Genomic DNA, 288,358 nt, shown 5'->3' on the forward strand with positions numbered 1-288,358 from the left:
CAGTTAAGGTTCAGGGAAATAAGAAACAAATAATTGACCAGCAAGCTAATATAAAATGGAAATATTTTATAACTGAATAAAATTTTACATTTATTAAGAGTTTATCATAATTTGTTTAAATTTACTTTTAAATAAATTATTAATTTTTTTAAACATTACACAAAATTGGATCCATTGTTATTGAACAAAATTTCTGCCTTTTCCAATTATAACTTTGAAAATATGAAAAATAATCTTTCATAAATAGGTATTTAGCTTTTCAGTGAATTAATTTACTTATAATCGTAAGACTTTAGCAGTTGCGAAAATATTCCCATTTTATCCAGAAACTTTATTACAAGCTTATGCGTTCAATAAAATTATAAATGTACAGCAAGGATTAGAAATATATACAAAATTTACATTGAATAATCTTAAATAAATAGATTAATACTTTTTTTACTTTGATACTTTTTAGATAATCTACTTGTCGACTATCTTATAAATTATTCTATATACATATATCCCTATAGGCCAATTTCGTGAACGTTGTTACTGAATATTTTAAAAAAAATTATTTAACTAAAGAGTTAAGTTAATCTTGAAAATATTCAGTTTAAAATTTTTTTGAAAATTGTAATAATAAACTAAATCAAAAGTATTCCATGTATGCATGAACTATGAAATTGATGCTAGAGGCTTTCCGTCCTTGTGATTCCACATGTTTATTTCTTTGTGTCTTGCTTCCTTGTATTTTTCTTTTTATTATGCTTGGAATTCGAATTATGTATAAACATTATATTTCATAAAGTTCATCTTTTTTAATCTGTGATACAATATCGATTTCGATTGAATAATATATCCATTACTATTCATTAGAGTTATATAAAATGTACACTTAAAGCTGATATTTAAAAGCTAATAGAGTCCATTCTTCTTAGACTCTTTTCATCTTTACTATTATTTTATTAACCTTCGACAAAACAGCTTCGAACATTGTGCTGCTTTCAATAAGATTATCCATAATTTTAGGATTTATGGGGTAATTTCAGGATGAGAGAATCTAAATGACGAATACGTTCATCGTTATAGCCGCGATCGTTATTGAGCACTCAAGTGACGGTTTATGTGCTGGTTTCGAGAATGAAGATATATTGATCAGTTCATTACAAATCAATTGGTTTCATAGATTAGGGACTATATGTATGTGCTCATCTATATGTAATTTATAATACATCCAGAAAAATCCGTGTGCAAACAGTGATAGAAAAAAATAATTTGAAGGAAATGATAAGCTAAAATAGCAGTTGAGGAAATTATCTTTCAAATGTTTGATTTTAGTGCAATAATGAATCTTAATTTTTTTGATAAACCATTGGATTCTTTTCGTAGCAATATAGATAGCAAGCTCACTTCCAATTCTATATGAAAAATGAACAGGAACAAAAGTATCCACGGGCACTTACTAAACTTTGTTTAAATTTCCCCACTACCGTAGGGGTTTGTATTTTTAGGTGGATGCCAGACATCTGACAGTGACTGAACATCTGCGTAAAATCAGGATAAAAATCCCAGCCTGGTGCAATGATGATTATATTGTTCTTTAGTATATCGTGGCGGTCTAGAAATGAAGTCTTCTAACGCGTTTCGAGGTCGAGGTACAAACTGGATTGTGCGCTGATGATTATGGCGATGAGACACGGGTCTACGAGAACCTCGAAATTTCGTCGCCAGATTAACACATACTTTGCTTTGCTCCTCGTTATCATTTTATTTTCTGTAAAACTAAAATAGTCGTGACCTTTCGATGTTTTTCTGCAGCAAAACATGAGCAAGTGGCAAGAGAATTAAACAGCTATCATCATAGGCATGTCCTTATACTCAAATTACCCACTTGATGTGCCTTTCAAACATTGCTTATTCCATCAGAAGTCCAAATAACTATCGTGATATATTTCTGGTTAAGATCGCTATCAAAAATATTTTCTGATAGGGGTTGATCCCTTCCTACTTCTAAAAGTTTTGGCTTCTCTAAATGGGATGTGCCGCTTTCCTCGATAACAGGTTTGGACTTAAAGGAAGAGGCATTGCGTCGGTGATATTATTAATTTTTTCCTATATTTTTAGCGGGTGAATTATTTGGAATAATTCAGATTTGTTTTTACTTTTCGCTACTATGACATAATATATATGCATATACCGATATTACTGGAACCATTTGTTCTCTTCATCCGTACTACAAGTCTCACCTCCTCACCTTCCCGCTTCCTACATTTTACTGTAGTGTATCGTTACGGTTCACAGCTGAGTGGACTGGTATCGGACGTCAAGTCCCACTGCCACTAGTGAGATTTGAATCGCGGCCTTCCGTATGACAACCTAGTGTTCTAACTATCCAAACACTTGCGAAACTAGAAGCTAAGCAGTAATCAAACTCCAATATTTGATACATCACATGCTGATTAGTGAACAGCAGAAAGTCGAAGCTGGGAAGTCGCTTTGTAAATAATCTTGCATGTCTACGGTGGTCACCAAGCACATGGATCTGCCGCCATACTCCTAGGACTATGGAAAACTACAGCAAAAACAACTGCTAGGTGCTGAACAGGGAAACTTACCTAACCCGGAAAACATCTTTTTGGAACCCAAAAGAGAAAGGTTGATTGAACTAACTGCAACGAAAAGGGAATGGTGGGTGACCATGGAAGGAGGATAGCTCGAAAATTTTCAGTGATCGAATTTTAAAGATGTCCTGGAGACGAAACCTCACAGTTTACTTTCGCTGGAGAAAAACCTGTGGAGAGTGATTGTCCCTCTGCTATTTTGTTCAATAGTACCCGGATGCAAAACTAATTTTGGAAGAGGGCAATACCACAGGAATTCCCGCTGACCTTCAATTGACGATTAGTTATCCGTGAGTACTATTCATAATCTGACCGAATCAGTAAGTTAAGGATGCAGGCCATTGTATGATTTGCTACACTATGAGATGGTACCATTCTTCAGATTGGTGAAACCACGGAGGTGATTAAGATGAAGAACGCAATGTGGATATGAATATCGGCCGCCGGCATCTTGGAGGGATACTGGTTAACCTCGAAACCCAAAGCATAGCGTTCAAATTCGAGGAATAGAAGGTCGTTAGTTCCAACCAGAATGGAATAAGACTGTAAGAGTAGATGACGATGGAAGCGCTAAAAGCCATAGACCGAAAAGTTACCCTTGGTTTCTCCAGGGTAAAATTCTGAAACATAACGAAATAGACAACAAGATCTGAAGGGTAATAGCAGCAATTAGCCGAGTAAAAAGGAGGCGATGGATTGGATAGAATTTTCTGTGATATGATAACAGACTGTAGATATGCTTGATAAAGATCATAAAATAGTAGTAGACTGGCAAGGAATCACCACCAATCTAAATCTAATTGATGAAACCACAACCTTGCCAAAACAGTCATAGAAAACACGTCAAATGGACAATATAGCTAAAAGGAGAAGTGAGGGGAAGCATTACAACCGAACGAAGATCCGCAGAGCAAAGGGGTATTCATGCAGGGAATTTTGCGAGGATACATCACCCTTAGCAATAACCTTCCAGAAGACCCTAACAACGTGTGGGGACGTGTTAGATCCCTGCAGAAACCTGATGGAATTAGGAAAAAAAAATTGGAAACAGATCTGAGTGTAATTACAAGGTTTTTCTAGGGAGTAAATTATTTGAAATAATTAAAACTTGCTTTTTATATTCGCTAGTGCTATTTATTGGTCCTACACTGCACTGATGAAGGAAACAAGTGGTTCTCGATATATTGGTATTTGCAAAACCAATAAATAACACCAGCGAATAGAAAAAGCAAGTTTTAATTATTGCTGGAAATAGTTCCAAAAGCCCATTTCCTAAGTTCTGAGATTAAAGCGACTGGTGTAATCCAGCACTGCTATAGCAAAGCCAATGATTACCTACGGGGTGGTAACCTGGGCAGAACGAACTGAACCCAGCATTAGAGCCAGGGAGTTACACAAACTCAAAAGACTAAACCAGCAACTGATTACTTGGTACCCTGGCGGATTCCTCACAACAGAAGAGCAAGGGAAATGTACTTGGAATCAATAGGTTAGTACATTAACATACGAGTATTTCACGTGAATATATACGCGATAGACAGATTTGACTTTTTCAACCTCCAAAAGAACTATGGGAGTCAGAACATTGCTATCCTGACCGACAGTCAAGTGGCGATCAAGGCACTTAGATACAACCAGGTAAATTCTAAATTGGTTTGGGGATGCCATGACAGACTGAATATGGTCTGCTCGCACTATAAGGTCTGAATACTCCGGGTTCCAGGTCATGTGGGTTTGAAAGCAATGAGGCAGCGGATGACCTACACAGGTAGGAAACCTTCTATGATATCGGAATCAGGTTCGTGGCTATGACAATAAAAAATGAAGAGAAACGACTTGAGGAACTATACTGGGCGAATCTACCAGAAATGGAGCAGCCGCGAGAACTTATGGGGGGACACGAACCTGAGTGACGACTGTTTAAATTTCACTAAGAAGAATCTCCGGAATATAGTAGCAACAATCACTGCCTACTAAACTATCACCTGAGAAAGCTACATACGAGCACCGCCTGCCGGTTCTGTGCGGTGTGTGTGTTGAGACGTCCATACACGTTTTGGCACATTATCCGACACTTGGGTAAAGTAAGTCGAAGTATCTGACAGCTAAGTTCGACGGACGGTTCAACCGGTGAACTGAACATGGGTGATATTGATAATAGTCTTAAGCTACCTACGACCGCAATGAATAGATTAAAAGCTGTCTGAAGATTCCAGCCTCCAAACGATGAGAAATTGGTAAGATATGCCCACGGTACAGCAAAACAGGTTTCTCCAGTCCCAACAAGGATTGTAACCATTGGCCACTCCAACCTTGATATTTTTAAGAAAGTGAGCCTTGACTTACTAGTATTTCGCCGAATTGCCTAATGGTGAACCTATAATTAACCAAAATATATGATAGTTTGGTAAATTGTTCAATGTATGCAATTAAATTTCCTTAGAGGGGCTCATGACGTCAAAATCAAGCAACAGCAACTTTTGAGCAAATCAAAAATTATCCAAAAATCATTACCACTAAAATTCTAGTACACTTGTGTCCTAATAATCTCTCTACAGTGATTTTTATTGGAAACGTATAAAAACAGCCCTTCTTAGGCAATAATTCATTCCATAAGCCATAAAGCTCAGTTCATATCACTTTGTATCTATCATAGCAGGTTTTATCCTTCACATAAAATCTTTTCATAATCTTTCAAGCAATTCTGACTAGTGCTTCAAAGTGTCGTAGCTTTATATAAGTGCAATTACGTTTGATGTATTATCATGTAATAGTAAATTACCTACCAGTGCTCCTAAATCTGTGTTTCAGGATATTTTCTTCTAAGGCCAAGGTCATCGTCTGTACGCGTTTCAAGTATGCCGCGATTATAGGCCAAGGTTGAAAAATTATATAATTACAGAGGTTTTATTGATCAGATATCTGAGCTAAAACATATTAATTATGTAGACCGCGGCTTAGCTGCTGTAGGAATCAGTTGAGTGTCAACACGTGTGAAGAAAACCTGATTCCCCTGAAATTCCACCGTCATTTTTTTAATCAAACAAAAGCTGAAAATTAGCTTCAGATAATAATGGCTTTCTCACAAAACGTTTTCCGGAAAAAAATTCAATTGCATTAAATGTGACTATAGGAAGTAGATTTAGGACGAAATTTTTCCAGTTTCAAATAAATTCCAAATGGTCACCTTAACAGTGAATAGGCTCTTCTGTCGATTCCCATTAATAAAACATGAGGATAGATTTTGATAGGTGTCGCTTGGGACACTGCATACGTGTCCATATAGTGTTTACATACATATGTATCTATAATATAGAAGATAAAGCTCATGCATCGGCGGCAATAAAGTAACAAATTTTGCTTCAGAATAACGATTTTACCTACATAGTAATGGTGGCAAGTGAAGTAATACATACATTAAGTCCCTCAGGGACTAATGATGGAAAGGGGAAATAATTAGTTTAGCCATGTTTGGTTTGGATACTAAAACAATCGCCCTTGTCGCTAGCACGGGTAGCTAGCACCCACGGTCTAGAACCCCCAAGCGAGCATTCACCTTCAGGGATTGAATTGTTGAGAGCCAGGAAAAGGACTATCTGAAGGATTTTTCTGGTAAATATTTGAAAACTGCGAAAGAAAAAGTAAATAAAAGACGACACTAGATAATAATAAATTCAAGGGAGAACATCAATAGTAAATTTTTGCCTCGGCGTCGTTAATATTTGATGATTCATTTACTATGGATGAAGAATATTTTCGTTCCTTCCTTCTGTCTTTGATTTTGGAACTACCAATGAAATCAGACTTATGATTCATGTGGTCTTTATTAGGGGACAGGAACTGCGATATAGGTTTGACTTGTTCAATGATGTACAATGTTTGTTTTCTTATTATACGTTATTTGCATTAGTACGAATTGAGTCGAATTGTGGCGTGTTGGAATTTTTCCTATTTCGTAGATTTCCATGGTTAAACACGTTGTTTTCTTGCTCGCTAGTAAGAAGTTTGTGTTTTTAGGAGACGAGGAAGTCCCCTAAAAATTGGCAAAACAGGTCTTTAGAGTGTGGAGAAAATTGTGCTATTACCCCAGCAAGACTTTCCACTTGTTCTGGGCGAGACACAACTGCCTCTCCCCTAGCTACTGCCTCAATACAGCGCCGGACGGTTTCCTTTTGTTTCCAAAGAATAAGACCGATTTGATAGGGTACCAATTTGACAGGATTGGAGCAATCCAAACCATCCCGTGGATGGATTTATTTCTCAATTCATTACTTGAGAGATTAGCTTCACTTGGGTTACTGTTGCAAAAAGGAGAACTTCTTATCTGTATCCCGCATTTGATGCGCTGTCCATGGTCTTCAGTTTAGAAGGTTTGACAAGGTCAATGGGAATAAGAGTTTAAACTACGAAAGATTTTATGGAAACAAACCCTTGGACGATCAATGTCTTTCCAGAAATTATATTACCTATATAAACTTATATATAAAATTCACGCATTAGCCCAACCTGGATAAAGTGCGATCCACAACTGACGGTTTTTGTAATCGACGTATCAACGAACGTCTCAAATATAAAGTTTATCTCGATGTCGTCCGTGTTGTTGCATTTTTCTTCGAGCAAAGAAGCGACTTCACATACGGAAAAAAGAAGCCTGGGAGAACCATTAGCTCTGTGTGTAGGATGAAGCCGTACCCACCTCGATGTTCATCTTGCTGAGACAAAGAGGGAAATCTGATTTCCGACAGAATGGGCATATTGGAGCGATGGGTTGAGTACTTTGATGAACTACTGAACAACCAGAACATCGGTGAATTGGAGTTGACACCACTAACTATAGGAGAAACAGTCCCTGCAATTCATTCGCTTAAAAATCATAAGTCGCCAGGAGCCGATGGAATTACAGCCGAATTTGTTAGACATGGAGGCGACCAATTATACCAAGTGGTTCATCAACTTGCGCTCAAGGTGTGGGACAGCGAAAAGATATTTGCCAGTCGTCAGGCATTGATCTGCTTTATACATAAAAAGGGAGATATCACATAGTGCAGCCATTATAGAGGTATCACGTTGCTGAGTACCATCAATAAGATATTCTCCGCCATCTTACTAGGTCGGATAGCCCCATATGCCCATACTGTCAATGGGGGCAAAACAAAGTATATGGTGGCAACGTTAGCACCAAAAACCAACCAACTAACTGCACCAAACTACACTGGTCAAACGGGAAGAATAGAAATAGGAGACCACAATGTTGAGACCATTGATAATTTCTTCTATGTAGGGTCGAAAATCACAACCGATAACAGTTACGATGATGAAATCCGCGTACGGTTGTTGTTAGCCAACAGAGCCTATTTCAGCTTACTGTTCCGCTCGAAACGTCTCCCCATAGGGTCAAAGCTCTTACTGTACAAGACAATGATCTTGTCACCCGTCATGTATTCCTCGAAAACTTGAGTTTTTAGGAAGAAAAAATTGCGAACTCTTGGCCGCGTTCGAGAGAAGAATCCTCCGAAAAATTGTTGGCCCTCTACATGGGCGATGGACGATTCCGTAGCTTACATAACGACGAAATCTATGAGCGATACCATGTCAAGTTGTGGATAAAATCCGGCTCAATAGGTTACGGTGGGCAGGTCACTTAATCCAGCCCGGATTCAGCCCGGAAAGTCTATAAGGGCAATAACTATAGTAGAAAAAGAAAGACGAGGCAAACCCTTCCTGAGATGGAGCGATGGCGTAGGTCAGGACTCCAGACAGCTGTTGGGGATATTGAATTGGTGGAGCTTGGCGCAAAATCGGGATGTCTGCAGTTCCTTATTAAGGTAGGCCTAGACCGGATTCCGGTTGTTGCGCCATTGATGATGATGATGATGACTAAGCACTCTCATTGGGAATCCAAAATAATCACACCGAAGAGAAAGCAATTGAGATGCGCTAGCGGACAGTAGATAAGACGATAAGACGAATCTTCCAAATAATTTCCATGCTGTACAAAATACTACAGCTGGTGCAAATTAAGCTCAAGTTTAGAAGAGAGTGACAGGTGCACAGATTTTGAAATATAAAAAGGCTATTAACAAGAGTAAGTTCCCCGCTCTATGAAGCTCACAAGGATCAACCGGAGCAGTAGTTAGAAAGCTTCATACGAACCCTATCGTTTACTGCGTCAATTGACTTTTAATTGTAGAGAACTATTAAAAGGATGAAAAGATCGATTCAGTGCAAATCGTCATTAAGGTAGGCAGGCAGCAACTGGGCAGAAAGTGATGCCAAGAAAGGGTCGGTATTTTTTAAAAAGCTAGCAAAGTTATTTATCCGTCATTTTTCCAAGAGGGGGAGAAGAATTATAAAAATATCTATGGTTGCGCAGAATGGAGGTTCTCATTCCGAGCCAAAGAAGTTGCTCGAGTCATTAAGGAGCAAGTGCACCTAAGGAAAAATGTGAAACTTTAGCAATCACCCACGTGACTCATTTCCGTCGCGTCTATTATCCCACTCTTTGGATATTGCAATGCTTTCTAAATATAAGATGGATCAGATACAAGTTGCATTTTACTGGCCCGTAAGTCTGGTACCCGTCTTTTCAAAGTTGTTAAAAAAAACCGGATTAAAAAAATCGCACTCTATTTTGTAGAAAGTAAAGTAACTCCACAGCACCTGCTTGGCTATCAAAAGAAGCAGATGATACTGTCATTTTAAGAACCCACTCTGATCCTTAAGTTGAATTAAAATATCTGCAAGTCCACTTAAGACCAATTGAAAACTTACATATAAAATGGAGAACCTGAAATTTTATCACATCACTATCACCGCAAAGTGGAAAAACGATTTTGAGGTTCCAGTCAGTGATACGACGATCTCCTTACAAAACGGGATTCAGCGTACACATCCAATATCGAGTTGCTCCATTAAGCTCAATCCAGGATACTGGGAATGATCCCCTTGCACTTTCTTATATGAAATACGTAAACATCCATAGAAATTGACATAACAAGAAAGAAGATCTAACCGCAGAGAGTGAAGTAAAGAGGAAGACTAGCTTCCAACATGTTTCAGGCCGTAGTCTATTTCAGCCGGGGGGCAACCAGCGGTTGGCAAGATAGACCGATACGGAATATAGCTCACTGGTAACGAACCTATCGTCATCTGTTTATTAAGATTGTCAGTATGTTCATAGCTACAGCCTATATGAAGTCACCCTACTGTTAACAAAATGCTTCGGATTTAGATAATCGAGTCATAAAACCCTTCCCCCAATCCAGTTTGTTACGTGAAAAAGGAAGAAATCTACAAGTCACGGAAGTCAAGCTAAGCAGTGGTCTGCTGTGAAGACTACAACGAAATAAGGTTCTTTATCAGAAGGAAATATGTCAGAGATTAGTACATCAGACGTCGGGAATGAAGCAGGCCTCAGTGATGCTATCGCAAGGCAAGCCTGGAATCAGAAGAGGCCTTCAAGATGGCTTTAAATAAACGTAGACTTTAGATAGTGGAACCGCAACAGTGGAGAGGAGCAGAGATCAGTCCACAAGATAGGAATGCTCCCAAACACCCAAATTCAAACATAAAAAGGGTAAGTGCGGGGCGAAGGTAGGAGTAAGGAGACACTGCGTCAGCTATGCTTATGTAATAAAGGACATTCAACTTACCATACTAACAAAGTCAATTCCAGACGAAATACTTACTATAAAAAGCAGGAAATGAGATGTGGAGGCATGGAGCGCATGTTAGTCGACAGTCACCTTCGATTATCTCTGATAGTGAGAGACTACGTGACGGAAGACAAGGCAAAATGGCCCAGACATCCCCATTTTTCCAGGCTGCAAGGTAGTAAAGTAGTCAACATACACTAGTTACGGAACTTTCCAATTGTCCATAATGAGGACCTTCAAACACGATTGTGGAGAGTACTCAAAAGTAAAGTGGAAAACATCGGCTTCTCACTATAAGGTAGCTAACTGATCTCTCAAGGCAGTTAAAAACCATAAATGCTGCATCAATTAGAGATTCATTAACATCCGGTGCATATGCCTAAGATGATGAAAGATGCTTCGGAGGACACATGGGATGGAAAGCCTACCAAGCTCCATGAAAAAAATGAATGCGACATCTATGGAGGAGCCAATACCAATCTTAAGGGTGAGAGCCTTCTTGAATTTATCCTTAGCGATAAGTTAAAAGCATATAACGTAAGAAACATACCAAGTTACTTGACCAGGACCAGGGAAGAGATACTAGACATAACTCTAGGTAATAATCTTAGTAGAGAGCTATTTGGAAATTGGAGGTTGTGGAAGGACTTGACGTTGAATCACAGAATAATAACATTCGATCTTACTGACTTCATGGTACTCAGAAGTAATGGGGAATTTCAAGACAAATGATTAGAATTCCTTTATAAGTCACCTGCGCAATATCGCTTATATAGAGGTAGCGGAGATATTAGGAACGAACTGTGACCATCAATAGAAAACTCCTTGACAGAACGAACAAACCGGGGTTAGCTGAGGTAAAAACACGCACTAACGATGAGAGATGAAACCCAAAACTGCTTCAGAAAATCTTTTGAACGATGATTGTTGACGCAACAGAAGCACCGAGCCTATACAAGGTTTATGCCGCTGAAAGGCAATATCCTCTCTCTGTTTGAAAAAGGAGTATGGAACATTTACAGAGGCTGAAGAAGGCGAACTTATTTCTTCGGGTTCTATCCTACAGCATAGACTATAACATTCTATTTGTTCGAATAACAGGCAGAAAGGGGGATAAGAAAAATTGGAGAAATGTAAAGGAGGTATGCTTGGAAGCTGGAGCAAGATGCGTAATAGGAACTTTCAAATCATTTGAATCCGCTGGAGTGGATAGTATCTTTTTCACCGATTCCAAGATATTATTTTAGGACCGATTTACAAGCAACAGGGACTATTACTGTTAGTGGAAGCGACCTGTTCAGAGCTGAGCTATGTAAATATCTCGAGTCAACGCTATCAGCCAATTGCATTATGAAATTGTTTCACGCATTAGCGCCATCTGGATGAAGTGGCGTTTCATAACTTACTGTATTTATTTTCGACGTATTAACGAACATATCAAATCTAAAATTTACAGCAGCGTTGTCCGCCTGTCGCTCTTTATTGTTCTGACGGTTTGCCGACTATAAAGGGTAATGAACGGCACATGTTGCGTTAGACCAATGGCGCAACACAACATCATCACATTCGAAATGAAATGAAATGAAATATTAGGAGGAGTCTTCGGTGGTATGGTGATGTAATTCACACTTATTCCGAAGCCGGGCAAAAGGCATCCTTTTCAGGCCAAAGTACCGGAAATTATTTGTACACAAAGTAGTTGAGCAGATCTTGGGCAATTACATTAGGACTAATGTTCTCCCTTTCGTTCATGGCTACATGCTTACAAAAGCGACCATCCAAAACTGCTCTGTATCAACTAACAGATGTATTACGCCGTGCAATAGACACCAAATCCTGTGTCCGTTTTTGGATATCGAAGGTGCCTTATCACGATTTTCTAAAAGGGCAAAATTATAGAGAAGAGGCACCGATTCTATTGTCACGAGCACTGCAGAAGGTTGTTCACTGCTAATATTGTCACTAACGTGAATTACAGCAGGTGATGAACTCCTTGTGAAGCTAATAAATATTGGCTTAAAAATCGCCGGCGGTATCACATTAATCTTTAGGGCTAAGTGTCAGGAAGGTATTGTAAGAAATTCAAGTTACTAGGGTTATGAGGATTTGCAAGTCCAAAGCAATAACAAAATTGGGATGCATCTTGAAAATACCACATCCGATATATATTGCAATAGTAAGGGCAATGATAACCTGTGGAGTGGTAATCTAGGTAGACAGAACCAAGCTCAGTAGCTACAGGGAGCTATAAAAACATCAAAAATTGGCCTATGTTGGTATCACTGGGGCAATGAGGGTATGCCCAAAAGAATCCCCGGGGATTCTCATGGGATTGACTCCTCCTTATTTCCACATACACATGAGGAAGATAAGGACAATTTTCGGAATGGCCGAAAGTATAAGCGAAGTGGAGAGCTGTCTAATAGAAAGAAGATTGACATCCTTTTTAGGTGGTATCCAGATTTACTAATATCATGGGATAGCACGACAACGAAGTTTCATTTCAATAAGGAATTTTAAACACGATAGAATAATATAGCGGACTTGAATAGCATGCCAGTGACCTACAGCTTACATTATAATAGCAATTGGTTGCCTAGCACACACATAGTGGGAACGGGCGCAGGGGTCATTATTTTACGGAAAATTTTTTTGGAACCAATATGTGAACACGATAGTATATTGCGATTCTGACCGTCAGCCCGGTTCAGCCAGGTCAACTTTGAACAGACATGTGAATGCCATAATGAATTAAATACCCTTGGTTCGTTTGGCAAGGTGAGGGTATTCTTGGCTCCAGGCCATATTTAATTTAGAAAGCAATGAGGCAACTGATGAGCTGGTTATGAAAGTAGCATAAACATCGTTATACGATACAAAAATTTGTATGGAATCGGGAAGGGGTTAAAGGCCACGACTTTAAGGAATAAAGAGGAATGGTTGAGGGAACTATAGTGGGCGAACTTACCAGGCGCCTTTTATAAAAAATCTATTTTATAGCATTCACGGTCGGGGAAGAATTAGCTGGGCTTGGGGGAAAAACAATGAGGACGAAATTTCGAAGCCTGAAATTCATAGTTGGAAAAAATTAGCACATAGAAAATACTTTGGATCTTACATAGTCTCTTTAGGAAAAAGAGGTACAAACATCAATATGTAGAGAAGGATAACTAGTCATATGACCACATTATACATACTCATATTTAAAAAGTAAATAAAACCGATATTCAATTTCATATATAAAATGTATCTTATTTATACGCCTGAGTTATTCAGGTTTATTTGCATACACAATTTGTCTATTTGGAGAGTTGACTCAAGTAAGAACTATGAAGATAATTCAGAAAATAGTAAGAAAATGACTTACCCAATTGAGATTTCAGTGGCTCATAGTGGCACAAAAAGCACTCAATAACGTTCTGGAATTCACTGCGTGACTATAACTTTTACTCTTATATACATACATACATACATACGAATTTCTGTTACATTCGCGTAACTTACACATTGCATATTTTTCATGTTTCCGCAACTTTTCCGTGGAAAAATATTATTTACAGAACTTTTTCTCAAAAACAGTTGCAAACGCAGATTAAAGCGAAAACGTAAGTGAAAATAAAAAATTTAATTTAATTATAAAGTAAAGTATTTTTCATTTAATAGAGAAATTTAATTAAAATTACTTTGCTATGAGTAGAAAATGATTTGATTTAGTGAAATACGAAAAGTTGATTATCTAGATGGCGATAGAATAGAGTTTGTTTGTAGTAGATTTTTCTTAAAAAAATAATATTCTCTTAGAAATTTCTTATCTTCTCAATTGTAAGATACAAAATTGACACAATTTACATTGTTGTGTAATTTTTACGGGGAATGGTACTATGATTCCCTTTTCTGCTTGATTAAATTTGTTTGATTGTATTTCTTGTTAAGCTTCATTGGTTTCCATGTTTTTGCTTTATCTGGGTCAGATTTACTTCAAAATTGAATGCAAGAATCCGGTAATCAAATGCGACACCCAGTCGAGTCTTCAAATTCACCCAGCATCGATTTATAATCTTACGAAAGGCTGATGACTCTCCAGGTTCGCTGGGTTGTGGACATCAAATGTTGGATTATTTATACATATTTTATATGCACTCTCAGTATACTTATGTCGGTTACAGCTATTTCATTCAGATTTCATATTGATTGACCTTTTTATTGAATTACTTTTTTATGATTTGTTCCACACTTCGATAAATTCTTTAGACTTTAGATATATTGACTATTACATTGTATAAAAGAGAAAAGTGCGAATAGATTATAGTTATAGGATTAAGACTTTAGATGTTTTATAATTTTACAGTTTGACTTTCACAAAACAGTTAGCTTCCGAAAGCAGCAGAAATTTTATTCTCGAAACATTCTCTTCCAATTCATAACTACATTATGGTGATCAGTTCATCCCAAATGGACCGTTTAAGTTGGAATAAATATTTTTACTTATCAGTGCAATTATGCAGTTGTTGTAAGAGGAGGACTAACCACCTTGAATAATTGCAGATTATTTGAGTTATGATTCATTTGGAGAGAGACAGGTACACCTAAATGCCATGAATTATTTTGTCGATATAAAACTATGATTTTCTTCAAGCTTGATTCTTCAAAATAACAACATAAATAATTTTTTTAAATATCTCTGAAATTTTTTTCATCTCCGAACGTCGTGTTTCAACAATATATGTATGTATATGCGTTATAAATAGCTTCTGTAAAGCATCAAATAACAAATACATTAGTCTCGTCAAATATCTAAATCTCTCAACATTGTTTAAAAGCAGTAGGTGTCTTGTGAACATGGAAAAATTTCATCTAATTTATCTTTGTACAGTTTTAAGGTGGATCGAATATCGAACGGAATAACTCAAATAATAACGAAACGTAAACTTCTCGAAATTCGAACATCTGAAGGGAATGCGATTTTACTCCACGCTGAAAAGTTCGACTAATTTATGATACTTGGATACATTTGATTTCGACTTGATTTCATGTTGTTATATTTTCCATAGTATTAACTGATGATCTAAATATTTCGCTAGATTTTCCTATAATTTAGATCGTTAGCTGCTTAGACATCTCTTAGATCAACCTATCCGCAATATTTAAAATACAAAATCAATGCTCCCTATTGAGAATTGTAATAGGTTTAACTTTAACTTAATTCACCACATCCTTTACCTACTAATTATTTTACTGTATATAATTATTTTCTTTTATATTTACAAATAAATTCTCAAAAAATTATTGTTAGTTTTATATTTTGTTGTTGTTTTTTTTGTTCTATCAGATTAACAGCTTAGACATTTATCTTATATATTTATTGTTTCATACTGAAGTTACTTTTAAAATTGATTTAATATAAATAGAAGTAAAGCTGTTGGTAAACAAAGCCGAGTCAGTATACGGTGCGCCGACGATGTGTTCCCGAGGGCCGCCATTCCACTCATTGGTGGCAACGATGAGGACTCAGGTTTTTCGATATCAACTGGAAATTTATGATAAGTAATACATTATTATGATTTTTGAATATATTAGACAGAGCTGAATAAAAAACTAAAATTTAATTTTATGTAAGCGGGAATTTCATCCTTATAAATTGCGGATATTGTAATGCTCATACCCAGAGGGTATGAGGGTGTGGTCATTCACACAACTATCAGCCAACGGAGAGCAGTTGAGAGGGAAAATAATCTATAAACGCTACTTTGCAATTAAAAAAAAAACTCTTCGTTAGTTATTTCACTTAATACTATCTATCTCCCAAATATTATGGTTGCAGATGCGAGTAAATGAAGTAAGTGATATCTAACAGTAGTGACACAATCACGGAATAATAAAGTGATACAAAACAAAAGTAAGCGTTGTGACTCCCCTTGAACGCCACCATGTCATGGTGGAGATGTCTTTAATAATTCACAATCCAAAACACGTAAAGATGGAAGCTACTGATTCTAATTCTCTCTAATTCGACCGTGAGAAATCAAGTCGCAACCAGGGCTCCAATTTGAGAAGCCTCACCAAAATCAAGGTAAACAACGGAAAAATCGGCGGAAAACATGTTCTCTACCTCAGTGGAAAACCTGCATTCAGTGTTAGCGAGAAAGAAAAGTACAGGAACTTCGTCACTGGGAGGGACTTGAAATTCAATTGTTGTCGCTCTATCGGTGGTACCATTCTCTAGTTCTTTGAAGAAAAGGGCGACGAAGGCTTGGTAGAAGAAAAGTTCAGCTGCAAAAAAGAGGGGCCTACAGGCTCTATTTGGGGAAGCGGAAGAAAGTGACGCTGGTGATGTAAATATAATTGGTCCAATTCCAGCTTCCAGCCGATGGTATCAGAAGGTACTGTGAAAGAAGACGAAGCTTCTTGGAAATGAAGAAATGGGCGTTACTGTACCACCAAGTGCGGAGCCACACACTGGATGCAGTAGATTCTTCACTTAGCGCCGACTTTTACATTAGACACTTATCTTTACAAACCTGACTTACGACACGCATAATTGCCTGCCTTTCTAATAGCAGCAAAGCTGCTGGCGGGACTATCACTTCGGTTCCAAAGCCAACTAAATCTGTGGTATTTTATCAGTTAAACAGGCTAGGATCTTTTTCGATGAGAGAGCCTATGTCTTGATGGCACTAACAATTTTGAGCAACAACTAACCTTGAACTCTTAACAAGTTGTTACGCGAACCACGAACATATCTGTTGGAGGAGTAACACCAATTCGATATCCCTAAAAGCTGTCTGGCGTCCTGACCTACGCCATTGTTCCATCTCAGGCAGAGTCTGCCTCGTCTTCTTTTTCTACCATAGGCAGGATCATCCTCATCCATATTGATCAAGTGACCCGCCCACCGCAACCTGTTGAGCCGGATTTTATCCACAACTTGACGGTCATGGTATCGCTCATAGATTTCATCGGTATGTAGGCTACGGAATCGTCCATCCTCATGTAGGGGGTCAAAAATTCTTCGGAGGATTCTTCTCTCGAACGCGGCCAAGAGTTCGCAATTTCTCTTGCTAAAACTTCTACGAGGAATACATAAGGACTGGGAAGATCATTGTCTTGTACAATAATAGGTTTAACTCTATGGTGAGACGTTTCCAGCGGAACAGTTTTTAGTAAGCTGAAATAGACTCTGTCGACTGCCAACAACCATGCGCGGATTTCATCATTGTAGCTGTTATCCGTTATGATTTTTGACCCTACATAGAAGAAGTTTTCAATGGTCTTAAAGTTGTAGTCTCCTATCTTTATTATTCTCGTTTGACTAATACGATTTGATGTTGTTGGTTGGTTGGTTTTTGTTGCTGACGTTGCCATCCCATATTTCGTTTTGCCTTCATTCATGTGCAGCCCAAGATCTCATACCGCCTGCTCGATCTGGATGAAAGCAGTTTGTACGTCGTACGTATAGACGACCTTAAAGTCGATGAAAAGATGATACAACTGATGGTCACACTTCAACAGTTTTTCCATCGCTTGCCATAGAGAGAAAATCTGATCTGTCGCTGATTTGGCTGGGGTGAAGCGTCTTTGGTATGGGCCATGTTGTTCTGGCCGTATGCGGCTATCCGACCTGGGAAGATATCAGAGAATACCTTATAGATGGCACTCAGCAACGTGATACCTCTGTAATTGTTGCACTGTGTGAAATCTTCCTTTTTATGTATAGCACAGATAGTGCCCCATTGTCAGTCGTCAGGCATTGATTCGCCTTTCCACACCTTGGGCATAGGTGGATGAAGCGCTTGGTCTAAGTGGTCGCTTATCAACCAATTCGGCTTTAATTCCATAGGATTCTGGCGATTTATGGTTTTTAAGCCAGTCGATTGCACGGACTGTTTCTTCTTTGCTCAGTTGTGGCAATATTTGTCCGTCGTTTTCAGTTGGCGGGACGTCCAACTCGCCGATATCTTGGTTGTTGAGCAGTTCATCAAAATATTCAATCCATCGTTCCAATATGCGCATTCTGTCGGAAATAAGATTTCCCTCTTTTGTGTCGGGACGATGAGCATCGAGGTTTATAAGGCTTCATCCTGTTGATTTGTTGGTGAAACTTCCGCGTCTGGTACGATTGCTCCCTGTACTTTTCGAGTTCACAGACCTGTTAGTTCTCCCAAGCTTCCTTTTTCCGTCTGTGAAGTTACTTCTTCCCTCGACAGAGTTCGTAATAGGTTTCTGCGCGTTGCCGCATTCTTTAAGAATGCAACATTGCTCGGTTTGTAGCACTCTTCCGTTCCGTTGCAAACTTACATTTACTATACAACCAGCCGTTCGACTTTTCTTACGTCTGGGGACAAATATGTTTGTGGCCTTATCAATGATAACCTTCTTCAGGTGATTGTGAAGATCATTCGTTGATGCTTCATATTCAGGATCTTGTTGACTACGGTTATTGCCAATCCAGTCTGAAGTTCCTTTTATGATTTCGTAACAAGTTGCTGTCCGTGTAAGGTTGTCAGCCTTCCCAACTCCCAACTTGGAGGACCAGTTGGTACAATTTATCCCGTTTGTAACGCGGAAGACTCGCCTTCATTCTTCTCCCTCTGCAGTTTTTCGTTAAGAAAGAGCTCACAGCGGTCACCATGTGGAGGTGGAAATATAGTTTGGTAGTGGGGGTGTTGATTTTGGTTCAGCAGGCGTTTCCCAGGTTTTATGTTTCATCGTGGGTATCAATCCACGTTTCGCCGTGGAACCTATACTACTCTTCCAGCTTTTTAGGAAGTGGTGAAAAATTTATTATGAACTCTAAATTCCACACGTTTAGAGTTCCTTGAAGAGGCTTGTCCTATTAACCGTGGCAAATGCGGTAAAACTGTCTTCCGATGGAACCAAGAAGTATACAAACTCACGAAATCAATCAGAGGACTTCTGAGACGTGATTGTAAGCGCACAGCAGTTGAAGCACTATGGTGTGGGCTTGCTTTTCATTCTACGGTGTAGGCCCAATATCATGGATAAAATCAACGATGGACCAAAATGTTTACGTCTATATACTGGAAAACATCATGCTGCCTTACGCCACTGACGAAATGCCTACAAAATGGGTTTTCAAGAAGAAAATGACCCGAAGCACACGAGCAAAAAAGCAAAGAAGTGGTTCCAAGACAAAAAGGTGAACTTCAACCCTATGGAGAATTTATGGGCTGATGTCAAGAATGCCGTTAGTATTGCAAAATCTTACAACAACAATGGTCTTTGGCGCGCGGTAAAAGAGTCATGGTGTGCCATCCCCGACTTGTTGACTCAATGACCGATTGGTGTAAGGCCGTTATTAAAAATCAATGTCATGGAACTAAGTATTAAGCATAATTTATGTGTTTTTTTTATTCAAATAGAATAGTTTTTGAGTTTAAAAAAAAATGTTGCCTCCTGTTATCACTTTTCGTACTGCGGGCACACTGTTCGATTTTTTGAAAAAAAAAGGAATTGTGCTTATTTTTCCTTTGAATTATCCAGTAACGGTAGGTCTGTTATTTGAAAATGAAAAAGTAATAAAAATTGAATGCCAAGTCGGACTTACATTAAATTGGTATTAACTGAACCGAGGCACAAGCCTCTAACCAAGAAGACTACATACTGGAAGGGCATATCTTGTTTTAAGGTGGGACGAAATGAGTTTGGGTATAAGTGGGTTAAATACGAGGTAGCTAACTGTCACGTGGTCAAAAATGCTACGTAGACAGGGTTCTGTGCATGTGGTTCATGTATTGGTATGTCAGTGTGTCGGTGGCGAATAGATTATTATTTTTATGTTTGGAGTTGAGCAATAGCGTACATGTGCGATGATTTTCTTCCTCTATACAAATTCAAGCAAGGAATGATGAAATCCAGCTGCTTACTCCATATTGCATGGAAATTGTGAACTACACCAGATTCATTTGGTTTGGCAGTTCGAACTACCAACTTTATGAAACTATCATTATACGAATATAAGTGAGATAGTACATACATAACTTCATAATTAAAAAGCTGCCGGTTTGGATGAACAATATTACTGAATGGCATAGTTGATTTCATATTGCTTTACTTTTTTACATAGACTGATCGTTTGACTATCGCTTGAATTTCTCATGAAACACTTTAAAAAGTTCTAGTGACATATTTTTGCATCCATATCTGAAACACAATCTCCTGTCAGTGCTAATGTAGCCCACATGAGTGTAACTGTTAGTGATGCACAAAGCCTTTGCATGGCATTCAGGCCGGTTACACATGTGTGATAACATCCTGTTTGATTCAGAAGCCTTTCAGTACCCCTATCTACTTACTTTTAATCGAATATGTTTTATAATCAGCAAACTGTTCGCCGACTCCGACATGTGCCGGTATTGTTGCCAGACATGTAATTTCCAATCTGCCATTATTACCCACATGTTGTTCAGTGAGTTGAATGCTGAGTTGACTGCTGGATAGACGATGTGGACGTGGCACACTTTCTCTTCCTCCTGGAGCCGACGGACTGCTATTCATGCCCAGGCTTCCCGAGCTTACACCACTCCCAACAGCTCCTACATTTGCGGAGCCAATACTGCTAACACCGGAACCCATGTTGTTTCCACTGCTCGCATCGTTTACATACCGGCGGTATTCCCGGGTAAATGAATTCCTGTACCGGAAGAGAGATAGTGAAAGAGAATTGTTTAAGATCAATGAACCACAGGATTGTATTTGTACCCCGTAGGGCGAAAGTAACTAATTAATGGGTCAGTTGATATCTTTGTTGTAAAGCTAAATGAAATGCTTGTAGTTGGACACGGCTATCTTTGACTATGGACCGAATATATAGGAACAATATATTTGAGAGATAAATTTAAAATATGTACCCAGTGTTAACGTCTATTATTTGCTTCAGCACATTCGAAAATAGCAATAACAACTGTGTAGAAACAATTCAAGAAATGTAAATGGTTTTTTTTACTTAAAAACTAGTTTTTCAAATAAGACATTCTAATAAAAGTTATTGGTTAAAGCAAACAACCATAACGTGTTATTGTCACCAAAGCTTGACCGGAGCTAGATCATTTTTGTTTAGGGATTGAGAAGTCTTAAGTCCGCATCCACTTGATGACGGGCTGAACCAAATGGAGAGAAACTTGCCCCCTCGCTTTATGGTCCACGGACTCCTCTTTTTGGGCTAAACACGCTAAGTTCAAAAATTAAAACAGGGACGAAGACGCCTACGGTTTAGATCCGAACAAACTTTGGTCCGAACTGTGGCAAAATAACGTTGGATAAAATTCGCACCCTTATTGTGTTTTGCGAATTATAAAAGGGAGCGCATAACACATGCGGACCGTTTTGTTCACGTTGTTCCCAAGGCAGAGGTGAGACAGCATCTGATGAGTTGCCGCTGGCCTGGTACGAAGCCGTAACCACGCCTCTTCAATTTTTGCACTATGGGTATTAAGCCCAAAAAGAGAAGTCAGTGGACCATAAAGAGTAGGACCAAGTTGATCCGGCATCTAGTGGATGCAGACTTAGGACATAACATTTTTCAATTAGAATTATTTAATGTAGTGTAGTGTAGTGTAGTGTACTTTTTAGTTTAGCTTTTCGGAAAAGACTTTATTGAAATCTGAGTGCAATTATGCAGTGTTTCCAACGATTAATTATTTGAAATAATAAAAAACTTGTTGTTTCTTTTTCAGAAATTTAACTGATGAAGGGAGCAAGTGGTTCCCGAAATATCGGATTTTGTAAGAATAAATATCTACGCCAGCGAAAAAGGAACAACACGTCTTTTATTATTTCAAATCGTTTATTGAAATCGACTGCTTGTCTTTCACATGCACTCTTCTTCAAAATAACGACACCGATTCAAACGAAATTTGGTCGGAATAAGCGAATTATGAAATCCCACGCATTCAGTGGGCGACGTAAATTGATATGAACATGAAGAGGGGCTCCCCAAATATACAAAGAATGGATGTAAATATATTAAACATCTAATGTGCCCATGAAGTATTAAATGAGAGGCCTCAATTAATACTTTCACAAGCTGATTAGTTTTGACGTAAATTACAAAATGCGTGAGTAAGGGGCCAGACTATGCACACTTAAACTGAAACAGGCGGAAACTACCGGAACCTAAAAATCTGTAAAAATGCTGAGCGATGCTCTTATATGAAATTGATGTCTCAAAACATGTACCGTCCCGATACCAAGTCAAATAAATGTGCTAATAAAATATTATCATATAAAAATTATCATATTATCATTTTTAAATTTACTGGAAAGCCTTTTAAGTTTATCCTAGGAGTACTGAACACAGTAGCACCGTATCCCGCATTACACTGCTAAGTTTCGAGAAAATCCGGCTATTGGTATCAAAGTTTTAAATTTTTATTGCATCTTAAGCCATGTAAATAAGATGCTGATGTCATAGTTAACGAAAATAATTGATATTCGAGCGAAATATCAGAATTCCATTTATGAAGAATCCTTTTCTTGTGTCTAATCTCTCTGATCTACTGCCTTGAAAGCGCCACTTCACAAATATTTTTTACCGATCATTCGTACAAGCAAACATTGCATGACGGCACACAGCTGACACAGAATTCTGAATAATCGGCAGCAGAAGGAAGAAAAGGTAAATACATTGTATATCTTAGTCAGAGCAGGAACATCTACCAACATTGCATCTCGACTGTGTGCAAAACGTCTCTGCTGCAACTATAGTCACTTGTGTATTGTGGTGTAGTTGCAGTAATTAGATTGGCCAGAAGATTCGCTTCCGTGTTATTGGCTTGACTGACCGAAGAGATCCACGACGGAAAATTCGTCTGGAACGTCGGCGTCACTCGTTTCTAGGCTGGCTCAAATGACCACTGGCAATGCAAGCATACTAATGAAGAATATAATTCAAAATATTTACTGGAACTTCGATATACGAACCGAAGCACCCGTAGTTGAAACTCTGGACACAACCGAACAGAAGCTTTCTGTCGTATACAGATGGTTGCGACGGTATGGTGCGGAACCGGGGGAGCTGCTTCAGATCACTCAACGAATATCAACAGGGCATCCAGATAGTGTAGTTTTGGTAACGCAAAAGAATAATCAAGACTTTCGGGGGTTACCCGCTGAATGGATTAACGCCGATGGCACCTGTCATACCACTGTGGGGAACATCAATTTTGCAGATGTTACGGAAGACGAGATTTGACGAGTTATAAACAGCGAACTGGAGGAGGGGGGAGGTCTGGTCCGTATCAACTCCGGATACGGAAGTTCAACAGTGTACAAGGTCGGTTGGCATATAGCTCAAAGCAATCATGGAAGGGTGGCATACCATCCTGTCATTGTTCTCATCTGAGAATGCTAATGACTTGGTGTTTAACCGCATACAAGGAGGTGAGTATTCTTTGGATTTGTGTAATGCTAAACCCCCCTTCTTGGCTGTTCAATGATGCTAGAGAGCATGCTTTTGCAACTAACCTACGTACTAACGCGAGTTGACACACTTGATGTACTTAGATGACATCAAGTTGCATATTGTTACTGATAATCATTTTAGAAATCTATTGCGCATAGCAGATGTATTAACCCGTGATTTTCGAATAGAATTTGGTTTAGACAAATTTTCAATTCAATTTATCCCCAAAAAATAGCTGGTCTGCACATACAAGCTATGACTGAAACTCACTTCTGGAAGTACATAGGAATTCTGCAAGGAACACAAACTCGAGCTGATGATTTGAAGGATGGTCTACTGTCCGATTTTCTACGACGAGTAGAGCTGATACTGAAACCGCATCTCTTCACTGACATATGCATAAGAAATATTGCCGTGAACGGTAACCAATCTGAAAAACGTGCAGTGGCGGATATGAACTATTACGTCGAAATTCCGAATGAATTATGCAAATTCTGCCGTGGAGCGGATGGACTTGCCCCCTGACTTCGAAGCCAGGGGTGTGGTTTGCGTTCCAGCTCAATATCATCGTCAGGTCGGCTCGTTACGCGCTTATTTTTACAGCGAGAAAGCAGGTCCCTTGTATGCGGTTCTTGTTCTCTTGTTCTCTTTGCGAAGGCGGAGGGATTTATGGTTGTCATTCAGGATGACGTTGGACCATTTCTGGTTGCAATGTGATGGCCCGGTTGCAATACACAGATAGAGATAATGTTGTATGCACAGTGATCCATGAAAAGTAAGTAAGAGTAAGTATTCCAACGTTATATCAAAATGGTGACACACCCAAAAATAATAATGCGGCATCTCAGAGAGTTGGTGAGGAAAATGCATGAACTTTGGAGTCTTTTAGTTGTTATTATGACAAGTGGCAGTTAGGTGTAAAATGCACAACCAACTCATGACAGTAAACACTTCAGCAGATTGGTGCAGCCACTGTATTAAACGACCAAAGAAATAAACCTCTTTATCTGCCTATCCTTTGTCAGGTGCAACAATATATCTATTAAAAGTGGGCCGAAGATGACTTATGGTTTCATACCAATGCAGAGCCAACTCATCGGATGCTGCCTCACCTTCGCCCTGGGAGCAACGTGACGCTAGCAGTTCGCATTTCGTGTTAGAGTAAGTTGCCTTTCATTTAGTTCGGTCCGACATGAAGTGAATGCGAACTTAGGACTCCTTAATCTCTAAACAAAAGAAAAAAAATTATATCCTCCTTTGTTTCGTCAGGGAGCATATAAGGCGTACGGCAATCATGGGATTGCCTTTCGACTGTGCAGAACTTTTCCAGATCAGTCAGCGAATTCAATTCGAGTATCCAGGCACATTTGAAGTATTTCGAGGGTTATCCCGTGTCGGGTGATCCCAAATGTAATTATGGGGAGTCATTTGAAATAATAAATCGCTGGAAACACCGCATAATTACACTCAGATAACATGTGGAGTCAATCTGGTATCTCGCTGGCAAGGGCAAGGCTACAACAATCCGTCCAACACGGTGGATAATTCATTTCAGACACTGTTGTACACTGTTGATAGGAAGGCGTAGTAATGGACATTTCAATTGGTAATGCTATCCCTGAGAGTCAGTCTATTGTATTTTTTCAAACCCGTCAAAAAAATAATAGCATTAAAGGGACAAGGACAAGGAGCCAATCCCTGTAGATTATACGCCAAGTTCCATGTATACTTTTAACAGTTCTTGGTATGAGTTATTTAAACCATTTAAAAAGTCGCGCATGCAATTTTTTGAATGATTATTAATTTTTTAGTTTCCAAAAAATGTGGATTGACTATCCAGAGCTTAATAAAGGGAAAAAGAAATTTGAAACAAGTAATTCTGCTCGCTAACTATCTAATGTTGAGTTTAGAAAAACTAGGCTTAATTTTTTGCAACTGATTTCCTTGAAGAATGGAATAAGTCAAATTTCAAATTACTCTGTATAACATATTTCTGTTGCAAGTAAGATTCTTCAATTTTTGGCAGAATATGTTTTTTTATTTATTAATTTAATTAGCGATTTATACAATGAATATAAATTAAGGAAAGACGGAAAATTTACTTGATTCAATCCAATTTTTGTTGTCGGTAAGCTCAATAAAACGCTTAATTAAATTTGCGGCGATTTGTAAGCCGTTTGTTTATATTGATGGGAAGCATTTTAATTAATCTGATTTTCCGTTTCTGTTAAAACGGACATAACCTGCTTTCTGTTAAGCCTGAATATTCAAACCAGTCAAACAAATACCTATAAATATTTGTCGTTACTATTTAGGATCCATTAAAACAACAACATTATCTTCTAGCGTGCATTGACTTATTTTCAGATAAACCAGTCAAAATCCGACTTAATTTAATTTCCGATGGCTGTTCCCTCATTCATCAGTGAACTCTCTGAACGATGCAAATATACCAGCCGAGTTTGCACGTTCAGTATCTACCAAAGGAAACATCATCTGCATGTGTATGTGTAAAGTGCGAAAAGATTACTTCAACAATGTGAGCATTAACCAACTCCATTCTACATTGAATCTACATAAAAGCAAAGAAATCATAAGCGGAGGGGATGAATTTTAAATAGCATGTAATCCAACTCGGATACATTCTGGGAAAATAGTTCGCAATGTAGCCTTTCTCTTGGGGGTTATGCAATGACTGCAAGGGAAATGTGTGAATCTAATTACCATAATTGAAGAGTTGGATGAATGAATGTTTTATAACCTTATTAGGATTCGAGCGAGTGAACTTCAAATAGGAGCTGTTTCATATGAGGTCTTTCTAACGTCTTGTCTGGATGATCCAACAATAAAAGATTGCTTTTTATGTTAAACGGTTCAATCATTTTTTATTATTCATATATCAAGGTATCGACAAACTCCGCCATGTTATGTAAATATCATACTGGAGGAGGATTTGAGGCAACGAATTTAGTACGATCGTCAGTAACCAGTGATCGGTAAAAGTAAGAAAAAAGTGCAGGTAGACACCCAGCTTAGCTGGGATAACTTCGCCATACTGCATCCTACCTGATTACACCCTTTCGTCAACGGGGTTTGATTCAATTGACTTGGTCCTCGAGGTTCAGGCTGGAAACGCCAGCCCTACAACTCGTCATCTACCAAAAACCAAACATCATGTACAGAAACAGGATGAACTGCCTCGGACAAGATTGATAGCGCGCAAACGGATAAATGGCTACGCTCTTGGATCCAGGAATGTTAGATCACTAAACAAATCTAATGCTATCAATTTCAACAGGCCAGCAAGTGGACGCGAGGGTTCTAGCAGTCCAGGAAACGAATTGAAATAGTTACGAGATAACCGACATGAGGCCACCACAATCTTCAAAAGTGGGAAGTTGGCCTTCATGATAAATCAAATGACAACCACAAATGCCTCATTGAGTTTGCAACTAGCAGAAATTTAATTATAAAATCGACATTCTTTCCACACAAACACATTCACAAAAGGATATAGGCATCCCAAGATGGCATTACCTTCAGCCAGATGGACCACATTCTCATCATCAAAGTCAAATTTCAGCGACGTAATAAAAACTAATCATTTTCGAAAAATTTTAGGTGGGAAACCAAAAAATCATTTAATAGCGGGTTCTATTCCCCAGAATGTCACGAAGAAGCCTTTAGATAATGCTTGGCATGGTCTACAACGCGTTATCAAAACAACAGCGGCTGAAGTGGTTGGATATGAATCTGGTGCCGAAAAAATGATTGGTTTAACGATGAATACCAGAAAGTGCTTGACAAGAAAACCGAGAAATAGACAACATATAGAACGAAAGACAAAGACGCAAATCTCCGACGAACAGCTAACAAAACCTTAAGACAAAAGAGGAGAAAAGGCTTTGAAGAAAATTAAGGATAACGTTGCGGTCAACAACTCAAGACAAGCCTACAATCTAGTGAAGAGTTTAGGGGATAGATATCAATTCAAAATCACCCTTTGTAAGAACAAAAAATGGAGCAATCCACGCAGGGAAAGTGAATCAAGCGCGAGATGGGCGTTTTATTTCAAAGAACTCCCCTCGTACAAAACTCAATCAGCTGATCCAACAAGAATTATGGTCGAGCATAATGAAAGTCCTGGGGGGTTTAACGTGAGTACCTGCCGTGAATGCATAATCCCACGGTCCTCTTCGGACACGGATTGGTTTTGGGACCACAATCAGAGCCCCGCCATGCAAGCACAGCGGTCCTGGTTTATATTGAGTGCAGGCTCAGCATTCATACCAGTGGATGCGAGGCCTACCTAACGCCTCTGCCGCAACTAAGGAGTACGGCATCCGAGTTGTAGAGAGCAACTCCACGCTTGAGCTCCGAGGAACTCTGCCCGCGATGTAGGCCTAACTACAACCACCATGAAACTCCCACTTGGGGACTAACCGCAAATAACCGGGCCGAGAACACATCTTCCAAGAATTCCCTTGGAGCATATGCTCTCAGAGGGCCATTCCGGTTCCCATGGTACCAGAAAATCTCCGGTGAGGCTTCGTGGCAGAGCCAATTCAGATGAGTCCCTTGCAGACTCGGGTCTGATCGCCCTCCTCGAGTACGTGGAGACGAAACTCCCCAACGGGTTAACTGGGGTCGAGCATAATGGTAACATTGAACTGCCAACATTGGAAGAAGGAGTCAGCAATCAAATGTCTAAAATTGAACAAGGCGCCCGGCATAGATGACATCGCCATTGGACTTATCAAATTTGATTCTCTCATCCACAAAAAAGGTGACAAATTGGTATGCGACAATTAGAGAGGCATCTCACTACTTTGTACATCCTATAAAATCTTCACAAAAATTCTAGTAAAATGCTTGAAGTTCGATATTGGCATCTATGAAATCTTTGTAGACTTAATGCAGGTAATGTTAGTATTGACCGAATGTACCGAATGTACCGAATGTACAGCAAAACAGAATGGCAATTCCCCACACAATAGCACACGTAGAAATTTGACTCAGATATGTTCAAGGAGGTACTTCTGGAAGATGCATTGCTATGGAAGCGCAAAAGAAGAAATTTCACAAGTCGTGGAAAAATTGCAGTAGGCATGCGGTTTCCCTATGCCTCGGCGAAGCGCTTTCAGATGACGAAATCCGAATTTCTGGTGGAATTCAGAAATGGAGAAATGCCGGAAAGAGTGCTTCAAGGCTAGGAGACGGTTGCAGCGCAGATGAAACCGACCTGAGTTGGTGGAGCTACACATGCAATACAAAAATGCTAGGTATAAATTTTAAGTGGAAAACCATTTCAAGCTAATTCTGATCCATGGGGTGGCGCATACAAGTCGGCGATGTCATCACTAAAGGCAAGCGCTCTCCACCGATTACTTGTCGTAAGTTGTTGCAAAATATAGTGAACACTCTGTTCCTAGCAGATGTGAACTGTACGAGTCTTTCGGCAGTATATGTAAACCATGACGAAGTTCCGGTAGTGGTAAATGAGGAGGTTCTAGATGCAGAGAATAGATTCACTGAAAAAGCACCCCAGGACCGGATGCATCCGTAACATTGCCCTCAAAGTAGCCATCATGACAGCGCCAGGTATGTTTCCCCAAGTTTTCACGGCATTCCTCAGGAAAGGAGAATTCCCCGAGCAGTGGAAGATACAGAAGCTCATACTAATTCCGAAGGTAAGTAAACTATTGGATAACCCCTACTCATTTCGACTTGTCAATAACATTGTCAAACTATTTGAGCGAGTAATATACAACAGACTGCTCGCTGTTGCGGAAAACGAGGGAGGCCTTTCCGACAAACAATTCGGATTTCGTAAGGTGAAATCAACTATCGACGCAATCCACATGGTAACTGGTTTGACTCAAGGTGCAATGCAATAAGGCCAATGCTGCGCAGTAATAACCCTCGACGTAAAAAATGCGTTCAATAATGCAAAATGGAAAACAACTTGCGGGTGCCACAGGGTTCTGTCCTAGGTCCCTTACTGTACCTAGTTATGTATGGTGGAGTATTGATGCTACGCCTCCCCAACAATGACAATAACAGTAGTTGCTAAACATCAAGACGAGATCGAGATTTACGCAACTGAAGCGATATGGGAGAACAATTCCTGGTTAAGAAATTCGGCCTATCATTTGCTGAACATAAAACAAAAGTAATTCTCATCAGAAAGAGAAGAAAGAACGCCATCGTGAAAATCAAAGTTGGCGAACAAACAATTTACTCCAAACCATCGCTCAAATAATAATAATAATCGTTGGCACAACAATCCATGTTGGATGAAGGCCTCGAAACGGTTCATTAAAGACCGTATCGGTACACTACAGTACACTGTAGAAGGCAATGTCCAGGATATTACCCTGATTTGACTACGGTCATTCACACCTGGGTCGACTGGTATCTAACATCAAATCATGATACAAATCTGACTGCCACCAGTAAGATTCAAACCGCGACTTTCCGTACGATAGCGTTGTGCTCTAACCACTCAGCTATTCGGACACTTCGCTCGAATACTTGGGAGTAATGATTGGCAGATGGCTCAACTTAAAAAAACCCATTGAGTGTGCCGCAACTAGAGCGTCTTCTATCGTTGCAACGATCTCGAGAATACTACCGAACATTGGTGGGCCAAGACAAGACAATCTGCTTTCTAGGGTAGTCAGCTTCGTGCTACCCTACCCAGCTCCAGTTTGGACAACTGTTCTGCATAACAAAGTAAGCTGCTGAAAACTGGGAATGGCGTATCGGCTAAGTTCACTCCCGGTATGCAGTGCGTATCGGACGACATCAGGAGAAGCAGCATAGCAAGTATGCTCCCCGTAGACAGCTTGGCAAAGGAAGGCCGGGGACTCTACAACGAAACGTATGCCCGTATCGTGCTTTTTACATTGATTTGGTCACGACGAGTCACCATGCTGTCCAAGATGAGTTGACGTGGATGAGAATACGGAGCATGTCATACTTGATGGCCGCAGGTTTACCGCGTACCGAACAAAAATGGATGCGGTCGTAGTTAGGCGCTTAACACCCGAAAATTTTGTGGAGTTCATGCTGGAGTCAACGGATGCTTGAACGAGGTTATAAAGAAACTGAAAGCTATTCATCAACAGCTTAGGCAGGAAAAACTGCAAAAACTAGTCGAATCGGATGGATTCCTTCTGTTGAAAGAGCATACATTTTGAGAAGCCAAACCATAAGATACGATGTCATTGACAATCCATTCAACAGTTTTTTCCGATGTTAATTGCTGGGTCGAAAACCAATCGGGTTTGTATGCCTAGATATATGACATAATGTAACATAGATAAGACATAAAAAAACTAATTTCATTTTTCAACCCAAAATATTTCTAGCCGCGCCTGTCGTGATTTATAACTTCCACAATTAGTCAGCCCAATCTGCGACATGAAGACGCCGTTTTAAATGAACCTTTTCACACAGTATAAATGAGAAGACGGTACTGGGCCTCAATTGATTTTCTCGAAAGTCCGCTTTCTTTCTTTCTTGCAGCGGGGTTCGTGTTACGAAATGAGACTGAGAGATGCTGATTCCTTAGCAACTACTCCACTAGTGCCTTTTTGTACCACTTTTGTAATAAAGAGCTTTAGCTTCGCGAGCAATTGTTTTCTAACAAAACAGTAAATCAACAATAAATTAAGAAAATTACTTTGAGCATGTTTTTTTTTCGAAAAATCAACCATAATTTCAAAAAATTAAGGCTAAAAAATTTAAAAAAATGGCGATAATAAAAGTGGTTACTTTGACAAAAAAATTAAATTAAATATTTCATACTATTTAAGATGCCACATGAAACAAAATCATATATAATATAACAAGTCGAGAAAGCGCAAACTGGATGCTTCAGGTATGAAAGGTTTTGTGTAGCTTACTAAATGTCGTTTTATAAAAATATGTAAGTACACAGTGGTCCCATTAGTACCTAGCACGTAATATGTACATATATTATGTGTGAATGTCCACTTTCGCTTAATGTTTCAAAGTCTTGAATTTAGAAAGAAGCGACAAATTCGACCGATTATAATTTTGTTAATAATAGTGTGATGCCGACCAAACTTGGTAGAATCATGGTCTATGTTATAGCCATTCCTGCGAGGTTTCGTCGGGGTTATAGTCATATACTATTATGAACTTTATTTGAAATTGAAATGAATGAATGAATAAATTTGAAAATATGCGATAATCTCTTAGTCAGTCCCCGGATACTAATTCATTCTAAACAACAAAGTTGCACTTGGCGAGAGTAGACTTGCATGGTCATTATTCATGGTCATTTGCCGAAGCATAGGTCTGTCCTAGTGATTGATAGAAGTCAACTTATTATGGCCTTTCGCGCAGAGCGTTATAGCATGAAAGTGCAATCTGATATTTTTCTTCGTCTATTTACTTCAGAAAGATGATGAACATAATTGCTGATAAGGGAAATCATTTACCCGCATTTTACATCAAAATAAGATTCAAACAAAATCAATGGGGACAGGAAGTGCAACAACATCCTTCCTATTTGAAGAGCCTCTACTGGCTCGTTCTTCAATTAATAATTTCAGAACGGAATTGATAAATTTTCGGAATCAAAGATAAATTTAAACTTTCTTCGCAGACAGGTATTAAATTTGTAAATCACAGGCCGTATTCGTATAGATGAATGAAATTATCACTCAACTGCTGTAGTATTTTCTTGTGTGCATAATTATCCCAACCTCAACTACAAAATTAAGTTTCTATTCTGAACATATGATGGCCACAAAGTGTTATTTGAAGGAGACTTTATTGTCCGGCCTCCTAGAATAATCACAACTTCGGTAGCCTCAGGTGATGACTAGCTATACATTCATTAGAATATTAGGAAACCTTTGAGAGTCCTCCACTTGCATATGAAGTACGCAATTTGTTAAAGTATTGATTTTAGACAAACCAGATAGTTAGGATGAAAATAGTGATTCCGTTCTGGATTGAGATTTTAGGTTTAACTATGTGGCTTGGATTTGTGGTTGCTTGCAATAAAGTTTACTTGAGATGATTGTGAGCAAAACAGCCTTTGTTCCAGCAAGGTAACGTCGGCTTGGCATGTATAAGAGCTATAGGGCGGTATTCACCGCTTTAATTTCTAGATAAGACTACCATAAAACATTTTGGGGCTACTTTTTCAATAGATCTTTTTCAAAAGATTTCACCACATTTGCTCTAATTTTATGTAGTTTGAATATGCGTATGGGACCAAAAGACGTTATGGATAAACTTTACCTCACTCAAAAGCGGCTTAAAGAAATAAGTAGGACTTATTTGGCAATGTCGGGATCCGCAGCTGGATACGGTAATAGTAAATTAAACAAGTCGGAATACCGGAAGCTCGCGCTTCGGGTATAAAGGTTTTGTGTTATGTAAGAGACGCACATTTCTCTGTCCGTATATAGTTACAAATCCAACATAATCCTTCATATTTTTCCAAACTACGAGACATACGTACATATTAGAGCCATAGATATCATGCTCACCCTAAACAAACAAACTGCCTATTACCTGCTGTACACATATATGCACATATCTAAATTTATGGTACCCATATTTCCGATTTACGTCTTATATCTAACTGAATTAGGCACTACCCGCAAAGTTCATTAGCACGCATATATTATATACCTACATATACACATGTCTGGTTGACAAATAACTAAAAAACTAAAACAAAATAATTGTCTGCGACCCAATTCATAAAAATTCATTTCGTTGTGGTATTGACGAATTGATATGTGATGATGACGTCATGCGGGTTGTAGAGTGCACGAAATTCACAAAAAATTGTAAAGTTTCACCCCCAATAACTTTGTTAATAATAGTTGGATTTTCTTCAAACTTGACCAAACTGTGCATTATATTCTTCGTTACACTCATGCCAAATTTTGTATTTCTGAGATGAACATAAGGGGGGTGCCGGGTAAATTTCTAAAATGTGGAAATATACTATTATTAACTTTATTTGTGCAGATATCGGAACCGGATATATTTTGAGGCCTAGATTTCGTAGAGATGCACCACTGTGATTTTTTCCAGATTTTTCGGTTGGATAGGTTCTGAGAACGAGACCTGTTACACTTTTTGTGGGTCATATTTTCAACCCTGACTCCCCTATGTTTCATCTAATATCAAATATTGAACCAGATTCGAAAAGTACTAATTGAGACCTTTCATTTGATACCCTACTTGGCTACATTCTGTGAAAAAAAAATTTGCACCCTCCATTCACATGTACGGAGACCCCCCCTTAAACTTAACGCTAGATGGCGCCACTTACTGCATGTAAAGGGATCACCAGATTACATACTCTCACCAATTTTCGTGACAATCGGTCTAGCCGTTTCCGAATAAATCGGGTGTGACAGACAGACAGACAGACAGGCAGACAGACAGACAGACAGACAGACAGACGGACAGACGGACAGACAGACACCGTCACCATTCTAATAAGGTTTTGTTTCACACAAAACCTTAAAAACAAGTCGGGAAATTGCAAGCTTGAGGCTTTAGGTATAAGAGGTTTTGTGTTTCCCTATGTGAGGAGCATAACGCAGTTCTTCATTGGCTGATAGCATTGAGGCGAGATATTTAAATCGGTCAGTTCTGGGCAGGTTACTGCCATTGCCAGAACTGAGCGATTTAAATATCTCGAGTCAATGCTATCAGCTAATGGAGAACAGCGTAATGAAATTGCTTGCCGCTTTCTATAATTCTGAGTGTTGGCTGACTATAAAATACAATGAACGGCTCTTGCCGTAATGGAGACGAAGATGTTGCGTTGTACTAGTGGCGTGACACGTTTTAATCACGTCTGAAATGAGAATATTCGCGATCGATATGGGTTTGAACCGATTGTGGAAAATTTGCGAGTAAGGCGTTTTCGATGGTGTAATCACGTAATTCACACTAACGAGAATTCACTTACCAATATTGGTGTGAGTCATCATCAACGGCGCAACAACTGGTATCCGGTCTAGGCCTGCCTTAATAAGGAACTCCAAACATCCCAGTTTTGCGCCGAGGTCCACCAATTCGATATCACTAAAAGCTGTCTGGCGTCCTGGCCCACGCCATCGCTCCATCTTAGGCAGGGTCTGCCTCGTCTTCTTTTCCTACCATAGATATTGCCCTTATAGACTTTCCGGGTGGGATCATCTTCATCCATACGGATTAAGTGACCCGCCCACCGTAACCTATTGAGCCGGATTTTATCCACAACCGGACGGTCATGGTATCGCTCATAGATTTCATCATTGTGTAGGTTACGGAATTTTCCATCCTCATGTAGGGGGCCAAAAATTCTTCGGAGGATTCTCCTCTCGAACGCGGCCAAGAGTTCGCAATTTTTCTTGCTAAGAACCCAAGTTTCCGAGGAATACATGAGGACTGGCAAGATCATAGTCTTGTACAGTAAGAGCTTTGACCCTATAGTGAGACGTTTCGAGCGGAACAGTCTTTGTAAGCTGAAATAGGCTCTGTTGGCTGACAACAACCGTGCGCGGATTTCATCATCGTAGTTGTTATCGGTTGTGACTTTCGACCCTAGATAGGAGAAATTGTCAACGGTCTCAAAGTTGTATTCTCTTATCCTTATTCTTGTTCGTGTTTGTGTTTGACCAGTGCGGTTTGATGTTGTTGGTTGATTCGTCTTCGGTGCTGACGTTGCCACCATATATTTTGCCTTGCCTTCATTGATGTGCAGCCCAAGATCTCGCGCCAATTTCCGCCTGCTCGATCTGGATGAAGGCAGCTTGTACGTCTCGGGTGGTTCTTCCCATGATGTCGATATCGTCAGCATAGGCCAGTAGTTGGGTGGACTTGAAGAGGATCGTACCTCTTGCATTTACTTCAGCATCACGGATCACTTTCTCGAGGGCCAGGTTAAAGAGGACGCATGAAAGGGCATCCCCTTTTCGTAGACCGTTGTTGATGTCAAATGGCCTGGAGAGTGATCCTGCTGCTTTTATCTGGCCTCGCACATTGGTCAGGGTCAGCCTAGTCAGTCTTATTAATTTCGTCGGGATAGCGAATTCTCTCATGGCCGTGTACAGTTTTACCCTGGCTATGGTATCATAGGCGGCTTTAAAGTCGATGAACAGGTGGTGCAACTGTTGTCCATATTCCAACAGTTTTTCCATCGCCTGCCGCAGGGAGAAAATCTGATCTGTTGCTGATTTGCCTGGAGTGAAGCCTCTTTGGTATGGGCCAATTATGTTCTGGGCGTATGGGGCTATCCGGCCTAGCAAGATAGTGGAGAATATCTTATAGATAGTACTCAGCAACGTGATACCTCTATAATTGCTGCACTGTGTGATATCTCCCTTTTCATGTATGAGACAGATTATGCCTCGTTGCCAATCGTCAGGCATTGATTCGCTGTCCCATACCTTGAGCACAAGTTGATGAACCACTTGGTGTAACTGGTCGCCTCCATATTTAACCAATTCGGCTGTAATTCCATCGGCTCCTGGCGACTTATGATTTTTTAGCCGATGAATTGCACGGACTGTTTCTCCTAAACTTGGTGGTGGCAGTATTTGTCCGTCGTCTTCAGTTGGCGGGACCTCCAACTCGCCGATGTTCTGGTTGTTCAGTAGCTCATCAAAGTACTCAACCCATCGCTCTAATATGCCCATTCTGTCGGAAATCAGATTTCCCTCTTTGTCTCGGCAGGATGAGCATCGAGGTGTATAAGGCTTCATTCTGCTGACTTGTTGGTAAAACTTCCGCGCCTGGTGCGGTTGGTCCCTGTACTTTTCTAGTTCACAGACTTGTTGGTTCTCCCAGGCTTCCTTTTTCCGTCTGTGAAGTCGCTTCTCCGCTCGACAGAGTTCGTGATAAGTCTCTGCGCGTGCCCGCGTTCTTTGAGAATGCAACATTACTCGGTATGCGGCATTCTTCCGTTCCGTTGCTAGCTTACATTCATCGTCAAACCAGCCGTTCCCACTCCTTTTGTGGCTGGGGCCAAGTATATTTGTGGCCGTATCCATGATAACGTTCTTCAGGTGGTTGTGAAGATCATTAGTTGATGCTTCATCTCCAGGTCCTCTATTGACTGCGGTTATTGCGGCATCCATTTCCCTCTTATAGGTGTCGCGGAGGGTTGTGTTGTGGATGGCTTCAGTGTTCACTCTCACCTGATTGTCAGAGGGGATTCTAGGTGGTATTGTTATTCGAGCTCGGAGCACCATGCCAACGAGATAGTGATCCGAGTCTATATTGGCCCCCCTATATGTTCTGACATTCATCAATGCTGAGAGGTGGCGGCGTTCGATCAACACGTGGTCAATTTGGTTGAAAGTGGTCCCGTCTGGAGAGGCCCACGTATGTTTGTGGACCGCTTTCCGCGCAAACCAGGTACTTCCAACAACCATTTCGTGTGACCCTGCTAATTGAATAGTCCGCAGTCCGTTATCATTTGTTTTTTCGTGTAAGCTATGGGAGCCAACGTATCGCCTGAATACGGGCTCCTTCCCTACTTGGCTGTTAAAATCCCCAAGTATGATTTTGATATCACATCTGGGACAGGCTTCGAGGGTTCTTTCTCCTGCCTCGTAGAAGGTATCCTTCTCTGACTCTGCAGTCTCCTCTGTAGGGGCGTGAACGTTTATGAGGCTGATATTTCTAAACTTGCCTCGCAAGCGCAGAGTGCATAGCCGTTCGCTTATGCTTTCAAAGCCGATAACAGCAGGTTTCATTTTTTGGCTGACTAAGAAACCTACTCCGAGCACATGGTTTACTGGATGACCGCTATAATATATGGTGTAGTGGCTCTTCTCCAGGAAACCGGTCCCTGTCCATCGCATCTCCTGCAACGCTGTTACATCAGCCCTATATTGGGACAGGGTATCGGCTAGCTGCTTATCAGCTTCATCTCTGTACAGGGAGCGCACGTTCCATGAGAAAATGCGCAAATCGTTGTTCCTTTGTCGTTGCCGGGTCCGTCGTTTTAAAATCCGTCCTATCCGGGGCTCCTGTTGTGGCTTCGTAACATGTTGTTTTCCGTGTAGGGTTGTCATCCCTGCTCAACCCCCAACCTGGAGGACCAGTTGGTACAATTTGTCCCGTTTTTAGGCGCGGGAGACTCGCCTTCATCCTTCTCCGTCTGCAGCTTTTCGTCAAGAAAGAGCTCCCAGCGGTCACCACGTGGAGGTGGAGATAGGGTTTGGTAGTAGGGCTGTTGGTGTTGGTTCAGCAGGGATTTCCCAGGTTTTATACTCCATCGTGGGTACCAATCCACATTTCGCCCCGGGACCTATACTCCCCTTTGACCACTGGATGGGGATTTAAAGGCCTTGCGATTACATCCTGATCAGGAATTTGATAAAATAAAATGGCGAAACCGATCAAGACGAGCCGCCCCGCTTATGAACGGGACAAAGGCTGAAGAAAAAAAAAAAGATGTTAGTAGCGACGAGTGTACGACAGCTCCCTGTCATAGAGCTAAAAATTCGATTGCCCTCTATTTTTGAGAAACCGATTTAAATAAAACATTTGATTGAAAGCCCTATATTGATAATAGTCAACCTCATACGCTTCATACTCTGAATTTAATATTATTAGCAAATGCTAAGAATTTAACCTACATCAGACATAAACAAGTCGGGAAACCGGAAGCTGGCCGCTTCAGGTATGAAAGGTTTTGTTTGCTTCTTATCTGAGTATATTTAAGTGTAGAACTATCCCATTTGTACGTAGCCCGTTAAGAATATGCATTTAGCATATCAGATTTAGTATTTCGGGTTGTAAATTTACACGGTAAAGACAACTTTGAGCTACTGTAACTTTGTTACTAACAGTAAGATTTTGATCCAACTTGGAGATAATATGCTTCATATTATATTTTATACTACTACCATAACTCTGAGATAAACTTAAGGGGGGTTTTACTCAATTTTCCCAAAAATATGGTAACATAGTATTATTAACTTAATTTGAACAAATATCGATACGGAGAGTATTTTGAGGCCTGGGCACCATATAGAGACAGCTTCATGTTTTTTTTTCAGATTTTTCGGTTGGATAGTTTCTGAGTGTGAGTTTGATAAAGAAATCATCACTTTCCACCCCTTCCACTCCCCCCCCCCTTTTCAACAAACCTCAAAACCAACACCGGCTTCGAAAAGTACTAATTAAGACCTTTCATTTAATACCCCACGTGACTATATTTGGTGAAGAAAGTTTTTACACCCCCCTTTTACATGTATTGGGACCCCCGCTAAATCTCAACGTAGGAGGATATCACTCACTGTATATCTAGGGGTACACAGTTCCCACCTTCTTACCAAAGTTCGTGTCAATCGGTGTAGCCTTTTCTGAGAAAAGTACCTGTGACAGACAGACGGACAGACATTGAACCGATTTTAATAAGGTTTTGTTATTATTCTTATTCTCATTAATTATGACGTCAGCATCTTATTTGTATGGCTTAGGATGCTGTTAATTCGCACGAAATTGATAAGTTTGAGCTGCTGCTGCTGACTGCTTTGTCAGTAAGTGGATTTTCATGAAACTTGGCATGTGCAAATTTAGTACACCTAGGATGAACTCAAGGGGAGTTTTTTAGTCAAAGTCCTAGGATGAATTTGAGGGGTTTTTTCAGTAAATTTCTAAAAGTTGGTAATATACTGTTAGTAAGTTTATTTGAGCAGATGTCCTTCTTTAGAATATACTGTTGAGTACTGGACGGCGAAATAGGCTGAATGGCTGAACGAACTAAAGAGTCCATAAACGTCTATAAACGGGATGAGCCGGTCACCCTCTTAGAAAATGAAATGAGACTTTCACAAACCTCGGAGTTGAGTCTACGTTAACTCTATTGGAATTACATCATCCGGGTAAGCGAGCGTTGGTTTTAAACAGGAGAGAACTGGTAATTTCCTTTCAACATAAAAATGTTACACGAGGAATTGCAGCAACGTTGCCGAGGTGATTGCTTGGGAAAAACCAAGAGTTACTATATTATCCTTCAAGAACTCTAAAACAGGCAGGGATGGTATTTATCCAGCGATCCTAAACGAGGATACAGAATACCTAGTGCAGGAGATATTTTTCTAGCATATTATCCCTTGGGCTGTGTGCTTGTGTTTCAGAATATCTGGAAAGAGTAGTTCAGCACTACATTCATGAGAAGGCGTTGAAGTCTGCTAGCAAAGTAATGGCTACAGTTTTCTGGGAAACACGCAGAATCATATATACCGATTAACTGGAAAACCAGTTTACAAATAAATCATGAATAAACTACCCTATTTGAAAAAGGAAAGGATTCTCTTTCATCAAGACTATGTAACGATGCACACTTTTGCAGTTTCAATGGCCCAAATCAAAAGTGACCAGATGGTTCAAGTGGTTAGAACGCTGGGCTGTCGTAGCGAAAGGTCACCGTTCAAATCAAAAGGCAAAGAGATTTGTTATCGTGTCTGGATGTGGGATACCAGTCGACCCTGCTGTGAATGATTACCTGAGTCAAATCAGGGTAATAATCTCGGGGGATCGCGGTGCTGACCATCCGTCCAGTTACTGTTTAGAATGCAGTGCTCTAATACACTTCAAAGTCCTGATTCAACATGAATTATTGCCCCAACAATTATTATCATTAATCTCATCTGTCATTTTCAGTGGCCGTCATTCAAACCAACGGATGGTTCAAGTTACGCTCATTTGCGCTACGCTACGCTTGCAGTAGTACATGCAATATCAAAGAAACAATACAGTGTCCAGATAGCTGAGTGGTTAGAGGACAAGGTTGTCGTAGGGAAGGTCGCGGTTTAAATTTCACTGGTGGCATTGGGATTTATATTGTGACTTGATGTCGGATACCAGTTGACTCAGCTGTGAATGAGTAGCTGAGTCAAATCAGGGTCATAATTTCGGGCGAGCGCCTGTAGTGTACCGTTACGGTCTTGAATGAAGTGCTCTAACACACTTCAAGGCCCTGATCCAATATGGGCTGTTGCGCCTACGATTATTATTAATAAACTATCCTTTTACTGTTTTAAGGGACAAAAGTCATTTTTAGCAGTTTGCAGGTAGCAGTTTCTTTGAAACGTACCATGCACCATGGAAGGTGCCTCTGACGAATATAAGTACGAATGTGACGGTCATGACAACTGTCCGATCGGAATGATAAAAAGTCGGAATACCGGAAGCTCGCGCTTCGGGCATAAAGGTTTTGTGTTCATCTTATGCAAAAAAATTCGACGCACATTTGTCTATCCGCATATAGCTACAAATCCAACATAATACTTCATATTTTTCCAAACTACTATTACAGCCATAGCTATTACGCTCATCCTAAACAAACAAACTGCCTATATACGCCACATATACGCACGTATATAAATGGATCGTACTCATATTTCCGATTTACTTCTTATATCTATTTGAATTAGGCACTACCCGCAAAGTTCATTAGCACGCATATATTATATACCTACATAAACACATGTCTGGTTGACAAATAACTAAAAAACTAAAACAAAATAATTCTTTGCGACCCCATTCATAAGAACTCATTTCGTTGTGATATTGACGAATTGATATGTGATGATGACGTCATGCAGGTTGTAGAGTGCATGAAATTCACAAAAAATTGTAAAGTTTCACCCCCTATAACTTTGTTAGTAATAGTTGGATTTTCTTCAAACTTTACCAAACTATGCATTACGATCTTCACTACATCCGTGCCACGGAGTTCTGTACTTCTGGGATGAACATAAGGGGGGTACCGGGTAAATTTCTGAAATGTGGAAATATACTATTATTAACTTCATTTGTGCAGATATCGGAACCGGATATATTTTGAGGCCTAGATTTCGTAGAGCTGCACCACTGCGATTTTTTTCAGATTTTTCGGTTGGATAGGTTCTGAGAACGAGACCTGTTACACTTTTTGGGGGTCATATTTTGAGCCCTCACTCCCCTATGTTTCACCCAATATCAAATATTGAACCAGTTTCGAAAAGTACTAATTGAGACCTTTCATTTGATACTCCATATGGCTACATTCTGTGAAAAAAAAATTTGCACCCTCCATTCACATGTATGGGGAGCCCCCCCGTAAACTTAACACAAGATGGCGCCACTTACTGCATGTAAAGGGAACACCACATTACATACTCTCACCGATTTTCGTGACAAACGGTCCAGCCGTTTCCGAATAAATCGGGTGTGATAGACAGACAGACAGACAGATTCGAAATCGGTGACTTGTTACCACTTGGAGAGTTGCAATGTTTCAAAAAATTGACTGACGCTTTCGTTCAGGGCAGAAGCAACTCATCAGACGCTGTCTCTGCCCTGGGAGCAGCATGACCGAAAGTAGCGACAGGTGATAATCGCTCCATTTATATATAAACGCAAAAAGGACATGAGTGGGAATTATATTGAAGTAAAATCCGTCGTAAGTTCAGACCTAAACCAGGCCGAAGTGTTTCTTTTGTTGAGGATGCTGGGAGTCCTGAACCCCCACTTGATGACCTTCAATATAATTCGCACTCATGTCATGTTTGCGATGATATATAAATGGAGCGATTGCTACTTTCGGTTATGCTGCTCCCAGGGCAGAGGCGGGCAGCGTCTGATGAGTTACCTCTGCCCTGGGCGAAACCGTCAGTCAACTTTTTTGGAAAACTTGGGTGTGTAACCCAGAAAAGAGGAGTCTGTGGATCGCAAGAGGGGAATTAAGTTGCTTCCCGTCCATCACCAAGTGAGTGCGGACTCAGGACTCCCAGCATCCTCAACAAAAAAATACAGGAGTAGCTGAAAGACAAGTGAACAGACAGATGTACAATCTTTCATTAATTTTTTATTATATTTTTTATTATATCTTACTGTCTACAATGGTATGCTTTGCAGGGGAATTTCCATGGGTTTGAAGGATTCGAGGAACTTCTCGAAAGCTGCAATTTCCATTTCAAATATAGCGTTGGTGGGAATTAATTTCATTCACCTGCTGACAAACCTTTTTATCGTTGACCATTTCAGTTATAATTCCATTAATTCCGCATAAAAATCGAATGCTAAAAATGGTTGCAGTCCATTCCTTTAATTAGCAAAACCCTCCCGTGCAGTCAATTCAAATAACGTGATAATGTACGGAAGGACGATGAGAATAATTAATTTTACTGTCGTAGACTTCTAAAGTGATGATGGCGATATCTTGCAAAGGTATTTTTACGATTAGTAACACGGCGGCAATCAAGTCCTTGGTACGTCACATCGCATCGCAGGACGAGGACAGTAATGAACTTATTTTTATAGCTGCATTCATTAATTTTCGCAATAAATCCAAGCATTGCCAACAGTGAACAGGAAATAAAAGTGGTCTTCTTACAGCGACGACATATTTACGATTCATTTCCAACTCGCAACATTTGGTGCAATAAAATGTAGAAAGAATTACACAGAAGGAATCGCACGGACTTAGGACAGGGATATCGAAACTTTTCACGCCAGCGAACTTGAAATCGCATGCTGACAGAATTTCATATTTAGAATGATTGAGTTCGTGCTATTTTAAATTAAGTAACAGAAATCGTGTTTTTATTGAATACTATCGAGTTAGAAGAAGGTCACAATACTTCCTTTTTATAATAAATTAACCAGCCAAAATTGGAAACAAATGTAATTTTGAGATTCATTGGCTTGTTAAAACTTTTCCATGCCCATCAATTCATCCTTTTTGTCCTAACGGGAAAGGAACGTAATATCAAATTCCAGCTTCTGTTTTCAACGCTGATTACTGGCTCTATTAAGTAAGGACACATAAAGAGCGAAAAAACTTACGCTTCTACAGAATCGTGCCGAAAATAAACCTCATCTAAGCAAAAATAGACAAGGGGGTTGGTTGTGACTGTGTGTTGAATTCCAAAATGGAAAGCTTTGTTTAGTCAGGATTACCAAAAAAGCCTTAATGAGTCAACAGAGATTTAAAATACAAAAATCGGAAAGCAAAATGAACCGCCACAATTATTAATTGTAAGTGACAATATTAAATGTCTAGGAGGAAAATTATTAGGGATTACGGTATATATGTCAAGTACGCATCCGAATAGCTTTGCTAAAAAGACACATCAACAGTCGTTAATAGATATTTAGGCAACAAGGATGTTTATTTGTTTTTTGCTTTTCGTTAGACAAAATGTCTAAATGCCGTTTTCGAATCCAGAGCACAGTGTTCAAGTTTTCTATAAATAGTTGCTGTGTGCTTCCAAATATTAGAAACTTTCGTCGATTTTGCTTCTGGTCAAAAACACTTCGCGCTCACTATGGAGGATACGAAAAGCAGTATGAAGTAGAACGGGAAAGCGAAGACTAAACACAACCGGAAAATGGCAGGAAAGAATAATTTGAAGCCTAACTCGAGGAAGATAAAAGGTTTGTTAATGCCGAAACGTGAAAGCCCTAAAGTGAAGAGCGACAATTCCAATACCGAAACTCTCCAAAAGCGGATTCGATCACTAAATCTGCAAATAAGAAGAACAAAAATGAATGAAAAACCATTTCTGAGAGGAAAACTAGAAAAAAATCGTCGAATATAAATGAAAAGAAAGAGGTCGGAAAACCAGAAGCTGAACACTTCAGACATCTGTTCCTGCTTGGCAATATAGCTGCATATATAATATTATGTTAGATTATTTACTTAAGTGTGATACTAGCAGTCAAAGTGTAGGACTACAATAAATTTCCAAAATAGAAACAACTTTGACCTATGTTTTTAGTAAGTGCGATTTCCACCAAAGCTGTTAGGAACATGATATATGTTATACCCTACACTGCTGCAAAACTTCGTCGTGGGAGGATGAACTTAAGGGGGGTTTTGCAACCAATTACTAAAAATTAAATTAATATACTATTATTAACTTTATTTTAACAGATATCGGTATGTAAGGTAGGTGTCCACTTTCGACCCCCCGCACTCTCCATCTTTCCAACAAATGTCAAAACTAAGACCGGCTTCGGAAAGTACTAACCGAGACTTTTCATTTGGCGCCCCACATGACTATATTCGTTCAGAAAAAAATGTATACCCTCCTTTTGCATATATGGGCTCCCTCCTCGACGTAGAATGATGCAACTCACTGTAAGCATGAATGTTCACAGTTTCCAGCTTTTCACCAGATTTGGAGTCAATCGCTATAACCGTTTCCAAGAAAAATGCGTGTGGCAGATAGGCAGGCAGTAAATCCGTTTTAATAAGGTTTTGTTTGACACATTATGCATTGGTTCGCCTTTTTCATGCCACAAACATTCTAACGCCATGACTGCTCCAATTAGAGCAAGGAGGGACAATCCTGCCGGCTCAGATCTTCAGAGCCAGCCCGTAGCATTCACGATGGAAAGCAACTCTCCTACCGAGCAGCTAATATCTGTAGCCTGGCTCCAGCTAGAGCAAAGGACGTGCATGATGATTCCCTCCTCTTCTCTACCACTTCGGCAATGCAAATTGTAGCATATGCTTAGTCTGGTGGCATGGTCCCCTATAGTTCAGTGCCCATGCGGACCGCGCTCTACTTGTATACACTGGCCAAATCAATGAAACTATATGCTATTATTAACTTTATATAAACTGGTATCGGTATGGAGGTTACTTTGAAGACATCATTTAGTAGCACCTTCTAGATATTTTTCAGATAAAAAGATATTATCGCTTTCCCGGCTCGCCCTTTTTGTGCCATATGTCAGAACTGGTTGCCAGCTATAAAAAGTGCTAATCGATCATCTTTCATTTGATACCCCACACGACTATTTTCAATGAAAAAAATTATACACCCGCTTATGTGAGGACCCCCCTTAAACCCAACGTAGAACGATATTACTCGCTGCATGCGAAGAGATTCGCAATTCCCACCCTCCCACAAAATTTCGTATCAGTAGGAGTAACTCTTGCTGACAAAATGCTTGTGATAGATGGACGGAGGGATAGACAGGTAGAGAGTAAACCAATGTTAATAGCATTTTGTTCTCCATGAAATTTTGAAAAACAAGAACAGCAATGATCCTAACATCAATCCTGATAAGATGCAAATGATCAAAGCAAAGCCGGTGAAGAAACTGGAATTTAACTCAATTCCAATGCCACTCGCAACGAAGCTCCCCTAAAAGAGCTCAAAGTAGTCGTTACAGAGCGCGAGACCCTGCAGCGAAAAGTTTATGAGGAAACGGTAGCTGTGGTGGTCGATTCTGATTCCAGCGTTGTTGAAACCAAGATCATTTGAAAAGTTTGAAAGTAAAGTTGACACTACAAAAGTCAAGTTACAGAAAAATAAAATAGGTAAGTTGTTGCGGACAATCTAACAAGGCGGACAATTCGAAGTGAGAATTTGCAGGCATTGTTGTGGCCCACTGTTCATCGTAGTGCAGATTTTCAGGCTAGGCCCTGGGAAGGATTCAATCATGGGGTTTTCAAATAAGTCAGCATTGAATTGGACAATAGCAGCTCAAGCTTGAACATGGCCGTGGGATCAGAGAAGCCAAGTGATCCTTCTTGGACTTCAAGGAAGCACATCGAATCAATCGATCAAAGCAACGATGTAAAGTAGCAACTAGGGACATGCCTATATACAAATGGTCTATACGTCAATAATGATGTCGCCCATAGGATTCTTCGAAGTTTTCATGTATAGCGAATGACCAATCATAAGAAAACGGTGACGAAGATGGAGTTAAAAATGTTTCGATGATTGACATCGTGGAGCCTGTAAACCTACTAGCACGGAAGACGTCAACAATTAACAAGAAAAGAGTGATTGAATGCTCGTGCACTCAGCATTGAGGCTGAGCGAAATATATCGGACACGTTTATGCTTCGCAGGATTTCCGATAGTTGATACAATGTTATCCTTTGCAGTTAATCACATCAACACCAACAATGTTCTGTGGAAACCGCTGTCTTATTACACACAAACTTCGCAGTGGGATTGTTTGTTTCCGACAGAAAAAGTATGGTGTTTTTAACAGCATTATGAGAAGCTTGTTCTCAGGTTTTGATAGCAGCGTTAGTCAATGCTACTAACACCCCAATTGCTACTTCCAGTCCGAGTATGGTAGAAATTGAACCGTCTTTTGCTAAGGCATCCGAGACTTCAATTCCGTCTACACCACAATGACCATACCTCCAGAGCAGTTCGGCAGTATTGAATCTGGAAGTAGTCCGCAGGTCGGGACAAAGGTCGCCTACGCAGCCCATAAGCTGTGAGAGCACATTTCATCTTAACTTCACGCAGTATCGTTCGCATTGTCGTCTTTCTATGGTTTTGCGTGCTAGTCGATTATCATAAACTACGCCTCGCGGTAATGGAAACAAAGATGTTTGCATTGTACCAGTGAGGCAACACTCCATGATTACATCTGAAATGAGGACATCGATGTGGGGTTACAATTATCATGGAAAAATTGCCACAAAAGCACCAGCGTAGGTATAGGGATATTCGGGCACTAGCAAAGATTGTTTTGAACGTGGAAGTCAATGGTAGAGAACCAAAAGGCCGACTAAAATAACGCTCGCTTGACTCGCTAGATGATGATTTGAGAGCGTTTCCACGCCCTTCGAGATCAGGCCAATGACCGTGCAAAATTCCGCAATTGGCCAAAGTAAGCCGACCCGGCACCCCGGCCCGGAACAAAGGTTAAAGAAGTAGCGTAAAGTGCGCTGTAGGCTTTGTAGAGGGTCTGCCAGAGGTATATGTAATGAAAGTTGGAAGTTTGACCACGCCCAAAAATCGGAGAAACGTAGAGGTCGTCGGCTCGATTTAGAGGGGTAAAGTGAAAGTGCATAGTGGTTTCAGCGCTACTGTCATGTATGAATGATGGGTTTTAATTTATTTAATTGCAGTTAGGAGATTTCAAGACGATAACAGCTGCGACGGTTAAATCCGTGCACGGTCATCGGAAGCCTGCAAAGCCTATTTCACTTTATACAAACTCTTGCACTCGAAACGTCTCATACATAGTGTCTGATTCTGCATAAAATCCGGCTCAACAGGTTGCGGTAGGCGGGTCACTTAATCCATGTGGGTGAGGATGATCCAGTCTGAAAAGCAATATCTAAGGTAGAGAAAGAAGACATGCTAGATCCTGCTTGGGATGGAACGATGGTATAGGCCAGGACGCTAAATAGCTTTTTGGGATAACGAATTGGGCGATCTCGGCGCAAAACCGGGATGTCTGGAGTTCACTAATAATGCAAATCTAGACGGGATACCCGGTAAGGCTGTTTCGATGATAGCTGTAATACTTGCGTGTGGTAGGACTTCGAGATAAAAAGCAACTAACGGTAATTGGATGCTCAAAACTGTGAAGAATAATAATAGGTGTTATGTTTTTTATGTACAGGTATGGGAATTAAGCTTCATCAATTTCCCAAAGTCTGAGTCCTTCATAAATTTACTGTCTCTTCTCAAAGCGGAGACTAGAATATAAACTAAGTTATCAACTAATGAAGTAAGACAATCTAATACGAATTCACTCAAGAATACACATTATGGTGTACAGCTAATCAATATTTCTGTACCGAATTGTTTGAAGTGCCTTTTCACTTGACTTGTATCTTTCGTACAAGTTTTCCGCATTCCAAAGAAATGAATAGAAAAATCGTGACACTGTGAAGGCTAGAGTAATTAGGAAGAAGGATCTTTCAAATCACAGAAACCACCCCCAATGGATGGCGTTTTCTAAGCTTTGTCTTTATACGATTTAAATTGTTTTCAACCCACATTTTTCCGGTTGTGTTACCCGACATCCCTCATAATAGAAATGACAGAGAAGTTTCCGGACAGCTAGAGCAGACCTAAATACATAAGTGTTAGGAAAACCAACTAAAACTACCTTGTGCAACCAATAGAAAGAAAGTAGTTCTCTGCAGGATCCCAATATGCCGTTAATCCATTCTAGAGTTGCCATAGAACAAGGTACCGCTATTGCTGAGAGCATCGTAGTAGATGAGATTTTGGAAGAACCAACTAATACGGGAATAAGTTTCCAGGTCAATGCCGATGATATAATATTAACTTGCATTGGCAAATAGGAAGGATCAAATCACGGATAATTGATGCAGAAGAGCAAGATTAACTGTCAATCCAGAGAAGACCGTCATAGTATTATTTCCTAGAAAGTGTAACCAACGATAAGTAATATTTTAGAAGATTTTTTATTTGTTTTTCAACATAATCTCGTTTCCGTTTATCAATTAAGATTTTCGAAGGCATATATTTTGGAAGAGTGCGTAGCCCGCCATGCATTTGTTGCCCCTCCTTAATATCTTCCGATCAAAGTGCGCACGAGTGCCAGGCCTGTGCGTCGATCAAGTTGTTTGTTTAAGATAGTATCAGGTCATCATACTCCGATGATACGATGCAGGCAGGTGTTGACGAAGGCTTGGAGCATTTGATTAATAGCTGGGTTCATGTGCTAGTGTAATAAAAAAAAAATGAATACCAACACGCTGAGATGTCTGCATTTCCAGATTTTTTTCAAAGGAAGCGAAAGCGGATGTAGCGCTGTTAATGCGTCGGGTAATATCCAGTGAGCTGCCATCTCCTGCAGAAAATCGTGGTCGCTAGCTATACAAATTGATCGACGCCTTCGGTGCTCTGCCAATCAATGCAAACAGGAAGGGTACGATGATCCATTAGTGATAAGACGCAGTCCTGGTGGACTCCACCTTGGACCTCAAAATCCTCTGAGATTTCTTCTGTTCTCCTGCGTAGAACACTCCTTGCACTCCTTGTTCAAGTTATCGAGAGCTTCCCCGACATCGAGGAAGAGTAGCTGAAGTGAACATATAAACTCCGCGCACTATTCCAAAATAATCAGTAGGGTGTTGATATTGTGAATGCAGGAGGATCCGGATCGAAAATCAGCCTGCTCTCTGCCGATCAAACTTTTGAGTATTATTTTTGCGACGGCAGGTAGCACGCAGATACCCCTTCAATTGTCACACTCAAGATGGGGGTCCTTTTTTGGAATTTTAACGATCTTCTGTTCCATTCCCAAGGTGCAACGTAAATTAGTTCTGCGAGCAGACCGTCAAGCGCAGCGGCCTTACTCCACTTGAGTGCATTAATTGCCCAAATGATTTCTCTTCCGTTTCGAGGAACAGTTCATATCCGCAAAGTGACTACCCATTTCATCTAGAAGGGGAACAAACTCACCGGATATGATAAGGTTAAGAAACGTGGTGAGATGTTCTTTCCTCTGCAGTTGCTCTTCACTGTGGATGAGAAGTCAACCGTTGACGTCCTTCACAGGATCATTGAAAGATTTGCGACCACATCTAAGCTGCAATTTCGTCATGTTCTGCTACATCTTGCGCTTCCTTGACCAGCCCAATAGCAAGTGCAATTTTGTAATGGCATAAACTACACTGACACAGTGCATCACGTCCGTCATTACTCGCAGCGGTCAGTAGAGCCTTCAACCAAATCATTCATATATCCACTCCCACAATTCCGTAGTCAGCTAGATCTTATAACGCCCACTCCGGACATGTCTGATGACTAGCGTAGCACCCGAAAAAGATCATTTTCGATGGCGGCCCAATGTTCATCGATATTCTTAGGCGGGTTGCTCAGTATATCTGCCATCCGATCAGCAAGATAGCCCCCCACTGTTAAGCGATCCAGATGGTGATCCCTTTCGAGGCAGATATCCACGCCTCTTTTATTACGCATATCCAGGAGACAACCAATAAATTTACTGTTGATTGCGAAGTAGCCGATTTACTGGCACGGTGCCTGCCAACTGAAACCCGACTGACCTTATGGAAGACTCTGTTCAAGAACAATGTACCGCCAATGACGAGGCGGTGGAATTTGTGGAACACCACGAATCTCCTGCCACTACCATTGCGGTTGCCAAAACCGTATTTCCCTTACCTAATTGTAAACAGTTGATAATTTGAGACCAGTTTTACCATAAACTTGGTCTACCTTAGCCTTAAACCCATCATCGGAAAGATGAAGGGTAACTTGTTAATAGACTGTGAAGCCAATGCAAGGCGCAAGCTTTTAAGCAGTTCGGAAATCAATGTAGAACCTGAGCCGCCCATCGTTTAAGAAGGCCAGTGCACCAAACTTCCATTTCCGAAACTTGAAGAACTGTAACAGTTGGGAGGAGATCCTTGATATAAATCTACTAACTGGCAATGGGACTTTCAGGGCGGACGACTGAAGAGTGTTTGTCTAGACCTGTGCTCGTAATAATAACACTGGCGATGGTAGGTGAACTAAAATCAAGGGTCAGTTATACAAGGATTGCTTGAAGAGGTACAAATCTGCCAAAATGCGGTCCTGGCTTGACTATCGTCAGAACATTGGAAACACCAGTCAGTCTGTGAAACTCAATTGAATTCTGCCAAACAGGCATAGGAGCCCATAAATTCTTAAAATGTGTTCTCAGGAGACCCTGAATCTGCAATGCAATTGCCGGCAGCGAGAAGGACTGTGAGTCACAACGTTGTTTGGAGGTATTTAGGCTCAGTCATGTAAGGGTATCCAATCAGTAATTAACACAACAGTATTTCGTTCGGATATGCGCCACACTACCTGTTGGTTGGTTAGTTGGTTCCCAATCCAGATATCAAGGGTTCGGCTCTCAGTCGTCATGGGTGTTTGTGTTCGTCTTTGTGCCCATATGCTGTTGTGAGCGTATCACTCGCACGGCATTAAAGCGGTCATGCGGTGTGAATGCGGTTTTTGAGATTTTGCGTAAAAAACATTTCTATAAAAATCGCTTTAATGTCTGTATGTTTGTGTGTCTGCAGCAGTCACAGTCACTTTTCTCAGTAACGGTTGCACCGATCGATACGAAATTTGGTGGAAGGGTAGGAACTGTATACGCCCACACATGCAGTGAGTTACATCATTCCACATTGACCTGAAGAAGGTCCTTATACATGTAAAAGGAGGGTATACATTTCCTTTTCAACGATAGTCAAATGGGGTATCAGATTAAAGGCCTCGATTAGTACTTTCCGAAGCCGGTACTATTTTTGACATTACTTTTGAAGATGCTGAGGGCGGGGGTTGGAAATTGAGCACTTATTCTCGCCATTCTCAGAAAACTAGAAAGGCGAAATCCCAAAATTTTTGTCGACAGGCGGATGAAAGTACAGATTTTAAAAAGGTGCCGCTTCTTCAACTTGCTACACTAGATCGGATTCACATCCACTAAAGCTGCCACCCTCTCATCCGCTTATATTCCCTCGAGATATTCAAGTATTACATAGGATTGCCTCTGAAGACCCTTCTATATTTAAGTCATGCGTTCGCAATGTGCTTTCCAGACTCATTCCAGTTCCAAAACTTTTGTTTTTATCACGGCTACAGCAGCGGATGCTTCCGTTGGTCTCAGAGTCAGTTCAGGGGTTTTTGGGGTTCAATAATTATTCCGAAGGCGCCACTCACGTCTCACATCCCTATGATGTTGAGTAACTATAACTATTGCCAGTTCGTTTACAAAACACACTCGCCAAAATCCATTCTGTCACTTTGATAGTCCACTTGCTAGGTTGATAATCGGAAGCAGCCTTTCCCCATCTTTGCGATCATGTATAAAATACAAATTAAGTATATCAAGCGAACCCGCCAGGTAGGTTTTCGCTGGCAAACTAAATTTATGGTTTTTTCATTGTTTAGGAAACGATTTAACCACCATACCCGATTCAAATGTGTCGATGAACTATTCGCACTTAGTTTTAACAGCCAACTGGATTGTAATACGAACTAAATCCAATCCCAGAGTGTCGTCATCCTAAAAATATTTCGTAGTTTGTCCACTTCTCTCTTAATCAAACGCTCTCGTCATAATTTTGAAACGCATGATCAGAACTTGTATGTAACTGGATGGGCATCTGCATGCTTCCCTAAAATAATCCTGGAATGCATCAAGAAACTTCTTGAAAGCTTGATTGGTAGAGATTAGGCGGACTTTCGCTCTGAGTTCACTTGTACGAGTATTGACCATATCTACTCTGTACAGATCATTTTGAAACAATGTGGAGAGTTCAAACCTTCGCTTCACTTACTCTTCATTGATTTCTAAAGGGTTTTCGGAGCCAATAGATGAATGGTGTATCTGACGAGCTCCGAAGCAGTTAATAGTTTTTATCAGAGCGAGAAATTATGGTACAAAATCAGTTGGTGCAGAACAGCGGAGGAGGAGTGTGGCGTTTTCGGAAAGTCTTGTAATGTATTGAAACGCATCTTAGTGGGCCATGCGCGGTAGAATTTAGATGTGATTGACTTCCAAGCTGCAGAAAAAACCCTCGGGGCGCCCAAGAACATTTAGTAGTCACCGATCGCTAAATTTTATTAAATGGGTTAAATTAATTAAAACAATGGCGGCCATTTCTTTGCCCTAGGGCATATTTTGGATTGCCTTCATACTCCTACTTAGCTCAACCTGTAGATGGGGGAAGAATGAATCACATAAACTACAAATGCAGCTGGAATTTTTTTTCACCGATTCTCCAGGAAGCCGTGATATTTCTAAACCGTTCAAATTAGAGCGACACTAGGCTTCTAGTTTTTCGACAAAACATACTTCCGTTTCTGACTAATCGATTCTTCCGCCCCAGTTTCACATACTTCTTAGACCATTCAGTTAAAGCGCAGTTATGGTGAAAATGCTTTTTTTTATCCGTGCTATAAAAAAGAAACACGAGGAAGATATCAATGCTAATGCAGTGGTTCGAAGTTGGTCTTCTGCACTTCGTTCACTGAGTCAAGTTCCTGAACTGCTGCTAAGGATGGAATAAAATGAAGCAGCAGGGGACGTCGGGACGGAATGGTGATGGATGACCTTATAGAGCGTTAGTGAACCTTTACATGGAACAAATTTCACCTCTTCTTGAATAGTGGCACATTTTTCTTTTCCTTTCATTATAGCAAACAAGGATGCGTACACATTTGCAGTTGTTCTGGGAAGGAATTTCCCCGTTAGTGAAAAAGTCACGCAAATTGCAAAGCATGCATTCCGGTGAAAGTGATTCACTAACTAGTCCTACCGTTCCATACCAGGCCGTTGCCGATGTTCATTAAAACTTTCTTTTTACATGCGAATAGTTTTAGATGTTGACAAGATGCTTGATGTGACGATAAACTTTTTCATTCAGATTTTTTTTAGACTGAATACCAAGGTCTTGTTTTATTGTTGAAGACAGCTATAAATTGCTAGTGGAGAGACTAACCCGAATGGCTCTTATTTGAATCAAGGACGGTTACTAATGTATTGATAACATGACCTAATAGAGATAGTTAGGAAGCATCGTTAGAGATAACATTGCTGTTAATAAAAAGCTGCAGAATTGGTTAATCTCGAGTAAAGATATTCGTCGGAAACGAACGGGCGGGGGCGGGGGGGATGACGTCTTCACACTTTGGCAAATTAATAAAATTCATAAAGATACCACAAAAACCCAGAAAACTTTCCTAGTGGGAAAGTCGAATATTATTGATGTTCTTTTTATTCCCATACGGCGGAGAGAATCTTCCAAGGTATATGCTCTGAAGCACGGCAAAATGTGTGCTACCTACATTAATCAAGTATTTTTGGAATTCAATCCATTATCGAATATGCTAAGCTGCCGCCATAAATCTTTGTATGAGAGGTTAATCCAACACTGTTGAATCAATTTCCGTACGACAAGTTTCAAGGAAATTCCTCGACCAGCTTTTTCCAAGTTGTCTTATGACTTAAAGGAATTCCAAGCAAGAGGGAGGTTTAATTCATCTATGTCGAGACACCATACGGAACTTCCTCCCTGGTGGAATTATTACACCACTTTGAATCTTAATTTTCAGGACCCTATCGGTGTTCGCTTTATGCTCCTAGTTTCTTGTGTATGTAAGCTATGATATAGTTTGTATGCCGCTAAACGTATTGGAGCTGGAACGAAGATTGCAAACAGCCATCTGCGTAATTTAGGATTTCCGTTTCCATGAAATCGCTATAAATCTTTTCCATTGGGAGGATTTCCATTTTAAAATTTACCTCTGAGATATCAGGCGAAGTGTTTGTAAACTAATAAGCGATATAGGCGGATGTGCACTTCCCATCGCTTCGAAACTGTAAGCGGTGGTTGGTACAACTTAAGACATAGTGGCAAATTAGATTTTATATCCAAAGAAGAAGCCACTTCCAAAGGAATACGAAAGCCGAACCAATGAATTTCCTCGTGGAAGCAACGGCGGAGCAACTTTCCTACGAATTTTATTGACATTCCGACATCCATCCTGATGTTTCTTCACGGCCTTCCGGTTCTTTCCTCAATTTTTAGGTTTTCCGGGTTCTTATTGCGATTACACATAACTGTACGATACGATGAATGAATTTGTAATAAAGCTTTTCGCCCGATTCTCCTTTCTCAACATTTCTCATTTGCTGCCTTGAAATGAGAATAGAGCAAACGTGAATTGAGCATTCTTAAGGTTATCTTGTAAATTTTTAATGTGAATTAGTAGTTAGAAGATTGGCATACTTTGAAAAGCATACGGAACGTGTCATGACGTCAGAAGGGAAAGAATTGAATTTTCAAGATGAGAAGAAAATTTCCACGAAACCGAGACCAATTCGCTGCAATTTTAATGTGATGAAGTCGAAAAGGTTTTCTGCCTATCGAATGGGGGATGCTGGCAACAAATAGAATAATAAGACGCTGATAAGGTTGGTAGATGTCTAGCATAATTTTCGTTCAACCTGGTATTTGAAGACATACAAGGGTAAATCGAAAGGATTTTAGTATAAAATTAAGGCACGTGCCAGAGAACCTACTTAAAATCGGTTCATTGTCTGTCATATGAAATTTTCAGAAAATGGCTAATCCAGAATGGTGGCTTCCTCTAGTTTAAACGAGGGTTCCAATGTTCAAGGCTGGACTTTTTTAGTCTAAGTGAACTGATATGATGGTACACTCCCTCTTGGGTCACTGTGCTTTTGTACCTTGCAAGAGCATAGTGATAGAAGACGCGAATCCAGTAACAGACAGTCCTACCGCAAGGAATGCCCTTTTGACCTGGAAGCTAATTTATAACAGGATTTTGAGTTCCTTCATAATAGAACAGTGCAACCCGCGCTATAGAGAAGAAGGATGTTTTTATGGGCCATTGCGTACAGTTCAAGTGACATTGTCATAGTGATGAGTGAAATGAACGCTAATGTGAAGTTTCACGACGTCTTGCTGCGCCATGTGATGCCGTCATTTGTTGGTCACCTGGCATGCCGATATTGCGTGCGCTCGAAGGAGATGGAAAGTACATGCTAGTTGCCGTCTAAATTCAATGTGGGCCGTCTCTATGTTCTGACTGCCGTATAGCTGTGGGAAAACTTTCTCGTTGCACAAGCGAAAAAAAAACAGCAAACCGAGAATATTGATGAATACAGGGCCACTATCAAAACGGTCACCATCTTTGAGAGGGGAAATTTGGAGCCGAATCGATAGATGTAAGGAGTTAAGAGCTCTACTCGTGGCTGGGAGCGGTGGTGAGCACAACACACTGCAGATCCGTTAAGGGGGTCTTCCCGTGTGTCTGATTCGCAGAATCGATTTTTTTTGGCATCAATTGTATCTAGATATAGTGAAGAATATATGGCCAAAGTAATTTTTTCATATTCGGAGTCGTTCGGAAATTATTGTGTTAAATCGCCGTAATATAACTCGTATTTATCGATCCGAATGGCATTCGAATGACTTCGCTAAACGGACAAAAATTGAAACCAAGGCTGTACATGTGTTTCTTGAAAAAAGCTAAGACTTATGGATTAGGTATAGCAGATTAATAATCAGCTAAGGTTTTATGGCTAAAAGTAGCATTCTACCTTTTAAATGCGATTTTCTCGAAACTGTATATTGAAAATCGGCTGCCACCATAGCCCAAAATCTATCCAACGAAATCCTTTGAAATTTTCAGGACTTATTCAGAACATATTTCTACGGTCCGCAAACTAGGATAATTGCGATTCATTCAATAGTTTTTTTTTTTTATTCATTGAAGATGCCGTGAAAAAACACCGAAATTCGCAAAAAAAAGTTTAACACCGCACAAAAATTTACCTTTTAATATTTTTTAATAATCCAGCATAAAAACACCTTTTTGTGGAAATGGGAGTATAAATTGCATTGTATTTCAATAACCAATTATGATATCGGGCTGGAAAAATTACTATGCCCGCTCACGATATCAATAAATTTATGGTAAAAATTTGTATTTGTATCTTCATCTAGTTGTTCACAAAAAATTTCCAAAAAAAGCCAAAAAAATGGCCTTCACGCGGGATGACCCCCTCAATCTGAAAAATTGCGAGAAGTGAAGAGCAGTGTACAACGTGATAAAAGGAATGTCACTATTGCGTTGAAAGGGCAAAAGAATCGGTGACAAAGAGTATTGATTTCACAGCCTATATAGCATATCATGAAAAAGCTTGCAAGCGGTCGTAGAGGTTTATAAAAGTATCACGTTCCTGAGTACCATCTACAAAATATTCTCCGTTATCTTGGTAGGCCGGATAGACCCATACGCCCAGAACATAATTGGTCCATACCAAAGAAGCTTCACTCCAAGCAAATCAGCAACAAATCAGATTTTCTCTCTGCGGCAAGCGATGGAAAAACTGTTGGAATATGGACAACAGTTGCACCATCCATTCATCAACTTTAAAGCCGCCTATGATAGCATAGCCAGGGTAAAACTGTACACGACCATGAGCAAATTCGGTATTCCGATGAAATTAATAAGATTGACTAGACTGACCCTGACCAATGTGCGAAACCAGATAAAAGCAGCAGAATCACTCTGAAGACCATTCGACATCAACAACGGTCTACGACAAGGGGATGCCCTATCATGCGTCTTCTTTGACTTGGCCCTCGAGAAAGTGATCCGTGATGCTGAGGTAAATGCAAGAGATACGATCTTCTCTAAGTCCACCCAACTACTGGCCTATGCTAACGCTGTACAAACTGCCTTCATCCAGATCGAGCAGGCAGCGATTAGCGCGAGATCTTGGGCTGCATATCAATGAAGGCAAGACAAAGTATATGGTGGCAACATCAGCACCGAAAACCAACCAATCAACAACATCAAACTGCACTGGTCTAACGGGAAGAAAAAGGATAGGAGCATACAACTTTGAGACCGTTGATAATTTTTCCTATCTAGGGTCGAAAATCACAACCGGTAACAGTTACGATGATGAAATCCGCGCACAGTTGTTCTCAGCCAACAGAGCCTATTTCAGCTTACAAAAGCTGTTCCGCTCGAGATGTCTCACCATAGCGTCGAAGCTCTTACTGTACAAGACAATTATCTTGCCAGTCCTCATGTGTTCCTCGTAAACTTGGATTCTTAGCAAGAAGAATTGCGAGAGAAGAATCCTCTGAAGAATTTTTGGCCCCCTACATTAGGTTGGACGATTCCCTAGCATACATAACGGCGAATCTATGAGCGATATCATGACCGTCAGGTTGTGGATAAAATGCGGCTCAATATGTTACGGTGGGCGGGTCACTTAATCCGTATGGATGAGGTTGATCCAACCCGGAAAGTCTATAAGGGCAATATCTATGGTAGAAAAAGTAGACGAGGCAGACCCTGCCCGAGATGGAGCGATGGCCTAGGTCACGACGCCAGACAGCTTTTAGGGATATGGAATTGATGGACCTCGGCGCAAAACCGGGATGTCTGGAGTTCCTTATTAAGGCGCGCCTAGACCGGGTACCGGTTGTTGCGCCGTTGATGATGATGATGATGATGTGAGGGAGGTTTACTGTAAGTTCCTTATCGATAGTGATGAGAACCTGAAGGTGCAAAGAGCACCACTATTTTGAATTATTTGACATCCGGTGAAATCCCGCTTCTTGTGTAGCCACTGTTATATGCAGTGGACTGCTTCTTTTTGCGAACGTCCTTCATGTTAACTTTTCCGTAGGGCTTGGACGGGTTCAATCAAGAATCTCATCTTTCCTCAAAATACCTCGACAGAGTAAATGGGAAGGTGGGGGCTCCTTCAGCCACTCCTATTCCCATGTGTCATTATATCAACATTTTCGTGTGCTTTCTGATGTGTGGGTTCACAATCCTGAAAAATAAACAAAAAGGGGATTCGCAGGAGGCTACCGAATGACAGAATGAGCTTAACATCAAAATAAAAATACAAAAATAACGGCTCGATCGCGCGAATGGAGCCGTAAAACTCCGGACCCGTGTGCCACGCATCCTAGATCAATGTTTTCCCTGCCTCAGATCAATTGTGAAGCGCAGCTTAGGAGGTTCTTTTCCAGCCATGCATTCTCAGGCCATTGTAATGGAGGATGCCCCTTTGTGGAGTTTTGCAGGGCTAAGGAGGAGAAAGGAAAAAACGAGTCCTCAAATTAAAGAGAGATTCAGTTGAAATTCATACAACAGTAGATTCCGATTCAAAAGAAATGGAACAAGATGATAAGGGATAAATTGTAATTAAAATAATATGAATTAAAAAGAAAATTAGATATAATAATAGTGAGAAAATGAACTTCTTCATCATCCGTCCCGAACCGAAATAACGGTGGGGCAGGTACATCATCTTACCGCCCCTTGTTGAACTAGAGATTCTTGGAACGCTTCCCGCAATTCGCACACGCAAGCTGCAGACCAGTACCGGTTTATTACTCACAGCGACACAATCCCGGCCATTATCAGAGAACGTGTTCGACATGGGGTCATCGCGAAAGCGGGTGGCCAAGATTCGATGGGGGCAGAGGCATCAACAATCTCCACCGTCCACTTGAAGTATCCGCTGAGGTTCGGGACGAATTCCAAAAAGCGTGTGAAGAATACTTGGAAATAAATTAGGTATTTCCAGGCTCTATATACATATCTCCAGCAATTCCGAGAATTCTATCTCAAATGAATGATGAGATTGCATGTCGGCTCGTCGCTCCCGTAACTACAATCACTTGTGTATTGTCGTGCAGTTATGGTTGTCACGGTTGGCACGGTTAGAAGATCCGCTTTTGCGTTATTGGCTTGAGTAGCCGAAGAGATCCAAGGCAGGACATTGCTAGGTGTATTCATATCAGCACTGGCAACGCCAGCAAATGGGTGGGAAATAAAGTATAGAGAGTTCTGTAAACTCTCAATGCCATCTCCATCGAGACACCCGTAGTTGAAATTCAGGACACACTAAAGCAGAAACTTTCTGCTATATGCAGTCGATTGCTCAGGGTGCAACGTATATGAGGAAACAGCGGAGTTTTTTCAAATCTCTCAACGGATCTCAATAGAGGGTCCAGACAGTACAGGCTTCCATGAAGGGAGTGAAGGAATATTCGGGTGGAATTTAGAGATATCTAGCGTGCTGAGTGGATCAACGCCCAAAGTCCCGCCATGCCTAAATTTTGTGCAAAAAATGCATAAATTTTGTGAATGTTACCGAAGAGGAGGTTCAACGAGCCATAAACACCTCGAAGAACTGGAGGGGCCCAGGTCTAGATCCAGTGCAGAATTTTTGGTATAAAAAATTTACTAGTATACACAGTCGGCTGGGAGATAGCATAAATCAGGTCGTAAGTCGGGTGGAGGATTTTCAATCCTTTCTCACTGCGGGAATTTCCACCCTTGTCCCTAAAAAGGAGAAGGTGCAGAAACCCGCGGTTGGCCGCAGTTTCAAAGCTGGCAGCTACTGTGAATGCTTTGTGTTCTGAGGTAGATCTCGATTGCAATCAAGGTCGAGGTCTGTTTTCCGAAAAGGGGATTTGGGTAGTCGCACCCCTGGGTTCATTAGGGGGCGTGACAATTTGCTGGAACCACTGTAAATTTAGAGATAACGCCACTAAATGTATCAGCCTATGCACTTTCATTCAAAAAATCTAGGCTGGCCAAATGCCTCGGGTGCCGGTTCTCCCTCTTCCCAGTCAAATACACTAATACCGCACTTACGATTGGCTGCCAATAACTCCTATACTATCCGTACTAGCGGATTCAGATTGCGCTGAACGTTTTCTTGGCAATTTTGTTTGGCGGACATCAGCACCCGCACTTTAGGCGCAGACTTTCTGCGTCATTATGGGCTACTGGTGGGCCTGCAAAATAAAACCTTTATATAATAGAACCCGCAACCTCATCGAATTCGCCAGGTAAAATTTCCACCTGCGCAAGCGACACTCTTTCTATTGTTTTCGATGACATTGCCGGTTTGGGTGTTCGCGAAAATACTGCAACATCACTACTGAATGTACTTCCGAAGGTTGCGTGTCCAGATGATAATTTTTACTCTAACTGATACTTGTGCGCACGTCAAAAACAAGCAGAAGGCCTCTCTCTTTAATTCATTCATTGCACTGTACATATCAAAAGTTCGTGCCCCCGTCTGAATTCCTCGCAGGCTGCAGCTAGAAAGGAAGTACCGCCTCGCCCGAACTTAGTGCTAGGCTACCAGATACATTGGCGGTGGGACAGTGCATCGGTTGAGGGTGGATGCGACGCACTAACAATGCAGTGTGTGGTTCGCGTCTCCGTTGTGTATGCTGGGAAAGCTAAGCGGTGTTGAAAAGCGATAAAAAGAAGAAATAGTGCATATTAGCAAATGCATCCTCTTGTCAACCTGTCACTTGACAAGGCGAACCGTCGTGCATGCCGCAAAGCCCCAGTCACTATAAATTGTAAATTTTCGTATCAACTGCTGCCGATGTCCTGAGCGAATTAGGTCATGAGCCAGATATCATTGTAAAAAAAATATGCCAAAATATTAGTTATGAGGTTAATTACAAATTGGACAACTACTACTATATAAAGTAAAGGGTGGGGATTGAGCAGTTTGTGTGTGGGTAGCATTGTTTGAGTAGACGGCATGGTTTGTTTATTGGGGAACAAGTAAAATGTTTTGTTCAATTTAATTTTTAATTTATATTATAGAAACCGTATCACAGGAATGAAAAATGGAAAATAGGCACATGGTTCTGGTAAGTCTTGATTTCTTCTGAAAATTTAAAAATTTTAAACATTAATTATTGTAATTACCTGTGCTTCCTTCCTTCTAAGTATTTATTGTCAAAGTATTTGAAATTTGATTCATAACTAGGTTCTATTTGGCCATAGAGATTGTATCCCCCACCATCGTGGTGGTGACTTTCATGCTGACCGCTGTATCCATGTCCATAACCAACTTCATCTGCATAAAAGAAAAAGTGAAAAATAAATGAAAGTTAAGGACAAACTTTGCATCTGTAGAGATATCATTTAATTCTCTGTGTATATATACGAATAAGTAATTAAGGACGACCATCTCGGAATATCATAATTTAAATTTTAACACATGAAGAAACATTACCGCAAACAATGAAATTATTCTCGGCCCTCATTGAGGGTTGCAGCAGAAAGTGAATGGCTTTCCTATTGTGAAGCATCATATACCGTGGTCATAAGAGCAAGGGAGGTGGTTGATAAAGGCACTTTGTGTGCTGGTGTCAGGTTAAAGTTCACTCATATTCAATGTGGTTAGGTTCTCATGGGAGTGCGACCCTATTTGCATATAAATAAGCAAATTACGCAACCTGTCGAACTTGCGGTGGTCTCACTGTTTCGTTGTGTGATGTGCCTCCCCGTCACTGTCGAAGTCAGTTTATCAGATAATACAAATTGCGGAATGATTCACATGAAGGGTGTTTGCATTGGGGTGGCTGATAAAAATCGCGCATGTACTGAGGATGATACCTGCATGTAGAAATAGTTAAAGGTGACGTACGTTACATCATATTCTCACCTTATAATGACATTCCACCTTAAATAGCTACTTGCATATATATGTATATGGAAATATGGAAGTTCGATAGGGATTGAGTATGTCATATGATATATAGAACGAGTATATCTCTACTAATGGAACATTTGCCGACAAGAAAATAAAGTCAAAGCATGCACCGAAAAACTCCCCCTGCTGAACTTAGGGATTTTGGAGTAAGTTGCAATGATCCTTTAGAAGTTTGCTGATGTTGAGTCAAGTGTAAATTATCCATACTTGGGGCATTTAATAGATTATAATAATAACCATAAATTTGCATTCTACAGTCAGTAAGGACTATAAACTTCTGAACGTGGTGGTACACAGCACTTTTATGCTTGCAACCTTCTTCGATATAATGCACCATTAGTAACATTGTATTCTACCCAGCCTACTGTACTGTGATGGCTCTTCTGAAATCGCTGTGAGGAATAATACCTACCAAATTATTAAAATGCAATGAACACAGACAAGGCTAAACCCTGAGAGCGTATTTATAAGGAGTTGTGTGTGAGATTTTTCACATTTTTAAGGTTTTGTATAAAACAAAATCTTATTAAAATCGATCAAATGTCGGTCAGTATCTTCATCTGTCATCCAATTTACTCAAAGACAGCTAGAGCGATTGTCACGAAATTTGGTGGTAGGTGTAGTCTGTGTCTCATTTTGTGTTGAGTTTGAAGGAGGCTTCCTATACATGCGAAAAGGGGGTGTAACTTTTTTTTTCACAGAATATATGTGGGGTATCAAATGAAAGGGCTGGACTAGTTCTTTTCGAAAATCGTATTTCTGATATTGGATGAAAAACAAGAAAGTGAGAACTCAAGATGTGTGCACTAAAAACAGGTCTCGCTCTCAGAAATCAAATGATTTGCAAAAATCACACTAGGCTGTCTTAAGGAAGGTCGCGGTTTAAATCTCACCCGGGGCAGTGGGATATCCAATAGTAGTCGACTCAATTGTGAATAGTAAGTAGTAATAATGGGTTGTCGCATCAACTATTATTATTATTAATGAAAGAAGTTGTATGGCTAGCGCACTTAGTAGCAAACACTCTGTGCATTTCACGCCGAGACCCATCACATTTGCGACTGGTGCAAGTTTAGACCAGGACCACCTCAATAAAAGGTAAGCCCGTTATAGCGCTTGTGACTACGAATTACTCGCGATTTACACGGCCGTCATGTTTTTGGTCATATATGTAATCAAACGGTGAACAATTCAGATAGTGACTAATGTTAGGCTATCATGTTTGCTTTTCGATAGAAAGCAGTCAAAGCATCGTTACTACGCAGTTGGGTTATATAGACCAAATATGCACGGACATAGTTCACGCCATAGTCACGTTAAACTTTTTAGCGGATGCCTTTTCTCAAATTAACGTCACCACGATGTCTACCACCTGCCGAAATAGCCAAGCTTCAAGAGGAAGATGACGAGTTCAAGTGCGTTCTCGAGGGCATACCTCTGTCTAACCTAGAACAGAAACAACTCGACGCCAGCCAACTCATTTTTGAGACCTAACTCTGGAATGAACTTGACCGCACGTTCTGAAATTTCTATGAAGGAAAGTCCTCGATTCTTTTCATAGTATAGTACATACAAGTGATCACACAACAAGGGATATAATCGCTTTCCACTAATGGCATCATGCTGTGCGTCCGATGTTACCTACCGTGCCAAAGGAGCAAAGTGCATCGCTGCAAGAGAAATGCCCCGGAGTACATTTCCGTTCCAAAAATTCGATTTCGACAAGTTCAGATCGATATAATCACTGTGCTATTATGCAAGAGATACCGATTTTGCTTAACTGCAATCGATAGATTTATCCGATGGTCTGAGGCACTCCCATTAAAAAACGTGACCGCATGTATGATGGCTACTGAGTTTTCAACGGTTGGATTGCGAGGTTGGGGTTAACGGAAACCATCACTATAGGCAGAGGTGGTCAATTCGAGTCCAAGTTTTTTGATGCCTTAGCGAAGTTAAAAGGCAGGAAATGAGTGAGAACGACAGCCAGAATAGCGGAAGTTCGTCACTTCGGGTATAAAAATTTTGGATTCATCTCATGTGAAGAACCAAGAATTGAAAATATTCCTTAATATTTTGGGAAACTTCAAGATATGCGTATGTACATAGATATCAAAGGCACACATAAATGTTCTGCTCCTACCTCCTACTTTACACTGATGCGTACATACTATATATATGGTCTTATATGCAAGCCCAGCAGGAAATGGAAGCATTCGAAACATTGACATTGGATGCACCTTTTTACTTCTTCCTCACTTCCTAGAAGAGCAAACATGGATCAATTGTTTGCTTCCACCAAACTTTCTTCTCCTTCGATAACGCTACAGCCCAAATTAAACCTTATCTTCCCGAATGCATCGACTCCAATCCTCTTCTCTATCCAAAAACCCCGGTCTCCAGTTAGACAACCTTAGAACGCATCTGCAATCTGCGTCCGCTGAGTCCTTCCAATGTTTGCTTGGCTTCCATTTTGGTCAGCTATAATCAGTTCTGCCTTTCAGTACTCATTTCGGAATCCTTCGCCCGTGCATTCGTTCGATGCGACCAGCCCATTGAAATTTCCGGATTTTGACTAGTGTCAATGCTGGCGGGTCATCAAATAGTTCATTCAATTGATGATTGTATCTGATTCCGCCGGCATCTCATTCCTTCACAGCTCTGAAAATCTTTTGAAGGAATTGTCTATCGAAGACATCGGTCTATTTTTCTCAAATTTGCATCGCGGTCCAAGTCTCGCATATAATGAGCGCATCTTCCACAGCAGCACGGGACGAATTTTTATCTTATAGTTGCGTAGTTTATGGCATCTGTTCACTTTTCTCGATCTCGTTATGGAGAGGACTGCATAAAATGTGTTATAAGGAGTAGTAGTCCGCCTTTGCATTTCGTGTTTTTAGTTTCCCCTCCTTCGAGAGTAGGGCTCCTAGCTCTTGGGAATTATACTCGTCTATTGCAGATCTCTGCATACTAGCAGACAAGTTCGAGTTTGGAACTATATCGTTTTGGATTTATTGACCCTGGACCCCACTTCACTCGCTGCTGACTCGAACTGCTCGAATATTTCCTTCGGACCAACTAATAAACGGGTAAGAATAATCACGTCGTCTGCGCACGGATTTCACCAGTGACGTACCTCTGGTGTCACCTGCGGCCACCTTCCTGGTGACGTATTCGAGCACCAGGATAAAAAGGGTGGAGCCAAGACCATCCCCTTGCTTAAATCCCGACAAGGAGAGCTTTATGTCAGTTCATTTTGGATTTTTACCTGGTCCTCGTTGCGGCTTTCATTAGCCAGACTAGCTTCGGTACGATTTTGAGCTCGATCATCATTCTGTACAGAGCATTACAATTTACAATATTGTACGCCTAGCAGAAGTCAATGAATAGTTGGTGCACGTCATGTCATATTACCAGCGCTTTTTAAGCACTTGTTTAACTGCGAATATCTGGTCCGTTGTCGATCATCTGCATTTGAAGCCACCTTGGTATTCCCGATGATACTGTCTGTTCCTCCTTCTTTTCAAAGCTCGGTTGGAATGCCATCGATTCCGGGGGTTTTTAATTTAAACTAAGCTGCCTTAACTTTGTACAAAATCGGGGGTGCACTTGTTCTCCGCTTGGTCCTCCAGAATGACAAAGGAGTGGAAGTGTGTCATTGTTGGGTTCAAAAGATCTTGAAAATACTGATTTCATCTTGGTTTTGAGTCGCATCGCTGATGACATTGCAATACTGATCTCTACGGAGGGTGCGGTTTAAAACCCATTCTCATTTGCTTCACTGTGCTAAGTGTTACTCGAACGTCGTTCTTCTTCAAGTTGTCCACAGGTGTTAAAATTTCGTTGTTATTGAACTTTCGTTGTTCGCGTCTGCGGATGTTCTTGACGTGTCGCGTTAGTTCGTGATACTTGCTTCCTGAGGGTGGTGCACATCTTTCGATTACTAATCGGTAAGCTTTGTTTTTCTTGTTAATCGCTTTAGGCAGATAGAATTGAACCACGGTTCGTCCGTTCTACTTGCCTAAGCGTGTTTTTAGCTGAACTCTGGATACCATCTTTAATTTTTCCCTACATTTCGTCACTACTTTCGTCAGAAGCATCATGCGCTAGTGCGTCAGAATGTGCCTTGACCGTCCACATGTCAGCCACTTTGATCGTGTCGTCTTTCAACTTTTCCACATTGTTTTTAGTAGTTCAGCTCCTCTGGTAGTGGCTGTTTTTGGCTATTCCACCACGGTATTTCCCTCTAATCAGGAAATCGCCCGAATCACAGTGGATATCTCGTAGCCTCATCGCGTCCAGTATATTCGAGGCTGCCCTTTTTCCGATGAGGACATAGTCGATTTGATTGAATGTCTGGCCCGTCTGGTGAGCTTCGCACAGAGAAATTTTGAAACATCATTCGCTCAGTGATTCCACTAAGATCCAATACCATTAATCTGAAATGAATCTTTAAGCAAGCTCTGCCTTTGGAATGGAAAGCCATAAACAGCTATGCATTATATGAAAGTGGCAAGATATTGATAGGTAGAATAGATTTTAGTTATGGATAAGTCAGTACTTTTCTGCCGATAAGCTTTTTTCATTTGAGTGGCCCAAATGTTAATTTGGCAGAGCTTCAAAATTCGCTTGCTTCTATTGTTATGAAAGATGTTGCCACGTGTTGACAACAACTCGCAGCCATATGCTTGTAACAACGCACGGCATCCCCCCTATGCACTAATGCCTTATGCGTGGAATTTTCTCGCAGAACACCCATCGCTGTAGAAGATGTGTAATGATTTTCCGTCACCATAAAATTTCAGAGAATGTACTAGGAGTTAAATCTGTTGAATATGGTCTTCTTGGCCTACAGTAATTAATACTGATTACAAAAACTTCAAGCAGCCAAGAAAAAAAAAATAAAATGTCCCCAGGGAACCCGCCATTAATATAAGCTCACTATATATCTTGGTGACGTCATGCATGCCTTAGAGAGCAACAAATCTACGTCAAATGCAAAATTTTGACCTGGTTTGCTAATAATAATTGGATTGCCTTCAAACTTCCCAGAATTATGTCCTATATTATCGCCTATACTGCTACCTGTTATACTTCTAGGATTAACTTACGGGGGGTTTTCCCGAAAAGCTTCAAAATATGGTAATATACCAGTATCAACTTTATTTGAGCAGATATTGTGTATATGCACCTATACATTTGATTTTTTCAGATTTTTCGACTGAATAGTTTTTGGAATGAGACCTATTACACTTTTCGGGTACACGTTTTGAGTCCCCAATCCCCGTGTTTAGCGCAATTTTAGAAATAAGACCATTTTCGAAAAGTAGAAATTGAGACTTTTCTCCCCCTTTTCCATATTCCGAGAGGCTCCCTCCCCCTTCCCATATACCGGGAGCGCGGTTCACAGACGACACCTTCTTACCAAATTTCGTGTTGATAATTCCAACTATCCAACTATATCTATGTGATGGACAGACCGATAGACAGACGGACAAACAAACATTGAATTGAATTTAATAAGGTTTTGTTTCACGCAAAACCTTAAAATGATTTTTTCGCACAGTTTTCTCAATATTTTTATCGTTAATATGGAAAACAAAATGAAAATTTCGAATGTTGGAACGAAAACGAGGAAGTGAGGCTAAATAAATGCAGTAAGCTGAATGAAAGCTTGGTTACGTGCATCGATTGATGGTGCTTTTGACGTCGTCGATTAGCTTGAAATTATTTGAAATATAATGTCTGATAAAATATAATAAATCGTACATTCAAGTCATCTAAAATCAAATGCTTCAAATTGCACGTTAGAGAGCAATAGTTTTAGGTTCAATGTCTTTCTGTCTGTCTGTCACTCGCACTTTTCTCAGAAACAGCTTTACCGATTGACACGAAATTTGGTGAGAAGGTGGGAACTGTGGAAGTCCAGGCATGCAGTGAGTGATATCCTTCAACGTTGGGATTAAGGGAGGGGGTCCCATACATGCAAAAGGTTGGTGTAAACATTTTTTTTCACAAAATATAGTCATGTTGGATATCAAATGAAAGGTCTCGATTAGTACTTTTCGAAGCCGGTGTTAGTTTTGAGATTTATTAGAAACGCGGGGAGTGGTAGGGGTGGAAAGTGACGATATTTTTAACGGACCAATTCTCATATACTACCCAATCAGAAAATCTAAAAAAATTCATGTAGCTTAAGTGTCCAGTGTCAAAATACTCTCCACATCGATATTTGCTCAAATTAAGTTAATAATAGTAGTAGTGTCTTTGCTGATTGTTATTTAGCGAATTTAAACTGACATGTTTTTCCAAAATTTTTACACCACACACTCTACCATTTCGAGTTTACCGACCTAAACTTCAACCTAAAATCTTCAAAATTTGCAGACAACAGTACTTTTCAAATTTGGGATTCCGGTTTTCAAGTTTCATCATTATATTTGCAGAGGGCTTTAGGACGTATTATAAAGTGATTTTGAAAATGGAGAATTTATGTTCATAATCTATATAAATATTCAAATATTTTACAGCGCAACAATTGGTCACTTTCCTGCTTTGACCATTTCTTGGAAGTGCCTTAAAATTTAATTCAGAGAACCACCTGAAATAGGTCAAAATGGAACCGACACCATGATGACAAGAAATGTTTTTAATAAAAGGGAGAATAGGGCAAAAAGTTTCTTCATGTGGAAAATAAGGAAATAGATTTTATATTTAAAGCTAGAGAACATTCTTTTTGTCATCCGATTAAGCAAAAGAATTTTGTACCATAACTAATGTTTGAATGCGAGGGAAGGAATTGCGCAATTTAGGCCCATTGGAAAATAATATCAAAGCAGACGACTTAATTATATATATTGTGGTGCAACCTGTAGAGCTAATTGCTACCTTCATTGAAAACTCACTGAAATTCCCTTTTTCATCCCCGACTCCGATATAGCTGTCCTTCAGCCAATGCACGCTATAGCTTCTTTGCTTTCCCCCATAACGGCTCCATTGACAGTCCTTTTGAATGTCCGAGTGGCGAAATCCACTTTCCGCACTTGATTGAATGTTAATTGAATTCGGACGGTCACTGAACATCTTTCTTTGTCCGTTTCTCTGCCAATTCGTAATCGAAATTCCACAACCTTTGAATTATGTTTGCGACAAAATTGGGTAACATGTCAAGGTAGTGGCAGCAAAATGTATATCCTGTTGTTTTTTGACAAGCTTGTGGCCACTCAACGGCTTTTGCACTTAGTTAAGGCTCTTGAGAGGGATTCAAACAAATATTTTGGTTTCCTTTTGTTTGATAAAATTTCGGGGTTTTTATGGAAAACGTGAGCATTGAGCCCGAACTTGAATGAGAAATCCAAGCAGTGTCTTCTCTTCCGAAAAAACGCAAAATGACGGAAGAATAGAAAATGGGGATAATGAAGGACGAAGAAAGGTTATTCATAATTGTGGATGACCCACTTTCTAAGTAATTGAAAATGTTTCCCTTTGCATTTTTGATAAATGTCTATTATCTCTAATAGTCCTTAACAGTTTCAAATGTGGTTGGTAATTTTTCGCCTTTTATATGAAAATAAGAAACGCTACAACTCGTACGTCTTATTTCTTCTTCATATTTTTTCAGATTAATTTAAGACTATAACATTGTGGAGGTAAAGTATCAACAGAATATTTGAACATGAATTCATTTTCTATATAATTGTATTGCCTATTTCCAGAAAAAATCCTACAGGTGGTATGCACTACGCCATTCTCTAAACACGGTGTTAACAAGGACAAGGACAGGAGGTTACAGTTGTCCCTGTTTTTAGTACTAACGCATGCACTAATTACTTATTTATTTATTTAATGGAAAATACACAATAAATTTCTAGTTGCATACTGTCCTGAGGAGCAGGTGAGTGACTTAACTTACGCTTAAACGTAAGGAGAGATGATCTAAGCTGTAGGGCTTTGCAGTACCGATTTCGGGATCAGAGATTGAATCTAGATCCCGAAGGGGATTCCAAAATGTCCGCACTACTCTCACAGGTATACATGTCAAGGAAAATGCGTTGTTGTTTCGAGCAAATTAATTAAAACTAAGTTTATCATTCATCGGAGATTACACCCAGGTCTTGAAAGGAGGTTAGAAGTGATAGGGGTTGTCCGCCTATAGAGTAGGAGAATAATGTTTCCTTTGTTAGTAAAAGTTCGATTTCTACCAAATTTAGTAGGATCATGTCCTACGTTATAGCCTACATTACTTCAATTTTTCTAAAATAAACTTAAGGTGGGTTTTGCAGTCAATTACTAAAAATTATAGTGGTGTTATTATATAACTATTATGTACTTTATTTCGGTATTATCGGTATGGAGGGTATTTCGGAGCCTAGGCACCATATAGTGGAAGCCTGAGGTCATAGATGTCCTTCTAGCAATAAAGAAGCGCAATCAAAGGAGCATAAGACATCCGGTTTTTTCGTGCTGATGTACTCTAACTGCAGTGGGTAGCATTGCGTCCAGTAACGAAAATTCCGCGATACAAAAACGGGAGATATTCGTTAGACGGAAGAGTCGAGTACAAAGGGTCACTACGATCAGAATTCTCAGCGGCTCTACAGCAACGCTTTACTACCGATGTTTTACTACCGATGTCCAACTTCATGCGTTAATCTTGCTACCAGCGCCTCTCCTAGGCAGTCCACTATTTTGGTGGTAATTCATATAGAATACAAATAATATAAAAATTGCCAATCTTGGATCTGTTACTCTCCTATGAATCTACCTACAAAAAAGAATTAGCTTTTTTTTTTCTATCCCCCTTTTGTCCATAGCGGTCACCGAGGTTATCCTCATTTTTAGGTTTTCTGGTTTACTGTCGCGCCTTTCCCAGAAATAGTAACACATTCTAATACAACATTTTGTGGGAAGATTAGAATTATATATATACCAGCAAAAGGGCGGTGTGAAATATTTTTCGTTGAATGTAGCTATATGGGATACAAGCTCTCGATTATTAGTTTCCTCATTTCTGACATCAGCTGCAGAGTGGTGCGGTGGGGGAGGTTTAGAACGAGGTAACTTCAATTAAGGGGTCATTTTCAGAAATGATCCTAGAGAAAACTCTGAAAAAATGTAGCGAAAGTTCTTATGGTCTCTAGACCCCAAAATATCTACCCAAGTAAAGTTAACAACTTCTTATTTTTCTTTACCCATTGTCCCGTTCACAAGAGGGGTCGGCTCGTCGTGATCGGTTTCGCCATTTGGTTCCATCAAATGCCAGATCTAGATGCAATCTCGAGACTCAAATCCCCATCCAGCGTATCAAGCTACCGTTGTTTTGGGTGGTCTCTCGGTCGCGTATCATCGACTTCGATGTTCAGACCAATCTTGGCAATTGAATTCTCGTTATCGAGCATTACGAAGGACGAAACCAGGCCTTCTGGAAGCTTGACTGGGGATGTCGACATAATGAAGGCTACAACGAAACATCTCCACAATTGCTGTTGTAGCCAATAAATGAAAGTGGGAGAGGAAGTTCTCAATGAATAAAAGGAGTCGAGGCAGAACTATTGAAGGAGACTGTAAATAACCTACCATTTAAGTTCGATCGCAACCAGTAGAGAGGAGTTGACGTATGTACGATCGGAGTCTTTTGACAGGTAAGGAAAGGTCAACGGAATTAAAGGCTTTGAAGAAGCCGGTGTAGAGTGCAAGGAGAGATGGAGTTCGTTACAACTCTCTGCGCGTGCCCAGATTTTTTTCAAATTGCCGCATTGCTCGGTATGTAACATTCCTCCATTCACTTTCTTCTTTTATGGAAGCTCTCTCCACACAACGTTGAGAGAGAGAGATTCTGAAAAGAACTGACAGATGGAGCCGTGTTGATAGAGCTAGAACGGTAGAGGGACAAAATGGCAAGGATTCCTTAAACTAACCATCGAAGACGTCTCTCCCACAGTTTTTCCATGATCGGTGCAACTCCATATCGATCACACTTTTTCGACAAGTTGCTCCAGATCATTTTTACTATTAGACACTAGGAAAACAACATTTGCATAAAGCAGTGTATAGGGCGCTAGACGTTGCAAATCCCGTGTGACAGTGTCCATAACAAGAACAAAGAGGAGTGGTGAGAGGGCGCATCCTTGCACCTACAGGGACACGAAGCGGTTTTAATACACCCGCCACACTTCAAACTTTATTTTTCTGATCATGGTAGAGCAGTTGAACCCAGCGCACGAGTTCTTCTGGCACTAAGTGTTGTCGTAGAGCATACCAGATGAGTTCGTGTAGCACACGGTCAAACGCTTTCTACAGATCCAGAAATGCAATACAAAGAGGGCGACGCTTCATCCGGTGTTTCTCCATGAGTAAACGCGCAGCGTGTATTGCGCCACTAGTTTAGCAGTTCTTGACAAATTCGGCATGGTTTATTTGAATGATTCCGCGAACACTGTTGTCAGGAATGCCAACCCTTGTTTTCAACATTGCAGGATGTTTGAAGGCATTTTCATTGTTAAAAAGATTTTTATTTTCTCGAACTGCTGCTCTACTTGTTTAATGGACTCTACTAGTGGAATTTTCGAGATTTCTTTGCATTTGCCGCTGTTCAGGCTACCCAAACTGGTGGTTTCTTTCTCCTCTTTAAAAAAATGATTAATAACGTTATTTCTTACTATTTATCAATGTCATTACAGCACTATATTTACGACGTTGTTTGAATCTGATACAGTGAGTGAGATCTTTAATCCTTTTGTAGCTCATATGGCTTATCATTAAAATCCTTCATTCGAAAATATATGTAAGTCTGTGTGATGAAAAAATGTATAGAAATATCCTTGCCAAATGCATAATATTCTTCTTCGTGCCATTAACAAATGTTTAAAACATTCAATAAATAGACCTTCCAAATTGAGAGTAATAGCCCTTCGATAGCAAGACTCATTTCTTATTTCGAGTTTGGTTTTATTTAAGGCACCATTCAGTAAATCTGAAGATGTGTGCTAGCAGGAAATAGGCCTTGTATTAGACCTTCGTGCAGTTGTATGAATGAGTAAATTTTCCTTTTAAGATACATATATCTACAACAAGTATCTAGTTTGGCATCATTCTTCTCCAAGTCCAACCTTCGCCTAATGGACTGTCTTTATCTTTACTGCAAACAATCAATAACGGAAAAATAGAACATGTCCACCAGGATTTATTTGATCCCAATTCAGAGCACATAAAATTCAAATTCTCGACCACTCATTAAATTTAATTACCGAAATTTATCACTATCAAACGCCCCCTTCATTTTTATCAGGGTACAGGCGATAAAACACTTAACTAAATATTCTTTTCCTATTATCAATGTCGTCATCAGAGAGCAGCGAATCTAACAGCAATTTTCCAAAATTGTCCAGTCATTTTTCTCTCTGCCGACAAAAGACAACTCCGAATAATTTCACTACAAAATGCGCGTATACTATTAAGGGAGTGATCCCTTCAGGGACACTGTCCAAATTAATGGCATCGTTTTCAAAAATAATGGATTATCGTCACAGGCCAAAGTTAACTTGAAAATTTATCCAAAACCATTTATTTGAGCGTCGATAACTGCTCCGTTGTCCAGGCAGCGGCGGAAAAATGGTACGAGGTGTGTTAGCTTTAGCCCCAATGCTTCTATAGAATATGGCAGCGCTGAAATGAAGCAGGACGAGATGATTGTATTCAAAAACAGGCAAAGGAAATTTATGTGATACTTATGCTATCCAGGGTGAAACCCAAATTGATTTTCCACTAGAGAAAGGAAAAAATTGTCCACCGAAATTTTGCTCCGCCTGATGTACTTACGCCATCACTGAAATGAATTTTGCCTCTGGCAACTGGAAATCCACTAAACGAGTCGCTGGAAATAAATGCTTTCTCACTCCATCATTATTACGTTTTATTTATATTAAGCATTTTTCTCAAGTGGTTACCGTAGTGAAGGGACCAAAGGAAAAATGGAACAAAGCTCGGCCGCATACTAAAAATATCCATGATCGCAAATATCTTTACCATACATGCGGGATGTATCTATGTGAACTAGAATTTGTTTGGTTATATTGAACTTACAATTCCAAGGTATTTCAAAGAGCATTTGAAAAGAGTCCCGACTATTCATACCCTGGAAGTAGATACTGAATCAGGAAAAAAGCATGGAATAAAAGTAAAAAGGGACCTGGGGTCCGCGAAAATGAAAATGTTGGAAAAACGTATTCACTTTTGCCCCGTTTCGCTCTGATTTTGTTGTCCATCCGATTTAACGGTATATGTAGACGGCATAGTACTATGTCATTACTACGAACAAAAGACATGAAAGGCCTTATCCTGTTAAAACATTTTTCAATTTCGACTCTTTGTTTCAAGCACATTTTCGGGCAGCTCTCTCCGTTTGAAACACTATATTAGACTCTTAAAAAGGTCCTTTTTCTTTTGTGCAAAATCGTCTCTGCTTTTAGTGTTCATTAAAAATTAAGTAATGAAATTTCATCTGGGCCAAGAGACCTTATCTTTTACAAATTTTGTAGGCGTTTCCATGTATTCTATCTGCAGCTTTATGGTTTCTTTCGTAAGTAGGAAGTGTTGAAAGAGATTTAGAGTATTACGGCGAATAGAGCATTCGCAATGTCAGGATACATAATGCAATAAAAAGTTTAGATGAAATTGGAAATTAACCTAGGAATAAGGTGAAATGTCTATTTTGGGGGGAGGCACTCATCGTTCTACTTCAAGTTGATTTGATTAGTAGGCAACGTAGTGGCGTATTCCTTCATTGATAATTTTAGAGTGATTTCAGATTACGTCAAACTAAAAATAGGCTTATCCATAAAATGAATAGGCCAGTAGCTTACTCCAAACTCCAATTTTTATTTTACAGTGTATTTTACAATCTTATCCATTCTTTATTCACTGGTCTAGAAATATACCGGCCAGCAAATCTTATCCAAACTGTTTTTCGCTGACAGGTATATGTTACATGTTACGAGAATGAACCAGATGGGAGTGTTGTTACTGATGACAACAGAAACGTGTATCTTTTGAGTATTTGTCATTTATTAACTATATCTGCTACAGTTTCAAATGAAGCCAAACATGAACTCCCGAACTCGGTTGAAAATGTTGAATATGATTTTCAATCGTCATGGAAACATAGAACATTGGGGTAGTAATTCGTTCAAAACTACTCCAAATGACAAGACAGAGAAAGTGTCGGTGAAGACTTGGAAGTTTCAAGTAACACTGACAATACATATCCATGCACTGCTTCCATTTAACAACACACAGAGCACATTGAAACAAAACTGTCTCAACTGGATACTGGTACTGAGATCACTGCTCTTCCAAACAAGTCTAAACCCGGAAGCCCGGTGCTTCAGGTATAAAAGGGAATTCCAGCGATATAAGCTGGACATTCTCTGCCTAGGCGAAGTAAGATGGTGGGACTCTGGAAAGTATTCCTCTTCCTCTTGTCAGACTAATGGCAATGTGCTTTTGTATCTGGAAAGCCAAGTCGTAGCAGACGCGAATTTGGTGTCGAGTTGCTTCTGACTGCTACCGTATGGTGCGCCCTATTGACCTGGGAACCGATTTCTGATAGACTTCTAACTGCAAGATTCCGGTCCAAGTTACGGGGCATTACAATTGCACAATGCTGCTCACGAACGGAAACTTCCGATATAGCGGAGAAGGAGGAGTAATTAAACCCAGTTTAGGAGAGTAGTGGTAGGAGTTTTCTAGATTTCTGCAACTTTCATCGTTTCGTCATTGATGGCACATTGTTCGAGCCCAAAGGCTGCCATAAGGTTAATTCGGTTTCAACTGATCGACCCCATACGAGCAATCAGATTGCCCTCACGAAGCGGGCAGTAGATTTCGGAGTTGTCTATTGGATGTGCATATGTGCTAACCTCGTCCTCGAAAGGGATCACCATCTGATAGTCGCTTACATTCGCTTGCTTGTTGCGTTCGCCACTTCCCGCTGGGTAGGGGACCTGCGATCCCCTAAGTGCAACATCGATTCCTTGTATGGTCCAGGTGTCGCTCGACTATGGAAGAGCTATCTTGCTGATCGAACGCAGATATACTGAGTAACCGGGTGGATAATATCGATGAGCATTGGGCTGCCATTAAAAGTGCTCTATTCACGGGTGCAGGTCGGCACACAAGTCGTCTGCCAAAGGGGCGTTATCAGATGATTGACTGCGGAAGCTCTACTGACCGCTACGAGTGATGGCGAGCGTGACGACCGAAATCCAGAGAAGTTTAGCATATTGTACATCTTGACAAGAGGGAATTTGCTATTGCGTTGGTCAGAGAAAAGGAAGATGCTCCAGATCGCAATGATTTCAGGAAAGTAAGCCGCATCACGAAAGGGCTTACATGTGGTCGAAAATATTTTGATGGTCCTGTAAAGAACGTCAACGGACGGCTTCTCATCAGCGATGATGAATAACTGAAATGGTGAAAAGAACCTCGGTTCTTATCCGTTTAAAATCTGGTGAAGTTCGTCCTTTTCTGGACGAAATGAAACGGACTGTTCCTCCAAGCAGAAAAGGTATCATTTGGGCTATCAATGCACTCAAACGGACTAAAGTTGCTGGGCTTGACGGTCGAACCGCATAGTTATTTTTAGCTGCACCTGCAGTTATTGCTGATCTATTGCTTCTAGTCGTGCGAAAATCTTGACAATTCGAGGCCTTTCCCAGAGAATGGAAGAGAGGATGATCGTCAGGATTCCAAAGAAGTTGACCGCTTTGAGTGTGTCGATTGAAGGGTTATTTGCATGCCGTTGCAAAGATAATAGCTAAAATAATTCTGCAACACATCAAGGAACGGAACGTCTCAAAGGTTTGCTCGACAGAGAGTAGGCAGATTTTCGCTCGGGATCCTCCTGCATTGAGCACATCAAAACCTTACGAATCTTTTTTAAATAGTGCGTGAAGTTTAGATCTTCGTCGCAACTGCTCTTCATCAATTTCGAAAGAAGTGAAGCGCATTTCAGGTGGTAATAACGCGGAAGCGTACGCTGATTCATGGATCGTGTGAATAAGTCTTCCCATCGATGACAAATATAATGGTCGAGAATATTCACGAGCAACAAATGTTGCGCCAACAAAAATGCTCTTTTCCCCAGCGCTGCACAGGTTATCGGCCATATCATAATATCTGTCTGACCACGGAATCGTAGAAGCAGATCGATGATCGGAAGGGGTTGAAGATTTTATTGACCGCTGCAAATATGGAGGGCATGATGCTTTCGAACGATACTGAGCAAAATCTATTGTGCTGGTCAGGGAAGCGAAAGATACCGTAGATCGCAATAATTTCAGAACTGTATACCGCAACACGAAGGGGCTTGCATGTGGTCGCAATTCCTTCGATAGTTCTGTGTCATCAACGATGATGAACAACTAAAGAGGTGGAAAGAATACTTCACCAAGGTTCTTCACAGTATCACATCCGGTGAAATTCCCCCTCTTGTGGATGAAACCGTAGCTTAGGGATCAATGCTGTCTGCAGTGAAATTTGCGTCATAATTGGATGTTAGATACCAGTTCACTCAGCTGTAAATGAGCACCTGGGTCGAATCAGGGTGCTAATCGTTGGCGAGCATATTGTCTAGATCCGAATTTAACTGTGGTATCGCCGATAGTTATTATTTCAGCAATAATATCGCTTAGGAGCCATACCTCGTATAAAACCATGTCCCCATTATCTGGGTTCAGCACAGTGCATGACCGGAACATCTATTCAAACTGTAATAGTGTATCGAATTATAACGGCTTCATAGCTACTTGCTGTTATATACTATTTCAACAATTGATACGCTTCAAAGATTGCGAGCAGCTCAGGTTAAAAATGCGTGCATGAGTCAGGAGACTAGATGACCGGTAGTTCATTTTGGATCGATTAGCGAAGGTTAGAATCGCAGAACTTTCTATAACGTCACCATTCTTCCACATCGCTGTAGTTGGAATCTTCCCAATATACCTTTCAGCAAGGTCAATTTTTCCTGCGTACCTTCCTCATATACATTCCATGATTATCGTGGTCCTTACCAAAATCATCCGATTCAACAAATGGAGGCCTGTCTCCATGGGGCAAGTTATTTCAATTGCTTGTCTTTCTGATGAATGCAACTCATGCTCATATCCGAGATTGGGGCACATAGTTGAGCTGCAGTTTCCAAAGTTTCTTCAGCAATAGGACTATTCCCTAAATTTTTGTCTGGAATATTGTTGACAGTTTCCTGTTAAATTGTTAAGACTTGTATGAGGGAACCTATTCACAGTTCTTGCTTTTTACGGGAACAAAAGGTGTGATATTTTTGCGATGTCTTTAGCGTTATATAGAATGTGCGTTCAATATCCCGTCAATTCTCTAAATGGTCTATTCGATCGCCTCAGAACCTGCGCAAGGATAGGAATTTAATTGAGCCTTTCAATGATTTTCCAATGCATTCACAGAATTCTAGCTAGAGCTTCCTCTTGGCGCTCTTAATGACAATAATAAATTAAGGTATGTTCTTGTAGTGCAGGTGTTAAACACTAAGAGCCTCTCAGTGCGGCTTTCTGATTTTGATTAGTATAATACTATGATTGTCTGCTATCTCCACTCAAAAAACTATATTCTATGGAAATGATATCCAGAACTTTCTGTTAACCAAATTAGACAGCTGGAATTGGAGGGGTCCTGGACTAGATAGTCAGCAGAATTTCGAGTGTAAAAAGTTCAGTAGTGTACATGGTCGGTGTGCACAAGCATAAATCAGATCATTAACCGGCCTCATTACCTAATTTAAACATTGTCAAGTACCCCGCAGGTGTGAGACCAATTACTTGCTTTTAAACCTTTTACAAGTTCATAACACCAATTATTCGCGGAAAGTTCAATGCGCACCCCGAGACTAACGACATTCTGTCGGAGCAAGAGAAAGGCAGCTGAGTTACATCAAGGGGTTGCAAAGGGCATCTCCATACCGACTCAATAGTTGTGGGACATACAACTAAAGGCCAAAGAAATCCCTTTAGATGCGATTTCGATTATGACAAGGATTTTGACAGCCTTCCCCATACCTGTCCTAATCCTGCATAGCATTAATCCCAGACTAATAGTTTCTGGTGACAGTCATAAAAGGGTGGCATTGCGCCTTATCAGCGTGCTTATCTAAAGGTACTAACAGCTCACAACCCATCCATGAAGAGGTATTTTCCAAGGACACTTATTGACTCCTCTTTGGCGGTTTGCATGGGTTTCAAGTTGAACACAGCTTACATGCTAGGTGCGAGCTGACACAATTGATGTTGTATGCTGGTACTGATCTTGGAAGTCTGTTGCGAATACTAGACATGTTTAGCTATAATATTTGGATAGAATTTAAATTAGACAAGTGATGAACCCGAGCCATTCGTAAAGGGGAGTACAAGTCGCATGCCGGACGTAGCATTGGTGACCTCACATCCAAGCTACAAGTACTTAGGAAGTCTGGAAGGAATCAATGCTCGAATTGTTGATCTGAAGTATGCTATGTTGTCCAAATTCCTGAAGCATATGAAGCTGATGTTGAAATTGTATTTCGGGGGAGGATAAAATGAGTTTAGTAAATGTATGTGTTGTCAGTTCACTGGCATATGCCTTCGGAATATTGTCGTGGACGAAATCTGGACTGCAAAATGGACCACTAAGTCCCAATTTCGAAAATTCCAAATACATCATCCAAATTCTGCCGATGAGAGGATGAACCTCCCTCGTGATATCGGAGGCAGGGACGTAGTTGAGGTTGCGGCATCATCGCTAAGTTGAACAGATACGCGCTTATTTTTACAGCAGAGCGCAATCGAGTTCCTTGCATTCGGCTGTTTGTAAATTAGATTGTGGATTAACTCTTCTTAACTTGATGGCTCCATTTTTAATAGTTAGCTGACAAGAAGGGTCGATTCTCATATATTACGCATGTTGCTATCAGCCAACATTAAACGAAAGTACGAAAGTGCGTGAAAACAAGGAGGATTATGAGCCACAGTCTCAGGAAATCAAAGAAGTTTTGGGTCTCGAGAAGGTATAATATTGTCAGCACCGGGTATTGCATCTAAATCAATTATGGTTTCCTATCCTGGGACTCTGACACAGTCTGGTTTAAATCATGCATAAGTACACCATTCTGCGAACTTACCCGATTTTGCGAGGAGTTCTCGACCGATTCTCCCATTAACCTACCACCGGTCACCACCAGAACTCTTATCCTGGGTAGGATCGTCAACGCCTAAATGCTTGGCAGTTGCTGTGTGCTTGTGTTATTTTTTATATTTTTCTAAGTTGGGTTGATTGAATTAATTGAGTTTGTCCTCATGAATAAGTCAACGCTGGTAGGGACGATTGATGTTTCCATCCAGTTAGTTAGTTGGTAGTCCACCTCTTCTAAGGCTTCCAGACACTGCTTGTTGTTACGAATGGGAAAAAATACTCTATTCTTCTTAAGCTTTTCCTTCCAATAATGTTCATATTATCGTAATGAAACCTTGAACTTTCAGAACGACTCAGGTGAAAATCATTATTGACCTTCCACTGAAATGGATCAATACTGACTTGCTTATAGGATCTGTGTCTTTCAATAAGCTCAATATTTCCAAATTTCATTTTTCTGATGTAATATTTTCCGTTCGTCATGTGTTGATTTTCCTGAAGTTTCTAAGTAATATTTCAACATTTTCAATCTAGAACTTAAACGGATTTCCCTTCACACGCGCACATGTGTCTCTAACATATTATACGTATCTCTGAGCGTTTAATCACTGTCACTGCCATGGAATAACGAAAAGGATACGCTTAGCTTAATATACTTGTCACATTTCCAGGCTTATAGTTCGATTTTCCTAAATCACTGAATATCGAGAATATCCAATTTGATGCCATGTAGCTGGTAGCAGCTTGCCAATAAACGTGCGGCTTTCCATCGAGGATATTTTCTTGGAAGGGTTGCCATTTATATTATTTCATGAGTTGTTAAGGCATCCTTCAAAGACAGTTCTTAATGGATACAGTTTATTTCTACCTAGAAACAGAGTTACGTAAGTTAGTATCCCTCGTCATGAACGTCCTCAACCATTGGAGATTATTTGAAGTAAATGACAAATTCATAGACATCGTTTTCCTGCCCGGAAACAAACTGAACGAAACACGGACAGCGCTTATATCTCCAACGTAACAACACTTTCTTTTTTTCTATATATTCTTCCAGCTTAAAACCATCGTTCAGGAAAATATACTTGTCGTCAGCTAACATATCCGATTTTCAATCATCAATCAAAATTGATCAGAAACTTCACGGTTCACATGCCTGCTCCCTATGGGAAATGTGGGTGGCATTTCACTTCATTTCCTCGTAGTCTCGTGGGATGCGGATACACCTGAATGTTGCCTTACCTGTGCGGAATTTCGTTTAGTTGGGGAGACAGCCCGGATACATATTATAGTGCCGCATCGTGGGTCATATGGCGATTGTTTGATTTGGCAATTTTGCAAACTTAAAATATACGCCTGTGGGCGTTTTGCTAATTCACGCAAATTAATAAGTCAACAGTGGTGGCTTTTTACGAGGTCGGAAGTTGGAAATTAGTTCCTGTTGATATAGAGTTTAATATACACTTTCTCACACAAGGATTCATTATATCAACATTATTTCTTCAGATGCAACTGACATGTATCGTCTTACCTTGATTGTCTTGTAACTATGGCATATGAGGGTGAATTTGATTTGTAGTACACAGGCATCGTTTGGTACCGGGATCTTTTCTTCCAAGACTCTTTGCAGTTGTCATTGGTTTGATTTGAGATCTGACATTTGAATCCGTCTCGTAGGGCCTCTAGCAACTGACTACTTATTGTTTCTCAATTTACCTGCGTTCTAAATATATTGTATCAAGCTATTATCGTTCTTCAAAGTGAATTATCATCAACTCAATGTCATATTTGCTTTGCTGCATTGCTGACATTGTCACTATTTACTAGTATTTCGAAAGCAAACGGATTTAATTTGCAAATGCCACCAGGGGAACATTTGCGTATGATGTATCCGATAACCAAGTTGGCGAGCATATATTCATCGTCATCAATGGCGCAACAACCGGTATCCGGTCTAGGCCTGCCTTAATAAGGAACTCCAGACATCCCGATTTTGCGCCGAAGTCCACCAATTCGATATCCCTAAAAGCTGTTTGGCGTCCTGACCTACGCCATCGCTATATTTTAAGCAGGGTCTGCCTAGTCTTCTTTTTCTACTATAGATATTGCCCTTATAGACTTTCCGGGCTGGATCATCCTCATCCATACGGAGTAAGTGACCCGCCCACCATAACCTATTGAGCTGGATTTTATCCACAACCGGACGGTTATGGTATCTCATAGATTTCGTCGTTATGTAGGAAGGTTATGTACGGAATCGTCCATCCTCATGTAGGGGGCCAAAAATTCTCCGGAGGATTCTTCTCTCGAACGCGGCCAAGAGTTCGCAATTCTTCTTGCTAATAACCCCAGTCTCCGAGGAATACATGAAGACTGATCATTGTCTTGTACAGTAAAAGCTTTGACCCTATGGTGAGACGTTTCGAGCGGAACAGTTTTTGTAAGCTGAAATAGGCTCTGTTGGCTGACAACAACTATGCGCGGATTTCTTCATCGTAACTGTTATCGGTTGTGATATATTGCTCTGAACAAAAATTCTTTTTATTATTCTGTGAAGGGAAAGTCGCACCGCGTCCTTAAAGAACTATTGTCCCTCGTTTACTAGTTATAGTGTAATCGTAGTATCTCAAGCAAGCATATAACCGTCAGGAACTTTAGTATATTCCCTACTTCCAGATCTTTGCATCTGGTATTAAGTGTTCTCCCAGATGCCTCGACCTACTTTGCACAAGTACCGGGCACTATCCCAAGACCTGTATAGAGGTTTCATCACAGTCCGCAGAAAACCTGAAGACAGTGTCCGTAGATATCCCTAGTTTCCCTAGGTCATAGTTTAGCCGACAGTGATCAGTGGGAATTCCCACTATGATTTGGAAGTTCTTTTTGGTGAGGTTTAAGCAATCCTTTGTGCGCATGGGTTCGCATCCCCCAATAAGCACCTTGGACTGCTGCATCCCTACCATACTGGGCGGGCCCGGTATAGTTCCTTCAACCGCTCCTGTTCATTTCCTAGTGGCATTGCCATGAAACCGTTTCGGATTCCACAGAACCGTTCTGGCCCGTGTAAAGGCGTCCCTTCTCCCTTCTTGGCTAGTTCGTGCGCTGCTTCGATCCCTCCAACAACCAACAACCGTGCGCAGATGTCATCGTCATAGCCGTTATCGGTTGTGATTTTCGACTCTAGACAGGAGAAATTTTCCACAGTCTTACAGTTCTAGTCTTCCATCTTTATTGTTTTCGTTTGACCATTAGGATTCATGTGGTTTGCTAATGTGCAGCCCGAGATCTCGCGCCGCCTGCTCGATCTGGTTGAAGGTAGAGTGTAAACCTCGGGTTGTTCTTCCCATTATGTCAATACCGCCAACATCGGCGTAGATGTATGGACTTGAAGAAGATGGTGCCATTTGCATTTACGTCTGCATCGCGAATCACTTTTTTTAAGGTGTACGTTAAAGAGAATGCATGGAAGGGCACACCCCCGTCTTAGACCGTTGTTGATGTCGAATGGTCTCGAGAGTGATGCTGCTGCTTTTATATGGCCTCGTACACTGGTTAGGCCCAGCCTAGTCAGTCTTATGAATTTCATCGGGATACCAAATTCTCGCTTGGTCGTGTACAGCTTTACCTTGGATGACCAGCAGGTTTTCTATCTTTTGACGCAGAGAAAATTCGATCTACTCTTAATTTGCGGGTGCGAAGCCTCTTTGGCATGGGCAATCATATCCTGGGCGTATGGGGCTATCCCGCCTAGGAAAATTACGGAGAAAATCTTATAAATGGTACTCAACAGTGTTATAACTCTATAATTGCTGCACTGTGTGATATCTCGCTTCTTATGTATGGGACAGATAATTCCGCTTGCCAGCCGTCAGGCATTGATTCGCTGTCCAACACCTTGAGGATAAGTTGATGAACCACTTAGTGTAATTGGTGGTCTTCATTCGGCTATAATTTCAACGGCTCCTGGCGGCTTATGGTTTTTAAACCGGTGGATTGTACGGACTGTTTCTTCCATCCTTGGTGGTGGCAGCATTTGTCCGTTGTCTTCAGTTGGCGGGACCTCCAGCTCGGCGATATTTTAGTTGTTGAGCAGTTTGTTAAAATACTCAACCCATCGCTCCAATATGCTCATTCTGTCGGAAATCAGATTTCCCTCTTTGTCTCGGCAGGATGAACATCGTGGTGCGTAAGGTTTCACCCTGGCAACTTGTTGGTGAAGCTTCCTCTTGTGGTGCGGTTGCTCCTTGTACTCTTTGTGTTCACAGAAACAATGGTTCTTCCAGACTTTCCTTTTCCGCCTATTACGTCGCTTCTCCGCTCGACGGAGTTTGTGACAAGTTTCTGCGAGTGTCCGCTTTCTTTGAGAATGCAGCATTACTCGGTGTGCAGGATTCTTCCTTTCTGTTGCTAGCTTACATTCATCGTTGGACCATCTTTCGGCTGAGGTTAATTATGTTTATGGCCGTATCAATGATAACGCTCTTTAAGTGGTTGTGAAGATCTCGATCATCTGCTAGCTGCAGTTATTGCGGCTTCCATTTCCCCTTTATAGATGTTAAAAAGGGCTGTGTTATGAATGGCTTTAGTATTCACTCTCACCTGATTGTCAGAAGGGATTGTGGGCGGTGTTGTAATTCAAGCCCGGGGCAACGTGGTAGTGATCCGAGTCTATATTGGCCCGCCTATATGTTCTGACATTCATCAAAGCTGAGAGGTGACGGCGGCGTCGTTCAATCAACAATGGGCAATTTGGTTGAAAGTGGTCTCTCTCATATATATTTGTGGACCACTTTCCGCGCAAACCACGTACTTCCGGCAATCATTTCGTGCGATACTGCTAACTGAATAATCCGCAGTCCGTTAACATTGGTATCCTTATATAAGCTATGGGAACCGACGTATCGCCTGAATACGGGCTCCGTCCCTACTTGACTGTTGAAATCTCTATGTATGATTTTGATATCATACTTGGGACAGGCTTCGAGGGTCCGCTCAACTGCCTCGTATAAGGTATTCTTCTCCGACTCTGCAGTCCCCTCTGTAGAGGCGTGAACGCTTGATTGGAATGCCCATCGTTAGTATCATTTTGTCTCGAACACTGCAGTCCAGGCTTGTATAAGGCCGCACTCAAGAGAGCTGATAATGCCAAAAAGAATAAGTGAAAGTGAAAGCATTTACGATATTGTTTACTATCTGTTTTCCTCTCTATCTGTCATTTTTTCAAAAGACAATAGCGCACTCGTCACCATTCAGTGGATGACGAAGGCCTTAGGGCTATTTTTCTTTAGACCGCATTAAGTTTATGTGCATTGATAAAAATATATAGCTCTGTTCCCCAAACTGGGACTGCATAGAGTAAGATGAAACTCACCACCCAGGCCTGCAAATATGCTGCGACTCTCGCACATCCAACATCATTCTGGCTAGAGCCATACTCGTGGTGGATATTTTCATGAGTATTTAGGTGCAGCTTGAAATTTAATTTTACATTTACTATCACTCAAAAGGTTGTTTTGACATAATTGCCAATTCTAATGCAGACGTAATTCCTCTTACGGTGCTTGGTGACGGGGACCACTTTCGTCTTTTCCTCTGCAAGCGCCAGCCTAGCGCTTTCCGGGAATGGCATTTTTGGCCGACCAGCAACCGTTTTGAAGGCATACATACTTGATCTGGTTTTACGGAATATATATTGCCGATCTCAAAGGCCTCTTTGTCTCTCGACAAATGTAGTAGCAATCTATTGTAAAATACCGGCTCCAACAATTTCCCCACAATCTAGAAGACATATGAGTCTATAGAAGGAGCAGCAGGACCGGCTTCCGAGGCTTCCATACTACTGGAAGCATCCCCTCAGACATACACGCTTCGTACAACTCCCCGAACATTTCGCAGGAACCTTGAGCACTTTATTCGGTATGGTTATACCTACTGACATGAAATTGGGTAGAAAGGTTGGAACAGTGACGGTAAAATTGCGGTAATATTGGTTTTAATAGCGGGTAGTATACTAAAACATCTGGTAGAAATCCTATTATTATTAACATAGCTATTGTAGGTCAAAATTGCCCCTTTCTTATAAAATCACTACTCCCTAGGAGATTAAATGTCAGTACCACATCGAATTGAATATGGGGCATATTCAACATTTATTAAATCAACAAAACCTTTCATACCTGAAGCACCTAAACTACTTTCAACTAGTTTACCTTACCTAAGGCCGAGCGCAAGCTACTGTCCTCTATGCTGGTACTCATAGGATAAGAAGATGAAGTTACATACTATTAGTAAGTTTATTTGAGCAGTGATCGCAATGGGTCATATTTTAAGGCCTAATTTTCATATAAATGCATCGTCAAGATTTTTTCCAGATTTTTGGGGTCACTTTTAGAGTGTACATTTTTACTCTTTACTCGCGCACTTTACAATTCACGTCAAAACTAATATCAGTTTCGGAAAGTACTAATGGGGACCTTTCATTTGATACCACACCGGGTACATTAGGTGAGAAAAATTGTACATCTCCCTTTGCATGGTTCCCCTTTCAACACCACCTAAATTTATGTCAGTCACTTATACGTGGAATTTCAGAATTTCCATGTGTGGACCAAATTTCGTTTTAATCGGTGTAGCCGTTTCGGAGAAAAGCGCCTGTGACAGACAGACAGTGAATCGGTTTTGGTTTACACAAAGCCTTAGAAATGAGTACCGGAAACTGAGCACTTCACATGGGAAAGGTTTCGTGTATTTTTGGGTAAGAATGTTTCTGTAGATATAGATATAAGCCCATTGCTCAGCCTCTACATCGGTTCCACTGAGAGCTCTTGGGAACAAATATAAACAACGGCGAAAAGCGATGCTTTTGCAAACGGAGGCAATAATTGGACTGGCCCTTCAGAAAGGGGTTTGGTAGTAATTGTGCAAATATGTGGGTCAGCGAAGTCCTCAAAACCAGTCAACCAAGTAGTGGTGCCGGCTCAGGAGGTTATATATTCTGAGGCGATGTGGTCCTACACATCGTGTAGCCGTCACTAAAGCTCCTCGGCAAGTCTAATTTTCTTGTCGAAAATGAGAAGGGTCAAGCGCTTTTCGTAGCCTTTTTTAAAAACCTTTAGTGGTACAAGCATGCGTGGCACTTGTCGAGGCGGATGTATGCCATTACCCAGGCCTACCTCCCGAACGCAAGGCGCTAACTTTCGTCGCCTATTTAGAATAGGTGGCTATTAACGCTGTCACCGGCTGCTGCAGATGAGCCATTTGATTTCACTCGATATCTCACTCACCACGGATCGTTTGTGGAATTTTAGAGGCGATCGTGGCTAGGCTGTCCAGAGAGTCTGATTTCGGACATGCCAATATGGCCTGTGTGCTCTCCGGAAGTGCCTGCAACCTTAGGAACTGTAGCAGCTCGGTGCCGATTTTGTCACCTCTCTCATTTGGAGTAGCAGTGCATGTGCATTGTCGCGTAACGTTATCTCTATCAGTGAGTGGTTTAGTTTAGCCGTTTCACTCACTGACAGGCATTTAATGAGTTCCCTCAATCTTTTTTAGGACCAGTCTTGGAACACGTCGGAGGCAAACCCAATTGTTTCCCGCCGACGAGCGCGTGTTTAGACCATATGGCGTCCAACGTGACACCGGCTAGAGCAAATTTCACCTGGAGTTGGCAATACGATGCAGCCAGGCTCTACTATTTAATCATTAACGATTACAAATTTTCACTTGTTTTGTGTTTGTGGCCGTGCTGATTCTCATAAACTTGCTACCGAAATTCCTGTTTAGGACGAGCCTTTTGCGAACTGGACACTTTGAACATCCGAGGAGCACTTCGCCATCGGGGGTTACGTGTCACTTCATGGGCAGGTGTTCACTTGTGCACTTGATTTGTCAAATAGCCGTTTACTTGCGTGGCACCTGCAGATTTGATTCTGATTTGAACGTGACGAATTTTTTATGACTTACACACGATGATAGAGAGATTTCTTTGTTTTTACGGAGGTTGCGATTGCGGATCTTAATTGTAGGCGTCGTCTTGAAAAAATTCCACGCTTAAATGAGGAAAACAACCAATTACTATTGTCTATAGTTCGCTGTCGGGATAGCCAATAATTTGTCGTAGAGAGATATTACTAAGTTTATTAGAGCAAATGGGGATGGGAGGAAGATCTTTTGAGTCCTTGATGTTATATAGAAGCATCATCGATCCAGTCGAGTCGAGTTTTGGAAAATTCGTCTTTGATTTAGGTGCGTCCCCCTAGAGCCCTCACACCCTGCGCTTACAATTGCTGATAAAACTTATCCGTTTCGAATGGTCCGAATCAAGATGTTTTATTTAATGCTTCACATGCTATATTTGAAAAAAAAAAAATTAAGCTCGACATAAAATATTGGCAGGCAAAAATCTCCTTGAAAAGTCTAAGGTCTTTAAACCGGCATTTTTGTTGCTTGATGCCTCTGCCCATCGGATAAGGCAGATGTAGCTGTTTCTAGAGGACCGCACAATAGACATAATAGTCCGGATTGCTTGAAGCTGCAGCTTGCCGGGAATTCTTGGCCTAGCTCAACTTAACAACTTAACAAACAAGTCGGGAAACCGGAAGCTGGGCGCTTCAGGTACGAAAGGTTTTGTGTATTTCTTAGTACGTAGCACGTAATAAATGCATATACATGTATACATGTATTATGTGAGAATATTCACTTTCGGATGATATTGACATTCATAGTCTTTAATTTGCAAGGAAGCGATAACTTTGACGTATTATAACTTTGTTAGTAATAGCGCAATTTCGACCAAACCTGGTGAGATCATGCTCTATGTTATACTCTATATTACTGCGGAATTTCATGGTGCTAACATGAACTTAAGGGGGGTTTTGCAGCCAATTGCTAAAAATTATGGTAATATACTATTATTAACTTTATTTGTACAGATATCAGTATGGAAGGTATTTCGGAGCCCAGGCACCATATAGTGGCAGCCTCCTGATTTTTTTCAGATTTTTCGGTTTGGTAGTTTCTGAGAATGGCCCCCTTAAAGGAATGGTCACTTCCAACCCCCCGCACTCCCCACCTTTCCAACAAATGTCAAAACTAAGACCGGCTTCGAAAAGTACTAACCGAGACCTTTAATTTGATACCCCACATGAGTATATTTGATGCAAAAAAAATTTGCACCCCCCTTTTGCATGTATGGGGACCCCCCTTAAATTCGACGTAAAAGGATGTAACTCACTGTATGCGTGAGCGTTCACAGTTCCCATCTTTCTACCAAATTTGGTGTCAATCGCTATAACCGTTTCCGAGAAAAATGCGTGTGACGGACAGACAGACAGACAGACAGACAGACAGACAGACAGACAGACGGACAGACAGACAGACAGACAGACAGACAGACAGACAGACGGTAAACCGATTTTAATAAGGTTTTGTGTTTACACAAAACCTTAAAAACGATGAGATTCACTGCATGAGAGGGGGTTTCTTAGTTCCAATATTCCCACCAATTTTCAGTTCAATAGTTACAACGATTTTCGAATACAATGCGTGCGCCAGATAGGTGGACAGATGGTAATCCAATTTTAGGTTTGACTCTACACGCAAAGCCTTGGAAAAAAGAGGTGTCGTTATGGTTGGGGATTACTATGCTTGGACTTTGAATACTCTTTCAAGATTTCAGCATGGGAACATTTAATTAGAAGCTCAACAAAAATAATTCACTCTAACGTTTAATTTTAACTCCTTACGAGTGGTCTATAAAAATACTGTGCCTTATTTGCAGAATCATTTTGAACACTAAATGTTTGAAGTACTGTATGATTTTCATAAGTTACAAGGGCAATTAATTTCTCGACATCCGTATACCTATCCATTTATTGAGATCGTTTTTGTATTGCAGATGTGCCACAATCATTAATTTTTAATTTTTGTTTATATTTGATATATGAAACTCGAAAATTTAGCAGATAAGATATGAGATTCGTGTGCAATAAATGAAATTTTCGGCTAAACGTGAGACACAATTTTTCCATTATCATTCTCAGAATGGACCTGAATTCCACCCAGCACCTTTTCTTACCTCAGTTTTTCCTTAGATAAATGTGACCTTTAACAGTCACAAACATCTATTGTGAAGATGTTACCGAATTCACATTCGTATTCAAATGTCTCTTAATAGCAAAGAAATACATATTCGCCTCGCGCTCTCCAAGACCAGCCAGTATCTTGAAAAGATGCGTTTATAACTTTAGAATTAGACACGTTCAAGTTTTTTTTATTTCGTTTTCAAAACTGAGCAAAATTAACGTTATGCTAACGACTGAAGAAGTTGCGTTTTTCTTAATATAGAAATACCTCTCTACTTTACTTTTAAGTAATTTATCCACTTCCACCGCATATTGTCTTCTATAATAAAAAGATGTAAGGGAAAATGTATCGACTTACCTTTCCGACTTGACGATGACGATCGCAACCCCTTATTGGCGTCAACTAAGTCAATTGGCGGACTATTGGGTGATTGCTGTTGGTGTGACGGCTGATGGGATTTTGATCGATGACTGTTCTTGCCACCTGCTGCATAGGGGTGGAGAGTCCTTACGTACTTTTCATCCACCTGTTGAATTTTCCATTTCCATCAATCCGCAATCGACCCCATCGGCAATTGATATGTTTTCCCAGGTGAAATGTTATTTTTTTTTTCGGAAAAATGCCAAAGAAAAATAGAAAATCACTTAGATGATTAATTGTCCGAGACAAACAACCCCCTGTTGGGGAACAGAGAATGGTAGCTATACAAAAACGTGCAGTATATGGAGCGGAATGTAAAAGACTCTGAGGGTGATGGGCGAATGTGGAAAAACATGTTGGTTTTTGTTGGAAAATTTAATTAGGGGGTAGTGAAATTACCTTCTTCCCATTGATCAGCCATGTTATGTGGGGCGCTGGGCGAGCTTTTGAAGTTGTACAGTTCGCTATCAATCTTTCACCCACGAAAAAGTGGCGCTTGTTGAAAGATATTCTGGGCGGTCCGGTTTGAGGCACTAGAAGGATTTGCAATAACTTAGTTACAGAGAAAATTATGTATTTGTGTTAATGAGTTTACATATCACATAAAGCTGCTCTTCCTGTGATGCTTTCGTGAAGATTGGAGTATTCGTTGAAACTTCACAGAAGTAAACACCAGCTGCATCAAAATCTAGCCCTTTAAGCGTCACTTGCTCTTCATTTGAATTTGAAAACTGAAATGGTAAATATGAGATGACGAATACAGTTATTATAATAAAATGGTAAAATATGAAAGAAATTGGACTCTGATCTAAGAAATAACCGAGATTTTAATCTATTATTTTAGAAGAATAGGTTACCTGCAACATTAGTTAATTTCTGAGTATTACGCGTTGGTGTCAGCAGCATGGTGGAAAAAATAAGTCGATAGGCGTTTGTCATTCGTCGTTTGAACTTACATGTGAATGCGCCCCACTTTTGATAATGGTTAGGGATTTTTTATTTAAAGGGGGCTACATCCATAAATATATCTTGAATCATTCTCATTATAATAAAGTTGCGGTAAATCAGACATTTAGCGAGCGAAAATTATGGGTAAAGTTTAGATAAGAAGTCCAGTAAAGTTAACTTATAGCTTTCAATTGCTAGGAAAATTTCTAGAAACTCTTTGGCCATGAAGGGAAGGAAAATAGCATGACAGGATACACCGGCTGTTAACGTCAATACGATTGCGAGTTGATGACATCTCACAAGGGAAACGTCATTTTAACTGATAAGCTTAGTACGGTCTCTGGTTAGCGCCAAATAAAAAAAAAATCTCGATGTAGGTCCCATTTGGGCATTTGTTCAAATACATTTCATAACAGAACGTAACAAAATTTTCAATTTTTTTTTTGGAAATCAATCTTAAGCATACAAAATAATAAAACACATAATACAAATTTATAGTATTATAGATTAAAATTTGTCCTTTTCGTATGTGGTACATGTGGGTTGATATCAGAACACAGGCTGGTGCCTCTATAGATCACTCATCGTGGTAGTTTTTAGTCCCTTCTAGATGTAAGAGTATTCTTGAACCTTTTCAGTACTGTTGCCAGTGAAAAGGTTGGCATGAACGTGATATTTGATTGTGCAGCAATGCGTGCACATTTACACAGGATCTCAGTGTTTCACGCAAAACGTTCGCCCGTGTTCGGTTATTATGTAGTGTATCGGGTAGGCTGAATGCCCGCAGTTTTGTGACATTAACAACATTTTCTTTGCCTTGTCCAGGACAATCTGCTGCTCTCTATGGATCAGACTTTGGGAGTGTTATTCGTGTTATTTGTGGACTATTTTAGCTATTATCTTTCCTACAACACGACGTACGCCAACACCTTATCCTTTCTTCGATTGCTTTTATATTAGAGATGATTCCACTTCTATTTGCAGGACCATTCCGGACATGTTATACTGACTAGCCATTACATCCATGAGAAGTGGAACCTCAGTGGATGCCTTACGATTGAGTAACGTGGTGAAGTACATACTCTTCTACTTCTTAACAAATTATGCAATCATGTAAATACGAAACTTAATACAATTGGAACGTGAAAACTATTTCATACCTGGGAAAATATCAGGTGACTGTGACTTCCACAGAATTTTGTGAAGGAGCCTGAAACCACTAGATTTTTATTGTCCTTCTAGGAAGGGGACATGGAAGGCTAGCGGGGTTCCGAACTGGATGCTTCTGTCTGAACTATAGTTAAAAGAAAATCGCAAGGGGGAGGGGGCTTTGCTAATCTCAGGCAACGACTAGACGGTACAGATTTCCACTTTACATACACCTACCCAATTTCCTCAGCTCTCAGTCGAAAATTGTTGTGAAAGGTTCAACAAGAAAACCGCATTCTTTTATCTTTCAGAGATGCCGTCATTTCGGAAAAGTGTATGACTGTCCTCCTCATTTAATTTTCTCAATAATGGGATGCGCACCTTTTTTTTAACCCTTGTATGTCTAATCAATTAAGCTCGGTTCTGGACATAGCTGTTGCTAATTCTACTAGTCCATGTTGGCAGTCGAATCCGATTATGAATAAAATATCTATTAGTCATCACAATCCCATTTGCATATCTATGCAGGTGCTAAATTCCAAAATTCAAGATTGATTCAAACAGTTTAAAGCCGCACCTCAGGTAGATATATTTACTCTTACTAACATATTGAAAAGGGAAATTTCTAATGCAACTAGGCCTTCCACTAATAACATGGACCAGCGGAAGACGTGGTGGAATCCGGAATTTAAATTGTACTTTAAAAGGAAGCAGATCGCGAATAGGCGATTCAGGGCTCGATCCAGCACCGCAAATTTTCTCTCAGTGGAAATGCTTGTTGCTGACGCGAACCGGAAGCGTCGGCATGAAATTTGGTCTGACTTACCTGTTGCAAAAAATGTCAAGTCTTCCTAAAAATCAATGAAGGGTTTTCGTAATTACCTTAGCAACATGTCTCTATGTTGGGATCCTAAGAACAACCTTGATTTTCTGGCTGGCAGTCCAGTCCTCCTTCCCCCTCTCTTCCGGATATCCTTAGATATCCCACCGTTTCTCAGCCCTTCTCACTAGAATAGCTGACTGCTGGTTTGCTCAGACACAAGCGTGCCACCGCCCCTGGTACGGATAATGTCACTTATCAGCATGTACTCTGGTTGGCGCCGAAATAACGCTGCCACAAGGGTTTAACTTCATCTGGTATAAGCTTAGTCCTCCTGAGGATTGGTTTATTATTCGGGTGGTACTCATCCCACAAACACTTAAGGACCCAGAACTTTTGACCAGTAACCGCTCTATTGCACTCATTAGTGTGTTTGCCAAACTATTATATTTAATTCTATGATCAAGGTTCGTATCAATAGTTTCATTGATGAATACAAAGTCCTGCTTGCTAACTGTCATGCCTATTCGGCAGGCAAATCTAAGTCTGCTTGCATCAATGATATCTTTTTGCACATTTCTATAGCAAAAGGTAAAGGTGAGCAGGTGTTGGCTTTGCTGCTGGATGTGAAAAACGCCAATGAGAAGGTTGATCTGGCTGCCCTTAATGACAAAATGCCACATTTCCGCTTTCCTGCTGAAATTGTTTAATGGGTGTCAAGGATAATGTCCACTCGACGTCTATAACTAGGGGTGGACAGCGTTCAAGTTGGTAATGATATTCCCCAAGGGTTCGTTTGAAGTCCAATGTTGTTTAGTATCTATACAACATCAATGCATAATAAATGCTCTCATAGTATTGAAATCTTATAATATGGGGAGGATTTCCTCATTTTAGCCACTAGAGACGATTGATTGTCGACTTCCAAATCAACATAACCAAATCCCAATCTATATCCTTCAACTGAAGCATGGTAACACCATTGTCCATTAAAATGAATAATCTTAGCCTTACATGTCAAATTCATCACCTTTTTAGGCAGGGAGATATCGAGGACGATTTCGATCAGAGACCACTTGAACTCCATTATTCTTAAAAACGCAAAGGCAAGCAGGTTGATTAATTTTTCAATTGGTTTTTCTTGGGGTCACACATCCCGTATGACCATCATTCTCTACAGATCAGTGGTAAGGCCCATTATAGAGTACGATGCTACGTTCACTATGAATCTGTCAAAATATTTTCAAAACAAGCTCAACTCAATATCTGGGGGGGGGGAGCTTTGGGGCTGACCAGAACCACTTCGTTGCATCAGATTTTTGTTTTGGCCAAAAAGCCGCATCCCTGCTTCAGAAGCCAAATAGCTTCTTAAATTAAAGAATAGAAATCCTAAAGCCTATCTTTTGATGGCTCAGAACTCGGATACTAAAAATGGTCTCTCCTCGATTTATAAATCTTTCAGTAGCTTGTTTGACACTGTAATTTCCAATGTTCTTCCCGCAACCTCTAATAAGATTCAGGTTATCCTGTCGTATGATTTGAGGGACCCCTGTGGCAGAGCCCAGGTGGCGGCTGCCTGCGCGGTGGTTGGTCCGGATGGGACGCAAGTATTACGTTTTTCCTTGGATGCCAGTTCGGTTTTGATGGTTAAACTTTTTGCTGTGTTTCAAGCCATTAAAGTCGCTTTCAGGATAGGTGAGGAAAAGGTTGCTATCATTGCAGACTCTCCATACTTGTCAATTACGCGAAATACATGCCCTTGCTTTAACCCCCCATTTCTCATGCACACTTCTTTACCCATAATTCAACCGGAAGCTGCATTTACGTTTACAGCTTCTCACGAAAAATTACTAAATTGTGAAACCAATCACACATATAACAAAATTTTTCTCGGACAAATGTAACACTTGCATAGTTAGAGAAATTAACGAACACATAATCTCCGAGTGTAAGGATTATGCCCCGTTTCCGGTTAAGTATAGATAGTATAATACGTTTTTTAACCTTTAATAAATATTTTTGAGTGAAGATCCTTTCATGATTGATGACCGTTTATATTTCTTTAAGGAGGCTAGAGTCAGATTATAATGCATATAGTTTCAGTTCCATCGTGGTACGGCATTTTCTGCCATCCCCGTTCTTGTCTCTTGCATTGATTTAGTGTTACCCTTCGGCGCTTCAATAGTTTGCACTGGTTGCTAGAATCACGTAAAAGTACTTGGTCCACATGGTGTCAAACACCTTTAAACTACCGAGTAGCCTCTATGTGTTCGGGCGTCAAGTTGGTACTGCTGGCTTTCTGGTCTGGGCTGGGGGCCATTCGAATGGAAAACGCAGATAACATTTTGATATACTAGAAGGAATACTGAAGCTTGGTTTCAACCACCCTCGATTCTAGCATGGATCCTGGTTTTCCGGGAACTCATCTTTTTGTATACTAAAACTCAAAATATGCATCCTGTTCATTATCATCAACTTCGATAACCACTAAAAACATGAATGTACATCATGGCGTGAATTTAAGTGTCATCAACTCAATAACGGTCAGGTCCTCTTTGGACTGTTAGCCTGCCGGGCCCTAGGGGACAAGCAGAAAACAACAACAACTACTAGAATCGATTGCCTGCACCCGGTAGCTAGGGAACTGCCTATAAGCACAATCAGTGGAACTTCAAGCTAGCTATTGATCTAGAACTCACGAAAATTTGGTAGTGACAAGGAACTACCTCTACAAATAAAATGGAGAATATATTCGATAAATTCCTTGACATACAATAATCGCTATCCACATAGCATATGGTATAATATGCGCACTTCCGCAGGTTTCTAGAGATTATACCCTCCTCTGTGGGTTGATCTTTGGGTTCGAAGAACCCAAGTGTCACCAACTTATAAAACCACGCAGGCTGATCTTGGTGAAACAAGATTTCTTCTTTCTACCTATAAATTGCATTTACAAATTTTCATTCATCTCCGGAAAGATTCTTTTTCGAGGCCAACTCAGATATTGATTTGATGTTTTATTTATTTAAGGTGACTCCCTAATAACAGCAAAACCATCAGAAAATTTTATAAAATAGAATGATAATTGCGATTTTTTCGGATGTTGAAGGTTTATTCTACGCTACACATCCTATGGTTTGACCTTCCTGGGCAACGTAACATCGAGGATTTTCTCCTTTTAAAGGTAGGTGGAAGTAAAAATTCAACTTGAAACTTACCTTCCCATTCTCCAATTATACTTTGCAAAATGTATGTGCTATACATAGAATGACAGCGAAGGGAGTGGGTCTTTCAAAGCTGTCAGTGAAATGTAGGTTAGTGGCCTGTTCAGTTTTGAGATGTATATATATCGAATGGGGATGGAATTATAGGTAAAAGTGAAAATCCATCATAGCGAAGGTTTTTTACTTTTCTGTTTGTAAAACCTAAGGTATCTTACATGCATATCATACATGTAAACCCTTATGTATATAGCCGCATACTAGCTGTCGGTCAAATACGAAATTCCTTGACAGCTAACAATGATTTCAAATCAGCTTTTGAAGCCGTATCCTATTCATGGATTCTACCGGTGTGACATTTGTAGAAAGTGATTCAGAAAGTGAATTTTTCCTGAATGAGGTATAAACAGTCCGTAGATATCCACTCGAAATACGAGTACCTTGACAAGCATGCCTTCGGTACCAAATTTGTCAGACGATACTTTGAGCGGTTTTGCTCGCGGTTAAACCTATAATTTTACCTTTTCAATGAATGCCTGTGTTGCCGAAATTGCAATCCTTGCGTAGAGTCTGGAGGTCCCCGTAATAGGATTCGAGAAATAGAATGAAGAATGCTAATGATTTCTGAAGGTAATACATAAGTAATAGCAGTGCTCATTGCATACAACTCGTAGGGAGAACTGCCTGGAGAAGGTTGAAGTGAATTGGAAGGATAATAATTTTCAGATGGTGTTTTGTATTTCTGTATATCATTCGCATAGGCTGTAATTCCCGACAATCACCCTACATGCCCTGCATTATGCTACCGCTTTTGCATCATTTATTCACAATTCTGAGAAAAAATTACGTTCCACCATCAAGTTACCGAAATGTTTTCTTACCCCTGTTTTGCAACCTGGAAATGAAACATGAAGATTTTATATCGAATTTGAAAATCTTCCCACGGGTGGATTATCTACTGTTCAAGTTTATATAAGAACCTTCACTTTCATATGAATTAGGCATAATTTCCTTCATATTAGCCACTGGCTCGGAGCTGCATTATTAGGCAATCAGTTCTCAAACCCTTCTTGACATTTGAGTGGGATTCAGCTAAGGAGTTCTACTGAACCAATACAAACTTTAATCCAAAATTCTTGGATGTATCTCAGAGTCGTCGTGAGACTTTGACCTACGTACAGAAAATACGAAGGTGTATAAATTCTTTATTCTTGAAGTGAGAATAAGGATTTTCCGAACATTATGGCGAATAGGATTTTATTTCAAGGAACACCAGAGAGCTGAGCGAATGAGGGGCAAACCTTTCCTCCCACGGAGGAAAAATCTCTTACAATAAAATTTTTTTGGGTCTATTTTAGTAAATCATCCCAAGGCTAAATATAATTCAGGGTATATTTTGAATTTACAAGATAGAAGCAAATTTTGTTTTTGTTTCTGCGATATTCTTATTCTTCCATTAACATCCTACAGGTAATGGTGAATTCGAAGTAAAATTATTATTATTAGCATTTTCCGGCTCTTAGAATTTGAGCAATTATTCCTATTTTAGCCTGGAATATTTGGGATGATGTTAGCATAATTTAATATTTTAGTCGGAAATAGGAAACAAGTTGGAAAACTGAAAGCTGGATGCTTCCGGTATAAAAGAGGGATCTCCCCTCAATTTATAAAAAATGTAGTCATGTTCTATCACTCATTTTATTTGAGCAGATATCGGTATACAGGGTTTTGTAGCCCTAGGAGCAACATAGCGAGAATTCACTGATTTTGCAGATTTCGGTTGGGTTATGGCGCCGGTAAATATAATAATTAACAAGACTTTTCATTTGATAACTCACATGGCTATATTCGGTGAAAAAAATCAAACATCCTCATTTTGCATCTGTGAACCCTCTCTTGTACCCAGCATAGAACGATATTAACCACTGCATGTAGGTGTTTACTGTTTCAACCTTCACATCAAACTTCCTGTAGATTTGTACATCTATCTCTGAGAAAAGTGCGTCTGACAGACAGATAGACGTAAAGATTTCCTTTTACACAAAATTTTAAATGGACTCGGGAAAAGTAGCTTCCTTGCGTATTGGACTTCAGAATTTTAGTCGTAAATCAATTATTCTTGTTAATTATAACTTATTGGTGGTGGTCAAAGGGTAGTATAGGTCCCTGGGTGAAACGTGGATTTGTATCCACGATGGAGCATAAAACCTGGGAAATGTCTGCTGAATTAACACCAACAGTTCTACTACCAAACCCTATCTCCACCTTCACGTGGTGACCGCTGGGAGCTCTTTTTAATGAAAAGCTGCAGACGGAGAAGGAAGAAGGCGAGTCTCCCGCGCCTAAAAACGGGACAAATTGTATCAACTGGTCCTTCAGGTTGGGGGTTCGGTAGGGTTGACAACCCTACACGGAAAACAACTCGTTACGAAGCCACAACAAGAGCCTCGGAATGGACAGATGTTATAACGAGGAACCCGACAACGAAAACGGAATAACGATTTGCACATTTTCTCATGGAACGTGCGCTCCCTCTACAGAGATGGAGCTGCCAAGCAGCTAGCCGATACCGTGCATTGCAGCATTGCAGCAGATGCGTTGGACAGAGACCAGTTTCCTGGAGAAGAGTCACTACATCATAGATTATAGTGGCCATCCAGTAAACCATGTGCTAGGAATAGGTTTCTTAGTCAGCCAAAAAATGAACCTTGTTGTTATCGGCTTGAAAAACATAAGCGAACGGCTTCGCACTCAGCGCTTGCGAGGCACGTTTAGAAACATAAGCCTCATTAACGTTCACGCCCCTACAGAGGAGATTGCAGAGTCGGAGACGGATACCTTCTACGAGGCAATAGAATGAACCCTCGAAGCCAGTTCAAGATATGATGTCAAAATCATACTTGGGGATTTTAACAGTCAAATAGTCACAGAGCCCGTATGCAATATGTTTGTATTTGAACAATTATAAGAAATGTTTCCCAGCGGTGGAGAAACGCATGTAATTCTTGCTCCATGCCTGGATGGTCTTTGCGGCGACCGTCGGCCGAACCAATCAGCCCACAAACGTACCATATTAGCTAATGTCTTTGCGTGTCCGGATAGCTCAGTGGTTAGAGCACTAGGCTGTCATAAGGAAGGTCGCGGTTCAAATCTCACTGGTGGCAGTGGAATTTGCATCGTGATTTGACGTCGGATACCAGTCGACTCAGCTGTAAATGAGTACCTGAGTCAAATCAGGGTAATAATCTCACATTGCCTCCTACAGTCTACTGTAGTGTACCGTTACGGTCTTGAATGAAGTGCTCTAACACACTTCAAGGCCCTGATCCAATATGGATTGTTGCGCCAACGATTATTATTATTTTGCGGCGGGCAGGGTTTATCTGGCATCAAGGACGTAGCCAACATTAAAATGAAGCAAATACGTCTATGAATTGAATCCAGTAAAATTATGAATTATTATAAGTGTCATAACTAAATACACATCATTTAGGGCAATTTCTAGCACACTTTTGCTCATCCTTGGTCACTTCCCATCGACATATTCAGACCAATCTTGGCAAGCGTACTCTCGTTGGCGCGAATTACACGACCATATCATCAAAGAAGCCGAAGATTCACGGTCGGTGCAACTCTACATCGATCCTCATTTCAGATGTGATGGTCATACATAACACCTTGACCTCCATTATTGCCAGACGCCGTTCATTGCCCTTTATTGTCCGCTAATACTCAGAACCATAGATGGCGACAAAGCGGTCGACGCTCCGCTAAATTTTACATTGAAGATGTTCGTAGATACGCCGATCACAAAGAACACCAGCTATGCAACGCTACTTCAATTTCATAACGCAGTTCATCATTGGCTAAGGTCGCTACCACGGAAATTCTGTTTAATTCAGATTCAATCTGAAACCGTGTGGCATGAGGCGATCATTCCATTTTGGCGCAAATGGCGCATCATGTATTGCGTCAGAAGTTATGCAGTTCTTGATAAGCCTAGATTGATTCACGGTTATTTGAACGATTTCGCGAATAAAGTTGTTAAGAATGCTTTCAGAAGTATTCATGGCATGAGACAGCAACCTGATCGGACGGTACTTTTCCTTCTTTATATTGGAACAATCTTCCTTGCTTGCCAGTTAGGTTGCAAAACTCATTGAGCTACAGTGTTGGGTCTTCGCTCGTTGCTTTGCAGAGCTCAGATGCGATGTGGTCAGATTCTATTGGTTTCCCTGATTTCATTCGTTTTATTGCTTCGTCGACTTCAGTGGCGGAAATGCTTATGGAGTATCTCGGTTGTCCGGGGCTGGATAGTCCGAGCCGTGTTTCTAATTTGTCTTCATAATTCTTCCACATTCGTAATGGTTGGTAATCACGATAGTGATATCATTCCTACTTTTTTCTTATGAAGTAGCCACAATTTAATGCGCGACGGGCCAATGCGTTAATTACGGTGATTTATCTGGGAGGTGCGCTGGTCTCAAAGTAAACGGTTTTGAAGTCAGTGGCACTGTTAAGACGTTTACGACTTAAGGGGATATAGTCGAATCATGAGACCACGTATTCAGATGTAGGAGGTCGTGAACATTAGCAAAATTAACAATATGCTCACGACCGTCGTTGCATACTCCAGGCCCTTCTACCGCATGGCGTCTGTTTTCGTCTGCCTTTTTACCCACATGATTATTAAGGTTACCCGCAATGACGATATAGTCATCAACAGGCACGTTACAGGTCTTTGTATCGAGACGTTGACAGAAGGCATGTTTTTCGACATCAGGTCAATCAGCCTATGGCGCATGCGATGAAAAAGTGAATGGTACAACCAGCTATTATAATGGTGAGCTTCATCAGCCGGCCATCAAATCACACCACTTCTTTAATGGCATCGGGAAAACCTTCAGAACTGGCAATGCCAACACCATATTGGGTATGTATGTTAGCAAAATAGAGAAATTTTTGTCGAGTTTGGGTGATATGTCGCAATTTTTCGGCACCAGATCATCGAGCTTTTTGTAGAGCACAAATTTCAATGCATCTTTTCCGAAGGCTCTTGAGAGTTCCTCGGTTTGTCCACGGAGGATGCCAGTTCTTTTAATAATAATAATCATGGGTGCAACAATCCAGTTGGATCAGGGCCTTGAATTGTGTTGTGTTCATTCAAAACCGTAACGGTACACTACAGTACACTGTAAGAAGCAATGTGGTCAGTATTGCGCTTGCCAGAGATTATTACCCTGATTTGACTCAGGTACTCAGTCACCACTGAGTCGACTGGTATCCGACGTCAAATCACGATACGAATCCCACTGGCACCAGTGAGATTTGAACCATGACCTTCCGTACGACAGCCTTCTGCTCTAACTACTGAGCTATCCGGAGACACAAGATTTCGATTGCTTCATTATTTGCATTCCGACTCCGTCCATGCGTCAAAGACCATTACTCGTTTTTCGACGGGGGCCCGTCTACCCGCGTCGGCTGAGGTGAACGCGAGACTTTTTACTCAACGTGGGTTCCAGGCCCCACATAGTTTCTTCCAATTTTTTTCCAGATGAACACGATGGACCAATGGTACTCACCCTGTGTAAGCTACTTTCTGCTCACCTCCATGTAAAAAGGAGGTACATTGAACATGTGTGTCCTGGGCAGTGCACTTTTTGTTGTTTGGCTATGGTTTGGTCGGAACCGGGTAGCCTTTGAATTTGCAAAATAGTAGAGGCTAATACTACTAAAAATCAAGTTATTGATGAATGTTGAATCGCTGGAACGATTGAAGGAAAATCTTGCTGGAAATACCTGCTGGTTTCTAGCACCAGAAAAAAATTGAATGCGCGTCTGGCATGCAACGACATCTGTAGCTGGGAATGTACTGTTTTCCTTTGTGTTGCCAAGAGAATTTTTTTTGAACGACCACTTTGACAACCGCAAAGTTGCAACTGTAGAAACAAACATAGCGAAGAAGCCGATATTTTCCAGGAAAGGATACTTTTACATCACAATTTTCTTTACATTTATTCTATTCCTTCTCAAGTATATACCAATAATGAAGATGAACAACAACAACAACGGCAATTTAAGGGATCTTAAAAGTGCCCTTCCTACTATATCTTCTATTTTATTAAAAGTTTTCTTCGGTATACCCAATGATCGCCTTTTGTTTCATCTTGAAAAAGATTACTTATCAGATAGCCAACACAAGTACATCAAATGACCGTCAATATTTCGATGGAAATTTCGTCCTTCGTATCTCCAGTTGACCAGCAACTTTCTTCGTCAATAAATGTCAATGAAGTAACGTATCAATTCCGTTCTGTCATACAAAAATAGAAAAAATGGATCACATCTGGGCCAACGATATATCTAAATATAAAGCCTGTGATAATTTTATTTTCTATGAATATACTTGTATACGTAAATCATCTGCTAGACAGCTACTTTCCTATATTTGGTTTCACATCCTTCCCCGCTATGAATCGAACACCTAATCAGAAGCCGTTGTTTCATGACTAACCGCGATTTAGGAACATTTTGATTAGAAAATAATAAACAACTCAAGACATCTACATTCCTCTTTTGCCGTTCCACCTTTACTCTCAAATAATCGATAAATTAATTTGAACATAAAAGCCAAATGTGACAACAGAAGTTTTGATTGCGCCACCATTCACTCACTCGAGCTATTTTTGTCTCACTTCCTGAGGAAAATGATATCGTGTCCTTACTTAAACTGAAATGCCTGCTAGCGTTATATCCTGCCTACGACTAGACAGTAGGCCTTCAATATACATATATTTTTTATTCGAAGTCCGTATAATGGCATGGTATGATACTTTTGGAAATTGCGTGACAAACCAACCGCTGTAGTGGTAAATGAGAAGGACTTGTCATTTCCCAGTGTCACCGCATGATATAAAGTGATAGTGGCAGCTGAAACCGCAGAATTTATACCTGCTTTCGTCACTTTGTAGAAGTTCCAAGGAATGGGGAGACTTGTCATAGAGAGAACCAATGTAGAGCAAATTACGTGCTGCAATAGTTACAAGGAAGTTGAAAATGCCAGATTTGTCCTCCTGTACTTCCGTGTATACAAATCTTACTGACGTTGGCTATTGATTATTGGTTAATCTTTTTCTTTGGTATATACTTCCATTTTCAGGTTCCAATATTTACACTTAGTTAATTTATGCTATCACTCAGGATCGCTGGATGGTCGAACCATTTGGTAAACCCAACTATGCGGTGGAAGGCATGATTGGTTTGAACTCGAAAGGCTCTTTATAAGTGAGAAGGAATGGAGGGCTGTGTAGTTGTTTCTTTCAATGATGTGACAAAGCGTCCCAAATTATATTTCAGCGGTTAGTTGAGGCACAAAGAACTTAAAAGTATAAGTTCTGTTCATAAAGATACATCCAAGCAAGAATAGCAAAAAGTTCATGGTGGCTCACCTATTCTATATTCCCACAATAAGGTTGCTTTCAAGGACACGAAAATAAGATAAATTGAAGAGATTATAGACATTTTACATTTGACATATAACATATTGTAGTTCATATCAATTTCGATTTTTATAATAAACAAATTTTCTGACGATTGGTTGAATCTATTTCCCACATTAAACAGTCCTAGAATGTTTTAGTCGACAAATGCAATTCTCTTACTTTGCAACTTAACTGACAAATTCCTTTAAATGTTGCCTTTAATGTTCGCCCACAAATATTTCAGGCAACGATGACAAGTTGTCCATCATTTATTATTCATCAAGGTTATTATTTCCATATTTTTTGCTCATTGCCAAATGGGTACAAATTTGGTTTATTTGCATCAGAGAAAAAAAAAAACTTCCCGTAAATTGTGATCGCCATCCCAAATTTGTATTTTCTTCCAACTTTTCCTCGAATCCCGGACTTGACAATCGCCTTCATCTCAGTGTTCGAAATGTAATGATTACACTTGGGGCCTCACTCGAGTTGAGCCAGAAGTATAGAGGAGAAGCAGATCCAGCGACAAAGGAAAACGGAATGTCATTGAGTTTCTTTGACTCACGTGATTAACGTATTGGTATGTCTATGTGTCGATGGCGCTTAGATGGTTTTCTTGTGTGTTTCTCTATCTCATGCGACAGCTCATGAAAATCTGTTCAATGTCACATGCTAGCAATCACGTGGGCACACACCAGTGAACTGCATCACATACATGACACTAACAACAGACTTTTCTCCCTCAATTACCGTCGAGGTTGAAAATGCGCAATGATTTTTCTCCTCTTAAAATTTTGAAGAATACGCTTGGCAGTGCCGTTTGGCAAAATACAGATGTAATTGTTTCAGATTCCACTCAATTTTCAATTCAGCATGTTAAATGACAACGCAACGTTTACATCACTGTAGCGAAAAATGCAAAATTTTAATTTACATCCAATCCCTTGTTGCATGCAAGTACATATCCCCAAGAATGCATGTTGACAATACTTCTGACAGGTTGCTTGTGATGCACTGCATAATCATCCGAACGAATTTCACGTTCATTATCGTCCAATAAGAGCCAAGTCCCTCGAAGAAAATAAAGGATCCAAATCATTTTTCGAAAAAGAAACATTTCCTTCCGGAGAGCGAAAACTAAACATGCACCAGGCAGAAATGTTGTACATCCCGCACGAATGGCTGATGCAACTGCGTAGCGGACGGACCGATTTTCTGGAAAGAATGACTACTTAGAGAAATTTTACTAGTCATTCAGTAAATAAAACCTGCTTTTATCGGCTTTGAAAATATAAGTGAATGGCTACGCACCATGCGTCTCCACGGTAAGTTTAGAAATATCTGTATGCCTCATTATTGTTTACGTCCATCCATGTCGACTGCATTGTCGATGAAGGATAGCTTGTACGAGGCTGTGGAATAGATCCTCCGAATCCAATAACCAAACTTCCAGATTTTAGCAGATTATCCAGCTAGCAGTGTCATATGATATAGTTGTTGTATCTGGTTTGCGCGGGAAGAGACCCATACACAAACATGCTCAAGATTTGACCACCTTCAAACAAATTCACCACGTCTTAATCGAACGGAGTCACCTGAATATGATGAATGTCATACGGGGGCAAATATAAATTCGTCCCACCATCGCATTTGCATAATGCTTCAGGGTCGAATCGCAAAACCACCTCGAATCACCTCTGACAGTCAGGTGAAAGAAAACACTAAAGTCATCCATAACAAAGTTCCACAATAACCGTAGCTATCAGGTGTCCTGGATGTGATGAATTGACAAATGAACTGCACAACTACCTGAAGGACGTCATCATTGGTATGGTCACAAACATATTCGAAACAACTGGTTTGGTGATGTGTGTTAGCAATGGAACGGAAGAATGATACATGCCGGGCAATAATGTAATCTCAAACAATGTGAGCATGAACTTAGACTCACCCCAAACTCCGTCGAAAGGGGAAGTGACTTTACAGACGGAAGGTAAGGGTCGGAGAACCAACAGGCCTGTAAGCTCATAAGTATAGGGAGTAACCGTATCGGGCACTAAAATTTTTCCAACAAATTAGCGGAATTAAGCCAAATACAGCTCCACTTGAGACAAATTGGAAATCTACTTTCCGCCCGTATTAAAGGAATGGGTTCAGTGTTATAATGATCTCCTAAACAGTCAAAATATCGGCGAGCTTAAGATTTCCTTAACTGCAGACGATGCAGATATGGAAGAATTGAAGCCGAACTGCTTAAGTATAAAGAGGCCTTACGTTCACTCCAGGCAAATCCCCGACGCAACAAATTTTCTTGAATTAGGAATTGATGGACAAATTGTTTGAATATGGCCACCAGTTTCATCATCTTCATCGCAAAGTTAAGGTAAACTGTACGCGATTGATATTCCACTAAATGTAATAAGGTTAACTAGACTAATCTGACCAACGTGTGATGCAGGACCACTCTCGATACTTTTCACCACGGTTGTTAAACTAAGACAAGGGGTGGTTCTGCCACGCATCCTCTTAACCGGCCGTTGGAAAAAGTGATTTGCGTTTCACCTTACCAAAACTGTTTTGCTTAAAACGCCTCACCATAAGATTCAAGCTGCTACTGTTTAAGGCAACGATTTTGCCAGTACTGATATATACCTCGCAGATTTGGGCTCTTAACAAGAAAAATTACGAATTCTTAACAGTGTTCGAGAGAAGAATTCTCTGAAGAATTTTTGGCCGTCTAGAGGATGAAAAATTCTGAGACCTATATAGAGGTGAAGCCTATGAGCAGTGCCACGACCATCTGCCTCGGATAAAATATGGGGCTAAATAGACTGCGGCATTAAGTCGTCAAATCCTTATGGATGAGCCTAATCCCGCCGAAAAAAGTCTTTAGAGGCAACATCGATGGTAGAAAAGGAGGACGTGACAGGTGTTGCGCAGGTGGCGGACCTGGTGGAAAAAGAGACTTTAGCAGTTCCTTACTTGATTAGGCCTAGATTGAACCCCAGTTGTTGATGATGACGAATACATTACAAATACAAGCACGCCATTGGTTATTTTTCGGTCAAATTTTTAATCAACTTTAGTAGGTTGTCCTTTGTGAAGTGTAGAGATTACTCCAAGGAATAGGAGTTGGAGGAAGATTTCAGAAAGACCTGAAGCTACACTGTTGTTTGGCTAAGAATGTGGATCGCGCGGCTGGATTTTGTTTACCTGGCTTCAAGTTTCGAAAATAGTCGACTGTATTTAAAGTTTTATTTGGAATGCATCTGTAGTTCTATCATAGGAAAAATTCTTCTACGCGCAGCTAAATGTGTTGCCATTATTGTCTTATTTATCCTTAAATTAAAGTTGCAAACCTCCCATTCTATAGAAATGACCTCATACTAGGACTTTGTGAAAAGTTTATTAAAAATATTACCTTGTAAGAAACTAATGAATTGTGATATTAAATTATTATTTCCTAAAAAGTTTGGGACACCTGTGAAGTGTGGAAAATGGGAGGGATACCTGTTGGTCGCGAAAAACAGCGGAGACCTAAAAAGAAATGAAGATAAGGGTGAAAATCGTCATGAATTTCCTTCCCACGACCGCGGTACTGGGACATCGAGCTTTCCGATTCCACCGGCGTGGTTGAACTTTCTTTATTGCATTCTGCCTAGTTTCGTAACTTTCCCCATTTTTTTATTTTAGATACAAAAGAAACCAATACAATACTACCCAAGTCAAACATCTAAAAAAACTTATGCTTACGCTACGCAAATAAAGTTGATGATACTATATTATTATATTTTAAAAATTGACTGTGGACCCCTCCCCTTTAATAGATCCACAAAGTTTTTCATTATTATAGGTTTTAATGTAAAGCATTGCGTCGGAAAATTTGTTGGAAATTTTATTATTATAAAAAGTTAAAGTAGGTCAAATTTGACGGTTTCGAGTCAAGTTACTTCTCACTAAGAGATTAAAAATCAGTTCCACATTAAACTAGATATTACATATATTGAAGGTGTACTCAATACGAATTATGTATTATGTAAATGAAACCATAGTATACTCAAAGATTCTAACATAAACAATCAACAAAACTTTTCATACTTAAAGCGACAAGTTTCCGGTTGCCGACCTCTCTCAGTTGAAAGGCCCTCAGAGAGCGAGCCAGCTCCTATTGTATAAGCAAACATCAGCTGAAATTTTAGCTCCAGGTAGGCAGGCAGTAACTGCTGCAGGAAGAGAGCAAAAACCCCGCAGTATTTACAAAGGATAGAGCTCTCCTATCCTGGAACGAAGGAATTGTTTACCTAGTGTCCATGGACTTGATATTTCTGGACAATCATACAACAGTGCGTACAGGTTTCTCTCTCCTCCCAGCAAGCCTTTTTTGCGCGTGTGTCCCGAATATTTTCATAATCGAGTCGGACCAAATTCTAGTCGAATTAGTGCAAAATTTTACCACCTCTAGCCATCGGCTGTTAAATAGTGCGACTAGATTAAACCGTTTAGAGTCCCCAGCGAGACACAGACTCTTTCCGCTGAGAGATTGTCAAGAGCGGAATGCCATCTGGCAAGTCCGTTAGCGGGTTCATTCCCCTTCTATATTCATATGATTGGAAAGCCAGTGAATTGTGTCTTTGAGAGTATCCCCTAGACTGCTCATCACTTTCTTGCATCATTGCTCTAGCCTGAGATGTCGCTACCAAACACAAACCAAACCAAACTCTTAGTTGTTTGTAAAAATGACTATATGACACTTGGTACTCGGATTATGCCCCAGATATAGACACACCTCCAGTATCACCAATACCTCCGCCAGGAAAACGTTGGAGATTCCTGAAAAACCGTACGACTCGTCTACACTACACACGCATCTGAGAATGCTTCCGCAGCGACTCCACAGACCATCTTTTATCAGTCGCCATAGAATACTGTGTGATAACCTCACAACTCATCGCAGGTGTAACTTTACGTTAGAATGAGACGAATCAGCTAGAGACCCAATTACTTTAAGAAGATCCCCTTGCAGCCGTGGAAGGCTGTACACGTCTTAGTTCCCTTAGTTCAATGTTTAGCCTCCGTTTTAACTTAGAATCCAGGATTACACCCAAATAATTTACATTGGAGAAATTGCCAGCCTTTGTCCATTTAGCCGAGAAGGGTGAAGTGCAGATACCCTTTTCTTTGTGATAAATAACACCCTCTGTTTTGATCGAATTTAGGTCGGGTTCGTATCTTACACGTTTCCCAACACGTGCTCAATAATCTCGCCAAGGAAACATCCCTGATACTAAAATTACCAATTAATCAGCATACTCCATCACGTACACCGCGCTCCTCCCGTATTCGGTGAATTTCTCCCCCATTATACATTCATGTTGCTTCTACCGTATATCACGTTTGGCCCTAACATTGACAGATCAATGGAGAATATACCACTCGAACAACCTAAAAAACTCTATAGAGGCCAGTGAGAATTGTTTCTGCTAATAAAGTTTATCTGACCACCCCCGTTCTTCTACTCTTTTGTTAAACAACCCAAGTCATATCTAAACTCATTTCAAGACCTAGATGTAACCTCCGCCTGTAACTCTGTTTCAATTTCGACTTGCACATTATAGTCAGTTATACTTTCAAAATTGTTGGTTCTATATTGTGTTCACTTTACGTTTTCGTTCCATCTAGGAACCCTTAACATTATTCACTTTACTCATTACAAACACTCTCGAATAATGCTTTGTAATTTACTCTTCTTTCCGCAATGATAACCGACTCACTCTCCAAGTAGTATAAGGCCAAGGTCATTTTGCATGATAAATCTACAAATAGTTCGGGAACTTGTGCAGTAAAATTCGCAACTCTACATTAATTTTTCTGGGCCACTACGTGGCTACGCTGGTACTAAAACGCCATGCAGATAGGTCTCTCTATCTATCTGTCTTCCTAGTTTTAAGCATAGAGTAAGCTATCTACTCCTACTGAGGGTGATATGTAGTTAGATTTTTGTTTATTTATTGTTCCTCTTCATGTTATATATTAGGTTCTTGCATATGAAATTGCCGGTTTGGCAATCAAGTGAATTTAGTTGCGATTTTCCTGCATCAAACCACCACCAGTTGGCGCTGTTGTTGTCAGATAATGAAATATAAATACTCCTACATTTAATCAAGTAGTCATTTCCGTTTTGACGATCGTTGGGATAACAGGGCATAGAAAGGAAAAAAGGATGGAAAAGAGCCAAAAACGGATACTTTTCTGTATGAGCTCAAACTCGGTCATAAAGCAGCGGGGGCGACCAGGAACATTAACAGCGCATTTGGAGTTGATACGGTAAGCGAACGAACCACACGGCGGTGGTTCGAAAAATTCCGGTCAGGTGATGTAAACCTTCAAAGTGAGCCACATGGGCATCCAGGACCATCGATTGAGAACGATGAGCTGCGTGTGCAAGGCGAATCCGACACACGTCAGTCTGTGAAAGACATTGCAGATATTGGGCGTACACCATTCGACAGTTTCCCGGCACTTGCAATAACTTGGAAAGGTGAAAAACCTGGACAAATGGGTACCACAGGCCGGAGCAAAACATGGCGCTTCGAATGGACATTTGTAGTTCTTTACTCTCCCGCTATAGAAGCAACTCCTTTTTGCACAGAATGTGATGAAAAGTGATTTTACAACAATCGTCGTCGATCGGCGCAATGGCTAGGTACTGATGAGCCACCGAAGCATATGCCGAAACCGAGCCTCCATCCGAAGAAAGTAATGGTGACTATTTGATGGTCTACAGTTGGAGTTATCCATTATTCTTTTCTGGCACCTGGAGAAACGATAAATTCACAGAAATACTGTTGCCAACTCGAAGAAATGTACCAAAAATTGAGTATTCAACGGCCGAGATTGGTGTGATATTCCTTCACGGCAATGCACGACCTCATGTATCCAAAACAACGGTCAAAAGTTGAACGAATTGCAGTATGCAACTCTCCCTCATCCACCATATTCACCGGACCTTTCGCCAACCACCAGTTTTTTAAGCATGACATACATGCTCTTGAATCTTGTTGGGAGAAGTATTTGAATCGAGTGGGCCATTTCAATTGCAACAACCTAATATATATACTTATTAATGTATTATATCAAAATCAATTCGAATGTCGTTCTTCTACTGAGAACAGTAATGAAGAATTGGAGCACGAAGCTATCGGTATCTTCGCAAACATCAGGAGAGATACCAATCAGGCGTGGCATTTTCCAAGGCGACTCTCTAAGCCCACTGTGGTTTTGTTTGGCTTTGAATCCGCTATCCCATCTTTTGCATGAAAGCAAATACGGGTTCCAAGTCAAGCATGGCATATTGTTAAAATGTACATTGAGCCATTTAATGTACATTGACGACATCAAATTGTATGCCAAAGACGAGAACCAACTTCGCTCCTTGCTGGACATCACCATCCAGTTCAGCAGGGATATCGGCATGCAGTTGGGTTTGGAGAAATGTCGCATAAAAACAATTGTTCGGGAAAAACACACCGACAACGAAGGATACAGCCAAAATAACATCCGAATTGAGGGCATGGATTCGGACGACGTCTACAAATACCTCGGCATATTGCAAGCAACAACACCTGCTGTGGCAATAATCAAATCTAAGTTGCTGGGGGAATTTGAACGGCGTCTGGATCTTGTCCTTAAAACTGAGCTGTACGGGAAAAATAAAATCATGGCAATCAACACCTTCGCCATTCCCGTCCTTCTATACACTTTCGGTGTGATACAGTGGAGTAATACTGATTTAGAATCTGTCAATAGACGGGTAAGGGTAGTTCTTGCAAACAACAACATGCATAATAGAGCTGCCGAAAAATTGAGGATCACTATCCCACGTCATCAGGGAGGAAGGGGGTACTTGATTTAAAAACGTTGCACTGCAATCAAGTGCATTCTCTTCGTGAGTTTTTCTATGAGAAACAATCCTCTAGCCAAATACATCAGGCTACCGTCATGGCAGATAATAAATTATCTCCTTTGAACTTGAGAAGCAGAGAATGGGATCCCATGTCGAATGTTACTTCAGTCCAACAGAAGATCGACATGTGGAAAGAGAAACCCATTCACGGAGGTCATATAAAAAATTTGTTGTTGTCAGGCATTGACATCGAAGCCTCCAACAAATGGTTGACTAATGGTGTACTTTTCTATGAGATCGAAGCATTCCTAACTTCAATTCAGGATGCTTCGCTCCCAACAAAAAATTATAAACGGTACATTCTTCACGACTCCTCAATCACCAACTCCAGTTGTAGGTTATGCAACTGTGAAGAGGAGACCATCCAGCACATAACATCTGCGTGCAGGATGTTGAGCGGTACCGAGTACACCAATCGTCATAACTCCGTCTGCAAGATTCTCCATCAAAACCTTGCGTTGAAGTATAACTTAGTGGCAACCTACCATTCTTACTATAAGTATACTCCGCAGAGAATCTTGGAAAATGATCGGGTCAAACTACTGTGGGATCACACTATTGCCACCGATCACAGTGTTAATCATAACAGACCCGAACTAGTTCTGTTTCTGAAGGAAAAACGAGCGTGCTTTATAATCGATGTAGCCGTACCGTTGGACCGGAACACTGTTGAAAAACAGCACGAAAAAATCCGGAACTACGGCCTCTTGGCAGACGATATGAAGCAGACCTGGAGACTACAAAAATCGAAGTAGTCCCAGTAGTAATTTCAGCGACGGGATTAGTCCCGCAGAACTTATAATACATAAAGCGCTGAAAACGCTCGATCTTAGGGCTGGACTATACATGGAGATGCAAAAAGCGGTTATCCTTGCAACCTGTGCTATAGTCCGAAGAGTCCTATCCGGTAACAATCTGACCTAATGGGTTTCAGTCTTGATCCGCACTGTCTTCGATATAAGATCCATGTCTCTGTAGTGTAGAACCTCTGCGTCATTCGCTGAAGTGTTTGCGACAATCGGGATGTGGTAATACATTTTCGCATGGTCGCACACACTTTGCGTTAAAATGCATCATCGCTGTGATGCAGGCCTTTGGATGTTGCCTTCAGCCCATCCTCAGGTTGGTCGCCGCTCGGCCCGGTTGGGCGGGAAGAGGGTCCGTGGGCTTTTTTAATATATATTAATTATATAAAATCGTAACCATATATATACCTCGTATATCTAGGTAATCTCGACCTGTTTTCCAAACGCAGAACTGCATGCGACAAGGGCGTATCATGGGTTGCGGAGAATGAAATGACCCACCGGGTTAGCAACGAATATTGCAAGTTAATCTTGTAAATAAGAAGTCGCAGAAAAACCGAACGTTTCATTTATGTTCGTCTTTCTAAAAACTGTTCTTTCTTTCTGTAAGCCGCGGTGAAGGAATTGGCGAGCCTATTGGATGAATTGCAGTGACGTTACATTGTATTTTAGCGACACCCCTTCAAATCTTCCCTACTTTTAGTGAAAACCATGGGATACTGCAGCATTAGGGCTCTGTTGCAGGGTTGACTGCTACCCCAATACACGGAAGGGGGAATATCAATTTAAAATATATAAAAGGGACCCCAGGAGCCTAAAGAGAGTACCCAACATGGTTGAGATTTTCTCAACAGCATCAGAGTGGCTCTTCGCACTTAGAAGTTTTGGCGATTATGTCACCAACTACCAGGGACGGAAGACCTAGGCGTCGTGTGGTTTGGAGAAACCAACTGAACGAAACTACCATGTCACGGATTTGGAACGGAATCCATCAGAGTATAGACATTGACTCCAAGACGCTTCATAACCCGATTTTCGAAACTAAGTCATGTTCCCAAACAGAACGTTATCAACCAGTACCGGGTGACAGTGAATAAAAACCAAGTTACTCTACCAAATAGGCAACAAATCTTCCAAAAAGTTTCGCTTCAATTCGGTACGAAGTCGTCCATTTTGTCGGAATGGTCAAAGGAGCAACTTAAGAACTCCACTGTAAGGCATTCGTTGAACCCAGTAATCAGGACAAGTTTAGTAGCTGAGGATGTCGACCCAATTTATAATGAGACCTTGTTCGCTTCAGAGAACATGAATAGATTATCCCAGACGCTCGGCCAAAGATAACAAAACTAAAGTTTACTTCAGCAATTAATAACATCATCGCTGCCGTTGACAGAATTTTTGGCTTATTGGTTAGCTAGCGAAATTACTGAAAAATAGGCTCATAGTCCGGTCTATGTTCTCGGCTGCCACGGTTATTCGCCTTCAAAATCAGCATCTCGGAGCAAATCAGAGAAGTATGCCCAGAAAGAATTTACCATTCTATTTGTTTCTACTCAACAAAAGATACCAATCATGTGTGGAATCTTGCAAAACCAGTTTTTAAGCCCGCTGTGGTTTTGTTTGGCTTTGAACCCGGTTCGTTCGCATTAAGCAAATTCGGGTTCCAAACTAAACATCGAATGTTGTCGAAACGACATCAAATTTTATGCCAAAGACGAGAATAAACTTTGCTCCTTGCTGAACATCATCATTAAGTTCAGGGATATCGGCATGCAGTTGGGTTTTGAGAAACGTCGGATGAATGGATACAGCCAAAAGAACATCGAAATGGAGGGCATTGGTTCGGACGATATGCACAAATACTTCGGCGTAGTGCGAGCAGCAATATTTAAATCTGTTGCTTAGGGAATTTGAACGGCGCCTAGATGTTTTCCCGACAACGGAGCTGTTAGGTAAAAAACATTCATAGCGATCAAAGCCTCCACCATTCCTATCTTTCTATATAATATGTTGGGTGGGATACAGTGGAGTAATACTAATTTAGAATCTGTCAATAGACGGGTGAGGATAGTTTTTGCAAACAACAACATGCACAGTAGAGCCGCCGAAAAATTGGGGATCACTATCGCACGTCATGAAGGAGAAAGGGGGTACTTGATCAAGCGCATTATTTTCATGACTTTTTCTTTGGGAAACAATCCTCTTATCAATTATATCAAGCTAATGTTACTTGAGTCTAACAGAAGATCTACATCTGGAAAAAGAATTCCATTTACAGAGGACATATCGAAAATTTGTTTTTGGACTCCTCAATCGCCAAGTCCACTTATATTATAGGTTATGCAACTGCGAAGAGGAGGATGTTGAACAGTACCAAGTACACCAGCCGTTATAGCTCCATATATATGCATTATATATTATCACTTCATAGTTTGATGGGTAACTACGAATATTGACAAATGAAGATATGAATATGTAAATTTAAGTACTTTGTAACATTCCATTCCACCCAACAACAATTAAAGTTGGAGAATATGAGTGATTCTGCTGTCAATTTTAGGTTCTCCAAGCAAGGTGACAATTCGATACAATTATAACCCACACTTACCCTACTCGTTATGATTAAACCGCATTTCCATATATAGCTGATTTGTTAGGCGGTAAAAGCATACTGAATTAATTATGGTTTTGACTTTTTAGATTGAGTTTAAGGATAGATTGGCCTAATGGATAATTAATGCCTACTTGGGACTGTGAGAAAAGGGGATGTGTTGATATTTATGTATATACTACATGCAATGAAGATTTACTATTATAACCTCTTGGGTTCTTTTCAACTGCAACCAACTAACCATTTGCAGTTCGAAATCTACAGTAATCTAGCTCAAGTCTAAATACATACGAGTATAGCACATCAAGCCAGTAGTACCAAAAGCAAAAGTCCTCTCCGAAACGCTAGTACAGAAAGACCGATAGTGTGAAACTATTAGGTAATGTTTGCATGTTGAATATTGAGCAGGTTTTGAAACTAAAGAAACGTAATATTCTCGCCTTCAAGTCATTAAAGTTCGGACGAAGTTGACGGAGCACTATAGCGTTGGCTTATTTATCGACAGAAGCATTTTTGCCAAGAAACTTTATGGCATACAAACAACGAGCTTGTTAGCAAACTTCACCGTTGGCCTTCCATTAGGCTGCCACCTTAATTTATGAATCAAAGAGAAATTGGAAATGAGGTCAAGACTGGTGCTTTGCTTGAAAGTTTGAAACGCTACCCTGAATTTTATTAATTTATCCGTAGTTCATAATTTAAAATATAAGCAGGAACAGAAAATGGACAAATTCCTCCTTGCCTTAATTATGCTGATCAATATTTGATTCAAGCCCCTTTCCGACATATAACATATTGTTTGTACTTTCTAATTGAGTAGTTTAATTGGAAACCAAAGCTGCCGTTAAATCTATTTAAAAGGACGATAAAGTCGACATGACTTATAAAAATATACAACCGAGAGTTTTATAGTTTCCACTCACTCCTCCCTTCCTTTATTTAAATTTTACGGGGCTGTGTTCAGCTATAAAAACGCTCTGATTTTTACTGTCTTTTGACTACTGCTTTTAATGAGAAAATGCCCAAGCTTCGTTTCTAGCATAGTCAGTTTAGTATAACTAAGTGACTTGGATCCCGATTTGTGTAAATATTTCTTTCTCCAAACATACCCATGAAAGGTCTTAATTAGTGATTTTCATGCACGCCACATATATTAGTTTTGACGCCAGATGCGGGAGGAGGAGTAGGGGGATTATAAAGTGGTAATTTATTTCAAACATCTGTTATGAAAAGTTACCCAACCAAAAAAAATTAGAAGTTTCTGATGGTACCTATACACCGTATCTAGGCCGCAAAATATTCTCCAACTTGATATCTGTCCAAACAGAGTTAACAATAATTTATTATTGTTTATTTTGCAAACCGAACAACCAATAAGTCGGTTATTCAACGATAATATTGTGCAATAATGTAGGCCATGATATTGACCATGATCCTCGAAAATTAAGTGGAAAATTTACTATTATTAACAAAGTTATAATTCTATAGGTAATAGGTTCCGCTTTTGAGAGGAATTACTACAACCTAAGATATTACCAAAAAAATTAGTACCACGTTGAGGTGATCGGACGTACTCAATGCATATGTACAAATGGAACCATCGTGTGCCCACGCATTGCATAAAAACTCCAGAAAACCTATCATTGTTTCCGGTTTCCGACCTGCTATATTCAATAAAGTCAACAATCTCCTCCATTTAATGGTATTTTAACGTAACGTTTTGTGTGCAACAACACTAGAAAATAAGAGGCTGAAAAATCTATTTCGTTATAAATTACGTTATATCTCACTAATGAGTTTAATTTAGAAAGCGCTAAATCCATTAAATTCTTCATACATGAACATCGACGTTATCATTTTCGGATGTTGACGGATAGTATGTGTTTCAGGGGGATTTACAGAATCGACATTTCAATCCTCAACAAATACTTGGTTAATGCAGCGTCATATAATTCCTACGGCTCTACAAACTACCAAATCTTACTCTTACCCCTATGCTGTTAGTGCTTGCACAATATAAAGCAGCATACGAGAGAGAATGAACGGCGAATTCTCTGTGCCGTAAAACAGAGATGAGCCAACTGGTCCGCCAGGTTGGGGGTTGTCCTTCTTCTTTTTCTTCAGCCTTTGTCCGAGGCTCTTAAATCCCCATCCAGCATATCAAGCCACCGTTGTTTCGGCTGGCCTTTTGGACGTTTACCATCCACTTCGATGTTCAGATCTTGACAAATGAATTCTTGTTAGCGCGAATTACGTGACCATTCCATTGAAAACGCCTCTCTGGCGTTTTTTCCACGATTGGTACAACCCCATATCGATCACGGACATCCTTATTTCGAAGGTGATCAAGGCGTGTCACGCCACTAGTCCAACGCAACATTTTCGTCTCCATTACCGCAAGACACCGTTCATTGTTTTTATAGTCGGCCAACACTCAGAACAGTAGAGGACGACAGGACGGACGGCATTGCGGTAAATTTTAGATTTGAGACATTCGTTGATACGTCGATGACAAAGAATACCAGTTATGGAATGCCACTTCATCCATGTTGCGTTAATTCGTGAAGCAATTTCATAACGCAGTTTTCCATTGGCTGATAGCTTTGATTCGAGGTATTTAAATCGCTCAGTTCTGGGTAGATCACTGCCGCTGACAGTGATTTTGCCTGTTTCATGGGGATCGGTCGTCAAAAATTCAGTTTTGTTTAAATTCAAACTGAGACCGTGTTGCATGAGGCGATCATTCCATTTTTAGACAAGTTGTTCGAGATAATTTTTGCTATCAGATGCTAGGAAAACATAGTCTGTATAAAGCAATGTGTAGGGCGCTGGACGTTGGATATCCCGTGTGACTGTGTCCGTAAGAAGAGAGGGCGCGGTGAGAGGGTGCTTCAGTGATGAACACCAACAGAGACGCGAAGCGGAACTTTATCGTGGTAGAGCAATTGAACCTAGCGCACGTGGTCTTCTGGCACTAAGTGTTGCCGTAGGGCATACCAGATGAGTTCTTTTTGGACACGGTCAAACGCTCCCTCTAGATCCAGAAATGCAATGTAAAGAGGGCGATGCTATGAGCTTATAATCTGTTCCCAGTATATATTGCCTTAGAAACCGAAAATGAGGCCTGGATCGGATCGAAAATATAACAATAATGACAGCAACTGAAAAACCACTACGAGTTTGGGACCTGGAAACTTAGAGCATTCATTAAATAGATCGAAAAGTACAAGATATTCCACTGACGGAGGCAGCAAGTGGCTGCTGAAATACGTATTCGGGGAATTCATTGACTAAAAGGAAGAAGGTAGAATCAGTTTGTTTGTTCGAACAAAATAGATATCATGGTGGTCGGGGGAATGAAGTTATTAGGCAGTGAGGTTTTTAACCATCAAAAACGCATTAATTTCAAAAGCGGAAAAATTCTGGAATGCAAAAGCGGTACGCAGCTTTTCACATCCACAAGATTTTCACCGGAATTTCAAAGACTAGTTAATTCAACGTTTAGCTATCTAATCAATATATATCTTCTAATGGAAGAAAAGGTGGAATCAGTAAAAAACCAATTCTATAGTCACCTTGAGTCGGTATTTGATTCACTGCCCTTGACGCTAAAATGATTTTTGGCGACTTTCATGGTCTCCAGGTTCGCGGAATTCGCTTGCAACAGAAACGTAAGGATCTCACCGATTTTTTTACTGCATGCCAAATTAATCCCATCTTCATTGTGTAGTGACCGCGGCTGCGCGACGGGAGCGGAATCTCATTCGGCTCTTTCTTAATTAATTTGCTGAAACAATGCATTTAATAGTGTGCAATTGCCTTAATGTTCGCCGCAGATTGTACATTATTGAATGCATTCGGGCGAATTGATATTGACAATGGGCGGATGATTTGCCACATCCGCAGGCGCATGCGCATGTTGCCGCAACATTGCCTAGCGGGTGAGAAAGGCTATGTAGCGGGAATAGAAGCGGTGCGCGAGGAAAGAACGGTGAGGGGTCTGGTTTTGGGAGCGTTGAAGCGGTGCCGAGAAAAAGAACGGGGGAGTTGGATTTTGGCTTTTGAAGTGGATGAGCGGGCCGAAACAAAAGAAGCAGGAGAAAAGTCTTTTTCTGAGGGAGTGGAGGAGCCGTGTGAAGGAAAGGAGAGGAAAGAGTTTTTGGATTTGGCGTTGGCAGAACTTGGAAGGTTTAAGAAGCACAAGAGGAAGAGCAGCAAGTGAATTTAAGGAGAGGAAAAGAATAAATTGTTGACGCGGGTCGTGGGAGAAAGGAAAAGAAGTGAGGTGAAGTAGCCCGGACGAGAGAAAGGAAGGAGAGAAAGTAAGAATTGACATTTGGAGGGAAGAATTATGAAGAAATTCAAGCTGACGAAAGTGATGTGATTCAATTTGTGACGGGATGGATCGTGAGTGTCGAAAATAGTGGATAAATCCCAGAAAGACACAGTTGTACAGTGAGAAACGTGCTGATTCTAGCATAAATGATTAATCGTTACGTAAGAGTTAAAGCAATACGCCTGCTAATAATACTCAAATCTAAATGAAATTAATTTTTTTTATAATTGTTTTCCTGAATCAATTTGTTTTTAGAACTTTGTAAACCAGCCGCCAACCGAGCTCGGAATGATGACTAGGGGTGATTTATTGTTTTTATTTTTCTTTTTCTTATTTTTTTTTTATTTTTTTATTATTTCTTTTCTTATTTTTCTTTTATTGATTTTCTTTTCCTTTGTGTAATTTTATCTTCATTTTCTTTACTTTTAATAATTGTTATGAAATTGATTTGAACAATGAAGTGTGAATAGTGTGATGGTGGTTTGAGGACTTCCTCCCTTTCAAATCCTCCTTTCCCCCCCGCGGAACTGTTTTAAATGGGACATCCTCAAAGTGAATAACCGGCCTGAGGATGTCGAGGTAGGATGGGAACCTCAGAGACCGTGCCTCATACAAGATCTGAGGCAGAAGGGACGATCATTGAGACAGTGAACTGTCGTGAATCTTCCCCTCCTTGATCGCGGCACTCGGGTCCGGAGACTTACATCTCCACGCGCGCGGTGGAGCCGTTTTTTCTTTTTTTTCTTTTAATTTCCAATTTTAGTTCGCGTTCTGTTTGTCCTTCGATAGGCCGTCGCGAAATCCGTCTTAATGTCGAGTTTAGAATCCGGTGCGGACCCACTCATCGGAATAGACACGTTGTTTTGAGTAATGAAGCGTGAGGGATCAAAGCGCTCAAAGGACCCCCCACATTCCCGAGCCTGGCTAGCACAGAGGCGTGCAAGAACGTGTCGACCGAGCACTTTGATGGAGCTTCAATCTTTGTGGGCGGACCTTTACGGTCAATTTAGCCAATTTGTTTAAATTTTAGGGATAGCTCTGCCCTCTAGGTCGTTATCGGCCACTCAGGATGATCGACCTGATCTCCTAATCCCAGTTAGATCATTACAATTGTGAAATGCGCTGCATCTAGCACGTACCCTGCGACAGCGACCAATATTTCATTAGAGTTAGATATCAATGCCGGATAGCAAATAATATCAGCAGTAGGCTCACCCCCGCTATTAGGTTCGATTTTAAAAAAGTTCGGAATAAAGAAATAGCTGTGATATATCTTGGATCGTTAGAAAAATGCTTCAGACGCTAAATCGATACCAGCAAGCCGACAGCATTAACGGGAGGTTGAGTCAACTAAAAGACGCAACCTGGATGGGTGCAGAGAAAATCATCGGACACACGGTTTCTTAACGAAGAGTTTCAGATTAACAGGCTATCGGCGAGAGTCACTCACAAAAGCCAAGCAGCCGTTGGAAAAATCTGTATGAGAAGAAACTAAAGCATGCCAACATCTCAAAATGACAGCAGCATTCTTACCCTGAATCATATTTTGCAGGGATGCAGCTGGTAACATTCTTGAGAACATTGAGTAATTAAAAAAACGATGGGCTCAATATTTCGAAGAATTGCCCAATACCACAATCTAATCTCCGCCCATCGAAGGAACAGAGGCTGTGCTAGCACCTGTCCCACCAACAACACTTGGAGAAATCAAGGATGTACTAAAAACGCTGCCTAGTGTGGATGGAACGCCTGCGGAACTACTAAAATGAGATGGCGACCAAGGTTTATGACCTCATCATCAGCTTATCATGTTTATTATCGGAGGGCTGGTACAAGAGCGTCATTTTTCCTATTATACCAAGTCGGAAACCGGGCGCTCGGCGTTTCATGTATGAAAGGTTTTGTTGATCTATTCTCTAATATTATTTTGTAATCGTTGGTTCTATTTGTATAAAACTCGTAGGGTACATTTGTTTCATATACTCGATATTCATTGCAATGTGATGTTAACATTTTGTTTTTGGAAGTAGTAATTTAATGTTAAAGAGGCAACTTTGGCCTAATATAACTTTGTTAGTAATTGTGGGATTTCCACCAGATTTTCTAACATTATAACCTACATTACTCCAATTTTATGGGTCTAGGATGAAGGTTAAAATGAGCGGGAACTCGGCAAATTTTAAAAATTCATTCGTATTCTATTATTAATTTTATTTGACCAGATATCTTACTGTAAAAATATATAGGGTGTCCGGATAGCTGAGTGGTTAGAGCGCGAGGCTGTCGTATGGAAGGTCGCGGTTCAAATCTCGCTGGTGGCAGTGGGATTTGTATCGTGATTTGACGTAGGATACCAGTCGACTCAGCTGTGAATGGATACCTGTGTCAAATCAGGATAATAATCTCAGGCGAGCGCAATACTTACCACATTGCCTCCTACATTATATATTATACATTATACACTTCAAGGCCCTGTTCCAATATGGATTGTTGTGCCAACGATTATTATTATTATAGATATCTTAGTGGAGAGTATTTTGAAGCATAGAAACCATGGGTATGGGCGGCCGTATTTTTTTCTAATTTTCCGGGTCGGAAATTTCTGGGAACGGGACCTTAAAATAGTTAACACTTTTAGGCTCCCCCCACTCCTCTCCATCGCTGGCAATGTCAAAAGTAACACCTGTTTCGTAGAGTACAAATTTATTTGATATCCCACGTGCTCGTCGAAGGGAAAGTTTGCACCCCTCTTTTATTGTATGGGGAGCCCCCTTAAGTTCAGCATAAAGGGCTTTAATGCATTGCTTGTGTGGAGGTTCTTTGTTCCCAGCTTCCCATTCCCCGATATTGGACGCAGTGTGCCCCTTGCGGAAATTTGAAGAAAGCAGAAGTTGCTGCCGATAGTAATGATTTCGGATATATATACCGCATCACAAAATAACTTACATTTGATTACAACACTTTCCATGATTGGAGGAGCATTCACGATAGACTTTTCGACCAGTTATACGAGCAGCTAAAGAGGTGTAAGGGACACTTCATCACGGTTTCACATCCGGTGAAGTTTCGCCTCTTGTAGATTAAATGACTAGTCACCGCGACATGCAGATTGTTTCTCGAAGCGGGAGCAAAAACATCTCGGTGATCAACGTACTCGAAAGAGAGTAAATCCGTTGGGCTCGATGAGTTATTTATCGCTGCCCTTACAGTTTCTGCAAATCAGCTACTTCAATTCATTTGGAAATGCTGGGAGTCCGACACCTTTCCTAGAGAGTGGGAGAAGTGTGCCATTATTAAGATTGAAAAGAAGGGTACCTGCTTTGAATGTGACGCGTTCCTTGCCGTCGCCAAGACAATAGTTAAAATAATCCTGGTACGCATCAAAGAAAACCTCGAAAACTTGGACAGAGAACAGTCCGGTTTCACCCTCCCTACGGATCATTTTGGGATAATTAATTAATTTCTAAAAAAAATTAATTTCCTCTTTACCGTTTCTGACAGCGTGAACTGGGAGTTATCTGGTGTGATCTAGGCAGGAAGAGCATTCCGGACAAACCAATAGCTATTACCAGAGCAAAAAATATGTATGGAATGTTAGGTCCAAAGCGAAGAATCTTGGCGTTCTTCGCGCCTGGGTTCTCACCGATGTTATTTCTTCTTATTATTGGTGACGTTCTTCATGCTGCCTTGTCCGGCGGACATGGAGGAGTTCAATGACATGTTTTCTTAAACTCCTCAACTACGCACATCTGTTTGCTCTATCACTGGGTCATAGACTTTGGTCAAATGGCCTTGGATGTAGAAAGACAGGCAGGTAAATTTGCACTGAAAATAAATGCCAACAGAATTAAGGTTCCCAGTCTGACAGGTCGTCGTACTTTCTTTATCTGCAATAACAGCCAGAGTACCGAAAGCGTGGCATTGAATAGGAGACACATTAAGGAGGGCTGACAATTGCATGGCTTCCTATGCCAGGCAGGGGAATCCACTCTCTCAAAATGGCCGACGAATGATTCGCCCCAAGAGCACTTGACGCAAAGCAGTGCGCCTCGAGAAGGGAACCAGACGCGCATTTCTGGTAACGGTGAACGATATTGCGGTGGGTGTGATTGACGCAGTGTGCCCTAACACGAGTAAATGGCCTTGAAATTTCGCTTAAACTACAAGAAAACAAATCCTTTTCGAACAGAAGGAACAAATCACCTGTCATTATTCTGCAAAAATGGAACTTTCGATTTCTACAAAGGATACAAAAAATGGCCAACTAATTATTTACGCATTTTGTTTGTTTGGGTCATTTGTTCTGGGTAGCCTTCAAGCGGAGGATTTAAACCATCAAACCCCTAGACCGCTATTGTTTGCAAATCAAATAAATCTAACCATATCTGCAATGAGTATCTAACATGAACGTTAACACTGCATGAAATTTTCTCGGTCAACCCAGCACGACTCTGGAGAAAAATTTAGGAAATCGATTTTTTCTGTCGCTCAGTCATGCATAACAAAAAGGAATGACTTTTCCGATCCGCATTTTATGCCCGCTGTGAAAACGTGCTAACTACCTTGATAAGGACCGCTCTCGTTGTCGACAACGAATAAGTGAATTATTAAATATAAATCAAATCACCTGACGGTGGTATTAAGCCCATACTTACGTCAATTTCGGCTCCGTCTATGCTGAAATTCCGGAATGGTGGTATCCTCCCGTTCACGAACTCGTAGAATTTGGCCTCGTTTTTGAACCACGAAACCTGAAAAAAGAGGAAAAGACGAAAACATGCTGGAATTTAATTGAAGTCTCCGTTCATTATTCAAGCAATTATTTAGGGGAACGAATGGAAGAAATGAGAAAAAGTGGTCGAAATGCAAATAGCCTCCGGATGTGGATTTTCGGCAATCTGAAATTGGATTAGAGCCAACTGACCATTCAAAGGAGGTTTTTAGGACTTCGCATACAACCTGTTGCAAAGCGCTATACCAACTCGTTCAGCAGGACGAGCGAGTGCATACAGAAGGGTAGGTTTGTGGGGCATTTATTAGGAGCTAGCATACACTCGTATATATGAGCATTATCATCGAACATTTTGGATTGTAGGGGCATATGTACATATATATTCATGATGCAGAGATGCCGCCGTTCTCTGTTCATGTGGAGAGCGAAAATCGTGATATATTGCAGCTCATAAGTCTTATTGAAAATTCCAGAGGATTATTTAGCATTTGCCGCTAGATTTTTTAAATGGAGAACAAACCAGTGTTGAAGCATGTTTTTATTGCTTGAAATATGTTTGTACATGATTGATAAGGTTTTTAGTCGTATTTTTCGAGTTTTGTTTGATTGTTGGGCTCCCTTATATTTTTAGATTTTTAATATGTTATATTGAAAGAATAAAATGAATTAAAATGGAGCTTGAAGTTCGCAATTCACTATTAATTTTCCAAAGAAACTAGTTGAAATCGAAGTGTATATATATATATATATATACCAAGTTAATTCCGATCTCAGTTGCGAACCCGCAGCTGCATGTCGCCAGGAGCAGGAGCTCTATTTTCCCTTTTTTCCTGGAAAACTTCTAGCCCAGGGAAATCCCCCCTTTTTCACAATGTTTCACTTGAGCTTATGGTGCTCTTACTGCACAAGAAAACGATCTTGCCAATCCTCATGTATTATTCAGACGCTTGGGTTCTTAGTGTGGCGCGGCAGGACTCGCGGCAGGTCGAAAAGATGCGGCAATTCGCGAGGTGATGTGTAAAGTCTCCAGGCATGTAAGGAAAGAAGTGGGCTCATTCCTCGCACTACCAAGCGTTTCCACACGATACACCTCGACATAGTAGGGCCTTTGCGAGACTCGCACGGTTACAAGTATTGCCTCACAATCATCAACAGGTTCACGCGGTGGCCTGAGGCAATACCTCTGAAAGACATTACGGCGCAATCTCGTGCCGAAGCCCTCTGCCGAGAGTGGATACTCGCTTTGGTGTCCCTGCAGTGGTCATCACTGACCAGGGAATGCAATTTGAGTCCACCCTTTTCTCGGAGTTAGGCAAACTGCTGGGTTATAAACACCAGCGGACTACTGCATACCACCCGCAATCCAATGGGATGCTAGAACGTTGGCACCGGACGCTGAAAGCCGCCATTATGGCACGCGACGATCCGTCATGGACTCAAGTTTTGCCTCTCGTCCTACTCGACCTACGTACAACCTGCCGAGAGGAATTTGCTCTCAGCCCCGCGGAGCTGGTATATGGGGAGAACCCAAGACTCCCAAGCGATCCGGTCTTCGACAAGAGATCGGGTCTCACAGAGTCGGGGTTGGTGCGTCTGCTGAGGTACAATCTCCGACGCATCAAAATGCTACCACTCACCCGACACTCGTCCACACCTGCCTGTTCGCCCAAGGAACTGGACACGTGCACGCACGTTCTGGTCAGGACGGATGCCGTCCGGAAGCCGCTGCAGCCTCCATATGAGGGCCCGTACCGCGTTCTCGAGAGGGGAGAACATTTCTTCCAGCTCGAGATCGGCGGCCACAAAAAGGCGGTCTCTTTGTCCAGGCTGAAACCCGTGTGCGCCCCGGAGCAGCGTCGTGTCCGCTTTGTGAACGAAGTTCCGGGATCGGTCGCTGAAAACCCTAGGTTTCATCTGGGGGCGGAGTGATGTGGCGCGGCAGGATTCGCAGCATTCGAAATTTAGATATAGTAACAGTTTCAATTTAAAATATTGGCGTATTGTGTTAATTTAGCAGATGCACTAAATTAGCAAGAAGAATTTCAAACTTTCAGTCGCGTCCGAAGAAAGAATCCCCTGAAGAATTTTTGGTCTACTACAGGAGAATGGACGATTCCGTAGCCTACATAATGATGCAATTTATTAACGATATCAAGACCGTTTAGCTGTAGATAAAGTCCAGCTGGCGTAGTCCAGTTGGAGCGGTAACGAACGCCAGGACGCGAGTCAGTTTTTGGATAATGAATGGGAAGACCTCGTCCGAAACTGGGCCTAGGCCGGATACCAACTGTCGCGCCGTTGATGATGATGGTGGTTTTACCAGTTTGCACTGTAGGGATAATCTTCTCATTCCCAGTGAAAAGGGTACTTATCTCTCACAAAATGTCGATCATTTACAGTTTTTCCTCATCTATGTGGCTCTTGTTTTATTTTTCTGTATGATCTAGCTTCAAATTATTTTGATATTCTTAAATTAATACCGGGAGGTGCAAAGGGCTTCAGCTGTGTAGCTGTGAAGGAAGCTATCTACCGAAAACTAAATACCTCGACAGCTTGCATCGGTGGTTGAGGGAGTCAAACGTTAGCCTTCCTATTTCATTGCTTCGGATTTGAATCAGCGTCGATATAAATGCGTTGTAGTCGTCTTTGCCCGTGTCACCGCTGCTGTAACCATATCACTTGTACACAGTGTGATAATAATGAAACTGAAGCGCAGTCTCTATGAATTTAAAATGTCGAAAAAAATTATAACAGTAACAACGCCCCGTAGATGCCCTTTAGAAGTAAACTCCACAAAGGAGTGAATAGTATATACACAACTGCATCGATTGGTGGTCACTACAACTGTGATGAAGAATTGGAGCACGATAGGGTATCTACACAAACATCACGAGTGATGTCAATTAGGCGTGAAATCTACTAAGGCGATTTTTTTGATATTATTTTATTTGGTCTTGAAGTCGATGTCACATTTTTTGAATGAAAGCAAATATAGGTTTCTAGTCACACATTACGTATTGTCGAAATGTACACTGAGTCAAGTGGTGGTCAAAGAGTAGTACAGGTCCCAGGGCGAAATATGGTTTGGTACCCACGATAGAGCATAAAACCTGATAAACGCCTGCTGAACCAACACCAACAGCGCTACTACCAAACCCTATCTCCACTTCCAAGCGGTGACCGCTGGGGGCTCTTTCTTAATGAAAAACTGCAGATGGAGAAGGATGAAGGCGACTTTCCCGCGCCTAAAAACGGGACAAATTGTACCAACAGATCCTCCAGGCTGGAGGCTGCATAGGTCTGACAAAGCTACATGGAAAACAACTTGTTACGAAGCCACAAAAGGAGTTCCGGACTGGACTGTCAACAGAACGACGAACCCGCAACATAAACGGAATAACGGTTTGCGCATTTTCTCATCGAATGTGCGCTCCCTGTATAGAAATGGAGCTGCCAGGCAGCTAGCCGATACCTTGTCGCAATATAAGGCTGATATAACAGTGTTTCAGGAGATGAATTGGACAGGGATCGGTTTCATGGAGCAGAGCCACTACACCATATATTATAGTGGCTATCGAGACAATCGTGTCCTCGGAGTAGGTTTCCTAGTCAGCCAAAAAATGAAACCTGCTGTTATCAGCTTAGAAAACATAAGCGAAAGGCTATCCACTCTCCGTTTCCGTGGCAAATTTAGAAATATAAGCCTCTTGAACGTTTACGCCCCCACAGAGGACTTCCACGAGGTTGAAGAGTGAACTCTCAAGTCTCTCTGAGATATGAGATGAAAATCATACTTGGGGATTTTAACACCCAAGTAGGGAAGGAGCCGTATTCAGCCGATATCTTGGTTCCCATAGCTTACATAAAAATGCAAATGATAACGGGCTGAGGATTATTCAAGTGCCACATGAAATGGTTGTTGGAAGTACATGGTTTGTACGGAAAGGGGTCCACAGAAAGAAACGTTGGCCTCTCCAGACGGGACCACTTTCAACCAAATTGACCACGTGCTCATTGAACGCCACCACCTCTCAGCCTTGAGGAATATAAGAACAAATAGGGGGGCCAATATACGCTTGGATCACTATCTCGTTGGCATGGTGCTTCAAGCTCGAATAAAAACACCACCCAGAATCCCTTCTCACAATCAGGTGAAAGTTAATACGGAACCGTCCACAGCGCATCCCTCCGCAACACCTATAAGGGGTAAATCAGTGCCGCAGTAACCGCAGTCAATAGTGATCCTGGAGATGAAGCATCAAAAAATGCTCTTCACAATCACTTGAAAAACGTTATCATAAATACGGCCACAAACATAATTGGTCCCAGCCACAAAAAGAGTCAGAACGACTGGTTCGACGATGAATGTAAACTAGCCGCGAAATGGAAAAATGCTTTATATCGAGCAATGTTGCATCCTCAAAAGACGGGGGCACGAGTAGAAACTTATCACGAACACTAACGACCAAGGAAGCGACTTCACAGACGTAAAGGAAACCTGGGAGAACCAATATATCTGTGAACTCGAAAAATACAGGTAGAAACCGCACCAGGCGCGGAAGTTTTACCAACAAGTCAGCAGGTTGAAGCCTTACACACCCCGATGCTCATCCTGTGGAGACAAAGAGGAAAACCTGATTTCCGACAGAATGGGCATATTGGAGCGATTGTTTGAGTACTTTGATGAACTACTGAACAATCAGAGCATCAGCGAGTAGGAGGTCCCGCCAACTGAAAACGACGAACAAATACTGCCACCGTGTCCGTGCCGTTACGTTAAAAACCATAAGTCGCTAGGAGCCGGTGAAATTACAGCCGAATTGGTTAAATATGGAGGCGACGAATTATACCAAGGGGTTCGTCAACTTACCCTGAACGTGTGGGACAGCAAATCAATTCCGGACGACTGGCAAAGAGGCATCATCCGCCCCATATATAAAAAGGGAGATATCACGCCGTGCAACAATTATTTTCCGTTATCTTACTAGGTCAACATCAACCCATTCCAAAGAGGCTTCACTCCAGGCAAATCAACAACAGATCAGATTTTCACACTGCGGCATGCGATAGAAAACTATTGGAATATGGGTATCAATCGCACCATCTTTTCATCGACTTTAAGGCCGCCTATTATAGCTTAGCCACGGTAGAACTGTACATGACCATGAGGGAATACGGTATCCCAACGAAATTGATAAGACTGACTAGGATGATCCTGACCTGCTGCTGGATTTGAAAATTTCTATTAGGCGGATTCTCTTCGAAGGAGGTGTGGTGAGGCCTGGACGTTCTCTCAATAATTGCTCTTAAGTGGGTGTTCAGGACACGTTCTAGGGACTTCAACAAGAGCGAGGTGAGACTGATTGGTCGAAAGTCCTTCCTGGACTCATGACCTCAAAAGTAAAGTGCATATCTGAAAGAAATGCAGCTCCGATAACTATCAATTAGTCACGGTGTAACACTCTCTTACTGTTTCTGTTGCATATGCGGAGGAGTTGTTTATAGTCTAGCGAATTTTATCCTTTGTAATTACTGACCTGATAATGGCATATGACTGTGGCTGCACATCCTCCAAATAAGGCTTTGACTAGAGTCTTGCTTCCAATGTTCTGATCTGTTCTGGTAGGACGGGCCGCCTTTTACGAACCTTACTGGCAACCTTGTATTTCTTGAGGCGGTCTTTGTATGTTATAGCTACCAGTATTTGGACCTGCAGTAGATGTTGAAGACTTCCTTGGTTGGCTTCCTGAGATTGCACAGATCTTCATTCCACCACGACGACAATGGGTTATTGCTATATTTAGCAAGACTTGGAAATTTGAATGTGGTTTGGGAATGCTGTGTGTGCCCCTGTTACACACATACGAGTTTGCATTTTTAATAAAATTGAAAAGAGTATCACTTCTTTCGTTGATTTTCGACTGGAGGCTGGGCGGTCTGTTCTAGTTCTTCTAGCGCAACAGATCGGTTATGAGCCATCTATGTCGAGGAGTCAAACATGGATTCTTGCTCCAGTTGGAATGTGGCTAGTTCGCTTGGAACTCAGGTCTAGACACAGAAAAGCATGCAGGCTCTTCCTAGAGAAGATGAATGTTGGGTACATCCAACGTAAATGCACTAGAAGTTATATATAAATGAAACCATCATATATCCAAATATTTTCAAGTGAAAATCGGAAATCAGCAAAAACTTTCTTGCAAGAAGGGCCAAGGTTCCAGGTTCCAAATTGTTTTGTTCTTGTTTTTTGTCCTCGTAACACGAATGAACGAAAAATGTCTACCCTCGTTTGCCCCAATTTAATAATAATCGTTCGCGCAACAATCCATGTTGGATCAGGGCCTTGAAGTGTGTTAGAGCACTTAATTCAAGACCGTAACGGTACACCACAGTAGACTCTAGGAGGCAATGTGGTCAGCATTGCGCTCGTCCGAGATTATAACCCTGAGTTGACTCAGGTACTCATTCACAGCTGAGTCGACTGGTATCCGACGTCAAATCACGATACAAATTCCACTGCCACCAGTGAGATTTGAACCACGACCTTCCGTACGACAGCCTTGCGCTCTAACCACTCAGCTATCCGGACACTTGCCCCAATTTAAGAAAGCTTTCAAACAAGTCAGGAAATCGGAAACTGGACGCTTCAGGTATGAAAGGTTTTGTGTGTTTCTTTCATAAAAACATCTGGGGGGATATTCGCCCCATTAAAACCTAGCAGGTAATATGAGCATATATTATGTGAGAATATTCACTTTCGCGTGATATTGGCATTCAAAGTCTTGTTGTTTAGGATCTGCGGGATCCTAAGTCCCCATCCACTTGATGGTGGACCGGACTAAATGAGGAGCAACTTACTCCCTCGTTTTTTTAGTCCATGGATCCCTAGTATTGGAGCGTAGCACCCCAAACATTAAGAATTGAAAAAATCAAAAATTTGACTGACGGTTTCGTCCAGGGCAGAGGCAACTCATCAGGCGCTGCCTCACCTCTGCCCTGGGAGCAGCGTCTTGAATTTGCACAGAAGCGACAATTTTGACGTATTATAAATTTGTTAGTAATAAGTTTGGAAGAATTATGCTCTATGTTACAGCCTACATTGCTGCAATTTCTTAATTCCAGGATGAACTGAAGATGGTTGTGTAGCTAAAAATTATAGAAATAACTATTATTAGCTTTATTTGAACAGATATCGATGGAGGGTATTTCGGAGCCAAGCTACCATATTCATTTTAATTTTCTTGATTTTCAGATTTTTCGGTTTGTTAGTTTCTGAGAATGGGTGGAGTTGGGGAGAAATAGAATTCTTCCTGAATGGATCTATAATATTCCACTCGAATATCAATTATTTTCGTTAATTATTATGACAGCATCTTTGCATGGCTTATGATGCAGTAAATTCGTGCGGAATTGAAAAGTTTAAACCGCTGTAACTTTGACATTTGTAGCCGCAAACTTAGCAAACGTATGTGCGATACTGCTTTCTACGCTTGTCCAAAAGTACTGCTAAGATAAACCTAAGGAGCTTTTTCAGTCAATTTCTAAATTTTGGTAATATGCTTTTAGTAAGTTTATTTGAACAGATATCGGAATGGGATATATTTTGTGGCCTAGATTTCGTATAAGCGCATTACTCTGATTTTATTCTGATTTTTGTGTTGAGTAGTTTCCGAAAAAGAGTCCTGTCTCACTTTAAGTGTGCGCATTTTGGTTTCCTAGCTGCGCATTTTCCAATTTGTGTCAAAACTAATATTAGTTTAAGGAAGTACTGATCGGGACCTTTCATTTGATGCTCCACATGACTATATTCGGTGAAACAAAATTTTACATCCCTCCTCCTAGTACATGACTAGGAGCCCCTCTTTAAACTGCACAAAATTTATGTCACTCAATTTATGTGTGGAATTTCCCAGTTCCCATATGTCCAATTTAGTTTGAATCGTTGTAGTCGTTTAGGAGAAAAATGCGTGTGAATGACAATCAAACAGTGAGGTTTTGTTTTACACAACACAACCTTAAAAATGTAGTAAAAAAATAAATTTTTTCAAAGTTACATGAAATTTTCAATTGGTTTTTTTATAAAAAAATCACCAACATAATGCGATATTCTTTATGAAAAAGCTTCGTTCTGTGTTAAATTTTAGGATGAATATGCCAATTTTGTATTTCCAGAATCCTTCTTCAATTGATATATAAATGAAAAGAATATCCAGACTTTTCGAAAACTTCAGACTACAGATAATTGGTTTCCATATTTATTTGTTGACATGCAAAATTTTTCCTATAGTCTTTCAACATATTACGTTTCCTGAAAATGATTTGCAAAATTGCTGAGAACATTCTTGGCTTGGGATCTTTGGATGTGATGCATTTGCTTTTTAATAATTTGAGGGGAGTGATTTGTCGGTTCAGGGAACCTCTTACCGTCCGGTCCCTCCGCCGGTCGAGTTCAATCTTCTTGGCAATAAGAAGAGCCCGAACATAATGCGCAATTCGATTCCAGCTGCCAGCGCTCTTCACCATCTTTCTGACAATGTTGTCTGGAGAGAGCCCCCTGTGTCTCAAACTGCTGACAAAAGGAGTCCCACCTCTTACAAGAGAAAAATATGTATTCAGCGTCGTCCGTCACTCCATTGCAGAACACACAATCAAGAGATCGCGCCTTTCCAATCCTGTGCAGATAAGACTGAAAAGCTCCATGCACGCGTAGAGACGATGCGAAAAGCAGACGCCACTCCCAAAGCTCCCCGCCTCCGCACTTGAGCAAGGCGCTTTCGATGCACCTTCTGTCAAAAGCATCAGCCCATTTACCTCCTTGTCAAGGGCATCAGCCCATACCTCCGCCCTATAGAGCAGAACCGACTGCGTCGCTCGTATAAGGAGAAGTCTCCTAGTAGATATAGGGTCCCCGACATTCGCCATTAGCCGACTCAAGGCCACGACTCGATCTGCAGCCCTGTCCGCTGCTGCTTTGATTTGTTCTTAGAGTCGAGCATTAAACCTAGGTATTTGCAGCTGGTTTTGACTCCATAGTCAACTCGCCGATCGATATGGGGCGCAGGGTCGGGATTCTCCTTCTGGTCTAAGATGACTACTTCGGTTTTTTTCAGCGCAAGGCTGAAACTGTGAGCAGTCATCCATCCCCTTACCCGTCGCATTAACATGCCAAGCTTGCTTTGCGCCTGTTCAATAGTGCATTCGGCAACAAGTGCCGCAACGTCGCCTGCATAACCAACTAGGACCGACTCTTCGGGCATATCGAGTCCCAGCAGACTATCATAGGAAGCGTTCCAGAGTTCCGCCCCTAGGATGGATCCCTGTGCTACTCCCGCCGTGATTTTTAGCACTAGATCAGCATTTACTTCCGCAGCGAACTGCTCTAGCAACTGGTGAGCGGTTGCACTCCGGTGCATGTGTTGTGAAACGCCGTTCGCACCCTAGCCCTTTCCAATTCCGCCCTGAAGATTGGACACTCTTATGGGCCCGCAGTGTGTGCGACGCTCTCACCAGACGTGCCACGATCTCTGCAGAGAACGCAACTCTCGCTTTCATTGCAGGTCTTCGCTTAATGACCCACTTGGCCGCATCTCCAGCATGCTCTCCTCCTGTCCGGTCCCTTGCAAGCTGCTGAAGTATGTCAATAGTCCAGACACCTGTTGCACTTGGTGGGGACTATTCGCATTCGCACTTTGCATATTACCCACCCAATTTTGATTCTCCCGCTGCTAAGGAGTTTCCTCGCCTATTGCTCGAGGATTTCCACCACTGCGAGCTTTTCGCCTCGAGTATTTACAGAACTGATACCTACCCAGGCATTGGTTACCTTTGGACATTTACGCTTTATCGCCTCCTCTACTTCGGATTTCTAGAGAGCACATGGGCTCTAGACTGGAAACAAGAGCCTCTTCCTCCAATAACCCCTTGACCGCTTCGCGGAACGTACTCTTGTTAGCCGTCTTTTGGACCCAGTTCGACGAGAACTCCACTACTCCTCGTTTTCCGTGTGGATGACACCTCTGCTCCGTTGCCTTCGGGTGACATCCTGTAGCGGATTTCACTAAGGACTTCCGCAAATGTCTTGCCTTCCGTCGGTTTAATGAGCAGAGCCCTTGGTCTAGTCCTTCTCCGTTTGCTCGTCTTTTCTGCTCCCGGCTTTTTCTTGGTAGCCTCCTTGTCTTTGGACAGGCGGGTCTCTGGCGATGTAGTCAGTTGTTTCCTTTTTTTCCTTCTTCTTCTTTTTTTTGAGCTCTGGAAACTACTCCGATAAAGTTTCCTTCAGGCACTTTTCCCCAGTTCGCTTTATAGTGGGTTATCTGCGGTGCGTTTGACGCAAGCAGCGTTCTCAGCAGGGAGTGCAACTGTTTCTGCCCTCCAATCGTCTTCCGCTGCTCTGCACGCTCGTATTGGAGTTCCCATCCCCTCCCGTTCAGTCGCACCACTTGATAAGGCTTCCTCTTTATTTAGGCGCCCCCGTGTCACATCGGGTATATCAGCACTAGCAGCCCCTTTCGCTGATCGCTGCGGTGAACGACGCATTTTTATGTTGCGTCCAAACACACTCAACTCTTCCTCCTTCCCTATTGTTTCGTCGATGCTGTAAATTACATTGCTGCAAGTGTAACAAAAGGGGGTCCCCATATACTTGAAAGATGGGTGCAAAAGATCTCGATTAGTATTTTCCAAAATTGGTTAATTGCAAAATGCGAAACCAAAGACTTACAGTCACACAGGACACATTTTCAGAATCAGATATTAGTTTTGACGTTGGTCACAAAGGGGAGAAGTGCCGGGTCAAGGACCTATACTCAAAAACTACCCAACTGAAATATCAGGCCTCAAAATACGCTCCTTTGTGATATTTACTGCGAAGCCCCTTTAAGTTCAAATCGTATTGTTATTAACAAAGTTATAGTAGGCCAAGGTTGTTCCATTCGCGTCAAATAACTACTTGCTAAGAGATAAAATGTCACTACTACGTCGAATTGAATATCGGGTATATTGAACATATTTACCCTGCTAGCTATATACATCGCGCATTGTGCAGCCACATATGTTTACATAAAGAATCAACAAAATCTTTCATAGCTGAAGCGCCGAGCATATGATTTCCGACTTGTTAGTTTTAGTCTTTTTTTAAAGCCAGCCTTCATCCACTTTATCATTTTTGGCTTCAATTTTGAGTCAACTCCCTAATTATCATTAATGCTCCATAAAATGCTCTCAAAATGTATTCTCCGTCTTCATTATAATATGCAGAAAAAACACCAAGTTTCCCTCACTATTATTTTTTCCATGCACATGAGTTACCACGGCCTACACGTATCATGAAGCAAAAACTAGTGGAAGCATACTTCAGCTGGATAAATTTCCAGGTGATAAATACAAGAATTTCCTTTGTGTAAAATTCACAGCTCCCATTGACAAATAGCGAAAAGCTGTTGTGATTGACGAAGCATTCTTCTAAGTGCAATCATTTATCTTGAAAAATTGAAATTCGTGTCACGAAAGGTAAAGGTGTATTCGTTAGGATGGTCATTAAATCTGTGCTTACGTTCAGATAGATATGACCTGCCTTGATGTTCTTAAGTTTGAAGCGTTTACTTTCTTACAACTTGTAATAAATCATATTAATGTGGAGTCACATTCCACGAATAACAAATGATTTGTAATTATGTATGTATGTATTCAAAGGATGCATGACATTTAACAAGAAAAAGTTACGAATATTAGCTAAATGGACGAATACATTTGAATTTATTCTTTCAAGGTGTTAATTCATACAAATGAATTTGACAAAATGTTGGCCAGACGTCCGCTTTTCAGTCTGCTTCCACTGCGACGTGTCCCGTAATTACGAAATTATTATACCACGTGCGATATATATCCATTAGCTTCCTGAACAAACAATTTGATTAGATTTCCTCTCGTGCGCCCTCGTAACAACATCGTTGGACTAAATAAGCGCGTGAATATAAAAGTTACCCAGAAAGGTCCTTAACACCATATTCCTGCAAATCATTTTGCTTTACGAAAGCGTTCACCATCATAACACCCAGGTGAAAACAATTTTTCATGTCGAAAGAGAATAAAAATCTACTTTTAACGCACACTTCACTTAATTCGCCCTGGAACTGTGCGCGTGGCAGGGTGGGATAATGCCTCCGAAAAGGGGAGAGAATGGTGTCCAGCTTAGCTGTCATGTATTCCAATTCAGTGCTTATATTTGAAATTTTAGGAACAGTGGCTATTTACTCCTTAATGAGGATATGTTTTTATACACTCTCATGGTCGCTTAGAGTCATAGCCCTAAATGCGAGGATTGTTCCACAAAAAAATTCGTACTACGACCGGACCGATGGGACGCACACATTTGTAATATAATTTGCGCAAATAATGAAGTTATTATTGTATCTTAAAAGAATATCAGAGCAATTTACGTGATTCTGATATTAACAAAACATTTGAATTCAATTTTCGAAGGAATTAGATAAATCGGATATGATCGTTGCACTCAACTTTTGCTCGACTTTCAAACACTTAGATAGGTAGGTAGATTATTTTTAGATTTCTGTTGCTCCAACCAAGGACAGACGTTTTCATCTGATTACAGTCTGCCTAATTTTTGGTTAGCTATCTGCCTATATTCCTTCAAATAGATACAACAAAATTTTCCTTTCCCGTCGTTCACCTACATACTACCTACAACGAATTACATGCTTTCAAAGATGCTCTTCACATGTATCTTATGAGAAATGAAAAAATATAAGATTTGACATTTTCTAATGTTGTACGTGTCTCTCTTCATGTTCACTTATGTCTCGCTGCTCCCTAATTCAAAGGTGAAGTGCTACCCTGAGAGAAATGTTGAACGTAAAAGGAGGCAATATGGGGAGATTGCTTGAATGGTTGGCGCAATTCATAGGAATATTCAGAAAAAGATGAATTTTCTCATATTTGCGGACAAATTTAAATGTGTAGATAATGTTACCTTGTAAAGAACTTCATTTTTCACATTATGCTCGCAATGTATCGTCACACTTGATCCTTTTTCAACATATTTCCTAACTATTAGTCGCACTTCTACGTCGGATTGTCCATCTGCAAAAAGCGAAAGAAAGGAAAAATGTTATTTAAGAAGCTTGTGAAAGAATAAAGAGGATCAGGGAATACATATATGTAAACAACCTAATGTTATTATATACTCGTATTACATAAACAACCTATATCTATAATCAAATAAACAATCTGCTTGTTCTTCAGTTCTGTATTAAATATTATAAGCCGGCAGAGATTTCAGACGAATTCCACTTTAATATAGGCAGAGATACAATTCCATATGTGTTACTAAGGAGCATGTAAGAATCATCTTATTATCATATATTCTGTAATTGCTACCGTTTTCAAAGCGATTTTAAAATATTCAATGCACGCGCCTGACGATGGAGGTTGCAATGGCAGAAGGCAAACAGAATTCGAATTGATATTTACTCTTATTCTCGGTAAATGAGAATTATCAGAAAATAAAATGTTTGCGACAGCAAGAAAAAAAAGCATTAAGAAGATATGCACGTAGGTATTGACAATCATACATAATTAATTCGCTTTTGAGGCCACTGGAAGCGTTGTTTAAGGGGGTTTTCTTATGTGACGGCTTCCAGAATTCAATTTTTTACTTTTATATATATTTTGCATGTAGAAGATGTTGGAAGCATACCGCAGAAATTTAAGGAATATCCAGAGTTAAAGCGAATAGAAGAGCACGCGCTTTGTTGACATGCATACAAAGAGAAAATTTTCAACGCGTTTTTCTCGAACCCTATTTTCAAAGCAAAAGCTCATTAAAATCAGTTCACTGTCAGTCTATCTGTCTGCCACACGCACTTTCTACAAAAAGATTGCACCGGTTGACACCCCCGCGCATGCAATGAATTACTGTGCTACCCGTTGAAATTAAGGAGGTCCCCATATGCCTAAATGTAGTCATGTAGGGTCTCGATTAGTACTTTCCGAAACAGGTATTAGTTTTGATACAAGTTGCAAAGGGGGAAGAATGTTGGAGGCCGCAAGGGGACAATTGCTTCACCGACCCGTTCTTCAAAACTGCTCAACCGAAAACCTGAAGAACATTATGGTAATGGACATCCTATCCACGTCTCAAATTCTCACGATATATGCTAAAATAAAGTTGATAATAATACATTTTTATATTTTACAAATTTACTGCGAACCCCCTCCGCCCTTAAGTTCATGTTAGATCTGTAATGTAGACTTTAATATGGAGCATCATAATGGAAAGTATAGTGGAAATCTTAATATCATTAACAAAACTCAAAATCGCCTATTTCGCGTCATTTCCCCAAGAGATAAAATGTCAGTACCACGCCGAATTTAATAGTGGGTATGTCAAACTATGTACACTACGAGGACTTCGGGTGACTCAATATTGTTACATTAAAAACAACGAAACCTTTCATACCTGAAGCATCGAGCTACCGGTTTCCGCCTTGTTTACTTTAGAAAAGATGAAAGTGCTGCAAAGAACATCAAGCGAAATTTGTGAAGTGTACAGCGAAAATTCTCTGAGTAAACGCCAGACCCAAGAGTGAGTAACTCGATTTCGATCTGGAATTTACTTTGCATGTCAAAGCTCTGGTCAGCTAGTCACTCGAGAAGCCCGTGAAATAATAAAAATGGTTGAGCAGAACCGGTATGTAAGCTGTCAGGAGGTAGCGCATCTAAATAGAGTAAGCAAGCACTGAAGAAGGGAAGAAATGATTTCCGAAATATAGCTACACACGTAATAGAACAAAATACTAGTGGAAAAAACCGTCAAATCATTTCCACTTACTGAAACACGCTTGATGTCATGGTGCCACATGAATTAACCGAAAGAAACTTGATTGATAGAAATACTGTTACTGAAGCGCTACTGAAACGGAACAAAACCGTTTTTAAAGCAATTCATTACAGGCGATAAAAAATGGACTAAAAACGAGAATCAAAACGCAACCTATCACGGTCAAATACCGATGATCCTCCACAAACGTGATCGAAGCCTGCATTGATGGCAAAGAAGATTATGTTAATTGTTTGGCGAAATTGGAAGGGAATTGTTCATTATTTCCACTGTTGTATAATGTGGCGAAACAATTAACTCGGTTCTCTACTGTGCACAGCTCGACCGCCTAAATGAAGCATTCAATAAACAGCGACCGGAATTCATCATCGGTCAACGGTGCAACAACCGGCATCCGGTCTAGACCTGCTTTGGAAAGGAACTCCACACTGCTTTGCTACGAGGTCCACCAATTCGATATCCCTAAAACCTATCTGGCTCCCTGACCTGCGCCGTCGCTTCATCTGAGGTAGGGGCTCCCTTTTTCTATTAATGATATTGCCCTTATAAATTTTCCGCCAGAATCATCCTCATTCATACGGATTAGGTGACCCGCCCACCGCAACCTGTTGAACCGGATTTTACCCACAACCTGACGGTCGTGGTATCGCTTATAGATTTCGTCGTTATAGAGGCTGCGGAATCGTCCATCCTCATGTGTCTTTGGAGGATTCGTCTCCTGAACGCCAAGAGTTCGCAATTTTTCGCGCAAAGAATCCAAATCTCGGAAGAATACATGAGCACTGGCAAGATCATTGTCTTGTATAGTAAGAGCTTTGATCCGATGGTGCGACGTTTCGAGCGAAACAGTTTCTGTAAGTAAAAATAGTTCATGTACTTCGTCTTGCCGTGATTAATGTGCAGTGCGAGATCTCGCACCGCCTGCTCAATTTGAATAAAGGTAGACTGTACATTTAGGGTTGCTCTTCCTGTAATGTCGATATCGTCAGCGTAGGCCAGTAGTTGGGTGGACTTAATGAGGATGCTGCCTCTCGCATTTACTTCTGCATCGCGAATCACTCTATTCAGAGCCAGATTAAAGGGGACACATGATAGAGCATCCTCATGTCTTAGACCGTTGCTGATGTTGAATGGTTTCGAGAGTGATCCTGCTGCTTTTATCTGGCCTCGGACATTGGTCAGAGCCATCTTCATCAGTCTCGGAATACGAAATTCTCTCACGGCCGGGTACAGTTTTACCTTGGCTATGCTATCCTAGACGGCCTAGAAGTCGATGAAAAAATAGCGCAACTGATGTCCATATTCCAACAGTTTTTCCATCACTTGTCGCCAAGAGAAAATCTGATCTGTTGCTGATCTGCCTGGAGTGAAGCTCTCTTTGGTATGGGCCGATGATATTCTGGGCATATGGGGCCATTTGGCCTAGCAATAGCGGAGAATATCTTATAGACAGTATTCAGTAACGTGATGCCTCTATAATTTCGGTATTGCGTGATATCTCCCTTTTTATTTATGGAACAGATAACGCTTCGTTGCGAGTCGTCAGGCATTGATTCGCTGTCCCACACCTTGAGCATCAGTTGATTAACGGCTTGGTGTAATTCGTCGCCTTCATATTTGACCAATTCAGCTTTAATTCCATCGGCTCCTGTTGACTTATGATTTTTAAGCCGATGGATTGCAGGGACTGTTTCTTCTATACTTGGTGGTGGCAGAATTTGTTCGTCGTCTTCAGTTGGCGGGATCTCCAACTCGCCGATATTCAAAATACTAACCCATTGCTCTAATATGCCCATTCTGTCTGAAATCTTTGTCTGGGCAGGATGAGCATCGAGGTATATATTGCTTCATCCTGCTGACTTGTTGGAAAAACTTGCGCGCCTGGTGCGGTCACACCCAGTACTTCTCCATTTCGCAGACCTGTTGGTTCCCCCAGGCTCCCTGCTTCTGTCTGTGAAATTACTTCTCCACTCGTCGGAGTTCGCGATAGGTTTCTGCGCATGCCCCCATTCTTTGAAAGTGCATCATTGCCCAGAATGCGTCATTCTTCCATTCCGTTGCTAGCTTACATTCCTCGCCGAACCAGCCGTTCCAACTTTTCTTGCGATTGGGGCCAAGTATGTTTGTGGCCGTATTAATAATAAGGTTCTTCAGGTGGTTGCGAAGGTCATTCGATGGTGCTTCATCTTCAGGACCTCTGTTGACTGCTGCATCGACTTCCCCTTACAGGTGGAAGGCTGTGCTGTGGATGTCTTCAGTGGTAATTCTTATTTGATTGCCAGAGCGGATTCTAGGTAGTGTTGCTATTCGAACCCAAGCACTATGCCAATGAGATATTGATCCAAGTCTACATTGGCCCCCCTATATTTTCTGATATTCATCAAGGTTGGTCAATTTGATTGAAAGTAGTTCCGTTTTAAGAGGCAACAAGCGATTAGAAACGTCTAGCAATTTCTTACCTCCGTAAATAGTATATGGTGGCATAAAGGGTAGCAGATCGGAGGTCGTTATAGTTACCAAGAACATAGATGAGATTACCACTAAGGAGGAGGTTCGCAAGGCTTTCCAAAAGGGGTTGGATTTCAACAATGGGGACACAAACCTCTATAATCACCCTACCTATGGAAGCAGGATTCAAACTGTTGGCAGCACGTGGAATAAAAATATTCTGAATTATGTGTCTCCTAAGGGGCAGTAGGCAGCGAAATGATACTGCAGATGCCATATTGCGAGTGCATATGCAGCGCGAACGGCAGTCGAAGTCATGCAGGCGATACAAGCTAAACCAGCAAGGACTGCGAAGCTGCCTCAAATTGCACATTAAGCAATACAATGGAGGTTGCGGATCATCGGAGAGAACTCAAAATCATCAACCATAGGAAGATGGCGCAGGATCGAGGAATATATCAACGCGACCATAATCGCTGATCTATAGAGAAATCGCAGTGGAAGAATTCTGGTCAAAGCTCTAAAGAGCCAAACCAAGCCATCGGAACGTCGAGAATAGATGATTAGCGCTTGTTTTGGACGTCAAAAGGCCAAATCCCATAGCAAGAGATTTTAACGGGCTTTTGAGTGGGATAGCCGAGTAATAAATGTAAGAGGACATGGTCTTCCCGAAACATCCCCGAAACCAGATGTCGTCCCGCCAATGTTTGGATCTCAAGCACTTTTAGGGGAAAGTGTCTTAAATCTACAGTGGACCGGATATACGTAAGCGTCACTTTAGTCAGAAGAGTTCCTGGGCAAGTTAATAAGGGCTATTCCCCGTGACCAATAGGCAGCCTGTTTAAAGAACAAGAGGGAATCAAACTCCAAAATGTGCTTTGACGGAATGCCATATGGGTTACCTTGATTAATGACATAAGCTTTTGGAGACGAGACGTTTTCCGCCGCGTTTCAGCTCTATATGTATCCCAATAGTATATACATAGAAAAAATCACCCAGATCAACCAATGGATGATGGAAATATGCGATGCTACTAGGCCAGAAGGAGGCTGCACTCCTATAGATAGAGCAACTACTGGTCGAACGTCGAAACGGTAACTTATCCAAGCGCATGTTTTTGAGCGAGGTGACTTTATCAGAGATTCAGAGGTTTCGTCAAAGAGGCCATCTGCAGATCCAAAATCATATCGACCGATCTCCCCGTTGCATACAACGGAAGATGAAGGTATGGGACATCTACAACATGAAAGGAGGAGACATCCATAAGAAACCTATCGTTGAAAGCGTATGAGTTTTGATGAACCCATTCTACGGTGGATGCAATAAGCACAGATGAATCTCGCAAAAGGCGCGCTGACCTCCAACGGCTGCCGCGGTGGGTTAGCAATGAATGTGAAAAATAAATTCATTTGGGAACCGAATTAAATACACATTGGCTGACATAGGTGTCCCTGAATATTTGGCGAGTCTAGTCGAAAATTATCCCAATATGGTGGACGTATTAGGGCCGGGTCGACCCTGGCTGATGAGAAAACGAAAGCAGTCTTTATAATAAACCGCAGAAGGAGGAACCCTCTGATAACGTCACACCGAGCTTTAGGCAGCAACCCCGCACTTGCAAACTATTGTGGGCGGGTAAAGCAATATGAGAGAATGCTTCTAACGGTGCTTGATCCGCATTCACTGTTTTGTATAAACATTTGGAATTATGGTTATCTCAACACCAAGATCAAACTGAGACTGTTCTGTCCTAATATTATTTTTGTGTTGGATGCGGAAAGTGACTCAAAGCTCTAACCCTTCATCAACACTTGTCTACGACATATCATGGAGGAGATCTGATCTGCTGCAATTTCAAAAGAAAGCTTTGTTGATGCTGGCAGTCGATAGGTCACATATTAGTTAATTAATAAAAAAAAACTTCGTACGCCGTTAATTATACGACCGAGATCAGATTTGCTGTTAGGTTCGGTACGTAAAGGGCGCTGTCTGGTCTGCTGCTTTTAAATCTTCCACTCACAGGAGTAATGTTTGTGTTACTTGTTACGTTAACTTTACCATTGTTTCAGTGCCAATACTTATGGAACCACTGTGTACTGTGCACATATCAGGCAAATAATTGCTGACAGTGAACCGCTCTCTAAATTTTTGTGGCATTCTTTAGAATTAACATTAAGTATTCTCATTTCAGTCGGGGATGCGGAAAGAAGATCTTTTGATTGATTTTCCGCTGGCCTCTTATTCCTACAGCTCTTTGTCTATGCAAACCAACTTGTATCCCATGAACTTTTCTTTGGACTTCGAGGTACGGATTATCGGACGCGGGGCACTAAGGTCGAACGATGGACTTCCGAACAGCTCAGTTATTAAATGCTATACAGAACTATCTTTAGATTATCAACAATAGCAAATGTGTTAATGAAAATATTTCCTAAAAACCTTTATCACTAAAGGAAAACCTTTTACTTGGCACAAGAAAGTGAACAGAAAATTCGGAAAGTTCCTTTTCAGTTCGAAACTTCCGGCTTATCTAGATCATGGTAGATGAAAGCTGAATGACTGGCCCGACAAGGTCCGGCTTCACTATGGTGGGATCAAAACCTACATTTGGCGTTAACTGCCAAGTTTATCTTTAACAGTGAAATTGTAAGATTTCACTGAAGCAAATGGAACACTTTAAATTCTTGCCAGCATGAACAGATTTTTGCAACATATTCCGAGGCCTCTTGAATGACTTTGTTATTCTTTCCTAAGAAGGAAGACGACAAAATCCTAGCAGCGCGTTTAATGGGTCATTTCTCCTTAAGATTCCTCATAGAAAAAATTAGAGAGTTGTGCCCACTATATATAACAAATACGGGGATAATGATGAGATTGCCATGCATTTCATATGCATTTGAGGGGTTTAGTGATATGTTCCAAAAACGTTTTGTTATGAAGCGCGAAAACTGGTTCCCAGCAAACCTATCCATTTATACCAATTTCACTCCGAAGGAAAAAAGTATTTATACCATTCGGTTCGGTCTGAAATGGACTATCCAGGCGCATTCATGGACATTCATGAAGGCGCTTTCAATTATGCCTCATTCGCAGCGATTTGTAACGCGGCAAGACAGCATGAAATCGATCCGCTGTTAATCAGTTGGATCCTTCACTTGTTAGAGTGGAGGAAGATCCACGTTTTGGTTGGAGAGAAGTCTATTGAGGCAGGGTGTCTTAGGGGTTGCCCATAAGAAGGGGGTTTCTCTCCTCTATTATGGCTCCTGGTAATGGACACCTTGCTATGGTTCCTGGAGGACACAAAGGTCTTCCCACAAACATCTGCGGACGATATTGCTGAAATAATTATCGGCAAGTTTTCGGGTATAGTATGACCGCCTGAATGCAACACAGCACATAATCCACAGTTGGTGCCACCATAATGGACTCACGGTGAACGCTAGGAAGACCGGACTAGTTATGTTATGCTCAAGTGGCTCTGATGCTCGCCGATCATATGATTTCCAGATTCGTCTTCGAAAGGACATATTCCATTGTATCCATCAAAATAGAAGAATGCTCGATAAATGGCCACGAATCTTTTGGGATTATAAACTTAATAATCTTCACCGATGGGTCAGTCATGGAAAGTGGATCGGGCCCGGGGGTGTTCTCGGGAAATTCGATTGTGGAACTTCCCCAACCTCTCGGAAAAATGACGACTATATTCCAAGCGGAGCTAAATGCCATTTTTTGGTAACAGAAGAATGTGTGCAGCAAAAATGGAAGGATCGCACCATTCGCATCTGTTACCACAATCAGGCACCATTATCAGGACTAAACAGCAACGAAATATCAAGTCAGTTAGTGTGAAGTTGTCACCAGGTGCTGCTGAAACTGAATGAAACATTCCTGATATGGATGCCCGGGCACTCAAACATTGCTGGTAATGAAAAAGCTGACAGACTCGCTTACCCAAGTTCTAAATCCACAATGGTGAGGCCGGAACTAGCTTTTGGCATCCGGTCATCCACTGTCAAGTCCAATCTGAAGGGGAAATGGCAAGGATTCACGCAGCCGAATGGAGATTTCATTCATTTTTGTTGTCCCTTAAGAAGTGGTATATGAAAACCCTAGTGGGGCTTTTAACGGAACATTGCTGATTAAACTGCCACATGGAAAAATCGGAGTAGTGGCCTCGGCCATATGTAGCAGAAGAAGAGACAGCCTTGCACTTCGTATGCAGCTCAGACTTCAGATGAAGATACCTTGGCAAGGTTTTTTTCAGCAAAGAGTCTGAGCATTCTCTGTCTCTGGGAAATGTTTTCAGATTCGGGAAAGCCTGTGAACGCCGTCGGCGATAGGCCGATGAATAGGCGATCTTCGAGGATAGCACAATGGGCCTAGCAAAGGTATCAGTGCTTGGAACTGCGGCTCCCCTCACTAAACTAAACTAACTGAATTTTGGAACATGTGATTTTAGCACCAAAAAACCTAGACCTCTCACTTGTCCGGCCTTTTCATACTTTAGATGAAGGCACTTCGGAAATGTTCTTTTCAAATGGAGAATTCCCGTACCACCTGCCTGTTGAAATCGTTCTCAGGTTCGCAAAGGTCTGTGAACGCCGAGAGCAGAAGACTCATGGAAAGACGTTTCCAGGGGACAAACAAAGGCCTTAATATGATGAAGCCTGACTGCTTGAAGTAGAAGCTCTCCACAGTTTTTCAATTTATGTTATGGTAGGATAAATAGATGCTGCCAGTTGCAATTCTACACATTTCCTAGTGGCAACTTAATGAAATTTACACGACAGGGGGTGATGAGTTTTGTTGTGGCGGCTTTAGTATGATTCTGTTTACGTCTCCTAGTTTGTCTGTATAATTTATAAAACCTAAAGCGCTTAAACTTTCAAATCTGTATTTAACCTACTACTACTTACCGCTGTTACCCTGCAGTAATAACAAAACCTTTGTGGCTAATACGGATCCCCTGCTCATTAAGTGGTATTCCTCTGACAATAATTCTTGTGTTACACAGTTTCATCCACCAGCGGTGACAAGTGTTTTTCTACTTTTAAGTCTTCATGCCTCACTAGTTGAGGTCACCTTTTCTTCAATATGGTGGATTCCGCTGAGCCTTTCAACAGAAATGTTCTTAGCGAAAATGAACTTTCAAAAGCTAGTTAGCTACAATATTTATTCATTGATTATGATCCTAACGAAGGAAGTGTATTGCTCCATCTAAATTTGAAATTTCAACACGTACTTTTCCGAAAATTAGTGCTTTACGAACTAAAATTAAACCACATCTGCTGAATACAGGCAGCCATATAACGTCCTCTTCTCGAGTCGTTATGAATTCAAGAGATACATTTCACTAAAAAAGCAGATCCGCTTGTTCAATATTGAAACTTCGGAAAGAATGTGAAAGTGGATTCAGTAAAACTAAAGTTGTGCTTTTACAATCTATAATTAAGATCTTATTGTATCCGTAAGCTTGAAGAATCATCCACAGAAGCAAACATTCGGGCTACGATAAACTTATCAAAGTCGTTTCAAGCATCCGTAATCCCTCCTTAAGCCGATCAAAATTCTTCACTGACTCAGGAGCAAGCCATGCAATGGACCCTACGACAACCAGTAACTTAAGTAGCTACTTTCTAGCGAAATTTCTGTTCCAAGGAGCAATTCCGTAATGTCTAGAATGCTTATAGCTTCTGGTATGTAAGAAATGAAACTTTTGGTGGAGGACCAGCCATTATTGTTATTCTCTTATACAGTCTAGGATTTTTATTTATAGTCGCGAAGTTGTGTGCCCTCGTGATATTGATTATTATTATTATTGCTTACTAATTCCAGCAATTTCGGAAGCCGGTGGTCCAATCTATTTTCGTTATTGTTATTCAACGCTTTTTAAAATGAATTCGATCTGTATTTATGTTTGTGAACTGAGCGCAAAATTAGCTTACTTTGTCTAGATAATGGAACATCTCGGCTTTATGATTCGTTCTCGTATGTATTCGTACATACCACAAACATTTAGAAGGAGATATTTATCTGGCTGAAACGTGTACGTAATTTGACTGAATTGCGTACGTATCTTTGTGAAATGTGTACATATTTTTACATATAATGTCTTTCCCTATGCCTCGAAATCAAGTGCTTGTACATTACATAATTTACATTTTATCAGCATTTCGAAAGACAACAAGACAATCTTCATACCATTTAAAACAGTGAAAATTCTAGATAGTCTGAATTTTTTCCGCATTCCGCATCCAATACCGAACATTTTCCTTCTTTAGCATAAGAAGTCGGGAGGGTTCTTCTACGTTGTGGCGGGAAGGATATTTTCCACGCTCCACAATGTATTTCAAGTGAGCTTTCGGTTCTTCAGCTCAAGAAATTGGAATTTCGGCCGTTCAGCTTACTCGTACCCATTTGTTCCGAGATTTATGAGGTTATCTTTTGGAATAATTCCGTTTTATAGCGAAGGGGTGTGGATGAAAGTGATTCAAGTTTGCTACAAAAACAAATCAATGCAGCTGGCTTCTGTCATTCTAAGTCGCCTAGATGGTTGCTGTTCTTTAAAATAGAAGGAATTAGCTCCACTCAACTACGAATTGAGGGGACATAATTGAAAGGGATTGAATTTTTGAAATTGCTTTTCAACAGTTTAATCCGTTTAATTTCAATTTAATGGCTCTTTATCATCCCGTTTTACATCTAAATTCCGTCAATAATTCATAGGGAGCGATTGCTTATTACTTTAATTTGGGGTGCCTATCGAAATTTCCCCAATTACTCACAGGGAGCAATTGCTTGTTACCCTAACTAATGAACTTTAAGTAGAGATTGGAGACGTATATATACACCAAATAAAATATTTGTTTCATGCTTTTTGCAACGGAAGTCATCATGTAGATTAAGTTAACAGAACGAGGTCTTGTTTCCGGTAAGAATATTGAAATAATCAAATTTGATACAAACGACAATTGGTAGATCCTAATTACACCATGCCAGTCAATTGGCAATCATCATTTTTAGTCCGATCTGGCATTAAATTTTCAAACAGAAGTTTTTTTCTTCTTCCTTCACCTGTTGCAATTAGTATGCACTAATAACGGCAACCAAATAGTAGTATAGGTTACAGGATGAAAATGTGGTTATCAACCCACGATGGAGCACGAAACGTAGGAAGCATCAACTGAACCGAGACCAGCGGGTCAACTACCCTACCCTATTTTCACCTTCACGATCACCACCGCCACTTTCCTCTTAACACATAATTTCTAAATAAGAAGAATTAACAACTAATTGACTACGTGCCTGAAATTGCGGAAAACTATGCTAGCAGGAATAAACTCCAGTCGGACGGATTTGGTAAAGAAAAAGTAAAAAAAATTACATATTTTCTCATTGGAAGTGCTTTCCCTGCACCTCTCACCATGGAAGCTGTCCAGCAGTTGTGAGTGTGTTCGTATGAAACAGGGGAGAGGCAAAGCCTTTGAACACTCAGACCCGAGTGGTCCATTGTACTCGATCCCCCCGTCCACCAGAATATTCCGGATTCGTTTATCTATCATAGGATTTCCGTGGCAGTTGCAGCACATCAGCATCAAAAATATGATGCCTGATGCGTGCATAGGCGTGGCAGTCACATAGAAAATGTTGTGTAGATCGCGCTTTTTGTTTACAGGATGCACGTGTATCACCTTGGAGAATTTCTATTCTGATGTATGTCCAGCTAGTGAATTATAGCCAGTCTGAGTGCCGATAGTAATGCAGCATGTCTTCCTGCTTTTCAACAAAATAAACTTTGTCGTATGTTTGTTTAGTTCTGACAGGAGAAGTTCGGTGTGTTTAGTAGCATTAGCGCTCTGTCAACTGCCCTTATGTGAAGCTTGTTCCCAGTTTTTAATAGCAGTTTTAGCCAATGATACTGAAACCCCAATTGCAGGTTCCGATGCCGACATGGAGTAAACTGAACCCTCTTTTGCTAAGGCATCCGAGATTTCATTTCCCTTTGCAAAACAATGACCGGGTACTCAGAGAAGCTCTACCGTATTGAAATTAGAAACCGAGTTGAATCGATTTCTATATTCCTGAATGACTTTTGAAGTGATCAAAGGACTGAATCACTCGTCAATCATCCAGATTGCTACCCTTGGGATCGCATATACTTCAGCCTGAAAGACGGTTCCATACTATCTCAAGTGACAAACCCACTTCTCGTTTCTATTCGTCAGGTAGACTGCTCCAGAACACTGTTCAATTTTTGAGTCATCGATGTAGAAAACGTCAGTATATCCTGGAACGTATTCTCTTGGTTCATGCTAGTTTCATCTATGTTTCAAGGTAATTAAATTTCTTCTACCAAAAATTTGAAGGCATTACTATTAAGTTTTCCCAACTCTCCCAATAACTCAAAATTCCGCTTACATAAGCTGTGGAAGCTCGTTTCTTCTTTACGTCTACATGTTTGGTTCAAAGAAGCTTCTTGTCTAGAATAATTACTAAATACTTCACTTTTTCGAAGTATTGAACAGTCGTACCCCTCATCTCTGCAAGGCAAAGACCATTTATTTTCCTCCTATTTGTAAATAATACCTGCATGGTTTTATTTGGCCCATGCCTGAGGCATCAACAGTCAATCAATTCAATGGCATGCTGTGTATTTCTACACGTCACTCCGAGATCTTCACCAACAAATGGCAAAACCCCGTCATCTATGTAAGCTTGAGCTTGTATTCACAGATTTTGCAGTTCGCATAGTAGTAATTAACATACTCCACAGAAGTGGCGTTGGTACACTTCCTCGAGGGCAACCTTTCGTTGGTTCTGTTGTTAAGTAACCATCAATACGCAGTCCAGTATACAGCAACCTCTGCGTTAACGATATAGATCCACATAACTAAAGTTTCATAAACGTCGTGCTCTCTGGCGGCATTACAGAGCTTTTGGAAAGGCGCGCAGTCAGTATCTATGAGCAGCCCTTTCAGTATCTATGAACACCGTAATCGTGTACCCGTTTTTTCAGAGTTGAGCCTCCATCTTTGAAAGCAAAGAGTGACAGGACTTTCCCCACTAGTATGCATGTTGGCTTTCATTCAATGCGAGCAACCTTGGTTCCTTCTGACGAATGTGATGCCCACCCTGCTCCTCCAGACATTTCAGCGAAAATGATGTTAAGCTGATTTTTTTGAGGTTCTTTGGATTTGAATAGTTTCTTTCCCAGGCTTCGGTATGACGACCACCTTAACCTTCTGTCAAGAGGTGCACGTAGCTGAAAGCAAGATTCTCGGTAAATATTTCCTAGAAGCTGTCCTACATGCTCTATACTTTCCCTTAACATCGCGGAATAGATGCCATCCGTTCTTTGAAATTTTCAAAGGGTGAAATAGCACCTCTCACCTCTTCATTGGCAGAAATCGCTCTCGCAATGTCTCGATTCGCTTAACACTACTTTCGAGTTGAAACATTTTCAGAAACCGCCGATTCTCTCCCTCCCCCTTTCGTCACTCGGGTGGAATATTTCGAAGAGAGTCTATATAGAGTCAATTCTGAAGTTCATGAAAGTTCTATTTGGTTTTCTAAGAGAGTCAAGAGCCAACTTGGTCAACTCATCCTTTTTAAGAACTCTTAAAGCGTCGAAGTCTCGCTTCTCCTGCAAGTTTCTCACAATATACTCTAAAGTCTCGCTTCGAACGTTATACGTGCCCCTTGTATTCACGCTGACAGTCCCGGAAGTTTGACCAGTCTTTATTCTTATTGTTTTTACAAACACAATTCAGAAGCGATCTGGTTGATTTTCTGAGTCTTTGCTTTGCTAAATAGGACAAACCTCTTCAAATTATTCTGTTTGGGTCTGAGTTTCCAATTGATCTTCCATCGCCAAAAGAGTCCTTAGTTGCCTAGCGAGATTCACCTTATTCCAGAGAAGTCCAGTGAACTTTTTCTAGTCTATTTTGCTAGGATTCCGTCTTTGTATTACACACTGTTCGCCTGCAATAATCAGACTAAATTTTAAGTAACGATTACCTGAGAGTGAGACTTCACCTATCGCTCGTCAGTCTCTAATCAACTCTAACAACTTTGAAGTGCAAATTGTTAGGTCAATTATTTCATTTCTTCTTGGATCCACGAACCTAGGGGCGCACATCTATGTTCGCGGTCATTAGACCAACGGAAGTGATAAAATCAAACCGTTTATCTCCTTTGGGATTGCATTTCTAACTCCCCAACAAATATGCTAAGTGTATCACAACCTATTAAGAGTTCAAGGCCACTTGATTCTGCACACGCTACCAGATCCCTTAATTCTTGCGTCGGCGGGGGACAAAAACATTCATACGGTAAGTAAGCAGAGGAAACTATAACATTTCTCCTGTTGCCATTAACCTGGTATCCCAAGTCGACCACAACTAGGTCTTGGGAGCAGAACTGTCTCAGAATGGTTACTTTTAACAATTTTAGCATCAAGACACAGGCTCTCATTGTTGAGAATCTCCCATCGAAGAAGATTAACTACTACAGATTTTATTAAAACGAACCCAAGTTATATCAGAACAGTCCTGAAACTTTGCAAGCCTCGCTACCAGTAAATTGGAAGAGGATTTGCATGTTTCGGGTTCATTTGACTAAGCTTTATATTTGAAAGCATAAGTGTAATCTAATGTGAAAACCCTCACTAACTGAAGAGTCTGTTGCATCCTGTGTGGAATTCACCGTGGTTCCTAACTTGTCATCACTTTCCGCCGAAAGTCCTGCTTTCTTGTGTCCGATTTTTTTGGATATCGCCACACTTGGTGGTGCAGCATTCTAAAGAAACCTCACCTATTTTCGTAGTGCCTTCCGTTATCGTCAGGTGAGAGCCTTCGCAGGTTTAAAGTGTCTGGGCTCCGCGGTTTTGTTTCCATATCCCGCTATTAGGCCAGTTGGCCACTTTTCCTGGCAGAATCGAAAGCGAAGTTTCTGAGAGGCAGATAACCTAACAGTTAGTCTACACTGTTTCTCTTTTGACAGCATTACCAGAAATCCGCTCGACCTGGATATATTTCCCGGAGAAGGGTGCCATCCAGAAAACCATCTACTCCGTGTTATTTCCTAATCGGCGAAAAATGAAATCCTGCGCTATGAAAATATAAGCCAACTGGTCAAAGCAGTGGACTGCATCCATCTTAGCTAAGCGAGCTAGAAAGTTTTAAGGAAAGGTTTGGAATGTCATATTTGGAGTCCTTTAGGTCAAACCTTTTAGGTCTATACCATCAAAACCATACTTCGTAATAAGCGGGCTGGCTCCCTAATTAGGTTATATGTTAACAGCCATTGGTTGGGTAAATGTACCGATGATAACAGACTGTCGCTAGGAGCAGCTGGTTTGCGCGGAAAGAAATACATAAATAAACATATCTCAGGCTTAATGAATATCAGAAGATAATATATAGTGAGTAAATATGGAGATTATTATCTCGCTGATATGTCGGTCTGGTTGATGAATGAGCATGAAAGAAACATTCCGGGCGAATAAACAGCCAACGAAATATAACCGGGTCACCACGTTAGGCTAAATATGAAGGCTACTAGTTATGTCAAGCAGGTTGTGGTCAAATGCGAGGCAGCGAATCATTGCCTGATGATTGAGGACGAGGCTTTATCTTCCCCATACATGAGAAAAAGGAAATCCCCAAGTGCAGCATATAAGAAGTATTCTGTTGTGCTTATGTAGCAGTGTAATTTAATGTTGCTGATATCGCGTGGTTGGTTTTTCGTTTCTGCCTTTATCGCTTTGACGGCGTCCTCCGATTTAGGATCGAGCATGTAAATTGCGTTATCTACTGAGCACTTCCATCTGCTTCAGGCTGCCTTTAAGCAGACGCCTAGGTGAGATTCTAACATCCATATGATCTACATGGCTTGCCTTTTGAAGTTTTGAATCTCAGCATGGACGGCGACTTCTGGTTCGTAGGTACAACTCTGGACTATATCTCGTGGCCTTAAAATTCTCCTGGGTATTTGACGTTCGCAGCCATTACCAGCCAATGTACCTAAAACTTCTGATGAGTAGATTAGAATACCACCATAAATTATGTTGTTCAATCTGCAGATCTCAGTAGTCCTTTCTGCACATCTTGTCAGCAGTGCATAATAATTCTAGATATTAGGTTTTGATTGTATCTTTCTGGGAAATTGCACTACACATCAATAATATCAGTTTCCTCGTGTCGGCAACTGTAGGATTCTTATTTTATGAAAACAGGATTTTATTTCTTTGGAGAATATACGTTGATAAGCCAAACGAAGAATAATGTATTTTCGATTTGTACCACCCGAATTCTTTCGTTGACTCTTGGCACTACGTCGGTGAGTAATATTGTCGATATTCTTAGTTATCTTGCTAAGCCTTATAACCAGAATATCTGAGGCTTTATTGCACATAAATCAGCCAAAAGGTGCATTTTCTCTTCTCACCAATCAGTAGAAAACTGCTACTATTGCGCCTCTTTACAATCGCTTTGAATTCTACTATTATCGCGTATCTATAGTAAAACTGTAAGAAGCCGTCAGAGAATTCGGCATTCGAACTAGGCTGACCCCTTCACAATTGCAGGGTAGAAGAAGTAGGATCACTCTCCATAACTTTCACTTTTATCTGCGGTGTAAGAGTACGAGTGTACTATATCCAGTGTCCTGTATCCAGTATCCGTTTTAACCCAGCCCCAAAAATGATCCGAGAGGTGAGACACTATTCTCTAGTACACAAAATTACTAGGTTATCCCAACCAACACAATATAATGGGCAAAACAATCAGGAATGTACAGATTGCCTCCGTCCAAATCGAGCAGTCGGAAGATCTCGGGCTGCATATTGATGAGACATACGGTGACAACGTCAGCATAAGGATCACAAAGAACAATAATATTAAATAGCACTGGTCACCTGAAAACAATGAGAGCCGGAAACGAAACCAAGCCCATTTTAATTTAAGGAGGTCATCCCGTGTGAAGGCCGTTTTTTTCGCGGTTTTTAAAAAAAATTTGTGAAAAACTGGATAAAGATACAAATACGAATTTTTCCAGCCCGATAGCATAGTTACACAATTTATACACCCATCTCCAAAAAAAGTGTTTTTCTGCTGCCACACTAGATGGCGCTACGATCATCTTAAAGAAAAAAAACTAAACGTCATTTTAACGTCAAGACTTAACTACAGTCCGCAAACTAGGATTATTAAAAGATGTTAAAAGCTAAATTTTTGGCATCGTGTTAAACTTTGTTAAACGCAATTATCCTAGTTTGCGGACCATAGAAATATGTTCTGAATAACTCGTGAAAATTTCAAAGAATTTCGTTAGATAGATTTTGGGCCATGGTGGCAACCGATTCTCAATATGCAGTTTCGAGAAAAACGCATTTAAAAACTAGAATGTAATTTTTAGCCATAAAATTTTATCTGATCGTTAATCAGCTATACCTGGTTCATAAACCATAGGTTTCTTGAAGAAACACATGTACAGCCTGGGCTTCAATTCTTCTCCTTTTAGTGAAGTTATTCGAACATCATTCGGACCGAGAAATACCAGCTTTATTACGCGAGCGACATAATTTGGCATGTGACGTGTTTAACACTATAATTTCCGAATGACTTCAAATATCAAAAAATCACTTTACCCATATATTCTACACTATATCTAAATATAATTGATGCCAAAAAAAGGACGCCCGGAAGCTTTTGGTGCACCTCGATGTAAAACCGGAAAGTTTAGGATCTCTTATTTAGGCACGCCTAGGCCGAAAACGTTTCGTCAAGTCCGGTGGCATGTCCTTTCTTACCGTTCAGGACTTTCCATCTTCTAGTTCCTTCTGGATGTACTCATTTTTTTCCCGTCTTCATTATATTCGTAATACGTCTTGTTTTTGGTTAGGTTCAAGAGGAATTTTCTTGGGGGTTATTGAAACCTTTGGCTGAGTTTTGGTTTTTAATGATTTTAACCTTTGGCGCATGTCTTAGCGGATCCACTGGTTTTCTTCTATTTTCGTTTGTTAATTTCTGTTGATTATGAATTCTTTTGGTTCGTCCCCACGTACTCGAGGAGGGCGATCAGACCCGAGTCTGCAAGGGACTCATCTGAAGTGGCTCTGCCACGAAGCCTCACCGGAGGTTATCAGGTACCATGGAAATCGGGATGGTCCTCTGAGAGCATATGCTCCAGGAGAATTCCTGGAGAATGTGTTCTTGGCCCGGTTATTTGCGGTTGGCCCCCTAGTGGGAGTTTCATGGTGGTTCTGGTTATGCCTACATCGCGGGCAGAGCTCCTCGGAGCTCAAGCGTGGAGTTTCGCTGTACAACTCGAAAGCCTTACCCATTAGTTGCGGCAGAGGTGTTAGATAGGCGTCGCCTGCACTAATGTAATTGCTGAGCCTGAGCCCCTCAGTATAAACCAGTACCTGTGCTAGTCATGGCGGGCTCTGATTGTGGTCAAAAAATCCATCCGTGTCCGAAGAGGACCGTGGGATTATGCCTACACAGCAGGTACTCACGTTAAACCCCTAGGACTTTCATGTTGGTTATGAATTCTTTTGGTAATGGTTTTCTGTTTTTTTAGATTTGGAGCTCCATTCGTCCCTAAGCAGTAAAAGCATTTTTTCTTTACTTCAAATTTAATGGCTATAAACTGTAACTGGCTATATAAAAGTGTTTGATTTATGGTTTGCAAGGTTACCATGTGAATTTATGTGACCGCACTAAAATCTCAATAAAATTAAAATTTGTCACCTTTTGTGACAAAAAAGTCTGCGTATTATTTCTAGAAATTGCTGGTTAAATTCGTTAGTCATTTCAATATTATGTGAGTCAAATTTGCTGCGAAGTTGCTGACAGTTTGTTAGCTATTAAAGCAATTTTGTAGTTCTCATTTACGTTATCGCCAAACACGCAAGTTGAATACATAATATTATATTTGCGCATAATACGTATGTATATCTAAAGGTAATGTTGTAGTAAACCTGTGTGGTTTGCAAAAAGTTAGCATATTACCTTCGAATTCAAATAGTTCTAGTATCATTCTAGTATCTATCTAGTAGCTGTAGCGCAGTTTGAACATCGCAATCAAGTCTTTGGGTGGTCATATCTTGTATTATTAAAGAATGATACAGAACCATATATTAAGTTGGGAATATTCCTATGTATCTCTTGCCTTCTTTGTATCTCAGAAATATCATTTAAACAATGTTAACTAGTACTCAAAAGACGAGATAATTCAGCCTTAAGTGGTTGTTGGTATGAGTAAATTCCGCCCTGGGCCTTTATCATATAAAATAATGGCCATCTTTTATTCACTACTATGCTTGAAACATGTTAAAATTAGTGCTATTTCAGAACATTACACAAAGAATTGTCAGAATGAAAACAGAGAGTTGCTAACTGAAATGTTTGGATAACACATCAACAGAAAGATATCGATCGAATGTCGTGTGCGTAGAATCCTGCCTAAGATGTCTAAATTGATAGAAGGAAAAATAAAGTGCTTGCCAAACTGGCATTAGAATACAAATGTGCGATAATTTTATTAAGATTTTCAATGGTGCCTTAGTCTTTTTTTTTGGTTTTCAAACAGTCTTCGCCATAATTTCTATCTTATCTTTGGCACCATTATTGTTGGAAATTATGAAAATTTATAAGCAAAATTTTCTATTTCCAATGAAAGAATATTTGAGTGTACATTTGCCTTTTAGAATTTGTGCACTATTTTTGATTATTATTCAACTTGCTCCTGTGTAATTTAAGAAGTTACAGGGGTGCAAAGAAATTCTTCCGGAAAAACTCATCCAAAAATAGTTATCAATGATATTGCCATTGAAGTAAACGCTATATTATGATTAGATTTCCTCACAAAATTTAAGATAACAATCGACTATTAATTAAAAATAATTGAACATAATTTCTTATGGTGTTCTTGACAAAAACGTTGGATGCAGAATTACAGCAATTGTTTTTCCTGTCATTCTGCCTCCATCTCATGGCACACTTTCACCGTCTGCCCTCCACTGCTGTGGCGAGTTCTAGAAATGTGTGGAGAGCACCGGTGGCGTCATCTGACCGCTTACATTCGCAGCATTCGAAATTTATTTTATCCTGCCGCGCCACAGCCTCATTTGCGACTAGCTCGTAATGTTTATGTGCCAGACTATTCACTTTACTGTGATACTGACACTCAGCCTTAGATTGCAGTGAATTTGGGCAAAAGAGAGAGCTTTGACCCATTATAACTTTGTTAGTAACAATGCGATTCCCACCATTCTTAATATTATGCTATATGATATAGCCTATGTTGCTACAAAACTAATATCATTAGTAAATTTACTTAATCAGATTTCGGTATGTAAGTTATTTTGGGCCAAGACACTATGTAGTGCAAATTTATGTTCTTTTTTCATATTTTCCAGGTGAGTAATTTCTGAGAACGAGTTCGTGAAAGAAATCATCACTTTACAGCCTCCAAATTCCCTGGCCTTTTAACAATCGCCAAAATTAGATCCGACTAATAGTACGAATTGTCTTTCCATTTGATGCCCCGGATGACTATATTTGGTAAAATAAATTGTACACCCTCCTTTTGTATGTACGTCCCTCCCTTGAACTCAACCAAGAAAGATGTTGCTCACTGCAGAGGGGATACACTATCACCACCTTTTCATAAAATTTTACCAAGTTGTTTCTGATAAAAAAGGGTGCGCCTGATAGGCAGATAGACAAATAAACCGATAGGCGGACCGACAAACAGACAGATAGCATCCCTTAAAATACATGGCGTTTCGCCCCGTCATGACTTTTTAAAGGGGGGTAGCGTCACCATTATTCAACGAGGAGGTTATAGAAGAGTAATCGTTCTCTTCATCCTGCACATCCTCCCCAGGTACCCTGTGCTGACGGCGAGGGAGACTAGCAACCCTGTCGTTCAGACCAAAACCAAATGGCTGAAGAGAACCTCGATGTGGTGGCACCGGGATAGGCTATACTCACTGTGGTTTGTTGGCCTTGATGCAGTAGGTGAATATTCGAAAGGCCTAATCAGGGCGATCAGACCTAATTCTGAACGCGAACTCATCTGAAGTGCCTCAATGTCTCAAAACCTTACCAGGGGTATACTGGTACTATAATAACTAGGGTAATCACTGAATTTACATGTTTTAAAAGAACTCCTGTCTCATCTGCATTCAGCTCGGTAATAGCGGTTGGCCCTAGTGGGATTTTATGGAGTAGCGGTTATCTTCAAGCGAAAAGGGAGCTTGGTGCCTCAAACGTCTCCTTGTGTTTCAACACTTGTGCCAAACTGGGGGGGGGGGATAAGATTGAGACTTTACCGTGATGAGATCGAACAACTTTACCCTCGGGCACCATAATTGTTTCAGGGGATTGACCGTCACGAGTTTTCTTCGGTGTTGTCTCCCTTGCCGTCCATAAACTTTCGGGTTCAAAGTTCAACCTTTATCAAATTTACAGCCAAATTCAAAAGGTGTTCTTCTCTTGTGCAATTTAATATTGTACGCATAAATCCAAATTATCAAATAAAATATTTTTTCCTCTTCTTTAATAAAAATAACAAAGGAAAATATATTTTTACATAAAAAAATGTAACTTCAACAAAATAATGCTAAATGACATTTTAAACTGAAATCGGTATATTCCTTTACTCTCATTGTACGCCTTGCCATCTTAAATTTATATTTCAATTCAAAAAGATCCATTCATTCCATCCAAAATACTGCGAATATTCACTTTATCCCCTTTCGACTAATGTTTGTTGCCTTTTCAAATTTACTTCTTATGCAGTCTTCTCAATTGATCCCCATTACGGATTTTCATTCGTCCTTGGTGAATCCAATTCAACGAAAATTTCGTATTTCAATGCGTTTAGCATAAATGCCTTTACGGTATTCCATGACCGACACTAAATATGTAGAAAAAAGGTATCTGAAAGACTGGTTCCACATTCAATCTTTCTTTAGTAACATATCAGTTGTAACATACCTACATGGTTCCAATTATTATTTTAAATTATGACCAACTGAATTGTCGACATTATGTCTATGACAATTCCTTTGATTTCTCATATTTATTATTATGATATTATGCTTCCTTTTTTCCGGTTCGAAAATTTACCTAGTATTTTATCTTGGGATAAGCGTCGATATGACAATAGCGTCGTCAAACCTTCCAGGAAACTATTGAGATCCCCGAATCACGGGCCGTGTAAAAGCAATATGAAATGTATCAAAAACTTACCACGGTCAGCATACAAATTCCAGTTACTTTTCGGAAACTCTTCGTTCAAGGAACCTTAGGTCCTCGGCTAATCAGTAGGAAAACTTCGTTTGAATTTAAATTCGAGAAGTCTGTTCTCCTCCTTTACTGTTCTAAGCGCCCTTGCCGCGAATCATTCGTCAGCCATCTTGGGAGAGTGGATTCCACTTTCAGTCGTAGTCCGCATTGCAATTTTCGCCCCTTTTTAATCTGCAACCCATCCACTGCCATTTCTGCCTTCTGATGGCAGTGCGAACGAGTTGCAGACCCGTGCGCTGACCAAGTTTTTTGTTTAAAATAGTGTCAGGCCAGCTACTCCGATGATATGACAGAGACAGGTATTGACAAACGTTGGACCTTTGAGGTACAAGGGAATTAACTTTCCATGTGCTACTTCCACATGGCATGAAAGAAAGAACACTAGCACAGAACAGTCTCAACTTGACCTAGGTAGTTGTATAACTTCATTTCCAAAGTTTAAAGAAGGCAGCGAAAGTGGATCTGGCGCTGATAATTCATCGAGCGACATCCGGTTCGGTACCGACGTCGGCAGAAACCATGCTTCGTAGACACATAAATTGATGGATGCCTTTAACGATCCGCCCATTAATGCAGATGGAGGGAGATGACCCGACACATAAGAGAGCAAAGAGATACAATCAGCGTAGTCGATGTGCTTGCGGAAAGAATTGATTGAACTTCTCCAGGTCTTCCCGACAGGGCAGCTTGAAGAAAGTCACCATTAATAAAAAACAATAAACCGGAAGCTGAACGCTTCAGGTATGAAAGATTTTGTGTATTTCTTATATAAGAATATTTGAGTGGACATTTGTCCCATTAGAACCTAGTATGTAATATATACATATATTATGTGAGAATACCCACTTTCGCATAATAGGGACATTCAACGTCTTGAATTTGCACAGAAGCGACCACTTTGACCTATTACAACTTTGTTAGTAATAGTGCGATTTCACCAAACTTGGTAGAATTGTGCTCTATTCTATAGCGTACATTGCTGCAATTTGTTCATTCTAGAATGAACTTAAGGGGAGGGGGGGGGGGGGGGGGGGGGGGGGGTTTGCAGACAATTACTAAAATTTATAGTAATATTATTAATGTTGTTTGGAAAAATATCGGTATGATGGGTATTTCGGACCCTAGGCTCCATGTACATAGTGATAATTTCCTGATTTTTTTCAGATTTTTTACTTGGGTAGTTTCTGAGAAGTCCGTGAAAGAAATGATCACTTTCGACCCTCTGCGCTCTAAACTAAGACCGGCTTCGGAAAGTACTAAGTACTTTCATTTGATATACCACCTGACTATATCTGGTGAAAAAAAATTGCACCCCTTTTAATGTTTTGCTTTATACGAAGACTTGAAAATAATACCGGTGACAAAATTCAACTTGGCGAACTCCGCTTCCGACCTTAAATTTCTCTGAGTGTTTGCTTCGATGCAGTACTTAACATCTTACGGCATCATATGTCGACCTGACAAAAGCCATTAGTTTCTTTGGAATGCTCGTCATGCGTAGAACACGCCTTGTTCATGCCATCAAAAGCTTTATCGAAATCGATGAGAAGTGTTGGTGTGGTCAATGGTTCCAGAGCGAAAACCTGCCTACTCCTTATCGATCAAGGTTTCGAGGTGTTCTTTGATGCGATTCGTTCAGTCAGTATTTTTGCAGCGGTAGGGATCACGCAGATACCCTTCCAAATGTCATACACAAAATGGGCGCCTTGTCTGGCATCTTAACGATCATCCGCTTCGACTCTCTGGGAAGGTCTTGGTTTCTCAGAATTGAGTCAATGTAGCAGAGCTGCAGAGACTGCAGGTACAGCGATAAATAACTCTGCAGAGAGATCTTTTCTATTAGCGTCTTTATTCCATTTGGTTGCATCGATGGCTGAGATGATTTCTCTTCTGTTTGGAGCAGCAGTCCGTATGCGTGTTCTGGGTAAGATTGATACAAATAAAGATCGATGAGTGAGCCAAGAAGAACGAAAGGAAATAAAAGCAACAACCCTTTATGTTAAGCGTTGCGGATCTCACGAAGACACTGTTCACGACAGCAAAAGAAGCAAGGTATGCAAAACTACGAAAACCGATCAGCCTCATCAGAAAACAATGAAACTGTGAAACGTTTGGGTTAGCAATAACAAGCTTGTCTAATGTGTGCGATGGTTCAATGCTGCTTTGTCTATCAACGATCGGTCCTACCTATAGAGGAAGAATCCCAGAAGGATAGTCAGTCATTCCTTCTACCAGAGAGGATATGAAGGCACTGGTAAGAGCGGAGAACGAATTACGGTATAGAATACGGAAAACTGAAGGGGAGTGTTGTAATCTCCAAAAGCAGATAACGATGTTGATGTTGCCGATAAGATTTTGGGGGAGGTAATGATTTGTTCGAAAAACACTGTTGGTAATTTGAAAATTCAGGAAGGAGCAAAGTCTCCTTTAGGTATATAAAGGGGCAGTGCGTCAACCTTTTCCTTCTCAATTTAAGGGATCTTGAGGGGTGAGAGACAGTCTTATATGCAGATAGCGAGACTCACAGAGAGAATTGGCATTCATTCAGAGATCTTGCTCGCATTACAGTTCGATACTTTTTAATCTAAGCCTTATAAGAAAAATCCATAAACCATTCAAGTACTCTTTGAAGACAGATCCAAAGATATTTCGTTACAATAAACTTCCGAGTTTTCTGTTGGCAGTCGCCTTCAAACTTTTATGTCAAGCAAAACGCAGCAAAAAGATATTACCGGCGTGGTGGAATAAAAGTAAATCTAATTGCAAGAATAAATACTCTATCTAAATACTGGTAGCCATGCTGAGATTGACTTAACTAAGACTATCAGGACTACCAAGATACGGACAGAATATTAAAGGCGTCAACCACCCTTCAAAAGAAAATGGGTTGCCAAAAATATCAAATCAGTTCTTTCCACATAGAAAATCAGCATAGAAATCTCCTAGCCCGCTGGGGACAGTACACCTAACATACCATATGGAAGCAGCAGTACAAGTTGGTTCGCTAGTTGATGAAGATCTACGGAAGTTTTTGTATTCGTGTTTTACCCCAATTATAATGAAAATCTTAGAACCTGACCTAAACAACCATTCAGGGTTAATTATGGAAAGATCCCCTTTTTGAAACCCTCTCTCAAAGGAAACTCTAAGAGCACTGTTCTTCACAAGCTAATTAGTGATTGAGCGGAAATAATACCACAAGCGATATATAGGATTCAGTGAAAATTATAGCAGAAGTGATATATCTTCATTGCCTTTCCAAACATGGAAGTCGCAATCAGCAATCTCAGCACCAAAGTCATAACCAACAATACCCGATATCCTGGTTCTACTTTCTCCATCGCAAATGACCATTCTGCTTTTTCCTATTCGAAGTTAAACCGATAACAGCTGTGACGAAGAAATCCGCGCACGGTTGTTGGGTACCAACAGAGCCACTCGAAACATCTCACCATAGGGACATGTATTCCTCGAAAACTTGGGTTCTTAGCAAAAAAAACTGTGAACTTTTGGCCGCGTTCGAGAGAAGAATCCTCCCAAGAATTTTTGGCCCCCTACATAAGGAGTTCAACCTATATAACGACGAAATCTATGAGCGATATCACGATCCTCTGGTTGTGGATAAAATCCGGGTCAACAGGTTGCGGTGGGCGGGTCACTTAGTCCGTATGGATGAGGATTATCCAGCCCGAAAAGTCTATAAGGGCAATATCTGCGGTAGAAAAAGAAGATGAGGCAGACCCTGCCTGAAATGGAGCGATGGCGTAGATCAGGACGCCAAACAGCTTTAAGGGATATCGAATTGATGGACCTCGGCGCAAACCCGGGATGTCTGGAGTTCCTTATTAAGGCAGGCCTAGACCGGATATCGGTTGTTGCGCCGTTGATGATGTTGACGATGATGAAGTTATTGCAAAATTGAAAACTAAATTCGGAACTACTTTAAGAGAGCCTATGTACAATAGTTTTCTACATTTATGGACTTCATCCAAAAATTGTTCTATGAATGTGCTCGCTCATTGTCGTTGACCATTCTTACTCGTACCTTAGCTCTGCTGCTGCGCTGGGCAGGCAGTACAATAGGTCCAGTTTAATAGGATTGAAAGAGCCAGCTGCGCGAGCCTCTTAGGGTCCAACGCTTCCCTCCATTCGACATCTAGATCAAATACTTTGTATCACAAGGCGGTAGAAAATGGCTGGACCTTGGGGGCATTTTTGGACCTGCTACCAAGGAGATGCATCTGATCGACTATGCTGAACGGAGGCTCTCGCTGCGAGATTTTCAACCAGGAAATTCAGCGGTATGTTTTAAGGTTAAGACCCCTTTTTCCCATTGACGGATGAAAAATAGGTTGTGGATTTGGAGCGAGAGTTCTTCCGGATATGTATAACAAATTTGAATCATACAGTCTTTGCTGCGGAGATGTTGGAAATACGGAAAGCTTGCCGGGTAATGAGTTGTGATTTCCCTTCCATGCGAAATATGTGCAGCTATTTTGGTTGGTAATCAAGTCACCATCACAGCTGTAGAAACAGTAATGATATCGTTTAAGATCACGAGTTAAATCATAAATGAAACCACACAGTATTGGCGATTCATTCAAAGTTTGCCACTCCCGAGTTTCTGGACATATCACCATAGAGGGAGCAAACGAATCGACGTACTGACTAGAAGAGATAACACATTGGATTGGCTGTGCAGACGCAGTTAGCGTTCCGATGGCTATGGGAAGGAGCAAACCTTTATTCCATTATTATACTTGCGAACTATTGACTCCAGATTATGCACGCTCACAATCTGTGCTAAGTCCTCGACGATTCGGTACTCCTACGGAAAATTCGGTAATGAGAGCTTATATGCGAAACACGTACGGATGCTTACAACATCAGGGAGACCAATAGGGGTAATGCCACTAGACTCAGCATTTCAAAAAAACTTCCGAAGCTGCGGTAAAGAAGGATGCCATGGAAGAATGGGAAACTCTTTCTTGCTGACCTTGAAAAATCTGTATTTTTTTTTTAATTTCTTTATTCTGCTTAGGTATATTTGCAAAACTGCGAATTTTTTTCGTGTACTGGGAGAAGTAAACAAATCAGATGGTACACGTAATAGAGGAGGGCGGTCAGACGCAAGTCTGCATTGAGGCTCATCTGAAGCATCTCTTGCCAAGAAGCTTACCGGAGGTTATCTGGTCCCGTCAGAGCTGGGGCTGTCTGACATATATGCTTCAGAAGACTTCTTAGGGAATGTGCTCCCGGCCTGATTATTTGCGGTTGGCCATCTTGTGTTAGTTTCAAAGTGATTGTGCCCACATCACTAGTAGAACTCCTTGTGGGTTCTAGTGCGAGGTTACGCTGTACAGCTCGGGCGCCGTACCCCTAAATTGCGGAAGAAGCCTCTTATGCACTCAGTGTAAATCTTGGCTGTGCTAACCTCCAGGGGGTCTGATTGTAGTCTCCAAATCAATCCGTGTCTGAAGACGACCGTGGGATCATGCCTCCATGATAGGCATTTACGTTAAACTCCTTAAGGCCTTTGTGTCATAGCAGCTCGAATGTATATTTGAAATTACCATAATTTGCAAATTTTGTTGATTCAAACGATGTCATTTGAAAGCATGCATTATATTTCCGAATATGCTGTAAATAATATTTGGATTTCTGAGCAGCTGCTGCAATATATAAGTGAATTTGGCGTGTCAATCAGTGGTGGCTCTTGACCTTGTCAGTGGAACAGCACATGCCAGGCATTTCCTCCTGAAACATCAAAGCACGCTGATATAAGCACAATATAGCCATTAGAGAACATTTCGATGCATTTTGTACTCATAGTCTTCGTTGTAATTGAATACTGCTTTATTGGGTTTGATTTTCAATCTTGATCGTTTATGCTGCTACTCGGGAATTGTTGAGATGTTGCGGCAGCCCTTCAAGTTGGAACTCACAGTAGCAAATTACGCATCTCTCTTTTCCGAAGTTTCAGCAGCCACCGAAGTAGAAGCCCAGACCGGGTCATATTACCATCATATTTCAGTAGCTTCTAAAGTAGAAGCTCAGATTCTATTCTATTTCCAGTCGTGAGCCTCGTTCCTCAGATATTTCAGCAGCAGTTTCCCTGCATCAAGTTCACCCAACTACTGGCCTACGCTGTCGGTACTGACATTATGAGAAGAACAACCCGAAATGTACAGTCTACCTTTATCAAGATCGAGTAGACGGCGCGAGATCTTGGGCTGCACATTAATGAAGGCAAGACGAAGTATATGATGACAATGTCAGCGCCAAAAACCAAAGAACAAACAAAATCGAATCGCACTGGTCAAACGAAAGCAATAAAGATAGAAGACTACAACTTTGAGACCGTTGAAAACCTAGGGTGAAAAAAAACTCCCGATAACAGCTATGACGGTTGTTGGCAGCCAACAGAGCATATTTCCGCTTACAGAAACTGTTTCGCTCGAAACGTCTCACGAATGCTCCTCACCATAGGGTCAAAGCTCTTACTGTGCAAGACTATGATCTTTCTAGTTCTTATGTATTCCTCGGAAACCTGTGCTCCTACCAAAAAAAATTGCAAACTCTTGGCCGCATTCGAGAAAAGAACCCTCCGAAGAATTTTTGCTCCTTACATGAGAATGGACGATTCTGTAACCTACAAAATGTCGAGGCGGACCCTGCCTGAGATGGAACGATAGCGTAGGTCAGACCCCACACAGCTTTTAGAGATATCGAATTGGTGGACCTCGACGCAAAACCGGAATGTCTGGAGTTTCTTATTAAGGCAGGCCAAGACCGGATACCGGTTATTGCAGCGTTCATGATGATGTGTTGCCATGCATGCCTGCTTGATCTTTCAACGTTCGATTTTTTTGGTGAAATTTTCAATAATTTTCAGAATTTAATGTCTGGCCGCTCAGTAATTATTTGTGATGACAGCTGATTGGAAACTATATAAGTTGATTCATTATAGCATCATCAAGAAGCAGTTTACAAAAACATGGATAGTACCACAATATTTTTCAATAAGAATCACATATATATACCAATTTTTATGTTGACTGACTGAACGGCGTACAACGTTGACAGCACCAAAAAATTTGCCATGCCATTTTCTACAATAAATCAAATTCAAATGCGCGTTTTAACGATTATGCCCGTTCACAATGCTAGTTCGATGAAAAAGAACTTTAATATGATCACTCACTGACGTTGTCTGTCAATGTTTATTTGACAATGTGTGTGCGTGTGTATGACATGAGCGCACAGCTTCCATAAAGCAGACGCTCATAGGCGTCTATGTATTTGTTGTTGTTTTTGCTTTCCATATATCATAGATTTTGGATTTGGAGAAATCAGATGTTGACATATAAAATCATAACTCGCGAACGCGCTGACCAATTTCGCGCAAACTTCACACTTCACTTCGTTTTGCCCGTTCTTGCGTTCTAAAATTACAACGCACTTGCAACACTGCAAAGAAATGGGGTCTCCGACCGAGGATGGTTCTCTGGATGTACACCGCTGTAGTGCGTCCGATCCTGACGTACGGCTCTATTGTATGGTGGCAGGCTTTGAAGAAGAAATACAATAGAACGAAGCTTAATAGGATTCAAAGAACCGCGTGTGCAGGTGCTACGGGGGCTCTGCAGTCTTGCCCGGCAGATGCTCTTAATGCACTCGTGCATCTCCTCCCCTAGACCTCCACATCAAATATGTTGCAGCATGCAGTGCCGTCAGACTACGTGAGTCCGGATGCTGGACAGCGAAGTCCAATGGCCACAGCAACATATTAGATGAAATACCTCGAGAAATCTGGGCATCCTCCACGGACCATAGTCCGCAAGCTGAACTTCACGAGAAACTTTGCTGTGGACCTTCCAACCAGGGCAAAGTGGAAGACCGGCGGCGTGTTGCAGGACTATGACACGGTATTCTTTACGGACGGACCAAAGATGACCTGAGAGCTCCTGTGCCAGACACGTGCAAATGCATTCAAGAATAGGGCGGTCTGCACGGGGCACTGGCCATAGGGGATTATGCCGCTAGGCCCCACAACTCGCACTGCCGAAGCTGCGGTGAAAGAATGGAAACCCTCACGCACTTTCTCTGCGATTGCCTAGCTCTGGCTAGAGTCAGGCTGCAGACACTGGGTAAACCATTCTTTGTGGACCTCAGAGAGATTTCTAGCTGCATGGTGGGAGAGCTGGTTTCCTTCGTGAATGCTACGGGCTGGCTCTGAAGATCCGAGCCGGCTGGACTCTGCTTCCCTGCTCCCATAACAATAGTCACGGTCTTAGGAGTTTGTGGCATCAAAACGGCGCACCAAAGCGCTAATTGTGCTCCTCGGAGCGGCCACTGATACCTACCTACCTACCCCCTGCAACAATATTTTATATGTATATAGATTACTGAATGCTTCTCTAACTTTTACTAGAAATATGTCGACCATTCTATAGGGTCGCATAGCACAAGAAGAAGACGTACCATAGCTTGGCTTAGATAGACTGCTGGCATAGGTCACAATACTAGGCAGCGAGCGGCTAGCGATATCGAATTAGTGAACTTCGGTGCAAAATCAGGAATTTTTCAAGTTCGGCATTAAGTCTAGACTCGACTTCTAGACTATACCTCAAGTGTTGCGCTATTGATGATGATAATGCCGACCACTTCCTATCATTGGAGAAACCTCTTGATGTGGACATTCATAATAGGATTAATAAGATGGCTAAGCAAAGTGTACCTTATATACAAATAATGCTATCGTCGTTTATGTTACCTAAGGAACCAGAAGACAATCCTCAAATATAACTCCAAATTTGCTTCTTATACGCCGCTCTCAGAGAATTTACAACACGTTCGTCCTCAAAATAAGGAAAGTAAAATGTTTATTGTGGAATTGACTTCATCAAATGTCAGGCGTGATAATAGGAATGATTTGAGTAGCAACATCAAAGTGTCGTTATATATAATACAATTATATTCAAATATCAGTCTGTCCTGCTTCGAGGGAGATTTCGATATAGGTTTCGCAAATAATCAGGATCATCATGCTGGATAACCAGACAGGGGCCTGAAGACAAGAAAAATGATTTCAATTTGCTTCTTTCTTTAAAAATTGAGGGATCCTGAGTCCGCATCTATTTAATGTGAGTTCGAGCCAATTGGAGAAAACCAAAAGCAAATCATTTGTTTGGTAATTTACTGCCCTGTTAGGAATGACACTATTACCACGAAATGGATAATTCCACTTACCGAAAAACAGCACGCAGTTCCCTTTCAGTTCAATATCGGAAATTTTTCCATGCAAGGCTTCTTTCAACTTGTCTCAAGTATATTCGCCGTTACTGTAAGACAAATACTGTCTGTGGAGGCAGATAAGAAATTAAGGAGGATTTCGAAAGCATCACATTCTTGTCGTCCTCTTCGAAAACGACCAGTTGATAACGTCGAAGTCATAATAAAGTCTTAGACAAAACTGATATTATCCACAGCATACTATATTTTGTACACCAGACACGTGTCCTTAGAGCTTCTGATTAGATACCACCAACGTCTCACTTATTTTTTTCCTTACGTTTTCTTTAACTTCTTAGCAATCTTTGGCACTGATCTACAGAAAGGCCAAAGGAAAGCAATAAACATCTCCCCTTCACTAACTTTGAATTATAGACTTCCAAACTCTTTACAGTTAATATTGTGGGCGTTATGGCATTCGACATGCCGAAGACGAAACAAAACAAACTCATAAATCTTGGATAGAAACAATGGAACGGGCGAAATGTAACTCCAAGTTCTGGGGAAGGTATGGAATATATCAACATCTTGATTTATTGCCTGAAAGGATAACGTGGCAACATATAGAAGAAAGTCGTTATCCCTTCCTTAGTTAATTCAGTTGCTACGGTTTCTGAGCATCTGGAAAACGTGGAAGCGTAATAATCTTGAAAGACATTATGGATTTTGGCGAGGAGCTTGGCTGTGCGCTGATTGCGCTGACCAGGGAAAAAATCCTAAGGACTCGTGTGTGCGTGTGTGTTTATTGTATCTGAATTATTCCACAGAAACATATTTGCGGGATTAGTTGATTTAATGAGCAAATAACATAAATATCGAGACATATTACGATAAATTAGTTTGGAAATCTTAGGAGGCATGTTAACAGTAATTGAATGCTTTGTCCGTTCAAGAAGTTTTCGCATAGATAGGATTAAGGACATCGTTCTGGGACCGGGCATTTATTTCTGTTGTTGGACAACATATATCCAGCTTCTAAGCCCTTTTAATATTAAAGGATAATGAATAGATCTTGAACCCAAAGGAGGCTGGGTATTCCACGGGGCCATGTACTTAACTTCCTAATTCGTTATACTTGAAATTACGTTCGTAGAACAGAGGACACTTATGAAAATCCATGTAGAATCTACATGAACGTATGGTGAACATAGCCGCATACATATATATGTATAAATTGAAATGCGCATGAATATATTTGTGATCCAAGCTTTTAAGCATATTATCCGGTTGCCACGGTGCCTATTCACAGATTAATTGGGATTTATCTAGGATTTTGAAGAATTTAAAGTAATAAATTTGTAAGCACATGGATTAAGCAGTAGTAGAATTGAAATAGAGGAAAGGGTGAAACGGGGTAAATGGGGATTTCGAAGCTTTATTGGGAGTTACAATAATTAGGAGCGCTTTAGTGAGTTTGAATAATCTGTGCTTAGATAGTTCGCAGATAGTTTTCTTATTTTTTGCAATTTCAAATCAAAAAATAACCTTTGGATTATTCATCATTGTGTTCTCTATTAGTAAATTTACCACATACAAGAACCGTGGGTTGTTGGTGGGGCAGTCAGGGGCCTAAACTTCCAAAATGCTGACCTATTGTATACCAATGGAAGCGATCGACCCCGCACCTGCATGGTAGTCTCCAAAGACTTCCAGGCTAAACTGGTTAACGACCTATGTGATGACGACACCACATCGGCTAAGCTAACCATAAAAAGTCAACAGGGAGATAAAGAGATACTATCGTGCTCTGCATATTTCCCCTATGACGCAGAAGACGTTCCCAGTGGAACATTAATCAGAGCTATCCAATATGCCAAAAGTAGAGGCATGTGGGTAATAGCAGCATGTGATGTTAACGCTCACCACATATGCTGGAGAAGTTCGAACAATGGAAGAGTATCGAGACTACTGGAGTATCTAGTAGGAACCGATTTGCAGATCCTAAATGTGGGTAATGAACGCACTTTCTTCAACGTGGTCAGGCGAGTGGTATCTCCTGACATCGCGGCTCTGATCGGAGAATGGAGAGTATCAAACGATATCATACTCTCAGATCACAGACGCATTGATTTCGTTATGGGCATGGATTCACTTCCACCCACTCCATTTCGGTAATGTATCAAACAGAATTGAGCGCCCGAGTCACGATCCCCGGGAAGCGCATCAAATTCATTATTGGAATTGAGAAGACAACCCAGATGATCACAACTAGCATGAGAGAATCTTTCAAAGAAAGCTGTCCACTCAAGATAGCAAAGAAGGGTAAACACCATGGTGGAACTCGGATTTGGCAAAACAGAGGAGAACGACAAGGATGCTCCTTAATCGTGTTCTGAAGGCACTAGGTGGAATCGCTGTAAAGAGGCACAAAAGTCTCTAAAGAAGAGCATAAGATCGGCTAAACGATCATCTTGGAGACGCTTTTGCGAAGAGTCTAACTCTCTGGAGGCAACCTCAAAGCTGAAGCGGAATCTGGTCAAAGAACGTAGCCAGAAACTGGGTTATTTATATTTACAGAATGGGAAGTACACAGAAAGCGATGAAGAAACGGCAAATCATTTGCTTGAAGTACACTTCCCAGGCAGCATCCAAAATCTAATCTCGGGGCCAACAGGTGCATACAGCCCTCAACCGAGAGACTGGAATCTGGCATGCAAAGTAGTATCACTGGAGCGAGTGAAATGGCCATTTAACTCGTTCCACAGATATAAGTCTGCAGGTCTGGATGGCATCATCCCTGCGCTAGTAATAGAAGGAACGGATACCCTGGGTCTACACATTCGGAATATATATCGTGCATGACTAGTACACGCTTATATTCCAATTAAATGGCGGGATGTGAAGGTGTTGTTCATTCCCAAACCAGGAAAACCCACCTACACAAACGCAAAAAGCTTTCGACCGATCAGCCTAACGTCCTTTCTGCTAAAAGGACTAGAAAGACTAGTCGATCGGTTCATAAGGGATACACACATTCCTAAGTGGCCACTTCACCATAGGCAACACGCCTACCAGAAAGGCAAATCCACGGAGACAGCACTCCATGAACTTACAGCAAAAATTGAAAAGGCGATGTCCGAAAAAGAATACGCCTTAGGCGCATTCATGGACATCGAAGATGCCTTCAATTATGCCTCATTTGCGGCAATTTGTGATGCGGCAAGACAGCATGGAATCGAACCGCTGCCAATCAGTTGGATCCTTCACATGCTAGAGTGGAGAAAAATCCACATATCGGTCGGCCAGAAGTCTATTGAAGCAGGATGTCTCAGGGGCTGCCCACAGGGAGGGGTTCTCTCTCCACTGTTATGGCTCTTGGTGATGGATACCCTGCTGTGGCTCCTGGAGGACAAAAAAGTCTTCGTCCAAGCATTTGCGGACGACCTAGCCGTAATAATTACCGGCAAGTTTGCGGACACAATATGTGACCACTTGAATGCAACTCTGCATGTAATCCACAGCTGGTGCCTCCGCAATGGACTCATGGTGAACGCTAGGAAGCCTTGACTAGTTATGTTCACTAGGAACGTCAGGTGGGGCAGCTATACGCTACCCACCTTAGCAGGGGCGGAAATCCAGCTGGCACAAACAGTCAAGTACTTAGGAGTACATTTCAACTCCAAGGTAACGTGGAAGCATCATATCCAGGAACAATATCAGAAATCCTGCAGATTGCTCTGGTGCTATAGGAATGCGATAGGTAAGACCTGGGGACTTTCACCTAAACGGATATACTGGATGTATACATCCATAATAAAACCCATTTTGATGTATGCATGCATCGTCTGGTGGCCAAGACTGAACTTTGCTAACAGCAGGAAGCTGCTAACGCAGATTTAGAGACTTGGTTGCCTAAGTATTACTGGAGCAATGAGTACTACGCCGACTGCGGCACTTGAAACTATCATAAATTTACCCCCCATTTACTTGGAGGTGACACGGAAAGCGGCCAACGACGCATATAGGCTCGATACCATTGGGGCGTGGAAAGGCGGCCAATCCAACGGGCATGCGTCTGTCTGGAAATTTCTTGAAAAACATCCGGTAGCCCCGATGCCGACCGATCATATGGTTTCCCGATTCGTCTTTGAAAAGACATACACTGTCGTAATCACCGACAGAGAAGAATGGTCGACAAGTGGCCATGAGTCTTTTCAGATTACAGACCTAATAATCTTCACCGACGGGTCAGTCATGGAGGATGGATCGGGCGCAGGGGTGCTCTCGGAGAATCCGATTATAAAACTGGCCCGACCCCTTGGAAAAATGACAACCATATTCCAGCCGGAGATATACGCCATTTTATTGGGAGCAGAAGAATGTTTGCGACAAAAATGGAGGGGTCGCACCATTCGAATCTGTTCCGACAGTCGGGCGGCATTATCAGCACTAAATGGCAACAACATATCAAGCCAGTTGGTGTGGAGTTGTCATCAGGTGCTGCTGAAACTTGGCCGACTGAACGAAACATTCCTGATGTGGGTGCCGGGGCACTCTAACATCGCCGGTAATGAGGAGGCTGACAGACTGGCTCGCCGAGGGTCTGGATCCACAATGGTGGGGGCCAGAATCAGCTCTTGGAATCCGATCATCTACTGTCAAGTCTACTCTGAACGGTGAAATTGCAAAGATTCACGCAACCGAGTGGAAAAATTTGGACTCTTGCCGGCAAGCGAAAATCCTTGTCAAGGAGCCTAGGGCCACTAGAGCGGCATTTTTGTTGTCCCTTAAGAAGTGGGACATGAAAACCCTAGTAGGGCTTTTGACGGGACACTGCCCTTTAAACTACCATATGGAAATATTGGGGTAGTGGTTTCGGCTGTGTGCAGCCAATATGAGGAGGAGGAGGAGACAGCCCTGCGCTTTTTATGCAGTTGCCCGGCATCCTCAGATCTCAGACGAAGACACCTTGGCAAGCTTTTCTTCAATGAAGAATCTGCACACTCTCTGCCTCTTGATAATGTTCTCAGATTCGCTAAAGCCTGCCAACACCGTAGGCGGGAAGCTCGGAGCTGCGGCTCCCCCCAGTTAACTAAACTAACTAACTAAAATTTACCTAATTTTTAACTAATTCATTACGGCATAGATAATTTCTAACTTTGAGCTGAAACGATCAGACTCGGATTCAATAACGCAGTAAACTTCATCACATCAGTGAGATGGAACCATCTTCATGGTCGATCGTGCTGCCTGTGGTTGTTCTATGGAAAAGGTTACGTTTTGGGTTTGTAGGGCGTTAAACTTCAGTATCTACGATCGTACAAGTAAATCATCTTGTTTCTTTGTTATCTTGAGTCACATTCATTCATAATTCATTTAATTGTACGCAACATTTCCCTTTTTCCTACGACATAGCATCTTTTATCATCTCTATCATCCAATTTCCGAACTAATAAATTCCATTAATAACAACTAACGTCTTCGCTGTTGAGTTTAAGTGACCATTTAAACTTTACTTCAAAATTTTTCCCCATAATCCACCATAAGGTCTTTCACAGCCCTTCTAAACAATTCAATAATAACATACTTTGGAAAGCTTATATAATCATTGACTTTTTATATTCGAGCGATTGACATTGTTATGCTAGGTACTTGTAGCATTTAGCGTACAATTACATATACTTTGATTATGCAGTTCCTCCCAAGTAACATTACGATTTACGTGAACAATGTTGTAGTTTTGAGAAATGCGCGCTCAATTTCTTTAACGCATAAGTGACAGAGGTCCTTACTCAGCATGTGTTGCAGCGATAAGGTTAATCGGTACTTAAAAAGGAGTACAGCTTATTCGCCGTCTGGCACGATCATTTGATTGCCAGTCCATTATGTTCAAAGATGTTAAATAGGGAATTCGAAGTGATGATTTGAGCGTGGTCAGTTCGAAAAAAGCCAAAACATTTGTTGTTGAAACTCGAGTCAGTTCGGGCCGAGCTATGAATGTGCATTGAGGAAAATGTGCCACCTAGAAATCGCAAGATCGAACAGATAAACAATGACTGTAACAGAACGGAAAAAAGTAATAAAGTGTGGAGTAAAGTGGATAATGTTGTATGAGTTATGTAGGAAGTTGCTTTTGATTAACAGCTCGGGTAGTGTACGAATCGTGAGTGTCCCTCTGAGATCCAATGGAAATTATTCATTCGGTTCAATGGGAGGCCTGCGTCCATTTCTGTCTAGTGTATTTATTGCGTGTTGCCAGAAACATTAATCGAAAATTAGCAATTCCTCCTACAAGCCCCCTCTCCATGTACTGAAATCCCCTGGGTGCTTAGGTGTAAGGAAACAAAGATGACAATGGATGAAAGGAATGAACAGGAAAATCATTGGCATGTATTGCAAAGCCATTTATCACTTTTTTTAGTTAAAAGGTACTTTTTCGAGTACTTTTTAACAGTTTTGTGAATCGCACTGACTGAGAAGCTCACATGATAACTTTGCGCACAAAAACAAAGTAGCGTTTTCTGCGAATGAGCTTCACGGGCAGACAGGTTCACTATAAAGCAGAGTGTTGCGAGTAAGGAAGATTCAGATGCATCCGGCCAATAACCAGATATGCAGCCTGCCTTTATGGTCGTGCTATAAAAATCTTAGACTTTTGGTATTCCGTTGAGGTGTCTGGTAAAAGTAAATAAAACCTATCTGGTGTTAATAATGTATATTATCCGTGCCCATTAAACAAAGTATGTACAATTGATAGGCAAGGGCTACCTTAACTAGCTAGCTTTGTGCTGATGAAGAGGGTAAAATGCTCCCAAAATATATACTTACATTGAAAACTGGTGGTCAAAGGGTAGTATAGTTCCCAGGACGAAACGTGGATTGGTACCCACGATGGAGCATAAAGCCTGGCAAATGCCTGCTGAACCAACACCAACAGCTCTACTACCAAACCCTATCTCCACCTCCACGTGGTGACCGCTGGGAGCTCTTTCTTAACGAAAAGCTGCAGACGGAGAAGGATGATGGCGAGTCTCCCGCGCCTAAAAACCGGACAAATTGTACCAACTGGTCCTCCAGGTTGGGGGTCGGGTACGGCTGACAACCCTACACGGAAAACCGATGTTACGGAGCCACGAAAGTACAGGACGGACTTTAAAACGACGAACCCGGCAACGACAACGGAATAACGATTTGCGCATTTTCTCATGGAACGTGCGCTCCCTGTACAGAGATGAAGCTGATGAGCAGCTAGCCGATACCCTGCCCCAATATAGGCCTGATATAACAGCGTTGCAAGATATGCGATGGACAGGGACCGGTTTCCTGGAGAAGAGCCACTACACCATATATTATAGCGGTCATCCAGTAAACCATGTGCTCGGAGTAGGTTTCTTAGTCAGCTAAAAAATGAAACCAGCTGTTATTGGCTTTGAAAACATAAGCAAACGGCTATGCACTCTGCGCTTACAAGGCAAGTTTAGAAATATAAGCATCATAAACGTTCACGCCCCTACAGAGGAGACTGCAGAGTCGGAGAAGGATACCTTCTACGAGGCAGTAGAACGAACCCTCGAAGCCTGTTCCAGATATGATATCAAAATTATACTTGGGGATTTAACAGCCAAGTAGGGAAGGAGTCCGTATTCAGGCGATACGTTGGCTCCCATAGCTTACACGAAAAAACAAATGATAACGAACTGCGGATTATTTAATTAGCAGGGTCACACGAAATGGTTGTTGGAAGTACCTAGTTTGTGCGGAAAGCGGTCCACAAACATACGTGGGTCTCTCCAGACGGGACCACTTTCAACCAAATTGACCACGTGTCGATCGAACGCCGCCACCTCTCAGCCTCGATGAATGTCAGAACATATAGGGGGGCCAATATAGACTCGGATCACTATCTCGTTGGCATGGTGCTCCGAGCTCGAATAACAATACCACCTAGAATCCCCTCTGACAATCAGGTGAGAGTGAACACTGAAGCCATCCACAACACAACCCTCCGCGACACCTATAAGAGGGAAATGGATGCCGCAATAACCGCACTCAACAGAGGACCTGGAGATGAAGCATCAACAAATGATCTTCACAATCACCTGAAGAACGTTATCATGGATACGGCCACAAGCATACTTGGCCCCAGCCGCAAAAGAAGTCGGATCGGCTGGTTTGACGATGAATGTAAGCTAGCAACGGAACGGAAGAATGCCGCACACCGAGTAATGTTGCATTCTCAAAGAACGCGGGCACGCCCAGAGACTTCACACGAACTCCGTCGAGCGGAGAAGCGACTTCACAGACGGAAAAAGGAAGCCTAGGAGAACCAACAAGTCTGTGAACTAGAAAAGTACGGGGAGCAACCGCACCAGACGCGCAAGTTTTACCAGGAAGTCAGCAGGATGAAGCCTTATACACCTCGATGCTCATCCTGCCGAGACAAAGAGGGACATTTGATTTCCGACAGAATCGGCATATTAGAGCGATGGGTTGAGTACTTTGATGAGCTACTGAACAACCAGAACATCGGCGAGTTGGAGGTCCCGCCAACTGAAGACGACGGACAAATACTGCCACCACCAAGTTTAGGAGAAACAGTCCGTGCAATTCATCGGCTAAAAAATCATAAGTCGCCAGGGACCGATGGAATTACAGCCGAATTGGTTAAACATGGAAGCGACCAGTTACACCAAGTGGTTCATCAACTTGTTCTCAAGGTATGGGACAGCGAATCAATGCCTGACGATTGGCAACGAGGCGTTATCTGTCTTATACATAAAAAGGGAGATATCACACAGTGCAGCAATTATAGAGGTATCACGTTGCTGAGTACCATCTATAAGATATTCTCCGCTATTTTGCTAGGCCGGATAGCCCCATACGCCCAGAACATCATTGGCCCATACCAAAGAGGCTTCACTCCACGCAAATCAGCAACGGATCAGATTTTCTCTCTGCGGCAAGCGATGGAAAAACTGTTTGAATATGGACAACAGTTGCACCATCTGTTCATCGACTTTAAAGCCGCCTATGATAGCATAGCCAGGGTAAAACTGTACACGGCCATGAGAGAATTCGGTATCCCGACGAAATTGATAAGACCGACTAGGCTGACCCTGACCAATGTGCGAGGCCAAATAAAAGCAACAGGATCACTCTCAAGACCATTCGACATCAACAACGGTCTACGACGAAGGGATGCCCTATCATGCGTCCTCTTTAACTTGGCCCTCGAGAAAGTGATCCGTGATGCTGAGGTGAATGCAAGAGGTACGATCCTCTTCAAGTCCTCCAACTACTGGCCTATGCTGACGATATCGACATCATGGGAAGAACGACCCGAGACGTACAAACTGCCTTCATTCAGATCGAGCAGGCGGCATGAGATCTTGGGCTGCACATCAATGAAGGCAAGACAAAATATATGGTGACAACGTCAGCACCGAAGACGAATCAACCAACAACATCAAACCGCACTGGTCAAACACAAACACGAAGAAGAATAAGGATAGGAGAATACAACTTTGAGGCCATTGATAATTTCTCCTATCTAGGGTCGAAAATCACAACCGATAACAACTACGATGATGAAATCCGCGCACGGTTGTTGTCAGCCAACTGAGCCTATTTCAGCTTACAAAGACTGTTCCGCTCGAAACGTCTCACCATAGGGTCAAAGCTCTTACTGTACAAGACTATGATCTTGCCAGTCCTCATGTATTCCTCGGAAACTTGGGTTCTTAGCAAGAAAAATTGCGAACTCTTGGCCGCGTTCGAGAGAAGAATCCTCCGAAGAATTTTTGGCCCTCTACATGAGGATGGACGATTTCGTAGCCTACACAATGACGAAATCTATGAGCGATACCATGACCTTGTGGTTGTGGATAAAATTCGGCTCAATAGGTTACGGTGGGCGGGTCACTTAATCCGTATGGATAAGGATGATCCGGCGCGGAAAGTCTATAAGGGCAATATCTATAGTAGAAAAAGAAGACGAGGCAGACCCTGCCTAAGATGGAGCGATGGCGTAGGTCAGGACGCCAAACAGCTTTTAAGGATATCGAATTGGTGGACCTCGGAGTTCCTTATTAAGGCAGGCCTAGACCGGATACCGGTTGTTGCGCCGTTGATGATGATGATTGAAGACTAAAAATTGTAGTTTGGAGGACGCTACGCCTTATCAATCAATTTTAGGCTAGACTAGAAATAGCAGACAAGAATCCAATTTTTTAGAAAGTATATACAACAAGATAGTAAGATCAAAAACCTCTTCTTTGTGTCTGAACCTCTGTATGCTCTCATAACAGCATCATTCAGTGCTTTTTTGTCGTATTTTTTATGCCATAATTTTTCGCTTCTGCTCTCAGCAAATCATGAACATCATATCTTTGTTATTCAGGTTCCCAAAACATTCATGCATTCACTTCTTCTCTTTTCTCAGCATTTGTTACTTTCGCAAGCGTGATCAGTTTGGCCACTTTATTTATTATATTTTTATATATTTAAATCCCCATCCAGCGTATCAAGCCACCGTTGTTTTGGTCGGCCATTTGGTTGCTTATCATCCACTTCGATGTTCAGATCAATTTTGGCAAGCGAATTCTCGTTAGGGCGAAGTACGTGATCATACCATCAAAGACACCCCTCTCACAGTTTTTCTATGATCGGTGCAACCCCACATCGATTGCGGATATCCTCATTTCGGATGCGATCAATACGTGTCACGCCACTAGTCCAACACAATATCTTCGTCTCCATTACCGTAAGACGCCGTCCATTATCTTTTATAGTCGGCCAACACTCAGAACCATAGAGGACGTCAGTGCGGACGACACTGCGGTAAATTTTAGTTTTGATTCGTTCGTTGATACGTCGATCAGTAGCGGAACGTCACTTCATCCAGGTAACGCTAATGCGTGAAGTAGTTCTCCACTGGCTGATACCATTAATTCGAGATACTTAACTCGCTTAGTTCTGGGCTGCTCACTGCCATTGACAATGATTGTGCCTGGTTCATTGGGATCGGTCGTCAAACAATTTTATTCAGATTCAATCTGAGACTGTGTTCCATGAGGCGATCATTCAATTTCGAGATCGTTTTTTGTATTGGACGCTAGGAAAACATCATTCGCATAAAGCAGTGTGTAGGTGGCTGGACGTTGAATATCCCGTGCGACACTGTCCATAACAAGAGCAAAGAGGAATCGTGAGAGGATACTTCCTTAGAGAACGCCAACAAAGACGCGAAGCAGTTTTGATACGCCCGCAACACTTTTCACTTTACTTTCCAGATCGCGTTCTTCTGTCATTAAGTGTTGTCATAGGACATACCAGTTGAGTGCGTGCGGCACACAGTCAAATGCTCTCTCAAGATCCAGAAATTCACTCTAAAGAGGGCGATGCTCTTCACGGTATTTTCAAGCGCAGCGTGTATTGTGTCAGTAGGTTATTTTAACGTTAGGTGGTCGAACTCCCAGTCAATTGCTTCGCGAAATGGGGTAATTGGGTGGGAGCAAGATCGGCGATGACCTGATCAACTACTCACTCGTTTCCACGATCGGTCGGCAATTTGAACATTCTACTACCTGAGTGTAATCATGCGGTGTTTTCAGCGATTAATTATTTAAACACAAAACCTTATTAAAATCGGTTTACTGTCTGTCTGTCTGTCTGCCTGTTCGTCACACGCATTTTTCTCGGAGACGGTTATAGCGATTGACGCCAAATTTGGTAGAAAGGTGGGAACTGTGAACGCTCACGCATGTAGTGAGTTACATCCTTTTACGACGAATTTAAGGGGGGTCCCCATACATGCAAAACGGAGGTGTAAATTTTTTTTTCAAATATAGTCATGTGGGGTATCAAATTGAAGGTCTCGGTTAGCACTTTTCGAAGCCGGTCTTAGCTTTGACTTTTGTTGAAAAGGTGGGGAGTGCAGAGGGTTGAAAGTGGTCATTTTTTTAACGAACCCATTCTCAGAAACTACCAAACCGAAAAATCTGAAAAAAATGAGTTGGCTGCCACTGTATGGTGCCTAGACTCCGAAATACCCCCCATACCGATATCTATGTAAATAAAGTTAATAATAGTACATTACTATAATTTTTAGTAATTGACAGGAAAACCAACCTTAAGTTCACCCTAGAATCACAAAATTTTGCAGCAATGTAGGCTACAGTATAGAGCATCCTGCCAAATTTGGTGAAAATCACACTATTACTAAAAAAGTTATATAATAATAATAATCATTGGCACAACAATCCATATTGGATCAGGGCCTTGAAGTGTGTTAGAGCACTTCATTCAAGACCGTAACGGTACACTAGGAGGCAATGTGGTCAGCATTGCGCTCGCCCGAGATTATTCCCTGATTCGACTCAGGTACTCATTCACAGCTGAGTCGACTGGTATCCGACGTCAAATCACGATACAAATCCCACTGTCGCCAGCGAGATTTGAACCGTGACCTTCCGTACGACAGCCTTGTGCTCTAACCACTCAGCTATCCGGACAAGTTATACTAGGTCAAAACTGTCGCTCCTCTGCAAATTCAAGGCTATGAATGTAAATGTCACTATTTTCACGTAATATATGCATATTTTACGTGCTACATGCTAATGGGACAAATGCACATTCAAATATCTTCATAAAAGAAATACACAAAACCTTTCATAGCTGAAGCGTCTAGCTTCCGGTTTCCCGACTTGTTTCTTATTCGCTAGTGTTGATATTTTTATTTTTGCAAATACCGATGTTTGGTATTTTCTTGCCAGTCAAATGGTGTTCTACTTTCTTGAATAACCCGATTAAAGAATTCACTGAGCCACAGTGTTGGGTCCCAGCTCTTCGCTTTCCAGAGTTCAGATGCAATGTCGTTAGATTCTGTTGCTTTCCACATTCGCAGTGGTTGGTAATCACGTAAGTGAGATCCTTTCTTCTTCCTTCTCACGAAATCGCCACCACTTAATGCGCATGGGCCTGTGCATTCCCCCCGCTGTTTTATCGGTGGGTTGATTTACAAGACAGGAATCAAAGGCCGATTTTGAGGGGCGATAATCTCATAGGCAGTTGCTTTGCAATTAGGGACGGTATTAAGATGTCGGCGTCTTATGAGAATATAGTCGATTTGGGTTTTACTATTCCCACTATAAAATACAAGGTCATGGGCGACCGCAAAATCGATTATACGCTCGTCACACTCATTGGACGCTCCCAACCCCTTTCCCCCATGACACCTGTTACCATCTGTCTTTTCACTCACATGACCATTAAGGTTGGCCGCAATGATGATATAGTCAGCAGGCACGTGGCAGGTCTTTTCGTCGAGACGTTGCCAGAAGGCATTCTTTTTTGGGCATCAGGCTAATCTGAGCTATCTGTGGTGCGTATTCGGTGAAGAAGTGAACAGTGATGATGAGTTTCATTAATCGGTCATCAAATCGTTCGACTTCCTTAAAGGTGTCATGGAAACTCGTAGAGATGGCGATGTCAATACCATATTGCAGTGTATAGCCATTTTTAAAACGTTCACGTTCTATGTCCCAGCTTTTGGCACCGGAGTTAAAAAATCACCCCAAAGCCTTTAAATCGATCACGGGTTCTCGGCGTAGAAACAAGTTGGATTAGCTGACATTAGGTGTCGGTAGTGAGAGTATAGTGGCTCTTCCGTCCCCGATTTTCGAACAAGTGAGCGGATTTCTCAAATTTTGTTTTGATTCCATGTTCTGGTAGGAGCACAAGATACCATGTATAAGACATATTAAGATTTACATTTGACTTAAGGGCTAGTGATGTGGCCAAAGGATCTATCACCCGTAGTTAGCACAGAGGTATGCGAACACGTCAACACGACATTTCAGTGAAACTGCACAAAGGTGCTGGTTTTAAATTTTAATTGCTAGGCGCATCTGCTATCTAAAAACTCAACGCATCGGGGCAAAGTTCTAAGAAGACCAGTTGAAACATTGAGTTTGAAAGAAAATAACCTTCTTTAGCCACGAATTTATAACTGAGATGAAAGACTTGTAATTTTCTAATTTCTTCCCAACAAGATTTAGGGAAATGTAGCTGAAAACGATATGGATTATATTAGCAAAGTGATGGACCCTAAATTTAGCTTTGAAATCTGGAGCAATGGAACATATTTATATGCTATCGCTGTAAATTCTTACAAAGTGATACATCCCAAACAACTTTCCAGAAAGCCTGCATTGCTCTTCATTGGCCTGCGTTAAGTAGCTCTAAGTATCGCGTACCTTTCTAGACCTCTTAATTTCGTTTACGATATGTGGAGAATACTGTGATTCTCAAACCAGATTTTGATACGATGTTCCATCGTTTTTTACCCTCTGTCCTGTTCGGCTGCGGCGGTCAGATCATTAGGATCGAGTTCACCGTTTTTCGCAGCTGGCTTCCGATGGAATCCATAGCTCCTTGATTTACCATCTTGCGTATCAAGCCATTGCTGTTTCGGTCGGTCTTTGGGTCGATTCCCATCGACTTTCGTAATCAAGCCTATCTTAGCTGGTGGGTTGCCACCTGCGTGGTAGGTGTGGCTATATACCGGTCGCGCATGTCTTAGGAAGCTATTGCAAACAACACTTAATGCAGTTAACAATTTCGTTCAAATGTATTATTATTACTTTACTGATCGTTTAGTGGTTATGGAATTGAAAAAATTGGAAGCATCAAGCAATAATCTTTAGTTGGCGATGACAGCGCTACTTTCAACACGCATTACCAAACATCATTTCAGGACGATCGTTCAGAATACGATGTAGACAGTAAATGCAAGTGAAATAAAATACAAAAATTTTACACATCTAGAAAAATTAACAAAATGGATCTTTAAAATTAGTGATCTTCTTTAGAGTGGAAAACTTCCTCTCAAAGTAGACTTTTTGCAAGTATGTCATGAAATATTAATTTTTTATTCTGTCAGACTTCATCAATCGTGAAATCTTTTTCGTCACGAAAGTAATTTTGTCTAAGATTAGTCCGCAAATTTTAGTGTAAATTTGTTGGTTAATTCAGACCTACAATCTTAAATTCAAGTGAAATTTAAACAAATAAAACAAAACTAATTAATATATTTTTAAAATGGCGAAAATGCGGAGTTGTACCTGCCCACGACGTAAAAAGTCGAAAAAATCTAAAGCTGCTAGAAAAAAATGTTACCGCCCGGGGATTGTTACTCGAAATCCATTTTTAAATTTTTTGAGAAAGTTCAGACGCGAGAACTGCGGAAAGTCAATAATCGAGATTGCACGCGCAGGTGGAGAGAGATGGAAGGGGATGACACCTGAGGAACGCTGCAAATTTAAGCAACAGGTAGAGTAAATATACTTTGGAAGATCAGAAGAGATGTTTTATTTTGATAATTTATTATTGAAATATTAAATATTTTTATAATATCTACGTTAGAAGTGTTGTTTTATAATATACTAAAGGAATAACCTTAAATTTGATAGGCATGGAAAGTGCCCAAATGTGTACCCAGACCGCTCAGACGTAAAAAACGGTCGAGATCGAAAAGGCATTCGAGGTCCAAGAGGAGGATGCGCTCTTGCACATGTAAAAGGAGTGGACGAAGCAGGGGCAGCAAAAGGAGCCACAGTAAAAGCCGGAGCAGGAGCCGAGGTGTGTGCCGTCGATAAGAAGTCAAGAGCCACATTTCTCCATGTCCGATCTGAATGTAATTGTCCAAACAAACATCAAGTGACAGAAAGAAACTATTAAAGAAATTAAGTATGTTTGAAGATGAAGTCTTAGTGAACAAGTTATTCTGGGTGTCCGACGTTTTCCTAAATTAAGTGATATTTAGTGCTTAGGATAAACTTAGACAATAATTATTGATATGTTATCATTCATTTCGTTGTAAATGCTTCGTTATGTATAAAATTCTAAATTATTTGTATTTTGATTTTTAAGGTAGTTTTATTTTGCGAAAAGGGTTTGTACAATTCTCCTATGGAAACGCGAATATTCTTCTTCGTTTTGATCCTCTGTATACGTCTGCAGTTGCCTTATTCTCGTTTTACTTTGACAAAATCGCTACGGTATAGTAAGCCCCAATGTTTTCACTTTCAATTCTGAAGTTTATGTTGGGCACATCAACTAAGAAATCCTTTAGTTTCGAGTCAGAATCAGAAGCGATTTCTCTCAAATATATATGACCTCTTCAAAGCCTACATAATAAACAAGTGAAGCAATGCTGATTTGAGGAAGATCAAGTTTTCAATAGACCTATCTGAAAGTTCAGGCTGGAAGATCAACAGATAACTATACGGATTGACAGCTGTCAACCATGGCGGTGGAGCCTCTTCCTTAGTTGGACAGATCCATAAAATCCAAAACATTACCGAAATTCCGATATAACGATAAGATATGATCGGATGACTGGATCGAAAGTCCGAATACATAAATGTTCTTGCTGAATTTACGAGAAAGATGTTTATCTGAATTCACTACCACCTTTAAGACCAATAAATAACCTCGAATGTCTCATGGATAAAAATAAGCAAATCAGAAACCGTAAGTTCGGCGCTTCTATAAAAGAATGATTACTCATAGGTTTCTTTCGTATTAAGTTCATGGTGTGTATGTCAGCAGTATTCCAGACTCTTTATTTCATGACCTACTGTAAATTTGTTAATAATTATAGGATTTCGATCAAACTATCATATAAGCTATGCAAAGAATTAGCTTAAGTGGAAAAGGGTTTCCAGCCACTGTCCGAAAAAGCAATGATCTACTATTATCATTTCTGTTTGAGCAGATATTATTGTAGAGGGTAGAGGCCTCGTCGTAATACAGATAATTTTTTTGAGATTTTTCGGTTGGGTAGTCTCTGGGAAAGGCTTCTGAAAATAAGTGGCCTTTTTTTTACCCTTTCACTCCCCCTGCAATTAGAGCCAAAACTAATATGTAATTTAGAAAAGCTAATCAAGACCTTTCATTTGATATTGCCCAGATGTAATCTACATCGCAGCACTGAAAAGAGGGACTTGGCGAGCTTCGGACGATAGGCAAGCCACCGCAAGACTCCGCTTACTTTAATATTTCACATATGTTAGACATTTGTGCAGTTCATTACAAATCATCTTTTGATCGTTTCTGAACTAGTTGAATTATGGAAACGCCATCATACAAAGTATTTTGATAAGCTTCCCGTATGATTATGAAGGTGACATGATGATCTCTCGGCAAGAGAATCAAATGCTTGTAATCATTGGGTATGTCCCCATTTCACAACCTGCCACTGACCTGAATATACCATCATGGTTAAAATAAGGATGCAAACTTCGCAACCTCTTGGTGATCGGATGGTCCTTTTTTAGGTCTCTGATTTCTTGCCATACAATACCGCCATGTACTGCAATTCAGAGGCATTGCAACATCCGTGCAATTCGCAGTGATCCTCTTTGATAATACATCAGTTAAGGAATTCGCCTGACTTCCTGGTCCGGTCTCACAACATTTTCAATCTGGCAGAATGTTATCTGGAGGAACTTCATTTCAACCAATGCTTGACTGCAATCGTCATCGGAACAAGCCAGTTCACAAGCGGGGTCGGCTCGTCAAGGTCGGTTGGGCCATTTTGTTTTCTCAAAAGCCTCATGGATGCAATTGGGAGGCTTTCTTGTGCCCATCGAGCGTATCAAGCCACTGTTGTTTCGGCCGACCTTTTGGCCACCTGCCATCGACTCTGATGTCCACAGCAAACTTGGCGAGTGAATTCTCGTTAGCGCAAATTACATGACCATACCATCGAAGACGGGCCTCTTGCAATTTTTCTATTATCGGTGAAACCCCACAGCAATCGCGAGTACCCTTAAAGCCTGTTACATCATTAGTCCAACGCAACATCTTCGTCTCCCTTACCGCAAGACGCCATTCATTGTCTCTAATATTCGGTCAACATTCAGAATCATTGAGGGCGACAGGACGGACGACACTGGGGTAAATTTAGGATTTGAAACGTTAGTTAATACATCGATCACAAAGAAAACCAGTTGTGGAACGCCACTACATCCAAGTTGCACTAACGCGTGAAGCAATTTCGTAGCACACTGGTCATCCATCGGCAAATAGCATTGATTGGAGATTTTTAAATCCCCTAGTTTTGAGCATATTCCTGCCATTCACAGTGAAAGCGTCGTTTCATGGGGATCGGACGTCAAAAATTCAATTTTATGAAGATTCAATCTGAGACGTGTTGTGTGAGGCTATTATTCCGTTTTTGGAAAAGTTGCCTGAGACCTTTTTGACGCTAGGAAAACATCATCTGCATAAAGCATTGTACAATCCGCTGAAAGTTGGATGTTCCGTATGACAGTGACCATATCAAAAACAAAAAGGAGTATAAGTGTACGCTTCCTTGATGAACACTAACAGAGACACGATGCGGTTTTCATGCACCCACCACACTTCAAATTTTACTTTTCGGACCGTGGTAGAGCAGTTTGACCCAGCGCACTAGTTTTTCAGGCACTACGTGTTGTCGTAAAGCATACCCGATGAGTTTGCCACACGGTCAAATGCCATGTTCAGAAATGAGATGGAAAGAGGGCAACGATTCTTACAATGTTTCTCCATGAGTGACCGATTGAAGAGAATCGAATATTGTCGCAGCATTCGAAATAAGCCATCTCTTTGTTAGTTTACTGGACGGATCATGCTTCAATATTTTTAAACGAAGTTATCCTTTGTAGGGATCTATATCAGATCAAAGGCCCATTTCCCTGGATTCCTCGGGAATGTTGCTCAAAAGACTGCGACAGTGTTGCATTCTTATCATCTGGAATATCCTTTTAATAACAGTCAATATCACGAATTTATGTTTTCACCATGAAAGTAGGGTTCCTTCTAAGTCACTATGCAATTTAGGCCCCGTATACAGCTTATCGTTGAGATTGAAGCTTCTCGTGTTTATTTCAGAGGTAGACTTCGACAGCAGAGCTTAGTTCTATTTTTGAGCCATGGCTACAGAAGACTTCTGTATATCCCGCCACGCATTACTCTGGGGTTTCCCAGTTCTCTCTACGTTTCAGGGTAACTTCATATCTTCTACAAAACAGATGTGTGGAGACCCAAGAATCAGAAGGCATCTTACAATGCTGTGTTGCTCGTCACGTCCATCGTTTCCCTATAAATCTAATGGAATTAGTCAACGAGTTGCTTTCGTTGCAGTGCTTTGACTAAATATATCCAGGATAATATCCAGACCCACAGGTCCTTGCAGTACGGCTAGACTACGGTGACCTTTGTCTCACCTTTGCCCAACAAACTGCGGATGCATAACCGAACATCGGCCTAATGATAGCAACATTACCACATGGGGACTCCGACCCGGCAGGCAAGGGCCCGCCTGCACAGTCAATAAGCTGCAAGAGCTCGTTTCAACTTTACCTCTACATGTTCGTTCCAAAGAAGCTTTTTATCTAGAATGACTCCCAAATATTTCACTTCTTCGGAGAGTTGAAGGGTTGCACCCTTCATCCCTGGGAAGTCCATCCATTATTATGGTCTTATTTTGACTACCTGAAAGTCCTTGGCTGAAGCACCAACTGGCTATCAGATCAACAGCACGTTGTATATTTCTACATACTGTTCGAAGATCCTGATTAATAGGAAGCAAGCAAGTGTATAGGCAGATTTGGCAGCTCTCATAGTAGTGAGTTGATCAGCACACTCCATAGAAGTGGCGACATTACACCTCCTTGGGAGCAGCTTTACGTTGCTTCTGCTGTCAGATAGTGATTCACACCCACTTAAGTAAAATGTCAACAACACCACGCGCTCTGGCGGCATCACAGAGTTTTTGAAAAGGCACACAGTCAAACGCCCCTTGAGGATCCACGCACACTTCATCGCGTGCTTATCCTTCAGAATTACATCCTCCGTCTTTAAAAACAAAGAATGAGGAGACTCACAAAACTTTCCACGCTGGCTTTGATTAAGTGGGTGCGACCGCCTTCTCACGAATGTTACGTTCAACCAATCTCTCCAGACCTTTCAGCAAGAACGAAGTGAAGCTGATCTGTCTGAAGGTCTTTGGATTTAGATTTTAACCAGGCTTCAGAATGGAGACTACCTGCTCCATACCTTCCTTTAGCATTGCTGAATAGATGACATCCATGTCTGGTGCCTTAAAATATTCAAAGGACAGTATGGCAACTTTCACATTTTCATAGGTAACAACCGCTTTCGCACTGTTCCAGTTCACCTTGCAACACTTGCGTATTAAATAGGTTGCAAGAACCGTCAATTCTTCCCCTACTACTTCTCTCACCCGTTCTGCCGGATGGTGTTTGATTTCAGTCATGAAAATATCATCAGGTTTTCTAGAGAATCCAACTTGGCCGACTCATCACTTTTAAGGGCACTGCACAACCTTGAAATCCAGTTCCCTTGTCCTCCTCCTTGAAAGCTCTCATCTCATTCCGCAGAGTATTCGTTTGTTTTCCATCTAACACCTTCATTAGTGTCCGGTTTGCATAGATTCGATCACTCGAACTGGCATCAAGTCAGTTCCGTTCACGTCTCAGGCTTCTCTTTCTTCCACCTGTTCCGTAAATGGTGTAGGAGAAGTTACTAGCGGGGGTTCCGCCTCTGTATGTACAATCGTCCGCGCGCAGCTCTATTGTGAGAAAGTGCACCGATGATGCTGCAATTTACTGTATATTGTGTTAGACAAAGACCATCATTGTTCTTCGCTCTCAGAATGGAGATGATGTTGAGGTTTCCTAATATAATTGGGTTTCAATCTATCTGTGAATAAGTGGAGCACCCCTGAGCACATTCACTCTCTTTTGTTCTAATTCGATTTGTCCTTCCCAGCATACATGAACTTTACCCTCCAGTGTCCGAGTCCGTGTCCGGGTTCTGTTCACCCAACATATGGATGACGTTCCCTGCTTTTCTTCGAGGGCGTGGTAACAAACTCCTCGACATGTTCCATCCTGCGCAGCTCAATATTCACAATAGTGAACTTGGGCCGACCACCAGAACTACCGGGATTACCTACCGGAGCCATTTTAAAGTAGCCTTATCAATGCACTCTAAATGGAGATGCCCATAGCGAAAACCTCGATTGTGAAATCGAGACTTCGTTCCAGGCTCCAGCATTTTTTCCATAGGCATTCCCGGATGATAAATTGTCCCTCTGACATTCTGGCATCCTTGGAGGAAACTCGCACAGCAGCAGAACTGAGGCTGCAACTTGTACATACGTCCTCTTCCTTCCCGCCTCCGAATCTGTATTCCTATGGAAGGGGCCAGCTTCATTGATATCTCTTTCGCTGGTTCGATCGCCGCTGGTACACCGGTCCTAATTCCCGCGGAAGCCGTGATTGTACTGAGCACGGGTACTGTACACAATAAAGCGTTGTCGACCACACATGTATCGGTCTTACGATTCTTGTGCGCATTACCGCTGACAGAAAAGTCTGGTGCGTATAGTATGGGTCTCACTGGGATTACCAGTTTATCCCCACCTTCCGCCGAAGATTCTGCTTCCTTCCGGCTGACTGCATTGGGCATTACCGCATCTAGTGGCACGGCCACGTCCAGGTACATATTCGCAAGGTGCTTTACCTTCCATCGCAATGTTTTCTTCCGCAGCTGGCGTGGGGCACGGCGTCCGGTTTGCTTAGGTGCATTTCTACACATGGCCGTTAATTCACAGCTTCCCTTTTTTCTTGATAGGCAGGATTCTGCCTATAGTTCTCCCTCGTTTGTAGCTGAAGTTCCCTTCTGCTTACCGATGAAATCTTTGTCAAATATTTCAGCCCACAGGTCGCTTATCTCAATTTGTGGTTTCGGTTGGAAAATGAATCATTTTGTCGTTTGCGTAGTCTACTAACACTTAATGTTTGTAGGAGGTCTTCAAAACTCAGTTTACAGCATAATATCTTTTAAGGTGGAATTTAAAAAAAATCCTTCCAAGGTTAGAAGGGTAAACCATGTCCGAGGCAGTATATATTGTAAGTAGTTACGCACATTTCCTACTGCTACTACAAATTGCTTCGTTAAAAACAATGTGGCATTTTATTTTCAAACGGATATACGGGAATACATACATACATATTTGACTAATTGACTAATTGATAATTCAATAATGTTCAACCATTGACATATGAACCTTGTCCCGTCCTTAGAAAGGAGCCAAAAGCTTTGCCTTGAACAAAAACAGTTGGACATGTCTCACTGTCAATATCGGGATTTGGAGACTGCTGATCCTCAAATTTCTAACTCTTTTAGTTGCCATGTATAATCAGCGAATAATTATGTCTGAATACCTAACCTCACTTGGAAATGACAGTATAATCCTTAGACTAACGATGAACCTGAACCATTCAGGCCGAAGTCAATCAGGAGAAAATGATTTTTTTTCCAGCTAGATTCAGATTTAGTACTGATTTGCTGAAGTTGGAAAAACATAACTAGTAACATCATCCTTGAACGCTCATCTCATCAAGCGATAAAGAGACATAGCTTTTGTAGATTGGTAGGTTCTCTTTCAAAGCAATATGGATATATACATAATTTTCCATGGATATATGCGCGGGGAAAGTAACTTACATCAATCCCTTAACTGTTGGCATGTTTTCTTCGGCAATTAAAAACCAAATATTAACGGTCATAAAAGCGAGGAGCGTATCCGAATTAATGATTTCAAATCCTGCCAAAAAAATCCTGCCTCGTTTAGGCGAGCTCTAAATTTTTAACTGCACAAAATAAACTTTTCATTACCTGGGTATGATAGGCGATGGTAGATTTCACGACCAAAAATCCTCCCTAAAATCCCCAGTAAACGTTTATTTTTGCTGTTGCTAGCTGTTTTTTTCCTAGGACACAATCCCACCTGGCTTCTGAAATTTCAGCAATTTGCTAAATACGTCCAAGCTTTTCGTCCTGCTGGAGTTTGTGTTGTTTTAATTAGAATGGATACTCATTTCATTTGATGCCGGTTTACACTAACAAGGGCAAAATGTTCCAGTTCATTTACCATGCAATTAACTCGAGCTATGAGGCAGATTAAAATAATGGTTACATAACACCCGGTCGTCGGCTTAGAAACCAGTAGTGGGTTGGGGACTTTTGTTAATTTTTGGTTTAGCTATAATTCATATATCATAATTAGTGTCCAAGGCAACTAGAATTGGTGGTTGCCTAACGTGTTGTTTCCAAGAAAATGAAGTTGTTTGCCTAGGGCGGGGTGTAATTTGGTTTTCTTATTTAATTATAGCACTGATAGCGCTTGATATAGGGTTTATGGAAAATACACAAATACACGCTCAAAGATGGGTACTTTCCGTTGCTATCTTCAGGTTCCGAGTATCTGATTCCATTTTATTGCAGAAATAATTACTCCAATGCTCATTACTGCTGAATGAATGTACGCACAGTGAGATTGGAATAAGTTCGGTGTGAGCTACCACTTGATTTCTATGTTAACTCGTTGAGAAGTTTAATTAAGTTTGTCGTTTGACTATAAATTTTCAAGTCAGATTGAATGAACTAAACCAGTGATTGGCTGACTTGAATCGTAATTTTGAGTGCAAGCTAGTTACAAAATGATAATAATAGTGATAGTTGTAATACGAGCTTATACCAGAAAACAGTTTCATTACTACTTTTTAAAGAGGCAAGGAAACTATCAACTACACAGCAACTACCGCAAAACCACAAAACCTTGGACAATTTACAGGTGAAAATGCTCGAAATATTCACAGGAGAGGTCCTTTTCTTTGGCTATTCGTTCACAGAATTCTCTGAAGCTCGTTTGTTTTCCTTCCCTCATCAGACATAGAAGACTCACCTGAAGTCCTCCAATTCTTGATCAAGCCGCTCATCAGAGTGTTGCCTAGAGTTATGTGAAGTACCTTTTGCCGGGTGCTGGTCACAAAAATTGCTGCGTCCCCTTTCCCGGACCTCATGGTAGACGTTGGCATTGCAGCTGAGAAGAAGTAGTAGCATCTTCCTCTGGCAGAACTTTGCCAGTCTAACAACTAATTCCGGCGGGATCCGGGTTTCTTCTCCTGGGAAGTGTCCTGATACCACGACTGCCTCTCAAGTTCTTCGCCCGGCTTCCAATAAGTCACAACTCGATATGTATCTTAAGTTTCTTTTGAAAATGATTCAGGCCCTTGGTTTTTATAAGAGGAATGCGCTACCTGCATATTACCTCCATGCAGACCGCGAATCCGCCCCCAGTACACCCAGAGTTCTTGAACCAGCACAATTCCAATTCTCGAAACTTGCTCAATTACTGCTGCTGAGCTCAATTACTGCTAATGCAACTTCTTAACTTTGGCCATAGGCTCCGTTAATGTTTGGAGTTCTTCTCCAATATCGGAGCATTACATCTCCTCCGACGTGGCACTTGCTTCCGTTTCGGTGCGCGATTTGAGCTCTAGAAGGTCTAGATCAAGGTCGTCTAGCTTCTCCTCATCTCTGGGCAACAGGTCCATTTCCTAGATTGATCCTGCCCTTTCAGCCTCTATGGCTTCGGCGATTCCTTCGGGGACCTCGGTAAGGTTACCACCCGATGTGTCCTCCGAAGAGTCCTTCCTTGGGTTTTCCCTGTGTACGAGCACAATCACACTGCCAAATATGTAATTTGTGAAGCAGTTACGACGTTTAATTGCCTCCAGGAATCGGTCGTCTACACTGATCGTGAGGAGTTTACCCTACTCCCTGCTTCTAAAAACTCTGCATACCCAGGATGGAGACCATGGAGATGGGGATCCATGGAAATCCATGTTTTGAATGAGGAGAAGGCGTAGAAGGTTTTCCGTGTCAACCGTTGCCGCTTGAGAAACTAGGATGTCGTGCGCCACTGAGGCCTATCTCTTGGCTCCATTGCTTGACCTCCCAACTTCTGCCATTTTGAGTGTAGTCACCTAGTTCTTAGTGTTACGGAGATGTGCCTCTGCCTGAGGAGTCAGTTTATGTGCGGTTCAAGGTCCCGGCCGTTTAGTTTTTTTTGTGTTTGTTTGTGTACTCATATGATTTCCACAAATATGGGTGTTAGGAGGCCCACCATGCCAGAGCCCGCTCTAGCACCGTAAGGTCAGGCTTGCTCACTGAGGCGATAGAATGTTCAAATCACAAAAGAATAGCTACGTCACAGTAAGCTAAATTAATACGTGCATTGACACCATGATCTAGTCATAAGCATTTTCGCACAAAGTAAATATTAACTATTACAAAAGAATATCAGTTCAAAAAAATGCGCTTGTGCCAGAATGAATGAATAGGTCATGAATACATGATATGTAAATTGTAAATTGCTTAGTTACAAGATTTTTGTATAAAAACAAACGAATAGCAATAAAGGGTTTGGGACGACAAGCAAAAGCGGAGCCGAAATCAGTGTGTTTTCTTTTATTTCTTTTTGCTTCTTTCGGTGTGCAATAATCTAAAGATTATTGTACTTACCCCGTCAGTCCATCAACAATTTCAGGATTGTTGTTAGAGATAGCAATTTAAGGATTGCTATCCGCCCGTTTCAACACAGAATAAGTTTAACAATGACTGGTTCCACAACCGAACCGAGCTTATTTCTCCATTAGATATGATAGATATGAGATTATTTCTTCCGTTAGGGTAGAAAAAATCCACACACCTAATTGACTAAAAAGGTTGATCATCCCCAACTACCTAGACAAAGATTTCCGTGGATTGCAAGGAGAAGAAAAGTCATGTGCTGATGTTCATACCTTACTAACATTAAAAGCTGCTCCCGGGGTATGTGCAATCTTGCAAAACTAACCAAACTTCCCAGGAACCAGATTTTGGAAATGTTCAGATTCTGAGTGGTGGACAACAATATTTTTGGTTTCCACCCCAGATGGTTGGATTGTCCCTAGTCAGTCTGCTTGGACCCGTCGTGGCAAATATTGTATTGTAAAGAGTGCTAAAAAATTAGGGGTAGTAGTATATATGAATGATCTATACTTCATCCATCCGAAGACAAAGGTGGATTATTGCTTCGAGAAATTTAATTCTTACAACTAGAAATTGCAGTTAACTGTCGAAAACAAATCCAACACCAAAGTACCGTATTTGAACGTAGCCATAAGGGACAAAAAGTTCACTAATCTAAATTTGTATCAAATTGCAAATTTATCCGGTCCTTCCACTCCAAAAAAGAGTAGCTGAATGTTCCATCCACCCATAGGATTTTGGTGTTAGCGAAGGTGAATTTCAAGACGGCAGCAAGGTTAAATATTTCCGCCGTGTTATACATTAGTTTGCTGTTCTGAAGCCCAGATAAAATATACTATCCGCAGTAAAAAGGCGTCATCAGGGAAAGTCCTATCTGATAACATCCCTTCGTCACGGGGTCCAAAGCAATCGACCTAATCCTTCAGGTTGGGGTTTCGGAGTTATTGACTTAACCGGTCAACTATCAAACAAGTCGGGAAACCGGAAGCTGGACACTTCAGGTATGAAAGGTTCTGTATATTTCTTATATAAAGACATTTGAGTGTGCATTTGTCCCAGTAGTACATTAGGTCCCATTAGTACATTAGGTGAGAGTATCCACTTTCGGGTGGTATTGACTTTTATAGTCTTGAATTTGCAAGGAAACGACTACTTTGACCGTGGTAATAGGGTGAACTTAAGGGGGTTTTGCAGCCAATTACAGAAAGTCATAGCAACATACTATTATTAACTTTATTCGAAAGGATATCGGTATGGAAGGTATTTCGAAGCCTCGGTATCACACAGTGACACCCTGTTCATTTTTATCAGATTTTTCGGTTGGATAGTTTCTGAGAATGAGCCCGTCAAAGAAACGATTGCTTTCAATCCCCCGCACTCCACACCTTTCCGACAAATGTCAAAACTAAGACCAGCTTCGGAAAGTACTAACCGAAACCTTTCATTTAATACCGCACATGACTATATTTGGTGAAAAAAATATACACACGCTGTTTGCATGTATGGGGACTGCGTCTTAAATTCAGCTTAAAAGGATGTAACTCACTGTATGCCCCCACCCCACCTTTCCACCAAATTTGGTGTCAATCCTAATAATCCGAGAAAAAAGCGTGTGATGGACAGACAGACAGACAGTGTGAACGGCCGTGCGAGCAAGGTGCAAACTGAGAATGCCGCGGAAGCTTACAACCATAATTGATAGTGACTCAATCCTAGCTAAACCAAACATTGGTAAAAAGGAAGAATTGTAAATAACGCTAGTGAAAATAATTGTGGACGTGAAATCATTTACTTACAAAGAACACTTATTTAAAAAACAAAACTTTCCATTTCATTCCCTTTGTCCTGTAAATTTTTTACTTAGTGAACTCTGAATTACAATCAGCGGCTTTTTTCATTAGCGATATCGGTGACTACAAACTACGAGCTATAACAACTGATAAAGAAAAGGGCGGGGGAGGGCGGGTGTGTTGAGTATAGCTCAGAGCTGGAGTATCTGCCTCAGGCGCTTGGGACGGGAGTTCGATTCCCACCCGGAAGAAAACTTTTCTATTTTTATTTCGTTTTTTCAAATATCAAAAAAAAGGTTGTCTTGTTATTATTATCAACGATTTTAGCTACGAGTTACAGTAGCCCTATAGAGAAGCGCTGCCCAGTCCTGACTACAACTATCGCGTCCCCTTGCGAACAGTCGCTACCGGGATCAAGGCTGAGAGAAAGTGGAATTTGAAGTGGAGTTTATGTAGCGCAATTCAAATAAAGTGTTCAAAGACTATAAACCTCAGAACAGAAGAGGATGAAGTAAACGAAGCATTGCAGAACGCGAAACACAACGCTACTCCAACATTGAAGCAAAATATGACATCCGATGAGTCTTTCTTGTATATTGACAGCTTCACCAAAAATTCGCCGATGACTAATAACGAAGATCCATTCAAAAGAAGCACGAGAATAGTAAGATCACCACCAAGAATCGGTAGAGAATCAAACCAAAGAAAGAGTTCCATTTCCAGCGTAGCAAATGGCACAGGAGAAACCGATACCAGCAAAAAAGAAATAACCTGGGCAACATTCTACATAGCCAACAACAGCGCGAGTTCAACGAAAATATATGAGTTCATCAGGCTGGGTTTACTAATTAAACAGCTGATGGAATACGTCAGCCCAAGGAACAATGTATACCACGCCGTTAAAAATCAGGTGCGGGCCATACAGACTTCTTATAACAAAGCCCGTGAAGAACTCGGCAATGGTTACCTAACACTGCTAAAAGAGACCATGACAGATAGAGCAACACAAACATCCCGAGCGATTCTGCTCCACAGAAACGATCTGGCCGAAATCCAGTTTCGAAAAATTGTTTCACAGCCAAAATATGAAACATGAAAGTGTGTCAGGGAACCCGTTGACGATTCAACCATACACCAACCGGCACAAAAGAAAAAAGGAAGGATCCCCGCCAAAATATCTAACACTGTTGAAGTAAAAGAAACCAACAGCCAAAGGGATCCAAGCCAAAGCTGGACTTTGGAAGGACAAGGAAGGAACCGTCAAGAAACGCTGGTAATAACAACAAAAGAGGGTATGTCCCATGCTAATATTTTACGAAGGGTTAAGGCTGATCCTATGCTGAAGGAGCTTATTGACAATGTAACATGAACTAGGCGAACACAAAAAGGAGGATTGCTATTCGAACTATCAAAGAAAAAGAAAGATTATGCTAACCTACAACGGAATATAGAGGCTTCACTCGGCGAGCAAGCGACCGTCCGTCCGACCGAAAGTCAGCCAATGATTTCGATAGAATGTAAAGATCTTGACGAGGCTGCTACCTAGGAAAAAAATTGTGCAGCGCTCAAACACCAATTGAATATGGAGGCCGTGCAGGAAACGGACATCAAGAGCCTAAGCAGATAGCGACTCTAACTATTGTCTACGACCTCAGCTACAAAAGCACTACCTGAGGGTAAAATCCGCATTGGTTGAGTTGTGTGCAGGTTATGCTAGCAAATTCCACTTAAGTTAAAACACTGCCTCGAATTCGGACATATGGCGAAGGGTGGCATTAGCACCATTGATAGCTAAATTTTGTCGAAGATGTGGAGAGGAAAATCATTTGGCGAAAGGCTGCAGTGAAAACCTTCACTGCCTTCTATGCAGGGAAACCAAAAATCGCGATTGTAATCACATAACAGGTAGCACCAGATGTCCAGCTTAAAGAATAGCTTTAAGGGCCTTACGTTTACGTCATTCAGTCATCCAGCTGAATCTAAATCACTGCCAAGTCGCCCAGGATCAGCTAGTACAGAAAGGGTATGAAGAGGAAATCGATGTTGCTATTGTCTGCGATCCTCCATCACGGCATACATAAGTGGAAAGGCTATGGTGTTGGCCTGCGGAAATCGAGCTTTATAGCAAGCAATAAAGCACCGCGACACGATTTTGTTAGGATCGATAAACTCTACATACACCGCCGCTATGCTGCCCTAAGTATGACAATACCAGAGTATTGCAAGATGCTAGATAGACTGGCGAGGGACGCCAAAGATCGCAACCCCAAAATTATTGCTGGGGACTTCAACGCTTGGCAACGAAGTGGGGAAGCCAGAAAACAAATGAAAGGAGAAGAATCCTACTCGAGGATCTCTCCAACCTAAACGTTACCCTGGCTAACATCGGAAGCGTAACACCTTTAGGCTTGGAGAGCTAGCCTCCTTTGTAAATCTTACTTTTGTAAATGATTCGCTCGTCAAGCATCTACACTGATATGTTAGTGAAGAATACATGCATAGCAACCACCAGGCAATATATATTACTGTTGATAAGGGACCCAGAATAATAAATTCTCACCTGAAGGAACCAGAAACAGGTTGGTCATCAAGAGCATTTGATGAGGATGCATTTCTGGAGGTATTGCAATGGAACACCGAGTTTACAGGAACGACCATAGAAAAAGCATCCCAGCTGCCCCAACAGATATACCAAGCATGTGACGCTTCCATGCACACACGTTTACACTCTTGGAAACGCAACCATAACTACTGGGGGGACCGCTGAAATAACTAAGTGCCGTACGGACTGCTTGAAGGCCAGAAGACGGAACCAACGCCGGAGAAACATGCTAGAGTATGAACAATGGTACCTCGAATATAAACTAGCACGAAAAAAGTTGCAGTGAGATACCCCGAAAAGTAAAAATTATTGCTTCAAGCGACCCTGTGATGAGGCAGACTCAGATCCATGAGGTGGAGCGTACAAGTCCGTTATGTTGGCAATAAAAGGTAAAAAGTCCCCCAGTTACATGGGTATTTACAGCCTGCCTAAAAGAAGGGTCCTTCCCCTCAGAGTGGAAAATAAATTGATCCCGAAGACAGGTAAGCCGATAGGTGAACCAACATCCTATAGACCTATCTGTCTTCTGAATACAACAGGCAAGGTCCTCGAATGGGTAATCTACAGGGCGCGGCAGCATAACTTCCTTTTTTCAAAACTCAATAAAAACTATTGCATGCATCGGAAAATATTTATTTATTTTTTATAATGTAGGTACATGTCTAAAGTTTCTATTTACATTGTTTTGAAGATCAAATCTGTTAGGTGACGTCCCCCATTCTCCATACATTGCGTAAACCGATTTCTGGCGTTTGTCATGACTCTTGTTAGCATTGCAGGTGTTATGTTGGCAATTTTTTCTTGGATGTTGGTCTTCAAATCTTGTAGGGTTCTTAGACGGTTCACATAAACACGGGATTTCAAAAACCCCATAGAAAAAAATCACAAGGGGACAGATCGGGTGAGCGTGCCGGTCATTCCAAATCGCCTCTAATTGATATAAGGCGCTCTGGAAAGTGATCCCTCAAAACAGCCATCGATGCTCTTGAAGTGTACTGTTGCATCGTCTTGTTGGAACCAAGTGCCCCCCAAATCCAAATTTTCTAGCCGTGGGAAAAAAAATTCTGTAGCATATTTACATACCGGTCCGAATTCACTGTCACTGTAACCTCATTTCTTTCAAAAAAACAGGGACCAATAATTCCAGCTGAGGAAATTGCACACCACACTGTGACTTTGGGTGAATGCAAAGGCTTTTGATGCAATTCTCGAGGGTTGGTGTCAGCCCAGTAGCGCATGCTTTGTTTGTTAATCGACCCACAAAAATCATCGCTAAAAAAAACAATAGCACCCTCGGGAACGACATCAAGAAGAAGCTCACACGCGTTCATCCGAGAATTGAAGTCACGTTCTGAAAGTTCCTGCACTATCGTCATCTTATAGGGATGAAAATGAAGATCATCACGAAGAATTCTTCTCACAGAACGATCGGATAGTCCAAGGGCAGATGCGTGTTTGCGCGCAGAACAGCCGTGGCGATCGCAACATTGACGCTCTCACTGCTTCAATGTTCTCAGGTGATCTAACGGGCCGAGGGACTCCAGTTCTTCCTTTTGTCGCACTTGCAGTTTGTCTGAATGTAGTGGCCCATGTAACAATTGATTTGCGGTCTGGAACGGGAGCCAACGGGGCTAAATTAAAGCGATTCCGAAATGCACGCTGTGTTGCAATAACCGAACATCCGCTTGAAAAGTAAACCTCAACGGCAAAGGCACGCTCCTCACTATTCCAACGCATGATGGCGACTGAACCATGTCGGGACAAAACTTTACAGTATCCCCTCTTGAACGAGACCACTAACGCTCCGCTATGACATCAACTAACTGAGTGGAGCGCATTTTAAAAAAGGAAGCTATGCAGCCGCACCCTGTATAACGGGCTATATCCATTAATTGATAGTGACGGTTATTTACCGAATAGGCAGTTTGGCTTCCGGAAGGCTCGGTCAGCGGTTGATGCTACCAAACTGGTTTCTTACCTAGCCAGCAAAGCCAACGAAGGGAAATGCTGTGCACTAGTGACTCTTGACATCAAGAACGCATTCAATTCTTCCAGATTGAACCATATAATCGAAACGCTCATCGCGGCACAAACACCAAAATACATATTAAATATAATCTTCGGTTACTTCCGACAGCGGAAGCTACTTTATGATATGGACGAAGGGTCTGCGTTCTGGGCCCTCTGCTATGGAACTTAATGTATAATGGCGTTTAACGGCTTTCAGTAGTTAAACAAGCCGTTATCGTCGGATTCGCAGATGACGCTGCAGTGGTTTTACAAAAACCTTAAAAACCAAACATTATGTACAGAGACAGGATGAGCAGCCTCGGCCAGGGTTGACGTTGGAAACAACCACCCAAATGATTGAATGACTACGCTCTTAAATCTAATGTTAGATCACTAAAATAAATCTATTACTGTCAAGGGCCTATCCCCAAGGCTAGCAGGCACAAGATCAAGTCTCTAGGAGTTCAGGAAACGAATTGGATTGGTTACGATATAACTGAGTTGAGGGCAACCATAATCTTCAAAAGTCAGAAAGTATCAGGGAAACGTAAATTTGGAGTCAATATCGTGGACAGGGACTTTAAAGCAAATGTTATTGACTTCAAAACTATTCACGAAGGATAGTGTGCATTTCGGGTTAAATAAAAGGTTTTTTAATATAAGACTTGTCAAGATACACGCCCCAACTAAAGAGAAAGATGACGAAATCAAAGAGCAATTTTACTTTCGCCTAGGAAGACTATACGATTCATTGCTTCCGAATAACATCAAGATATTGCTCGGTAATGCCCCCGCTCAAGTTGGAAACGACGGGATGCATCGAGGTAGGACCAGGGAGGGGTGGCACAGTCTCCACGATATGTCAAATGACAGTGGCAAATGGGATGACATTGCAGGTAGCAGAAATTTAATTACAAAATTAACATGCTTGCCACAAAAGGACATGGGCGTCTCCAGAGATTCACATTAGTTGCCCGTGCTCGACTTCCTATTGCCTTTCTTCCCGTAGATTGGTACCACTACGGTTAGGTGTGACTTGTTCGGTTATGACCGATTGCAGCCAACCCGTTTGGGTTTTACCGTTTCAAGATACTTGAGGAGGGCGATTAAGCCGAAAGCTGCAATACGATTCATATGAATTATCTGGTGCCATGGAGATGGAGATGATCGTCCGAAAGCATACGGTTCAGGGGAATTCTTGGAAATGTGCTCTAAGCCCGGTTATTTGCGGTTAACACCCTTGTGGGAGTTTCATGTCGGTTATGGTGGTGCCCATATGGCGAGCAGGGCTCCCTGTGGGCTCTCCATTCTCCTTAGTTGTGGCAGAGGTATTAAATAGGCCTCATATCCACTAGTGTGAATGCTGAGCCTGAATTCAGTATAAACCAGTACCCTGGTGCTCTGATTATGGTTTCCAAATCAATCCGCGTCCGAAAAGGGCCCTGGGATTATGTCAATATGGGAGGTACTTACGTTAAACTTCATACGAATTTCATACGTCGGCTATGACAGCTCGTAAGGGGGTACGACACTGCAAAATCTGTCATAATCAGGAAAGTTATGATACAGTAAGGTCGTACTTTTCACACTACTATACTCTGAGATATCACAGATTAACACTATCGTATTAAAGTAGTATTGAATTATTGTGCATCCAAAAGTCATCACAAAAATGTTCATGTCGGAAGCGCGTTCTCCGGCAAAAAAGAACTTGCAGAATTACTTTTTCAACCACCGTTTGATTTTTACCGCACTCGAGAATTCCGACTTCTGCTGGACCTAGGATCGCCTTTTGCGGAATACAGGTCACACCTCAAGAAGCTTCTACGATAAATACAGATTATTAAGAATAAACCACATTTAAGTTTATTTAAATTAAAACATTTGGCATCTTACTAAGTGATTAGATTTTTGTCTGCTCCTTGTAGTATAGCCTAAAATTGATAGCCCAGGGGTAGCTTTCTCTAATGCTACTTAGCTTAGGTAGCTTTGTACTGATGAAGAAGGGTAAGTCGCCCTCGAAATATATATTTACATTTAAAACTAAGAATTGTATTTTTTAGCAAGCTACCGCGGGTCTATCAATTTTACTAAGTGTAAGTTGAGCTGTTTCTTCATCAAGGTAAATATAACAACTGTCCAAAAATGTGGAATTTACTATTTGGAGTCACGCACTTAAGTAATGAAGACTGTTAAGTTCTGGCGTCAGTGGGGTAGGAAGGAATGTCATGAACGGTTCTTCCTACATATCCCTTCATATCTAGCTCATGGATACAATATTTCTCAAAGTAGAGTATAGAGTAGTATAGAATGTATACGTTTTGCTATCAGTTCTCATCCCCGAAAGTACTGAATAGTGGAAACCAAAGCAATAGTGAGCATCCTAGTTCATGCACATTGTAAGAATCAGAAGGAAACGTATCCCGATTGAGCAATATATAACCTTCAATTTGACAATTTGAATAATTTAAAGACAGGATCTAAAGGCAAACAAACTTTAAAGGTTGGCTGCATTTCCTCCTAAAATCTTTTATGCATTAGTAATCATGAATGAAAAGGTCCGAGGCTTAGAATGAAAATTTAGTGCCTGGGATGTATCCCAGTTGGAGCAAATTAAAGTAATACCCTTGTTGGTTACCAACCCTCTTGGAAAACCAAAATCCCAGTAGAGCCAATTATTTTAAAATGAGAAAGTTTTCTGGTGAAAGGAACGCAAACCTAGTTTTCCTCTCGAAAAAATATTCACGATTACGTTTTGTGTTACAGAAGGCAGTACTTAACGTTCAAAATTCCATCCCCAAGAAAAGATTACTCATGAATGGCCAAAAGCAGTACACCCTATTCGTGATTTATGCGACGACTGAGAAAGCAACATTTAAGTTGCAAAGAATTATTTTTGGCCGGTCGCCAGTGCGAAACGAGCCTTCAAGCCCATTTCCAACCACCTGAGATACTAACGCAGAGTCCATTTGAGGGAAAATAAAATTAAGCAATGTCAACAGCTGGGCAAGAAGGTAAATATTTTTCTCAATAATAATATTACGGATGTCCTGATTTCCCCCTAGCGATGTAAGACAAACGAAAGAATTTATTTTTCATAAATGAGCAAACGTTTTTAATGCGGTTGTTGGGTTTTTTTTGAAAATGAGGAAAATAAAATGGAAAGGTCTGCTGGATTGATATACAATAATACGTGGGATGATCTAGTGTAGTAGTAGTGGTCTAAACATTCTGCAAAAAAGATAGCAAGTCGAAACCCAGAAGCTCCGCGTTTCAGGTACGAGAAGTTTTGTAACCATTTTTGGAAAAGTACCTGCCACACAGATAGGCACACAGACGTACAGACAAACAAACAAATTTATATGTAAATATGCGCCGATGCATTTTGCTTTCAGGCTTTGCAGAGGCAAGTGTTTACTCATGTCTGATGACTTTACCAAAATGGCTACGTGAAGGATACCAGGAACATAAAATCACAATGAAAGATGAGACCAGAGGAAACTTACGGTGCAGAGACTCGGAAGACAGTAACAGCGGCTTTTGGGAGTGAGGAAGCAGTATCACTCGGTGTCTCGATGGTGGACAACTTGGTCACCGTCGCACTTGGATACTGTGGTGCTTGGACACCGTAGTGTCAGTTTTCTAGATTTGGAGAAAGAGGTGTTAGACCGTCGTACCAATTTACCGAGAACACCAGTAACAAAATCGAAGAGAGATGAATTAACAACCTCTACCGCATTTGTTCAGGAGGGACCGCGAAAAAAATCCATTGAGGAGAAGCTCTTCAATTTTGAGTTCCCCACCAATCCCGAAGAATGTGAAAGATAAATCAGAAGGGAAGATCAATGAGTCGTAAGTGTGAGTATATAAAAGGTGCAACCTAGTTGGGAATCATGGAGGATACAGTCCCTATCTGAAGAAATTATCTTTCACGCAGTTTAGTACAAAAATATTATAGTTGAGCACCTCGAATTTATCAAACAAGGGAGTGCGAGAAAAAGATGTGGATTCTCTGGGAATTCAAAAGGCGCCTAAGAGGAGAGAGCCATAGCAGTCGCAAAAAAACGGAACTAAAAGTATGGAAAGGAGACAGGCTTCCAAGAGAGAGCTCCTGTAATCGAAGCGAAATCCAAGGGAAACGAAAATGGTGAATAGAGCAAGATCATAAACAACAAAAAGCAAAGGTGAGAATTCTCCCAGAGGTAATTGTGAGTTCAACCAAAGGGATTTTGTCATATTGAGATATTGGAAAAAGGTACAGCTGACTTCGACCTAAAAGATCTAAGCGCTCTGAGAAATGAGAAGACGTGGGGAGAAAGACCATTTTGTGAGAGTGTGCAGTAGGGAGCTTCAATACCTATTGCGCGTAGCAAAGGAGGAGTGGGATAACCGACATATTGTCGGGACTGGTAAATCCTCGTAATTGAGAAAGGCGCTGACTGCAATGAGAAGATGAGGTTTATTCAAATTAACCTCAATCATGGCAGGGTTCCTTAGATTTCACTTGAGCAGACCACCTACGAATTTAAGATTGAAGATTATAAGTGAATTGAAGCAGGCAGTCTGTGGCGGTGGCGGTTCATTCAAATAACTGTGAATCAAGAGGGGTTTGTCAAGAACTGCGGAATTACTGACGCAATACACACTGTGTGGTAACTCATGATGAAACACGGTGAGAAGCAGATCTTTGAATCTAGACAATATTCAATATAATATACACAGAGTCAACACGTATTGCCAGAAGAGCTCGTGCACTGGGTTGAATTGCTTGACCATGATCCGAAAAGTAAAGTTCGAAGTATGAAGAGTATATGAACAAAGCTTCATGTCTCTGTCGATGTTCATCAAGGAAGGGCTCTCTCACTGAAACACATAATATCTAACGTCCATGGTCTTTTATATTACTTTGTGCAGATGTTGAGCAACTCGGTCAAAAATGGAATAAACGCCTCATGCAACATAGTTTCAGCTTCAATCCAAATAAAACAGAGTTTCCAATAAACGAACTAAATGACGGGCAATATCACTTTCAGTAGCAGTGATCTGCCTGGAACTGATCAATGCGATCAGTCAAAGGTGAACTATGTTATGAAATTGTTTCACGTGTCAGAGCAACTTGGATGAAGAGGCGTTCCACAACTGAACGTTTCAAATCCAAAAGGTACCGCATTCTGATCCGCCTTTTCGGCTTATATTGTTTCGAGTATTGGGCGGCTGTAAAATATGAATGCCACCTCTCGGCAATGGAGGCGAAGATGTTATAGTGAACTAGTGGCGTAACACGCCATGATTATATGCAATATGAGGGCATTATTGATCATGGAAAAATTGTGAGAGAATCGTCTTCCATGGCATGGTCATGTAATTCGCGCCTACGAGAATTCACTTGCGAAGATTGGTCTGAACATCGAAGTCGATGGGGAACGATCAAAAGGTTCAGCCTTTGATATGGACGGGGCAAAAGCTGAAGGAGAAGATATGTGTACTACTTGTGTAGGTAGAATTGATCAGGGGCAAAAAGATCGTACCAATAAGGTAGCCCGCAAAACTTAATTCTTGCCATCAAACTGAGCAAGGGGGAACGCTTTAAGAAGCTTTGTTCAGGCGCGGACGTAAACCTGGAGGGAGCACATATAGACATGTGATGGGGTAATTCAGAGGTCATTCACCACCACGTGTCCTATCCTCTTGTTAAAAATGATCCAGGGGCTATACCTCCACCAGGAGAGGGGCACTGATACCTTCCACCAATTTTTGTATGTGATTGCAATTTCACCTGCCTTCAGAGACGAGCTTCTGAAAATCTGTGTTAGATTAGCAAAAGCAAAGCCGCTGGTTTGGATGGCATACCGAATAAGTCCCTTAAGATTGCCACGAAATCCAAATCGTGAATCTTCACTCAGTTGTCTGAAGCGTGCATATTCAAGGGGATATTTCCTGCACGGTGGAAGTGGCAGAAGTTAGTACTGCTGCCTAAGACCTCTAGGTGAGCCATCCTCCTATGAACCTATATGTGTTTTAAAGAATATGATTAAAAGCTAGAGCAGGTAATCTACAATAAACGGCTCCCAGTTGCTGAGAGAAAGATGTTCAGATCGACAGTATCGGTTCCGTAAAGACAGATTAGCCGTTGATGTTAGTTAATTACTAGCTTGGCAGAATAAGCAATTCGCGAAAATGATACCAATAAATATTGCATGGTGGTGATACTGAACGTGGAGAATGCATCCAATTTGACCAACTGGAACCAAATACGAGAATCTATGGCAAAGATCCTCTTATTTCGCAGCTATTTACAAGAACGGAGACTTTGGTGTGACACCGATGATGGATGCAAGGAGTGCATAGCATCAGTGGGTGCCCGACAGGGCTAGCTAGATAGTTTTGGTCTGATACTTTACGACGAAAAAACGGTAGAAGTCTTCATGGCCAAGTATCCTAAAAGAAATTATGCCCGTATTTAAATTGAGAATCATATCATCATTTCCAAGTCGGCTATCAAATCCTTGAGAGTAATGATAGATGTTCATTTATAGAAAACACATGTGTTTGCGACGTTGGGATCGATGATGCCTAATGTGGAAGCGCCACCATATACTCCTAGGATGCTTATAACCAGAGTAACGAACTCGATCTTGCTCTACGCCGTCTAAGTTTGTGGATAACCATTGCAGATCTCATTTAACGCTGATAAACTGGATGCAGTCTTCAGGAAGCGAGACCTAATGGTGCGATCTGTCTTCAGAACTGTCTCAGATCGGTTGTCAGGTTGGAAATGATGGCGGTTCCTGGCATGACGACGTACCTATATTACGTAGTTTTAGTGGGTAAAATTCCATATCCAGGCTAGTGCTTTATGAAGATTTCCACCTCCCAAAAAAGAAAGACAGACAGAGGGCAGGGCAGGTGAATAGCATTGCTCGTGAACGATTGCAACGTCTGTTTAAAATTGGCGAATCTATGCCACATTATGGTGGTGTATTATTTTGCAAATCGAATACCAGCAAAACCGATTGATTTCTCCTTTATAGTATTCCGCAGTAATTATTTGACTGGGAACGACGAAACTAACAACGATTTTGTTTCACCTCAGCAGTCTAGTCCAGTAAGCTGACCAAAATTCGAGCTAAGTATGACGTTGTATTTCCAACAAATAGTTAGGCGAATTTAGAGACACTATAGAGCTCTGTAATATAGGTGGACGGCAGTATTCCGCACTAAAGATGAGGAACACTATACTGCAGCGGCGATACAGTCAACGCAAACAACTTCTTCCACTGCGCAAGCTACCCCAAACAGCAACTTCATTACCCCGTCCATCGCGAGAAGAGTTGATAAGTGAATCAAAAACCACTTTTAAAAGGCCTCTCGGTTGGAAATTTTGTAACCCAGCAAAGATGAGGCCCTTCATACCCCTCTCAATGAAATCTCAATCAGGGCTTTCTATAGCCAACTTTGAGCCCTCTTAAAACCCAAGTGAAGTTTTCGTGGTAAAGTACATCCTTCACTGACAGATTATTATTGAAAAGGAGAAACTATTGGAAAAGTGCCGTGTGTTATCTGCCATCCATAGATGCCTTAAGCGCCATGGGCATATACTCCATAGATATATTCAGTGTTCAAAGAGCCATCCTCGTGGAGAATGCGCAAGAACCACGAGGGAAATTAAGTACTACTACAATTGCGACTAGTGAGCAGTGACATTTCGTTGCAATTATACTTACCCTTAATATATAGAGGGAAGTATTGTTACATGATCGAACACTCAACTTCTCATTTTCTGGAAACACAACAACTTCGGTGCTGGCCTCTTAGTCAAAAAAGATAATTTATTTGAGAAGGTTGGCATCGTGAACCTAAAATCTTTTTACGCTGCGGCGGCAATAGTTAAGACTACCGATTTGGGTGAAAAGGCAGATAGCAGTAGGTGTCATGGGGAAAAATAGTTTGTAGCGCGCATAGAGGTTGGCGAGCGTTTTTTTATTTTGCGGACACCTACGGCCTTGTACTTGTAAATAAATGGTTTATCAAAGTACAGTCACCAAACCAGGTAAGCAGTCTATCAACTGAGATAGTTGACTTTTTAATGACGAATGAGGAAATTGGCAAATTTACAAGACTGTCAACCGGGAAGCAAAGAAAGTGATCGCTGCTGCCTGGTCCATTACACAGATCTTTACGGGATGGCAGGAGAGACTCATACCGACTTGTCAAAAGCCGCGAAGAATGTACACAGGATATCGAACATATCTGGTGGGTTAATGACAAGAACGGTACTTTATTTACCGACCGACGAGCTGCGTCATATAGATTTCGAGCAGATATCAGCTGATGAATTTATACATCCTCCACTTCCACAAGCATTGACGACATTTAGAATGGTTTCACCTGTTAGCACGACTGAAGTCGAGGAAGTAATAAAACGAATGAAATCGTAAACAGAACCGGGCGACGTAGTATTTGAGCTCCGGAAAGCCAGGAAGGTAGAGCATCTGGCAAGAAAGTACCACAGTTCCAATATGGAAAAAGAGAGGTAGTCCAGCAGAATGTTCTAATTCTGTCTCATCCGGTTGCTGCCCCATATCCTGAATATTTTTGAACGCATTCTTAACAAACGTATTCACGAAATCGTTCAAATAACCATGAGTTAAACTGGGTTTGTCAGGAACTACGAAACTATGACGTAATCAACGCTGTGCAGTTACTCTTGGAAAAACACCGCGAGAAGCATCGCCCTCTTTGCATTCAATTTCCGGTCCTGCAGAAAGCGTTTGACCGTGTGCCACAAGAACTCATTTGGTATGCTCTATGAAAACATTTAGTGACGTTTCCCTTTGTTTTTGTTAAGGAGACTGTCACACGGGACAACCAACGCCCAGCATGCTTTATGCAGATGATGTTTTCTTGGCGTCTAATAACAAAGACGATCTCGAGCAATTTGTCTATAAATGGAGTGTTCGCCTCATGCAACACGATATCAGATTGAATCTGAATAAAACTGAATTTTTGTCGACCGATCCCTCTGAATTTAAATACCTTCGGTCAATGCTATCAGCCAATGGCGAACTGCTTATGAACGGGACAAAGGCTAAAGAAACCGAAGGTCAGCGATGAAATAACTGTTGGAATATCAGTTGCACTATTTTTTCATCGATTTCGACGCTGCCTGTGATAGTAACGCCACACTGGAACTGAACACAGCTAACTGAGAATTCGGTATCTCCACGAAAATTATAAGAGGGACTAGGCTGACCCTGACCCATGTACAAGGCCAGATAAAGCCAGCGCCCTGGAAAAATCATCCACGATGGTGATGAAAATGTGAAAAGCACCATCCTATTCTGGGAATAATAACCCGAGGTGTACAGTCTACCTTGACGCAGATGAAGGAAGCGATGAGTGATCATGGGTTCCGCATTGATAAAGGCAAGAGGAGGCCAGGATACCAAACAGCGTAGGAATGCAAATTGGTGAGTCTAAGAAGATCTACACCGGATGTCGGTTGTTGAACCGTCGATGATGCCGATACTGAGATTTGAAGGCAGCGATGCCGCAAATTTTACACAAAAGCGACAACTTTGACCTATTATAACTTTGCTAGTAACGGCGCGATTATATATGCTTTATATTATTGTCTATACTGCCGTAAAATTTTATGATTCTAAGCTGAACTTTAAGGTTGTGATTATTCACTTGAACAGTAATGAGTACTGGAAAGATGGCATTACGTGGTCTTAGGTGAGCCACCGACTCCAATAAAGGCAATGTTAAGGGCGCTTTATCTACTGCTTTAGCTCTTGTGACTACTTTTTTTTATAAACAACATTACGCAAAGTTATAATTTAATTTGGTAAATACAGTTCCACAGCTTTTTCAATCTTCTTTGCTTTCAATTGATCTGATATATGACGAGAGGTTGCTGGATTCCATCCCGATTAAATAGGTTATATACCACCTTCAAACTGCATGCTACTTTGAATTTTGAAGTGCTACATCTATTTCACTGCTCGAATTCATTCTTTTCGCTTTATATTTAAGTTTTTGTTGGAGAGCACTTACATATTGTTGAGTTTTTTATATTAATAAACATGAAGCCAAAAGGATAGATATGTAATACCAAAAAACAAGCATAATTTCTTTGCTTACATCCCTATACGATACCTTATTTACATGAACTCTTTATCAATCTATAATACATAATTGACGCAACAAAGACTGCTCCTTTTGACTGCCAGCATTGCTGTATACATAGCCCACAACTAACCACTTTTTCTACATTAAAAATCCACCCGCTGCTCCAATATAAATCCGCTTAGTAAACTTTATCCCATTATTTGCACCCTTGGAACCCCGTTTGCTTCAAGGCATTGAAAATGCTCTACGTCTTTTTGGTGCCCGCAAGGGTCAATGTTTGCTTTTCTCATCTCCCGCATCTTATCTTCTAACCCATACTTATCTTTTTTGATAAAAAATGTAATTTACGAATGTTGCTCTGACAATTTGAAGAAACGTGACTGCTCCGAAGTCAATGTGAATTCTTGTTTTCCCACCTACACGAGCAATTCGCAAGTCGGAGCAATCCGATGAAACTAGGAAAATTTCGATTCCCCACTTGATCGATTGACTGTTACTGTGAGGTACAATGAATTCACGTTACGTTTTATACGTGCTATAAAAGTCAACCGTCTTACATTTATTTGACATTCAATTGACTAGTGAAGTCCTATGCGGGTACTAAAAGCGGACCGTGATCCTTGTGGGGTTCAAACACTTGCGTTTGCTTATGGTGTGTACGTAGGTGTACGTTCTATAACATAATAACACAGAAGTGGACCGACGCTAGAGAAATGGCTGGACATTGACCAGGCATTTGGTGTAAAAGCAAACGGCAACAACAGTTAATAGCAATGGTGGTAATAGATGTTCAGCAGCTTCAATACCCTCAAGAATTTCGGGGCAATTTTCTTTTTGCGATTCATGAAATTCTTTATGGCACAACTCAGCAAAAATATCCAGCGAAATTACCGGAAAGTTAGAGTAACTATCATCGTTACATTATATTGGATTAAGGAAAGATAGAGGCTCCGCCGAAATACATGTTTTAGGGGGAATCGATGCCATTGGGTCGCCAATAGTCAGTTATTACAAATCCGCACATAAAAGATACGATGATTCGGGGAAATAATCTAATAACATAATCATTTAAGCTTTGCGCATTTTATAGGCAGTGCCACGGAACTATTGGAGCGATTAGCCTAGAGCACGTGTCCTTTTACCTACGTCTGTGAGCACATTTTCATAACCGAACTTTGCCAATTAGTCATGAAATATTAATGTGCAGGAACTACTCAATTACTAAGTGCAATTTGTTGAAATTAGTGCCATGGAATAATCCTGCTACCCACTAAGCTTACTCTTCAAATTCCATTATGAACATACGTACGGACATGGAAGGTTCAGCGAGTACCTAATCTAGAAACAGAAAGTCAGGAATTTTCATCCAAAGAAATTGTGTGATGGTCCGTCATGCGATAAATTAAATTTTCGAAAATGCTAAAAGCTAGTAGCTAGCCACGAGCAAGAGAAGTTCTCTCTGCGATAAAGGATCATAGGTATGTAAGTAAATTACTCTCAACATGAGCATATAGGGGCGTATAAAAAGTTTCCAAGTTTGGAACCTTTCCAAAGATCACGACCGAGATTTCATTTCAATTGAATTTCACATGTACACATACGAGTACGTACATATGAATGCTCTGAGTGGAGTTTGCCTTAGGTTCCTTTGGCCTTTGGTTCAAAATGTAGTTGTAATTCATTTTACATGCAAGTGAATTCTAGGCAGGAAGTAGTCGCGTTGGATATCTTCTAGCCAGCAAATTCGAGCAAATGATTCTTGTCCTGAAAGTAACTATGGAATGTGTTTGCGAAACGTCGGCCGTTATTTTGGCTTTGGAAACAAACGAAGCAATTGTGCTGTGAGATATGTACACTTATAAATGAGTATTTCCTTGCAGAGCCTAAATATATAATGGATACTTATATCGATAGCAAAGATATTTTCCTGTGCTAGGAAAGTCACTCTGGGAGCAGAATGCATTGCAAGTACGTATTGAGATCAAAGTATTTTCAAAATGCAAGAGAGTCGGAATCTTAACTTGAAAAGTTCGTTTAATTGACGAACCGGTGGAAGGTCTTATTAGAGAAACAATTGGATTGAAAAGTAAATATTTCCTTAGAATCCGTTATCAACTTTGAAATTTTTCGAAAGGATATCTAAAGAATTTCTTCCACAAGACTAAACAAGTCGGAATACCGGAAGCTGGCGCTTCACGTATAAAGGTTTTGTGTTCATCTTATGTGAGAAACTTTCACTTCACATTTTGCTTTTTGGGTTGGATAATTTCCGAAAATGAGTCCTGTCTCACTTTAAGTGTATACGTTTTAATTCCTTACCCGCGCACTTTACAATTCACATCAAAACTAATAACAGATTCAGAAAGTACCAATTGACGTATTTCATTTGATACACGACTATCATCATCATCATCAACGGCGCAACAACCGATATCCGGTCAAGGCCTGCCTTAATAAGGAACTCCAGACATCCCGGTTTTGCGCCGAGGTCCACCAATTCGATATCCCTAAAAGCTGTCTGGCGTCCTGACCTACGCCATCGCTCCACCTTAGGCAGGGTCTGCCTCGTCTTCTTTTTCTACCGTAGATATTGCCCTTATAGACTTTCCGGGCGGGATCATCCTCATCCATACTGATTAAGTGACCCGCCCACCGTAACCTATTGAGCCGGATTTTATCCACAACCCGACGGTAATGATATCGCTCATAGATTTCGTCATTGTCTAGGCTACGAAATCGTCCATCCTCATGTAGGGGACCAAAAATTCTTTGGAGGATTCTTCTTTCGAACGCGACCAAGAGTTCGCAATTTTTCTTGCTACGAACCCAAGTTTCCGAGGAATACATGAGGACTGGCAAGATCATAGTCTTGTATAGTAAGAGCTTTGACCCTATGGTGAGACGTTCCGAGCGGAACAGTTTTTATAAGCTGAAATAGGCTCTGTTGGCTGCCAACAACCGTGCGCGGATTTCATCATCGTAGCTGTTATAGGTTGTGATTTTCGACCCTAGATAGGAGAAATTGTTAACGGTCTCAAAGTTGTATTCTCCTATCCTTATTCTTCCCATTTGACCAATGCGGTTTGATGTTGTTGTTTGGTTGGCTTCGATGCTGACGTTGCCACCATATAACTTGTCTTGCCTTCATTAATGTGCATCCCAAGATCTCGCGCCAATTTCCGCCTGCTCGATCTGGATGAAGGGGTGGTTCTTCCCATGATGTCGATATCGTCAGCATGGGCCAGTAGTTGGGTGGACTTAAAGAAGATCGTATCTCTTGCATTTGCCCCAGCATCACGGATAATTTTCTCGAGAGCCAGGTTAAAGAGGACGCATGATAGGGCATCTCCTTGTCCCAGACCGTTGTTGATGTCGAATGGTCTTGAGAGTGATCCTGCTGCTTTTATCTGCCCTTGCACATTGGTCAGGGTCAGCCTAGTCAGTCTTATTACTATATATTATTATACGGTTACACGTGACTATGTTCGATGAAAAAAAAATGTAAATCCCACCTTTACATATATGGAGAGCCCCCCTTTAAACTGAACGTAAATTTATGTCACTCACTGTATGCGTGGAATTTCATGGTCCCCATAATAATAATAATCGTTGGCGCAATAATCCATATTGGATCAGGGCTTTAAAGTGTGTTAGAGCACTTCACTCAAGACTGTAACGATTAACTACAGGATTACAGTACCCTGTAGTGGGCAATATGGCCAGCATTGCGCTCGCCCGAGATTTTTACCTTGATTTGACTCAGGTACTCATTCACAGCTGAGTCGACTAGTATCCGACTGCCAGAGTGAGTGAGTGAAATTTGAACCGCAGCCATCCGTACGACAGCCTTGTTCTCTAACCATTCAGCTATCCGGACACATAGTTCCCATATGTCCACTAAATTTCTTTTGGATTGGTTTAGCCATTTTGGAGAAAAATGCGGGTGTCCGACAGACAGACAGACAAACAGATAGTGAATCGATTTTAATAAGGTTTTGTTTTACTCAAAATCTTAAAAAAATTGCATATTACCCAGATATATATGCATGTATATAAATTGATCGTACACATAATATGCTGGTCCTAAGCCCAGGTAAAGGAGGAGGGTTTGAGGGAACGTACTTTGTACTATCCTCAGTAAAACAACAATAAAATGCTCAGATCAGGGAAAAAGATAACTAGAGTATAGCTGGAGTTATTCCACTATGCTAAATCTTACCTGATCTCTCTTGGTGATAGGTCCCGCGACAGGCCGATCAAGAAACTGCATACAAACAAGATGATCGGATTGAATCACAAGCCTCGGAAAAATGCTAGGGCGTTCAGCTCAGTCAACGCAGTAGCACGGACCCTGGTCCTGTCGAGAAATGGACAAGGGACGCCATCAATGCGTCCGGGCGTAAGTAAGTTAGTCTGAACGAAACAAATACGTGTCTGCACCCTAAATGTTGGTATCCTAACAGGAAAGACCGCGGAACACGCAAGAGTTCTCCGGAAAAGACGCACTTATATCTGCGCTCTGCAAGAAACCCGATGGTCTGGTGCAAAAAGCTGCGACATTGAACGCAAACGCGGTATAAATGGCCATAAAATTCTCTATTTTGGTAGTCCACACACTCAAAACGGTGTTAACATTGCCATTTCAGAGGGTTTCCGTGGTACCATTAAAAAAAACCGATTATAGCATCACCCTCTTTACATTGCATTTTTAGATCTAGAGAAAGCGTTTGACCGTGTGCCATACGAACTCATCTGGTATGCTCTACGACAACACTTATCGACCAGAAGAACTCGTGCTCTGGGTTCAATTGCCCTACCACAACCCGAAAAGTGAAGTTCGAAGTATGGCGGGTGTATCAAAACCGTTTCGTGTCTCTCTTGGTGTTCATCAAGGAAGCGCCCTCTCACCGCTAATCTTTCTTCCTGTTATGGACACCCTCACACGGGGTATCCAACGTCCAGCACCCTATTCATTGCTTTATGCGGATGATTTCCTAGCATCTAATAGCAAAAATTCACACGAGAAACCTTTTCCAAAAATGGAATGATCGCCTCATGCAACACGTCCAGGATTAAATCTAAACAAAACTGAATTTTCGACGACCGATCCCCATGAAACAAGCGCAATCACTGTCAACGACAGTAATCTGCCCAGAACTGAGCGATTTAGATACCTGGGCTCAACGCTATCAGCCAAACTGCGCTATGAAATTGATTCATGAATTAACGCAACCTGGATGAAGTGGCGTTCCACAACTGGTGGTTTTTGTGATCGAGATATCAACGAACGTCTCAAATCTAAAATCTACCGCAATGTTGTCCGTCCTGTCACCCTCTATGGTTCTGAGTGTTGGCCGACTATAAAAGACAATGAACGGCGTCTTGCGCTAATGGACACGAGGATGTTACGTTGGACTAGTGGCGTGATTCGTTTTGATCGCATCCGAAAAGACGATATCCGTGATTGATATGCGGTTGCATCGATGGTGGAAAAATTGCGAGAGAGGCATCTTGGATGGTATGGTCACCCAATTCGTGCTAACGAGAATTCACTTACCAAGATTGGTCTGAAATTTGAAGTCTATGGTAAACGATCAAAAGGCCGGCCGAACCGACGGTGGCTTGATACGCTGGATGGGGAATTAAAAGCCTCGAGATTGCAACCAGATCAAGCATTCGATAGAGCCAAATGGTGAAACCAATCACGACAAACGGTGAACGGGACAAAGGCTGAACAAAAAGAAGAAGATAAAAGCATTCACATGTATATATAAAGTATGTATATCGAATACCGTTTGTGTAATGCATAAATATATCGATCTGAATTACGCACTACTCCAAAGCTTCATTAAGGTATACATATAAATATATACATATAAGTATATGTCTGTCTCGAGTGATTGATATTGATATATAAACCAGTAAAAAACTAAAACGAAATGTTTCTCTGCTACGCTCCCATTCATATGAGCTCAGCTGTTGTGGTATTGACAAATTGAAATGTTATGATGACCTCATACACGTTTTAGAATGCATGAAATTCACTTCAAATGTAAAAGTTTCACTTTCTATAACTGTTAATAATAATTGAATTTCTTTCAAACTTTCTAAAGTTATGCTATACTATATTATTTTATATACCGCTGCCAAATTTTGCTTTCCTCGCACGAACTTAAAAGGGGTTTCCGCCCGCCCCCGAGATTATTGCCCTGATTTGACCCAGGTACTCATTCACAGCTGAGTCGACTAGTACCCCACCTCAAGTTATGATACAAATCCCAATGCCATCAGTGAGATTTGAACTGCGGCCTTCCGTACGACAGCCTTGTGCTCTAATCACTAAGCTATTCGGACATATTTATATATATATTTTTCTTTTGTGTCCGCCGCAGCTCCGCCGCCCGAACGGCGGAACTACAGCGGGCGCGTGTGGGATTCACACAACTAAAAACCACCCCCGGTCTCTCCAGCCCCAGCCCCGCGGGACCACCATTGAAGTATTACTTCGCGGGGTAGGTTTGCTCTTAGGCACTCATCCTTCTCCTATTTGCAGCTTTCCTCCTTCTTTGTTCCTTCAGCAACTCCTCCTGCATTTGGATGATTGCGGAGCCAACGGCAAGCCACTTCTCCTCGGACTCTAGCATCTCAGTAACCAAGCTCTCCGGGGTCCCGCTCCTGCCCAGCACCTGGTTTAAGCTCCTCCTCTCAATCGCAAATCGTGGGCAGTGAAACATCACATGCTCTGGATCCTCCGGTATGCCATCGCATCTGGGACAGTTCGGAGAATCATCCAACCCAAAGCGGTGCAGATACTGCCTGTAGCAACCACCGCGCCCCGTGAGGAACTGGGTAATGTGGTAGTTGGTCTCCCCATGTTTTCGCTCAAGCCACACCCTAATGTTGGGAATGAGCCTGTGCGTCCACCGACCTTTCGCAGACTCGTCCCATCTACGTTGCCAGAGATCAAGCGACTCTGACCTTGCTGCATTTCTACGCTGTGCATGCCCCTCCATATGTCTTGCATTGTACAGGACACTCATTTCTTTGGCCAGGATGTCAACCGGGATCATGCCTCCCACCACCAACACTGCCTCATCTGATGTGGTTCTAAAAGCACTGCAAACCCTCAAAGCCATCCGCCGGTAAACCGAGTTTACCTGCTTCCGTCTCTGAGAGTTTGCAAGCGCCTCTGCCCACACAGGCGACGAGTAGAGCAGGATGGAGCGCACCACTCCGGCTAGCACCAACCTCCGGCAATGTTTCGGCCCACCAATATTTGGCAACATTTTTGCAAGTGCCGTGGTGGCACTGGCTGCCTTTTGGCATGCATACTCTAGGTGCGCCCTGAAACTCAATTTGGTGTCAATTATTACCCCCAGGTATTTGATAGCCAGCTTTGATACGACCGTATGTCCACCGACCTCCACTTTTACAGTGTTATTTTTCCTGCGTTTCGTTATTAAGACCGCTTCCGTTTTCGCGTCCACCTAGGTCAGCCCGGCCTTTTCTAGCCAGGACTTTACCGCTCTCACTGTTTCCGTTGCGTAAACCTCCACCTCTTCTGGGTGTTTTGCTGCAACAACCACAGCTAGGTCATCAGCAAAGCCGACAATCGTAGTCCCCTCTGGGACGGGAAGAGCAAGCACCCCATTATACATGATATTCCACAACAGGGGACCAAGTACCGATCCCTGTGGTACCCCGGCTGTGACAATGTACTCTTTGGGGCCCTCATCCGTCCCGTACCAGAGAGTCCTCTCTGAGAGGTAGTTTTCCACCAAATTTGCTAAGTATCCGGGGACACCCATGTCAGCCAACGCCCCTTTAATTCTATTCCAGTTGGCCGAGTTGAATGCGTTTTTGACATCAAACGTCACCACGGCACAGCAGCCGCCAGAAATCAGTGCACCTTTTGCCAGGTTTACCACCATGCCAATTGCGTCCACCGTAGAGTGGGCGCGTCGGAAACCAAACTGGCGTTCCGACAAACCATTGCTGGCTTCGACGATGGGCAGGAGTCTGTTGTAGATGACTCTCTCCATCATCTTCCCCATTGTATCCAACCGGCAGATGGGACGATAAGACGCTGGGTTTCCAGGTGGCTTGCCAGGTTTCGGAAGCAACACCAACTTTTGCTTTTTCCACTGGGCAGGGAATATTCCTTCTTTTAGGCACGCCTCGAAGGTGTTGGCGAAAAGTTCGGGCCTAGTCTTCACTGCCAGTTTCAAAGCTCGGTTGGGGATGCCATCCAAACCTGGGGCCTTGTTGTCACCGAACCTACTACATATTTCCCGCAGCTCCTCCACAGTTACGGGCGGTATTATGCCGTCATTTAGCTGGACAAAAATTTGCCTTCCCCTATTTTCGTGGTGAGGGAACAGAGTGGTAACAATGTGTTTCAGGAGGCGCGAACAGGTCACCTGGGGTGATTTCCGCAGCCTTTTCATCACCACTCTGTAAGCCTCGCCCCAAGGGTTTATGTCGGCATGGTCGCGCAGCTGTTTGAAGCAGTTCTTTTTGCTCCTCCGAATGGCTTCCTTTAGGCAGCCACGCAATTGCTTATGTGCCCCCTCTCGACCGTCGCCACCGGGTTTTCCCCTGAGCCTCTGGCAAAGCCTCCTTGCCCGAAAACATGCGGCTCGCAAACTTGCAATTTCATTGTTCCACCAGTAGTTGGGTTGCCGACTGGGGAGCAATCGCCTTCTGGGCATAGTAGCATCACATGCTTCCGTCCATTCAGGGATATGTCGGATTTGAGCACCACGGAAAACGTGTCCTCCTTGAAAGCTTTCACTGTCCAGCCAAGCATTCCACCGGCATTCTGCGAAAACTCTTTTTCGAGCTCGATCCGCCCTTGATCTCTATGCAGATTGTCTGGTGGTCGCTGTGAGTATAGTCCTCACTGACATGCCAAGCGATTCTACTGGCTAAAGTGGCACTCACGTATGTCAGGTCCACTATAGACCCCCAGGCCCCTTCCCCGGAAAGTGTACGAAGACCCAACATTCGCCAGTACCACGTCCAGCTTCGCGAATGCGTCGAGGAGAACACGTCCCCTGACATTAGTTATCCGGCTTCCCCATTCAAGAGCCCATGCATTGAAATCGCCTCCTATTATGATCGGCCAACGTCCTCTTGCATCCAAAACAAGAGCAGCAAGCATCCGCTCATACTCGACGAGTGTAGCGCTGGGTGGAGCATAGCAGCTGTAGATGTGGATGCCCTTCACCTTCGCTCTGATGAAGCCCTCCTCCGGGTGCTTCATTATTTCCTGGAAGGCTTGTTCTCCACAAGTTCACAGCGCTGCTTGGCCCATTTGGTCTTTGACCCAAACGCTACCACCGCGATTTCGGTATGGCTCACTTAGTATGGGCACATCGATGTTTTTCTCGCGGATGGTTTGCGCGAGTAGATCCTGCGCCGCCTCGCAGTGGTTGAGGTTGATTTGTATCAACCTCATCTGCGATTTGTGCTAAGGGCTCTCCTATATTCCGGGCACCTGCTGCTGCCCGCAATGTGCCGATGGTCCATGCCCTCCTTTCCTTTGCACCGTAGACAATTTGGGTCAGCTCCGCAGTCCTTGCTGATGTGGCCTTCCACTCCGCATCTCCTGTATTGCTTTGACCTGTCATTTGGGTTAGTGCATGACTTCGCAATGTGACCAAAGCCAAGGCATCTAAAACACCGTTTTAACGCCACCTGTTCCCCAAGGCGACATATAACCCAGCCTATTCTCACTCTCCCTGCTGCTAACAGTTTGAGTGCGTTCTCCACTGGTAGGCTGATGATGGCGGTTTGTGTTCCCCCATAGGCTTTTCTTAGCGTTTTCACCACTGACTCTTGTAGTCCGACAAGATCGAACTGTTTCTCCAACGCTTCGCGAACCTCCCCCTTCGTCGTGATTTCATCTATATCTTTGCAGATTATAGTGATCTCCGGCCTGCTAGCTCTTATGTCGGCTTCCTACCCTAAAGTCCTTCCGATTTGGCTTAAGAATTTGTCCGCGGTTACATCCTTGGATTTCTTAAGTTCCAACATAAGATCTCCCTTCTGCGACCGTCTAATGCGGCTGACGTTGTCTCCCAAATTGGTGAGTTCGGGGTCTGCCTTCACTTTCCTGAGAATGTCGGCGTATGACCCTTCGCCCCGTTTGGAAATGAAAATCACTTCCGGTCAGATCTTCAATTCTTAAACAAAATTCCGAAAAGCTTAAGTACGGAATTCTTGGTTTGATTCACTTCATAACAGCTATTGAGTTGCTTTAATAGTCTGATTGTTGATAATTCAATAGCTCTATGATTGTAAGAATACTCTGATGCACAACCAATATTTTTATTATGACGCGAATTCCACAAATGCATCATTTTAACTCCTCGTTCTTATCAAAACGTAAACGTAAAATCTTAGTATGACTTTTTAAGTGCACTCACGTTTATACCATCTTTTTACTTGCAAGCATAGAAAAGTTCGTGCAGTCCATATACGTGCATATATTCCACTCTTGACTATAAAAGGAGGTAACTGCATAAACTGCATATTCTTTGTGCATAATAGAGATCTCACGCTCGAAAAGTAGCAGGAAAATATCGAAAGAGCGCTTTTCATGGTACCATGAGAATCAACTATTCAACATGCTTGAAAATATGTAGAATGCGCACAGATGTTGCAAGGTAAAAAAATCTCTTGCATAGTTTCATTTTCAATTCCAATTGTATAAACAGCTCGTGGAAGTACATAATCAAAACAATCTCTTAAAACATGTGCGAAAAAGCCAATAAGTTGTTGCCGGTACCTCAAAGCGTGTTTTCTAGAGAGTAAAAATCTATTTGGCGGTAACATGACCGAGTTAACTTAAGCCTACCTGTTGTACCTTAAGATAAAACAAATGAGAATACCGGAAGTTGGCGTTGGCGTTGTGTTCATCTTATGTGAGAAACTTTCTACGCACATTTTTCCATTCGTATAGGGCTAAAAACCTAAAATATTCCTTCATATATTTTCAAACTGCAAGAAATATGTACATATTATAGACCTTGTCTATTACCGAAAATTGTTCACCCTCCCTTCGTATGTATTGGGACCTCCCCTTTAGCCTTAATACAAAAGGGCGCCACTTACCAGGAAAATAGACCACATGCTCTCACCAAGTTTCGTGACATTCGGTCTAGTCCTTTCCGAATAAATGGGGTGTGACGCACTAACAGACAGACAGACAGACATCGACTCGATTCTAATAATTTCATTCACACAAAAACTTAAAAAGTAACAATAAGTTTCTACTGTCCATAAAGGAGTAAAGCGAAGACATATGCACGCAGGAAAGAAAAGCTAATTTTAGACTACTAAGCCCTAGAACGGTCCTCGACGGTGACCCCATTGTGAACCGCCTTTCATACCACCATACAGATTTTGACCAGAATTAAGAAGTAGTTAACCTGATTAGAGGTTTATGTGGGAGATTGCGATGACGGTCTGAAAATAAATGGTTTGTTGAAAACGGCTAATGGCCAGCCGAGTTAAACATGGGCAACCATGAGACACGAAGTTGACCGTGCGGGCCCTGCACCTAAGAACCGCTCTACCGAAGTCCTCAGTCTACACAAAGTTGCAAACTTCTATTTTGAACTTCGGTCTCCATTTATAAAATCTAAGAAAACTAGTCAGATGCGTTATACCAAACTACGTTATCCTGGAGGATGATACACCATGTATCATATTCTGAACTGATGTCCTCCCTGCCGCAACTGTCAACAAGAGTCGGCATTTACCTCTTCCCCTCCTTCTATCTCAGTTTAATGGGGAATAAAAACAAGTGAAGTAAAAAAGCATAAATTAGAGGCTTAGTTACAGGAACCCTTATCTACATTATCACGAAAAAGACAATTCAATTGTAATTAGAAAGATACTAAAAACGAAACAACCTTAGTAACAAAAAACAAATCGGAAAACCTGAAGCTGCCTGCTTCATGTATTAAAGGTTTTATCTTTTCTAAAAACATTTGTCCCATTTTACCTAGCCCGTAATGTATATGCATATCCTATGTCAGGATATCCACGTTTGGGTGCTAATGATATTCAAATTCTTAGAATTTGCACTACAGCGACAAATTTGGCCTATTATAACTTTGTTAGAAATAGTGCGATTTCCACAGCCTAGGCACCATATAGTGGCAACTTCCTGATTATTTTCAGATTCTAAGATTGGGTAGGTTCTGAGAATTGCCCCGGTGGAAAAATGGCCCTTTTCCAACCTCTATCTTCCTCCTTGTAAATTAAATGTCAAAACTGGGTTTTGAAAAATACTAATCGATATCTTTCATTTGATATCTCACATAACTTTTGGAAGTATGGGGACCCCACGAAGAACGATGTAGCTCACTGTATGCATAGGCGTTCACAGCTCCCGCCTTCCTACCAAAAGTTGCTGTCAATTGGTGTAACAGACAGACAGATAGGCAGACAGACCGGCTGACAGACAGATGCCCTCCACCCATTACTTGTGCCACGTTGCTGCAGAATATAGTGAACACTCTCCTGGAGGAAATGAACTACACAAGTCTTCGTGTGTTAACCCTCGATGAAATTCCTGTAGTGGTCGAAAAGGAAGTTCTAGATGCAGCAAAGAAATTAACTGATAATAAAACTCCAGGGGGCCGATGGAATTCCGAATATCGCCTTGAAAGTGGCAGCCAGGACAGCATCATGTGTGCTTGCCCAAGTTTTTACGGCATGCCTTCGAGAGAAAATTCCCCGAGCAATGGAAATTACAAAAGATGATAGTTATTCCGAAGTGAGGTAAATTATTGGGTGACCCCTCCTCATATCGACAGACATGTTTTGTCAATACCATTGGAGTAATATATAATAGACTGCTCGCTATGAAATCGCGATGAACAAAAGGCTCAACTTCAAAAAACAAATTGAATGCGCTGCAACTAAAGCATCTTCCATTGCTGTAACGATCTCGAGGATCTTGGTGGACCAAGACAACTTAGTTCCGTACTACCCTACGTAGCTCTAGTTTGGGCAACTGTTCTAGAAAACAAATCAAATTGCGGAAAATTAGGAATGTCGTATAGAGTAAGTGCACTCCGAGTATTCAAAACTTATCGTACAACATCAGGAGAAGCAACATTCGTTCTAGCAGGGATAATCCGCATAAACATCTTGGTGAATGATGGTCGGCGCTTCTACGACATCGGGGAGTCTAACGTACTTCGACGGCAACTGGCACGACGGGAATCGCAGAATCGTTAAAGGGATGGGACGAGGCACAAACACAACTACCGCATCATTCCGAACATTCGAAAATGGATTGAAAGAAGCCGCGGAAAATTCAACTACGAGCTAATGCAGTTCTTAAGTGGACATCAATGGCAGGCGCCAGCAGTAGGTTTTGAACCTTTCCACCTTCCAAAGATGCAAAAAAGGCATACAGGTGTTTTAGCCGGAATAGGTGATAACAAAGCTCCAGGCCTGGATGGCATATGAAACAGAGCCCTTAAGCACCCCATAAAGTCCAGACCGGAGATGTTTGCTGTCTGTAGCATGAAAGCGGCAGAAGCAGTGGATTATTTACAATAAATTACTCGTGATCGTCGAGAGCCAAGGAGGCTTTTCAGATCGGCAGTGAGATCAACCATTGATGTCAACAAAATGGTTACTGGCTTGGCCGAGAATGCAATTCACGGAAGAGGCAGTACGAGCAAATATTGCATGGTGGTGACCCTACACGTGAAGAATGCATTTAATTCAGTCAATTCGAGACTTATACGAAAGTGCCTGGCGACGCCAATTGCTACATGTAAAACAATGCACAGTCCACATGTTTTCACAAAATTTCGTGATAATCGGTTCAGCCCTTTCCGAATAAATCGGGTGTGCCGGAGAAGAAATAGATATTGTGGTTTTCAGCAGGTGTTGAATATTTTTTCCGAATCCTTTTAGATATTTGATATATCATTTACTTTACACAAAACCGTAAAAACCATTTCCTGCTCCTCCCGGGATATGTGCTTTTACTTTACCTATATTTAGTCGACGATAAAATATATAGACTCCTGAAGTTTTTATCTTATCTTTCCTTTGAAATCGTATTCTTTTAATATTATCTGCAATTGCATCTGAAACTTCCATATATGAGCATAACTCCTTCCACTACCCTATCGCTTCACAAAAGAATGCACAAATATTGTTAGGAGCGAAAATGTTGAATTCCCAATTTCCAGATTTTTCTGCACCCACTTTACATTATCTGAAAGTATGTTAAAAACGGTTGTTGAAAACGTGGCGATGGCTTTTGAAAGGACTGCTTGGAGTGGCAGTTTGCGACAATAGTAACGCCTCTTTTGCATTTCTAATTCTAAGTGACGCTTTGTTCCTTTCCGTTTTGTGAACTTATTTGGTGCATTTTCGAATTCACCATGTAGTTTACAAACCTCGATAGTAATCTCGTGCCCGTGTCGAAGCTATTCCATTGCAATATACGTTCTCAACGATTGTACTGTGCTTTCCGTTGACAAAGATGATTTTACTTTAAAAAAAGGAAATATGTAAATGAATGCACATCCATCTAAGCCAACGTACAAAGAACCTTGAAACTTCAGCAAGGTCGTGTTCCATGCCTCATAAGATCGGTTCTTCGGTAGACAGGTGTCGTTTTTGTCTGGAATCACATAAATTATTTAAAACACTTTTGTTCCATAGGGATCAATTCTCAATCAATCAATTTGACAAGATAACTATTAGCAGAGTTATATTATAGCTGACAATTTTCATGTAATGAAGTACGCGCAGATGGAGGAAATCTACTCCTTCACAAATTCGATTTTGAACTGGTAATCCACAGTTTATTTTCCATTATTATGTCAATTTTATCTAAATGAAATTATCTTTATCTAAATTGAAGTGAAACCAGGTTAGATTTACTATGAAGGACCTCAACCACTATTAGAGTAAGTAGATAAACGTTCGAGTTAAAGCACCACCAAAGTAATATACCCTTGTTTAAACGTCGACCGCCGTATTGACAGTGTTTACCGTATCTACGGGGTATGTCCAACTATATTTCTCCAAACACTCCGACATGACTAACACCATTCCTTTCACGTGAAGATGGTTATTAAGGGTTTACATGGTGATTCTGTACTCTTGCCCCTACCAGGTGGATAGATTCACAGTTATATTTCTGTATACCTGCTTCACCATGTGGTTCTTTTTAAGGTTTTGAGTGAAACAACACCTGATTTAAAATGGTTTTCTATCTGCAGGTCTGTCTGTGGGACACATACACTTTTCTCAGAAATGGTTACTCCTATTGGTACGAAATTTTGTGCGAAGGTTGAAACTGTGACCCCCACACATGCAGTGAGTAACACTAGTTCACGTTGAACTTAAGGGGGGTGCATACATGCAAAGAAGGGCCGATTCTCGGATGCTACCCAACTGCAAAATCTAGAAAAACTCACGAAGCTATGACTATATAGTGTCGAGGTATCGAAATACCCTACATTCCGATATCTGCCCAAACAAGGTTAATAATAGTATATAACCATATTTTTTTGGAAATTGATTTCAAACGCCCCTTAAATTCATCCTGAAATCATAAAACTTTGCTGTGGTTTAGGTTGGAGTAGGATAGAGGATATTACTATCAACTTTGATGGAAATCGTACTATTACTAACAAAGTTAATTTAAATATTTCCCTACTTCATTCCTGAGGGTGTAGAACTATCTCAAGGACCAGTAATACTAGAACCTTTTATTTGAGAATTACATTTTACTCCAATTCCAAGTCTGATGGGAAAGGAGGTAAGTAGCTGTACTTATCGACTCCATACAAAAATTCCCAACGCATACTGGTTTTTAAGGTTTTGTGTAAACGCAAAACCTTATTAAAATCGGTTTACCGTCTGTCTGTCTGTCTGTCTGTCTGTCCGTCTGGCTGTCTGTCTGCCTGTCTGTCTGTCCGTCACACGCATTTTTCTCGGAGACGCTTATAGCGATTGACACCAAATTTTGTAGAAAGGTGGGAACTGTGAACACTCACACATACAGTGAGGTACATCCTTTTACGTCGAATTTAAGGGGGGGTCCCCATACATGCAAAAGGGGGGTATACAATTTTTTTTCATCAAATATAGTCGTGTGGGGTATCAAATTGAAGGTATCGATTAGTACTTTTCGAAGCCGGTCTTAGTTTTGACATTTCTTGGAAACATGGGGAGTGCGGGGGGTTGAAAGTGATCATTTCTTTAAGGGGGCCATTCTCAGAAACTACCAAACCGAAAAATCTGAAAAAAATCAGGAGGCTGCCACTATATGGTGCCTTGGCTCCGAAATACCTTTCATACCGATATCTGTTCAAAGAAAGTTAATAATAATATATTACTATAATTTTTTGTAATTGGCTGGAGACCCCCCTTAAATTCATCCTAGCGGCACGAAATTCTGCAGTGATGTAGGCTATAATCTAGAGCATGATCATACCAAGTTTGATGGAAATCGCGCTATTAATAACAAATTTATAATACATCGAAGTTGTTGCTTCTTTGAAAATTGAAGACTATCAATGTCAATATCACCCGAAAGTGGACATATGCATATATTACGTGCTACGTACTAAGAAATACACAAAACCTTTCGTACCTGAAGCGTCCAGCTTCCGGTTTCCCGACTTGTTTATAGTTCCACGATCTACAAGTCAATGTGTGCATGTCGAAGAGTTGTGTGCATATCAGGAAGATCTAGTGAGATCAGATTCGGCACTGTAGTTGTCAACAAAAACCGGTCCACAGATATATACTAAACTTCCCATTGATAAACTCTGCATGATACAAAGTTGTAGATGACGGGAGGTCAACGTAACTGGCTCTCCAGTTTGGAGCCGAGTAACAGACTTACAGCTTATCAACTGAAACACAAATTTGAGCCCTGGATAGGAATGAAAATTCAACGACAATTGCCGCAATGGAAATAAGTCGGGAAACAGGAAGCTGGACGCTTCAAGTATGAAAGGTTTCGTGTATTTCTTTCATAAAGCCATTTAAGGATGCATTTGTCCCCATTAGAATCTAGCACGTAATATATGCATATATTACGTGAGAATATCCACTTTCGCGTGATATTGACATTCACAGTCTTAAATTTGCACAGAAACGGCAACTTTGACCTATTATAACTTTGTTAGTAATATTGCGATTTCCTCTAAACTTGGCAGGATTATACCCTATATTATAGCCCTCCTTGCGTCGTGCTAGTGAACTTAAGGGGGCTTTGCAGCTAATTACTAAAAATTATAGTAATATACTATTATTTACTTTATTTGAAGAGATATCGGAATGGAAGTTATTTCGGAGCCTAGGCACCATATAGTGGCAGCCTCTTGATTTCTTTTCAGATCTTTCGGTTGGGTAGTTTCTGAGAATGGGTCCGTTAAAGAAATGGTGACTTTCCCCCACCCGCACTCCCCACCTTTCGCACAAATGTCAAAACTAAACCCGGTTTCAGAAAGCATTAACCAAGACCTTTCATTGGATACCCCACATGACTATATTTGGTGGAAAAAAATTTACACCTCCCTTTTTGCACTTATGGGGACCCCCCCCCCCCCCCTCCCTTAAGTTCGACGTAGAAGGATGTAACTTACTTTATCTGTGAGCGTTTACAGTTCCCCCCTTTCTACCAAACTTGGTGGCAATCGCTATAGTTGTTTCCGAGAACCATGCGTGTGACAAACAGACGAACCGACAAATAGACAGACGGACAGTAAACCGATTTTAACAAGGTTGTGTTTTACGCAAAACCTTACAAAGACTCCGAGTTTGGACATGGACTGCACACTCCTTGTCCAGAATTAACGCACTCATCGAACAGGTTGGAAAATATAAGTTAGATATCTTTGCGGGGCTAAATGGTTTGGCAAGGAGGTATTTGATTTTTAAATTCACACGATTTTCAAAAGTAAGCAAATATCGGGAAAGCCTTCAAAATAATTATGCCCAGAACAATCAACCAGGGAAATGATCCGCTTCCGTACTTTCTGATGTGATCGGTTTGCATTTAATTCTTCATTCATGCAATGGATGACTCCTTATATGGAAAACTTAACTCTCTTCCCCTTATGGGTTTTCTTACGATTCACTCAGTTATACATATATTATATGGCTTGTCATACATTGTAGATGTTTTGGTAGTTCAATTGCCTTATTTTGATGATTAATAGATTTTGACGTTTTGGAGTTCACTATAAAATAAAGTTTTCGTCACTCAGCAAACAGTTTCTGTTGATTAAAGGCACGCCGCATTAGTGTTAGAGTGTGGATACTCTAAGTCATCTGATGCTAGAAGATACAGTCTTTTCTGTTGCAACTGTCTTACTCAGATTTCGACCGGTGAAATTGAGATTACATTCAATTTGGTGCAAAAGAGCTTCAAGGCTTTGGCGTTTTAGAAAAGCAAAGTAGCAAAGTAACATCGTCGGTGTGCGGAGATGATGAAGGGAATACTCCTCGAACGGCTCGTCAATCGGCATTAGCAGAAACTTCGCAAAAGATAGCAACGATCGACACTGCTTTAGCTGCTTTGAAGCCTAATTGCAGAGGTTGGACGTGTTGTGGCTGGCATATCATGAACGACATTTTGCCACTGAGGAAGGAGGCACATGGTCTCCGAAACGATTATATGCTAAGGGGAACCAGAAGTCCTACTTGGATGAGCTTGAGAAGCACTAAGACTTACTCACACGGTTAAAAATGGAATGGCAGTATCTGTTGTATAATACCTGGACAGGCACCTGAATGATGAAGCTGCTGAACTGACTCTGCACCTCATCGTCAATAATAAAATCTACGTCATAGCGGTAGGTATGTCGAAGGAGCGGTGTAATAATAAAAAGGCATAAAGTTACCTGCATCTATGAGCGATACCGTGACCGTCAGGTTGTGGATAAAATCCGGCTCAATAGGTTACGGTGGGCGGGTCACTTAATCCGTATGGATGAGCATGATCCAGCCCGGAAAGTCTATAAGGGCAATATCTATGGTAGAAAAAGAAGACGAGGCACACCTTGTCTAAGATGGAGCGATGGCGTAGGTCAGGACGCCAAACAGCTTTTAGGGATATCGAATTGGTGGACCTCGGCGCAAAACCAGGATGTCTGGAGTTCCTTATTAAGGCAGGTCTAGACCAGATACCGGTTGTTATGCCGTTGATGATGATGATGAAGTTACCTGCATAAATTCCACAAATTGCCAATGATTAAGGAAGAATGGATGCCACTGCAGAATGCATTCCTAAGAAACTTAGCGATAAAACAAAAGCATTGTAACAACATATCAAGTAATAGGGACCATAATTGTTCTCAGGAGCACGACTTTTCGCTACTTATCAATGGAACCATAAGCAACTCAAGGAAGCTGGCACTGACGCCAAGCCATTCGTCTCAAGGACCCAAACAGCCGCTACAGTTCTCTCTACTCGAGTTAGGGTGCCAACGGCTTCAGCCAATTTTACTACGATATAAGTAACGAAAGCGAAGCAGAAACATGGTGATCTCATAAATTCGTTTCATTCATCACCGCATCCACAGTGGCATATGGGCATCAAAAAATAGGACAGCGGCCAAGCATATTGAACACGTCTTCAGTGAGACATGTTAGGTGTACTTCCTTGAGGTGAGTTCACACCGTGGAACAAATTGAAAAAGTTATTACTATCTTGTCAAAGTAAGATATTAATGCCGGTTGGGAAAGGCTCCAGAACCAGGAAATCACATCGAAATATATCCAAGCGTTAGAAGAACAAAGCTAGCAGACGCCAAACCGACACCAGGAAGCCGATAGAATTGACATAGAGTAAAGTCAGCTGAAAGATAAAATCAAAAAGGGGGCAGAAAAGGAAAAAAAAATCGTATGAACGGTTCGATGAACAGTTTCAGCAGGCCATCGATGAGAAAAACGCTATACGCTAAACAATAGCTTTAAAGGTTCTGTGAATATCAGGGAGGATTTCAATATGGAAAGTCAACGACTGATCTGGTATTCGTAGTGTAGACAATACCAGAGAAATGTTGGAAAAGTAACGTTGAGGTTGTTATCAATTGTTGTGGATTTCTCAAGATTCCCCATGATAACCGTGCAATTGGTTAGAATGACTAAGAGACTGTTAAAAAAATCTTCACTTTCTTGTGCGAACTACACCCCCCCCCCCCCCCCCCCCCCTTAGTCTTGACTTCTCTTGTGCTCGCTTGCCATAATGTGGTCGTTCTTGATTCCATAGTCTGACTGAGAGTTGTCAAGGCAAGACGGATGCCTCCTTAAGATATCAGGCTGGAGAAACATCCATTCAGAATGCAATCCTTCGTTAATCTTCCTTCCCGATCGCGGCAATATTGTCTCGAGTTTTCCGGCTCTAGAAGTGGTCGAGTCAGTATTATTTTATTTTCACTTTTCAGTGTCGCATCCGTTTCCTTTCCAACTTTATGCGGTATTTGCAATTTGCGTTTAATGTTCGGTGAAATTTTTGACACTAACGTGCGAATGAAGGGATTCCGTGGAGTCTGCTTAGAGGGAAGTTAAAAGGTAAACGACCTCCTGAAAAACTCAAAAACTGATGACGGATTCAGTTGGTAACGTAAGGTACACGCCGCTTGGTTTTCGAAATTGGAGAAGGTGATCACTCGATCGAGAAAAGTGGAGGTGGAGATTTCGGGAAGGCGAGGAGTGATATCGGACTGTAACCCATAGAAGAAGAAGAAACTGTCTATTGTTTTGCTTGTGATAAGTAATATTGCGCAAAACCGTACGATCATTATTATTATATCATGAATATCAGCAGCTGATAGAACCAAATCTTGTATATTGCCAGAATAATTTGCCCTGCATTTATTATATCCATAATGTAAGTATATAACACCACTAAATAGATATCAATGAAGAATGAAGAAAGTAGGAAATCATGATTTTTGCGAACGAGTTTTACTTTACTTAGAAGTTATCTTTGTTTGGCACAATACAAAGTTTGTCTACCAGATTCGCACTGGATAGTCGGCATCAGCATTCGACAGTTGCCTCAGCCGTCTGTACTAGGGAATATTACGTAAACCAATACCATGCACACATTAACCAGTAGCCTACATTCGTTCGTATTCGTAACATTAGAAATCAACTACTTAAAGCCACGAGTCCGCATCTCCATATTCATATGCACCCGAAATCATTTTCTAAACCAAAACCACCGCAGCCATTAGCCGTCGCAAAGCAAGTCCAAAGCCTGCTTTAAACGAAGAGCGGTAATGTTAGGTGATGTTTTAAAATGCAATATCGTATTGCAACATCACTTATCTAATGTTAGGTAATGCGGTGATGTTCGGTAATCTAATGTGTGGTGATGCTGTGCTATTTAGTAATGTTTGGATCCTGGCCGGTGATGGTAATGTGATATCACATTTTAAGATGATATCACTTTTGTTATATTACATGTATGACCTAGCCATCTCTACCAACTACTAACGTATGATTTTCTAAAAAAAAATCCATGATAAGCGTTATCATATTCATGTAGGTCTCTTACGAGTAAGCTGATAGCATTTATCCGAAATGCAACAAGACCCGATCGCGAGAACTCTTGTCCCAGACGCGTGTAAATGCATACAAGAATACACGGTCTGCAAGGGACGGCATGTCATGAAACTGGACATATCCTACAATTCACATTACGGAAGCTGCGGAGAAGAGGGATAAACCACCAGCACTTCCTTTCCAATTACCTAGTTCTAGCTTAGCGTCCTAGCTAAACCATTCTTCGAAAACCATGGAGAGATCTCTAGCTGCAGGGTGGGAGAGTTGCTTTCCTTCGTGTACGGCACGCGCTCGCTTTGAAAATCTGAGACGGATAAATTCTGGCTCCTTGCTTTTACTGCAGCTGTCATGGCCTTAGGAGTTTGTGGCATCAAAACAACGCACAACATTGCTAAACTACCTACCTACCTACCCATCTTAAATGTGAACCATTTTATATATGAGTTTCGTCTTGGATGGCTCGGTTTCTAACGACAGAGGAGACCAGCGCTTAGAGAATCTAAGTTAGAATGACTGTAGGAAGTAAGCATTGAGACAATTACCGAAAAGAATATAAGAGTCCGGTTTCAGCACCAACATCGATAGTCATCGAGAGCTTAAAATCTGTTTTTACTCTTTGAAAACTCTATTAGTTAGTCTATTTTATCCAGCATTGGCTTTTTCACGGCATACCCATAAAAAATGAATACTTGGAACCATTAATCGTAATTACTTAATTTTATCTTTTCAAAACAAAGCCGTTGCCACAAGAGAATTGCATGTGAAGGAAATCTGTGCCAATATAATTCACGAAAAGTCACCCGTAGTTTTGGAAGAAAAGAATTTTATAAACAAAAATATAAATTTTCAGTCCGAGGATGACCCAAATATTCAACAGCAAATCAGAAGATAACAGTTTAGTTGTTAGTTCGGTTGGAAATTTTGTTGCTAGGTATAATACACCATTAAGTGCACTAAAAGGACTTTACGGTGCGCAGAATATTAGGATTGTAACCGCCAGCAAGGTGGCTATATAGACACTTAGATCCAACCGAGGGAACTGTAAACTATTATGGGAATGCCCTAGTAAATTAATTATACTTAGCTGGCACTATAAGGCCTCAACACTCTAATGAGGCAGCGGATGAGTTGGCCAGAAAACTACTAGAAATGCCGATATATGGGCCAGATTCCTTTTGTGAAATCGGGAAAGGGTTCAACGTCATGGTCCTAAGGATTGCAGAGAAACGGTTGTAGGGATATCTTGGGTGAACTTGCCGAAAATGGAATTGTAGGCTAATAGGGTTCATGAACCCAAGCGCTTACAGGATTGTGCAAACCTTACTAAGAAAAACCTCACGATCATTGTTGAAATACCCATAGTCATTGCAGGCTTAATTACGACCTGTGGAAACTAGGGATATCTATGAACACTGTCTGCAGATTTTATGGGGAGAATGATTAAACCTCCATTCATGTTTTAGAATAATGTCCGCCACTTGTACAAAGTAGGTTAAGGCACCTGGGAGAATATTGACTACCAGATGGTAGCTTGAAATAGCTAGAAATTGGAAACATGTCAAAATTTCTGTCGACATGCGATCGACTGGCCACTATCTAGTTCGTCGAATATTTCAAGCTTAGAATATATTTATTAAATGGCAGAGCTTCTGGGATTTCTCTGACGATCTAGCGCTAGGCTACGTGAGAGGGATTTTAAATTCAAACCTCGAAAAACTCGCGTACCAATTATAGTGGCAACTGAATCGTCGGGAGATTTTAGTGCTTTAAGTGAGCTTCCTTGTCATGTAGTTTTTCTTCCTCGTGATATTTTTGTTATCATGTTTTTTAGAGTAATGTCACAGCTTGTTAAAACATAAAAATATCTTCGTCAAATTAAACACATTCTCCTTTTCGTTATTTTCATCATACCATGTAACCCTTACAGCAACTGCCAACATTCAAAACTGATATCCTTAGTTTCATATTATTCATATTAATTTGGGTATGCCTTCATTATCCGAAATTGTATAGAAAAAAATGTTTTTCGATCTGAATGAACAGCACCGATCTTTTTAGTTTGAACTGTCTTGATGGGGGCATAATACATCTACTACACCCTCGTTTTAGCCCCGATAACTACGGCTGACAAAATGGAATGTTACTTCAGTAAAACCGATTTCATAAAGAATTGTTTGATCATTACAGTCATATACACACATCCTAGGATATAATACGCAGAGTCATAACTCGTTTCTTACATTAACCGAGTCGAAATGTATTAATTATAAATGACTTCGATACGAGGATAATATGCATGTCCTCTAAAAAGTCCGATCGATGAGGTAATTGACATCATGCAGTTCATTCCCACAGACCATTTAAATCCGGGTCAACTCACTCAACTTTGATTAGACTTGTAGCTGACATAATTCAATCCATTTACTTCTACCAACAAAAGATACAATATGTATTTTGAAAGACAAATGGACAAAGGGACGGGAGACAATAATTAACTTCAAAGGCAAATGATAATGTTATGGACATTTTGAAATCCGCCTCAAGCTAGAGTAAGGGAAAAACCATATGCAATTTTGGCGACAGATCGTATGATGTCTATGAATTTACGAACGGATGTTATAAGCTGCTTCATATTAATCCCAAAAATATGTTACTTTTCCTGGGAAATACATTTTTTGACCCCAATTTTGATTGGTAAATATGAAAAGACATGAATATAAATCCTTACTTGATGAATTGGTAAGAAAGATTATTCCAAAAAGTAGTAGAAAACGATTCCAGGCTTTGAACTTCATCTTCTTCCCAAAAGTGTATTTCCCGCAGGAAAACTCAAACCACCTCTGAAAAAGATTCACCAACAACACTATTTCTCAAAGAGCACAGCAGACACTATGGTCGCGGAGAAACTTCGCTCACATTCACCGCACTTGGAAAGAACTACACGTTACACTTTTCATCATATTGCGGGGTGGAAATGAAATTAGGTTCCGTTCATTTCTCTTCACTAAAATTATTTAAATAATTTCTGTATCACTCGAAAACACGGAGTGCGGAAACATTGACCGAAACTACTATTATACGCGAACTATTCAGCGTTTCATTACTGGAATCCGTGATTAATTCACTGCACTTGGTCGCCCACTAGCATCAACCGTAGTACTCGTGTATCTAGTTGGTAGATAAGCAGAACCTCGAGCGCGATGCGGTTTATAGTGGCGATTCCATTTTTTCTTGGCTTAATTATATAATGCACCTTTCAGATTACTATCGGCTTAGCCTCACACCTCCACCGACCACAATCATTCATCCCGAACCGACACTTTCATTAAATCACGCGATTGATTTGCATTTGGCAACGTGCACAGTACCCTCCACCTGGCAACTGACTATCGAACCAGGAAAACCCTTTGTTTCGCAAAGCTGTAAACAAGGATAGGAAAGCAGTTGCATAAAGCAAACGAGCCCGTTTCCACCCCAGAGAAAAAGATGCACACTTGTTGTGCCTGGTTATTCCGTTTGGCCTAGACTAACTGAACCCTGTTGGTATCGGGGTAAAAATCCAGTGTCGTCGTTTAGATACTTTCGAAAAGTTCACGATGTGCTATAAAATATTCCACACCCACGCAATCTCGACACGTCCTGGCCCGGCAAGGAATCGTTTTGTGTCCCAAAAACCGAAAATACAGGAAAGCTTTAGTGTGTGGGTATCATGTGTTGCATGCATGGAAGCAACAGTCGGATCCTTGCAAGTGAGCTTTTCGCCCGATTTATGACTATATTCATGAGGACTCTGCCCCTGTGGTTTTCACCCCTTCGCATGTCGCCGCGATTCTGCGCTTCATATGGCAGTGCGGTATACGTTGGGAGAGCAACAGGCGTTTTTCAGGATGTAGGATGAAATCCGAGGCGAATTGGGACAATCTGTGCGTTGAATCATGCCTTTATCGTGGGTTCTCATGTTTCCACTAGAAATGTTTCCGACCATCAAGGTTGGAATGTCATAGGTGAGGTAAGAAACTATCTTATTGAGTAATTTAAGATTCACTTCACTTGAACTGAACGAATTATGTAACATTTTCCAGATTTCTGTAGGCTCCATCAACGAATCGAATCCTTTAAGTAGAATGGTCTTCATTGTTTGTTACTCATAGTCAAGCATTATAAGCTAAATATATTTGCAAATTAACTCATTCCAAACAAGCCGAAACCCGGAAATGAGATAAAAATATGAGAGATTAAATATTTTCCCATTTTTTACTCGACTGTTCTTGCTGCATTGTGTGCAATTTCCAGAGACGTACGATTAACTTTTCTTCTTTTTTTTTCGAATATTTATGACGATAGTTGAGTATCATTTAATAAATATAAAGAAGTCTGTAATTTAAATAAACACCGGAAAAAGGGGAAAAAAGTAGCAACTTTATTTATCTTCAACATGCGTGTGAGTTTATCAATTCTTGAGCAGCTGAGTGCTTAGCAATAACTAAAAGAAGCTGGGTAATAAAATGCTTACAAATTGTATCCCGCCTAAATGCTAACCACACGAAACAACACTTAACCTTCATAAAGAGACTCTTCCGTTTTTCCTTTCGGCCATGCTTAAAATTTAGACTTAGTAATTGATCAAGTAATATAATATGTGTAAGCCTTTTCTCTTTCACAAGCGAGATCGTATCGTCGTATTCGGTTGCGCTATTATATTTTATGAAAGGCCTGATTTAGATGCAGTCGTGATCCTTTCAAATCCCCGCCCAGTGTATCAAGCCACCGTTGTTCCGGCCGGCCTTTTGGTCGCTTACCATCGACTTCGATGTTCAGACCAATCTTGACTAGTGAATTCTCGTTAGCGCGAGTAACGTGACCGTGCCATTGCTGACTCCTCTCCCGGAATTTTTCCACGAATGGAAATTTGATGTAAATTGTTCTATTATCACCGCCGATATTGAAGTCGAAGTTTAAGGTCAAGACCAACGAAATTAGCGGGGCTTGGACCGACTGCTGAATGTGGACTGACGAAAGCTTTTAAGATTTTCTGTGAAACAGACAGAAACGGTTACACCTACTGATATGAAATTTGGTGGCAAACCTTTGAGTTTAAGTCAGGAGGCCCCGCAAAAGGGGGGTGGACATTTTTTTTTCATCGAATATAGTCACGTATATTATCAAATGAAAGATTTCGATTAGATCCTTTCGAAGTACTAGTTTTGACCCTGGTTGGATGGATGTGAGAGCTCGGAAGGGGTTAATTATTTCATAGAGCGTCCTGAGAAAATACTCTGGAAATCTGGAAAAAATTATGGTTGCCTTTCCTGGATTGAGATCGATTATCCTATTAAGACGGCATTGCAATTGCCATTTTTTAGAGTGACGAAAAAGTAAAGTAGAGAGTAAGGGAAGGATTTTGGTGTTTGAAGTTGTGCTGAAGAGCCCAGAAAGAGGTGCATGTTTGATTGGACCATGACGAAAGTTATGAGGAGCGAATGAAACTGGGAAGGAGGAAGTGCACAGAGTGTTGAGAAGATTTCAAGTCCGCATTTGCGTTGTTCTCAAATTTCTAGTGCAGCCAAAGCTCCATATTTCTGGTTCATTATTCCGTATTCCGGGAAACTAAATTTTATTTTTCGAGTTTCTTTTGCTTATGTGATCTCCCGATCTTACCATATGTTTGCTTGTATAAAAGTAAACTTCGTCGGCGATGAACAATATGCTCCAGCATCACCCCAGTGTAATTTCCATATAATGAACTCAGGTGACTGCTACGATTTTCCAGTTTTGGTTTGTATCCACCTGTTAAAATGTCAAAATATGTAGTTGCTTGTAGTTAACTGTCGTCATCCTAGATCCGTAAAATTTTGCAATATGATAGATTCTAATAGGAAGCATCGTACTGCAAAGTTTGGCGGAAATTCTACTATTGTTAACAAAGTTGCTCCTTTAGTGTGAAATAAAAATTCGCTAAGAGATTTTTTTTTCGGATTTTTGGGTTGGACAGTTTTTAAAAATGAGTCCTGTCTCACTTCAAATGTGGACATTTTGACCACTTACTCGCGCACTTTACAATCCACGTCAAAGCTAACATCAGATTCTAATCGAACTCCGCCATGTTAACATAGTATGCTGGTCGCAAGCCCAGGTAAAGGAGGAGGGTTTGAGGCACCATACTTTATACTATCCGGGAAAGAGATAAATAAAGTATAGTTGGAGTTATTCCACTATGCTAAATCCTCCCTGATCTCTCTTGGTGACAGTTCCTGCGACAGGTGCTCGGGCTGCATACAATGTCATTAGAAATAACATGATCGGATCGAATAATAAGCCTCGGAAAAAAGCGAGGGCGTCCACCTCAGTTAACACGGCAGGGCGGGCCGGGTCTGTCGAGATATGGGCAAGGGTTATTGAGGCAATAAAACGAATGAAATCAAGGAAAGCGACAGGTCCTGAATCCGAGTCTGGAAAGCGAAGAACTGTATACCAATACTGTGGCTCAGTGAATTTCTTAATCGAGTTATTCAAGAAGGTAGAACTCCATCTGACTGGTAACCTGGATGACGCCGCGTTCCACAGATGGTGTTCTTTGTGATCGACATATAAACGAATGTCTCAAACCTAATATTCCGTCCTGTCGCTCTCTATGGTTCTGAGAGTTGGGCGACAAAATCGATTTTTATACAATTTGAAATGTTGAAGAAATCTAAATGTACGTGGCCAATGCTACATCTAAAGATCAAACTATCAGGCCCGATAAAAAGCTTGTAAAAAGTTCTGATCGATAAAACTAAAGAGATTATAAAATACTACTTTAAAGTTTTAACTTAAACTGGATGGAGCGCCGGTGGAAATCTGACCACATTCACTACTCTTTACCCACAATACTTCTGTACGTCTTTCCGGTTTTCGACAAGATAAATATTGAGGTATGCTTGTTTGGTTTTGATAGGCAATGTTTGGTATGTCCAATGACATTTAGGCTGTCGTACGGAAGGTCGCGGTTCAAATCTCATTGGTGGCAGTGGAATTTGTATTGTGATTTGACATCGGACACCAGTCGACTCAGCTGTGAATGAGTACCTGAGTCAAATCAGGGTAATAATCTCGGGCGAGCGCCATGCTGACCACATTACCTCCTAGTGTACCGTTACGGTCTTGAATGAAGTGCTCTAACACACTTCAAGGCCCTTCTCGGCAGATGCCGGATTTTACCTATTACTAGCACTAAGTGCTAAGCATTTAGGCTCGGACGATCCTACCTACTTAAAAACTAAAAGGGGCACTGGTGGTGGTGGCCGGTGGTAGGTCAGTGGGAGAATCCGTCGAGTACTCGTCGCAACATCGAGCACGTACGCAGAATGGTGTACTTCTCCATGGTTTGAACCAGACTGTGCGAAAGTCCCAGGACATCAAGGGAAGCCGTCAGGGATTTAGGTACTATACCTGTAGCTGACAATATTATGGGAACTACAACCACCCGCTCGAGACGCCAAATTTCTTTGATTTCCCGAGCCAATGGCTCATAGTTCACCTTCTCCTCCACGTATTTCCGTTCAATGTTGCTATTATGGGGGATAGCAACATCAATAATATACGCGGAGCGACCCGTCTTGTCAACTAGCAGTACGTCAGGCTTGTTGTGTGCGGTATGGCGATCAGTCAGAACTTGCCGGTCCCAATACATGCTGTAAGCAGAACTATCAAGTACTGCTTGCGGATCATATCGGTAAACCGGACATGTTCCCGTCATCAGCCCATGCTTATATGCAAGGTTTTGATGGATAACCTTACATACAGCATTGTGCCTAGTGATGTATTGCACCGGTGCCATAACAGTACAGCCAGAAATGAGATGGTCCAATGTCTCTAACGCCGAACCACACATTCTGCACTGGTCGTTCTCCACCCGTTCTTTCATGATGAGCTTTTTATAAGCCCGGGTGGCGACCACGCCATCCTGAATGGCACACATAAACCCCTCCGTCTCAGCAAAGAGCTCCCCAGCACACAGCCATCTGTTCGACAGATGCAAATCGACAAATGGCTGCCAACGACAATTCACGTGTTTACCGTGCATTGCCTTCGACTTCCATTCATCGATCCGCTCTTGGTCCGACTTCACCCCACTCAGAGGATTGAAAGATCGATCCTTCAAGTTAAGTGGAGTCAGTCCACAGTCTGACTTACAGCCGCATGCAAGGGACTCGCCTGCTCTTTGCTGTAAAAATGAGTACGCAGCGAGTCGACTTGGCGATGATACTCTGCCGCCACGTCAAGCACGCCGCTACCTCCGATGTCACGAGGCAGGTTCATCCGCTCCACGGCAGACTTTAGGTGATGCATTCGGAATTTGGACATAGTTGTCCGTATCGGCCGCTGGACGTTTTCCAGGTCGGTCTTCGTCCACGGCAATGTTCCGAATGCATAAGCCAGTGGAGGGATAGCGAACACATTCAACGCGCTTATTTGATTCTTCCCCGAGAGATGCGATTTCAGCACCAGCTTTACACGTCGCAGGAATTCGGACAGCAGAGCTTCTTTCAGATCATCAACTCGAGTATGGGTTCCTTGCAGAATTCCTAGGTACTTGTAGAAGTCTCTCTTGGTCATAGCTTCGATGTGGAGGTCACCAATGGTATGTCCGGCATACGGCTCGTGATGAGCTTTGCAGATGGCTCCAATCCAAACTCCATCCGAATATCATGGCTGAACATGTCTATTATTCGCAACAGACTTCTAAGATGGTTGTCAGTACCATCATACAGCTTGATGTCATCTAGGTACATCAAGTGTGTCATTTCGCACTTAGCACGTAGGCCATATTTTATTGCAAAACCATGCCCTCTAGCATCATTCAGTAGCCATGAAAGGGGGTTCAGTGCCATACAAAACCAGAGGGGGACTCAACGAATCCCCCTGGAAGATGCTCCTCCGTATACGGATGGGCTTTGAGGTATTAGCACCCTCAGATGTACACACCGATATGGTGCTATGACACCCTTCCATGATTGTCGCCAAACACTTTATTAGTTTCGGATCAATACGATACAGATGTAGGATGTCGATTAGCCAGATATGCGGAACGCTATCAAAAGCCTTGGCATAATCGTTATAGCAACTGAAGAGGTTTCTTTGGCCTCTAGTTGCTTGTCCTACAACTACCGAGTCGATAATGAGTTGCTCTTTGCAACCCCTTGACCCAACTCGGCAGCCCTTCTGCTCCTCGCATAGAATGCTGTTGGTCTCGAGGTGCGCATTGATCCTTCCACTAATAATGGACGTGATGAATTTGTAGAGGGTTGGTAAGCAAGTGATCGGTCTTTTGCCTGCGGGGTCCTGCACCGTGTCCTTCTTAGGGATAAGGTAGGTAATCCCAGCAGTGAGGAAAGGTGGAAATTCCTCCGGCCGACTCATGACCTCATTTATACTGCGTGCCAACCGACTGTGTACGCTGGTAAATTTTTTATACCAGAAATTCTGCACCCGATCCAGACCTGGGCCCGTCCAGTCCTTCGAGATGTTTATGGCTCGTCGAACTTCCTCTTCGGTAACATCCGCGAAATTCATGCCAGGTGTATTGGCATGGCGGGTGCCTTCGGCGGTGATCCACTCAGCATGCTCAGCATGCTGGGCAGGTAACCCCCAAAGTCCACCCCAATACTCTTTCGCTTCCGTCACCGAGAACTGTATTGTCTGGGCGCTCTGTTGGGATTCGTTGAGAGATCTGAAAAAGCTCCGCTGGTTCCTCGCGTATGTTGCATTCTGGACACGTCTGGAATAACTTTCGCCATACCGTCGTAACCGACTGCATATGACAGAAAGTTTCTGTTTTAGTGTGTCCAGAATTTCAACTACGGGTGTCTCACAGGGGATGGCATAGTTCCGGTATACCCTCTGCACTTTATTTCTCACCCGTCGGCTGGCATTGCCAGTGCTGATCTGAATCAGTCTAGCAATGTCCTGCCTTAGTAAGTCCCGCCGACGTTCCAGACGAATTTTCCATGGTGGATCTCTTTTGTCACCCAAACCAATAACACGAAAGCGAATCTTCTGACCGTGCAACCTGATAGCCGCAACTGCACCACAATACACAAGTGATTGTAGTTGCAGCAGCGACATATCAGCACACAGTCGAGATGCAATCTCATCATTGATTTGAGATAGAATTCCCGGAGTTGCTGGAGATGCATAGAGCCTGGGAATACCTGGTCTATGCAAAGGATCTATATCCGAGAATTCTATGCACGCTCTTTGGAATTCGTCCTGAACCTCAGCGGAAACCTCAGCAGGACGGTGGAAAAGAGTGCTTCGGCGAGTACTGAACCTGTTGCCTGCAGTGCGGCGTGGCGTTGTTGATGCCGCCGCCTCTGCCCCCATCGACTCTCGGTACCAGTTTCCCCGATGACCTCAAGTCGAACACGCTCTCTGATGGTGGCCGGGATTGTGTCGCTGCGAATAATAAAGCGGTACTGGTCTGCGACTCGCTGCACAGTCACGTGTGCGAATTGCGGGAAACGCTCGACGAATCTCTGGTGCAACAAGGGGCGGTAAGATGTTGTACCCGCCCCAGCCGTTATTTCGTAGTACGAGCGGATGATGAAGAGGTTCATTTCTTCAGTCCATTTCATCCGCTTCCTACGCGAACCTGCTGAAGTGGTCGCCACAGATTATGGCGAAACAGCTGCAGCAGGCGGAGCTGTGCTCCTGGTCGTCGTGGCGCCTAGACGTTGAACCGCCCCACGATTAGCGGTTTCGACGCCGTGCTGTCCATTACGAGAGCCCGACCCAGTCACCAAGTCAGACGACTCCCGCCGGTTATCCGTACCGGACCTTAAGTTTCTCCTTCTTCTCACTTTTGGTGGTGCATTTTATCCCTAGCTGTCAGGTGTTGAGATAGCTTCCTTAGTGAGTAATCTGCAAGACTGCAAAGTTCCTGCACTTTCCTCACCTACCCCCTGAGACGCTGCGGTGGCGTACAGCCATTCAGACTGAAGCTATCCACCCCTCCTCCTTTCACAACCGGGCTTGGGACCGGCTTCGGCGCAGTTATTATTATTATTATTAATGACATTTAGGTTCTGCTATTTTGTACTTGTTCCCAGTTTGTGATAATAGCGTTAATCATTGCTCTTGATATTCCAATTGCTGGTTTAATTTTCCCTCTGGCAGGAATTGCTAAGGCATCCGAAGTTTTGTTAGCACAGTGACCAGGCACCTAGAGTAGTTCCACTGCAAATTGAGTAGTTTATTTAGAGCCTCACCTCATGTCATGCATTTGGCTTCGGTAATACCTAGACATGCAGATTTTTCCAGTGAGCCTATTGTGAAAACTCTTGGCCTTTTGCCCATGACACTACGGACGCATAGTCAAATATCGACTTAATAACCTTAGCGCCTTGTAGCGATCATTAGAGCTCTCTTTCTGTAGTCATTCAGATGTGAAGAAGCTATTTTCGCACGTGGACTTACGCTAGAAATGAAAGCACTTTTGACGGCGGCCCATCCGCTCATCGATAAAATTAATGCTTCCCACTACTGAACGCCCCTGCGGGTGGATTCAGCTGGAATACGTAAGCAACCATCAACTTCATTGTCCCTTTCGAGCCCGATGTTAGCACGACCGTACATCATCAAGATGAAATATAATATTATCGGTAACAGTATACTGCCTTGTTATATTTAAGGGTTTAAAATTTTCTGTTATTAATTTTGTCGGATGATTAGGGTGCCTAGTCGAGGAGGATCTAAGGATACCTGTCTACCTTTTAACTATTTACTTTCCAGACTAGTCGTTCTGTTGCTTTCTGGATACGTCCGGAGCGTGGAGTTCCACCTTTAGTGAATTGTGGAATCAAATAAAAAATTTCCTAGATGGCCGTTTCATTCCGCACCAATGCGGTATTTTTTCTTAAGGTTTTGTGCAAAACAACAAAATATGTCTCATTTCAATATCTGTTGAAATTAACTTACTAATAGTACATTACCAACTTTTACAAATTTACTGAAAAACCCCCCTTAAATTCATCCTAGGACTACCATTGGCTAGTAGCATTGACCCGAGATATTTGAATCCCTCAGTTCTGGGCAAGCCACTGGCGCTAACACAACTGAGCGATTTAAATATTTCGGGTCAATGCTATTAGCCAATGCAGGACTGCGTTGTGCTCCTCACATAGGGAAACACAAACCTTTTATACCTGAAGCGTCAAGACTCCGGTTACCCGACTTGTTCAATATGAAATTGAAAAATACATGCTTTTCTAAATGGAGCTTCGAAGTCAGAAAGTCGAATCTACATTATTGCATATTGCGCTAGGTTTTCTTTGCTTAGGTAGAGTCCACATCTTTCAAATTGTTGCAATCGCTTCTTTCACATTCAATTGACCATTATTATGAATGGAGAGTGTAGCCCGCTGTATGATCTGGCTAGACAAGTGTATGTCATATGCAGGGTTAAATAACATTACTATTACTGAATGACAACTGGTCAGGGCAAACATCTATTGAGTAGCCCCGAGCCAAACCTAGGATTCCACTTATTCAAAAATAAATTTTCTGTCAATCTGATCTTGCATTTGGGTCAATCTGATTCGCTGAACGTTACCAGGGAATCAAGCTCTTTGCTGAAACGGGATAACGTAAATGGAGTAGTAGTGAAAACGCAAATGTCCACAAACCTTTCACTGTTTTGGGTGTTGTCGCTGACACCATACTTATTATATTAGATACCCAAACAGGATGTAATGCGGAAATTGGTAATATGAATCAGATAATAATTCTGCGTTCCCTTTCAGAAGTCTTATAAGGTTGAAATATATCAAATTAATCTGACATATCCTTTGCCTATCTTTCCCATCATGTTTCCACTTTTTCATTAGCAGCTCTTATATTTTTGAAATTTTTCTTTCTAGCGAATTTTATTGTAGCCTCATACGCATACGTGTGGATGTATGATTTGTAACCCGAAAAAGTTTGTAAGGCTCTAATACTGACATCACCCCAAATGGTTTTCCATTAGGTAAAGCCGCGTATTGCAACAATACGAGCAAAAATATGTTATAAGCTATGTACCAGTCCTTGGAGCTGGCCTGTTAGTACCAACTCTTTCGGTGGAAATGATAAAAAGCACTTGCAGCTTACGAACTCCCGTTCACGAATTTACATAGAGCCATTTTTCCACCTACAAGGTACGAAATATCCGGAACTTGTCGCCCGATTAGAACCATTTTCACACGTGTTATGATTTTTCTTCATTCAGTGCGTATTGTTCTCATTCGGCATTCATTCAGAGGCGCGGATGTCGAAGATGTAACCCCTGTGGGACCACTTATCCCGGGCCCAGGTTCTACGGAAACGAATTTTGAACATCATCAGAAAATGCCATCCTGAAAAAATCTGGGAATGTTCCCCCAGGGACAGAATTTAGCAGGCTGATCCGTTTTTCCTGGAACGACTTCTTTATGTTCACTACCTTGTATCCGTATGCGACGGAACATTGTTGGAAGGTGATGCGGAGGCTGGCATGGTTGTACTTAAAAAAACCGGGAGTAAGTGTGTGATTGTTAAGGTGCGGGTAATTTATTAAGGTATGTATATGTTATTGTGTTTTTAAATTGGGCTTTGGTTTCGACGGCATTCCACGGAAAATTAGATTACAATGAAGAGTAGGACTGTAATAAAAGAAGGTAATGGTGAGCTTTCCTTTTGCCAGTTAAATGTTGATAACAATAATACATTTTTAGTTAGTTTCAGATTAATTAATGTTGGCTTAATGGCGAGTTGTATGTGAGTTTGCGTGCTAGCTTATCGCAAGAATTCAAAGATATTAGAAATAATTACCAAGCACAAAGAAAGACGATACTACTTTTGTCAAAAAATTATTGCATTTTCTCCTTAACCACTAAATAAGAGAGTGTCTTGCCGACTCCAAAGGAGATGGAGTTTGAGTAAGAAATCGCGCTAGTTCAGTACCGACAACTGACATCAGAGCCAACCGCGACTCTGATGACGCCATCAAGGGACCGACGAAATCTCAGAATTTTTCGCTTTGGGAAAGCAGAATGCGAGCTCGCTCCGCAAACTAGAAGAGGCTCTGAAGTCCCTGTATGAGATAGACGTCATCAGAAACACGAAAGCAATCGCATGGCGCCCAGCAAATCCGGCATATCGGCAGCCATCGGCTTCAAATGGACATCAGCAACAACAGGTAAGCGGGTGCATGCCTTTTCGGCATGGATGGCTACCTCTCTGCGCTCATATTGTATATATCTGACATATGAACGGGCGTGTTTATTCCCTCTAATAACATTAGAATACAGCGAACAATTTTATACTGATGACACACGTGCATGATAATGGTCCGTAAGGGAGTAATTGCATGCGAAAACCGTTTTCCGCTTTTTAAGGCTTCGTCGTGTCTGTTTGTCTGTCACACGAACTTTTCTCCAAAAGAGCTACACCGATCCAAAGATTTTTTCCGTACACCATCTCCGCAGGGCTGGCCGTGAACTCCTCTCGGTGAGATGTACGGAGGCCGAGGAGGACGAAAGGCAAGGATCGCGACCACGGCGGATCGTCGTAAACCATTAAGTCGGCCTTTGGTGTCCGGTGCCAACGTTCCAGTATCCCATTGGACTGCGGATAGTATGCAGCGGTCCTGCGACATTTGAAACAAAGGAGTTTGCCTAACTCCAAGATAAGAGCAGACCCAAACTGCATTCCCTGGTTGGTGATGACGGCTGGTACACCAAAGTGCGGGATTCATTCTCGACTGAGGGCTTTGACGCTTTGTCACAAGCCATAACTTACAATGGAATAGTTGCCCTTTCTCAATATTTGATATATCCACTGCCATTTCCTGCTCCTCGTCAACATGTTCACGAGCCTCTAGCTCATACACCGACCAAGTTCTTCATTTGTTATTGCCTCCTGTCAGAAAACGCCAAGGCCGCGACGTATGAACGTATGACATGGTGGTGGCCTGAAAAAAACTGAGCACAGCTTGCGCTGACGATACCCCGTCTCCACCAGTACCCAGATTTCTCCTGCTAAACCCAAGCGCTCTTATTATAAGTGGCGATGGTAGTACGTGATCCTTAAAACAAATAACTGAGCCCCGGGCTATTGCGCAGACATTTCTTTCTAAAAGCCTTGGCTTTTCTATTTGGCGGGTACTCAAATTGAACATTATTGGGCACTCATAGGCGTGTATTGCTCTAACCAGGAAAAGATAACAAATAAGTTTAAACTTTCGGTTAAGACGTGGGGTATAAAAGTGTCCTGAGGAGGACATGAAAGATTTGTGAGCGTTTTTCAGATCCACTTTAACGTGCTCGTGGTGGTGGATACTCATCTATTTAACGAACTCATTATCAGCAACACAGCCGGAAACATTCTCATTCACGACAATGTGTAAATCTCTCCACCTTCTTCTAAAGTTTTTACTGGCATAGGCTGAACAATTTCCAAATAAAATGATTGTGTCGTGGTGAAATTCCCTTGCGCATCAGGGATTACATTAATAGTGTACAAACCTGAGTCAATTTGATGTTGTATTTCACTACTCCCACTTCGATTACTCATGCCGGTATTCCGAAATGGAGAAATACTCTTTCACTCTTCCCACCATCAGGAATTCAGTTCGTTTATGTAATAGTGGTCGATGATATTCCGCAGAATCCTAAGGAGTGGGTTAAGCTTGATAGTCTCCATATATTCGATAGATTCTGTTGCGCTTCCATTTTCGCCACCCTTTTACGACTGGAGTTTCATAATATTTCACGGTTTGACCTTGAGGACGATTTACTCTCCAACTTGAGACGATAGTGAAGTATCTCTTCGTTGTTTAAGTATGTTATTAGTTTACTACTAGGATGTCGGCATTACATACGGTATCTCCAAATGAACCTCTCTTGGAATTCCTTCTAACCTGTTTGCTTAAAGATCAGTTTGTGGAAATTACTGCCCTCGGAAAAAGGGAAACTCTTCATCTCAAAAGCAGGACTTGCATCAGGATAGCTATCATAAGAGAGAGCCTGTAGACTCCGTTTCTAAAAAGAAAGGTAAGCACGTGGCATGTGTAAATCCTGATTGGAATTTGTCCTTGGCCGGGTTGGACTATCTGACTCATATGAGCCACATTTGTGCTCTATCTGGAATTGCTTTATCCAACATTAGCGGAATACCCCTCTGGGATCATTTGTGGCTTTCGACCAAGGGGTGTGCTTAGCATTCAAGCCACCAGCTATGATAAGGTAAGTATGCAGCGTGTTCAGTTCGAGCATCATAAACAAAGAATGAAGCTTCTTCTTGAACTCAGTCTACAGCTTCCAACTGCATTGACTGGAAAAACATATGAATAACCTTCCCTAAGCAGTAGAAACAGGACACCGGACACTTCTAAATACTCAAATATTTCACTTTCAAGCTTGTTGATTTGTCTGCAACGATACTGGAGATCCACAAGGATTCCAGTACCTCCTCCACTATTTTTCAATATAACCGAATGTTTGCAGTTGAAGTCTGTGGATTAAAATCTCAGGCTAATTTTAAGTGAATCCATTTATTTCTGTGCTGTGTCGACGTAATTGTGGATTCATGCTTTCGTACATGTCCACTATTCTTATAAGGATGGTTCCCATTCCGCGGTTTGTATTTTCCTGGAACTTTCGGGAGCCCTTACTGGACCACCTTCGCGAAGAAGGCTGCTGTTAGTGAGTGTTAGTACTCAGTATCGTCGATGCGGTCAGCTTCTTGGGCCAATTCTGAATCCTGCTACTGCATGGCCTTGGTTTTACAGCATGTAGGATAATCACGCCTCTCTATTGCTTCCGCATACAACGCATTTAGCGTTTAACTGCCGAGATACTTTACCCTTCTACAGGCGCTCGAAGGCTAAAGCGTACCGATTCGTCGCTGGCATGATTCCCTTGATTTATTTGCACCAGGAAGTGCTGGGGGACTCGGTGCCAACAGGTATCCTGGTGCTGAATCTTGAAGCGAGAGCAAACTTATTCTCCGGAGATTTCACTCCAAGCAATTTAAGCACCTCGGCACGCGTATCTTCAGCGTCTAAACCTTTGATAACTGAGGTCTGAACCCTCTTACTTTGGCAGTAAACAGAAAGTACAGATATCCCAACATGTCGTGGAACTCCCGGGCTTTGAAGTAATCTTCCACCGTCACGCACCTTATGCGGACCTATTCGGTCCTAATTCACCAAGCCATGGTCGCCCAGTCAGGAAGTATCTATGTTACGTCCTTTTTATCCTTTCTTTTTCCGAAAAGTGCCACTCCGTTCTAAGTTTGCAGGTTCGCTTCCCTTGCCATCAATTTTTCGGTAAATTGTGTATTCCTTTGTAGGAACTGCCCAGTTTTCGTTCTGAAATCTTCAATGATCGCCATCAGCTATTTGTTCATTCCAGATTGGTAATTGGCATTTCTGCTCTTTTTAAGTCGGTTTTCGCATGTTTTTTAATGGTTAACCCTTCACAAAATATGCAAATATTATTAAACGCTATAGCGCCGGGATAGTCTACCAGTTCAGTAGTAGAGCGCCTATTATTGATTGGGTTCTCCTGAACTGCGCCGATTATGATACTATCCTTACTACATGTACATACATATATAATTTATGTCAAAACTTCCGAGGCTTTTCAAATCTTCCGAATCATGCCCTCCCCCATTTCATTCGAAAATACTTATCTGTAACGGTTACCTCAATATTTGGTCTCCAAATGTCAATGTAATAAATTCGTTATGACTATCACGTATAGACAATTGCAACTTATGACTTCATACGTAAGTGACAAGATGTGTACTCTGTCATTTAGGTTTGGTTACTTAGGAAAAGTCAAGTCTATAAATCGAAAATTGAACCAGAAAGCGTTATCGCCAGGTAATAAATCCAAATTAGCTTGAGTCTTGCTATACTCGAACCTAATATTGGAAATTGACGACGTAACTGATGACACAGTCAAGCCTCATTTCCGTTTAATTGCCTCAAATCACGTACCGGAGGGCTTAATTAAGGAAATTGAAGTGATACGCTTGCAAGGCTTGTGATTGTAACAAAATACCGAGGACGAAGCGGTGACGTTCTAAAGATGTTGATTATTGATGGTTTCTCATCAATCTACTAAGTTGAAGGAGGTCTGTCCTACGTTCCTTGGCGTCCAGACTGGGTGAAAGGATGGATTTTGAAAATTACATTTTGGTCTATATATATACTTTAGTATACTCTTATTTTCACCACTCCGTATTGTTCCGCCTTGATTCTTTCAAACGGGTAAGAAATAATGGGATTGTTGATAATGATAGCTACGATTAAATCGCAATTTCGGAAGGCCGCCTAAAAATATATTTGGGTTGGTTTTAGTTCTCTTTTTTGTTCGGGAAAAATTAAACTGAAATCACTTGAGGTTTGGGGAATGATGATAGGGCGGCAATGCCATTGACCTTTTCACTGAATATAGTACATTGAAGTGAAACTAATTTTACCGTAAGTCGAGGAAAAAGTTATTTACATATAAGGTAGCTTCGGTAGATCTTATAAAGTACCAATTTCACCTTGAAGAAGTGTTCAAAATACGTCCTCAGGTCGGGTATGCGGCAATCTTTGCGAGAATAACGAGTACTGAAATTTTACTAACACCTTTACTAAATGTATTTTTGCTTTCCCTAGAGCGCGGAAAAGTTCATGTCTAGAAAGTAATTTCAGTAAGCAATTACCACAATAAATGTTGCTCTTTCTAAACGTTTGACTCAAGTGATGCTACTTTGTCCTTCCAGGCTATATCCATTCTGGCATATATTTCGAAATGATGAGTTGAGACTTCACTACTAAGCCAATAAAGGTTTATTTAGCGGACTACAAAATTTATTTCAAAGTCCCAGCTAATATATATATTGAGGCAACATCCCCTAAATGGAGCATAGCGCGTCGACCACTCCTACGTACCATCGTTGTCTGTTCGACGAAGGGCGCTTTAGCTTTTTGTAGGTCTTCCCGAAAAGCACACACTTCTCCTCCACTGTTCTGCGCCTTGTAATTCTAGAAACCCCTCGTCCTCCATGTTGGACGATGGAATCCACTGAATGGAATAAGCAGCAGTTGTCGCCCTTAAAGTATAACCTATCCACTGCCACTTCCATCCTCTAGTTAACATATCTAGGTCCGTGCGCAATTTCAGCACTTTTTTCAGGCCGGAATACTCCAGCGACTTGGCAAAACAAGCGACAATAGTGTTGTGTGTTGTTCGCTTTTCATGTGGTTTTCCCAAATAACAACACGGAGAGAAAATTGGTGCGAAACAATCTCAACTTGATGTTGGTATTGAAGAATCTGAATTTTCATATTTTAGGCAAAACACCGAAGGTCAAAGTCAATATCATCAGCATCGTCGTATTTCAGAAAACACATCAGGATCCAAGCAGCTAGCTGTCCACCGGCAACCGTAGGAGGTAGCATGGAGAATGTTACTGATCACAAGAAGAAGAAAAAATGTAAGCTTGTCAGGGTCTGCTTTGAATTACTTCTCTTTTCTGAAATTTTACTTCGATGCTTTATACGATATTTTACGCCACCGTTATGTCGCTCTGAATATAGCTACTAGTTTCTGAGCAGAGCATTCCAGTTATCCTCTTTGTTGAAGCTGCTTGAAATCGATTAAGAACAGATGAAGGGGAGATGTGATCCGAAAATTGTTGGATGTGGTTATTGCAGCAGGATCCCGACCGCAAACCAGCCTGATCTCTGTCGACTAACCTTTCGATATAGTTTTTAATGCCTTCCAGGATAATCTCACCTATTATTTTTGCGACGGCAGGGGACATACAAATACCCCTTCAGTTGTCAGACTCAGTACCCTTATTTGGAATTTAACCATCATTTTCCTCTTCCACTCAGTGGGAAAGGTCTCAGATTACGATTCAAATGAATGGAAGAAGCAGTTCTGTAGAGGCATCATGCACTGTACGGAGGAATCCCGCGTGGAGACCATCAGGTGCATTGATAATCGAGTTCATTTCACTTCTGTTTGGAGGGGCAGTCTGTATTCGCATGTTACTGTGACTAATCAGTTTCAGTAAGCTGTAAATTTTCCACCATTTTAGTTCTTGTTATTTTTCGTTTATCCCCCGAGGACCTGGCAGGCTAACCGTCCAAACAGGGCCTGATACTACCCTTGAAGTACACCAACAGGACTGATGGCGGGCACTTAGACTATGTTGCCAGAAACACACTATCGTTTAGGACCAAAAACAGCCAAACACAAATTTATAAAGTTTGATTCTTTTTTTAATTAACCGATATATTTACAAACACATAAGCGTCAAAGCTGCCCGAACGGGCAATCTTAACAGGTATTAGTCAATAATAGATCCGAGAAAAACAGGATGCAATGTAGAATCGTGGGTGGTTGAGGTCCGCAAAACTAAGTTTTAGTATTCCTTTGAGTGAATTAAACGGTTGTCGGCATGCTCCATCCAAATGACCCCCAGCCCAGACCAGAAAACCGGTAGCAACTTGACATTTGAACACATAGAGGGTGCTTGGTAGTTTAAAGGTATCTAACACCGTGTGGATCAAGTACTTCTCCACGACTCTACTAACCATTGGAACGCCGAAGAATAATGATAGATCAATGCAAGAAAAAAGAACGAGGATGGCAGGAAATGCCATGCCGCGAAGAAGCTGAAACTTAGTGTATTATAATTTGACTCTAGCCTTCATAAAGAAATGTAAAAGGTCATGAATCATGAAAGGATCTCTACCAAAAAAGACTTGCTCAAGGTTAAAAAGCTTATTATACTATCTTCACTTAACCGGAAACAGGGCATAATCCTTACACTCGAAAATTATGCATTCGTTAGTTTCTGTAATGATAGCAACCTACTCCTCACCCATCCTGACAGTAACTTTGATGGCCTGAAGCACGGCGAAAAGTTCAGCTGCCAAAACCGAACTGCCATCTGCCCGATGATCCTTTGATTTGAGTCCCTTCACCGACATGCCACACGCAACCGTCACCTGGGCTCTGCCACAGGTGCGGCTCCAAATCATACGACGGGATAACCAGAAAGTTATTAGAGGTTACGGGAATTACATTGGGAATTACAGTGCCAAACAAGCTCCGGCACGACTTATCGATTGAAAAGGGACCATTTTCAGCATTCGGATTCTGAACCACCAAATGATTCGGATTTCTTTTCTTTAATTTGAAAAGTTCTTTGCACCAAAATTCTGGTGCAATGGGGTGGTTCTGGTTAGCCCCAAACATCTTCTCAGGATACAAGCTTGCTTTCAAAGTATTTTGGAAGATTCATAGTGTATGTAGCGGCATACTCTATAATGGGCCTTGCCGCAGATCAATAGAGATTGTGGTCTCTGACCGACCATGTCCTCATTATCTCTTCCTACCTGAGAAGGTGATGGATTTGACATGGGCAAGGTTAAGATTATTAATTTTAATGAGCAGAGGTGTTACCCTGTTTCTCTTGAAGGATATAGATTGGGATTTGGTTATGTTGATTGGTAGGGCCAATTTTAGGATTCATTAACAAGCGCATTTGCAAACATTTGGATGTCATGCCTACCAGACGCGGTAAGCATTAATGCGACACTGGATTCACGCTTACTTCCGGTAGACTTGCCAGAGTACAACCGCTCATTGCAGCTGGAGGGAAAGGGTGGCCTTTCGGAGTCCCACAATCTTATCTTTCTTAAAACTAGGATTTCCAATCTTTACCGTTGAGCTTTAAACAAGCGAGCATTCTAGTCGTCGCCCATTGCAAAATCCAATTACAAACCGTTGACGAAAGCATTCTATACCTTTCTCTATACTTGCCAAAGGGAGTCATTACTTCAACGTCGCATCGACTTCCCCTCTTAGTAGTAAATACCATTAGTCTCAGTAAGCTGGCCTCACCTACTCCCTGAGACGTTCATTCAGAGTGTAGTGACTCCTCACTTTCTTCTCCCTTAAACGGACTCGGGAACGTCTATGGCGGAGTTTGGGAAGCTTCTCTTGAACAATTTTCAGATTCGCATAGAGAGCGCCTTTCATGGCCAAATTGGAAATTTCCATGAGTGCATAGTATTTTAAGTTAGCCTTCGCTTAATGTTGATTGCAAATGAGGAGATGTCCTCGGGCCAGTGTAGAATTAAGGTGCGAGTCAGATGACTTTCATCTTTTCTCTAGCAATAAATTGCAGTGTCAGATAAAAATTATTTTGATTGTTAACATACAGATAGAAATTGCAATATGGATAAGTGTATGGCAGAACGTACGAACAATTTTCTCCAAAATGGCTACATCAATTCAAAAGAGATTTGGTGAACATATATGATAGGAATTATGAAATCCCACGCATATAGAGGGTGGAATAAGCTTGTGTGAAGCTTAAAGAAAGCTCCCCGCCACTGCAACTCGATTGGACTAAGAATCACCAGTGCCTGGTACAGGAAGGCGAGGCTACGCATCAATTCAGCTAAGGGCTCCAAGTATCATTCAGCACGACAGAAAGGGAATTGCACAAAAGGCCCAACGGCATTCCTGCCGGCTTTTCTGGAATTAACTCCTTGGCATTTTCAAATTCGGGCAAGAAGGGCGATCTCCAGAATATGCGATAGCATTCTAGAGGTGAGGGGTTGCCTAAATTGAGGAGAGACTGGCATTCTTTCTGGGGGTTATCCGGAATTAATGTAACCAAGGGAAGCATGATAATTAGGGAAAAATAACAGATGCCAAGTTGAAATACTTAGAAGTAGGCAACACTATTCCTGTCTGTTATAGTTAATAGGTACACTGTAGCGCTTCAAGGATGCAGCGCAGAATCAGACGCAACAGCGCGTAACCTTCTAGTTAGTTTACTCTTAGTATTCTCAGATGGAATAATGTGGTTTGTATTTTGATATGACTCCTCGAATTTCCTTTATAAAGAAGGACGTACACCTGAGGGTTCACCTGCTCCCTATAAATGGATAACTATGAACAAGCCTCACTACTCAAAGTGGCTCATTCCTGAAGCCTCCAGCTTCTGTTGCCTACAGTCAATAAATGTCTGAGTTCAGTATTGATAATCCTGCACTTTTTTCGAATTTTTTGATTTAAGAAGGCTTGCTTTTAAAGTTGATCTCTTTGGAAATTGACGATATGAAAATTTGCCAAACCATACCAATGATAACGATCTGTGGATTATTCAATTAGCAGTGTCGAACGAAATGGTTGCTAGAAGTACATACCTCGTTCCCACGAGAAGCGGTCCAGAAACAAACGTGGGCCAATTAAGACTTGCTTTTTCTATTCGCTAGTGATATTTATTGATCTTGCAAATACCGATATTTCGGGAACCACTTGTTCCCTTCGTCAGTGCTAACAAGTGTCTCTTCAGTGAGTTTATTAATTATTTATATACTTTTCTAAATCTGAAGAGCTGATGAAGGAAATAGGTGTAGCGATGGGCAATTCTCTCTCCCCCCCCCTGCTAAGTGAAATTTTTATGGCACCACTGGAGGAGAAAATGGAGCAGGATGGATCACTACTAAATATATGATAGAGGTCCATGGATGACACTTTGGCAGTGATCCCAGAAACAAGTATCAACAATATGTTGAATAACATCAACACGCTACACCTAAAAATAACTTAATCAATTGCCTTTCTTAGATATATTGATCAGACGTCACAACGGACCGCTTTCTTTTTTCTATTTACAGGAAGTCCACCAGCACCCAGCGGACAATCTCGGTCACTTCGTTCCATAGATACCAGCATAAAATGGCAGCCTATGGCATGATGACTCACTGCCTTCTGACAATCCCACTCACAGAGGAAGACTTCGCGATTGAAAAACAATACATTATGGACACTGCAGAAAGAACGGCTACATCAGCACCACCATAGATATAATGATCAGGAGACACGCAAAAGTAATGGAACGTAGTAATTTAACTACACTATACAGATCAGCAGCATATAAAACGCAAATTGGAAAGGTTCGACATACCACTGATAGGATTAAGTCGTAGCTACCAGCTAAAATCTCAGCTACCTAGAGAAAAGGACCGAAAAATGGTAGATGAAATGAGCGGTATTTATAAAATGGACGATTCCGTAGCCTAATTTATGAGCGATACCATCACCGGCTGGTTGTGGGCAAAATCCGTGTGAATGAGGATGATCCAGCCCGGGAAGTGTATAAAGGGAATATCTATGGTAGAAAAAGAAGACGAGGCAGACCACGCTTGAGATCGACGTGAAACCGGGACGTCTGGCGTTCCTTACCCTAGTTCCCTGAGATGGAGCGATGGCGTAGGGCAGAACGCTATACAGCTTTTAGGGATATCAGCACTAGAAAGTTGTTTCTTGAAGCTAGGAATTTTTCTTTTTATTTTTAGGCCATCGTTCCAAATTCTTCGGCTATTTGCTTTAAGGCGTCTTGTTTCTATAGTTTATTTTTATAATAACTGTTTGTAACTTCCGATAGTTACGATTTACATGGTAATCGACTTTAAACTACTCTGTGTTACGTAACCATGATGATTGAACATTCTTCTTCTTCAATAACTCGAAAATATAAATCAGTCCATAGTCTACACCTACCTTCCTCTAATCTTTTTGTTTGAATGAGCGTATTTTTCAGTTTGACAAATGATCGGATTTCCAGGCGGCTTGCCATCGTAGAAGCAAGCAGGTTCTCCCTGAGGGACTGTACTTTATTCAAAGACGAAGTGGTTGGCTTTGGTGAAAGAAATGCATAGTTAATGGGTGACAATTTTTTGTTCCAATTAATTTGATCTGGATTTGCACATAAAGTATAGTAGCCAACAATGAGACATTTACTCTCTCCAAGACAGTTGATAATAATAATAATAATCGTTGGCGCAACAATCCATATTGGATCAGAGCCTTGAAGTGTCTTAGAGCACCTCAAGGCCCTGAATGTCATACTGGTCAAAACATTAATTGAAAGCCAGTACTTAATTGAAAGCCAGTTTGTCAGAAGCTAACGACTTGCAGATTCCAAAGATAAGAAAGACTATTATTTGCATGTATTCTGTCTGCACCTCGGCGGTCAAATGTTTCACCGGTTCCACAAATGGAATCTTTGTAAGAAGATCGAGAACAATTGTTTTTTCAATATTTCCGATGTGATCTAGAATATGATATGGGCCAAGTAAAACGATGGCTTGACCACGCGCGTGGAGCTGTAAACCTCCGGACCCGAGTGCCGCAATCGAAAGGAAAAATCCACAATGGATCACAGTCTCGATCCTTGTTCCTCCTGCCTCAGATGTTTATTGAGGTGCCGCCTCGAAGGTTCCCTCCTTTCCTGCACATCTATGGGCCATTAGTCTGGAATATATCCCTAATTGTGAGTTTAGCGGGGCTAAGAGGGAGGAGAGAAGAAGGGAGTCGTCAAATCAATGAAATTTATTTCAAATTCATATAGCCTCCATATATTCCGTAATATCTAACAACGATTCTAGCAAAATCGACAATAAAAATCAAACATTATACCATACAACAAACCTGACGCACTGTTGGTTGACAACACGGGTCATACCGCATACATTATTGATACTGCGATCCCTCATAATAGCAATATTGAACGGAAATTTGTGGAGAAGAAGATAAACTATGAGCAACTGGCTCAAGAAATCAAAGAAATTTGGCGTTTTGAGCAAGTGGTTGTAGCTCCCATAACATTATCAGCCGCAGGTATTCCACCTAAATCCCTCACAGTTTGCCTTGATGTCCTGGAACTCTCACATAGTCTGGTTCAAATCATGCAAAAGTATACAATTCTGCATACGTGCTCGATGTTGTGGGGGGGGGGGGGGGGGGGTTTCTCGACGGATTCTCCAATTAACCTGCCACCGTCCACCACCATCAGCGCTTCTTTGTCTTTGAAGTAGGTAGGATCGTCCGAGCCTAAATGTTTGACACTTGCTACTAGTGTGCTACTATTGCTACTATTAGGTAAAACGACTCGACTCGTATCGTATCGAGTTGTAGGATAAGCAACTAAAGGCGAGAGAAACCTCTTTAGTTGCTATATCGATTATGCCAAGGCTTTCAATAGCGTCTCGCATATCTGGCTAATCGATATCTTACATCTGTATCGCGACAGTCATGGAAGGGTGGCATACCACCTTACCAGCGCGTACGTCTGAGGCTGCTAATATCTCAGAGCCCATTCGTATACGTAATGGCATCTTCTAGAGGAATTGTTGAGTCCCCTTTGGTCTTGCATGGCCCTGAATCCTCTTTCATGTTACTGAATGATGCTAGAGGGCATGATTTTGCATTTAAATATGGCCTACGTGCTAAGTGCGAACTGACACACTTGATGTACTTAGATGATATCAAGTTGTATGCTGGCACTGACAACCATCTTAGAAGTCTGTTGCGAATAATAGACATGTTCCACCGTGATATTCGGCTGAAGTTTGGATTAGACAAGTACCGAATCCAAGTCATCCGGAAAGGTTCGAGTCGCATGCCGGACATAGCAATGATGACTTCCACATCGAAGCTATGACTTAGACAGACTTCTACAAGTACCTAGGAATTCTGCAAGGAGCCCATGCTCGAGTTGGTGATCTGAAGGATGCTCTGCTATCCGAATTTCTGCGAGTTGTAAAGGTGGTGCTGAAATCGTATCTCTTGGGGAAGAATAAAATAAGCGCGTTGAATGTATTCGCTATCCCTTCACTGGATTATGCATTTGGAATATTGCCGTGGAAGAACACCGATCTGGGAAACGTCCAGCGGCGGATACGGACAACTATGTCCAAATTCCGAATGCATCATCCGCATATGCCGTGGAGCGGATGAATCTGCCTCGTGACATCGGAAGTAGGGGCGTGGTTGACGTGGCGGCACATTATCATCGCCAAGTCGACTAACTGCGCACTTATTTTTACAGCAAAGAGCAGGCGAGTCCCTTGCATGCGGCTGCCTGTAAGGCAGACTGTGGACTGATTTCACTGCACCTGAAGGATTCTCTAAGTAGTATGAAGTCGGACCAAGAGCGGATCGATGAATGGAAGAACGGGTGGAGAACGACGTGCGCAGAATGTGTGATTTGGCGTTAGAGACGTTGAACCATCTCATTTCTGGCTGTACTGTTATGGCACCAATGCGATACATCACCAGGTATAATGCTGTATGCAAGATTATCCATCAAAACCTTGCATACAAGCATGGGCTGATTACGTGAACATGTCCGTTTTACCGATATGAACCACAGTACTTGATAGTTCTGCTTACAGCATGTATTGGGACCGGCAAGTGCTAACTAATCGCCATACTCCACATAACAAAGCTGACATACTGTTAGTTGACCAGGCAGGTCGCTCCGCGTATATTATTGATGTTGCTATCTCCCATAATAGCAACATTGACCGGAAATACGTGGAGGAGAATATGGAATATGAGCCACTGACTCCGGAAATCAAAGCAATTTGGCATCTCGAACGGGTGGTTGTAGATCCCATAATATTGTCAGTATTGTACCTAAATTACTCACGGTTTCAAACCATGCGGAAATGTTCGATGTTGCGGGGAGTTCTCGACAGATTCTCCCATTGACCTACAATTGGCCGCCATCACCAGCGCCCCTTTAGTTTTTAAGTAGGTAGGATCGTCCTAGCCTAAATGCTTGGCACTTAGTACTAGTATTAGGTAAAATCCGGCATCTGCCGAGATTCTGACAACTCGGAAATAAAATCAAAATAACTAAAATATATTTTTAAATGCAATTAGGTGAATGTACGTTATCACTGTTCAATATTGGTTTACACTGTCTGGGGAAAGGAGAAAAGGGGTCAGTTGTTGGTTTTTTTCTAAAAACAGATAAAATTACTCAATTTAAAGGTTGCTTGTTAAAGTTGAAATTGACCAATGTAATGAAGAAATATAGGGATGGGAATGGGTAAATAGAAAGTTGTAGATTGGGAAATCTAAGGAGTGTTAAGACGTGAGAAAACGAGGGAATATTACATATTATTAAATGCATTCTACCGTCAGATTGTCCATAGACAAGGCAGAGAAAATGTTATCAATGTCGTAAATCCACGGTCATTACAAAACGCCAGTAGATATGGGTGCTATCCTCACAGGGGGCTCGAGCGTTTGGTTAGAAGTTTACGACCGTTGCACATTTCGCAGTTACGGATGTAATCCCGCCGTACATGCAAGTTCACTTTATATGATATACGCTTTAGAATGCAATAAATTTACTTGAAATGCAAAATTTTGACTTTCTATTACTTTCTTAATAATAATGAGATTTCTCTAAAATTTTTCAGAGTAACCTCTCATATTATATGTGCTTATACTTATGCCAAATTTTGTTTTTCAAGGATGAACTAAAGGGAGGACAGACAGACAGACAGACAGACATTAAATCGACATTAATAAGGTTTTGTTTCACCGAAAACCTTGAAAAATCTAGAATTCATGACTGAAAGGTACCATAATATATATTTTGCATTCTAAGAACACTCAACAAAATACCGCAAAATGACTCTCTATTATCACCCCTTGAACAACTTTCTAAACTGTTTGAACATTTACGTGCACCTGTCGTTTGAGGAATTTCCATATTTTTCGAGAACAAAACAAAACGACCATTATGATTCGAATCCTTCAAATTAAATCAACTTCAGCAGCCATTTAAACCATTAGGAAGTCTTGAGAACGTTCGTTTCATAACAAGAGTTGGAAAATCTGCTACAATAACGTCTGTCAACGTCATGTTGTTACATAAAAATATGTATTTCGAATGCAATTCATGAGGTTGCACGTTCTTTCCACGAGGCAAAATCACGTAGACGTTAAATATGGCAGTCAGGTATTCGATTTATATTAAGATGTCATTAGAATTTTGCGCGTTCTTGCTGCGTGTACCAAGGATTCAAGTCGGTTGCAAGATACTCGAAAATATCTTTACGAGCGTGAAAATTGATTCCAAACATCACGTTGTAAACGGAAAATCGAATTTCGGGGAGTGTCCCAGACCTAATTTTCAACAAAAATAGGAAGCGTATTTGGCTATTCTGGTCGTTAGTGTCAAACAAACTTCTGAAAGGGCTGCATCGAAACTACATCTAATCAATCAAACGTAATTTATCAAGGGGAAACTCAGATAGACTATTTTAAGGCAAATCAGCCGTCAAAAATAGATTCACTCTGTTCACTCCAATCATGTAAATCTCCATTTACAAAATATATTCTCCCCTTTTCTTCCATCAAATCCTAAATAGGTTATCTTGCAAGCAACCATGAAGATGTCTGATGTTCATCCACTGACATTGTATAATAAGCTTCGGGGAGTTAGCAGCCTAAACTGTAAATTTTTCACTCAGCAGACATCAGCTAATTTTTCATGATACTCGAACTAAATCCCAAATTTTCACAAACACGATTTTCCTCTGGAAGACGTCCCGAAGCGTAGGACGATATTATTTAATCATGATAACCATTACAAACTTTCGTCTATACGGTTCTTCCTTTCACAGCATATGAAGCGCAAGTGTAAGGTCACAGGCATTCTGATATCGTCATCTTTCTTAAATAAAGCCAGCAGATGAACGATTGCTTCGAGTCCCTCTTCAGTATGGCCTTGTGATGTTCCCTGGTTGAGATTTTCTGTATATTTGCGTATGTACAGATATACAAGGATCTAATACAAGCAGATACTATTGTAGCTGACAAAGGTATGCTTGGGATGGCATTTCCTTGGCATCTTCACTGGCATAAAATTAGACTGAATTCTATTGTAAGAAGGGAACTCTCCTTGAGCTAGAGTAATTCAATCTCCATTATATCTCGCTGGATATATTTTCCCTAAGATGTTTGCGACTGTTCGTACAGAGAGGTATCATCGGTACCAATGTTCTGTTGAAGAACACCTGGAATTAGATGGAATCTATGTCTATATATAATATTAAGTAAGTTGAACACGACTGGGGAATCATAATTCTTCTACATTGTTTTCATTAGCAACTGCAGTAACAGGAATTCCAACTAATGTCAGCCTGAAATTACTACGAACCGAAGGCTGCAACCGTAGCTCTGGAAATCTACTTAGCAACCAGAGTAATTTAACTCCAACGTTACCTCACCATTTACTTGTTGTTGATGACACCATGATAGCAAATTCAATTTTACCCGAGGGAATTGCCAAAGTTTGCACGAAACTTCAAACTTCTAAACTTAGTAAACATAGAATCGATTTTGGAATGGCATGACAAACAAGCTCCATACCGGAAACTAGGCGCTTGCAGAATTTACAATTTTCTTTTCATATATATAAATGTAGATTGTAAAATTATAATGCAAACTGTCAAAATTTAATATTAACTATAATTCACAGGTTTGTTTTAAAGCAAAAATACATTAGGCTACCTATTTTTCATATCAAAATACATTAAGTACTTATTTATTCTTAGAAAGGGGTAGTATCTTTTCAGTACAAGCAAATTTCTCTTCTCTCTTTATTATGTTGAGCCCCTCCTTTTTTCTTTCCTAGATCCCATCCCTATTCCATATCAATAAAACTTAACGTATTTGCAATTATTCATTAAAAATTATAATTTTGATCTCTCTGTGGCGCGGCAGGATTCGCAGCATTCTGCAACTGCTCCACCTCGAAAATTCGCTCAAATATTATCACCGGGATTTCCCAGTAATTCGCAATGCACTTCAAACGGAGAACGGCATCAAAGTCGCAGTTTTGAAGTTTGTTTTCAGAACTCATGCTCGGCGGGAACGCCCATTCGGAATGTAGGGAATATCCTTGCATTTTGATCCCTTGCAGCCGTTCTAAGGCGTGCTCTGCAGCCGACCTTGTAACGAAATCTATGTGAGTTGTTCGTCAAGAAGATTCCGCGGTATCTAACCGAGGATGAAGTTCTTCCCCACTTATTGCGATTCGACGAAATTTACGAATTCCGGTTAATGACTGAATTCAACCACGCCAACCGCGGCTATGCCTTCGTACGATACGCGAAGGAAGTAGATGCTAGGCGTGCTCTGGAGGTTCTCAATCACTTCTACATCGTGCCAGGAAGAACTCTGGAGGTGCAGCGCTCGTTCGATAAGTGCAGACTCTTTATAGGGAACATCCCCAAACGCCTGAGCGAAGAAGAGCTGGAGCAAAGCTTCAAGGCCGTTTTCCCCAGTATGTGTAGGTTGATCACGTTGAAGAGGATCAGTGACGGGGAAAACAATCGAGGCTTCGCCTTTATCGACTCCCAGGGTCACGAGGACGCCGTGGAAGCGAAGAAGCAAGTGTCACCCGGAACTATAAAAATATGGGGGCAAAATCTGCCAGTTCCTTGGGCGAATCCGGAAAGACCTGCTGAATGGGAAGCAGTAAGCAAGACCAAAACTCTGTTCGTTGCCAACGTGGGGTTGGACATTACACCGAAAATGTTCTATGAATTATTAGCGCCAATCGTGAAGCGAACTGACATTATGAAGGGTCTCTCGCGTTCGAGAATTTGCTTTCATAGATTTCGATACAAGGTCGGCTGCAGAGCACGCCTTAGAACGGCTGCAAGGGATCAAAATGCAAGGATATTCCCTACATTCCGAATGGGCGTTCCCGCCGAGCATGAGTTCTGAAAACAAACTTCAAAGCTGCGACTTTGATGCCGTTCTCCGTTTGAAATGCATTGCGAATTACTGGGAAATCCCGGTGATAATATTTGAGCGAATTTTCGAGGTGGAGCAGTTGCATCTCTTTCAAATTTGGACCAGGAACTTATTCGCATTAAAATCCCTCGTAGCTCTAAATGCTATTTAATAATTGCACACTTATATACTTCCAAAGTCCGTCATGTTATTTAGATAAAGGAGGTGTTGAGGTAACGTTTTTTGTACTATCTTCAGCAAAACAAAAATAAAATGGTCAGATTAGGGAAAGAGATAAATAAAGTATAATTAAAGTTACTTCATTATATCCGGCGACAAGTCGACCAAAAAAACGCATTCCATGTCGTCTTGGGAGAAATGATAAGGCATTCTCTTCAGTCGACGCGCAGGACGAGTCCCGATCCAGTCGAGGAATAGGCAAGGGTTCTCGACCTATGGACAACGTCAGGATGTAAGCAACTTAGTTCGAGCTAAGTTGCACGCTAAAACTTGGTATCTTCGGAAGAATTGCATTGATATTTCCCCTCTCCAAGAAACTCAATTCTGCGGTGCGAAAAGTTGTGATATAGAATGCAAACGCAGCAAAACTCGCTATAAACTTCTGTATTTTGGTAGTCCACGCACGCAATATGGTGTAAACATTGCCATTTCTGAGTATTTCCGTGATACCATTAAGGAAGTCGAACAATTTGATGAGCGGCTCATCAAGCTTACTACTATATATATAACATTTTTGCATATCTTCATCACAGCCGATCTTAAGGGTCATATGGATGAAAAGGCGCATGACAACAGGCTCCATGGGGCAAAAAAATTTCGTGAAGAAAGAGAAGAGATAATCGCACTTAAATTGGACACTCAGGACGGTGGTACTGATTCATATTAACTTGTCAAAACAAAGCCTACAAGATATCAAACACTTCTGTTACGTTAATGACAAGAACTGTACTTTACTTAAAGACCGACGAACCGCGACAGACAGATGGTAGATTTGAAATTTGAGCAGAGCAATTTGTTCATCCTTCACTTCCCTAAGCACTACCTAGATTTGGACCGATTCCCCCTGTTATCGCCGTTGAAATTGAAGAAGCACTTGAAATCGCAAAGCTGGAATCAACACTGTGGCTCAGTGAATTCTTCAATCAGAACTGATAAGAAAGTACTATCGTCCCAGTACGGAAAAAAAGGTATTTTGTCTATTAAGGATTGCGGGGTCTTAAGTCTGCAACCACTTGATGACTGGACCAAATGGGAGCAACTTACTCTCTCTTGTTTTGATAATATAAAAAAAATAAAAAAATGTCGTGTTCTTCGGATTATATAAAGGAGCGCATCTGCGAGCCGGTTCGGTCACGCTGCTCCCAGGGCAAAGGTGAGACAGCGTCTGACGATTTGCCTCTGCCCTAGTAAGAAACCGTAAAGCCGCCTATTTTTGAAAGAAACGTAGTCCAGCAGAATGTTCAAATTACTATCCGATCCAGTTGCTGTTTCATACCAGGAACATTGTTGACAACCGTATATGCGACATTATTCAAATAACCGCGAATCAAATGGGGTATGTCAAGAACTTAACAAAAACTGACACAATACACGCTGCTCATGGTGAAACGCCGTGAAAAACTTCGCCCCCTTCACATTGCATTTCTGGATCTGGAGAAAGCTTTGGTAGTACCAGACAAACTCGTGGGCTGAATTCAATTGCCCACCGCGATCTGAACTAAGAAAATACCGTTTTCATAGAAAAGGATGACCTGTGTGATAGTATTCATAACGAGAACAAACAGGAGTGTGGAGAGGGTGCATTCTTGATGAATACCCGGAAGGACAGGAAGTAGTTGATATACCTGTCACATTATACTTTTCGAATCGCAGTAGCAATTTAACCCACCGTGTGAGTTCTTCTGGTACTAGGTGTTGTCGCAAAGGATACCAAATGAATTTGGGTGGTATGCGCGCCTTCTCTCGATCTAGAAATGCAATATTAAGACAAAAACTCACTGACGAAGAGGACAACTGGTGGAATGGTGGAATAAAAACTCATTATTCGGCATTTAAAAAATAAAATTTGTCTTTTTTTCTAATATAGAGAGGGTCTCCATGAGTAACCGCGTATCGTGTATTGCACCAGTAACTCTATAATTCTTAACAAATCTAGTTTGCTTCACGGTTATTTGAATGATGGGGCAAATATGGTTTTCATGAATGCCTTCAAAAATTGCCACGGTATGACAATAACTGGATCAAAATATAATTTGAATATACTACTGTCTTTCTTTTCCATATGAGAACAGTGGTGTTCTCTTGCCAATCAGATGTTGTCCTATCCCCCTCAATAACCCGGTTGATGAACTACTTGAGGCATACTGTTTCCCTTCCAGAGCTCAGTTGCGATATCGTCAGTTTCTGGTTCTTTCGTTTAGTTTCTTCCTCGTAAAATTCAAGCAGTGCTTATAGGACCAAAGGATGAGCAAATCCTTCCATCTAAATTTGCTCAATATACCTCAGCCATCCATACGTTGCGACGTAAGCAAATTACCGTAGTCATTAGCGCAACAGAAAACTGAGATATCCTGTGTGTGCTTTGGTGTTGGTTTGGCAAGTCGATACAGGCCTCTCTCGGCGTTCTTCTCTTGAACGCGGCCAAGAGTTCGCAATTTTTATTGTTAAGAACCCAAGTTTCCGAGGAATACATAAGGACTGACAAGATCATTGTCGTGTACAGTAAGAGCTTTGACCCTATGGTGAGACGTTTCGAGCGGAACAGTTTTTGTAAGCTGAAATAGGCTCTGTTGGCTGACAACAACCTCTAATTTACGAAAAGGTCAGTATTTTATTCACGAGAAATTTATGATATAGGCGTTTCTTTTCACGGGTATTTGGGTTGATGAATCTCTTACCAGTTTTGGCGACCCCGGGGGATGCATAGCCCGCTTTATAGACTGTGTTTTTATCTTGATTCTCTCACGAAGTCGTCACCAGCTAATTTGTACATTCCTGTCGTATTTTTATCGATTGCTGCACTCACAAGAGAGCTATCAACGGCCGAAATTGAAGTGCTATGATCTCATAGCTTTGCAGTCAGTGGCGGCGATAGAATGCCAGCGTCTTATGATGATATAGTTGATTTATATTTTACTGTTTCCACTATAACATAAAATGTTGGAAGATGAGGCAATCGTTAATTGACTTCGAAGAGTGGCAGATATAACAAAACGTCGTATCTCTGTTGGTGTTCATCAAGGGAGCGCTCTGTGACCACTCCTGTTTGTTCTTATTACAGACACTATTTCACAAGACATCGAAAATCCACACTACACACTGCTCTATGGAACATAGACAAAGCTGATCTCGAGCAATTTGTTTAAAAATGGGATGATCACCTCATGTGGAGTGGTCTTAAATTGAATCTGAATAAAACTAAATTTTTGGCAATTGATCCCAGTGAGTGTGTCAGCGGCAAAAGCAATGCTATCAGCCAATCGTGACCACTGTTGGGAAATTGCTGCGCCCACCATAATTCCCGTAATTCGCGATCACGGGAACTCTCTTGCCAAGATTGATCTGAACATCGAGGTTATTGGAAAATGACCAAAAAGCCGACCAAAATAACAGTGGCTTGATACGATGGATTTCGACTTGAAAGCTTGTCTTTGACTAAGCAAAATGGCGAAATCGATCAAGGCGTGCCGACTGTACTTCCGAGCGGGACAGCTGAGCTGAAAAGGAGAAAGAAGAAGAAGATCGCTTATGTTCTTCTCAAATGAAATGTCCATTCACTTCTTTTGTATAAATAACATTTCGATTCTGTGTGCTGAAATACAGTCAAATGCATTGTTACTAACGGATCGATGCATTTATTCATGTACTGCATGCTGCACACTGGGATTATTGTTATTGCGTGCAAAACTCAAGAGAAATATGATCCTTTGCTTCAGCTGATCGGTGCCTACAAGCAACAAACAGCAGATAAATTTTGCATGGTAGTCGGAAATTTTTTGAATGGTGGACCCTTCGGTTATCACAAGATCTGACCTCAAAATCAAAAGCGAAATTTCGTTTCGACTCCATTAGCGAAATAGGGAAAAGAGAGGAGTTAATCCAACTCGTCAGACGCTGCTTCATCTCTGCCCTAAGAGCATCGTGCAGATAATAAATCTTGATATAATTCGCAAAACACGCCCACACTTTTGGCTGAAATATTTTGTGTAAAGCGGCATCCAGACAGATGCCAAGCTTTAACAAAAAGTCTCAAGCGCAAGCGTGTGAACAGAGTGTTCACTTGTTGGCGATCTTGTGCGTCCACACACTTGTCAAGTCAAGAATTTTGACTTAAGGGACTTTAATGGTTGACCCTACGACGATGAGCAGCTTAAAAAGTGGAAAGAACGTTTCGCCCTCGTTTTCAACCGTATAACATCTGGTGCAGTTGTGGAGGAAATGGTTGTAACATGCGGATACGGACTGCTCCTCAAGGGGAAAGTGCTCTCAAATGAAGAAAAGCCTACGGATCCTTCCTTTTGAAGCAATGTACGAAGTTTAGATTTCCGCTTTAACTGCTCTTCCTCTATTTAGGGGAGATTTTTGATAGCGTCAGTAGCAATTATCTGGGCTAAAAATTCAGAGAAATTTCAAGTTCAAAGTCTAGCAAGGTTATCTTTGTCACCGATCCTACTTCTTCTCATTGTCACTGATAACATGTGTTTGTTGTTTCACCAAGTCATGGACCTTGGCGAAATAGGTCTGCATTTAGAGAGGCGGACTGAAGAAAAACATACTACTACTAAACCCACTTTCTCAAACTGACGGGCCGCTACACCTTTCCTATCTGCATCAACAATTTCTCTATCTTGGTAGCGTTATTTTTGTCAACGTTGACACTGAGGTGCATGTCATCTGACGCATGAACAGCGCTAGATGCGCCTTTTGTTTAAATTATGTAAATGCAGATACGCCAACTGCAAGTTGATATTGATATCCTTCTAATATATATGGTGATATCCTTCTAATTATATGGTGCAGAACAGTAAAAGGATATATAAGATATATAGGATTGTCGGAGACTTGGAAAGAGGTAAAGCTTATTTTAGCGAACCAAGAACAAAGGCGCGTAAAAATGATGGACGCGCTATGCTCCATTTATGAAATATTAACCGCCAGATATTTATTCTGACCGAAGTTCTGCAAACCAGTGTTTACCTGCGTAATGAACTGCTCGGCTGTAATTAAATACTAACGAACACTACTAAAAAGCCCCGTCAAAGTTTCAACTCAGTTCTATGGAAATATGATTTGCAAAAGTCAGTCAACGCTCCCTAACAAAATTCGAACCCACCAAAAACTGTTCAACGATCCATGCATGTTGGTTATAGTTTGTCCATCATTCGACAAGAACCCGTAAACCGACTGACTGGAAGAATTAACCATTGTGAATAAGAAATATCACATGTGGGCACCAAACGACACAAGTGATTGTCCAGTATTCGCATTCGGTGTTGCTGACATATCGAAACCGAGCGAGATTCACGACAGCAGTTGGCGATCAGAGGACAGAAGAATAGCGAATAAACACTTTTTTCGAAAAAGAACGTTTCTTGAATGCGTAGAATCATCAACAGGTATGAACATTTTTCAAGTTGGCCTTTGTTCTTTTTGAATCTTCTACAACATATTTCTAAACGGAGACCTTCGTCCTAAAGTGCTAGTTGAGACTTGTCACTTGGTACCCGACATGACCATATTTCGCAAAAAAATATTTTTTCAGGTCCCTTTTGTACGTATGAAAAGCCTTCATCCCTTCAAACCCCAATTATGTCGGTCGCTGGATGTGCGGGAGTTCACAGTTTCAACTTTTTTGCTAAATTTGGCATCGATAGATATAACCGCTTCCCAATAAAGCGCAAGACAGACTGAACAAATTTTAATAAAGTTTAGTCTTACTAAATATTTAGCTTCGTGGGGCTTTTCACGCAACCACTTAATTGTCAATGTATACCCGCGTCACAATAGTTTCGCTTGTTGCGAGTTATTACTAAGATTAATTCTGTAGCAAACAGTTAACTTTCAGAGTGCATTTACTGAATTCGTGCCAAAACATCAAATGGTTTATTGCCCTTCATACCATAAAAAAATAACCCGGCGCTCTAAAATCACGCTACTTCACTTCAACGAGTGTTTTCGCTTTTTCCTAAGGAAAACTAGTTACCCTTCCATGTTGAAGCTTCACTTCTATTTTGGCTCTTGTAAATCTACATCTTTCCCTTTACATAATACGCCGCAAATCGACTTGTTGTGAACCTGAAGAAGGTCCTTGAGTAAAGTACACACTTTCTTCACGATGGGTGGTTTGGCCGATTTAACCGTAGACAGAAGCCAATGTACGGTGGTGTAGTCCTAGTTTACTGGTCTCAGGAAGGCAGGCATTTTGAAGCATTTCAGAGGCACGAAATAGGTATAAATATTGAATTAATTTTACGAGCCAACCGTCATTTCAAAAATGGAAGAATCGTTTCCAGTCTACGAGCCACGTCGGATTCCTTCCACTGGTATTCTAGCGTATCTGCACATTGGCGTACAAGTCTATCTTTTAAATATTCAGACGAATACCTTCGAGATTCCTCCACACATTTGTTATTTATGTATGCACGCGTAATTCGTTCCCATTTTCAAAATACATGGATAGTAGTAAAAATCTAGATAAATGCTCTAAATATAAAGTAGTTCCAGTTTGTGTTTTTGCTGCGAATTAAGGAAATCGTGCACGTCGTACATGTTCAATGTAATATTCAAGTGGCGGCATGCGCTCATCCGTTGATTAGGTAAGACGCTAATGATTCCGTGTGACGAGGAGTAATTCAAAGTATACACAACCACCTTGTCAGTTCTTAAGCACTAAATCTAAATGCACACAATGTCCTTCTTATTCCCATAATACCTTTACAGTCTTTAGAACAGAGTCCTTCAGATTACTCATTATGAAGGCTGACTTTTTTGGATACGTATGCTTTCCTTGAGTACTCTCTTTGTGACATATTTTCGTATGTACATAAATTAATTCGTGAATAAATCATCCTTCACAAATAGCACGAAAATTTACTCTGCGCTGCTTTATGAGTAGTTGAATGGGCCTATTGGTAGTAATCAAAGGAGTCGTCAGTTATTATATAATTTGGCATCTTTTCAGGATAAGATAATTCATAATCGTATGGAAGGAATGAGATACAGCTGTCGAATTATTTGTTTTACGTGAAAGGTGAGAAAGGAAACCGGAACTCTGATGTCATGAGTTTGCATGTTTGTAAAAGATTTGCAGTGTTTCATTTTGACAAATACTTGTATTGGTCCGACATACACATTTTGTGTGAAAATTTTACAATTCTTTATTGCAACATGCATCAGTGCATAAGTAATTCCCTCCTCTCCTTCTGTTCCAAAATTTTGGAAAAATCTGACGGCAACTGGTTGCCCGTCCACTTTAACCACAACAGTGAAAGAGCAAAATGGCTTTGTTAAGCGTAGGTCCACTGAATGTCTAAATTCGCGGTAGGAAGTACATGCTATTTCCACTGCCTTTGTCAAAGTCTTCGACACTGCAAATCAAAAAATACTTCTATCCAAACTCTCGTCTTTGAGCGTTTCCATATCACTTGTTTTATGGCTTTGATTTTACTTTTCCAAACAATCCTGCCGCATCTCTTTTGATGGCTGCACATCCCGCTGCTTCTCTCCTTCCTCTGGCATTCCGCAGGGATAGTCCCCTACTTCCTCTTTACTTGTCCTTGTTTGCTCTATGCCGGCGACCTTAAGCTATTTTCTGCTATATTGCCGCCTACGAACTGTGTTTCCCTTCAATCTAACCTAGACACTCTGGTTCGTTGGTGCTCTACTAATGGTTTGGCGTTAAATGTCGCAAACTGTCTCCTTATCATACCTAAATTCCACTCAAGACCTCGAAGTCACTTTCGACAATAAGCTCCGCTTCGACACCCATCACCTTGAAGTCACCAATCGAGCAGCAAAATTGTCAGTCGCTCCTCCTCTGATTTTGACTCCATCCAAGCCTCCTTAGCTCTCTATAGCGTGAGGAATACCCTCGAGTACTGCTCCGTGATCTCGTCACCTTCCTATAACTGTGATTGTCCTGCCATTGAAAATGTGCAACGTAAATTCACCCATTCCCTCTTCTTGAAGAAAACATTCCCTTGTGTGAATTACCCTCCCGTGTCCGCTTTCTGAACGTCCCCTTCCTACAACAACGTAGATACTATCTGGATTTATTCACGTTCTTTAAACTTCGAGTCTGATGGACTGCATCTAACGACATAACCTTCCTTCCTGCGTCTTATAATACAAATTGCCCGGGCATTTTAAAAGTGACCTTCGCAGAGTTCGAAGTCACCAAATATCTCCCCCCAGCCCACAACTTTATCATGGTGGGGGAGCCTGCATTAGTTTACTACTACTACTAAGGGTGTCCAAAAACACATGAAGATGGAAGCTATGGACTGTAACTCTCCAGGTAGTAAGGAGTCACGGACGAGCCCACCCGCAGCTTTGAGGTCATGGCCGAAACGCAAATTTTGGAGGCTTCGCCAGATTCATGTTCCCCATGGACAAATCTGTGGAAGACAGGGTTACACCCAGGGTCTACGGCACAGTCAGCCAGAAAGTATAGTATAGCAACTCCTTAAATGAGAGAAAGTGGGAACCTGACAATGGCCTGATACGGCCTAACGGTGGCATTCTTGCTTAATTGCATTAAGAAAACGGGAGAGAAACACTCGGCAGAAGGAAAGTAGTGGGGAGTGCAGGTGCAGTGCAGAAGGAAGGGAAGCTAGTGGTGTGATGGACCTGGTATAATTTCGGTATATAGGAACAGATCCTGGGAATCGTGAACCTAGGAGGTCTATTAGCCAACGACAACGGAAGGCACTGCGAAAGAAGGCAAAGTTTCTTGGGAATGAGTATATAGTAGCAAGTATAAGAGGCATGGATTCGTTTTGACACGATATCCTTCGATAAGAGATCCTTGAGACCGGGAGCCAGCGGCCTGATGCTAAAGTTGTTGGCGGCAACCATGCTGACACAATTGTGTTCCTAGGACCTGTTGCGGTAAACTTACAATATCTGGTTACTGGCAAGGGGAGAAACGTGATAGTTACCTCTGCTTATTTACCCCCATGTCCTCCACCGATGCAAGAGCTAAGGGATCTGGTATTATATGCAGAATCAAATGATCTTGAACTCATAATAGGTTGTGATGCGAACGCTGCAATTCTAGAAGAGAGAAGCTGTTTGATTTTATCATTTCAGTTGATCTGCGGATCGGAGTTTAAAAATTTTGCAAAGGGCCAGTATCGACCAAATAGGAAATAAAACCATCCAAGCTGTGTCTATTCAGCTGAGAAATACAATTACTATCTTCCTTGTTTCTGCGGGATAACTCATAACTCAATCAAATTTCACAAAATAGCCCGAGCATCGAATTGTTCCTTATTGTGGCATGGTATATATACGTTGAACCTCTATAATTCAGCTACAGTTAATTTATCCCCCTCGCCCAATGCCATCAACGATTCTCCGCTTTTAAGCTCGTTTAGCCTTCCATGAAAAAGCTGATCTTCAGTTCGTCTTGCTCCATGATGGAACCGGGGGAACCATAGCTAATATACACATTGGGCGTCAGTGTTGTCACCAGATATTGCACACAATACCCACAAGCATCCGCAGCTCTGTGTCTGAGATCAAACTGATCCAGCAAACAGGGCCTCGAATGAATTTTATCTAGTTTCATGTTGCAAAAGCCACACCTCATTCAAGACTGAAACTGACGATTAACTATTTTTTCCTTACGAATCCCGTTCATTAGGGTTTTACAATTTTATATGTGGTGGGACTATCAGAGAGTAGATAGTCTTTAAAGGGAAAACTTATGCCCACACCCAGCAGTTCTAGAGGAAGAAGCACCTTATAATGCTTTATAGTGAAGCGTTTTTGCAACTGGGTTAACTCTTGAGTTCGTTGTCAAGTTAATAAAAGTTGAATTTTTAACCCAGGCAGGCCCTCGGTTTGGAGGATCTCTCATCGAAGATCCTATCTGCTATCCTTTCCAGTAGATAGGAAAAGCTTTGGCATGCGATAGGTAAATTTTACTAACCTTTATGTTTGTAGATATAAGTGTAGTCTAAGGTAAAAGCCGCTGTTTACTGAAAAGTCTGCAACGCCCAGAGTGGATCACACCGAGGTTACTGCCGTATTCTCACCTTCCGCCGAAAGTTCCGCTTGCCTGCGTTCAACTATTCTGTATTTCTCCACACTTGGTGGTGTAGCAACGCTCATATCCTCATTCTCAAGAAACTCCGCCTTCTTTCGCAGTGTCTTCCATTGTCGTCGGCTGGGATTCCTCCTAGGGTCCGGGCTGCACGGATTTGTTTACTTATACCAGAGTTAGGCCAGTTTCGTCCACATCACCATCTTCCCTTTCCTCCGCATTTCCTGGTATAGATGAAGGAGAAGGTTCTGACAGCAAGCCTGTATTCTCTCCCTATTTGCAACAGAAGTTTCTTTCTGCTGAGCGTTCCTATCCCTTTTTTCGAAAGAGTTAGGCAACACTGTCAACGGTCGTAATCAGGCTCCCAATTTCTCTCAATAAGGAGGTTCCTGTACCATTCTTTCTGACTGACGCACAATAGACACCAGGTGCAAATTTTCCACAGAAGTTCAGAGCCTGTCTTCCACAGATTTCTCCGACGGGGGGCATGAATTTGGTGAGGCCTCTAAAATGACCTGATGTCTAGAAGTTGCTGGCGAATTCGAAGTTTGTGACTTCTTACCATATGGGAAGTTACAATCCATTGCTTCCATTTTCGTGTATTTTTGAACACCCTTAGTGTAGTAGTAAACTACCACAGGCTCTCCTACCACCAGAAAGTGGTGCCCGAAGGGAAATCAATTGCATGCACTGGCAGTATAGTTCACCTACCGAAATCCTGATATTTCTAGTACCTACTTTGTACATAGAGAGGAACTTGGGGGGGGGGGGGGCAGAGTTACCACACTCCTTATACCATCCGATAATCAAGCATGTAAGCTATCGCATTTCCACATTTGCTATATAATTTTATTTTTCTTCCCACAAGATTTCAGTACCAACTTTACACGTCGCAGGAATTCGGACAGCAGAGTGCCCTTCCGAACACCAACTCCAATATGAGTTTTTTTTGCAGAATTTCTAGTAATTTGTAGAAGTCTGTCTCGGTCATTGCTTGGATGTGGAAGGCGCCAATGCTATGTCCGATATGCGCTCGTGATGACCTTTTCAGATGGCTTTGATCCAGCACTTGTTTAATCCAAATTTTATCCAAATATCACGGCTGAACATATCTACATTCGGAACAGACTTCTAAGGTGGTCATTAGTACCAGCATACAGCTTGATGTTATCTAAGCACATCAAGTGTGTAAGCTCTCACTTAGCATTTAGCCATAATTTAATGCGAAACCATGCCTTCTAGCATCAGTGTCATGCAAAATCAAGGGAGACTGAACAAATCCTCCTGGAAGGTGCTCCTACGTATACGGATGGGCTTTGAGGTGTTGGTACTTTCAGATGAACGCGCTGATAAGGAGTTATGCTACCTTTCCATGACTGCTGCAAAAAACTTTGACAGGGGAGGCATAGATTTGCCATGTGCGAGACATTATTGAGAGTCTTGGCATAATCGGTATAAGCCCTAGTTGCCTGTCCTATAACCACCGAGTTAATAATGAGCTGCTCTTTTCAATCGCTTGACCCGACTCGGCAGCCCTTCTCCTACTCGGACATAATGTTGTTGGTTTCGACGTGCATATTGACCCTTCCGTTAATAATGGACGTAATGAATTTGCAAAGGGTTGGTAAGCAAGTAATCGGCTTTGTGCCTGCAGGTTATGTACCGTGTCCTTTACGGATAAGGTAGGTAATTCCCGCAAAAACTCCACTCTTGCACGTTGCATTCTGGACACGGTTGGAGTGACTTTCGCCATACCATCGTAATCGACTACATACTACAGAAAGTTTCTGTTTTAATGTGTCCACAATTTCAACCACGGTGTTTCACAGGGGATGGCATAGTTCCTGTAAATCTTGTGGATTTTATTGTTCACTCATCTGCTGGCATTACCAGTGCTGATTTGAATCAGCCTAGCAATGTCCTGACTTAGTGAGTCCCGCCAACGTTCCAGACGAATTTTTCATGGTGGACCTCTTCGATTACTCAAACCAGTAGGGTCGTAACTGCACAACAATACTCAAGTGATTGTAGTTGCAGCAGCCACATATCAGCACACTGTCGAGATACAATCTCATCATTGATTTGTGATAGAATTCTCGAAGTTGCTGGAGATTCATAGAGCCTGGGAATACGTGGTCTATGGAAAGGATCCATTTCCGAAAATCCTATACACGCTTTCTGGTGTAGTTAATGTCGCCGCCACTGCCCCCAGCGGCTCATGGTCCCTAATTTCCGCGATAAGCTCAAGTCGAACACGTTCCCTTATGATGGCCGGGATTTCGTCGTGCAAGTAATGAAGCGGTGCTGTCTGCGACTTGCTGTACAGTCATATTGCTGGAAACCCTCGACGAATCTCTGGTGCAACAAGGGGCGCTAAGATGCTGTATCTGTCACAGCCGTTGTTATCTCGTAGTTGGAACGGATGGTGAAGAGGTTCACGTCCTCGGTCCACTTCATTCCCTACGCGCTTAGATATCGAACTGCCCCTTCCTTCTTCTTAATTCCTTTTATTTCATTAATATCATGTTTAGTAGATCTTGCCCGTGTTCTAGAAATTGGATTGCTCCCGGTGAAAACCCTTTGTATTCTTCTTTCTGATTCCTGGAGTGATAGCTATTTGTATGATACAGAATTAACTGAAAACACCTTCATCATCATTAAATCAAATTTTCCAAATAAAAGTCACATATCCACGTAAACATATGAAAGCTAGAAAGTCTACCATTTAATTTTCTTTCTTGTTCTATTTTTGGGAACATTGCTGACAGAGCAATTAATAACGGACTCTCCTGGAATTGTAATATCTGTTAGCAGTCACTAAACTCTTTGCAGAAAATCTAATTAGCCGATAATCCATCGTTTATTAAGGTAAACGTGAAAGCGTTATAACATAGGAAGTGAATGAAGATATTTGTATGTATGTAGATACCGTTCCTGCGTAAAAACATGCTATATTAGCAATAAATCCTACACAATTCTTGCAGCATACTAATGTGATGCTGGAAGAAGCAAGCTGACCTGTCCTACGCAACACCGTGAGCTGAAAGCTACTGGCCTAAGGTGTGATTGCATGATATATGTATGCACTGAAATTTCCATTGAAAACATTGCGCAAAAGACGGAGAAACTGGCGGAAAATGTCTGCGCTGTTTTGGGACAGAAGGAGAATCAGGACAAGTTTATGCGGCTCGCGAGCTTTCCCCGTTCGAAATGTAAATAGGGCCCTAGAAAATCTTCCCCGTTTTCTTATGGAAGATTTTCCAATTTTTATGATGAAAACTGGAACAATGAAAGACGCTCCACTATAATGTGCCCACTTGTAACGCCCTTCTCGCTCGACATTGAAAGCTCTGCTCTGGCCCAAAACACTAAAAAGGGAACCCTGCTCCTAGGTACAGACTCTACGCATAAACGACCATTGTAATGTATATCAAAATTTTATGGAAGGATATGATAGCCTCTCAGAATTTTACTATCGGCTATATAAGAAAAAAATTCAAAGAAAACTAGGGCCTGATGGGACGAAGTTTCTTGCATATGGGTCACATGAGATTGACGAGCTCTCCTCCTCCGCTGAATATAAATAAAAAGGTATGTGTATGTATCTCAACAACTTCTGCCCCTAATCAATACAGTATTGTTGTTTCCTTTCCGCTCGATTTTCGTTGTGTAAATTATTCTGGCGTCTTTATGTTTTGGTCGGTTACGGATTTACACTTTCCCTTCAAAATCGAGAAATGCTGGTATGGCACCGAATGCTGCTCCTGGCACGCTGTGCTTGCGTAGGTGGTGTTCACCCCACGTCAATTGTATAGTTTACAACTCTTGAAATGTGAGTTCGCAACCTGCTCCTTTATGACTACTACTTTAATGAAATTTAGTACGTAGGTGATATATTTAGAAATGGTATGAACCAGGCCGCTATTAGGTGGTACGTAATAAGCCTGTGAATTCATAAGTAGGAACTTTTCAACGCGTGTGGGTCAACTTTTCCTTCAATTGCAAAAATTGAATATTCAATGTTTTTCCCACATTTTCTACAAAATCCTTCAAAGGGTATAGATTGTCTAATATTTTTACAATAGATATACCAGCAACATCCAGCAACAATTAAGCTCCAAAAACTTAAGGTGCTAACTTAGCTCTTTCGGTGAAGAGGTTTTTTCTCTTTGGTAGCTGCTGAGACTCTGATGGCTCATTGATATCGTCGCTATTTCATTTCCTATGTTCCCCCGCCACAATATTTTAGGGGTTTTTTCCAGTGACTTAATATATGATAACTATTATAAATAACCCTTATTAGATGCTTTGGTGTACAGTTTGCATCTTTTTCAATCTTTGTCAATTCACAAAATTTAGGTATTTGAGCTGTTGGTGTCGATCTGAGACTATTCGTATTCCTTTCTCAAACCCACGAGAAATCGTCGCTGCAGGGCAAGATCTCAGAAGCTTGGAGCTCCTTCGAAAGGGATCTAGTATTGATCTCATTCCACTTTAGCGTTGCGACTTTTAAAAATAAAAAGAAAAAAATAGTGAATTGAGTTCTTAATTAAATGAACCCATTAAACTAACTAGCTAGCTGTTTAGCACACTAACAAAGTGCAGAAGCCACTACTTCTTTTTGCTAGTTCTAGTTGGATGCCCCCGAACTCCCCCATGCTATTAACATAGTATCGTGGTCCCAAGCCCAGGTAAGGAAGGAGGGTTTGAGGCAACCTACTTTGTATTATCTTCAGTAAAACAAAAATAAAATGCTGAAACCAGGGAAAGAGATAAATAGAGCATAGTTGGAGTTATTTCACTATGCTAAATCCTACCTGATCTCTCTTGGTGACAGGCCCCGGGGCAGGCCGACCAAGAAAATGCATACAATGTCGTTACAAACATGATGATGGGATTGAGTCACAAGCCCCAGAGACCGGCACTGGTCCTGTCAAGAAATGGGCATGGACGTCGTCAAGACGTAAGCAAGTTAGTCCGAACGAAACAAATATGTGTCTGCACGCTAAATATTGGCACTCTAACTGAAAAGACCGAGGAACTCGCAAGAGCTCTTTGGAAAAGGCGCATTGATATCCGCGCTCTGCAAGAAACCTGATGGTCTGGTGCCAAAAGGTGCAACATTGAACGCGAACGCGGTAAAAATGGCTATAAACTTCTCTATTTTGGTAGTCCACACATTCAATACGGTGTTGGCATTGTTATCTCAGAGGGTTTCCGTGATGCCATTAAAGAAGTCGAACGATTTGATGAAGCTCACCATAATATCAGCTGATCGCACTATCCACTTCTTCACCGCATACCCAACGCAGACAGGTCGACCTGATGCCGAGAAAGGTGCCTTCTGGCAACTTCTCGATGAAAAGACTTGTAACGTCCCTGCTGATGAATATATCATCATTGCCGGCAACCTTAATGGTCATGTGGGTGAAAAAGCAGACGGAAACAGGTGGCACGGGGGAAAGGGGTTTGGAGCGCGCAATGAGGGTGGCGCGCATACAATCGATTTTACGGACACCCGTGACCTTGTACTTATGAATGCATGGTTCATCAAACGATTGTCTCATCTTCCTACATTTTATAGTGGAAACAGTGAAACGCAAATCGAATATATTCTCATAAGACGCCGACATTTTACCACTGTCACTGATTGCAAGGCCGTTCCCTATGAGACCATCGCACCTCAACATCGGCCGTTGATTGCCGTCCTGCGAATTAAGCCACCGATAAAACAGCGTGAGGAACGCACTGCCGCGCGGCGCATTAAATGGTGACGATTTCGAGAGAAGAAAGAAGAAATTATCTCACTCACACGATTACTGACCATTACGAATGTGAAAAATCATGGAACCAAATGAAAAACATGATCCACAAAACGGCCTCTGCAACCCTCCGAGACACCAAGCCGGGTAAGCGGTACATCAACCGTGATACTTGGCGATGTTGAAATGAAGGTCCGTGGAAAGAAACGCCTCTACCATAAGGAACATTTTTGAACGCATTCTTCACAACCGTATTCGCGAAGTCATTAAAATAACCGTGAATCAAGTCGGATTTGTCAAAAACGGCGGAACTACTGACGCAATACACGCTCCACGGTTAATTATGGAGAAACACCGTGAGAGGAATCGCCCTCTTTACATTTCATTTTTGGATCTAGACCATGTGCCACACGAACTCATCTAGTATGCTTTACGACAACACTTCGTGCCAGAAGAACTCGTGCGCTGGGTTCAGTTGCTCTACCACGATCCGAAAACTAAAGTTCAAAGTATGGCGGGTGTATCAAAATCGCTTCATGTCTCTGTTGGTGACCATTAAGAAACCGCCCTCTCACGACTCCTCTTTATTCTTATTATGGACACCGACACACGGGACATTCAACGTCCAGCGCCTTATACTCTCTTTTATGCAGATGATGTTTTCCTAGCCTCTAATAGCAAAAATTATCTCGAGAAACTTGTCCCAAAGTGGAATGATCGCCTTATGCAACACGGTATCAGATTGAATCTAAACAAAACTCGATTTTTGATGACCGGTCCCAATGAAACAAGCACAATCACTGTCAGCGGCAGTGATCTACCCAGAACTGAACGATTTAAATACCTCGAGCCAACGTTATCAGCCAATAGAGAACTGCGTTATGAAATTGCTTCACGCATTAATTCAACCTGGATGAAGTGGCATCCACAACTAGTGTTCTTTGTAATCGACGTATCAATAAACGTCTCAAACCTAAAATTTGCCGCAATGTCGTCCGCCCTGTCGTTCACTATGATTCTGAGTGTTGGCTGATTATAAAAGACAATGAACGGCGTCTTGCAGTAATGGAGACGAAGATGCTGCTTTGGAATAGTGGCGTGACACGTTTTGATCACATCCGAAATGAGGATATCCGCAATCGTTATGGAGTTGCACCGACCATGGAAGAATGACCAGAAAGGCGTCTTCGTTGGTATGGTCACGCAATTCGTGCTAACGATAATTCTCTTGCCAAGGTTGGTCTGAACATCGAAGTCGATGGTAAACAATCTAAAGGCAGGCCGAAACAACGGTGGCTTGATACCATGAATGGGGACGGAATGGGCCTCGAGATTGCGTCCAGATGAGACATTTGATAGAGCTAATTTACGAAACCGATCACGGCGAGCCAACCCCACTTATGAACGAGACAAAGGCTGAAGAAGAAGTTGGATGTCCCTTGTTTTTTGCTCTAATGACCCTCGCAAATATTTTAATGAACATTCATCTTTTTTCTAAAAAAAATTTCTTTTCAAAAATTAAAATTAATTTAATAACTTGTTTCCGTTATTTACTTACTACAATAAGACATGACACCTTGCTCCACAGTTTTATGAACGTTGAAATTGCGACAGCCGGAATTACCATTCTCATTGATTACCGCGAGGGCAGATCTATCCCTGAATCTAAAGAAAGGTTAACTAATTCGGCTCCGCCGGAGTCCCCCGTTGACACGCGTTTGTATACGTAGGAGGTTTTCTTTTTGACACTTCAGTTTCCCCACTTCATTAACATTATTTCACGCGCCCTCGATACGATGCGTTCTGGCCACCCCAGAACATAAAAAACTTAATAAGGAGCAGAACGAGAAAAGTGAACGTGAAGCTGAAATTGGAATGTCAATTTCTCGCAACGTATTTCACCTCTGCTGCTTGATTATATGAGATGCTTGCCCTTCCCTATCGCCGTCCTACACTGGGTAGTTTTGGGGCGACCCACTTGTCGGACATCCATGGATAGAGAGTTCCATGGCATGGAATAATCCATAGTGACTTTGTTGCCTTTTCTTAATGTGTGGCTTATGCAATGCTATTTACGCCGTCTCATCAACACATCTACGGGTATGTGGGTCATAAGTCGACGCAGTTCTTCATTAGTTGCTGTCTTAAGCCAGAATATCTCGATGACACCACATAAGAATGAACTGGTGCTAACGTGGAGCCTTTGAGTAATAATAGTTCTCACTTTCCATATACTACTCTCACGCAGTAGCACAAAGATAAAATTTGCGCGAAATAGCCTCAACTTAATGTTGAGTCGCCGCATTTTCAAAATTCCGAACGAAACAAGAAAAGTGAATTTAGCTCCAATCTCCCAACCAACATCGGAGCTGATTTAGTGTAGTACATTGCATCCCTTCAAGTCCTCCAGCCAAGACAGCATGAGAAACGTTGATAACGGATAGAAAAGGTACGGCTGACAAGATGCAACTTCGCTTCGAACTCTTTTTTAAAATCTATAAAGAACAGCTCCATCTGTTCTTTATCGATTTTAATCTAATCTAAGAGATAGAGTGGAAACCAGCCTGCTCAGTGTCGAGCACGCTCTCGTAGTGTTCCCTTTTGCTTTTTGGCATAACTTTGACAGGAGGCACACAAGTACCCCTCAAATTATCGCATTCAAAACAAATACCCCTATTCAGAATTTTAAACCTTTTCCACTAACTCGGAAAAATTTCAGATTGCTTGCATTGACAAATGAGTGGAGATAACAGCTCTACAGGAACTGCAGGATTAACATGGACCAGCTCCAGCGGAACACCGTCCAGACCGGCGGTTTTAAATCCTTGGAGGACGCGGATGGCTTTTGTTTCTGTTCATCATCGTGGATGTGGGGCCTATCAGTAACATCCCTCACAGGACCATCACAAGGCTTGTAGCCACTTACAAGCTTTCTTGTGATGCGGTATGCGGTGACGAAATCGTTTCTATTTGCGGCACTTTCCTCATCAGCACAACGATGGATTTTTTTTTATCACGAAACGCACTATGCTGAATTTCACTCGCTTCCACTTGCAGCCACCAACAAAGCTTCTTTCGTACATCGTTCCGCCATTACATTTCGGTTCCACCGGGTCTTGTAACGTTCTCTGCGGTGCACAGTGTGAAAGTTTTCCTATTATGGGGTGATAGCCAGTCCGCGGAGACGACCCATATTAGGGAGGTCGGGAAGGAGGTCGTAGCACTGTTGGCATTCGAGCGGATACAGTAGCGACGTCCAAATGAAGGTAATTAGACGTTGGTCCCTTTCAAAGCCGATGTTAGCAGCTCTTTGCTACGCACATTCAGAAGACGACCTATATATTTTTGTTTAGAGATTGAGGAGCCCTACATCCACATCCAGTTGATGTCAGACCGGACCAAGCGGAAATTAGCTTACTCCCACTCTTCTCTTTTTGGGCGTAACACCCAAGGTTAAAAAAACTAAAAGGGGATGAAGACGACTTATGGTTTAGTACCAGAGCAGAGATAACTCATCAGACGCTAAAACACTTTCTCACGGGACATGGCGGATACCATAACTACCTCTATAGGTTTAAACTGGACAACTCACCCAACTGTCCCAGCTGCGATGGTATTCCGGAAGATCCATTGCTCTAGATTCGCAGAGGAAAGGAAGAGTCTAGAGGAGACATTGGGGGGAGCGGTAGCATCGAAAAATATAAATGGGAAGGCGCTTGCGTGTCAATATCGTGCGGCTATTACCAGCGCCCGATAGCTCCCGGGCCAGGTCCACAACCGTTGTTATTGCATCGACCGCATAAAGTCCAAAAGACAGGAAGGACGATGCGAAGAGGGTGCGCTAGGTGCTTTTCGGGGCTTCGATAGCAGAACCAACCTCTACCTCTTTCACTGGGCCGGCAACAGTCCACCCACCATGTATGATTCAAATGTGCTTATGAACCACTTGAAACTTACTTCCTCGGTCACCCCGGAGATTGAGAAGGCGTCTTGTTGACCCGTCGGTTTAGGGCCACCTTCTTCCCGTTCCTTCCTTCCAGGGCACAACTACTCATGGCATTTCCGCTTATTTTCCCGTATGACCACCTTAAGGCTACTACGTAGATAGCGGTATTCTTTCTCCGACTGCGAGTGTTCTGGTTTCCTTCTTGTTCTTTGGGAAAGCCTTCTCGCTTGCACACACGAGGATTTCAACGCGAGATTTCCTGAATCCACCAATAGTTCGGTTTCCCACTACGGTGGGGTCTTCGTCCCGGCAATGTAGAGTCGCAAGTCTCAGTTACCTGCTGATATAGTCGACTAAATTTTTCCAGAGCCGTTCCCTTCGGGACGTGACCTCCTTCCAAAGCCGCTAGCAAAGTTGCTTCCTCGACAGCTTCAGGGGACCACCCTGCTATTCCGGTTCGTCCACTTCTGTTGGGCATTCGAGTCTCGCCTCCTCTGTTTCTGTTTCTGATATTGAGAAAGATGTTCTGGTGGTCTCTGTGCGTGTAATGTTTATCCGCTCATCCCCCCAGGTCTAACGTAAGTCAGATCCATGATCGAGTGTAGCCCTCTGTCTTGGAAGGTGGACATGCATCAACGTTGGCTAGTACGTATCCAGCTCCGCGGAGGGTTTCAAGTAAGATTTGCCCCCTAGTGTTTGTCACTTGAGTTTTCCAGTCCAAGGCCCACGCGTTCAAACCGCGGACAATAATTTTGGGCTTGGGCTCTAGCATCCAACACCAAACCACCTAGCATCTCCTCATATTGCTCTAATGGTGCATTAATAGGAGCTTAAGAGCTGTAGATATGAGCGTCGTCGACTTCTGCCCATTGTTTCTTGGCTTGACGTTCACATGCCCATGTTGTCGCGTTGTTGGTTGAGTCTTTCACCTACATTGAACTACCGTAATTTCGGTACGATGCAAAGCGAGTCTTGAGCTGCTCCGTAATGGTTGAGGTTGGTTTCTATCAACCTCATTTAACCCTACCATTTAGCTCCCTCCTGTACGCCTGACACCTGTCACCATCAGCAACATGCGGATCTTGCATCCCTTGCATAACATGCATTGCGAATCTCCAGTTCAAACTTTGATAAGATCGCCCTCTTTCTCTACACTTCGCGCACCTGCTACAAAATGTCCAAAGTGGAGCATTCCTCATCTAGCTTTTGAAATAGCACCTTTTCCACCTGGCCGCGAGGACTATTCGCTATTTACTCGCTGGAATTTTCCAGTTCCACCATTAGATCCCCTTTTGCGTGCCAGATACGACCCACCTACCCCCCAGAACGGATAGTAGCTTACAACATATATTCTTTCAGAGTGAAATTATGCGGTGTTCCCAACGATTAATTAATTGAAATAATAAAAACTTGTTGTTTCTTTTTCGTTGGTGTGGGTATTTATTCTTGCAAATACCGATATTTCGGGAACCACTTGTTCCCTTCATCAGTGCAAACAAGTTGTTGTTTTTATTATTTCAATATATTCTTTCTTCAAAATAATGATTATTTCCGGACGAATCTTCTTTTTCTCCTTCTGACGCTTTTTGCTGCCAACTTTATTTACTGCTAGGCTTGACGTGCTGCAGATTCTTTCCCTTTTATTAAAGATGGCGCCGTAATCGAAGAACTCCCCCTGTCTTCTTAGCCGTTTGTGGGGTACCAAGGGTTCTCTTATTCCGTCCCTTCTCCGTTTGCCTGCGTTCCCTATATTGAGGAGCTGTCACCTGCCTTTCTCGCGTGGCTTTACCACATGACCCTTGAGCGTTTTTCTCCTCCACCGCCCTACTGCCCCGTCCTGGGGAGCTGATATTTTGGTTGATATTGCTTTTCTCCTTGAAAGAGAGTTCATTTATGCTTCCTCTCCTAGTGAAAGATTTCCGAAGCCCTGCACCATAAACACACTTCCTCTCTCGTCATCCATATTTCGTTTGATTTCTGGGAATAATTCCCATAGTCAATTTTTACCCACAGGTGGACGTTTGCTTTCATCTACCTGCTCTGCTCATAAGCATGCTTTCCACGCACATCTGCTAATGCGTAAATGTGCATGCCTATTACGCATCCGTTGGGCGTTCCCTTATCCGGATGAAGGGACGAGTCTGATTGAAAATTGGGATACTCCACACAGTAGGCTGGGTCTGCTACGTCTTCTTTTTCTACCATAGGCTTTTTGGACTGGATCATCCTCAACCCTTTTTTTGAACGAACTTAGGGCTACCGCTATTAATCTTCGTAAGTGATTAATAGTTGCCAAAGAAATATTCACTTACTTTGACCTAGATTCTAGCTGTCAAATTCTAACTACTTCCTTCCCTAACAACAAATATATATGTATATGCTTTTGTAGAACTCACTCTTCGTTCATGTTCATCTATCTTCACCGAACGTGCAGGCCTTTTACAACAACGGAAATTTCGCTACCACAGGATGAATTTCCACGAAATCGAATTCTTACATTATCTATTTTCCTGTAGTACAAAAATAAGAGAATAACAAACTTCAAGGTGAATAAAACTTTGCTCTTCTCCACTTTGCCGTGAATGTTCATGACACAATTATTTCCTTTTCAAGCAAATGGCGTTGTTAAAAGTTCAATGGAAGTGGAGGAAGAAAAGTTTGTTCAACTAAAAGAAATCCAAAAACTTTCATTCATTACTTTGAACTTTTAATGCTTTGTGAATTCTTTTTCTTATGTTAAACGTACCGAAAAAATCACATTTGCCTCTAATTTCAATTAGGTTGGGTAAGTACAGGAGTAATATGGAAAAAGTAAAAGCGATGAAAGCTAATTATTGCCTGGGCTGGAGTTGGTGAGTAACATAAAAACTTATTAGCTTTATTGTGAAAAATTCAAAGGAAACTTTTTCAGATCCAAATAAAATTTAATCTGGGAAAAGTTGAGAATATACTTAAGAAATTTATTGGTTGTTTGCAAGCTTTAAATTCCGATCAGCAGGGAAATAAAAGCGATTGCAAAA

The 288,358-nt window shown here is 41.4% G+C and overlaps 1 protein-coding gene across 2 annotated transcripts; it reads right to left on the minus strand.

Moving 5' to 3' along the window:
• Window positions 1-11,953: 11,953 nt before the first annotated feature.
• On the minus strand, window positions 11,954-237,212 carry LOC119653115. 2 transcript variants are annotated; one of them, XM_038057639.1, is made up of 9 exons: window positions 236,437-237,212; window positions 138,264-138,373; window positions 125,202-125,297; window positions 91,801-91,936; window positions 91,605-91,738; window positions 91,143-91,311; window positions 61,724-61,874; window positions 20,572-20,909; window positions 11,954-15,785 (listed from the first exon to the last, which is right to left on the minus strand). In XM_038057639.1, the coding sequence occupies exons 1-9, from the start codon at window positions 236,501-236,503 to the stop codon at window positions 15,643-15,645; spliced, it is 1,344 nt and encodes a 447-aa protein (XP_037913567.1). In that variant the 5' UTR covers window positions 236,504-237,212; the 3' UTR covers window positions 11,954-15,642. The 2 variants fall into 2 exon arrangements, with proteins under 2 accessions (XP_037913567.1, XP_037913568.1); XM_038057640.1 differs by lacking the exon at window positions 20,572-20,909 and having other exon boundaries at window positions 15,692-15,785.
• Between the last annotated feature and the right edge of the window lie 51,146 nt (window positions 237,213-288,358).

This window comes from Hermetia illucens, chromosome 3 (genome assembly GCF_905115235.1).
Source record: "Hermetia illucens chromosome 3, iHerIll2.2.curated.20191125, whole genome shotgun sequence".
NCBI classification, from domain to species: Eukaryota; Metazoa; Arthropoda; class Insecta; order Diptera; family Stratiomyidae; genus Hermetia; species Hermetia illucens.

Bases quoted from the DNA above. Each gene is read 5' to 3' on its own strand.
- LOC119653115 (XM_038057639.1), bottom strand. From the start codon at position 236,503: ATGAAGTTCAAAGCCTGGAATCGTTTTCTACTACTTTTTGGAATAATC. The intron at 138,374-236,436 runs GTAAGGATTTAT...CGCTTTTTGCAG, and splicing joins CTTTCTTACCAATTCATCAA to ATGGACAATCCGACGTAGAA. The intron at 91,739-91,800 runs GTAAACTCATTA...AAATCCTTCTAG, and splicing joins AGAGCAGCTTTATGTGATAT to TGCCTCAAACCGGACCGCCC.